The sequence below is a fragment of the Drosophila persimilis genome, unplaced genomic scaffold (genome assembly GCF_003286085.1).
Source record: "Drosophila persimilis strain 14011-0111.01,24,50 unplaced genomic scaffold, DperRS2 tig00000000-arrow-pilon, whole genome shotgun sequence".
NCBI classification, from domain to species: domain Eukaryota; kingdom Metazoa; phylum Arthropoda; class Insecta; order Diptera; family Drosophilidae; genus Drosophila; species Drosophila persimilis.
Genome location: NW_020825288.1, coordinates 796234 through 1056503, shown reverse-complemented (window position 1 = coordinate 1056503; position 260270 = coordinate 796234). Strand labels below are relative to the sequence as shown.

The following is a 260270-nucleotide window of genomic DNA, read 5'->3' as shown; positions in this document are numbered from 1 at the left end:
CCACGGAGGCTATTTATCGTATTATCCTCACCTATAATGTGGAGCCAGCGGATCTCGTCCAGGGGCTAATCGATGGCGTGCAGTACAAGTATAACTCCAGCACGAACTACACTGATGGCCCACCCAGCTCTGGCGGAGCACTCGGAGCGTCTGCTCACCCTCTACAGAAACACGAGACACGTCCCTGTTTCGTGGGAACTGATGCCCTTTCTTCCCGAGGAATTCAATCAGATCTGCCGCTCCTCGCACCAAAATAAACCCTCGCGTCTGCACTGTCGCTACAATACCACAACCACACCCTTCCTGCGCCTGGCCCCGCTACGGATGGAGGAGCTGTCGCTGGATCCTTATATCGTGGTCTACCATAATGTCCTCTCCGACGCGGAAATAGCCGAAGTGGAGAGAGTTACTGAGCCGCTTCTGAAACGCAGTGTCGTGTTTGATGGAAAGGAAAATAAGATGTCCACCAGCAAGAAGCGCACAGCCCTGGGAGCCTGGCTCCCCGACTATAATATGGAGGTCTCGGGCTGGCCAGTGATACAACGTATCTTCAGGCGCATACACGACATGACCGGGTTGATCATTAACGATCATCAGACCATGCAGCTGATAAAATACGGCTACGGGGGCCACTACGATATCCACTTCGACTACTTTAACGCCTCCATTCCGAGCATCCACGCTATGGGCGATCGCATAGCCACTGTCCTATTCTACGTGAGTTGGTTTCACTTTCTTTTTGAGCTCTGAATAACTGAAGGTGTTGCTGAACGATGCGAAGCACGGCGGCTCCACTGTCGATGGCGCCAAAACGGGTGAGTATTTCCCTTCGCATTTATAAAGCTGAAATGTATCCCCTCTTTTGCAGTCCTGTCCTGCTGGATACACGAGCTAGATCAAATGTTTACCCAACCCACTTATCGCCCAGGGAATAGGGCGTTTATTTATTAAGTTATATAATGTGAGAAGATTTACGATACAGGTCTATTTTTGTATCAGGCAATAAAAAAGAATCAAGAGTTGTGTGGTGTTCCTAACTGTACCTAATTAGTCCCTAACTGTACCGCCACACTGAAATAAGTCGAAATAAACGGTCACTTAAAAAGTATGTAGATCGACTTTCGGCCGATCGACAAGCCTCGTGTCGCTCTCATATTTACTTACAGTGATGTTCGTGCCTGGTCTTTTGGGGTCCCTATCTCCTATAGCCTCTGAGATCAAGGCGGACGAACTTACAGTTAAAATGCTTGGCTCTCCGAATACGGCGTTTCACCGTTACAAAACTGGCACTAACACCGCATTCTTCCCTGATTTTGCTGCAGAGCGTCATTAGTTATAATGATAAGTCGCTTGGCTACTGGTGTAGTCGAGTGCTGAGACCCTATCACATTTTTACCATACCTCGTATTCTTCTTCATGACAAATACAACCAAATGTTTCGAAAAAAAAAACAATTTACTTATAAGTACATAAATACGTGCTCTAGAGACCGCATATTTTGTTGTTGCATTATTAATTAATCAATCTATAAAATAAAAATTACTCCATCAAAATCAGTTGGTGGAAATGATATAACTTGGCTCGGCTTTACTTTTGAAAATTGTTGTTGTTATATACTTGGGGGCTAGCCCCTTGCGCCAAACCCCGGCACACTCGCTTCTTTCACCCGCATCGATCTCTTTTATATGATCTCTTCTAAGCCTTAGCCTTACAATTGCCCCATAATCTAAGTGATAAACGATCTATTCCCTGGATGATAGGTGGGCTGGATAAACATTTGATCCCACTCGTGTATCCAGCAGGACAGGACTGCAAAAGGGGAAATAAATTGTAGCTGGAGAAATGAAAACCCACAAGAAATACTCACCCGTTTTGGCGCCATCGATGACGGGGCAAGAACCATGAAGGGTTCGACTGTCCAGATCGTGCGTCTCCCCGTGCATGTTGTACCAGACGAGGACCTTGCCCCGCTCCGAGGGGACCTTCAGTTGTAGTACCGGAAAGACAGTTGAGCCGCCGTGTTTTACATCGTTAAGCTTCGGGTGATAAACAGAGAATCCATCGGTTAGTAAGAGCTTAAAAAGAAGCTTGAAACCGACTCACGTAGAAAAGGACAGTGGCCATGCGGTCACCTAAGGCCTGGGTGATCGGAAGGGAGTCATTAAGGTAGTCGAAATGGGTGTCGTAGTGGCCTCCGTAGCCGTATTTTATCAGCTGCACAACCTGGCCGCGCTTTATAATCAGTCCGGTCATGTCGTGTATGCGTCTGACGATACGTTGTATCACCGGCCAGCCGGAGATATGCATATTTTCGTCGGGGATCCAAGCTCCCAGGGCGGTGCGCACCTTGCTCTTTTTACTGTTGTCCATCTCCCCCACGCCAATGCTTTTCAGAAGCGGCTCTGCAACGCGCTCCACTTTGGCTATTTCCGCGTCGGAGAGGACATTATGGTAGACGACGATATATGGATCCAGCGACAGCTCCTCCATCCGTAGCGGGGCCAATCGCAGGAAGGGTGTGGTTGTGGCATTGTAGCGACAGTGAAGGCGCGAGGGTTTATTTTGGTGCGAGGAGCGGCAGATCTGATTGAATTCCTCGTCCAGAATGGGCTTCATTTCCTCCGAAACTGGGACGTGTCTCGTGCTAGTGTAGAAGTTGAGCAGACGCTTCGAGTGCTCCGCCAGATCAGGGTGGCCCATAAGTGTCGTTCGAGCGTCCGCTTCCTGGTCTGAAAATTAATGAGAAATTGATTTTAAGCTGGGGAAAGTCGGATCATAATCACTCACCCAGCTCCACGAAACAGCGGGCCAGTAGCATGAAGACCTCACTTGAGGTCAATCCCAGCACATGGAGGACCGAATAATGCTCTGGTCTTACCAGATCCAAGGAGTAGGCCAGAAATTGTGCAGCTCTTCCGTACTCCCCCCAATGGAAAAGCAGTTTCCCAAGAGAGAAGCAATCGATGACTGAAATGCTACTGCTGGAGGAGGAACATTGAATGTATGGCTGAAGTAGAGAAATCCTGCTGAACACCTACTTGTAGTGCACACCTTCGATTATCCCGTGGACGAGATCCCCTGGCCCCACATCATAGGTACGAATAATCCGATAAATAGCCTCCGTGGCATCCTCGGTCTCTTCTACTGAAGGAAATTTCGTTGCCTTGTTTTTGAGGAAATTAATCTGATCTGAATGGAAAGCCTGGCGATTATATCCATTATTCTTTCGTAAATGGCCACTTACCCTGCCCCACAGGCTGCCGCATGAACTTCTCTAAATGCCGCCAGTCCTCGTGCATGTGTCGGATGAGTGGGAAACTGTGCAGCGGATTCGATAGGTACTCCTCCTCCCTGCCCTTCGCTCCCTTAAGGGGTATGCGCATCGCCTTCGCAAATCTGTGTCGGCACCCAACCCCACCCAAGCGATTAAAACCGTTTTCAGAGGGTCGGGTCTTGTTATCTCGAGTCTCACCTCCGCAGAACGTCGACTTTTTTCTGCAACTCTTCAGCATATTGCACGAGGTTTGAGATGAGCTGCCTGTCCAGCAGGAGCAGCTCCATTCGGTCTGCCATTGAGGTCACAAACTCCTTGGGTGGATTGTAGCTCGTTTCCCCTTTTGTCTTACTCTGACTCTGACTCTGAACAGCAGCACTCGCGAGCATCAGGAGAGCCTGGAGGAACACTTGCATAGATGCGAGTGGTAGCATTATAGTCTTGTATCTGAGAAACGATTCCTTATCCTGGTATTTTCGCCGCTTTCAATGATATTATAGTGTGACGGGAACACAGATGCTTGCGAGAAAAATACTAGGGTTGCTATTTAAGTTTCTGGCCTAGGTCGCTTTTAGCCCTAATAGGACCCAATGGTCGACGATGATTTTCTATAATATGTAATGTGTATTTTTAAGCAAAGAATACTTAGATCAGCTTAGTTCAACTTTGATTGTGACAAACCGGTAAAAGACTGAATTTCGCGAATGTTATCCAAAAGCAGCTGTTATGCCACAAAATATTGTTCGCGTAGGATCCCAAATAATTTAAAAATCTTGCAAAAAGAGGCTCGTGTCGATTGGTGAAAAAAAATAATATAAAAGTACGACCGTGGTGCTTTAAAAACTGTATATACCATCTATACATGTTACGGATGAGATATATATAAATTTGAGCCCGAAACAAAACAGTTATCGACGGTATGGATGCTTTAAAGCGAGACAAATGTCAAACAGTCAATACAAATTATAAGGCAATTATCTCATATAAGAATTGTTCAAAATTAAATTTGTCACGCTAGGCTACATTGTAAAGAAGAGAACAACAAAATTTAAAAAAAAAAATGCTCAAGAAGAAATATTAAGAATGGTAAAAAAAAACGTACAACTTTTCAAATGACGAATTTTTCTGTGCGTAATTAATAAAGACTAAGAAGGAATGCTATTTAAAAATAATATGAAAAAAATTTATCTTAAGTTAAATTTAAAATTGAGTCTTTGACTTGAAATATCTTCAACCTCTTTGTAACTACGGTGTCAGGTGATCAACTCAACCAAGTAGATCAGGCCTAAAAATTACTAATTTTTGTCTTGTGCAAAGTACAGCTTTATTGATGGGCGTAAAGTGCTGCGATTGATTATTGCTCGGCTCCACACCGCATCGAATGGGGAAGAATGGGAGGACCGCTTCGCTCAGTCTTCCGGGTCCACGTACAGAAACTTTAACAAGACTGCAAAAAGAGAAGATTATCGATCATTGATGAGAGGCCTCAACTGGAGAAGGACTGCCAAAGCTATACCCAATCCACTGCCCACCACATTGGGGCAGACGGTGTGCTCAAAGTCGCCTTCGTGGAATGTGATCAAAACGTCGCCCTGCCGCGGATGCACTGACATTGGATAGTGTGGTATAGTGATAGCTCCGCCAACCTCTACATCATTCAGCTGGAAAGAAATGGGAATCAGTGAGGTAGGCAGAAATTTCCTTAAAACCTACAAAGAAGATAGCAGTTCCCTCGATTTCGTTAAAGTCCAGGTCGGAAAACTGCAATGAAATCATACATAAAGGAAAGAGAGACAAAGAAACCTAAAAGGATCATCCGATTACTTTGGAGGAGTCCTTGAACAGCTGGAACAGACGGAAGGGCTCTTGCTGGGCGTACTCTAGCACATGGAAGTTATCTGCGGGCTTGAAGTAACCCGTCATGTCCTGCACCCGCTGCTCCAGGCGCTTCATCACCGGACTGTATTCATCCGGGACAGAACAGCCTTCTATACCGCCATCCATATGGATCATAGCTTCCAGTGGACACCGCTTGAGGGCGTCTCGGATATGTGCGACCTCTGTCTCGTAGAAGGCATCCCTGTAGATTACAATGTAGGGAGAGGAGAGCACCTCCTCGTAGCGTAGCGGGGCCAGCCACAGGAAGGGCGACAATATCGAATTGTACGCACAAACGGCGAAGTGCGCGTCGAAGCTTTCCTGACACTGGCGCTGCAGGGGACTGGGTGTAGTCACGGGCGCCACGATGGGTTTCATGGGCTCGGGCTCGCGCAGGCTGCGCAGCTCTTGGACACCGGACTCCTGCAGCAGGTGCACGTTGTATTCATCAAGTATTACGGCATTCTGGTAGGCCAGGAACACCTCCTCTCGGTCTGCAAGAGAACCAAAATTTACGCGGAGATCTTTGGATCTGTGACCATCACCCACTGAGTTTGTCGTAGGTCCTGGCCTGCATTCGATACGCCTCAGAGCGAGACGTACCCAGCACGCTGTAGAGATCGCTGTACGGCGACGCGGTGTAGTTCTCGGCTGCTACGGTGAACCATTTGATGGCCTCATGGTAGTTCTCCTTCTTGTATATCTCCAAACCCATGTGGTAGCAGTCCAAAGGGGAAAGATAAAGGTTGCTAAACGAAACCAGGAGGTAAGGAGGGGGTTTACCCAGGAGAAGCTTTCCTTTCTCACCTGTAGAACTCCTTTTGGGCCACCAGGAAGGAAGGTTCGTATGCGTAAAACTCGGCCAGGCTCTGCACTGTTTGGGCCGCCGCCTGGAAGTCCTGCCGCTGGGGCAGCTGCGGCAGGATGCGTTCCAGCTTCGCCACCTGGTCAGGCCCTACTTGCTCCTCCATGTATACTTGCCAGCTGACCCAATCCTGGTGCATGTGCCGTATCAGCCGGAAGGCATTCAGCGGATTCGACAGATACAGCTCCGGATCCTCGTTAGCCTCTTCGATCTCTTCGTTGTACTCCCTCAGAGCGCTATGGAGGACGAAGAGGTATCGATCAGAAGGGAAAGGACCCTCTTTCAGACTCACCCATTGATGAGGCTGATCTTCCCCGTCAGCTCCAGGGCATAGTCTCGCAGATTCTGAATCAGTTCCCGCTCTAGAGTTAGCATTCCCTGGAAGCGTTTCTCGTCAAGAACCGCCTCGAGAAAGGGGCAAGCCAGGCACAAGAGCAACAACGTGTACCGTAGCGCAGCCATAATGAGGAAATGATTTTCAAGAAATGCCACAAGTGGCCTTCAGATTTAGCCATTTGACACGGATGATTATGCCCTGACAAATTTAATTATCTCTGCCACTAAAAATGCATCGTTTATGCGTGCAAAATACAGAGAATACACTTTCATTGCCCCCTCCTCCTGAGGGTCTGCTCCTTGGCAGAGAGGAACTTCGTGGCTATCCACTTGTCGCCATCAATGACGGGGCAGCCAAAGTGTCTAGTGCGTGTATCCCCCACCAACGAGTCCAGCAGATTGTAGAAGACTAAAGCAGTGCCTGCTTGGGGCTTCACGGCCACTTCCAGATTGGGGAACACTGTGTAGCCGCCCTGCGAGACGTTGCTCAGCTGAAGGGAAGAAGGAAAGAAGGGAATAACGAGTCAGCTTATCCTGTATGAAGACCTGCTTCTCAACTTACAAATATCTGGATGGTGAACAGGCGATTGTCGCCTTGCAATTCCTCTTCGATCTGCAAAGCGCAATCACAAAATGAAAATCTATAAGGTTATAAAAGAATAACGTAAGGATAACCTCATCGAAGTAGTCCTTGTGGAGGCCAAGGAAGCCCCCAATCCCGTAGTTGGTAATAAGCCAACTCTCGGATCCGTTTAAACTCAATCCAGTCATGTCCCAAAGTCGCTGGTGGAGGCTCTGCACCAGCGGAAGGGATTCGGGGAGAGCGCAGTGCTTAGCCGAAAGCCCGCTTCTCAGGGGATCATGCGTGAGATTCGTCCTTCCGTAGTCTTTAAGCAGCTCCATCTCCTTACCGGACACCACGTCGTGGTAGAGCACAATGTAGGGATCCAGCAGGACCTCTTCAACCTTAAGTCGGGCATAGAAGGATGGTCTCCAACTGAACCGACAGTGGAGCGTCGACTTCCATGGGTACTCGCCGCGACATCCTCGCTGCACTTCGGTGACTGCTGGCAGAGGATCCTCTTCGTAGTCCAGGCGGGGCCTCACTAGCCAGCGGTTTTCCAGCCTCGAACGCAGGCTCAGCAGACGCATGTCGAAAGGCAGCTTTTCCAAGGCACCGATAATGACAGCCAAGGCATCATCGTTGCGACCTGCGAAAGGTAATCTCTTGAAACGTAGAAATGTAAGAGGAAAATGGTATCCCACTCTGTCGCATCAGAGATCCCGCCTGCAGCTGCCACAACTCAACGCGATGGAAGCCCTGGACGGCATATATATCCTCCTCACTGACATTGTACCGATCCGCGGCCAATCCCAGCCAAACACTCGCCTGCACAAAGCTCTTCAGGTGGAAGTAATGTTTGCCCAGGCTCCAGCAATCCATGGCAGTGAGTTGGACGCTGCAAAAGGGGAAAATCAGTTCGGAATCCTTTCGCGGCAGCAGTATCCCACTTATGCTGCTGTCCATCGAGCAGTCCGATGGCCATATCCCGCTCAGTCTGCCCATACATATCCCGGATCTGCTCCAATCCAAAAGCAGCATTGGCTATGTCCGCCCGGCTAGGGAGCAGCAGTTCCAGAGAGCGGAAGTGCTTAATCTCCTCTGCACCAACAGATTCCTCTACAAAATCCAACCAATTGGGCCAGTCGTGGTGCAGGTGTCTCAGAAGGGAGTACGCGTGCAGGGGATTTCCCACAAAGCGCTCTTGCTTGTCCTCGGCCGCCTCCAGGACAGGGCGCATCTTGGAAAGTGCCCTGACAAGAATATTAATCAATTAATTGTCAATTTTATTCCATAAAAATATTTGTTTACCGTCGAATCGTGATCAATTTTGCCTCCATTTTGTCCGCAAATGCACTCAAATTGCCGTAATAGTAGCGTTCCAACGGTATCAGCTCCCCCAGGGAATCCACAGCCAAACTATAGTCCGCTTCCTCATCGGCAGAACATGCGCAGATATAAAACAATAGCACCAGCAACATGTCCAAAGAGTTTAAAACACTTTATATCAATGATCTCGGTTTCACGATTTCACGCTAAAACAAAATATTTTGCACGCTCCACATTTAAAATTTTCCCCGCTTACCAATTTGCCAGTCGAGTGTTTTTATCGAGTGCACAAAATGTGCTCATTCGCGCAGAACGACTGTCTGGCAACGCCCCGCGCAACACTCAACAGCTGGCAGATTAGAAACTCATTTCGGAGCAATTTATTTTCGAACGTGTCCTCCCCAAAGAGTAATTATCTCTCTAGTTGCTTCAGCTAAGTTCAGTGTGTGTGTATGTACTTCTCTATTTATTTCTCTGTGCTGCACCGTGTGTAGCAGTTGCTGTTCTCACGCGCAGCGAAAGAGTCAGAATAACTGTAAAAATAACTCGAGAGTTTCAATCAATAATTCAGATAAAACAACGAAAACAAGAGCAGAAGGAAAAGAAGACATAGATATAGATATCGAAGAAGTGCAGCCATATTCAGAGGAACTGCGTCATGCTGCTGCAGCGGAACAAGTAAAAGCGGCTTTTGGCTTTCCATTTACATATTTCTGTGTTCCATATATAATTTAATTAGTGTCTCTCCCACTGCGTGTTTCTGATGTTTGTGTGTGTGTGTATCTACCCTCCTCCCTCCCGCTTTGTGTTTTAATCATTTGTGTTCTCCACTCCTCTCCCTCTCCCTCCTGTGACTGTGTCTGTGTCTACCTTCCCAGTGCCCGTCAACATGCTGTTAGCCAGGTTGTGAGAATATATTCCATTTATATGTACAGACGTTTCTGTTGCTTGTTTGTTTAACCAATTTGAAATTGCGTGCTAACCAAAAAACCAGTTCCTGCTCCCATACTGTGCCCTTCACCACCCTCCCCGTGATCTGGTGTTCTCTTTGCTTTGATTTTTTTATTTACCATTTAAAAACATTTATTTTGAATAATTTAAATAACTGCATCCATACACTGCCACATCAAACAGCTGTTCGCATCTTACTCTGGCAGTCTGGCAACGCTGGCCGCTCTCACCTCACTCTATTTTGCGCTCCATTTTGCCTTCTATTCCAATTCGCTTTTATTTATACAAAAGAGGAACCGAGAAAGAAGAGTGCGGTCTGTCTTTTTTTTATTGATTTCATGTTAATTGAATGCGTTAATCAGGTCGGAAGCCCTTACACTCGGTTCGGTCTTTCGGTTGCTGCCTGCCTGCTGATCCACTCACATTCCGCCTTGCTGCTGGCACGCTCGCCACACTCTTATCAGCGGTTTTCGCGCGTGTTTTCCGAGTCGAGTGTGGCTGAGTGAGATTTCTGTCGCCTGCCCCCGATCCTTTCCCAGGTAATGGGTGGTACAGCTGATGCCTGCCGCTGACTGCATTGGTATAATTTGCTATATAAATGTGTGTATAAGATAAGATAAAAGTGGGACAGACATCCAGCTAATTGATATTACACTCGCACTCTGCACTCACGTGCTGTTGTTGAGTAGAAGGTCGCGTCGCACACACTCGACTCACTTGCCACTCATTTCTCACACTGTGTGTGTGTGTGTTCGTGTGTTTGCATAGTGGCTGCTCTTTGTTTATTTGTTCGTAGTCACATCTAACGGCGCTTTAAATATGCAATAGACATCCACCTAGACATGATTCGACTTGATACGAGTGATGAGTGCTATCTCGCAATGCAATGAGTCGAGTCATTCCCCTCCCGACGAATCGCCTCCTGGCAGGGGGCCAAATAGTGCGCAACAGCACAGAGATAAGCGGATAAGCCCAGCAAATGGCATTCCCACTCATTCGCCGACCCACCTGACTTGTTGCTCAATTTTCGGAGACATTAACTGTTTATTTAGAAAAAACGAAGCGGAAAGCGTACAAAAGGAACAATTACAGTTATCCACTTACTCTCTCTCTCTCTCTCTCACTCACTCACTCTCTTTCTATCGCCTGTCGGCTGCATCGAAACTGTTCGATTTGAGCTTCAGGCTGCCCCTCGTCAGCTGATTGAGGTCAATGATGGAGAGGTAGGGCTTGGGGGGTACGTTCACGGGCAGCGGCACCTCAATGGTCACCCTCGCCGATCTCTTGCCCTGGCCAACGGCTCCTCCATGATCACTTCCTGTTTTGAGTGCACCCAAGGAAAAAGAGGAATACTGATCGTGGGCCGCAGGGCAAGTGGCTGTAGCCGCCCTCCGGTAGTTGCGGCAGCCGCTGAAGCTGCTGCTTCCGGGTGCCAGTGGTCGGACGGGGGAGAAGCCTCCTTCATCGGAGGATCCTCCTCCACCTCCTCCGGAATCGTAGCAGATGCTCAGATTGTTGTACGATATGGGGGCGTGACAGCGCGGGGTCTTGGGTCGGGGCTTGACCTCGTAGCGCGTCTTGGAACGTGAGCGGGAGTGCTGGTTGCGCAGGCGGCCCCTTCGTTTGCCCCGCACCTCCGGCACGAGGGGCACGGGCAGGATGTTGATAAAGCGGTAGTACTGGAGCAGGGTGCGGGCGAGATTCCTACCCACGCGGTAGTCTACGAAAGAGGCAAGGGAAGAATATAGATAGAGAACATCTGGCGGAGTGGCTGTACTCACATCCATCCTCGTTGTAGAGGGCCACCGTCTTGCCGTCGCGCAGAAAATGACCCGCCATGGACACCTCCAGGGTGTAGGCGTTTACCGTGTCGCTGAGGCGCTCGCAGCTGAATCTCCTGAGGCTGCCCGCCTTTCGGTCGTCGGCATTGAACATCGTGTGCTCGGCCACATAGTCGGGGGCATTGCTGGCGAAGAGTCGCGGAAAGACCAGGTGTCGCTCGTAGCGGTAGACATCCTCGTACGTGTTCCCGTACACGAAGCAGCCGTGCATGCTGCTGTTGGCATGCAGATCGATCACGAAATCAATCTGATATGTCTGCAAAGGGAGGAGCAGGTGAGTCCATCTCCATCTGAGATCCAATTCCACTTCCACTGCAAACCCGCACTCACATCCGAATTATCCAGCTCCTTCAGCATCCCCCTGATGGCGTGCAGCTCCGGCTGCGTGAACTCCGAGGCCAGATGCCAGTTGCGGTTCATGTCCTGGCCCATCAGATTGCAGCGGTTGTTGCCCAGGAACACGCCATCCGGATTGGCCATCGGCACGATCTTGAACACAAAGTTCTCGCGCAGGACCGCCGCTACCGGATGGTTGCCCACGAGGAACTCGATCAGGCCCTGGCAGACGTGGGAGGCGGGGGCCTCGCTGGAGTGCGTCCGACAGACGATCACGATGACACGAATGAAGCTGCGATCCAAGCGATTGGTGGAGCGCTGCTTATGCGTCACCTGATCGATGGTCAGCAGATCCACATTTCTGTTTTGCTGCGGGAAAAAGACGGTTAGAGACGGGAATCTGGAAACAGGAAACAAGAGAGGACTCCACTGCACTCACCAGCGACTTGATGAGGACGCATCGCGTGAAGCGCTTGTCTGTGCCCTGCCGTGCATCGATCACATTCAAATAGGACTGGAGGCGGGAGTAGCTGTAGGGCCAGGCCAGAGCGAACTGGTAGACGTCCTCCTCCTTCTCGAAGATGAAGGCAAAGCTGAGGACGTAGTGGCCCTGGTGCATGGCCGACCGGTAGAAGAACACCTGCCGCTTGGACATCCGCTGCCACTTGGGCCGACTGGAGCTCTTGACGAGTGGCGTGAGGCCGGAGGCGAACAGATTGCGGCTCTTGCTGAGGTTCACGATGTTGAAGAGCACCCGCTGGTCCTGCTTGACGTTGTCCACCGTGAAGTTGAACCAAAAGCGGAAGCGCGGATTGCACGTGTCCGGCCGCAGGAACAGATCGTACTCGAACTCCCCCACCAGCTCGGCCTTGCCCAGATTCCCCGTCTCGAAGGCCGCATCGAAGCACAAATGGCCCCGCTTCGCCTTGCCGCTCTGCCCCGGCGGACGGATAATCACGCGGGACACATTGCCCAGGCCGCCCTCTCCATCGCTGTCCTCGCTGTCTGTAAATGGAAATTGGGGGAAGGTCAATCAGTGGAAGTGGACTTATAATGTCGTATATGCTCTTATACCCTCCGAGCCACGCTCGTACATGCTCGTGTGCTCAAGCGGATCACAGGCAATGCCCAGCATTATGTCGTTTACTGTTCCGCGTCTTCTGTTTTGTGCGTCTGCCTCTGGGAACGTTCTACTTTCCTCTAAGTCGAAGGGCCTCTGAAGTGTCGGACCTAATCCTCTGGCAGGCAGCCCCAACCTGTCATAACTTTCTTCGCCTGCGGATGGGCCGACTGCACCACCTCCTTTCTAATCCCTCCCAGATGCTATCTTTAAACTTGTGCCTCCCGGCCACAGCCCCTGCTCCTGCTGCTGCCCCGTTATGTGGCACATATGCGTGCCGCCAGTTTCCAGGGCACTCGCTGCCGCAACTGCAACGCCTCAAGAAAAGTCTAAGCGAGACGTCAAATGTGTCTAAAATTGAATAGTCGCCTCGTGGTTGCGTCGCCCCCCTAAAAAGGAGCCTTGAAGTTTCTAAAAATGGCTTCATCGATACCCTAAGGAGGGAAATATGGCATCTATATTCCTATTCCCGCATTCCCTTAGACTATTAGGATTCCTAGAAGCCATACGACTATTCATTTTCCTCTACACGAAAAGTAAACGAAAATCGGAATAAAGCTATGCGATAAGAATTAGTTCCCTGGATACTCGTTGTGGAAGTCCTTATCGCAGGCGCAGACATGTGATTGCTTTATCAATACTTCCATCCTAATGGAGGAATATTTAAAACGCCTCAAAGGTGTTCAGCACTTCCCCCAAAATTAGACTCGACTGAAAGACCCAAAGCACCTTCAACGTTGCCTTTGATTCGAGCTCAAAAAGCTCGATGCGCCTTCCCTGAAGGATATTCACATCTCGCTCTGCCCACAAATATGCCTCGCATCAGACTCGCTTATCGCTGCCACATTTATGGCCATTTCACTCACCTGAATCGCCCATTCCTGCGCCTCTCTCTCCTCAACCCATGCACTTGCTGCGGTCCTGCTGTTGCTGCTGCTTCTGCTCCTGCTGCTGTCTCCAGTTCGCCCTTCCACCTCGAGTGACCTGCGAGTGAGTTTAGAAATAGAAATTCAATTAGCCACCGACACGCCCCACTGTACCACTGGCCTGTACCTGAAGATGGGGTTCCTTGGCTTTCCTTTGGCTTTCACTTTTCTTCGATGCCACTCGAATGTCGCGGCAAGTCGCGTGCGCGTAGATTTCTATCTGAGATGGTGCTAATCCCCGTGTAGCAGACGCTCCTCCGCTCCCTCCTCTCGCTCGACTGCCGACTGCCTGACGGTTCTGACTGAGTGGCGGTTCCGCTGTGGGTCTGACGGCGGCACACGTTGACGTTGCCACGCCACTCACATGTGTACGGGGTGCCCCTTGTTTGATCGATACCGGATTACCCGAATACCGGAAGAGGGAATGCGCACTGGCGTTCGGCTGCGGTTTCTGTTTCGGTTGCGCTAGCCAGGGAGTCGCCACCGAACTGGGCAACAAAGTATCAGTAGCAGCAGCAGCAGCACTAATTGCGATTGCGTTCTATCCGTGGTTCGGTTCTGTGTTCTCTGTTCTCTGTTCTGTTGAGGAATTGGTTCACTGGGGCTAATCGATATACGTGCGGCAGGGCTCCCCAAGTGCGCGCGAGGGTAACGTGGGAACGGTAACGACTGCGGCAACGCGGTGGCGTATGCGTTATATTAATGGTTATGGGATTACGGAATACGGGAGTGAATGAACCCAAACCCAATCCCCAGTAGAATGTCCAAACGCAGGTAGCTATCCCCCCGCACCGCACCGCACCGCACCCATTCCCCGCTTTCTGTTTTTATGTTTTCTGTTACTGTTTCTGTTGCGTTTCCATTTCGTTTTCCCCCCTTGCCCTGTTCTATGTGTCCCCTAATTATCGTGTGCTCTGATTACGTTACAGACTAGGCAGTGTGCGCCCACCGAAGCGTTGCAGGAGCGACATGGACAACACCTCCACGTCGGACATTGTCATCATCAATGGCAACTCGCACCCGGATCTCGCCAACATGGTCGCCGATCGCATGGGTCTGAAGAACGGCGGCTGTTCCGTCTTCCACAAGTCCAATCGAGAGACGATTGTCGAGATCAGTGACTCGGTGCGGGGCAAGGACATCTACATCATCCAGACGGGCACCAAGTAGACACAGTATCTGTAGAATAGCGAGTCGCCCATCTAACAATCTTCTCCTCTTTCCCCCAGGGACGCGAACAACAACATTATGGAGCTGCTAATCATGGCCTACGCGTGCAAGACCTCGTCGGCCCGCTCCATTGTGGGCGTGATCCCGTACTTGCCGTACTCGAAGCAGTGCAAGATGCGCAAGCGTGGCTGCATCGTCTCGAAGCTGCTGGCCAAGATGATGTGCACCTCGGGCCTCACGCACATCATCACGATGGACCTGCACCAGAAGGAGATCCAGGGCTTCTTCGATATACCCGTGGACAACCTGCGGGCCTCGCCCTTCCTTCTGCAGTACATCCAGGAGAGCGTGAGTGCCAGCCATAGAATAGTCCGGAAAATGCACAGAGAACTAAACTAAATGCATCCCTTGGCAGATACCCGAATATCGCAATTCCGTGATTGTGGCCCGCAATCCAGGCGTAGCCAAGAAGGCCAACTCCTATGCGGAGCGGCTGCGTTTGGGCCTGGCCGTCATCCATGGCGAGCAAAAGGAGGCAGAAAGCGACGAGGTCGATGGCCGCTACTCGCCTCCGCCGACCAGGTAAGTCCCCAGTCCGCAGATCTCAATTGTAGGCCTCGCTGCTATCCCGGCCCTAGCAATTGTCTGTTCTTCCATGAGTTGTGTTCTGGTTGTGTTCTGTTGATCTTTTCCCCTAAGCTTTGTTTTAAAACCGAAGCTGGAAGCACTTTGAATCACTCGATTAGCACTCTGCACTAGAATCTGTATTGTTTTATTTGGAAAAGCACTAGAATGTTCGTCATTTATCACCCGCAAAGCTATCAAATCATTATACGACTCGTGTTTATCTCAAAAATATCATAAATGGGAAGTGTGTGCGTTTCGGAATTGTCAACAAAGACAAATGAAAGGAAAACTCCACTATTGCAGTGAGAATTCGCATATCTGATGAGCAATCGAATGCTTTATTCAACATCCAATCCATTGTCTGTAGATGAAGCTCATGCTTTATCTGCAAATATTGGTACCTTTCAAGTGTCTCACTCTTCTGAAACGCACCCTTCCATGGACATATGCCATTCGCTAGACCATTTAGATCTGTTCTGTCTGTCGTTGGCTTCTGTCCTGTAGACCGTACTTCACAGCCGTAGACAGACAGGAGGCACTTTATCCGTAGACTCCTCCGATTTGTAGCCGCTTTGCTCTGCTTTCGCTTCTGTTTCCACCCACTGCCAGAAGCTCGATACGCGAGGCAGCTGGCAGCAGATGAATCCGAAATTCAAAATCCAACATTCGAAAAGACGAAAAACAAACGAAATTTCTCTTTATTTGTGTTCAAGCAGTGCGTATAGCAATTTATTAGGAAATTCAGTTGAAATGTGCTTTCCAGCGGCGCCTAGGTGCGTATTTTTTTATTTATTTGATTATTCATTCGAATTAATTTATGATTTCTAATCGATTGCCACTCAACCCCCCATCCTTTCTCCCCACTCCCCAACCCCCGCCCACACGGTTCTGTTTCTTTTTTGGTTACCAACACACGACACCACACACTGCACCACAATCGACCCTCGGACCCTCGACCAACCACTCTAATCCGTAAAGAAACTCTACTCCACAACACGCACCCATCAGCAGCAGCAGCCGACAGCGCACCACCTCGGTGTCGGTGGGCGTGCCGGAGCATCCGGTGAAGGTCAAGCCGCCACTCACGATCGTGGGCGATGTAAATGGACGCATAGCCATCATGGTTGTGAGTATAATTCCTCACAGAGAATGCCTATAGCGCTCGCCATTAACCACGCCCCTAATCTCTGTCGGTCTCCTCCCAGGATGATCTGATTGATGATGTCCAGTCATTTGTGGCCGCCGCCGAGATGCTGAAGGAGAACGGAGCCTGCAAGATCTACGTGCTGGCCACGCACGGTCTGCTCAGCTCAGATGCGCCCCGTCTGCTAGATGAGTCCTGCATTGATGAGGTATGTTCGAGCCCCGTTTGTCCATTCTGCTCTAAGGATAACTCTTCGTTCAATCTGTTTGCCGTAGATCGTTGTCACCAATACCATTCCACACGAGATACAGAAACTGCAGTGCCACAAGATCAAGACGATCGACATCTCCATACTGATCGCCGAGGCCATACGCCGCATCCACAACAAGGAGTCCATGTCGTATCTCTTCCGCAACGTTACCCTGGAGGACTAAGGATCCCCTGCGAACACTACACACTCATCCCATGTATCCCATATACTCACCCACACTTTTTAGTTCATTCTGTTGAGGTCCCAAAAAATTTTCATCCCCGGATCCTTCGGGGTGCTATGTTCTTCTTTATATTGCTTGTTTTTTCGCTTTAGAAACCATTGCAAGGCGCCCAGCGCTCGCTCGTTTGCTCAAATAAACAAATAATCCAGTCCAATAACACTTGTACACCGGCTATCAAGGCATACTTTCAGGCATTACCTTACGCCCAACAACACCCACTCCACTATACTACACTACAAAGCAAGACTTTCACTCCACTCGTTTCGTGCTTCTCCAGGGCACCCTCACCAGCTCTCTCTTGTAGTCTTAAGCTCTAGCCCACAGTAGTTTGTCGAAATAAAATCTGATTGTACTCAAATCCGACCCGGACTCTCAGTGCAGATTAGCCGCCTCGTCCCACTGCAGCGATCCATAAAGGTGTATCTTTATGGCTAGAATTTATGGATTTCAATTGGCATCCACTTAATTGAACGGCCATTCCGTTCCATAAATGATCATAATTTTGAGTCGTGTGTTGGCGCACACAAAAAACCCTAGGTATATGACAGATGTCGTCTGTGTACGGAAATGTAGACATCTGATAAGATTACAACGGAGGGTGAAGAGTGTCCGACTGCATCTCCGGGCTGTTCCGCGTGACTAACGCTTGTGCAACAGCTACAGTCTGGTCTCCGTCTCTGGGACATAAATCAGAGACCACCTGCCTCCTCAGGGCACATAAATCATGGATCAGAAGAGCCACACAGATTAGTCTGGTATGCGATAAATTTGCATTGCTAAATGCCACAGCTCCAGAGGAATGCAGCTCCGATGACGATCGGTACTTGGGGTCTTTTATCTATATTTGATCTCAGACAATGCCGCATATTTGCCGGGCGCTGGCCTCTAGCTCTACCTCTGCCGCTGCCGCTGCCGCTACCGCTGCCTAGGGGCCAAAAGCGATAAACCTTGCGCTGTTTGCACGCCCAAATCCAAACAGAAACGGAGCAGCACACAGCAGAGATACCTTTTCGCGGCTCGGCTCCATCAATGTGACATCTGCTGCTCCATTATCTAGCGACTTGCGGGGAAAAGCAAACAAAAACATTGTAAAAACGCGCTAGATAATCCCCAGGAAATCTGCCACTAATCTTAGAAGACACTGCTATGCTAATTGTTGGATTTAAATGGGAATCGAAACAATGCACATGCTCGGGTAACCCCTGGAATAGTCCCAGGCCCCCTCCCCACCCACAGGCCGAGTCGCGTGTGCCTGGCGTGGCATGGCATGGCGTGCATTGAACTGACTTCCGTCTGGAGGCACGGGTCTCTCGGGGCATGGGAATGGGTCCAGATCATCGCAGTAGTAGCGGCTCCCTTGCCATTAGCGGGCCATCAATTGTAATGGGTCCGTGTTCTATCATTCCCACCCCGCGACACCAGCATTTTCAGATCCAATTACAATTTCAATTGTCTCGCCCGCTGAAATGTTTGGCATTTGGCATGCCTGATAACCGGGAACTCTCTGTTGTTTCCGTCGTGTGATTTTGTTTGATTTTTGTTTATCACTCGAGAAAATTGATTTGTTAATTTGCGCAGCTCGTTGGCGACCCATTAGCACGCCACTGGATTGGATTGGATTTAGCACCTGACTGCGAAATTAGCCGCCACATTTTAATGGACCATCATCGGCATATGCCAGTAGTTCCCATAGCATTGCCCTTTGGGGGCGGGAGAACGATTTCTGGCCTCTACGCTTCGATGATTTGCATTTTGTCTGGCAGTACGAATGAATCTATTCGAGATGACGACAGCAAAACAAAACTAGTCACACGACCAGATCGCTCAAAATTAGCATTCCGATGACTCGGACTCGGACTCGTTATATGCTTTACATTTAAATCATCATCGCCAGCAGCAGCAGGGGTACCCAAGCCTGGAGGGGTACTATTACTTTAATAGAAGGTGCTTTACCCTCTCGAGCGTTAGATGTCTTCTGTGAAACCCCATACTTCCCTGTCTTCTCTTCGCTGAAATTCCAATGCAAAAACCTTCCTTTCACCTCTTGAGTACCCCTCTGATGATGGTGTGCGTAAAAATATACAAACGACAGATGCTGAAGTGCTTTTTCTTCTTTTTTTTCAGCTGGTTATATCTACATTTCGTTTTGTTTTCTTCTGGCCCGGTCATGTGACCAAAATTAATTCAGTTTCGCTGCCATTTCTGCGGTTATTGCCGCCATAAAAGCAACAAGCGTCTCCGCCGACCCGGGTCGCTTTGGATCGCTTTGGATCGCTTTGGATCGCTTTGGATCGGATACGATCACGTGAGAGAGAATCGCTTTGGCCAGGTCCAAGAGGGTGCTCGCTTACTTGTTTTTCTCGTCTGGCTGGAGGGGAGGTTCTTGGATGATCTGCGGGTCTGTTTTGTTGGACATGCCCCTGGCATTTGGCTTTGGCTGCCATTGAGCCTGGGTCCCTGACATCCATTACAGGGGGACTTCCTCGACTCTGACCTCAGACGTCGCCGAGTGTCGTCTCGCAGATAAATATCGACATGATATTCGAGCATGAACACCCGATTTGGATACCCGACCGACGGGTTTGAGTCACGTGAAGCCTTACTTCGGCGTTCGGGTACTTTACACGCCTCAATGCAGGCCGCTGCACACGAGTGCCAAGACTGCCAACATTGCCAAGAGGGGGTGGAGGTGATAAGCTTGCGTAATGCTTAAGCCTCATACAATTGACCGAATGCTCAATTAACAGTTTGTTTGTTTGTTTGCCATTCATTGTTCGGGGTTCGCCGCTGTTTGCCTTTCGAGATCTGCCTATAGACTCAGATGCAGTTGCAGTTATAATCACATTCCCTGGAACGTGCTTTCCATAAGCAAGTACATATCTGGAGCAAGCAGTGCATACAGATCGACAAGCCTTTCCGCCGTAGGGGGAGGCCATTCCACTCCCATCCCCACTTCCCACTCCCCACTCCACGTGATTGCGCTTATCAAACAGGCAAACACCTTGGGATTCCATGGTGCCCTCCCCCGACTATAACTGCCGAAATCTGGACCCGCTCAAGGGCCTAGAGAGATCACAAATCTCTCCAAAAGTAGGCCGCCTACGCACACTCAAGATTTATGCTGGCCAAGACGACTAAGCCTTCCAGACAGCCTCCCAGCATCTGTTGGCCACGGTTAAATGCCGTCTAACCAAAAAACGAGATAGAAGGGTGAAGAGAAACAGCAGAGACAAACAGAGAATCAGTCAAAACAATTATCCGCACGCCTGCGAAATTAAAAGCGAATTAAATGTGCTCAAAAATTATAATTGTCTGACTCTCGGGTTAGTTATGCACATTTAATTGTTCTATTATGTTCCCCGTTCCTCTACGGGGGGTTTTCGCTGTCCCACTGCGTATGAGTAACGCGAATTGCCCCTCCGAGTGTTACATATCTGATTAAGCCACAAAATCCACACTGAACGGGCGACTGAACTTATAAATATTCGCGGGGAATGGCGTGAAAGTATCGCAGAGAACAGATCGATCAGAGATCAATGCGAATGGATCCCAGGGCGGGGGGTACTCTCACCCACATTCCATAGAAGACCGCCAGAGAAGGGCAGGCAATCGTCGGCTTACGCTTACTCTGAGAAAAAGGTGTCTCTTTTCCATTAGTTTGATCGCTTTCAGCTCTGCGCAATAGATCAGCCGCTGGACGCGTGTTCCCCATTTGGTGGGAGACTTTGTTCCGTATCGAAGATGATTTAATATGCGATTAATAACAAAGAGGGGCACCATTTGGAGACAAGGTCTCCGGGGCAGAGTCTGAGTGGAAAAAAACCCCCAGGAAGGGATTCCAGTTTTTTTACTTTATGTTCTGAATTCTGCAGAAAATTCTTGGTATGCAAATGCGCAAAAGAACCGCAAAAAAAAGACACGACCAGAACTGCAGTCCGGCAATTCCCATTAAAGTCGTAGCAAGATCTATGGATCGCTCTACCGAACCGCGAATCTTACTTAATTGGCAATTGAGTTATTCCACTTACAGCCGATAGATGGATGGACAGTTTGACGGACTAATAATATGTACTGTGGCAGCTCGACCGGTTTGAGGCGATGCCGAAATGGTGGGAGAACTAGTACGGAGTGGCACGGTGTGGAGGAACCCTCCGTCAGCTAAATTCCGGCTTTTATCTCAGCCGTACTCGTACGATTGATTTATGAAGCGCGCACACTTCAAACTGATTTATATGCTCTTACGGCTGATTGATTTCCCGTGCCGACAAGCAGCGACGAAAGCGATAGACGGTAGCCGGTAGCCGATAGCCGATAGCCCACAGGCAGTAAAGATAGCCTCCGCCTGTGGCGCTATGGCCCCGTTCATGGGGTACTTTCAAGAGGATACACAATTCGGTGAACAGAGATGCTTTGAACAAACCATATTGCATCAGATTCACTCCGTAATCATCCAAGTTCGCGCCCTTCTATGGCAGACTCCCACCTTCCCTTAGAACAAGTGATGCAATCGAATGCAATTGCATCAAAGCAAACAATTCGGATCGTATTTGCATTTGCATTTGCATTAAAGCAATGATGTGGAAATCGGCTTGGATGGGGAAGCCTGGGAATCTGCTGGGTCTTGTGCCTCCAATCTCCATCGTGGGGCGTGAAAATCCTATCGATTAGCATGGAATGGAATGCGACGGCTGCTCAGGTTCCCATGTTCGGGGCCAGCACGTGCAGAAAATCGCAGCAAAAGTTGTTGATTTTCCAAGCAGGCAGCAAGGGAAACATGCGAAGGTGGCTAAGGGATACCCTGTAGAAATGGGCAAACCAGCAACATCTCTTAGAAAAATACCAGATCTTAAACCGCACAGGGAATGCCCTGTATATCAGAGTCAGAGACTTCCTTGCAGCACTCCTTCGTTTGTCGACTCGTGTATACCATGTCCACTATGAGGTTAATGGAGGATTAACATAGGTGACACACACCAAACTAGTGGGGTTCCACGGGTTCAGAAGAACTTTCTGGTGGGTTCAGCTCGGCTTGGAAGTTGAATATGGGAACACGATTCCATTACAGTTGGAGTTTCCCTCTGCGAAATCTGCGCCTTTTTCCCACAAAAGTCTCGACTTACAGCCGTGTCCGGGCAGCCCCTGATTCCGTCCACATATGGGGGTTATTGTGGTCTGCGTCATTTACATTTCTTCGGGCAATTACACGATGAAAAGCCCCCCTCCCACGCTCGGCCGACAGGCGGGCGCTCGTCGAGAGCCGGTTTGGGGCGTGTGGTTAACGCTGGGGGGTTCGCTGGAAGATGGTGACAGAGGGAGGGGGGTGCAGTGGCGATAACGAAAGCCAGCGGATAGTCTCGAAAGCGCTGCCGCTGCCAGCGACTCTTTATAATCAGTTCCCAGCAGTCGGCGGACTGTTAGTCTGCTGCCGTTTCTGCCGTTGCCGCTGGCTCTTGCCCGATCTCTGCGACAGTTTTCGATTCATTCCCCCAGTGGACGGGCACGCGAATAGTTCGCTTCGCTCCGGTACATTTCGGTTCTCCTCCAGCCTCCCAGCCTCAAAGCTCCAGAGATCGAAGATCAATCAGTGTTACAGTGAAGTGTTCCCGTGAGAGTGCCATGTGGCCATAGAGGCTACAAGAAGACAGAGAAAAGGAACAGACAAGAAGACACAACAAAATACTACGCACAACATCCATCCAGAATGACGCGCAGCGAGGACAACGGCCACACCAATGGGGCCTTCAACGAGGACTCTGAGGTGTCCCTGGACATCCCCACGAACACCCTCTATCACACGTCGCGCGACTGCATCGTCCAGGAGGAGCAGTCCGGGGAGTCGGAGAGCTGCCTGGAGGCCTCGAGGGGCTGCTGCCGCAGCCTGTGGCACAACATCTTCCGCAAGAAGACGCTGTACAAGCGCTTCCCCATCCTGACGTGGCTGCCGCAGTACAAGAAGGACTACATCTTCGGCGACCTTGTGGCGGGCATCTCGGTGGCGCTGACGGTGATTCCCCAGGCCCTGGCCTACGCGGGCATAGCGGGGCTGGACCTGCAGTACGGTCTGTACGCTTGTTTTCTGGGGTGCTTCATCTACATCTTTATCGGATCGAGCAAGGACGTGCCCATCGGTCCCACGGCCATCTCGGCGCTGCTTTCCTTCCAGATCGCGGGCGGGAGCTGGCAGATCGCCACGCTGCTCACCTTCCTCACGGGCATCATCGAGATCCTGATGGGCGCGTTCCGGCTGGGCTTCCTCATCGACTTCGTTTCGGGACCAGTGGGGGCGGGCTTCACCAGCGCCGTCTCCCTGATCATCTTCAGCTCCCAGATGAAGGACTTTCTCGGGATCCAGACCAGCGGCAACACCTTCCTGCAGGTGTGGATCAGCATCGTGAATGACATCCACAACATCAGCTGGCCGGACTTTATCCTCGGCCTCATTTGCATCACACTGCTGCTCAGCCTGCGCGCCCTCGCCAGCTGCAGCGTCGGCCCCAAGGAGGGCAAGTCCTCCGGCCAGGCGCTCCTCACGGGGATCTTCTGGACGGTGGGCACGGCCCGGAACGCTCTCCTCGTCTGCGGCACTGCAGGTCTGGGGTACTGGCTCTCGGTTAGCGGCCAGGAGGATCTCGTCCGCACGGTGGGATTTGTGCCCAAGGGCATGCCCTCCTTCCAGCCGCCGCCGTTCCACATCGACGCTGTTGTGAACGAAACCACCGGCGAGGTGCTGGTGGATGGCCAGAGCTTCTGGGATATGGTCAGCACTCTGGGCTCGGGCCTCATTGTCGTCCCGCTGATTGCCCTGCTCGAGACGATGGCAGTGGTCCAGGCCTTTGGTGAGTTTGCTAGTGATTCCTTCGATGTACTCTGCTGACTGCCTATGTTTCTCTCAGCCGATGGCAAGCCCACAGATGCCACGCAGGAGCTGATTGCCTCCGGGGTCTGCAACGTGGCCAACTCCTTCGTCCAGGGTCTGCGCAGCAACGGAGGCATTGCGAGGGGCGCCATCCTCAATGCCAGCGGAGTGCGCACCCAGCTCTCGAACCTGTACACCAGCGTGATCGTGATCATCGCCCTGCTCTACCTCACCCCCTGCTTCTACTACATCCCCAAGGCGGCCCTCGCCTCCATCATCATAGCAGCCGTCGTCTTCATGGTGCAGTATCGAGTGATCAAGCCGATGTGGCACAGCAAAAGTGAGTTGCTCTTGCATATTTTGGAAACCTTAAAATGTTTATTCATGTTATCCCCCCCTTCCTCCCATTAGAAACCGATCTCATTCCCGGCCTGGGCGCCTTCTTTGCCTGTTTGGTCCTGCCTCTGCAGCTGGGCATCCTCGTGGGCATCGGCATCAATGTGGTGTTCATCCTCTACCAGGCGGCCCGTCCCAAGCTGCGGATCGAGACGTTGGCGGTGAGTCCTCCCCAGAGTGCCGCGCCCATACAAAAGATCTCTAAAAATCCTTCTCCCTCCGCAGACATCGAGTGGCCTGAAGTACCTGATGCTCACGCCCGACCGCTGCCTGATCTTCCCCTCGATGGAGTTCGTTCGCAAGGTGATCAACAAGCAGGGAGTCAAGTCCACCTTGCCCGTTGTGATCGACTGCACCCACATTTACGGAGCGGACTTCACCGCCGCCAAGGTCATTTCCACGATGGTCATGGACTTTGCCCAGCGCCAGCAGCCGCTGTTCTTCTACAACCTCCAGCCGCGCGTGGCGCAGGTCTTCGAGGGCCTCAACAAGGACCTGGTCGTGATCTACGACCTCACCACGCTGCACTCCAAGCTGGCGGAGAAGGGCTCGGCCTGAGCCGTTTGAAATGCGATCTGCTGACCGCTACAACCTCGTCACACTTAGTCTCTGCTTAGTCGCAGTCTCAGTCTTAGGTTAGTCTTGTGAGCCCCGCCGAGGCCACCGACTGGTCGCCCACGCACATGGCCAAAGTCGCGTCGACAGTAAGATTTCACATGGCTCGCAGCTTAATTAGCATTTAAGTTGGGCCAATCCTCCATTGTCGCCTAGTTTAGGTATACTCGTACGCATATTTATATTTATTTTACATTTGTTCGTTTCGCACCTTGGCCTCTGCCGAAATATTTGCGAATTTTGTTGAGCGAAATCCAAGTCCCACCCCCACGATATTACTGCTGTGCATAGTATTATATTGAAAACCAATAGCCAACGATGAGTATTATGATAAGTACTTAAATAAAGCCAGAAAATGAACAGTAAAAGCCTGAACCTGTACATTTTTAATTGATCTCTGGGATTAAGTGATTAACATTACTTGGGGGCCACGATCAGAATGGGAATCCACATCCAGGATCGTCCATCCTTTCACCGAATAATTATATACATACATAAGTAGGTAACAGGTAGGTAGGTAATCCCTCTAGAAATTTTGGATTCTTTGGACCATGTCACATTTCCATTCTTTGATCAGTTGAGAATCGAAAGCTTTAAATTGTTTCATTGGTAAATCACTCGATTCTTGGATAGCCGTAATTATGTATGGGTATTTCTGAACATTCATTGCCTGATTTTATGGTGTGACTATTTCGGGCATATGATTGACCACTCTATACCCTGTTGAATATCTTATCGACTTCTGGCTAGATTTAAGGCTTCCTCGAGGGTGAGGTGCTGTGATTTGATTCAGGCAGTAAATCTCTACTCACAAATGGATCAATTTTTAACAAATGGTCCCAGCAATGCCTTGCTGCAGATTAGATTGCCTTTGCTAAATTAGTTACCATTGTCAGATGAGACACACCGACTAATTCTCTAGATTTATATTCTAGCAATTAATAACGAATTTGCTAATATTTGTACCCGTTGCTCTTAATTTAAGGTAGAATAAAATCCTGCACGGTAAAAACTTATATTTAAGCCAATGCTTTATATCATCCCCTTGGTTAACCGCATATTATAAATCTTATAAACCCATGTACACTGCCGTTCCCGCAAAAAAATTGCGGGATTGACAGTCCTACGTAGATCTAGCGGAACAATGGCCACATGACCCATTCTCCCGAAGAAACGGGCGACCATTTTCTTCAAAGTGCCTCGTGCTCGAACAACTTTTGTGGGATTTTGCTCATCTTGGAACTCCCACTCGATTGCTGTTTAGTTTCTGGCTCATAAGCATATACCTATCACGATTATATAAACGTCTTTTGAAGCACCACGGTCGAACTTTTTAAGCATTTAAATCTGTAATCGACGCGAGTCTTTTTTGAGCGATTGATAAATTGGGGGGTATCTAATGGGGTATTGAAGTGCAACAAATGTGCAAGGATGCCTCTATCTCACGATATGTAACGAAATGTCACGATTAAATTCTACAAACCAGCAGTAGTATAGTCCTAACATATCACATAGTCACAAGTGCCGAATTATAGATATTGACCATATCTATCAGAGTGCCGAATCATCAGATGGATGGATCAGATGGGATTATTATTATAGCCTGCAGTGGATACGCAACGCCTGCCCCGCGCTAACTCATTCCCTCTCTGTCACACACTCTTCATTGCAGCGTGCTACCTGAATATTTTAACATTTCCTTTTGTAACATAACATGTTAACGAACAGCACCATCTTTTGGCATTTACATGAACTGTATCTACACGTATTCTACATCATGCTAGGGTCCAAATTTACTGCATACTTTTTAGCATAAACTGAATTCTAGTAAGAAGAAGAAAATCGAATTGATTGAGAGGGTGGCTAGGGAGTAAAAGATATAGAGAAGGAGAAAAGAGGAAGGAGGAAGGAAACAAAAACCGAAATGGAAAAAGCTAACAGACCGGCAAATAGAGAGGCATGAGGCAGAAGGCCACGACCTTACAGGGCTTTAAATGATCTGCTCCATCATCGGGTCAAACGACGAGACGACAGCCAAATTCCACCCGACCGAGTGCAATGTTTTCGCCTATTCGAGCTCCTAGGGCACTATACAACGAATCGCAGCTTCTTCGGCGGGATAATCAGCTCCATCACTGATTTGAACCTGAGCAATTCAGATCGCTATATGATCTCAAGGGATTTTCTGAGCATAAAGGTTTGGTGCGGGACTTTCACATGGAAACCAAGCCCTTTGAGACATATCCGATGAGGGTGTGGATTCAATATCCGCTTTGATCCGGAACTACTTGTAACTGCAATTTAGCGAGTCACACAAGACAAAAATGTAATAATATTAATACCGTGCAATCCCTGCCATGATTCATAGACACCTTACACCTCATGTTCGGATATACCGAAACGGCGGCGATCCAAACAATGTGTACGAAATGGAAAAATCATCATTACTTAAAGCGCCTTTAAGACTCCTCCCACATGTTGGCGGAAAAAACCAGTTAGGGGTACTTTTTGGAGAACCCGATCCCCACAAAACCGTATGCAAATATAAAACTTAATATTCATACACACATGTACATATGTACATTCATGCATGAATACATGACTATGAATTCGTGCACATGCCATTGATCAAGAGAAGATTTGCCCAAAATCAAATTCAAGGGCAGCCACATTATGATCCAAATGCTAAAAGTGCAAAGAAAGACAACGTCTACAGAGTAGACTATATTTCAGAATAGAATGGTAAAGACGTAACTATATCCATCAGGTTCTTCGGACTTTCGCGTTTTGTACAAGTTTCGGATCCTCCAAATAAAACAAACAAAGCCACGAGATATGCGATGTGATGGCTCTGACGTTCTTTCGGCATTTGACCGACCGGTTTTAGTGACAACAACTTAGTAGAAAATATGACTTATACGATCCTCAACACATAGCCGCGGCCTAGCTGGCGACAGAGCTTGAAACATCGTATGCAGATCTTAACTTTTATATAGTTAGGGGCTCGCGTCTGATGGTTTAGTATCGCTTGGTATTTTCAGCGCGCACCAACATGGCTTCAGCGAAACTGGTAAGTAACTACATACCACCTGCTCAGGGCAAGGGTCTCCAACCGACGCCCATATCGGGACAGAGATAGAGACTGAGACCGAGACCTTAGGAATGCCAATGATCAGTAATTACAATGGCGTGTGAAGAATGTGTGCAAAACTAAACAGAAGCAATCAGTGAATGAAAATCTTGTTGTGCAGCTGTGCTAATAGCGATTACCGTCGGATCAGAATTAACTGCGAGTGTCTCTCTGATTTTCCAGCTACTTTTCACGGCATTGGTGGCCATCATGGCGGCCAGCTGCTCTGGAGGTCTCCTTGACTATATTTATCCGACGATTGTGACGGAGTTCTACAATCAAGCACCCACCAAAGAGGGCTACCGTTTCAAGTAAGTCACAGAAGACCCCACTTGGAGGCAAGCCAAACATTACGAGTACCTTCGATTTGCAGCTTGGAGGAGCCCAACGGCAGCAAGCGGGAGGAGATCGGTGTCATTATGAATCCCGGCACGGACAAGGAAGAACTGGTCGTGATGGGTTCTTACTCCGTTTACGATGAGAAGACTGACACCGACACAGTCACCATGTACACGGCCGATAAGGACGGCTACAAGGCGCGCTATCAGCTGAAGAACCGCAAATTGAGCCCTGGCGCTCTGAAGTCCGCCGCTGGATAAGAACTCGGTGTTTTACAATAATTTGTAAATAAAAATATAAAACATTTAAAAACTAGTGATCGATCACCTTGAGAACAGGTTATAAATATGACACCTATGTATGGAATCTCGGACATACTCTGCCCCCCCCAATCTGTATCAGTTTCTGGCCAAGATCAAGTTTAGATGTTTCATTATCATCAAGCTCCCCTCTGGATAGACGAGTTTTCTGTTGCGTAATAATCTTGACCTTTCAAATAGTCTTAATGTTGTTGTGAAGACAAATTAGTGCGTTCTAATGGTCCGCACCGAAACTCGTTCCCCATTCTGTGGCCATTGTACACATTTTTGATGGACAGCTTGGTGTTTCTTTCCAATCAGTGCTCGATTGCTGGTGCGTCGTTTTACGTGATTTTGAAACTGCCATTAAAATCAAAGGCTTAACTTTAAGCCGATCGTTAGACAAGTATAAGTTCACGGCCCTCTATCACGGGCCATCATTGCAATAACTTTGTCCGCGGAAACGGAATGAATTAAGAATTTAACGATTTGCCATCATCTTAGGGGTACTCAAAAGTTGTCAAAATGGGATTTGTTGGATGATAAATTGTATTTTTTTCGTTTTCGGGGATTTTTTCTCACGCCTACACGTGGAACCTTGGCCCATTGTTACGGCTGTCGTACAGCTCGAACAAAGAAGTCCAATTCGTTTTGTTTGCCCATGCATTATACACCTAATTTATGATTTACCTAATTAGTCGACTCAAGCATGAGCACACGTACTAAGTGCTTGAAATGGTTACACAGCACTCAGCATTTGTGCTAAGACAAAAGAGCTTTCTGGTGGGAAACCCAATAGGCTTTTGAGTATTCGGGAATGTACCTCACGAGGGTGCGAATGGAAGATACGTTTGCATGGACTCTAGTGTGTGTTTGGGACAGGAGAAGAAGAAGAAAAATCCGATCTAGCGGCATTTTCCGATAGGTATGTACAGCTTTTCATTGTTTACCAAATGCGAACTGGTGCCTGGCTCGTTTTTCCGACGCTTGCCTGTTGCCGTTTCCGCCGTCGTTGCCCAGGTAACTGACCAACCGACCCAAACAGAGAGGGCTTATATGTACATATACTCGTACCTAGTATGTGGGAGCAACCACCACCAGGGCCGGGTATGTTTGGGTTACAATGGAGCGTTTAGTTCCCGGGTAACGTTCGACGGTGCAAGTAGCGCGACTGCAAACGAGCGTCACAGAGTGGAAAGATTTCCTTCGAAATTGTGATTCCACTAAGAACTCAAGAGGGAAATGAAAACAGTCGCGAATGACCGCATAACTGGACAGTAATTCTTGTGAAAATGAAAGTTAAACGCCCGACTGCGATGCTTCTTATTTCGGTTTTGGCCATTCTACAGAGCCACAGATGCAGCGGTCGAACGCCAACGTCGGAGCAGCTCGGACAGCAGCCGCTTATACAATTGAGTCACGGTAAGTTGAGCATCCAGGGAAATTCTAGTGGTTCTGTATTCCAGTACAATAGGTACTCGTATCACTCGGGTACTTGTGGGCCCCAGAGTAGAACTGTTCCCCGTTGGGTTGGCGGGTCGGTGGTGTTGACGGGGAGCAATCGGCTTGACCTTTGGCGCTATGCGTCAGTGCCCAGTGAATTATGTAAAAATGGTTTTCTAAAACGTCATAATTCGTAGAGCCTATGGGCATAAGCCAACCAACCAAAACACCAAGAATATGGGACAAGCAATATGGACTAATGGCAGGCAGAGAATCGTCGGGTCAGGATTGACCCAGGCGACCCAGGTGCTTTGACCTGCGAAATCAGCACAGGTGTACAATATTGTACAATGTGTACATTAAAGTTAATTGCACAGCCAACCCGACACGCAAGAACCTGGTTAAGTTCCTGCTCGAGAGCAGATTTTGGTTTATGGGAACCGATTTGCTTCCGCTAATCGATATATTTATAGTTGTCTACGGAGAGAAGGGGCAACGAAAGAGAGAGAGAGAGCCCGTTCTCGTCATTCAGGCCATCGAAGTCGTTGGCCAATTCAAAGGTATAGGCACAGTAGTTGAACCTCAAGCACAATTTGTCAATAGCAACAGCTTTTAGTGAATCGTTACGTTAGATAAATTGATCAAACAAACTCCAACGGGGATAAACAAACTGGGAAACAGAAAAATCGAACAAAAGAAGCAGGTATTCCAATGATTTATCCCTCTTACTCTTACGTTATGTCTTTATATTAGATGAATCAGACGATGATTATCTGGAAACCAAAGACGAGATCCATTTGGAAGACTTCTTTTGGACCGGCTCAGGCGATGGCCCGCCCGACTATCTGAAGAAGGTCCACACGGGCATCAGCAAGGGCAAGGATGTGATTGTCAAGACAGAGACTGTGGTGGCCACTGTCTATGTGGATGGCAATAATGTGAGTCCCCCAACTGATCCACTTCCGCTCAATTCTATATATGGCCTTTTTCCCTTAGGAAATCGATATTCCCATTTGCCTGGACTGCAGGCCTGACGATGGGGGCGGCACTTGGGAGATGGGCGCTCCTGGCATGCCCCCTTTGAACTACTCGGCAACAGATCGTCGCTACTGGTTACTGACGGTCACGTCGGGCTTCTACACGTCCAAAGATAACCCCATTCTGGAGGAGAAGCTGGCGCGTCTATATCGTCTCGCATTCACCAGGTAAGAACGATCAGAGCCGAAGCAGCCATGGAGCAAAGTGCATAGGTAATTATTTTGAACCTCTAAGGCAACAAACAAGACATCTGGGAATAAACGGGGCCCAGCAAATCGAAGGCGTGCTAGTACCAGCTCCCCGAGAGCGTCGCAAGTCATCTCCCCTGGCAACATCGACAACAAAACCCCAACCCACGACCTTTTCGCCCGCCGACGATGTGGAAATATTGGATATGGGAGTTGACAATGAGCCCTACATTAAGACTGTAAGGGCGCTGGGCGAAAGGAGTGAATGGTCAAGTGATTCGGAAGAGGAGTCGGTCGAGATGGCCTCGGCCACGCCCACAGCGACTACCGAGTCCATAGATTACAGCGCCTACGTTACCCTGATTCCCTGGGAGCTCATACAGCAGAACGGCAAGTCGGAGAAGTTTCAGGAAACGGACATGGAACAACAGCAGAACCCGAACCCACAACAACCCGTACCCCTCTATAGGGACAGGGGCAGGGACGGGCGTGTCAGCGTGGTCATACACAACCTCACGCAAATTAGCGAGGCGGATGTGCAGAACTGGAGCACCAACGCCAATGCGGATGCCATGGAAAACATAAACTTTGTCAACCTCAAGTTGTAATGATTAATGAAAGATATAGTTTACTCGTAGCTATAAATAATATGTATATTCTACAGCAGTGATCGGCCCATTGCTAATCAGACAGAGCTCATCTATACGGTTTTGGTGAACGGGCGGCCTGTGCTGGCGACCACAGCCGCCAAGGACATGGAACTGGTTAGCGAGGCCGAGGCGGTCAGCACTTTCGGGCAGGCCGTATACATGAAATCAGAGCGTAAGCCCTTATTACTTTGAATTGCTCATTATGTTATTATTATCTTGTGTGTGTGTGTGTGTGTGTGTGTTGTGTAGCCTACATCAGGGAGCCCACGGCCACAGCTCTGGCCCCTGTTCCGCGCAGTGGCCAGGCGGGCTTCTTCAATTCGGTCAAGAACAATGTGGCCTTGGTTGTGATCAGTTCCCTGGCCATCCTGCTGCTGATGCTCCTGCTGTTGGCTGTCCTGCTGCTGGGGCGGACACGTGCCCGACAGAGAGAACTGAGTGCAGTCAACAGGTAGGTTCTGCCTCTTTCCTGCTTTCAAAGGACTCTATATTAAGACGCTTTTTTGCAGAAACTTTTCTCGCAACGAATTGCTTTCGGAAGGCCAATCCATGCGGCCTTCTACAACCGAGGCCATTGATGGCGACCGAGACGTCGGAGTGCAGAACTTTTCCTACGAGAGAGAGCCACGCATTAGCTTCCCAGCACCACCGGCGGACAGGACTCAGTCGCGTTCCCGACAGGACTCCATCTCTTCGACGGACAACACCTCCGACTCGTCGGTGTACTGCCCCATCAACCCCCCGAGTGCCGATGTGCAACGCATCCTGGATGAGAAGGCGGCTCGGCTCTTCGACGGCCACAAGAGGCGGCACCAGTATGACCGCGCCGAGGGGCACGAAGATGCTGTCTACACATCCGTGGTCTCGGAGAAGAAGAGCGACAAGTCCAGGCACAAGTCGAGGCGGCGATACCTGAATGAGAACCGCGTTGGCTCACTGGAAACCAGTCCTGTCCAGGGCTCCCTGGCCGGGCACTCTTCGGCGGAAGAGGGCAGCCAACGCTCCCCGGATGCTCTCCGGCGCAGCTACGAGAACTTCCAGCGGAACGAGGCGTACAATCTGCACAACAACTATCACCGCAACAAACTGCTCAAACAGCAATCGGGGGGAGCCAACAAATTAGCTGGAGGCGGTGCTTCCCCTGAAGCCATTAACAACGAGATTATTCGCACCCTGCAGCCCTCCGACAAGTCCTCCGACACTGCCAGCGTGGGATCGTTCCTCTCGATGGCTTCCGTGCGCGCCTTCCCGAAGAGCACTTTGCCGGAACCCCTCAACCGCGTCCTGGATCCCGTTTTCGTCACTTACTACGACAATGTGAATGCAGTTTCCTCGAAGACGGGGGCCCCGCACAGCTCCACGAGGTCCCTGAAGTCACACAAGTCTGTGGGCAGTAAGGACAGCACCATAGCCGCCATAGCCAGCTTTCCCAGCCCCAAGGCCCCGCCGCACTCTGTTCGCAATGTGCGCTCGGCTGCGGCTGCGCACAGCGATAATCCAGATCCAGGTGTGGTCGGTCCCGTGGTCTGGGAGCGACACAAGAAACGCTTGGCTGCCGCCGAAAGTCAGGGTGAGGCGGGAGGAGACAAACACGGTCATACTCGTAATAGCGATGATAAAGACGATGAAGACGATAAAGACGATAACGATAACGATGATGATGAAAGTGACGTTCGATTTGGGGCGAAGTCACAACAGTCCCGCTACTAACGATGCCTGCTCGTACCGTAGTTGTTGCTTTAATTTATTTAGTTAGTTGTAGACACGATTACTTGATGAACAACGTAGATACCTCTTAGCAAGAGCCTTCCCCCCTTTCCAACTCGAGCCACACACACATTCCAACTGAACTTAAATTCTCCAATCAATCTTCCCCAGAGGCTCTGGCCTATGCAGACTATAACGCAAGTCCTTTTCACAATCCCTCGGCTATACGCAACCATTACGAGGGCCTACTCGAGGGCGCCCTGCAAATGTATGCCAGCCAGGACGACATTCCCATGCCCTTGCCCACACACAATTTCACAAACAGTAGACGCGCCACCAGCCGCGAGCATCGAGGGTCATCCGCCGGATTGCCGAGGTACGTACTTGCCTTCCTATGCCGAACGATTGTCTAACCAGTAACCGTCTCGTTGGCTCTTCAAGCTTTTATCCAACAGCCAGCACCAGAGCTGCTGTCGATCGTCCAGCAACGGCCCAGCCGGAGAAGACCGCAAAGCTGGCATCCACGCAACCGCCCTCTCCCACCCACAGTGCGTGGGGCGGGGGCAGCATCTACAGCTCCCACTCCACGCTGAACCGTCCCTTGAGTGCAGGTCACTATCACAGGGCAGAGGACCCGGTGGAGCTGCCCAAGGAGGCAGCCGCCACCAGGGCAGCCTCTGCAGCGCCTCTAATCGAGGCCATACAAAGCGAATTGCGAAGGTTTAAGCAGGAGTACAACTAGAAGGCGAACCATCCATACCATACAATACACATCTTCAATGCATCACAAAGTATCTATAACATAATGAACATTTTAAAACTAACTTGGAATAAACTTTTCTCAAAACTCAAACTCGTTTGTATTCCCAATAATCTGGGGGATTATCTGTTAGAACATGTTTATTTTAAATTTAACTTTTGAAGAAGTAAGCCCGATGTGCAATGAAAATATTAATTTTATAAAAGCTCTGATCAGCTCATTATTTATTACGTGTGTAGTGTGTTGTACCCATTACAATGTTAAATTAGAAGCTGATCTCGTTAGTAGAACTCGTACGTAGAAGTAGTAATAATTATTGTATGATAACATGCCGAATGTGTATCCTCTTCGTCGTGTCGATTCCTATTCGTTGCGCCGGTGTCCTGGAGGACACGGCTTAGTTGAATTCCTGCTGTCCCTTGCTGGCATCGGAAAAGGCCTTTGCGTCAACGCTTCGCTTGCCCAGACGAGGTCCAAACCAGAGCCCCGAGGAGGCACTGGGGCCGGTACGCTTGTCCAGCACCTGTTGCAGGGCCAGGAGGTGGGCAAACTTGCGTAGCTCGGCATCACTGCGTCCCACGCGCGGAAACGCGACTAGACCAGCCCGCTTTTGATAGTCCGCCTCTGAAATGGCACGTCCCCAAACACCCGAAGATATCAGTTATGCCAGCCAGCCCTCATTACTCCCCTGCTCCCCACTGTCCTACCGTTGTAGTCCTCCTGGGAGGCATCACCGTAAAGGCCGTCGAATACCGCTGCATCACTGGCATCGCGCAGACTGTTGGCCAGGCTGGGATCGCTGCGGCCGACGCGGGGGAACGCGTAGAGTCCCATGTTGGCACCACGCCGATTCTTGTCATGGTTCAGTTCTGTGCAAGCAGCCGAATAGAGTGTTTATCATTTTAAATTAATGTTGCAATTAGGAGGGGTCATTATTTTCTCCTCTTCTTAAAGTTTCCAAAGTGTATTATAAAGATATTTCATGCAGAGTCTTGAAGCGAAGCAATCAAATTCAAAAATTAGAGTACATATATGAAAAAGAGTCAAGGAATTGAAAATGGAATATGGATGGGAGCTATTTTGCCTTTTTCTTTTAAAGGTCCTGAAAAATACCAATGGAAATTATTTATACAATATTTACTTAAGCATTCCGTATTGAAAATATGTATATTTTTTTGAAGTTTGGTTGGTTTGGTTAGGATCAAAATCATAGACGCCCACGAGATCTATAAGTCTCCTAGGGACCTTTTATTGGTGGTTTAATGGATGAACTTCTTTAAGGCCGAAGGATTCAATTGTTGTACACACGTTTAAGCACCATTTACGAGTATCTTAGTATCTTACGGGTAGTAGATTTTTCGCACTTACCTGCCGTACTGAATTCTGCCAGCAAAACGAGCAGCAAAATCGCACTAACAATGTTGTACAGACTGAAAATGGCTTTCATTTTGAAAAAATAAGATTGCTAAGACTATTTCTTGTAGTTCTAAAACTGTTGGCTCCAGCAAGTGTTTCCTTTGGCACGTTCAATGATGTTCTGATGGTCCTGGTCGCAGCTCATGGTCTTTTATACAGACACAGAGCATAGCCGGACACGTAGATAAATTACGCCAAGAGCAACAGGGAGCAGGGAGCAGGGGGCTGACAAAATGTTGCTGGACAAAATGTAGTGGGTGTTGGCAACAGGTGGCCATGGCAACATGCCCCATGCAACCCTCCAGCCAGGCAGCACATAAATGTAAATGAATGAATAAACGAAGGACCAGCGGGCAGTCGCAGTCCGAAAAGTGTCTGGGAACATGTTCCTGCATTCGGTGTTGCATTGGAAATTGCTTTATTGCTCGCATCCGATTGGTTTACTAATACATTGGGCTACTAAAATCTAACATTATACGAGTATCAGGAGAAATTGGGTGGTCTCTGGAGTTACCTACAGCCAGCCGGAAATCATGCGGCCCGTGACCGTAGACTTGCCCCGCTCGCCGCCAGCCGCGGCACTGCTCTGACCCACCTTGATGGCCGGCTTCAGGGGTGCTGGTGCTGCCTTCTTGTCCTTATCATCAGCCGTCTTCTTATCCTTATCGTCACCCGGCTTCTTATCCTTATCGTCCCCAGGTTTCTTCGCATCATCGGACTTGGCCTCACCTGGTTTCGCTTCGTCAGTTTTCGTTGGGGCTGGGGGCTTTCCATCAGAGGAGCCTTTCTGCTCCTGACCGCCCGACTTTTTGTCATCGGGCTTGGCTGCTTGCGTGGGTGCACTGGTGGTTTCGTTGGCAGCCTTGGTGGCACCTGGAGCTCCTGAGGCTGCTGTCTTCAAGTTCGAATCGGGTTTGGCATCCGCTGGGGCCGAAGGTGCAGCACTTTTGGCAGCTCCATTGGTTGCAGGGGGCTTTGCACCCTCTGTCTTTGCAGCTTCCTCCTTTTTGGCGGCTGCCTCTGGCTTGGCCGGCTCTCCTGGCTTGGGTGGCGCTGGCTTGGTGTCCGCTGGCTTAGACGGTGGAGCCGGGGCGGTTGGCTTCTGTTGGTCGCCGGGCTTTGAGCCGTTCACAGTGCCTTGGGGCTTGGGTGCTCCTGCTCCCGGGACCGGCTTCTGATCGGAAGCTTTTGTACCAGGTGTTGGGGCTGCTGGCTTGGAGTCTTGTTTCTTATCCTTGTTGTTTTCTTCGTCTGACTTTTTCACATCTGCTGTTGGCTTTTTCAGAGTGCTTTTGGTGCCATTACCATCCGATTTCTCATCAACGTTCTTCACAGATGCTCTCGCCAATGCAGCTGAAGCCAACGAAGCAGCCCCGCCTGCCGCACTTGAGGCGGATTTCTTGGACTAGAGTAAAATCGGGTTTGAATTAGTTTGAAATGTCACCCTTTTCCATAATTTTTACCATAGTACTATCCAGTTTCCTGTCCTCGTCGGTTTTCGGGGTCTCCTCGTCATCGGCCAGCGATACTTCGTCGGCAGCCATCTTCTTTCGCATAAACTTGACGTACGCGACTCTGGTGGCACGCGTGACTTCGCCCAAGTTCGGGTTGAATTCTGTTGATTGTGAGGAAGGGGTTAAACAGTTACTAGTTACTAGGGCTATGGATTTACTAAGAGTCCTTACCAATCAATTGACTCTGGTCCATTGCTAGACCCTCATTGGCCGTCTCAATGATCTTTCTCCTCAGACTGCGTTGACTGTGGCGCTGCATGGAGGAGCGCTTGGAGCCAATGGGATCCGCCGTAAAGGTGTTCTTCCTGGCAATGGCGTTCCAGTCCTTTTCACTACAAAAAGATGGCAATCTCAGCTATGATTTCTACTTCTACTTGCTAAGTATTTACCCCTTTTGCGTCTTCTTTCTGCCTATGACCTTCGCCAACGACGCGAAGATGTCGCGTCCGCTCTCGCTCTCGTTCATTTCCTGTTTCAGATTCTCCACAAAACCAATTTGGAAGTCCTTGAGTATGCGCCGCTCCATTACCTTGCCCTTGGTGGTGCGAGCAACTCCTGCAAATACAGAGAGGGTATCCTTATTAAGGGGATCCCCGTCCCCGCTTTAAACCTTTTAGAGTTCTATTACGCTACCCGCTGTCTTCTTCTCGATGTCGGGCACATCCCAGCTATTATTCGTGAAAATCTCCAGCAGCTCGAAGCGCAGCGAGCTAATATCCTGGCGCACCTCAATGATGTCATCCTCGGTAATGCCGTAATCGTCACGCTTCCTCTGCTCGGCCGTTACGAACCGCCTCACCAGCAGCTTCATCACTTTGTCATGCAGAACCTGTGCCCTCTCCATGGACTTTCGCTGTTCGACAGACAGACAGACAGAGCCAGCGAGGGGGAGAGTAAGAGTGGGAAGCAAGGATTGTATTAGAAAAGCTGCATGAGCTTGATTGAAAATGATTTGGTAAAGGCTTTGCCCTTGATTGCTCCGACAGTGACTACGACTAGATGGTGAGATGGTTAGGTTGTAAGGTGGTTAGGTGAGGTCACCTTTGACATACCATGAAGCTCTTGGTTCTTGATGGGCGCTTTCGTCCCAGGGTTTTGCGCAGCATCTTCATGTTGGGACAGAGGTTGAAGGGCGGCGGTATGGTGCCGCCATCCTCGAAGTAGCTCATCCACAGCTGGGAGCGTGCGAATTTCCACTCCGTGTCGGCCCGCTCCGAAATGATTTGGTACGAGTTGGACATCATGGCAATTAGCATGTTGAGCAGCACGATGATGTTGATTACCGAATACGAGCCAAACATCAGAAGGGCCCAGAACCGGGTGAAGCTCTTAATGCCAGCCAAATCGAACGAGACTAGATCCACCAAGCCGAAGGATGCCCAAAAGAGCGACTGCGAAGTCTCGAATAAGCTGCAGGCAGAGACATACATATATCAAGGGTACATATATCATATAAGGTTGGTAGCTCCCTACGCACTTGGAGAATCGTCGCCAGATGGTGCAGGCCTTTTCCTGATCATCAAAATCGGCCACATCGGGATGCAGGTGGTAGCACTTGTTCTTCTCCAGCTCCGCGTAGTACCACAAGAGCTGGTTCAGGCCGCAGCCGAATGCAAACAACACCAGAGTGTAGATGAAGAAGAACTTTATGATGTCGATGATCATGCGTCCCAGGGAGACTTGCAGCGGTCCCAAATGTGGGTTTATCGAAAAGATGTGCACCAGTTTCAAGTAGGAAAAGACCATGCCTGCCGCGAAGGCGCCCTCCGAGAGCAGCATCGGATCAAATGGATGCCAATGCTCGCGGGGAAAGTACGGGTCGATGCCGCGGAACCAAAGATCTCGCTGTACGTGTGGAAAGAAACGTAATAATAGTAGCTACGTCATGTGGGAGGCAGTGGCCAACAGCTTACATGAACTATAACCCAGGCCGTTGCTCTGCAAAGAATCCACGTGACGTAGAACATGTTCGATATATAGTCGACAATGTTCCAAAGATCCATGATGTACTCAAACAAACCGTCGGAGTACAGAGACTTGAGTTCTTCCAATATGAGAGCCATGATGTAGAGAATGATGGCCAGTTCAATGGGGCCCGGCAGAGAGCCGCGTTCATGCTTGCGCCATTCCTCCAGCATGGTCAGCATCCACGGAAAGGCCAGCAGTTCAAAGGTGATCTGCACCACTCGCAGCGAGGCGGCACCCAGCAGCACTGCGGATAAGAATCGCTAGAGATCAATGCCACATGCAACGCCTGCCATACCCACTCAAGAAGAACATGTAGGAGCAGGAGTGTGTGATAAACTTGACGAAGGGCTTGCGCATGAACTTGGCCCCCTCCGAGTCCGGGGCCAAAATGTACTTCAAGCTGTATATGGGGAAACTGCATCCCAGCTTGATCACATCCAGGAGCTGCTGGGATGCCTGTTTGCGTCGAAAGCCCGGCAGGCCATCGTACCAAATGGCGGCCAACAGTTGCTGGACATTCGGATGGGCCACAAACTGTCGGAACGGAAAGCATTAAAATCCTATATCATAGAGAGAGATAGAGAGAGTGTGTGTGTGAGAGAGAGCAACCCACAGTCTTCTGCTTGTATCGAATGGCTAGCTTCAATCTTTCCAGGGTCTGCCTGTGGCCGGGACACCAAATCTCGTGCGACGGCTCGTGGTTGAAGTTAAGCATCACCTCCAGTTCCATCGATGTGCGTGCGTGGTCCAGGAGAGACGTGACAAAGTTCTGCACCATTTGACGCATTTCCTGTTGAGTAAACACAAACAAGTTGGTCGCATTCGAATGGCAGCGACGACGCTTACGCTTTTCTAGCGTACCGTATATTCGGCACGAAATTCCGACTCCATGGCCTGCAACCGCTTCAGCTCCCAGGACAACTGAAAGGCTGTCAGTACAGGGTCTCGCGAGCTGAGGGCTATCAAGGAACTGGCTGACAGCGCCCGATACGCGTTGATCCTCGACTGCGAATGACGCAAGGAGTCCGAGGTCTGAGAGGTAACGCACTCATCGCAGCCGCACCTGCAGAAGAAAGCACCCTTTATATAGACATCGTCACCCTGTTGCAGGTCGACAGGAGCTCCTCCTAATTTACTAATTTGTCACTTGGCCCGCAACGATAGAGAAACGTGCTAGTTGGGTGGAAATGGGGCTTACTCACTTGACGTCGTGGGGCATGGGCAGCGTGGCACCGCGATCCAGCAGTATTTTAAGAATCTCGTAATTATTGCGGTGCGCAGCCAGAATCAGGGGGGTTATGTCCATGGTGAACGTTGACTTTGAACGGTCCACTGCCTCCCAGCTCTGTGTGGGCAAAGTGTTTACAATTACAATCGTTGGCTAATGGCTAATGGCTAATGGAAAGGTTAAAGGTGGAAGGTGGAAGGGAAAACCTACGTAGGGCTGGCCCTCTTTGTGGTTAGTTTCCTCCCATTGCAGCAGCTCCTCCACGGCCTCCACATACTCCTCGGATATGGCGTGCAGCAGAGCATCCCCCACTTCGATGTTGTGTTCCAGGAGAATCACCATCAGGTCAAAGTTCTCATTCTCGATGGCCGAAATGAGGGCCGAGCGGTTCATGGGATCCGTGCAGTTTATGTTGAACTTATCGGTGCCCTCAAACTCCTCCAGAATTCTTCAAGGATAAAGGCAATTATGCAACCACCACCAACCATCGCTTACGTCTGTGGAATAGCTCTTACTTCTTAACGCCCGGAAGGTCACCACGCTCGCAGGACAGAATAAAATTCTTCTCCACATCACTGAGAATATACTCCTCCGCCATCATCAGGTCATAGTCGAGCCGTGAGCCTGCGGCCTTTTCGGCATCCGATTCGACGCTAGTCATCTTGTTTGATTTTATGACTCTTTTCGACGCGAAATGTTATTCAAATTTGACTAGATTCGACCAGCCGTCACATCTCAATACCATATGTTGGCCCTACACTCGCTAACTGTCCTTGCACCTTATCCTTTTCCTTTTTCGCACAGTATCCGTTTCAGCGCTTAACGATCACGATGTGGTGCCTCCAATTAGCTGCATTGCACTGTTCAGAATTAGCAGCTACTGGTCGGTATATTCCACTAATTACATTAGCACTTTACGGCAAAAAGTCGGTCAATGTGTGGGCAAAACGACAGTCAATGGGCCCGTCAGCGGAGGTACGGTATGGTATGTCTGTTGCCACACCTGATGGGTCTCTGGATGCATAAGAGCGGGACGAAAGAGGGCAGCGTGCAGAGTGCAACCGATTCAAGCAATGCTATCAAATGCCCATGGTAGGCTGCTGCCCTGCACCTGCACGTGATAAGTGACACACAAATTATGTTCGATTTTCGAAACCCCCCAAGTGCGATCTATCAGCTCAGTTGAATGCAATGCTGATTGAACGGTGATGCTTACACTAATATATTCGGAAATGACAACAATAATCTTGTGTTTTTTAAAGTTAATTCAAAAACAAACAAAGTCAAAAATGCATGCAGAAAGGTCAATGAGTCATGATTGAGGCAAACTTCTAACAGCAGCAGTCAAGTCCCTGCAAAAAAGCTCCTTACCTGGAGCTCGTTAGTACTTTTGTTTCTAGTAGGAGTCGCAAAAGCTGCTTAAGCTAAGCTCTCAATGTAAGACAACGAACTTTCCAGGTTTAAGCTTTCAAGCTTTCGGGTTAGCATGTACAAATCACGTAGAAATGCCCTTTGGGTGCGTCTCGACCTGGTATTGAAAACCAATTTGTTAAGTGCATTGCAATTCTGAGCGTTTATAATGTGCAAAATCTAATTTCCCCAATTGAGGTAACTGTTGCGTTGCGCGGACCGGTATTAGCCAATAATCCACATATTTTAGCCAGTGGTGCAGCAGTAAAGTAAATCTCTATTATTTTTTGTTTTTTGCACTGCCCCTGGAACCGCATTGTAATATACATACATACATATACATATGTACAAACATACATACGCTCTCTTTCTCTCTTTCGTTCCTTTCCTATCGTTCTCTCGAACTCTCGCGCTCTCGCGTGCATTTGCACTCACTTCTTGCACGTCTACTGCGAATAGTTCTTCAATCCGACACCGACCGTCTTCAATCTGACTTCAATCGAACTAATCATCCAACCGACTCGTCGTGCTCTCGACGGGTGAACTGATATTTGGGCGCAAGACCCTAGCCCTGGACCGTCTAAGCAACAGGCTAGGATAATCCATCAAAATCCTATCCCAATTTGTACTGAAAGTATTGCTCGCCCTTTGGCTCGAATGTGGGCTACTTCTGTGCGTATTGTGCGCTTGTTTCTATGTCAATGCTGGGAAATAAATTCCCGTTCCAGAACCAAGAAAAGTAATATAAATACTCCAAAGGAGCGAGCGCTCTTTGAAATGTGTGCTTTGAAAGGTGGAGCTGAATGGGGGCCGTGGCTGTACGTGCTTAAGTTGTTAAGCCGAGGGCATTGCACTCCGCTCACATTTCTCTGCAGGACAGGTCCCCAAAGAATTTCCAAATGAAAGACACAGCGACGGATTAGGATTCATTGAGTGCGAATTAATTAGTGTTGATATTTATAACTTCAGCGGAATTCTCTGCGTGAGGTATATAATATTTTTTAAATACTATTACTAATAAGCACGTAACACGTTTGATTAGATTAATTTGTCCGCAAGATAAAGGACGAGTGCAATAATAAATTTTAGGCCATGTCTGATAACCCTTTTATTTGGTTATTATGTATTTGTTTAGTGTATGCAAAGCTCACATATTCGTGTTTTTTACGACCCTTCATGAAACATTGCCCCCCAAAACATCTTCTTCGTCCTTCAGTTGGATAGGAGCACTTGTAACCATATTTTCTGCTCATACGAAAAAACACAAAGCTTTTTCTAGAAGCTTAAATTTTCACTAGCCACAAAGAGAACAAGAAGCCAGTCGAGTCGAAATCAGGGAAAGTCCAGAAGTATGGGGATACCGCCATATAACTGATTCAATGGGAATGAGTACAATAGTAAGCAGAATACTAGATTTTAAATGAATGAAAAGCACGAAATTCCCAAAAGTTCCAAATATGTACTTTCGTAGTCATTTCCTCTCTACGGTACCAGAAAAGATAGTAATTAATTTATGTGCTCTTGGCTGATATGCTCAGTAATTACAATATACTGACTTAGATAATGGGTCCATGAATCGAAGGCATGCTCATATAGTAAATACAATATACTAGTGCTGGTGTAAAATAGATTAGATTCTGATTTGATTTGGACAGGCTAGAGTTTTTGATTTGGTTGTCTTTCAATAAATTTGTCTAGTAGTTACGCTTCTAAGTGTTAATAAGGATGCAATGAAATTCGGCGCACCGAAATTTATATACCCTTCTCACAAAACCTACCCTGTACCTACCCTGTAGAATATAGGTGTTCTAGTACCTTCTATACGGTAGCTTACATTCATTTGTATGGCAGCTGTACGATATTGACTCACTGAAAGATTGTACATATGCTTTATGCCGTTGGAGATGTAAGATATACCCTTGAATATATAACGGCCATCGTATAGAAAACAGAATAGGAATAAGGAATGATTTGATATATTCTTAACTGGTTGATGACATTGGCTTTGATATAAATATTTGATTTCTTTTTGCGGAATGGATGGTGCCTATTCTTCATCATTGGAGAATTTCGTAATCCGCATCAATAGCCGAATCCGTAAAGCCCGGTTTCTGTTTTTCTGGTGATACCAAAACAAGCCACGGATTCGACATACCGCTCCCGATATAAACGCATTGATTGGGCAAAAAGCAAGTGCTGAGTTGAGTACCGACAAAACGGTTCGTAGCAACTATTATGGAACAATGTTTAAGAGCTCACGCCGATTCAAAAACTACTATTCATAATTTTTCAAATGCTTTTATTAAAGAAACCCAAGAATTGGAAAATAATTGGACTTTTAGTAAGAGATGCCGGTGTTGTCGCGGATCCATTCCAAGTAGCCGGTGACGCGGCTGAAGACAGCTGGGTGACCAGCCTGGCAACCAGCACCAGAAACAAAGGAAGTCACTCCCACCAGGCGGTTGCCGTCATGGGTGACCAGGGGGCCGCCAGAGTCTCCTCCGCAAGTGGACTTGCCACCGTTGGTGCTGATACAGATCATGTTGTCGTGGAGAGACCAAGTGCGGCTGCACTCGCCCTGATCGATGATCTGGACATCGACGCACTGCAGCCAGTCGGGGAGTGGGCTGCCGTCATAGGTGCCACCCCATCCAGAGGCAACAGCCCATTGGCCGGCGTAGCTGTTGTAGCGATCGTTGAAGCTGGGCAGCTCAACCTTGTTGACCAGATGCCAGAAATCGACATGGGGAGTGCGGATCAGAGAGATGTCGTTGTGCAGGTTGCCACTGTTGTAGTGGTGGTGCTGGACGAAGTCGTTGCGGTGCACCCAGTGGGTGTACTGGGGCTGGGTGCGGAAGCTGGCTCCGTAGTTGATGGTCACAGACTCGGCGCCGTTCGTGCAGTGAGCAGCGGTCAGGACCCAGGTGTTGCCAATGATGGAGCCACCGCACCACCAGTTGCCGTTGCCGCTGAAGAGCAGACCAACAATGTAGGGAACCTTGCCCTCGTAGGCATCGTAGCCGTTGGTGATTCTGCCCTGAATGTCCTTAACAGGGACAGGGGTCTGCTTCTCCACGGGAGTGGGGACAGCGCTAGCTGCGGCCACAGCCAATGCAAGGAATACGAACAGTTTCATCTCGATCAATCTGTGAAACTCATGCCTTTCCTAAAACTTTGCGCCCTTTTTATACTGGCGAAGCCTCCTTATCTTGCTCGGGCACACTTCCACAAGTGCTACTCTTAATTAAATGTAACATTCACCTGCAATAAATTTTTCGAGCGTTTCTCTCACGAAAGTCTTGCGGCTGATAAGTCGTCTACAAGTGGACTCTTTGAAGAAAAATATGGCTCACAATCGGCCAACGGACGTGGGTGATATTTGTAATAAGTTCTCGATAAAGCCCATCAAAGTAATGCAAAGATTATATTTGGGATTCAGCAGCGTGCCCGAGCCTGTCTGATATATGGAACCCTTCTAATATTAAAAAACCGGCAACTATGAGATTTCCGGTGTGTGTCTGTCTTATAGAAAGGGAGAGGGTTTACTGAATAGCAATATTGAACGAACAACGATAAGAACGAACCATAGAGAACGAGAAACGTTTGAAAATAAATTTGTATATGCAACTTAGGTAAATCTGCCAAATACAATTAAATTAGTATTACTGTCGTACAGTCTGTCATTATTTATGACATTAATTTGGTCCCCAGAGTGGAAAAATTTAAATTTAATTAATTTCACTTTCATTAAATGTATTTCCTACAAATTAAGTTTTTATTTGTATTTGGACCGTGTTAAAAAGACTGTTAAAGACTGAATTCCATTTAATTTCTCTATTATAATTAAAACCCAAATTTTAATTTTAATATGGGTGTCTTTCTTTTTACTATGCCATTTTTCTCTCATTGCGACTGAAAAGAAATAATCCCCATAGAAATTGCAGTTTCTTATGGATTTATTCAGCTTGATTAGGAAGATGAGATCTTTATTGTAAATACAAATATGACTGCCACTAGAACGATCGATAGAGAAACTGTACGACGAGTATCTTAATATATTCAGGAAAAAGTCAACAGGTTGTACATTTTTGCAATTCAATTTATCTTAATTTATGTCGTGGGCTGCCCTGCTTCCTCATCTTCTTTTTTCGCGGTTGTGTTGTGCCCTGATCCAGATTTTTGATTCCAAAACTAAGCGCGACTAAATCGACTCTGAGAGTATCTTTCGTTCTCAGGCCACGCTCTCAGCAAATACGAATTGAAAGAATAACGGATTGCTCTACCGCGCAACTTCGGTCTTTGTCTATTGATCCTGTCTCTTGCTTCTGTACCTGACGCATACATACATACATAATACACCCCTTGGTATATAAAGTGGCAATAAGCGGAGAATCAAAATGGAGTTAAAACAAATCGTGAAATCTGATTTTTAGCACTATGTCGAAAAAGCACGATCAGACATACATATGTATGTATGTATGGATAGTGAAAATAGACAAACCTATAATACCGAAATTTCAAACCTCTTTTCCCCTAATGTGCTATTCCCAAAGAGTGTTATTATTTTTTGCTGCATAATCTTTTATTGAAGGATCCCAAATATAATATGGGAAAGGTATCAGGACATTTAGTAGGAGATGCCGGTGTTGTCGCGGATCCATTCCAAGTAGCCGGTGACGCGGCTGAAGACGGCTGGGTGACCGGACTGGCAACCAGCAGCAGAGCCGAAGGATGTCACTCCCACCAGGCGGTTGCCGTCATGGGTGACCAGGGGGCCGCCAGAGTCTCCTCCGCAAGTGGACTTGCCACCGTTGGTGTTGATGCAGATCATGTTGTCGTGGAGAGACCAAGTGCGGCTGCACTCGCCCTGATCCATGATCTGGACATCGACGCACTGCAGCCAGTCGGGGAGTGGGCTGCCGTCATAGGTGCCACCCCATCCAGAGGCAACAGCCCATTGGCCGGCGTAGCTGTTGTAGCGATCGTTGAAGCTGGGCAGCTCAACCTTGTTGACCAGATGCCAGAAATCGACATGGGGAGTGCGGATCAGAGAGATGTCGTTGTGCAGGTTGCCACTGTTGTAGTGGTGGTGCTGGACGATGTCGTTGCGGTGCACCCAGTGGGTGTACTGGGGCTGGGTGCGGAAGCTGGCTCCGTAGTTGATGGTCACAGACTCGGCGCCGTTCGTGCAGTGAGCAGCGGTCAGGACCCAGGTGTTGCCAATGATGGAGCCACCGCACCACCAGTTGCCGTTGCCGCTGAAGAGCAGACCAACAATGTAGGGAACCTTGCCCTCGTAGGCATCGTAGCCGTTGGTGATTCTACCCTGAATGTCCTTTACAGGTGTAGGGGTCTGCTTCTGCAGGGGAGTGGGGACAGCGCTAGCTGCGGCCACAGCCAATGCCAGGAATACGAACAGTTTCATCTTGAGCAAGCTGTGAAACTCATGCCTTTCCTTAAATTTTGCTACGTTTTTATACTCTCGAAGCCGCCTTATCTGGTTCGTCCACACATCGATAAGTGCTTCTCCTACTGGAAAGTAACATAAAATTCCATAGTAATAAATTTTGCAAACGTTTCATTCATGAAAGTCTTGCGGCTGATAAGGTGTCTTCAAGTGGACCTTTCGTTGAAATTATGGCTAGCACTCCGCCATCGTACGAGGATGATATTTGTAATAAGTTCTCCAGAAAGTTCGTATAATTAACCTAAAGATTACACATTCAGCAGGTTTGAATGATCATATATTCTGATAATAAAAAGCCTTTGTCCATGAGATATCCGGCAGTCTGTTTTATTATACACCTTATAAATAGCTTTCATAGGAAGGTGCAATAAAAGGAACAAGTACAAGTAGAAGACAACATTTTTTTTTTACTGGCTAATATTTCATATGGCTAACGATCGTTCTATTAAAATGTTTGTATGTAAGGATATTAAGTCTATTTACTGTCATTACTAGATCCACTAGTATATCTTATAACTTTGCTCCTTCCGCTGTGTAGATCGAATTATTGCTTGCATGAGCCTTTTAGGATCGTATGCGGGTTTTATAATTTAATGTACCGCCTTATATATTTATACTACTGGTACTTATATCATACATTTCCCGTAACTAGTATAAACTTTGCTAATTTAAGTGCATGCTTAGCTCTTTTAGTAAAGCTTAGTTATAATTATCCTCGAATATTAGTTTAATTCTATCTTTCCTGCTTATACATATGTACATACATATGTAAGGGTAGATAAAACGTTTCGTGCGTCATGCGCACCTCTCGGTCGTGATCCTTTTTATTCGCTATGGGCGTATTCCAGCGTCGAATCTAGACTTACATGTATAGTATATACATATATGTATATATAGAATATATGTATTAGCTGATGTACTCTGTCAGTGTTTTTGCCAAAAACCATATTATAGCCAAATTTCAAAGTATAAATTCGCCGCTTGGCTGCTATCAGTTCGACGACTACAGTGGCTCCCAGCTTAAATGAACCGGAGCACTTTTCCAAGTTAAAACCCCTATAAAAATCCATTGAGCAGTCCTATAAACAACAATTCCTAAACCAACAAAAAAGTTGGATATTCTTCTTCGTTACCCCACAAAAAGGAAAAAACTAAATGCGCACTAGAAAACACCCTCACAGCTTATTTGAACCACGCACTTCCCACTCCATTATCTCGCGATCCTCGAAACCAATAACTGTAATTCTTTTTCCTATGTCTTCTTTCGTATGTAAAAGAATGTGTTTGACAAAATGCAGTGCGATCTCAGTTTTTACATCAAAAGACCGTCGATCAGCGGGAATTGGTGATTCACCATTATAAAGATGGCCATTCTCGACGCAAAACTGCATAGTATATCCCCAACCAAAATTTTTACGGAGGCGGAGGAGCGTTTGATCTTCAGAAAAGTCAAGACAAACTCAAAATGATCGGCTGTTATCGGCTAACATATTTGAGTCCGATGGACATACATATGTATGTCTGGAGAAAACCAAATACGGAGATTGCGTTGAAAAACATAAAAATGGTGGAGGGCATGTAATGGCTTACGCCTGTATGTCAGCTGCTGGAGTCGGAAATTTTGTTTTTATCGATGGAAACATGCACAAGATCATGTATCTTTCAATCCTTAAGTGCCGAAAGACTCGGAATAAACAATGGTTTCCGATTCTAACAAGATAATGATCCGAAACCCAAATCAGGACCTGGCTGATTTGATATTGCCAAATAGGTGTAAACTTGTCATAAATAATAAGGGAGGGCATGCATGGCATTAGTTTTTAGTTTAAAAGGAAATTTGAATTAACAATTTTGGTTCAAATAAGCTCTCACAGCATATCCCGCAGGTTGATATAACAACGGTAACAGCGTTTCCTATTCCATAAAATACATATATGTATATGTACATACATATGTTTGTCAGGTTTCCCAGCCCGATATTAGTCAACAAATTTCTTAAATAATAGCCAGTGGTCCAGAGTCAGGTAAATCCACCAATATTTTTCGCTATTTACACTTCTCACTGTACCGTTAAGCGCGGCAGTGACTATTCTTTCGCCTTTCTCTCCACCTTCTTCGTTCCTGCAGTTCTCTCCCGCTGTATCTAGCTTTCGTTCCCGGCTTAGCTACAGCCCGAGCTTCTCTAGCGCTCCTCTCACTTTTGCTCGCCCTTGGTGAGTGCTGGAGCTGATCTTCGCAGCCATCAGAATCATCGCTCGATCCCCCACATACCAACATACCAACATACACACATACTTCCGCTTTCGACTACCAATAAATCGCCACACATGTACATACGGCCACGTCGCATACATCAGCACACATAGCTGACTCTCCTGCCACGCGCACTCTCTCTCTCACACACAGTGGCAGCAGCAGTTTGCCGTAAGGCGTGAGTCTTCAGGTCTGGCACGTGCCTAAAGAGAGCGCACAGCGTCTATCTCTCTCTCTCTTCTTTACCGCCAGTTCTATCCTAGTGTGACTCGTAGTCAAACTCCTTCCCCCGAACTTTGGACTTTCGTGATTTGAAAGATAGGCAGAAATGCATACAACAACAAAGCATATGAACAACACTGTTTTTGTCTCAACAGTTTTTTTTTTTGTATAATCTTTTATTGAGGGATCCCAAACAAAATATGGGAAAGGTATCAGGACATTTAGTAGGAGATGCCGGTGTTGTCGCGGATCCATTCCAAGTAGCCGGTGACGCGGCTGAAGACGGCTGGGTGACCGGACTGGCAACCAGCAGCAGAGCCGAAGGATGTCACTCCCACCAGGCGGTTGCCGTCATGGGTGACCAGGGGGCCGCCAGAGTCTCCTCCGCAAGTGGACTTGCCACCGTTGGTGTTGATGCAGATCATGTTGTCGTGGAGAGACCAAGTGCGGCTGCACTCGCCCTGATCCATGATCTGGACATCGACGCACTGCAGCCAGTCGGGGAGTGGGCTGCCGTCATAGGTGCCACCCCATCCAGAGGCTACAGCCCATTGGCCGGCGTAGCTGTTGTAGCGATCGTTGAAGCTGGGCAGCTCAACCTTGTTGACCAGATGCCAGAAATCGACATGGGGAGTGCGGATCAGAGAGATGTCGTTGTGCAGGTTGCCACTGTTGTAGTGGTGGTGCTGGACGATGTCGTTGCGGTGCACCCAGTGGGTGTACTGGGGCTGGGTGCGGAAGCTGGCTCCGTAGTTGATGGTCACAGACTCGGCGCCGTTCGTGCAGTGAGCAGCGGTCAGGACCCAGGTGTTGCCAATGATGGAGCCACCGCACCACCAGTTGCCGTTGCCGCTGAAGAGCAGACCAACAATGTAGGGAACCTTGCCCTCGTAGGCATCGTAGCCGTTGGTGATTCTACCCTGAATGTCCTTGACAGGGACAGGGGTCTGCTTCTGCAGGGGAGTGGTAGCAGCGCTAGCTGCGGCCACAGCCAATGCCAGGAATACGAACAGTTTCATCTTGAGCAAGCTGTGAAACTCATGCCTTTCCTTAAACTTTGCTACGTTTTTATACTCTCGAAGCCGCCTTATCTGGTTCGTCAACACATCGATAAGTGCTCCTTTTACTTAATTGTAAGATTCACTGGCAATAAATTAGATTCAAGTTTATTTTTAATGAATGTTGTGTCGGCTGATAAGTTGTCTTCGAGTGGAACACTTGTGGAAATTATGGTTAACACTCGGCTATCGTTTTTTGGTCGTATTTGTAAGTTTGCAAAACGTAATTCATTTAAAGATTGTGCCAATTGAGTGACCAGGGGGACCCCGAAATCAGTCTGGCAGGCAGACTATAAATTTGCGGTATTCACTCCAATAACGATAAAGTAAATAATACTTATAGTATAAACATATGTATGTATATATGTTTATATATATATATATATATATATATATATGTGTATATATATGTATACAATATATATATACATATACTAGTGCGCCAACGCCTTACCGACTCGCCTCGCTCGAGTGCCCGCCAACCCCCGGCTCACTCGCTTCTCTCGTTCCCGTTGATATTAGTGAAATATCGGGACGACAACGACCCAAAACTTTTGTATATAATAGAGCTTCTCTTTGTACAATATTTCCCCCATAATAAAACAAATTCAATCGTTGTATTATACTGCATGAATATCTGTTATTTGAGAAAAGAGAATTTACGCTCTATCTATTTGTTCGTATAACAGTGTGCGACAATGATTTTGTACTTTGCACTAGACACAAATTAGTTGTAGTTAAAATTAGTTTTTTAGTAAATAAACTCCATCTTACATTACGCTAGGCAATGCTTGTTTTCTACATATTAAATTCCAGCTTTGCCATTAAAAATATAAATCCTATGCATGGTCAAGCAGTTCTCTCTCGGTTTTAGAATTTAAAAAATAATATTTTGGGGCTATATGGTATTTGATCTACTATTCCCCCTTAAAAATATAACGAATTGCATGGTACTCGAAGAAAGTGTTTATTCTTATATCGACACGGCGAACATCTTGAACTTTCAATAGAATACTCCCGTCTCCTCCTTGATCCACTCGAGGTATTTGGTGACACGAGTAAAACCAGCTGGAGCACCTGACTGGCAGCCGTAAATTGAAACGAAGGAAGTGACGCCGATCAGCTTTCCACCGTCATGAGTGACCAGAGGGCCGCCGGAGTCGCCCTGGCAGGTGGACTTTCCATCGGGAGTATCCACGCAAATAGTGTTCTCGGAGGCAGTTTCGGTTCCGTAGTAGGCCTGGCACTGCGATAGAGGGATGACCTCCACGTCCACGCAGCGCAGATCTTCCACCACATTGCTGCCGTCGTAAATGGCACCCCAGCCAGAGGCCAAGGCCAAGTAGCTGTCGAATGAGTTGTAGCGCTCATCTAGACTCGGAAGCTCAACCTTGTCCACCAAGTTATAAAAGTCCACATGAGGTGTCCTGATCAGGGATATGTCATGATCAAGGCCGCGGTACTCAGGATATCTTATGAAAGCGGCGCTGCTGACTGTGTGCCGGAAGGCCGCCTGCTCGTAGTTGGTAGCTCCGTAGTAGAGTGAAGCCTCATCAGCACTGTGTGGGGATAGAAAAAACTCTTCAATGGCCCTTCCATATTGAATTTGGGACGGACTTACTCGCTCGTGCAGTGAGCAGCTGTCAGAACCCAAGTGTTGCTGATGATCGAGCCACCACACCACCACCACCTTCCGTTGCTGTTGAAGCTGATTCCCACTATGTAGGGGACCTTTCCCTCAGTTGCCTCATAGCCGTTGGTAATGCGACCCTCAATACTTCGGTGTTCCACCTGCAGGTCCTTGGGGTGCACAGCGTCATGGGCCACGGCCGAGGCCACTAGAGCGAACAGTAAGAGTGCGATCACAGTCATTTCGTTGGACTAGCAGTGCTCTCATGGTGGTCTGAGTTTTATATAGCTTTAATCATTCTTCATTTCATTATCGATGCAAATACCCGAATCAACATCTAATCTACATTCATAAATTAACGAATATATTAAGAGTACTTTGTTAGTGCGCGAAAGATTAGGGCAAAGGAGACATTTGGCATATATATGTATTTTGCATTTAAACCAACACATCCCCCAGACTTAAACACCTTCATGAGGGGCCCATCAAAGTGGCAATGGAACCTGATATGAGACAAGAGGCATTTCTAATCGAATGGCACATAATATCCTTGAAGAAGTAGAGAAGCAGAGAAGAGACAATCAACAGGGGCACGAGTGTAGGCGTAGCAGATTCTCTTTAAGTGTGTAAACTGCTTGCAACACGATATGACTTGTGAGGAAGCCCGTAAGCGAAGGAGAAGATGGGTGGAAACTTAGCACCCCATCTCGCTTATTAAGTGTTTGTCGGTAATGCGCTACTTTTTAAATTTACTCGCTTCTACTTGACCACACAGCACAACGCCGCCCACAACACAGTCCCTACTCAACACGAAAGCAGGCGAAAGCTCTGAGAAGGAAATTCACCAGAGCCCCGAGAGCTAATAAAGCCGATGTCAGGCGAAGTGCCAAGCTCGTACATAACTCGACGTCCAGGCAGGCAGACCGACCTCGGATACAGCAATAGAACGGGAATTTCATAATAAAATTAAAACTGTTGCGGGCACCATTCGCATAACTCATCCGCCCCTTCAAGCAGGATTCCTTTCTGCAGTGGAAACAACAAAGTGCACGCTAAATGATTGCTCTGTGGATGCACTCGTATATAGAGAATCTACATTAAATAAACGGAATACCCAAACAGAGGCGGGGACTAAGTGAAAGTTTAGTTTCAGTTTGCCACTCGACGAGAGCCGTATTTAAGGATTGGCAACTGTTAGCAGAGTGCATGTTTACCCATTTCTTTGTTTTCCTGGTCTCAACCCACAACCCATACCCTCACCTCACACCCACGATTGCTGGGAGGGTTCATTGACTACCACTAAAGGTGGAACGATGCGATGAAGTCATGCTAGCGCTTATGAGAAAGCCCCTCCTGGCGTGAGAATATGGGAATGTGTTGCTTCTGGATTCGTATTTGTGCTCTTACTTAGGCGAGCAAAACGAAATGTGCCAGCCTTAAGTGCCAGCAGAATAAGTAGCATCAAAAAAAGGACCTTTGCAAAATGCATCAAGTACTCAGCTACGAGACGGCTGTGCGGGCAAACAGCTCGCGCGAATACCGTGAATATGTCTCGAAGCGCACCTGTGCCTCTCTGGTGCTGACAATTGCCTTCTTCATGCTGATAACAGGTAAGTCGTCAGGGAACGCTGCCCTGGAGGCAGCACTTTCACTAACGAGTCCTCTTGTCCCTTCGGCAGGGTACTTGCTGGGTAATTTTGTGGCAGAGCGAAAGTACCACATTCTGCAGCTGACAAAGAGCGTAATCAAGGATATAGATGGGGAAAGATCCGTGCAAATGAACAACGCTGATTATGCCAGCCTGCAGGAACTAAAAGCATATCAAAAGACCAAGGAGCACATATTGGCCGCCGCCCAGGTGCTCAACAAACTGCAGCAGCAGGACGAAGGCGACACATACTTGGCCACATCGTTGAACACAGAGATCTTTAACAAGTACATCTCCTGCACGCAGGACATCCCACCAAACACCACCATACCAGCCAGCCAGTTCATCGAGCAGCTGATCGACAACACTGTGGCCAGGCAGCGGCACTGCATGAGGATCATTCAGGTCGTCATCGACAATCATCTGGCCAATAGTCAGCTTTAGGGGAATGATTTAGGAACGGAAAAGGGGTCCAAGAAACGGCTGCAATTAACCACAGGTGTGCTTATGCTAAGGTGTGCTCAATATGTGTGCTCCCATATACTCGGAAATCCATTTTGTTTCATCTTTGTCTCACATATAAATATCTATTGTTTTATAAGACTTTTATATAGGTGTATGCATTTACATTGGTGTATTTAAAGCAAGAAAAGTACTTATATTCATAGGTGTACTTATTTTATAGGTGTTGAAAATAAAATAAAACCGCCTTGTGAAACATCTCAATGTTACTTACATCGAAAAACGGATCAGATATTCGATTCCAATCTTAGTCGGATTCACGATAGGCGTTTACACCTTTGATCGGCAAGGGATGTCCTGCGCTGTTTAGGACCCATTCATCTAGTGAAATCACATCATCATCTGAGAACAACAGAAACAAATACTTGAGAGTCTTCCCCAAGAACCAACTTGGCTGCAAATCGTCCGATTCCGGGGGCATGTCATATACGTTCCTTATTCCGGTGTATCCGAATGGCGTCCGGCAATATTTTTCCATTGCCTGTACGATGTCCCAGCCAAAACTGCGATACCTCTCGTCATTCGTCAGTCGCCAAAGCAGAAAATAGCTCTCAACGACATCTGGATAGAGCATAAAGCGATTCTTCTGATGTGGCGATGATTGATCCTGTGCATTGTATGGGAAGACAATGACCTCCGGCCCCAGTTTGGTGGGTGTTTGCTCGTAGCTTTTGTGGCACGTTTCTGTGATGCCAATGCCAACCTCTGCGTACTTTTCCCAGTGCTTCATCAGCAGCTGTGACACACCATAGGCAAAGTGCCCACCGGAAAAACATGACACATGATCCATTCGATGGCTTGGGCTGCCGTTTATATAGTCCGACACATAGATGTCACCATTGGTAGTTACAGTTACGATATTCTGCAAGATGCCCAGGATGGCATCAGTGTACATCTGCCTGGATTCTGCATCCATTTTTCCAGACTGCACCCACGACTTCAGCAAAGAGTCGTGAAATCTACTTATCGCACTGTCCGCGCTTATCCATTTGCCCGTTCTTACGCTGATCAAGTTTGGGTACAATCCATTCGGTTTTGTCATGTTCCCCAACACCTTGCGGATTCCCTGGACCCGCTCTCTGTAGACTGCGATGCCAGTGATGTCGCTGAGGTACGAAAACTCCATATGCAGTGCTCCGAACTCCGAAATGTCATTGAAGTGGCTTGATTGGGCGTTCTTTGATCTGGGGTTTACTATGGACTTTGGTATCCCAGTGGGTGTTTCGAAAGCGGGCAAAATCTTATCGGCAATTTGCAATGCCTTATTTTTGTACAAGGGGTCTCCGGTCAACGCGTAGAGCGAAAGCATGGAACCCAGCAGGCGGGCAGTTAGTTCAAACACAGAAAGCAGAGCGTTTACATTGTCCATTTCAAATGTTGACTCGATCCAATCACGCCCCTGCTTATACTCGTCCTCAAATCCCATTATGTGCAAGGTATCCAAACCTTCGATAACCGAGGCGCCCAAGTTGTGGTTCACAAACACGCCGCCCAGGCAGCCACGCCGCGATATCGGACAAAGCTCATTCGATCCCCATGCGTATCGATGGTAGTTTCTCCAGGCATGCAGCATCATCTCCCGAATTTTCTGCCGCCTTCCAGACAGATCCAAGTGATGGTCCGTTCCCAGTTCTCCTTTTCCTTTGTCCTCAGGACATGATTCCGCCGACCATCCTCTGTACAAGTGCAATGCCATGGTCAGGACTATGGTGAGAAATCCAATAGCAATGAAGCGACTCCTCAAGGTAGAAGTATTCCTCTTAAGGTGTAGTCTCCGAATATAATTGAAGTAATGCATCTATAAATTTGTCAAGTGCGCGTCTAAGGCCGGTACTCTCTATTCTGGTCATTCTAAGCGATGTGCTGTGCAATGCTGGAAGCTAAACACTTAATTAAATATTATAACAAGCCGTTTCTTAGCAATTATTACTAGTATATAAATATGTACTAATCTAACAGTGCAAGCAGGCCTGCACGTCTGCTGCAAGTGCGTTTAACTGGTAGAGTTGCAATAGTATGACTGAACTCCATTATTTATATACATAAATACATTTTGGGCTTAAGCTTTTTCGCTGGAGAGCTACTGGGTAGATATAATGTTGCGCATTTGCCGAATGGCAGTCACCAGACGTGGCTCACAGCCGCTGCTCAGGGTCAAGTACTGATCTGGTGCGGCTTTGAGCAATGTGAGGATCTGTGACAATTGCAGGTTGATGGACAGTCCAAGTTCCTCCAGGACATTCGAGAGATACTCAATGTCAACACTGAGTTGTTTGGCGGCCGAGGCCGGCAGAGTCTTGATTTGCAGTATCTGTGCCTGATACAAAATGCAGCACTGTTCAACAACCAGCGAGAGCAAGACATCGGCACAGGGTATGGCCTGTGTGTACTTGACGTTGCACACCTCTAAGGCCTGTTTCAGAAGAGCCGAGGGCGCGAGCAGCAACGGCTCTAGATGCTGGGGTAGGGTCAACAAATATTGTCCAATTTGGGTGATGCTTTCTTGGGGAGCAAAACTAAAGGATGGCATGTCGATGCCCGTTGAGGGATGAGTCTCCGCTGCTGGCCGAATGTGCGCCAGGTGCGTCTCGATGGGCTGCAGCAATATGTTGAGAGTTATATCGTGAGTTTCGCTAAATTGTAATTTCAACGCGGCATAGATCTGCGGAAAAATGCCCAGGCTTTCGGTGGCCTCCGCCTTCTTCTGCTGATAGTCAGCAATGGCGTTCAGTAATTGGGTGCGTGCTGCGTGGTCGCAGGTTTGGAATATAGTAATATTCCCCCGACTCGACTGTTTCGTCAGCTTAGCAGCTAATGTGGCCATGCGTGCGTGCAGATCGTGCTCGAATTGATGAAGCTGCACTTGAAAGTCGGCGAGGCATTGCAATTGGGACATCGTGTACTGCAGCAATGACCAATTTTCGCTCTGCGCTGCGTAGCTGCTGGAGCCCAGGCTGAGGCCCAGCTGCCGCTGGATACGCCCGAAGTTCTCCAGCTGACGCTTAAAGATTCCATTCAAAAGGGTTATCAGCTTGCACAGGGCCAAATCGCTGGTAATGGCAGAGCAGCGTTCGCAGGCCTCTTTCAGCCACTCGTATAGCTTGCGGGTGCTCTCCTCCAGATGACGTACTGCATCGCTGGGCGTGGACTGATTCGATAGCAAGCGATCCACCTGGGTCGACAACTGAGTTTCCTCCAATCGCGGATACTGTTGTATAAATTTGTGAAAGTATTCAAACACCGCCTCGCCCAGCTGCCGATGCAACTCATCGGATAGTGTGATGTGCGACTGCTCCAGCAGAGAGTTCAAATGCAGGACGAAACTGTGGTTGACCTGCGAGAATAGTCCCAGCAGCTCCAATCTCTCATTGGAAGTCTTCAGCAGCTGCAAAATGTGGGCATCCCGCGTGGGCTGAAGGGCAGGCAAGAGCTCGGCGATGACTAGGAAAGGCTGGGTCGATTCTTCACTGAACAGATTCGAACACCACTTGACCTGCCGCTGGCAATGTTCGAGGAGCTGATCGTAGTAGAGTGTGAGAAATTGTTGCTGCTGCTGCGGCTGCGTTTCCGTCCCCTGCAGCTCCAGCGTTTGCTTCCATTGCTGCTGCCAGAGATTCTTTTGGACAGCACGATAGTATTGCTGGAGCTGTGGCAAACGTTGAATGCTGGCGAAAATCTGTACATAGTGCTGAGCCTGCTCCAAATTGGATTCCGCAAAGCACTGAACCACGCTGGGCGAGGCCAGGGCTTCCAGGCGGTTCTTGAAGTCCTCGACCTGAGTGAGACGCTCAGCATGGCCTGGCAGCTGTTCCTGAGCGTGCAGGGACTTTTGCAGCGCTATGAGCTTCTCGCAAACACCCTGAAAATTAACATTTTTAATGCAGTTACATCTCAGCTACTTTTGTTGTACGCACCTTCAAATCGTTGCGCTCGAATCCGTCTTCCAGCTCGGCTAATAGGTTGCCCCAACCATCCGACTCCTGCAGGGACTCCTTGGCTGCCTGCAGCTTCGTTTGCAACGTGTTCAGCCGCTCCAAGGTTGCCATGCATTCGCCCGTCTCATTCTGCACGGCGGCCACCTCCTGTCGCATGGCACTCATCTTCTCCTGCAGCTGGCTCACGTCGCTGTGCAAGGTGGTGGATTCCTTGGCAATGCGCGGCATGCTCGATACCACCTGCCGACTGGACTCCTCCACGGCGTAGTTCACCTGCTGAACATACAGCTGCAGCTTGGCCACGTAGCTCTGAATAAAAGACGTCGCGTCGCCGTCTTTGCTTCCATTCTCCTCTATATACTTTTTGTAGTTGGCATTTATCCAGTCTGCGGGACTAAAAGTTGCTTCCGAAAGTGCAGACACGTCCATTTAATATTCAATTTCGAGGCTGATTTTAGTAATTTTTTTATTGTTTTTGTTTTGTTGTTCCAGCCCTTTCAGTATTTTTTTGTTTGAAAGAACGGTAGCACTAACGTATCGATAACTATTTTATTTTCGGTATTTTCCGGTATATTTTAAGTGTCAAAATTACATGGGACTTTTTTGGGATTTTCTCTGGGATTTTTCCTCGTCACAATGTCCTTTTTCCCCTCAACAATGTCCCAACGTTTTCTTACGTCTTATGTTGCTGGCAACATTCGATTTGTATGGGCCAGACTCATGTGCCGTGAAATCGAGCAGCACTGTTCCCCAACATGGCGCGGATTGAGCAACATTTTGCATACCCTGGGAAATGGATATTATAGAGCTGAGAGAATGTTTGTCATCTAAGGCACCAATAAAGGCCAAAACTAGTCAGTTTCTGTTTTAAAGGTATTTCAACGATATTTTGAAGGTTTTGGTCTACATACAGAAACCAAGTATGGGTATCGGGATCGAGATATATTTACAAGACCCTAATCATATGCATTAATATGTCCAAAACAAAACAATCTGAGATAATTTCTATATTAATTACGTTTTAAAACAGCTTGGAAAACCAGTTTCTTCATATATATCAACGAAATAGGGTATAGCTGAGCCCAAGCTCCGGTTGACGTGACATTTCATACTCACTTACGTTGCCACAGTTTTTTTGTTGACCTTTTTCGCTAAAACCTTTTTTTAAGCAAAATCCAAAAAAAGCAAGTATTAAAAATAAGCCAGTTAAGTAGAAAATTGATTCATCAATCGTATAAAAATATGTGGGCATGGCTAAATGTTCTATTTAGCTGGGAATATTCGACGGAATAAAGAATTGAGCAATTGGAATGATACTCGTTTGTTTATGCTACTGTTGTATGAACAAAAGTGCCTTGTGCGTATGCCTATAGTGGATGCTGTAAGTCCTGATGTCACAGGGCACTCCCCAAAAACAGCCGCTGTTCCACGGCTATTCCGTGCTTTCCACCTTCTTCGCATTTACAGTTAAAGTCGAGCCACAGAGTCTGCAGCGATGCCGAAACGACCAGCGGCGACCTTTGGCGCAGTTTTGGCCCACTACTCCGCCCTACCCAAAAGACGAATTTCATAGGAAAACAATTGGAAAAGGAAGAAAAAGAACAGACCGCGGACTGAGGGTAGGGGTGGAACAGCTGTTCGTCTGAAAACGGCATCTGGACACCGCCGTCTTCAGGATTCTGGCGTCTGGTGCGATGGAAATACCGACAAGACGAGATCGCGTGTGCCGTGGGGAATGGGGCCTACGGCTATGCAGCGTATGGACTTCAAGATGCCCAAAATATGCGATCCTGTCACAATCCCTGGAGCGTGGGTGCTATATAGGTGGTTCAATATACGTGCAAAAGCTGGATAGGGAAGGGTTCTATATAAGTGCAGGTGCCATATAGTTGCGGGGTTCCACTTTTTTTGGGGCTATATTGCCATATTGCTGCTTATGCCCAAAATATGCGATCCTGCCACAATTCCTGGAGCGTGGGTTCCATATAGTTAATGTGGTTCAATATACATGCATGTGGTAGATAGGGAAGAGTTCTATATAAGTGCAGGTGCCATATAGTTGCTGCGTGTACCTTTTTTTGGGGCTATACTGCCATATTGGTGCTTGTGCCTAAGATGTGCGGTTCTGCCACATTTCCTGGAGCGTGGGTGCTATATAGTTGCGGTGGTTCAATATACGTGCATGTGCTAGATAGGGAAGGGTTCTATATAAGTGCAGGTGCCATATTGTTGCAGGGTTCAAATTTGTTTTGTGCAGCTGGAGACGGTGCTGGAGAACGTGCGTCGGCCAACTTCAGCGCATTCTCCAGGACAGTGGATAGCAACCCGATGACACCCACATTGGATTCATCCCGCATTCTAAACGACAAAAACCAATCAGGAGTCATGTCATAGCAGACGTATTGTAGTCTACTGTTTTGGTAATGAGTTACATAACGAGATCCTTTGGGGCCTATTCATGGGCCTATTTCTGCTTTTAAAGAAATCCGTCATCTCTGACGGATGCACCGCAAATTTGAAGGGTTGCATGACTGCTGCCCAGGAGTTCCCAGTGCTCTGGGACGTGAATCATATCCGGAGAATTCTGGCGAAATCCAATCGATTCATGGACAGAGTGCTGGGACCTCTGTACAACAGTCATTTCAATACTTCAAATTGGCAGAACTTTGTGTACCCACCGGTACATAAAGATGTGCAGGAGCGGATCGCACAGGAGGTGAAAGAAGTTAAAAAACTGGTTGAGCGTGTCTGTCGCTACCCAGTGACATCATTCACGAAGTTACACCGATTTAATAGCACCAAAGACTATACTATTGTATAGTCTTTGATAGCACTGACCTCGAGCTATGTGGCAGTGTTATTGTTGGTATGGTTGCTGATGTGATGGAAAATCTGCCGACGGAAGGTCGCCAAGACTTCCACAGAAATCCGCAACGATTTATGGCGACAGTCGTGGGAGTCTCCGAGCTGGATACTCCAAAACCGGAGTACTCTCGACCGAGTACACCGAGGGGATACCCTTCAGGATGTGGGCGATGCTTGAGCTATGGGCACCACACGCAAGTAAATGAAACGGAAGCTAGTTCCGTCCACTTTGAAGCCAGCTATTGCTAGCACTTTCCAGCGTGGTGGAGATACAGTCGAGAGCAGTGGGATGTGGTACTCATCGAAGATGAGTACAAATGGCTGACCAGTAAAAACCGAAAGGTTTGATAGTAGGTATATTTTTCCACGTTTGAGCCTTTCGTCGTGCCCTGGTCGCTCGACATGCCAAATGGCTCTTTTAATCTCTAATAGTGGATGGTTCAACAGTTTTACCTCGTTGAAGGAATGCATAATTTGTTTGAAGCTACAGTGAGGTGAGACATAGTGACAACGGATTTAAAAGAATTAAAATGGCAGGATCTGAAAAGAAAATCCGGTAAATTTATGTATGCTGCCCTATATACCAAGCTATATGGGTGGTGAAGGACGCCATCACGTCTTCGTCGAGTGCCATCGTTTCGAGTACGATGGGCGCGAGCCGGAGAAAGAGCTAGCCACCAGCGACAGCGTGGGAGGAAAAGCTTTGCGGCTTTACCGCGCACAGATATTCACCATCAGAGATCACTAGAAAACACAAATGGGACGGACACATATGTGTCCAGAAACAGCCGTTAACGGGACAATGATGTAGTATTGGTGGCGTCCCAAGTTAGATTTTAAACAAATTATTAAATAACACTCACTTCGATAGGCTAACGGCACAATTGAAAAGCAGGTAAGGAGGCAAGTATTCTCGCAGTTTGTGAATAGAGTTGAATTGTTTATCCAAAATCGCAGGAATAGCTGGCGGCCTCTTTTGAAAGCGTGGGTGTGTTTGTGTTTAGCTTACAGCTATCGTGTAAAGTGACCCCACTATCAACTTGTTCCTTCGCTTACCTTTGCGCCACCAAGATGAAAGTAACATGCACAATTTGGGAGTGGATTACAGAGGAAGGAGGAGATACAAAACGAAAGAAAGAAACGTCAAATGAACCCAGCGAACACGAAAGTCCACCAAAGCCACCAAATTTTCCACCAAAGCCACCTAATAGTCCGCCTCCACAAACTCCCTCCATAAGTCCAGAACATCATATCAAAACAATGCCTCCAACACCTAAAACGCCACCAAAAGACGACTCTGGCTCAGACTCCGAAATAGGAGAATGGAGTGGAATTGTAACCCCAAGGCACGACGTAGCCAGCGTGTCGTCAGTGCGGACGGTGGAGCTGATAATAAACGTTTACGGGATTCTCCTTAAAGCCAAGTGTAAATCAGTTTTAAAAAAAGTTAAAAAGGAGCCATTGACGCCTAGAGACAGGAAGATAATAAGAAAAGCTATAACGGCGTTTTATTCGGAACAAAATCTAAAGTTAACCATGTCAAAATCTCGCCAGCTTGTAGACGAAATAACCGAGTTATTTCCGAATGAAATTACTTCCAATTGGAATCAAAACAGTATGAGATAAAAAAGAAGGCTAAGGTTAACAGTCAGATACCGCCATCCAACGCTCCTGCTATAACACTCTGCTGCCATGCAGACAAACTTACTTGCAGCACCTGCGAGGAATTCACCTGCACAAAATGCAGTGCATCCTGCAATAAGTGCAGCCAAGTGATATGCAGCAGTTGCGAGTTTTCCAAAAGAGCATTGTAACATTTCTAACATTCTAACAAATCTAATATGATCGAATCTAATGTCTCTTCCACAGAAATCTGGAACTGCTTTGCAATATGTGCGAAAAGTTCCAAGCTCCAGTATAAGAGTCTAAATTACTTTCGTGTCAGCAACACATTTCAAAAGTTCTGCCAAAAGAAACACCTAATAATTAGGAAAATCATCGATGTCTGCAAAGTACATCCAAACATCAATGACAATGTTTCGACGTTTCAACAGCTCTAATTTCTTTAATCCAATTGAAATGTACTTAAATTTCGCCACACGGCAAATCGGACTTCAATATTACACCATTTATTGTATTATAATTAGGATTAGCGTTAAATCGGCGTATGCAATTATTTGTGTTTAGTAGATATCGACACTTATGCCAAAACTGTGAGGGAGCGTACGCTCCACCCACATTTTTCCGCCCACCAGGTCGCCGTCGTTTTTCCATTGGAGGGACCCGAGATCACGGCAGACGCCACTGGTTTCTTTTAGAAAAGTAACCCAACGACGACGGCGCAAAAAGAGAGAAAGAGGAATACACCAAGAACCGAAAACCAACGGCATCGACACAGCAACGGGGAGGAATACACCAAGAAACGAAACCCAACGACAACAACGCAGCGGCAGCCAAAGAGAGAGAGGAATACACCAAGAGCCGAAACGGTAGCCAACAGCATCAATTCAGCGACAGCCGAAGACGAGAAGCGCCGAAAAGATAAGCCGCCAGCGTCGACGCAGCAACGAAGCGCCGAAACGGTAAGCCAACAGCAGCAACGGCAGAAGAGAAACACGGAAAATCAAAACCATGTAAAGAAAAAAGAAAAAGAGAGACAAAAGTCACCGGCGCAGCGTAGACGCCGATACAGAGCGGGAACGACGATTGCCTAGGTACTCTCGGCGATACCTGTCGGCCCTCTTCCGCTTCGTAGTAGTTCTTAGTCCGACAGGGTCCCGTAAGTGTTGCCCGGCGAAAGCCTAGGCACAGGTGCTGGATAAAGAAGGGTTCTATATAAGTGCAGGTGCCATATAGTTGCGGGGTTCCACTTTTTTTGGGGCTATATTGCCATATTGGTGCTTATGCCCAAAATATGCGATCCTGCCACATTTCCTGGAGCGTGGGTGCTATATAGGTGCTGTGGTTCAGTATACGTGCAAGTGCTGGATAGGGAAAGAAATTAAAATGCTTTTAAAGAAATCCGTCATCTCTGACGGATGCACCGCAAATTTGAAGGGTTGCATGACTGCTGCCCAGGAGTTCCCAGTGCTCTGGGACGTGAATCATATCCGGAGAATTCTGGCGAAATCCAATCGATTCATGGACAGAGTGCTGGGACCTCTGTACAACAGTCATTTCAATACTTCAAATTGGCAGAACTTTGTGTACCCACCGGTACATAAAGATGTGCAGGAGCGGATCGCACAGGAGGTGAAAGAAGTTAAAAAACTGGTTGAGCGTGTCTGTCGCTACCCAGTGACATCATTCACGAAGTTACACCGATTAAATAGCACCAAAGACTATACTATTGTATAGTCTTTGATAGCACTGACCTCGAGCTATGTGGCAGTGTTATTGTTGGTATGGTTGCTGATGTGATGGAAAATCTGCCGACGGAAGGTCGCCAAGACTTCCACAGAAATCCGCAACGATTTATGGCGACAGTCGTGGGAGTCTCCGAGCTGGATACTCCAAAACCGGAGTACTCTCGACCGAGTACACCGAGGGGATACCCTTCAGGATGTGGGCGATGCTTGAGCTATGGGCACCACACGCAAGTAAATGAAACGGAAGCTAGTTCCGTCCACTTTGAAGCCAGCTATTGCTAGCACTTTCCAGCGTGGTGGAGATGCAGTCGAGAGCAGTGGGATGTGGTACTCATCGAAGATGAGTACAAATGGCTGACCAGTAAAAACCGAAAGGTTTGATAGTAGGTATATTTTTCCACGTTTGAGCCTTTCGACGTGCCCTGGTCGCTCGACATGCCGAATGGCTCTTTTAATCTCTAATAGTGGATGGTTCAACAGTTTTACCTCGTTGAAGGAAGACATAGTGAGGTGAGACATAGTGACAACGGATTTAAAAGAATTAAAATGGCAGGATCTGAAAAGAAAATCCGGTAAATTTATGTATGCTGCCCTATATACCAAGCTATATGGGTGGTGAAGGACGCCATCACGTCTTCGTCGAGTGCCATCGTTTCGAGTACGATGGGCGCGAGCCGGAGAAAGAGCTAGCCACCAGCGACAGCGTGGGAGGAAAAGCTTTGCGGCTTTACCGCGCACAGATATTCACCATCAGAGATCACTAGAAAACACAAATGGGACGGACACATATGTGTCCAGAAACAGCCGTCAACGGGACAATGATGTAGTATTGGTGGCGTCCCAAGTTAGATTTTAAACAAATTATTAAATAACACTCACTTCGATAGGCTAACGGCACAATTGAAAAGCAGGTAAGGAGGCAAGTATTCTCGCAGTTTGTGAATAGAGTTGAATTGTTTATCCAAAATCGCAGGAATAGCTGGCGGCCTCTTTTGAAAGCGTGGGTGTGTTTGTGTTTAGCTTACAGCTATCGTGTAAAGTGACCCCACTATCAACTTGTTCCTTCGCTTACCTTTGCGCCACCAAGATGAAAGTAACATGCACAATTTGGGAGTGGATTACAGAGGAAGGAGGAGATACAAAACGAAAGAAAGAAACGTCAAATGAACCCAGCGAACACGAAAGTCCACCAAAGCCACCAAATTTCCCACCAAAGCCACCTAATAGTCCACCAAAGCCACCTAATAGTCCGCCTCCACAAACTCTCTCCCCAAATCCAGATCATCATATCAAAACAATGCCTCCAACACCTAAAACGCCACCAAAAGACGACTCTGGCTCAGACTCCGATATAGGAGAATGGAGTGGAATTGTAACCCCAAGGCACGACGTAGCCAGCGTGTCGTCAGTGCGGACGGTGGAGCTGATAATAAACGTTTACGGGATTCTCCTTAAAGCCAAGTGTAAATCAGTTTAAAATCAGTTAAAAAGGAGCCATTGACGCCTGGAGACAGGAAGTTAATCAGAAAAGCTATTACGGCGTTTTATTCTGAACAAAATGTAAAGTTAACGATCTCAAAATCTCGCCAGCTTGTAGACGAAATAACCGAGTTATTTCCGAATGAAATTACTTCCAATTTTACCAGCGGGAGAAAAAATCGTGTAAATTTCTATAACAACATACAATCAAAACAGTATGAGATAAAAAAGAAGGCTAAGGTTAACAGTCAGATACCGCCATCCAACGCTCCTGCTATAACACTCTGCTGCCATGCAGACAAACTTACTTGCAGCACCTGCGAGGAATTCACCTGCACAAAATGCAGTGCATCCTGCAATAAGTGCAGCCAAGTGATATGCAGCAGTTGCGAGTTTTCCAAAAGAGCTTTGTAACATTCTAACAAATCTAATATGATCGAATCTAATGTCTCTTCCACAGAAATCTGGAACTGCTTTGCAATATGTGCGAAAAGTTCCAAGCTCCAGTATAAGAGTCTAAATTACTTTCGTGTCAGCAACACATTTCAAAAGTTCTGCCAAAAGAAACACCTAATAATTAGGAAAATCATCGATGTCTGCAAAGTACATCCAAACATCGATGACAATGTTTCGACGTTTCAACAGCTCTAATTTCTTTAATCCAATTGAAATGTACTTAAATTTCGCCAAACGGCAAATCGGACTTCAATATTACACCATTTATTGTATTATAATTAGGATTAGCGTTAAATCGGCGTATGCAATTATTTGTGTTTAGTAGATATCGACACTTATGCCTGGTTATGAATTAGTGGACTGTATAATCGTTTATATCTTGAGCTTATTTATTTACATAGGTTCATATATTGAGTATTTAAGATTGGCGGTTATGTTACACATGTACATATGTACATATGTATATGAATAGCGGGGGTTGTCTATGATGCGGCGGTATAAACTATGCGTGCGGGCGGATTCGTCTAGAAATTTCTACTGCATCAACTCGCGAAAAGAAGTCGAGCAAAAGGGAATTGAAAGATCACGCGATAAGACTCGACGCGACGGTCTCAATGCAAAACAACGGAACGCATCGTTGTGTGAGTGTGCAGCTGCGGGTCTGGCCATGCGTGTGAGAACATTACAGCTATGTTCTGGACCCGAGTAAACAACAACACAGCTATGCGCGTAAAAATAGTTACTTAGGCGGTGTACTGCAATCATGAGCGTGTAAATAGGTCAATCGCAATATACATGAACATGGAATTAAAAACTACGAGGCTCATTTCTCACCAATGCCAAAACTGAGGGAGCGTACGCTCCACCCACATTTTTCCGCCCACCAGGTCGCCGTCGTTTTTCCATTGGAGGGACCCGAGATCACGGCAGACGCCACTGGTTTCTTTTAGAAAAGTAACCCAACGACGACGGCGCAAAAAGAGAGAAAGAGGAATACACCAAGAACCGAAAACCAACGGCATCGACACAGCAACGGGGAGGAATACACCAAGAAACGAAACCCAACGACAACAACGCAGCGGCAGCCAAAGAGAGAGAGGAATACACCAAGAGCCGAAACGGTAGCCAACAGCATCAATTCAGCGACAGCCGAAGACGAGAAGCGCCGAAAAGATAAGCCGCCAGCGTCGACGCAGCAACGAAGCGCCGAAACGGTAAGCCAACAGCAGCAACGGCAGAAGAGAAACACGGAAAATCAAAACCATGTAAAGAAAAAAGAAAAAGAGAGACAAAAGTCACCGGCGCAGCGTAGACGCCGATACAGAGCGGGAACGACGATTGCCTAGGTACTCTCGGCGATACCTGTCGGCCCTCTTCCGCTTCGTAGTAGTTCTTAGTCCGACAGGGTCCCGTAAGTGTTGCCCGGCGAAAGCCTTGGCACTCTCGGTGATACTTGCCGGTATTATCGCATAGCAAAGACCTTCGTATTAATTCTAAGTTCGATGGGGTCCTGAAGGCGCTATCCGGCGATAGCCGGAGCGTTCTCGGTGAAATCGACTGCCACGACACGTGCCACGGTTCTCCCCCACTACGATCGCTCCCGCCCACTGGACTGCCTCCCCGTCCCCATCGTCGGTCCGAAATTCGGAGTCCCGGCAAATTATAAATATTGCTGTAATTTCGACCCTGGAGTAGATTGAAATACATATGTACATATGTATGTACCCCAGCCAAGATCGCTTCATTACAGCAGAAAGAGGCATCACCGTCTGCTACATGGTGTGGACAACGAACGTAGAAGGTCGCCGCAACGAGGCGGAGAAAGGCTACAGCCAGCGAAACCAGCAGACAGCAGTTTCTAGACGGACATTTAGGATTTCCACTTAGATCGAGACGGTTTGCCAGACAGGGACCGTATGCGGATGCTGGGCTGGGTTGTCTTTGGTCCGGTAAGTGGGAAATCAAACATGCCTCAACCACGGTCTTGCCTCCTAGCTTTGTCACTGGAGGACACTATTCAGAGGATGGTGGAAGCGTGAACCCACGCCACCAGTTGCAGGCAGCGACGACGAGCGGGCGCAGAAGATACTGCGGTGAGAGTGGGCCAACGTTACCAGACAGGACTACTATGGAAGGATGACCACATTGTGCTTCCACGGAGCTATGATATGGTGTACAAGCGGTTGGTCAACGTCGAGAAGAAAATGAAGCGCAACGGGTCGTTCACGCAGGAATACACCAGGATCATCAAGGATTACGTGTCTAAAGGATACGCTCGACGTCTGGAGCCTAACGAGGTTCCAGTGGAAAGCGACAGGCTATCGTACTTGCCACACTTTGGAGTCGAAAACCCGAACAAGCCGGGTAAGGTTCGGCTGACTTTTGACGCTGCAGCCAGAGTTGGAGGAACATCGCTAAATTCGGCGCTGGCCAAAGGGCCTCAACATTATAAACCCTTGCCAGCTGTGCTCTTTCATTTTAGAAAAGGTGCTGTTGGAGTCTGTGGCGTCATCAAGGAGATGTTCCATCAGGTCCTGATCCAACCCGAAGACAGATGTTCCCAACGGTTTCTGTGGAGAGATGGCGATGACAGAAGAGATCCTGACATCTACGAGATGATCGTAATGACCTTTGGAGCAGCCTGCTCGCCAAGCGCTGCGCATTACGTGAAGACTGTGAATGCTGAACAGTTTCGACATTGGGATCCAAGAGCAGTCAAGGCCATCATCGACTATCATTATGTGGATGACTATGTGGACAGCTTTGCTACCGAGAGCGAAGCCATCAGCGTATCTACCCGAGTGAAGGAGATACATGCGAACGCTGGATTTGAGCTGTGCCAGTTTTCATCCAGCTCACCAATTGTGGAGACGGCATTGGGCCCACCAGGACGAAGCGTGAGCGTCGGATGGAATGATGCTGAACAGAAGATTCTCGGAATGTGTTGGCAGGCAGCCACGGACGATTTCAGGTTCACTGTGAAGTATCATCGAGTTCCAAGCAGCGTATTGAACGGCGATCGAGTCCCTACCAAGAGGGAGTATTTGAGCTTGGTCATGTCCACGTTTGATCCCCTGGATTTCCTGTGTTGCCTTATGATAACAGCGAAGTTGCTGCTACGAGAGATTTGGAGGCAGAAGATCCAGTGGGATGAACCAAGGGATACAAGGCGCAAGGAATGGACGCCGTGGGACAGTTCCGATGTCCTCGCCATTACTTCGGGCGTGGACTCGTGAGGGCTATAGAAATGCACGTCTTCGTGGATGCAAGTCAGTCTGCATTCGCGGCAGTGGCCTACTGGAGGGTCACCTATGAGGATGACGACGAGCTGGTGAGCTTCGTATGTGCTAAAACGTATGTGCGAGCTTGAGAACTACGGCCTCACTGCAGCAGAGTGTGAGGCCGCAGAGAAACTGTTGGTCAGACAGGCACAATGTGAGGCGTTTCCGAACGAGATGCGGTCGACAGAAGTCGGCAAGACGGTCGCCAGTGGAAGCGACATTCGGGGACTGGCGCCATACATAGATGGCCATGGAGTTCTGCGAGCATACGGCAGAGTGGATGCCGCATTGTGTATGCCATACAGTGCGAGTAGGCGTGGATGCTACGATTGCGGAGATCCGAACAAGGTTCTGGATTACGAAGCTGAGATGCGTACTACGGAAGACGATCTCAGCATGCAACGTGTGCAAGTTGCATCGGGCGCGGGCAGCGCCGCCAATAATGGGACCCCTGCCGAAGGATCGCCTGGAGACCAATGCTGGCCATGCAAGCAGTGGCGTATAGCGCGACTAATGAGGGACCCTTTCTGGAAGAGGTGGGTCTTGGAGTACCTGCCTACACTTGTGCGCCGAGAGAAACGGTGCCAGAGGACGGACTTCATCTGCGATCCAGCCTTGCCCCGAAGAGAGTGGCGCAAGGGCATTGTGGAAGCCGTTTACAAAGGAGTCGATGGAGTCATCAGACGCGCTAGAGGTTAAAGTAGGAGGACATACTGCGCCAGCACCAGCCAATGCCAGTGCCAGTACTTGCAGTGGTCAGCAGCAGAGGCAGCAACTTGCGACAGCCTAACTGCTAGAGCGTTAACTGATAAAGGCAACTCTGTAACGTGCAACCACGATGTAGGCGAGATGGTCCTCTCAGCTTGGAGCGGCACGCTGTCAATTTTCCGGCTTCTGGCTCATCGGCCAAGAGTGTGGTGTTCTTATGTATTTTGCTCCTAAGCTGTGGCCTATCCTATTATTATCTTACATTTAATGCGTGTCACCAAAGACTATACAATACCAAGATGTTGCATGAGCGACCAAAAAGCTGTTCTATGGCGGGTCCTAACATTAGAACCCAAAAGGCACGAGGGAGCGCGCGGAGTTTCAATTCCCTTTTCGCCTGTACTTCGTCTCTACCGCGACCACGCTGCCCTACGGTTTCGGCACGCAGACGATTCATATTTTGTTTTTGTATTCTTTCTCTCGAGACACACCGACTCGACGCTGACCGAGGCATTGACGAAGCCGAGTAGCATTTCGGAGGCGAAGGTAGCGGAAAAGAGAATTGAAGTAATAGCCCCGCGCGCCCGTACCATGAAGCGTCAAACGAAAATTAAAAAAAAAAGTTTGGGGCCTTGAGTGGGTTAAATTAGTTTTTTCATCGGTATATTTTTCGGTATATTGTATATGTGAGATGGTATATTTCGGTCTCTTTAATCTTCACAACAAAAACTACGTACAAACAGTTTCATATATATATTTCGAGAGTTAAATTTATTAAGTAGGTGCGTTAAAGATGTCAACGGGCAGCGCCGATCCCTGGCAATTGAAAGATACAAAAACTGATCAGGGAAACACAGAATTCTCAAGCAACTGTGACAGTTTTGAAGATAATTTCATAGCTCACGACCAGAACCAGGAAGGCAACGAAAAAGACTTTGAAAATATTAAGAACAGCAATGATAGGAACCTGCACGACCCATTGCCTGATTCTAGTAACTATTTGGAACTATTAGGTGAGAATATTCCATATGGAATGTGTACTTACACGCTTAATTGCTAAAGACAACTGAATTTTCAGAGCGGAAGTTGGCCAAGGTGCAAAAGGGCAGCAAGTTATTGGAAAATTTGCAGGACAAGCGGCAGGATTGCATGCGATCTCTCCTGTCGGCCAACGGCGTACCAGTCACAATATTTGAACAGCTACTGGAGCTTGATACGCCGATCGACAGTGGTCGGCTGCATCGTCACTTGCTTCCTGTCCAAGCCCTAACAGTGGGCGAAACCGTTCGCATAGTGGAACACGACGCTCTTGAGCAGCGCGAAGAGGAGCACACTGAAGTGGAAGCGGAAGGCGATCACTAGTGGCAGCACAATGGACTCTACTTTCGGCAATATCTTCTTATTTCTCACTGAGTTGGCCTGGAAAAGTCGTCTGACCATACCGATTCTGGTCACCACAGCATTTCTGGTTATGGATATACGTTTGCAGATTGAAATCAACATACAGTCGGGACAATTTGTGAGTAAAAACCACCCGGGTCAAAGAAAGCCTTATATAAACGTAAACTCTCTTTGCAGAATGCAAGCGATTTGGATGATATGGATGATGCTTTCGATGACCAACTGGGAGTGCATGATGAGCACGACATGGGCGAGGACAGTGGCAGCGATAGCTATTCAGACGATCTGGAGTACAACAGCGAGTACTCCAATGAGGATGGCAACAACAGTGAGGCTTCCCACTACAGCCTAGACTCGTACGACCGCTGGGGGTTGGACTGGGACGCAGAAGATGATGTCGATGCCAACTATGCGAACGAGATGCCATTTTAAAGCAAAGCACATAACATAAATTTAAGAAGTAACTGGGCTTAATTAATTAGCTTTATTTTATATATACATATATGTACATATGTGTATATATTGTATGTAAATCCTCAGCAATGGCAATATGTAACCCCTATTTATCTGTATTTGTATGTATTCAACAAGAACAATTGCTATGCATATATTATTTTTTTGTTTATTGTTTACATGTACAATTTGATCAACTCGTCGCTCACTGCCGAGGGCGTCAGTATGCCCAGATCGGTGAAGAGCAGCGTAATGTAGACCGGAGGTGTGTAGTCCACCAGGGGATGGACCTTGGAGACATCGTTGAGATGCTTGCGCGAGTACTGCAAATGATACCAGTCCAGTCAGAAAGGGGATCGGATCGGATCGACTGCTGCCACGGATCCTGCACTTACCTTGTACTCATCGGGCAGATCGCGCTGATTTAATGGATAGAGACGCGTGAACTTGAAGCTCTCAGCGAGTACGTAGAAGGGCTTTTTCATCTCCCGCGCACACAGGCCCATTGTGTAGCTTCCAATTCGGTTAATAATGCCGCCGCTTTCAACCACTGCCTCGGCACCCACCATCACAAAGTCAACCGATTCCATTACATAGCCTGTGGCGGAGTCCAGTATTAAAGTGCAGGCGATGCCAGCCGCATTCAAGTCGCGGATCATCTCCTCCCTGATGATAAAATCTGAGAATTTATGGAATCCGTAGACAGTTAGTTGGTACCCACCCAGAGTTTCCTGTGCCGCCCTGAGTAACGTACACGTGGAAGGACTTTTTGTTTTGCGAGGCTGTAATAAGAGCCTTGAGCACAACTCGGGATCTCGAGTGTGTCAATATGCGGCAGCCGTCGCTAATAAAACGTTGCGCCTGCTGTCCAATCACCTGGAAGGGCATAAATACTACGGATTACACTACGCATCTATATGTGTAGATCAGCGAAATCTACCTGGCGAGAGTTGTCCAATTTGTCCAGAAAGATTTTACCACGATTGAGCATTATTAGGCGGCACTCTTCCATATGCTTATCGTCCAGACTGAGCGTTATGAACCGACAGAAGAGTTCGCCGGCCGACACGATGGCTGCTATAGACAAATCCGTATTCCGCATGGCTGCCACCGCCTCCCTCATGGTCGTGTGCAGAATGTGGATCGTCCCAACTAAAAGGTATATGTGTTACCATAAGAAATGCCTCTCTGACAGCCTTACGCACATTGTTTCTTCTCCAATATCATAAGGAGCGTCCTAATGGCCGCAATGCCGTACGACATATCCTTGTCCTTGTCCAGGAGCTGCAGGAAGTATTTGACCACATCTGCGAGAAGTCGACGATTTATAGTTTGAAGAGCAAGCTAATGCACGATTAATGCTTACCAAAGTCCTTGCCAGATTCAATAATTTGTGGCATTTTGATAAAGTTTGCTAAAACATAAAACTGTTGCTGCACGTCAACAATGAAACAGCTGTTCGCGGCCAAAGCAGTGATGTAAATTAGACCTGGAGAAACATCGATGGTTGCGGACATCGCTGTTTTTATCGATGTTTTTCAAATAACCTATATACTTAATTTATATCCTGACTAGAAACTATCCGTTGTTCCTGCATGAACATTTTAGGGTTTTACGCTATGATTTTAATTCCCTCTACCACATTCTGCCAACCACTAATACCCTTTCTCTTATTAAATAACTCACGTACCTTTCCCCCTTATTTAGTAAATGTATTAGTACTTGTATTTTGAATGCATGCTTAGTTCTTTTAGTAATTTTCCTCGAATATCAGTCTATCAGCTATCTTTCCTGCATGTTCCTGTTTGGTTCTGTTAACGCGCCGCTCGTCTTGCAGCAGCACCAATCGGTCGGTTGGTCGCGAGGAGGGCTAGCAGCCTCTAGTTAGCCTTCTGCTAACATCGATGTTTCTCCACCTCTAATGTAAACGTCCGTTGCCAACACTGCTTGCCGGGGCTAAAACGTAAACAATCTACAAAAAATTACAGGTAATATTTGCTTTATTTTATTTTTGGCTTAGCAACGACTCGACACAAAATTTACAGCATGTGCTTCAAATACCTTTAAACGCGACGGCAGCCCGACGTCTGGAGTGAATCTTCAGCGCGTGAGAATCGACGTGGAAAACTGAAGGACGGGAACAACCATGTTCAAGCTAGAGTCCTACATCACCCCGATTCTGCTAAGCTACGTGGCCAAGTATGTGAAGAATTTCCGTGACGAAGATGCCCAGGTGTCACTGTGGGAGGGTGAGGTGACGTTTCAGAACCTCGACCTGCGCCTGGAGGTGCTGGAGGAGGAGCTCAATCTACCCGTGGAGCTCGTTTCGGGGCACATCCACGAGCTGAGCATCCAGGTGCCATGGACAAAGCTCATGTCGGAGCCGGTGAAAATTATCATAAACACAATTGAGTTTGTGGCCAAGCTGCCGGACAATGAGAGCAGGCAGCGTCGTGCCTCGTACCAAAAGGAGCAGCGCCGGAAGGCGAAAAAAGCCGCAGTGGAGGCTGAACAGCAGGGTGCTGCCCCCGCCAGTAGCTCAGTCGTGGTCAAAAAGATAATCAACAACATCACCTTGCAGTGCCACAACATCATTCTGAAGTACGTCGAAGACGACATTGTCGTGTCCATGAATGTCCAGTGCATGAACTTTAGCCCCGCCGGCGAGAACTGGAAGCCCACAATGGTGGACGTGCACCCTGTGTCGGTTTCCATGCGCAAACTACTGCAGATATCCGATCTTACCATCTGCCTCGATAAGCGGAACACGGCCGGAAGGATTGAGGTGTGCCAGGAGCCGGTCCTCTATCGCTGCACCCTGGAATGTCGCGTCCTGCGCAAGTACAATGCCACCACAGTCAGCACCTCGAGCACGACCAGAATCGGGGTCTTCACCAAAGCGTTGGACATTAACGTGTCCTCGCTGCAATTCCCGATGGTCATGAGGTTGGTCAAAATGCTGCTCGAACTCAAGCCTGCGGAGATGGAGGAGGAAGCTCTCAACCCAGACGATCCAGAGGAAACAGCGGAGGGCAACGAAGTTCCGGTGGGGGGTACACAGCCCGAGGGTCAGAGTTATCTGTGGTGGGCCTGGAACCTTTTGCCCAGCTTCGAGTCGCAGGTCCCCGACCCCGACCCAGAGGAGACCATTGGCCATGCCTTCGATATAGGCATATATGCTGAGGAGCTGAACTTTCAGCTGAAGAATTCGGAGTTCTTCACCGATCAGGCCATGGGAGGGATAAAGCGGATCCGCTATACACCCATCCTGCGCATCAGCTTGGGCGGCATCTACTACGAGAGATCGCAGTTGAAGGAGAACGACTGGACGAACGTCAAGGCGGGGCTCTCGAGCCTTTGCATGGAGCCCTTGGGGGCATACAGGAGCGAGGATCCAGTCGATCGGGTGTTGGTCAATACCCAGGAGGTGAGCCGACCATTCATTTGTGAGACAGAAAGTTGCATTTTCCACGATTTTATTGCAGTCTTTAAAGGGGCGCACATTCATCGACAAGAGCCTGTTCGACGAGCACTTTATGTTCTCGGATCGCACCTGGTGCCGCCACAACTACGAGGACTACGTGGCCAGGAACACAGATGAGTATATGCTCTTCCGCAGCCCCGTGCTGTCGTTCGATATTGTCGAGTACCGGGCCCCAAAGCCGAACAGCCATCCCCTGGCCGAGAGCCAGCTGAAGGACCTGGGACTGCGCGTTCAGTATCGTCTACTATCCGCTGGGATTACTTTCCACTTCTCACAGTCATTTCTCCAGGTTAAGAATGTAATTAGCGATTTATTGCGTCCTTACGATTACTCGGGATATCATTCAGAGTCGGTCAGGGAGGAGCCCCAGCACGAGGAGCACTTTAACACAGACATGACCTTGGCGGACTTGGAGTACCTCATTGGATTCGCTCCCACCTGCAACTACAAGATCGAGCTGCGGAACATGACCATTCAGCTGTATCCGCGCCAGCAGCCAGAAGAGTCCTCGGCAGCCAATCAGCATCAGCTGTCGACCACGGTCAAGCAATCCCTGCTGCCATATCTCCAGCTAAGACTACCCCTAGTCGAGGGCACGCTGTGCAAGCCAGTGAACGCACACCGTCTGGTCCAGTTGATCACCCAGCTGCAGGACAAGCCGCGAGAGCTCCTCAATTCGTGCTACAATTGCTACAGATTCAGTGTGAAGAATATCACGCTGATGATCCTGAATACCACGCCCGAGAACGGCCGCGCCAAGCTGCTGAACATTCCCCGGATGCAGTTGAACGTTAATCGCCTCCTGCTCCCCCATCTCTGGCGACCAAACGATGCTGCGCTGGAAACGGCGGAGATTCAGTCGGAGATCCTGACTATAGAGTTCTCGAAGCGCGAGCTGATCCTCGCCAAGCGCATCATTCCGCTGATAGCGAGCTTCAACGGCACAGAGCTCTGTGCTGTGTCCCATTTTGTGGCGCAATCCACTGCCAGTTCGGATGTGATCAAGCTGCAAACGCTGGCCACAAAACTGCGACTGAATTTCCACAAGTATCACACGCATCTATCGGCAAATGCGTCGCTGCGAAGCCTCAACACAGATGCCTACCACACGAAGATGAACATGCGCAACGTGGTGCTGTCCACCACCAAGAACCTGAACAACAAGTGGCTAGAGGTGCAGCTGCAGCTGCCACTGCCACTGCAGGAGACAGCCTTGCAGCAACAGGAGCAGATGCCCGGGACGGTTATGTGTCTGTGGGTGGAGCATTGTCGCTTTACCATAGATATATATCTCCTGCAGTTTCTCAAGTTCCCAGAGCACACAACGAAAAGGAAATCAACGGAAAATGGTATGCCTTCAGGGAATAAAGCCTGAAGATTGAAGATTTCTGTTTTCTAAACTAAATTTTCGTTTTATTTCAGAGATCGAAATGGATGTGGATGCTGCCGCAAGCCAGTCCGAGCATCATTTTCCTCAATCGGTGTCAAACTATTCCACGATATCTGCCACAGCGTTGCCCCTTCAACCGCGTCGAATCAGCCGCAACAATAGCCGCAAGATCTCCGTCCCTGAGGAGACAGTGCATCTCAGCTCCGAGCGGGATGAGAGGCACACACAGATGGAACCAGTAACCGGTTTATTGATGGACAGCAAGCCGCGGAAGAATGCTCTAGATCTTGGTCAGCTGGCGAAGCGTCTCGGCTCCATGGTAGTGCTCGCAGAGATTGCCCAGATCCGGGTAGACGTGTGCGAGCTCATGGTGCGCAGGAGGCCCGCAGAGTCGGATGTGGAATACACGTCCATACGGCTGCCCCGCATGAAAATCAAGTCCAGCAACTGCGATTTCGTTTCCCGTGGGAATATCAGGAGTGTCATTTTGGTGGATGCCGAAGCAGATCTGGTCAACTGGGTCACGGATCTGAACGACTTGAATGTCTGCTACTGCAGGGGAGACATATCAGAAGAGGTTTTGGCACCAGTCAGGACTACCATCACTCTGGCCATGTCCTATAAGCCAATCGAGGAGAAGCTTCCGGGATCCCTTCATTCGAAGAAGACGGCCGCGGTGGATCAGAAGCAGGACCAGACCTCCGATAAACCTGTAGAACAGCGAGGCTTTGGTACTTACTCAATAAATGTGCACGTGGACATGTCGCCCATTAATGTTTTTGCTCGAAGGGTAAACCATTCTACATAACAATCGAGTAACCATCTAATCGCACGATATTCCAGGTGAAACTTCTACACGAGCATTTTCAAATCGTTTCCGAGATTCACAGATCTCTCAGTCCTGAAGAGGATGGCAATGTCAAATGGAGCTCGGGTCCCCGACTGGAGGTTTATACGGGCAGCTCCCAAACCTATCCCGTGATAAAGGAGTTTCTGGAATTGGATCCCAACTTTGAGCCCCCTCAAGCGAAAAATGGTGATACAAGACACAGACCCGAGCTCATTTCGGCCAACATTTAAGTCTATTTTAGTTCCCAATTTAGATGTCTCGCTGATATTCTTCTGCCAGTGGACCATACCACGGATCAGCTTCGAAATGGAGAGCCCCACCGATCGCAAACAGAACAAGGTTGTCGTGACTTTCGAAGATCTACTACTGAACGTGGACAAGCATTCGGACTTTACGAAGGTCACCACCAAAGTGGAGAACCTGGGACTCAACTACTACGAGGCCAAGCCGCACGGGGAGTGGCTCCAGAAGGATGGCTTCTACGTCAAAATGCTGGGCGACAGCGGCAATTTGCCGCTGATTAGTGTGGTGGTTACCACCGTCAGCCTGCAGGATCTGTACTCGAAGATTGGAGCCAGAAATCCCCGCAATAGGCAGCACACAATCTCTGAGCTGCTGATCGAACTGCAGCCCATTGAAATGGTCCTCGACCTGGATCAAATCACAGACTTTGTGATTCCCCTGTGCGGAGTGATAGAAATAATGAGGGGCAATCATCAGGCACCAGCTATTGAGAGCCGCTTAACCACCGTTCAGGACTTGCCCATGGTGCATCTGAACAGCAAAGGAATCTATATCTACCTGCCATTGGCCACGGGCAGAAAGTGCTGCAGTGTCTTGTTGCTAAGGGTAAGAGTTTTGATCATCTTTTGATCATCAATCGAGCAGGAGCAGGAGCGCCACCTAAACACGACCGTCTCTATTCACGACACTCATACCATCGATCCTTAAGCGATCTAACCACATTCCTTTGTTTCTTGTCGTAGATTGAGACTGTGCAGCTAACGCCTAGCCTGGAGAATCCTTTAGTGCGGCAACTGGTTCGCCAGGACATCTACCAGAAGGCCGCCGAACTGAACATGCTGAGCACCCCCGGAGCCCTGGTCGAGGATCGTCAGTACGAGCTGAGCGTCAGAAATGTATCCCTGTCCACTGGGAACTGGCTGCAGACCCAAAAGTATCACATGGAAAAGAGTCTGGCCAGTGAGCACAACAATCCGGCCTTCGAGTGGAACAACCAGACACGTCCCACTGAGCTGGACCACATGGATATATTCAGGGACTTCGACTTCATCATGGTCTATGCCCCGGCCATTATCTACGATCGGTTTTTCGTCTGCGGCCAGAGTGTGGAGTACAACTGTGTGACGGACTTTGTGGCCACTCTGACCACACACCAAATCAATCTGATATCCTGCATCCTAGTGCGCTTCCAGCGTTTGTACAGTGTCCTCGATCAGATGTATGCCAAAGAGTCGCCTTCGCTGACGGAGCTGTCATCACAGTCAACGCACAGCATCACGTGCACCCCCGTGGACATTTCGGCCAAGAGCAGTCGGCTAAGACACTCTGGCCATTCGGGCCGGTCCAGCGCCAAGCGAAGTCGTTCCAGTTTCGTGGATGCCAGGAGCAGCAGCGAAGTCTTTGTGGGCTCCTGCCAAAGTGATTCCGGAATACACGTGGGAGGGGGTCGTGTAAAGGGAACTCAGAAATCGCAGGAGGAGCTGCAACCGAGTGGCGTACGCTACCCGCAAAGTGTCTCCTTTGTGGCTGGGATATTTGTGCTAAAGATCTACGAAGTCCTGGAGCTGGAGGAACTGGAGCAGCCAGTGATGAAGCCGCTCATTCTGTTGACAGTCTCGCAGCCCAGCTATATGTGCACCCAAAGTCTGAAGGCAACCATCACGCAGGCATCCATTTTCAATCTAAACGTAACTGTGGCCACTCCTGGTACGGACCCTTCGGTGGACCCCTTCAATGAGTCTGTGTTTGACACCCTGCCAGGTACTCTCAGCAGTTCGGGGATTCCCCCACCGCTGCTCACTGTGCGGTCCCAGTGCGATCGCATCCATCAAACCGAAGTGGATGTGGAGGTGCGCAAGCCCATAGTGCTGCGCCTGTGCGAGACGAGCATCCAGCAACTGGTCAACAATGTCATCCGCATTTACAACGTGCTCCTCGAGACTCCCTGCTTCGCGGTGCGCAGCGAGCGGCCTGTGGTCCAGGGCACACAGTTGCGGCAGATGAAGAACCACTGCTACAATGCGGACCGATTGAATCTGTCCTTTGATCAGGTCACCATCACGCTCTGCGACGAGGAACGGTCCTACAAATGCAGCTCCGTTTGGCTGGACTTTAGCACCAGCATCAAGTTCAATCCGCGTCCCCAGAAGGCCGTCATTAGATCGACGATGGGCTCCTTCTACATCCAGGCTGGCGAGAAGATCTTCCTGCATCCCCTGTTGATGCGTTTGTCCGTGGATCTGGTCAGCGAGCCATGGTGTGACGATCTCTTGATCAACGCCACTCTCAAGCTACACTTTCTGCACGTCGATGCGAGTGTTTGGAGTATTCTGCAACTGCAAAAGGCACATGAAGGTCTCGGCCGGATCCTTGAGTATGCCCATCAGGAGTGGCAGGGCTTTCTGGAACATCGTCCGGCAATGGGCACTCCAGCAGAGATTGCACCCGGAGCGCTGATCAAGTGCAATCCATCGATCGACTCGATCGGGCGCTGCAAACGCTCGCTGAAAACTAAAGCAGAATTCTATCAGGACGACCTCAGGGCGGGCGCCTTCCAATTTGTCTACTTGAACTCCGAGTCCGTGCTGCCTATGCCCTACCAGGTGCAGATCATCAAGAAGAACTACGGGATTATCTGCTGGCGCTATCCACAGCCACGCCAGATGACCAGCATCCACATCTATCCGATTCCCATGCCAGTAAGTTGCGCGCTCTGAGATCCACTCTGCTTCCGGCAGTCTAGTCAATTGATTTCTCCTTAAAGGTCTCAAACCCCATACACATCAAGTGCAGCATGGAGTACTTCAGTGAAACGCACGAGACTTTTCTGCACTACTGCGACTTCCAGCTGTCGGAGACGGCCACCAAGCAGCTATCCCCACAAGATCGTCAGATCTGTGCGAACATCTGGAGAGTGGTCATTCTGCAGTCGCTGATTTCTGTCGATGGCACCTGCTTTGAAGGAGATGAGGATGAAGATTTCCATTCTGTGCGTAATGTTTCTAATTGAAACAATGACATTATTATTCTATTATTCTACAGATCGACAGCAGTCGCATTGAGCAGGCCTTTAAGACCGATGCAGACAACGATTTCATATTGCATCCAAAGGTTCTTGTGGGCTGCATGCGCATCGATACCATCTTCAGGGCAGAGACAGTGCCCAGGCTGCAGCTGCTGCTCTGTTGCCAGGACATGGAAGTAAACCTTCTGAATCAGCCGGATGGCAAGGGGGAACTGCCTTCGCTTTTGAAAGAATACTCCCCCAAGCGGTCAATAGACTCCCCACAGACCTTTCTCACAGTGCACGTGGGAGATCTGCAGGTACACTCGGCTGTCTATGCCAGGAATGACTTCAGTCTGGAGACGGACTTCCGCGCGCGCGTGAAGTGCTTGGACTATGGCTTCCTCAACATGCTGGACATCGTGGAGCCTATGAAATTCTCCAGCTACGCGATGTTCACCCACTCTCCGCGCTCGCTGAAAGCGAACTTTCTGCTGGACAAGCTCCGCTTCAACTGCGGTCCCTACATGATCCACACTCTGCTCAGCTCCAAGCATCACTGGCTGGAAGTGCTGCGCCAGAGCGAGATCCGTCACACTTTAATGCCCAAGTGCGTGGTGGTCAACCGCATGCAGGCGGGCCTAAGCTTCGGGCAGACGGGCACGAACGAGCAAATATCCCTGGCACCCCATGAGCTGCAGCTCTACCAGTTCCGCAGCTTTTCGCAAGGGCAAGAGCTCACGTTCTTCATTCGGAATCCAGAGACCAAGCAGATGGAGGCCAGCAGCTCGGTGCCCATAGCCCTGAAATTCGAGGAGGAGCAGAGAGTGCGTCATCTGCGGGTGGGAAAGTGTTGCATCACAATCAAGGTGGGAAAACTGTCCGCCACGCAGATCTATATACTGGTGAAGGGCCAGATTGAGCTGATCAGCATGGTGCCCTTTGAATTGATCACCGAATTCCGCCAAGAGGGAAAACGCTACGACGAGAATACGAGACCACACGAGCACCTGCTTTTGGCCAGGGGAAGGGCATCCTTCTATCATACGGTGGTGCGTAATGGAGACATTAACTTGCGGTAAGAACATGCCAATTTATTCTCGCACTTTTGACTGGATTATCTGGATTACTTCATTCCGCAGTCTTAAGTTAGCGGCTGGTCTCGGCAAAGGACGCACTGGAGATATTCCTTTAAAAACTAACAATAATCTGCCTTGGCTGGTCAAGGTGCCCATGCAAAACCCCGTCCAGCAGTTTGTCAGCGTGTGGGTGCGCATCCTGCGCGAGGATGTGGTTTTGGACTCAGCCGAACCGGACTTTCATCCGCAAAAGATATTGATTTGCATTTGGCCCATCTTCGAGATATGCAACATGCTGATCGACGATCTTCAGGCCACAGAAAGTACGAGTGGGCAGAGCTCCAAGATCACAGCCCATGGCGGAAGGATGTCTCTGCAGACGGCTACCACGCACAGCACAGAGCATCGCGTTGGCTTTCAGTTTCCGTAGGTTATCACACATCCTGTCGCACGGGTATCTCTAAATGCATTTTGTTCCAGGGCTCCCTTGTGCAGCACCTCCCAGGAGGATTATACACTCATGCTCAAGACCATGGACTGGCACAAGTTCTTTTACTTCGATCCCGCTCAGTGGACGATTGAGAACTCGCTGCACAAGCTGGGGAAGACGGTGAAGCCCAAGTGGCCGCTGAGCGACGATGAGGAATCGCGCGTGCTTCGCCGTGTGTCACTGACCAACGCATTCGATGTGGAATACCGCTTAAAGGCCACGCGGGACTTTTCCTGCACTTTGGGATTGGAGGTTTCTGCCTGGGGAACGCTCATCAATGCCACCGGTCTGGACCTGAGCATCTGCCAGACCAGGGACCGCGAGCGCCATCAACTGAACGCCAACTGTCTGGAAATGGTGCCCAAATTGTGCGGTCTGTTCACAATTGATGTGCCTTTTGGCTGCAATTGGATCGCCTCGACGCCCATTTACCTGGAGGAACAGACCAAGACAGTGGAGAACAGCCCCAAGCGGAGCATGATGCTCCGCTGTAATTCCTTTGTGGACATCGTGGTGGTGCGAAACGAGGAGGTGCTGCGAATGATGCTGGAGTATAGGCTGGAGGATGGGCGCCGTGTATTTAAGCTGCGCTCCAAATTCGTAATCACCAATTTCACAGATGTCTCTCTGAATGCCCTGCCCTTGACCATGGATCACAAGGAGACCTCCACAAGGGAGGAAGTGAATGCGTTCAGCATGGCCAACAAGAGTCGCAGTCTCGTATCTGTGGATGGGGCAAAGAATTGGTGAGAGATCCGGTCTATGTACCGAATTACTTATTTATGTTCTCTTCTCTTCCCGCCCAGCAGCGTTGGAGTGACGATGGACGTTTTCTACGATCTTAATGCCCATGCGGCTAATCATACCTGTGATACGGCTTTCGTCTACTTTCTGTGCTTCAGTGTGGCTGGTAGTCGCGACATATCTATACCCATTCCCCTGGCCATACCCTTCACGAGACGCTGCTTCAGCCTGCAGTCTGGACGGGAATCGGTGCCATTCATGATCACTCTCATTGAGAAGGACAATGTCCATTATCTGAATATATTCCGCGATACGGCCCCGGCACTGATCATCAGCAACAGCACGAATGTGAAGTTCATTGTGGCCCAGACGAGTGCCTCCGGCAACAGCAATGTGACTTGCACAAACTCCGAGTTCGTTGGGAGGCATTTTGAATGGAATCAGTTGGTCTCGCCGAACAGTAAATGTTACTACACCCCGCCGCAGATGTACGCCAACTTTCCCGATGTGGAGTTTACCATGTGTAATCTGTCGTTAGCTGTATATAATGGTGGGTTTTACTCTCACTCAAAAGTGCAATACATCTAAAAGAGGTTCCTGCTTTCAGAAAAGTCCTGTGGCAAGAAGAAACTCGGCTGGTCAAAGCCCATAAGGACCGACAAGTCGTGGAAGAAGTTCTTGCATGTGCCGAATCATGGCGAAGTGAAGGTGGTCGTCTGTGATAAGCATCGCGTCATACGCGTCAACATCTACTACATAACCCAGCAGCTGGAGTTTTCTGTGAAGGATCTACGCTCACGGTTGACAAAACCAGAGAATCGTTTGCTGCCCTCAGAGCAGGATTCGGAAAGACAGTTGGACGAGATCGAGACTGTTACTGCTACGGCGTCAGCTACGGCTACTGATGCCAGCGATCCATTGCCGGACATTGTGGGCTGTGCCCATTTTAGCGAGGAATGCGAGTCCCCGCCACAGATCAAGATACGAATATTCGTGAAGCGCTTTGTGTTCAGCCTCCAGACGGACAGTCGGGAGAAGGACTACTTAAAGACGGAGGTGTGTAATGTCTATGCAGACGACTCCATGCTGGCCTACGACGACGACGAAGATCAGCGAGTGCTGCGCTTGCAGTGGCCGAATCTGCAGGTGGATAATCAGTTGTACTCCAGCGGGAAATACGATTTCCCTGTTCTGCTCTGTGCTGAGCAATTGTACGAGCGTCACAATGGCCTGCCGCCGGTATACGACCTGGATGATATGTACAAGCAGCAGGCCCAGAGTGGCCCAGTCTCCCTGCTTACGTTTTACTTGTACCAGGACGAATGGCAGCTGCAGTCTGTGCGGTGTCATGTACAGCCGTTTCGTGTCTACATTGAGGATGCCTATCTGAATCAGTTGCTGGAGACACTGGTGGAATGTGAGCCATCCCATTGTGTGCACACGCCCCGCGAGGAGCAAGACAGGAGCTTGCTGCCCGATGGGCAAATCCTCTTGCCCGACCACGTCGTAGCGCAGTCATTGTATATAGCCGAGCCGTTTCGCCTGAACAGCTTCACCGTGGAGCCCCTCAGCCTGCTCCTTTCTGTCCACACATCCTCCAGACTTTACATAGCCCTGGACCACTCTCCACTCTCCTTCTCCCGCTACGAGCGCCAGCAGATCCTTACAGTTCCCCTACGCTTCGGACAGTCCTTGGGGCTGCACTATCTCAGTGGAGCTATTTTCGGAGCCGGCTGGGTGGTGGGTTCCCTCGAGATTCTGGGAAGCCCCAGCGGGCTAGCTCGCTCCTTCAGCACCGGTCTCCGAGACTTCATCTCGATGCCTGTGCAGGGGCTGTTTCGAGGGCCCTGGGGCTTTATGGTGGGCGTGACACAGGGTTCTGCCTCTCTGCTGCGTAACGTAACGGCGGGCACGGTCAATTCGGTTACTAAGCTGGCCGGTTCAGTGGCACGGAATCTGGACAGGCTCACTCTGGACGCAGAACACATCGAACTGACGGAAGCCCGACGACGAGCCCGACCCCAGGGCTTTGCCGATGGCCTCACGCAAGGCCTGACTGGCCTGGGCATCAGTCTGCTGGGCGCCGTGGGAGGACTTGCACATCACACCCTCGAAGCCCGGAGCTCTGTGGGTGTCATTGCGGGTCTTACCAAGGGCATTGTGGGAGCCTTCACGAAACCCATCAGTGGAGCTGCCGAAATGCTGGCCCTCACTGGGCAAGGCGTTCTCCACACGGTGGGCTTCAACGCCATGCCGCAACAGGTGGAGCCCAGCGTTTCTCGGAACATGGCACTGCACCCCGGCTCGTATCGCATCTGGAGCAATCTTCCAGAAGAGCTGCGCCGCGCTCAGATATTGTTCTTCTGCGAGATCACGCTGCTCGCCAGGGATCAGCTGCGCCCGGCTCTGCTCTTCCTGACCACTTCGGTGCTGGCAATCATGGAGTCGGACAACGATAATCTGACCTTTGCCTCTGCAGTGAGCAAGGTGGCTGTTGCAGAGGATCGCGACGATCCCACAAAGTTTTACTTGAGCCTCAAGCCAGAGCAGATGGAGGACTTTGAAGGGGTAAGTGGAATCAAATCAGCTCAAAACGGTATGGGCATTAACTTTGTCTTAATTCCAGCAAATAAACTACACCAATGAGCGGATCATGAAGTTCTTGAATACCTCTCGACTGCACACGATAGCCAACGACTCGCTGAGCGATATTTTCCAGCTAAATGAACACGAGATGGACTACCACTTGAAACGCCAAACGCAGTGTATATTCTACATCCAACCCAACTACGGCAGGCATCTGATCCACTACTTGAAGGTAGTCGGTCGGATGCAGGCCTCACAGTAGCCAAGTATATTTAGGAGGGAGGAAGTCTCGTGACTAACTCCAGTTATGTTTTAATTGATGTGTACGATATTTTATGCCAAAAACAAAAGACAATTTTTGTTACCTTTTTGAAATAAAAATAGGAAAACCAAGCAGTGTAATAAACAAGCTTTAAGATGGTAGCCCTCCCATTGGCTAAAGCGCCAAAAGTTCGCTCCGCAAAATGCAATTTAATAAATTGTATTTTGGTTAGGAGCCACCCACAAACCTAAAACTTTAAACTATGTGCAGGCATTCCGCCAGTGAACTGCAGCTCGAACTTGGATGCATTTTAATGGCGCGGACAGATAAATCGATCTAGACCAAAACAATGCAAGTAGCAGAAATTTGTAAAAATGTACTTGACGTCCACAAAAGCCGCCGATTGGAACGGTTCGCCTTTTTCCGCTTTCGCTGCCTGGCTGCTGGGCTGCTGGGCTGCTTGGCTGTGGTTGTGGCTTCTTGGCTCAGCAGCGAGTCAGTGCACAAACTGAGGATTCAATTATGGCTGGGGCTGGCGTACCGCAGCCGCAAGCAGCCCCCACACACCGGTTGCTGGTTGCTCGGTGCCTGCACAAGGCGCTTATTGACGCCCCAGGTTGACCTTCTTTATGTGTTTGACATGTCCCGGGAGGAGGCACAGCCACAGCCACAGCTACCGCCGCACCGAGACACTCGCACACACGAACTGAAATGCCTTCCTTCTATTGTTTAATGTTTATAAAAGGTGTGCATTTTACGACTCCCCCGTTTCTTGCCCTAAACTTGGCTCCTATTGTGTCCGGTTCTCAGTCGTAGAGGTATTCATAAGCATGTACAATGTGTGTATAAGAGCACTGTGTTCTGCTCCTAAAAGTGGGCTTTCATATAATTTAGTAGTCCCTTTCAGAACCATTTGCTGTCCAATTAAAATGCATCCTTCAACAGCTATGCCTATGCATTAATGAAATTCAATAGATGCAACCGATTTCCATTCGAATGCGACAGGCAGGCGGACAGGCAGGCCTAATGACCTGCATTTAAAATGCTTTTTGTGCAGTGAAATTGAAATGAGCTTAAACAGCATTACTTCTACAACCATTTGTATACCATACGCATTGGTATTCGTTGAGGGCCACCAACTAATGCATTATGGCAGCTTCGCCTTCTACTTAGTGAAGGATACGTGGGGGTTCTTCGAGGAAGTGCTGCCATAAGAGCTCTGGCTACGGCTCTGGCTACGGCTCTGGCTATGGCTCTGGCTCTGGCTTCCATTTACGAGTGTCCTGAATGTTTGTTCACATGCGGAATAAAATGGAATGGAATGGCATGTAAGTATTTATGCACAAATCTGGCCAAAGCACAATTTCATGTGACTTCCGCTGAATCCAATATTACTAAAACAGGCCTCGGGTGATTTGAAGGCACGTCACTGCGGGATTTGCGACGATTATTGCAAAAAGGACATACACGCAACGGAGAATGGAAAATGGAAACACAACGAATTATTCATAGCTTATAAGATTGAAACAGTGGAAAATTAACAACACATGCTATGAGCCATATACACGGGAGGATTGGCGGGCGTTCAAGTGGTGCGCACACATAAAGCACACATAAATAAAATACAAAAATCAAATGCAATTTCTCCTAAAATGGTTACTTATCAAAAATTGATACGCCAGCAAGCAGCATAGATAGCATAGCTGTTGCTCGAAGGGAGTTCTACGAATAAACATTCGAAGGCACCGCACCCTACGTAGATATGTACATATTCAACATATTTCAAATATGTTTTGACACTGATGCAGAAAGGGGAAGGAAACGGTAAGGGGAGGGAAAGGACCGCCCTTGGCAGTCGGATTATTCATATTTAAATACATATGTACTCGTATTGCACACTCACTGGGGACTTTGTACATTTGTCAGATGGGTTTCCAACTCTAGGCCAGGCCTCCCAACTCTCCCAAAGATTCCACACACCAAAAATACTCGTATATAATATAGATGGAATACTTAAATAAACAAGGAATGAGAATGAGGCTGAGGCTGAGGCTAAGCATAGAGGACTCCTCTCCTCTTAAAGCTGTTGGCAGTTTAAAATGTTTGCACCACAAAACAAAACGGAATCAAACGCTTTTAATATTTCATAAATAGCAAGTCGTTTTATTCGCAAAGAGGTTTACATTCAGACATTTATATTTACATGAACATACTCGCACTCGTACTCGTACTCGTACTCGCACTCGAACACGCACTCGTACTCGCACTCGTAGGTTGATTACTTCATTACATATTTTGTACAGCTTAAGACGGCAGCTTAAAGCGGATTGATGGGATTGGGATTGCGATTAGACTGGATTGGAATTGGAATTGGGACGAGTGAAATGGAAACTCGAGGAACCAGTACAGTATTTACACCTTAAAAACAAACAAAATATGGGGACTCTTACTTTTTCGACTCTTTAGTTTGATGTATCCTTCCTGCTGATGAAATAGTCTTCAGATTTCAAAAGAGCTTTTTTTAAGTAGTGCTGTTAAATGAAAATCCACCGATTTACGTATGATATGTGCAATGGGCGGTCGCAGTGCTGGGGTTATATTGTGGTACTGTCTGTGGTATGTATAAGGAGGATATACAATATTTCTGTTTGGCTTTGACCTGCTAAAAGTATAAATTCGAGACCTAAATAAAGTAAGCTTATAGCCAGGTTTTGTCATCGGCTGCATCATTGCCATTCCCTGACCCTGTCCCTGGCCCAGTCCGGCCTCCCAGGTTGGCGCCTCTATAGTTATTGTTGTAGGGCGATGAGGAGACTATCTGTGTCTGCATCTGCATCTCAACGCTTTCCATCGGCATCGTCGGGTTTGTCGGGTTCGTCGGGGTCAGGCCAACCGGCTGTCAGGAGAGCAGCTGAGTGGTCTGACCTTCCATTGCCAAGGCGGAACTGCTGGTATTAGAGGCACCACTGCTCTGTCCGGTCCAGCGGTGCTGCAGCTCCTGCTGGTATGGCATTCGCTTCCTGTTGCTGTTGCTGTTGGTGTGGCTCAGGCTCAGGTGCTCCGCTGGCGCCGAGTGGCGGTGCAGGACCTCATGCTGCTGGCTGGATCGCAGCGGCGCATTGCGGAGAACTCCTGGGAGCAAATGAGTAAAGAACATAATTAAGTCGTGGGCGCTCATCGAAAACCATGAGAGGGCGCTTCTCTCACCACAATGGGAAATTCGATGCGACTTCGGTGAGCTGGGGCAGGTGTAAAGTATCGACTTCTGTGTATCTATCGACATATGGAACTCATTAGCCCTGCCATTAGGCTCTTGGCCGCCCTCCGAATGCTTACCATTGCGCTTGATGCGATTGTGATCTGGCGAGCCGGAGCAGGAGTACCGCGAAGTCAGGTTATCCCTTCGGTTGAGGGAGTCCGCGCCCACCCGCACAAACAGGCACCAACGAAAGACCATCTTGAACCCGTACCGAAAGCTGCAAAGACAGTGAAAATATACACTACAAGCTGGAACCTGCAGAATACCTACAAAACGGAATGTAAATAAAACTCAATTTTATGCGCAGGGCGTGGCGGGGCTCCTCGATTATCTATTTCCGCTTCCGTTCTAGCGTTCTAGCGTTCGTCGTCGCTCCAGTAGATCGAGCGACAGGTTACTCGCGAGCTCTTTAGATTACAATTTATAGACCCTATGAGTAGCGCGTACCGCCGTATAAATTAACAAACACCTCCACTGTCCTTGTCCTCTGTCATTTGCATAAGGGGCTCCGTCAATGGACTGGCTCTGGCTGCGGTCCTGGCCCTTCCCTGTCCCCTTTTCAGGACATCGAACCACTCCACCCATAGTCAGATATCCGCTGACTGAGCGAAATTAATTGCAATCGTTACGTTTTCCCGGATACGCACACGGATACGGACCCGGACACGGACACTGGCGCGTGAACAGCCAACAGTCAATTTGTACACATCCGCGTTGACATTTTGTGTTATTTTTCGTTGGGATATGAATATCCATCGGTTCGGTGTCGTGGATTAGCAAACTATGTTTATTGGAAGCGTGCATTGGGGTTCATTGACGCCAGCAGGGCTGTACAGAATGTACAGACTGCCAGCACAGCAAGTACTGTACTTAATTTCAAGCAGGGCAAAATCGAGAGCCAACCAATCAACTTATCTGTCGGCGGCTCCCTTGCTGGGATGCCCCCCAAAAGAAACTTAGCTGAGGGCCCCGTCCTGATGCGAATTCAACTGCAAATGACATAATTTGTGGTGCCGCAGCGTACTCACCGCGAATTCATCCAGCAGTAAATAATGGGATTATACATGGAGTTGCTCATGGCCAGCCAGTATATGGCCAAATAAAGTTCCTGGATGAAGGGCGCCTCGGTGATGGCCGGGTAGCAGGACGTGACGATGAAGTAGCTGTGGAAGGGCAGCCAGCAAATGGCGAATATCAGCACGACCACAATCATCATTTTCACCACCTAAGCAGAAAATGAGTAAATATATATGCTGTGCCACTTAAAGAAGCTCCAAATAAATGCAAAATCAACTGATAGAAGCTAAGTTTAATATTAAGTACACAAGGATTCATAATTCATAGCTCTCACCCGCCGTTTGCTGCGGACGTTTTCCGTTTGCCTGGGCGTGCACTCGCCGATGGTCTTGGAGCCCCACAGCTCGATGCCCACGCGAGAGTAGGTGACCGTCATGGACACAATGGGCAGAATGTAGGTGAGTATCATGATGAGTATGTTGTAGCTAAACGAAGGAGCAGAGCAGAAGTCACACAGATAGTGGTTACAATCCTTTAAATTGGTCAGGCAATGCTTTTATGCCGTTTAGTATCTATGGGTCTATGGTACATTGTTGTTATGAGTTGGTTTATTGAGTAAGTAGCAATTTGGAGTGAATCTAAAATTAATGGCCTTGCATGTGGGACAGACAGGACACACAGGACACACAGCACACACAGGACACACCGACAGGATACAGTGAGCGCTTCAACCAAATTGCCGTACAAAATGGCTGTAAAAAGCAACACGTTTCATATGCCCCCCTCCCCCTGTGCTCCATCCTGTTAGCCCGAACTCTGTTCCGCCTCTATGTCGCCTGTTTTTTATGTCAGTTGGTGGGTTGGCTGGTTGCCTCGGGTTTTGGCTGTTTCGTTTGTCAACTCACTGCGAAACTGACATTCGAAATGTCCGCTTTTACGACTTCTATCTCCTATCCGCGGATGCCATCCGGAGATCCAATGTTGCAGTCTCTGATTGCCGTCCATGCACCTTCGTTTCGGGAAGAGCTATGTACCCTGTCCAGTCCAGTACTGTTCTTGACTTGTGTGTTCCCCCGTGGGATTGTGGGATTGTGGGATTGAGGGAAACATGTCACTGAAAAGCCCCTATGCTCGTAAATTTTCCCTCAGTGATGGGGACTCCCCCTTGTTTCCTGTGTCTCTACCTGGATTGATTTCTTGATGGAATACTCACATGTACTCCAGCATGGAATGGTTGGTCTGACCGTCCGGCCATTCCGGGTAGCAGACAGTCCGTGGGCTCTGGCCCTTGACAGGCACCTCCTCGGTCTTGTAGAAGATCATCATGGGGCAGGAGATGAGTGTGGAGGCCAGCCAGATGACCGCTGCAATGGCCAAATTGCATCGCTTGCTCATCCGGGGCTGCAGCGGCCGCATAATGGCCACGTATCTGGAGGAAAAAAACAAAAGCAATGCAGTGGAGCGCCATTTTTAATACAATAAAAGGGGGAACACGTCCCTGAACATCCTCCCCTATCCATTCTGAAACTTTTGGCAGCGAACGAGCGACCCGGAAGCCGTAAGCTGATTACAGACCCCGAAAAAACTCCGTAAAATGCAATTTAGCGGCAGGCCCCAACACAAAATTAAATTAATCCCTTCACTTTTCGGGCTGCAATGTGGAATGTGGAGGCTCCTCATCAGATCAAGGACCATTAAGTGCGGATGCGGACTAGGATACAACAACAATCTACAACAAGTAACGAGTAATAGGCTCTAAATAATTGGTTGCCATACAGCTCTATTAGATCAATACGAATGGGGATGCCTCCAATGGATTTTCCAATAGATTAATTTCTCTGGATTCCGTTTTGTTTGGGATTTGCCTTTTTTGACAGGCAATCGTTTATGCTGGCAGGAAAAATCTCCCTGAACTGAATAGGTTATATGCAAATAGACAGACATACATCGGCTCTCAGACGGAAATCTATCATATTTAGAGCACTTGAAGTCGTGATTGATATGGGTCTGTCTGGGATGAAGCGCGTCCCCTGAAGTATTCATAAGTTGCCGTCCTTTGTCGGCATGTCGGGGGGGTAGGGGCATGGGTATGGGTTTTTGTTTGGGTATCCACTCACCTGTCGATGGAGATGGCCATGAGGGTGAAGACCGAGGCGCAGATGCTCAGCATGGCGATGAACTGCGAGATTTTGCAGTAGAGCTCGCCGAAGGGCCAGTCGCTGTCCAGCATGTAGTAGTAGTTGAAGGTTACGTTCAGACTCGAGACCATCGCGTCCGCAATGGAGAGATTCACTGGCGGAAATGGAAGCACCGAAAAGAGCCAAATCAGAAACTCTGCCTAAGCAAGTTATGGGACAAGGAAAAAAAACAAAAAAGGAACGACAAAGAACATTTCTAATTGCAGGGGGCTGGAGCCAGGAAGGACACACCTTTGGTCGTTATTTATGCGTTGTACATTTGTAATTAGTGGGGCATAAAGTGCACTTTCACCTTTACTGCCAGTTCCCCTTGAGTGGGAGCCAGCCATATTTGTTTGCCTGACAGCTGAATGGCAATCAAGGGTCCATGTCCATCCGTATCCGCATCCGCATCCGCATTCGCATCCGTTGGGTCCATCATTCATTGCTTGATATACTTTTTATTGTGTTCCATTTGCATGCCGTGTAACGATTCACATGCTAATGAATCAGCAGTCACAGCGGCCACAGAACAGCAGAAAGTGATAGGAAAAACGAAGAAAGGGAAAGTGTCTTCGCCTTTGTTTACTTTTCATTATCTCCCCGAAGATAAGGCGACAAAGAACACACGAAGAACAACAGCACAAACAATAAAACAAATGTTCTCTGCTGAACATTAGCCCCGTGTTCCATGTTCCATGTTCCATGTTCCATGTTCCACCCTCCAAGTTCCACCTTCCATGTTCCATTTTCTAGCTATTCTTCTCTCTGCCGCCCACGACACGTCGCGACGTGTCGCATTCGAATTTCGAACAAACGACCTACCCTACTCGATCTCCTCTGGTTGTGGGTACCCGGGAGGGGCCTGTGGCCACGCCACGTAGCCAAATATCGATTCAGCCTCATTTTAATTAATAACAAAAGGAAACTTTTCAGCTATGCCGCCCCGTTCCGTCGATCCGCCGACAGATAAAATTCCATGACTACACTACACCGAAAATACTCTCAGTTCCAAAAACTAATTAATGGCAAATAATTAAGTATTAAAATCTGCTTGCAGCTGCCAGCTGGGCGTTCCTTATAATTTTTCTATAAATATTTACACAACTTTCAAGCATTGTCTTCCTTCAGTCGGAAAGTCAGGCGACTCTGGCGTGGCTCCAAATACTCTTTTCTGCTCGCCAAACTCAAACAAAAGATGCAAATACGCATTGATAATGAACCCAAAGAAGATTATCAGCCCCCCACAGCCACCCACTGCCCCCACAGCCGCCCACAATATGGCCCTCTGGAGGTGCTTCAAATGATTGTGATGTGAATGTACAATTTTCGTGCTCCCGAAATGATTAAAACGTCAGAACTTGTTAGCAATAATAATGATTGGCGCCGATGTGATGTGTAAGTAAGTATTTATAAATGCAAATTCATCATGGAAAGCCCTGCCAAAGCCTTCGAGCTCAACGGGCATTTACGTAGTTTACATAATAATGATAATAATCATTACTGAAAGAGCCGGCATCCGATTACCGATGCTAGGGGTAGACGCCAGAGGCAGGCCCGAGCCGGAGCAGGGGCTGGCCGAGCATCCACTTTGCCTTTTCCATTGTTTGATTTTGATCTTGGACACAGGACTGGGAGGACTGGGGGGACTGGGAGGACACGCAGGCCAAGGGGGGAGGGGCTTAGCCATTGTTTTTGCCATGCTTTTGTGCACTTTTTCCGTCTTCTAGCCCTCTAATGGTTTCGACCCTGCAACTGCACTGCCTCCTACAGCGTACAATATGCAGATATGTACGAGTATGGTATGATATGCTGCGTGCAATCGAATGTACATTTGTGCCTGGGTGTAGTGTGTATTGTGTATTGTGTGCATAGTGTATGTCCATCAGGAAAGTTTACCGACACCCAGGAGGCATCCTTGACTGCATCATAATGCTCTTAATGTCGTTATCACGATTATGCACTCCTGCAGAAAGTTGGCACACACAAACACACACACAAACACACACACACACTTCTCTTCCGAAGAGTCAAAAAGTTTGTGTGTCAGAGCAGGCATTTGAATTATTAAAATTGTCGCTCAACTCAAAATGAACATTCCTGTGGATCCCAAGGGCCACCTGACACTGCAAAATGCACTCCGAGACGTGACTGAACGAGAGATTCAATTATTAAAGGCCATTGCAATCTTAACAGGCAAACTTGATGGCTTGATTGTACTGCCTGGCTCGAGGCAGAGGATATTAAAATTAATGACATCATAGCTGCCCCGCCCCCCACCTCAACATGGCCAAATGTTTGGTAGTTTTCTTAAGTTCCCCTGCAGGCACTTAGCCCTAAATGAAGCGTTGAAAGGTAATGTCCCCCAAGGAGCAGTGCACCTAATTGGACCTAGGGTACAGCTGCAGCTTAAACAGATTAAATTTAACCAAAAAAGATACAAATGCGAATCATGAAAATACAAAAGCAGAGATAATTAACGACACAATCAGTGCTGTTGAATGAAGGGCTGCAGTAATGAAGAGGGAGCGTTAATGATTTGGGTCGATTGCGGTGTTTGGCCAGAGGGAAACACCCGCAGTCGTATGCGTGATATTTGCATTGCGTATACGCAATGTTTGCCCACGTGCCTGGCCACGTAACGTAACATAGCGCAACGTACTCACCTATGAAATAGTTGGTGACTGTTCGCATGCGCTTGGTGGTCATCACAATCCATACAACAATTAGGTTGCCGCCTGTTGCCACAATGACCATGCCGCCAAAGAGTATGCTCCACAGGATCTGACGCCACCAGGGCATCACGAATGCAAACGAGCCGGCTGTCTCCATTGCCGCCGCCGCCTCGTTCCCTTCCCCGTTGGGAGCCTCGGAGGATGGCAGGCCCGTCGGAGTCTGCAAACTGGAGGGAGGGAGGGAGGAGCCATGGAGCCATGGAGCACGGAGAACGGAGGATGGAGGAACAATGGGGAATTAGTGACATCGAGATTAAGTGTGTGTTATGTTTCATGTCGTCCCACCGCTTCGCCCTAAACGACTGCCAAGTGGGCGGTGATGTGATGTGTCTATGTAACCAAGAGAATGAGTGTGCGGGCTGGGGTTTGTGTGTGCTAGGATCGTGGATTCCAGGATGTTGTCGCTATTAAGCATGTGTAATTGTGCGTGCGTTGACAAATCCGTGTTTCTCTGCATCGCCGTCTGCCACATAAAACATTGAGGGTGCTGGAGCTGCAGAGGAAGGAAGGTAGGCAGGGAAGCTGTGCTGGAGCCCATCGGCTGCTGCTGTTGTCGTCATCTTTTTAATATTTCGTGTGCCTGTGCCTCGGCGGCTTGTTTATTTAGGTTCACATCTACGAAAGTGTTTGAATAGACGGCAAGGAAATGGAGCACGGCCCAGGAGCATGGCGCGTGGAGCGTGGACCAGCCGCAGGAGGGAAAGGATTTCTGTGGCGCCAACTCAACTCCGTCCTGCAGCCCCCGATAGCCCTTTAGTCCGCTAGTCCGCTAGTCGGTCTTTATTGGACATACTATATACATCTTTGTACAACGGGAAGACGGAGAGGGAGGGCCCTGGCGATGTCATTTAATATGCACGTATTGTGTTGAAGAAGGCCCATAACTGTCAAGCCAGGCCAGGCCAGGACCACGACCAGGACCAGGCCAGCACCAGCTCCGGTGAGTCATTAGAGTTTGCTTTCGCTCTTCAGAGCAATTAAAAAAGTGCTCACATAAGTAATTCTCACTTTACAGAGCGGGGCAGAGCAGAGCCCTTTCCTCACATGACGAACTGCTGGGGATTTACTACATAAGTTCCCATTTGTTTAAGGGCCCGCTGCAAAGAGGATTATTGATTTGTTTTTATGGGTTTCCAGAAGGGAAGGAGAAAAGCCTACGCAGAGCGAGAAGGGAGACCCATTCATGCAGCCTCCGGCGGCAATTCATGCCATGGCAAACAATGACAAAACGAAATGTTGATGGGCCTGCTTTCGAGGTTTAAATATCGCATTGAAAGAGGGCAAAGGGTATACTATTTGCTTAGAGAAACTGATAATACAATGATACCATGGGAATATCAAAATTTCATAATCAAATCTACTCGATTCCGTGGACAATGAAGCCTCGGAACTTAGTAGGAAAGGATAGGGTATATGAGCTTCGTTTTATTGAAGCGGTCAGCTTTTGTTTAGTTTTTCCCTTCTTTATTTTCCCATGAATCAGAAGCAAACAAACAGGCAGTTCGAAAAAGGCAAAGAATAGGCAGCAGTAGAAACAGCAAATGATACTTGGGGCTGTTATTACAGGATTGAGGACAGAGCCTCAGAGTCTCAAAAAATACGACAAAAAAACACAGAAAAGCCACTCGGAAAATGTATTTTCGATGCGTCAAACGCAGTCATGGCATAATAATTATCTGACTCTGAATGCCACAGCCACAGCCACAGCCCGAGCCGAGTCGAGTCGAGTCTGCAGCGGATTTTACTGCAGTAATTTGGTGGGGGGAGGGGAGGCCATGGTCTATGCATAAGAACTGTCGGCGTTTTTTTTGCAGCCTGGAGACGTTGCTGGGAGACGAGCCGACAAACAGCCCAAGGCTGGATCAAGTATGGAACCTATTCCTCTTCTGTGTATAGTATGTTTTCCTGAATGCTACGAGTCTCTGCTTTCCGCGTGCCTCTCCAGCGTATTTGAAACGGAAATAAAGAGCCTGGCACGGAGACTGCGATTGGGACTGCGATTGGGACTGGAGGGAGCAAGCGGATGTGTCTGAATGAATGATTGAATGGCGCAATGAAGGCATCATTAGAGATGCATACTCGCACTCGAACTCGCACTCGCACTCGTAAAACTCGTACAGAGGCGAAGCGGAGAGGCACGAGCTCCACGAATTTATGGGCTTTGCTTCCCCTCCCTCCGGTGGGGGGAGGGGGGCGCATGTGTGGGAATTAATTGAGTTGTGTGTCATAATTAGGCATTAGCAGGGGGGGTCAAAGGCTCAACTTACGTTTGGCTGAGATTGTAGGCGTTGCTGGGCAGACCAAAGTCCTGGCTGAAGTCGGGGACGGGCGTGACACTGCTCATGGCGTTGTACAGCATGACGGCGGGTGTGCTCCAGTTACTCCAGTTGATCTCAGTGTCCGGAGAGTCCTCCACCCCGGTTCCGGCTCCGCTGTGGCTTTCCATCATTCTCCGGACGTATTGTTCTTTGTACCCTGTATCCTGTGTGTGATGTGTGTGCTTAGCTAATGTTGCGTGTCCTTTTTTCGGTTCTCCTATTTGTTTTCCATTTACCAGCTTCGGAACCTGAAAGGACACAAGACTTAATTTCACTTAATTTCTTAAATGTTTTCTTTTATTTTATTTTATTTTAAAATCTATTTGTTTCGTTTCCTCTGTTGTTTCTTTGTTGCTTGAAAGTAATCTTTTGATACTCATTTGATTCAAAAGTTTTTCGAGGCTCGGCTCCCTCTACGTGCTCGTAGGCTTTCAATATCGATTTCGATTCTTTTCCTTTGTGGACCTGACTTCCAAGCCCCTCACCCCTGCCCTGCCCTGCCCTGGCCTCATCCTCCTCCTTGTCTCATTTGCGGCCTGTCCCATGACCTTCCAGAGAAGTTTCTTGCGGTTTGTTTGCTAGTTCTTTGAATTGTCTGGCTTAGGACCGACTCTCCTCAAAGCGGAAAAAGTACCACAAAATGTTTAGCTGTTGATGAGGCCACTATTAAAAGTACAGGCCATTTTCGGGGCTTAGACATGCTCCAGGTGAGAGTTTTTATTGATTGAATGGGAGGTTGTTCCGACAGATATTCGGTTTCGCGATGAGGATTGTCGCCGCAGTATTGAACAAACAGAGGGGCAATAAATGTAATTCATTCCTGAAGCTAATGCATCCCCAGAGCCAGATTAAATTCCATCTACAAGTATTTTTTTCAAGGTACGTTCACCTTTCACATTTTTAAAAGGATCCTTTCTCTGGAACCCCACAGATCTGGCTCGGTTATTCAATGATTTAATTCAATTTACTCTGCATACTCCACACTCTCCCCAACTTTTTTAATAGAAAAGCACGTTTCTCTAGAACTTATTTTGAAGCCACTTATATTTTTGTTACAAAATACTGTCCAAAAGCTGCAAAAAAAAGTTTCCTTTACAAGTGTATGGTCTGTCCTGAGTACTCGCCTGGTTGTCCTTCAATTATGACAGAGGAATGTCTCTGCCAGGTCAAGACACTCGTAATTGCAAGAGCAGTGCTGTCCGAGGGCCCCTTGAAGTTCAACGAAGCCCTGGGCCCTGAGTTGTACTCATTTTTGAGGCATTTTCATTATGTTTGGAAGAGCACCGCACAGAATCTGCAACTACTTACTGCCAGAGCAAAAGAACAAAGGAAACACGGAAAGAGCCGTCCATCATGCGTCCAGTCAATACTCAAAATCAACACCTACGAGTACGAGCCACAAAGCCTGCAGCTGCAACGCCCAAGAGAGGAATAGAAGAAGAGCAGAAGAGGCATCATCGACAGCTATTAAACAAACACCAAGCCGTGGCGCGGCACGGCGGGCCAGAAATCAATTGCCGGCAATATGTCTACTCTGAAAATGATTACTAAATACACAAAGCATATGCCACAAACAAATTAATAATAATTCTCCCAGGGAGTGAGCAGTGGTAGGGGAAGGGGCTGGGGCCATCCTAGGGGCTGGTGCAACGACGATGCACTCTTAATGAAATGTAAACAATCTTCAAAAGGAATGTCCGCTATAATTGGCAGATCGCTCCGGCAGTCTCCGAGTGGGACATGGGGCGACCACGACCCCCAGTTCCAGTACCATCGCCAGCGCCAGCCCCAGCCCCAGCCCCAAAAGCCTAGCAGGGTAGGGGAAGGGTAAGCCGTACAATGTGCACAAATATTTGCCAAAATAGCGAAATGCCCGGCAGCCTGGCAGCGGACGCTCTGGGCTGGACTGGGCGGGTCCTTTGTGACTGATGGCCGTTCAAATTGCGTTTTCTTTCAATAATCGCAAAAAATTACACTCGCATTTTTTGTGCCTAGAATTTCAGTGAACTTGAAAAATGGCCAAACTGTCACGTTCCATGATACAAAGCGTTGAAAAGTGCTGATACAGTAGGCCACTGGCTGGGCTCTGGGCAGGGCCTGGACTCCACTCTGGCCGGAGTACGTATACGCCACGTTGTGTTGTGCCACGACCGTGGCTGTGGGAGCTGTAAAGTTTAAATGAATTTGTCTGGCTCTTTGTCAGCTTCTCCTCGGACTGTTTTGCTATTTCTTTCTCTTTCTCTGTTTCGAAATCTTTATCTCACAGCTCGCACGCGGTTAAAATAGTTGAGGAGCCGCCGAGTGGCTGCTACAACACATCGGCTTTCACTGGAAATATCCCCAGGAGGGTACTCCTGAATCGCGGACCAGCTTGCCGTGACAGGGGAAATGACGAGGGGCATCAGAGTCTAAAAATATTGATAACGCTCGAAAAGTACGAGATACTTGGCTTTGGCCTACGCGACCTTTTAGTTCTTCGGAAAACGCTGCAGATATTTATTTGAGCCAGGAGCAGGGAAAGCACATTCGGCATTCATTACGACCGAGAATAAAAGCTTCTCCCCCTCCCTCTCTCCCTCTTTATTGTGTGTCTTTGACAAGTCAAGTACAGGGCGGGGTGGGGGGCCCGGCCAAGCCTTGGTCTTGGACTTAGGGTGTGGCAGCAGCAACCATAGCGCGTCTCCATGGACGCGTAAGTATGTGCCGCAACATATGTATGTCAATAAGAGCTGTCCTAGGACCTGCTACCCCTGCCACGGCGACTCGGCGGTCTACTTTCGGCCAGCATACAGCAAACAGTATATAGCGTATAGCGTATATGTAGTACACTTTCACTTCCTGCCAGCCAGGACAAGGCCGAGGCCGAGGCAGTGAATTTCTAAAACAATTTATTATAAAACAAAAACCCGAACAAGGCCCTCCCTCCTTCGACTTGGCCGGGACTAGAGCTACAGCTGGAGAGCTCACAATAAAACGGAACGCCATAAGCAGCATTACCCGGCGCATTGGTTGGTTCTGTGTCTGAGCCTGGCCCCAACCCCCAACCACATGGAAGCGAACTTGAATCGTAATTACCAACGCCTTTCAGCGGGCTTAAACGAGCGTTTTTAATTCCCCCCCACAAGCACCCACTCACGGAACCATATACGGAACAACAATTACGAAATAAAATGAGCATAAAGTACGAGTCTATGGGGCTGCAAATTGGCGAAATTCGCCCCCATCCTCCATCCTCCAGCCTCTAGCCACCAGCCTCCAGCCTGCAGCCCCCAGCCTCCAGCTCATCCAGAGCCAGATTCTACAGCAGCGAACAGTGGGAGCAGAATTCATCAAAATGATTGTTTAATGAGCTCCATGCTCCCCATGCCCCGTGCCTCATACTGCCGGTGCTCCCATGCCTCGCTCCTAGCAAGCAATTCATTTACGAGTTTATTTCTTCTTTCGCACCTTGAAAAACAAAATCCAAAAACAACCAAACCCAAGAACAACAACATTCACACAAATTAAAAAAACACATCTAATATATAAATAAATCGGCATGGGATGGGTGATAAAAGTACCCACACAAAGACACAAACATGGAGATTTCCATGAAGAGCCGTGGGCAAATACTCGTACATTGTGTGCCCCACTGTTGGGGCAGGACAAGATGCTGGCTGCTTCTGTTTCTGTTTCTGCAAATTTAATTGCTGAAGCGTTTTCCGCTGCCAATTGTTTGCGTGTTTGCAGTAGAAATATTTGAAATTGAATCTGAATCTTCGAACGGGGAATGTTAAGTGCCTGAAAAGTATGGCTGGAGCAGCACTCCAAAGGTCACTCGTTTGTGCTTCTTTGTGGCAATTAGGCTTTTCTGCTCATCAGCTGCCGGATGCCGTGAAACGTGGGGCCGACTCGAAGTCCCTGCGTTATCTACGTGGCTTCCTTGTATCGTGCAGTATTTCGCTTTAAGTCCGAGTATCTTTAAGACACAAGCAACGAAAGGAAGAGCAGGAGAGTGAACACGGGCATCCTCTGCATAAATTGACCAGACCAGAGACCAGTTGTGCTCATATCGTAAGCATTATGGGATCCCCCAGCACATAACGAAGCCACAAAAGCCGCACCAGCACGGGAGGAGGAATAGTTCGCAGCACTCATACGACCTGTTGTACCATTGCCAATTGCCATTCTAGGTATTACCATTACCAATTACCAGCACCGGGCATAAACATAAGCTACCAGGTGAGTGGGGCTGGGGGAGTGAGAAGTACACACAAAAACCGAAACGAAGAAACATTTCAAAGCTATTCCAATGTCTTATCTTATCAGAGGTCGGGCAGGAGAGGCACCCGCTCCCCGCCGGTATTACGGTACTTGTGTGCCGTGCATACAAAACCGAAATTGACTCGAACAACACGCCAGACGAGGCAAATCGCCGCTTGCACTTTCACACTTGCTCCACGAAGGGGGGAGGGAACATCAGACTACAGACCACAATAATGTTCGCCCTTCGCCCCGCCCCTCCGCCGACACCCACTTCAGTCAATTTATTGCAATTATGTGTAAATTGAGGAACAAAGCGGAGACAGACGACAAAAGACAGGCAGCGGCACGGGCACTGGAATCGGCACCGGCACCGGCCCCGAGGTCTTTAATGGGAAGACCCCCAGAGAAACTCCCTTTCCCGATCCGCACCCTGACTCTTCCCATTGAAGTGGACAGTGGATAGTGGACAGTGCATGGGCTGCTGAAGTTACAGAAGAGAGAGAGACTCCGCAGTAAAGTGAGGGCCAGCCGCTAAAATATGCACATGATTCACAGAGTTGTTTAGGATGGCCTTCATTTAAATTCATACCGAGCGGAGATGCGATACTCGTAGGGAAGTAAGCTTGATGTCCAGCTGGAGACTCCTTCGTGCACCCCACACCCACCAGGACCGCCCATCCTTGACTTGGTACGGATGCCGCATCGGTTTCAATTTAATTAAATGTTTTGATGCATGACAGCACAGTGAAGAGGACAGGCCAGTGGCAGGACAGGACCAGCACTCACGGCATTCACTTCTTACTTCTTACTTATTCGCATTCGCATTCACATTCGTTTCGTTTCGTCTCGATTCGATTCGTTTAAAGATCCAAGTTCGTTCACGCCTGTCTGAACCTTTAAGGACAGTTTTTGGTTTGGTTTTGGGCCAACTACGAAGCTCCAGGCTCAGTCCAACTAATGGCCTTTGGATGCTCCCCTCCAGCTTATACGCACTAATGCGAATGGAGGGGGAGGACGATTCGCGCTGAAAGGATTTCAGTTTGCTCAGCTGACCATTTGGAGCGGCTCGTGCGACTCCCAGGCTCCGGCCCGAATCCGAGCTGCGGATGCGTCCATTTAGAACCATTTATCCATCAAAGCACTCCACTCACAGAGCCCCTGCCCGCAACCCGAAAGATAATGCTCTGCTGCCGTCTAATAATAGTTGACATTAAATATTTATACGCAGCACAAGTTGGGGCAGAGTCGTCTCTGATCGAGTTATGGGATTCGTGACGCGTAAAAACTATTAAGGGAACCTTTGCCCTTCCTCAGAGTCCAGCTTGATGTGATGTGCACCGACTGGGGCAAGAGATGTGAGTAAATTATTAATTAAAATTATTATCGCTCTGGCGGCATCTCGATGGGGAAAATCGCTTAAATTACTCGCACAATTATGCACCAAAAGAGCACTGATTGGAATCCGAGCAAATTAATTAGCAGCAATCCGGCAGGGGGAACCAAAGGATCGAGGAGATCAGACAGCAGATAGACCCTTAAAGTGGGCCAAAGGCAAACCCAATTGAGCGTATTAATTGCTGGTTATTGGCGCAACTATTTCTCGCTTGAATGGCATCCTGAAACCCGATGATGCTTCAATCGTCGCCTGGAGTGGAACCCCTTGAAACAATCCTGCCAATAGGCCCTCAAAATTTGGTTTAATCGCTTGATTAGGCCAGGAATATAATTAAGTTGAGCACGGGGCTCCAGCAGCCGCCACACAAAGTTGTCAGCAGTTAGTAGTTGGCAGTTTCAGGTAATAGTTAGCATTTAATTAATTATTTGCCAAGCAAAAATGTCGAGAAACTTTTAGCCGCCGCCGCTCTGCCGCTCTGCCGCTCAGCCGCTTGCCGCTGGCTGCCGGTTACTGCCAATTTTTACTGGCTTCTGGCTGTGGGCTGTGGGATGTGGGAAAAACTATAAACATGGTCTGTAGAGTGCTGAGCAAATGTGCTGGCAAAATATTCAATTATGAGTGGTGGGAAAAGCTTACCAGGGGAACAACGACAGCTTCTGGTCTCTGCTTTGACTATGCCAATGAGGCGTATGAGCAATATCTCCCACTGGAAACAATGGAATTGTATTTAAAAATAAATTCCCTCTTTTTCGGGGGATCTGCAGGTCTGCAGATCTGCGATTCGGTGCTTATTGTTTATGTCTATTAGTTTTAAACAAAACACCAATTTGTATATTCACGTTTAACGACTAGTTTATTGTTTTTGCTATTCGATGCCGTTGCCGCTGCTGCTGCTGCTGCCGATGCCGATGCCAATACCGATGCTGCGTGGTTATTTGTGTTTCACAAAATTCAATTTTATTTTAAATCCACTGCCACGAATTCAATTACGATACGGATCAGGCTATGCCGCCGGCATTTTCTCAGCATTTTCGCAACATTTTCATTTCATTTTCGACCTGCCACACTGCCACACAACGCGAAGCAAAACGAGGCGAAGCGGACGTCGTCGTCTTTTCGAACTGTTCGCGCGCGAGTCTGCCGTTGAACTGACTGCCGCACGGAGTGCTCAACGCTGAGGCTGTGTCAGCTAGTATCAGTGAGACAGCCACTGGTGGAAGAGTGAGGGGGGCATGCCACCGCCACCCACCAGAGTCCCCAAGGGCTGGTGCTGATGCTGATGCCGCTTGTTGCATGTCGGAGAAAGAAAAAAGGGTCTGATTAAAAGGGTTTTCCTTTGTCAGAGCTTGCATGTGAAATTCTCCGAATTTTCATGCAAATTTGCATTTGGAATCCGTTAAAACGGTTGCCCAAATCCGAAATGTAACCGCCTAGGCGCCTCGGCCAGTGTTGCCGAGCTGCTTAAGAGCCAGCCAGCCGGTTCAACGCCTGCGCTCTGCCCTCTTTGGGCCTCCGCTTCGTCCACTCTCTCCTTCTTTCTCTTTCTCTCTGTTTTCATACGGCCATTCGTAAACAATCTTCACGGAGACGATTGAGGCACTGGTGCGGCACGTGCAGCCCCCGAAATGGCTATGTTTGTTGCTCTTTGTTTGTTGCCGAACGACTTCACTCTTTCACACCAGACACCAGCTGGCTGGACGGCTGGACGGCTGGATGCTGGCTGGGATGCGGATCCGGATCGGGATCGGAAATATGCGTTAAGTAAGCAACACATCAAAAATAGTTGCTGCCGGATCGGATTTGCCGACTTTGATGGGTTAATGTGCTGCCCGGAATGGCATTCCACGGCGTCTCTCCGAAAAAACAGAATGCATCAATGTCCAATCAATCATTCAGGGTCTCTGTCGGGGTCCGACGTGCACTTGGCCACACCTAGTGGCCGGGCCAGTATCCTTCGGAGGCGACATTCATAATCGTTATGGCCAGCTTACGAGAAGAGAGGGGAGCAAGGGGGATCCTGCAATATCCCGACCAGCTGGGCATCATTAACTATCTGCAAGTCTCGCTCGTTACCAGTGCCATTGCCAGTGCCAGTGCCACACCAGTGCCAGTGCCAGTGCCAGTGCCCTGCTGATGACCCTATTTAATCAACGCTAAGCCCGGCTCCGACTCCGGCTCCGGCTCCGGCACCCACCCTGCGGCCCCCAAATGATAATTTGTTTGTCAACAGACTATAATGCGGGCGAAAATGTATATTTGGCTAAATACAAGCCCTGCCTCGGAGTGGCAGTATGGCACTCCGTTTTTTGATTGATGACCACAACGACTGTCCGGCGCGGCGGCGGCCTGTGGGCTCTGTTTAAAAAAATTTCCATTTTCATTTTCCATACGAAACGTATCTTGTTGCGCGTCCCGCTGTTTTTAAGTGCATGTCATTTGGCTGTTGCCTGTTGGCTGTTGGCAGTTGGCCGTTGGCTGATGCCTGATGCCTGATGGTTCGTTGGGTGGTTGGGTGGCTGTTGGCAGGACCCTGTCATTGTTAAAGTGATGGATAAATTGGGAAAACCGCGCTGCACAGTGGAAATTCACTTAACCGGGGTCATGTAATCAATTCAGGGCGTCCATCCGTCCCATCCCTGCCTCCCCCCGAGGCCAAATTGCTGTTGCGTGTAGTAGAAGCCGGCAGTGGCCCAAACTTATTGGCACCCACCGTGAGGCTCGCCACGATGCCCTTTAAAATATATATTCTAATATATATATGTGTGCATAGTACGGTGCATGCACGGCTCCCATCCTCCAATCCGCATTTCTGCGGTAGGGCCAGCAGTTTATGCATGAGTATTTCGCGGCAATTAGCGAAGCGAAGGGCGGCTTCAAAATTGGATTTGCACTGGCCCTGGCACCGGACCGGCCCTTTGTTTCCGCATATGGTCATATTTTAATTTCCACTCAGCCAACCGCATTTCCCCCAATTAAAGTAGGTGCTCTTTGGCTCCTTTTTTGTGAAATGCTTTGCACACTTTCCGCTGCACGGCTTAGAGGAGTCAAGTCCCCGGGTCAAGTAATAAAATTTCATTGGTCTCAGGTGTCACTCGAGGCTGCGGAGGGGCGCACCACCTGCCTCTAATTTATGGAGAACAAAATGCAAACATAAGTTTCATAAAGCCAAAACTTTATTAAAATATGCGACTCTCAAGGAGAAGGAGACGTTGGGGATGGGAATGGGGATGGGGATGGGAATGGAGCTGACGATGACGATGCCGATGATGGGGACCTGCCTCTCGTTTGCCGAGTTTTTTGTTGCTGCTGCTCCTGGTGCTGCTTCATTAGGGGAAAGTTAAATCTCCATGAAACACAGAGTTCCTTTCTTTGTTTTTTCTTCGGCTACATTAGACAGCTGCCTCGTAAAAGCAAAAGCAAATACAAAAAGCAAAAGAAACAGAAGCAGAAGCAGAAACAGAGAAAAAGAGCAGCAAATCAACTAAGAAATGGAGAATGGGAGGGTGGGAGGATGGGAGGATGGGGGAAGGGGGAAGGGGGAAAACTTTTTGCTCGCATGTGTGCCCGGGGATCCGTTCCGTTGAAATATGAAGGTACCGTCTCGTAGTGGTAGTACATTTTGCAGACTCCCAAATTGAAAGGCATTACTTAGTTGGATCACAGTCCTCGTTCCTGCCCTTGTCCTTGTGCTGAAACAATTCCTGAATCTATGTTAATCATGTGTCCCCGTCCAGTCCATCCTGCAGACTTTTTTGGCCTTTTAAACAGTCCCACTTGTTGCTCTCCCAGATCAGGCCATACCAGACCAGACCCGACCAGACCAGGGACCACTTGAACTTTGAACTCTTAAATCATACAACTGCCAGACGCACACACACACATTTTAAACAGCCGCCATTTATCAGGGGCCCCGCCAGCTAAGAATCTAATCAACCATCTCCCCTCCACACCGTCTGCAAAGCAGACCCATGTGCCAGGCCGCCAAATCAATGGGAATTGGCTTCTTCCACAGAGGTCTGCAACTGTGACTACCACGAATCTCGAACGAGGCACACCTGCCTGCCCTTTGCTTTCTGCAGTGTAGGGCGTGGGGGCAACCCCTAGCCTGATCCTGGGGGGAGGGCCGTTCCTCTCCAGACTGCCGCTCGTTATTTGCATGCATGTTCCACAAATTGAAGTGCAAAGTTTCCGAATGCGAAACAATGTGAGCCCCAAGGAGGAGAGGGACACAGAGGTGGCGAACAGTATGTAAAACATCGCCAGCAAATGGTTTGTTGTTCCAAAAAACTTTGATTCGAATTCAGATTGTGTGCAGAACAAGGCAGAAAGGGCTGCGATGGGATGGGGATTGGGTTGAGTGGTTTGAGTGGGAGCTTGGATTGCGGTGTCTGTAATTTCGTAAAGAGAATCGTGCTTAGAGGTAATCACATCTCCTGCAACTGCCTCCCACTCCTGGGACGAAATCAGAGACTCTGAGTAGTTGGAGCTGTTCCAATCTAATCTGACTGCCTGAAGCAGCAAACTTAATTTGCTTAAAGACTCTTTGCATTTCCACAAAGGCCCCTAATCGAAAGCCACTGCTGCGTAACCAGGCAAAGGACTCCACAGCCCACAGCCAACACGACCCTGAGTGGAGTAGAGTGGAGTAGAGTGGAGTAGAGTGGAGGAACACGGCAGTAGTTTCGGCGACTGCACATAAAAATATTTTGTGCGCCATAAAAATCAGCTTTTCAATAAAAATACAACTTGTAACCACAATGGCGACGGCGACAGCGACAGCGAAAGCGACAGCACTTGGGTTGGGGGAATGGGGGATCCAATTGGCCAGCAATAAAACTTTGTCTTTGTCCGCGGCTTGGCTCTGCCTGTCCCTGCCCCTGCCCCTGCCCCTGTCCTGAGGAATGCCCCACGGGCTCTCGACTCTCCTCCAAGAGGCTAAGGAAAATAAGTAAAATTTGTTTGGCCAAGAAAGAAGCAGGAAGGGAAAAGACTTCCTTCCGTTAGCGACACATTTTCGTAAACCTAGAAAATGTCATTTCAAGTGCGGTGCTTGTCGCCATCAACGTGAAGACAGACAGCTTTATCACAGTTTAATTTTCTGGGATCCTGAGATGAAAATCTTTAATGACAGGAGGAGGTGGAAGGATGGAGGCAGCATCTATGCCGATTTTTGGACTTCTGTTTGCTGTATCCTTTCTTCAAAAAGAAAATCCTCGAGTCGGACACTGGAGGCAACTTTTGGGCAAAGTTCTCGCCGGTGTCACAGAAGCGCTCAGAAAAATTAAGAGTTTATATATTTATTTAGTGGATCCCATAATGAAGCATCCCCAGCCAGGCTATCCCATTCCCTGCTTAGTCCTTGTATCAAATTAAGTCGAGCGTGAATGTGGGCCAACAGGATCCCTCCATCCTGCGAATCCGAAGAAAGGAAAGACAAAAAAATTGATAAAGAGTATGGGGTATGGGTATGGGTTACAATCTTTCTGCCGCTCCTCGACTTAATAAGGAAGCCCGCCAAGCCCAAGCCAAGCAATTTGCCTTCCCAGGAAGGGTGCAGGACCAGGAATTTAAAGGGATAATATTGAACAAATTGCGCTACATCGCACAGCAGCAGCAGCGAGATGAGGAAAAATGTAGGGATGGGGATACGCAATATTTGAGAATATTTTGCCAAGCAAATGCCTTGTTGCTTGTGCCTTGTGCCTCGTCGCCTCGATACAGCATACTCGTAGGAGGCCATCCTAGGAGGCCTTTCAGGAGCCGGTCTAGACCGAGGGCCCTTATCCTGACAATATGGTAATTCACCTTGGAATAATTTAATGTCATTGCAACAGCGACAACGGGGCACTCAAAGTCGCGACAATCAAAAAGTGGCAAAAACCCGGAAAATGTTCGTAGAGTTGAATATTTCATACCCTTTGCATCTGGCTGCTGGCTTATTAGCGAGCAGGGAATACAAGTGCAAGTCGAGAGTCCATTATCCCACATTGTAATCAGCCGAAAGGTAGGCTCTGCCTCCACATAGATGAAGTGCCCGTAATATTATGGAGCGGCATATGACAGGCACCAGGGTTTCCGCGAGAAAACTTCAGGCACTTCGGGTGCCAGCGAAATTTATACATTTTTGTTTGGGGTCTCATGGGTCGCAGAAAAAATGATGTAGAAACAGTGCCTGCTCATTAATGCCATTTGGAAAAGGCCCGAGCCGTGTCAAACCCTTCTCCGACGCTGGAAGAGTCCCTATCTGGACTTCCAGCATCCGTTCAAATGAATGCTGCCCGATTCTGCCAAGATAATCTGCCTCAAATCTGCTTCTGCCTGCCCCACAAAAACGTGCAACTTCTGCTGGCGGCTAATGTAATTTTTCGCGGCCAGTTAGGCAAACACTCAGAGAAGAGAAGGGAAGCGAAGAGAGGCTTGCCGCAGACAGAATTTATGCTTATTAAAAGGACTCCACGACGGCAGACGCTGCCTAGCCACTTCTCCTGTGTCCTGCGTCCTGCGTCCTGTGTCCTGTCTTCAGTCTATCCCCTCCTTTTGGGAATAAACTTATGAACTTTTACGAGCACGGCCGTGACTCAGATCTGACTCTGCATGAAGTGAAATGATGCCTTCCCTCCCACCAGAATTGTATTTGTTTCAACGAGATGTCAAACGAAACGTTTCGTCCTCATCCGGATTTGCACATGTCACGCCATCGACAGCGCCATCGACAGCGCCTTCGACAGGTCGGACTACCTTAACCGAAAGTTATGTAAGTGTCGCCGCATGCCACCCAGCAACAGCATTCAACATTCCGCATTCCAAGCGTCGTGTGTGATGTTGAAAATTGTTTCTCTTCTGTTTCCCACAGAGCTCTGGGTCTCTGGGGCTCTGGGTCTCGGCTCCTGCTGGCTGGATGGGGTCTTGCCTACTTATCGGCGTCTGCTCCTGCAGCCATGTCAAAAGTCACTCACAAGTTAATTTCGTTGGTCCTCGTGGCTCGTGGCGCACCGGGTGTGTCGGGTGTGTCGGGTGCACAGATGTCTCTTTGAGGGCGAGTGTATCCATTGCTTGTTTCGGATGCGGATGCGGATGGCGATACGGGTGGGGATGGCGCCTTTAAAGGGGGGCACTGCCGCTGTGTCGCTTTAACATCGCGCTAATGGGATTCGGGGGGCGGCTAGAATTTTCGGGGGGGGTGGCATAAAGCGGGCATTTATTGAATACTCGTGCTGCATATTCATGAGAGTGCTTGGCGCCCCATTTCGAGCACTTTCCAGTTGATTTGCATATTAATTCGAAGGATCCCACAATAGACAGCGTGGAGTCGGGGCTTGGGGCTTTGGGGTTTCAGGGGGGAGAAAACTTGGCGAAAATTAGTCGTAATTTCATAACGACTGCTCGCCGTGTAATGTACGGCCATAAACTTCCGTTCTGGTCGCCATTGACGACTTCCGTCCTCAGACAACCTTTAGAGCAGCTAATTTATATTGCAATTTAGTCCATTATTAATTCAATTATGCGGTTGTAAGCCCCGCAGAATGCTCGATAATTTATGCTACACTCCCACAACAAATCCTCCTAATTTGCATATCACACAGACACCACTCCACACCGCAGTGCAGTGTGGAACGAACATGCACATTGTGCCTCAATGTGGTGCACACCTTTTGTTATTTCCGCATTTTGTGGCCTGTGTTTGCAGGTCAATAGATTTTAATTGATTTCCAACTCGTCAATGGCAATGCAGCCACAAAGGCAAACAGTTTATCGAGCAAACTTAATGGAGATTAAGTGCCATAGTCCGTGGTCCTAATCAGGCAAACCCCAGAGCCCAACCCCTCCTGTGGCCAATTGCCTGGTGAGTGGTGGCCAAGGACCGCCCTCTGTGCCGTCTGTTTCAGCCTTTGTGCTGCCCACAAATATCCATTGTAATTATAATAAATGTAGAATGTTCGACGAGTACACGACTCCTGCTTTGTATGCCACAAGGATGCGAATTTCAATTTCACACCTCGTTGGACTGGCCTGGCCTGTCCTGGCCTGTCCTGGCCTGGAAAAATGCAAAACTTGCCTAGCACTTGGCAGAAGAAGACATCATCCAATGTGTCAGCCTTGGATGGGTGTGGGTGTGGGTGTCGGTGTGGGCGTGTTTCCGAGGGCTTTCGAGGGTGCACGAATACATCAACTTTTGGCAGCTTGTTGCCTTTTCCCTTGACAAAAGTTTGAGTTGTTTTGCCGCCTTGATTTTTAGATATGGATCAAAAATGCGTATGAAAAATGTTCCCCGGGCATTAAATATGCAAATGCCTGCCGGGTCGAAGGCCTCTCTTTTCTTGCAGGGATTTGGGAGACTTAAAGTCAATACATTATCGGGGCCCGGCCACCGTGACCTTGTCTACCTGCCAAGGTGGAGCGCCTTTCTACAATATAATATTTCAATTATTTGTGTGCGCAAACAGCACCACCGCAAGGGCTGGAGAGGGCAGCAATGGCAATGGATATCCAATGGCAAAGCTAAAATTTAAATTGCACTGAAATCTGAGTAGACCCAGAAACGAATTCCTAATATGTTATGTAAGCCCCCGACGTGTGTGGGGGGGCTTGATGTACCGCTTGATGTATGACATGGGTGTGTGCTAGTTTGACAGCCCCCCACGACCACGGCCCCTGCCGGTGTCCTTGGGAACACTCCTACAATCCCCAATACGCTGGGCAGGGGCTCAACTTTCCACTGTTCGGCTTGTGTGCTTTGTGTTGCTTTGAAATTAAACGATTTAATTGCATTTAAATTGAATAAAATACGCGTGCGAAAAGTTTTACATTTTACGCATTCATAGGCGCGCGCACACAGAGTCCTGGGCCTAGACTGGGCCTGGACCTCAAATCAAATCACTCAACTCAAGCGAATGCCAGCAGCCAAAGGGATAAAAGTGCCCCAGGACTAGAGTATACTATGGCAGGATGGCAGGACGGCAGGACGGCACGATGGATGGCACGATGGATGGATGGCTGAATGGATGGATGGGTGCGCTTCCCATTTTCCACTAATTTCGTCTTTGTTTGCGGTTTGCGTTTGCTTTTGCTTTTTTGTCGAGCAATGTTCGAGCGGCACAAAAAAGTTTTAATTGACTGTTGCGAAGGCACACCACGACTTGTAAATTTCCTGAGTTTTCCTTTGCCCCCTCCGCCAGTCTGCCCCTCACCTTTAATCAGGCATGGGAGGACCCTTTTTCAGGGTCTGTCCGTCTGTCTGTGCGTCTGTCGTTGTTTGTTGTTGTTATTTCAACGGATTTTCGCTTTTTAATTTATTTATTTTGAGGCGATCTCTTCCAGGGCAGGTGTACTCGCTGGAACACGTCAAAAGAGCAGGCACGGAGGGGGGGCAGGGTGGGGGCCAAAAAAAGATAAATGTGATTAAGGCCAACTTGTAGCTAAATTGGCTTAAATATTTGCCAGCCAGCCACATTCCCCTCTTGAGACGGCTTTTGGGCAGAAGAGCCATTTCACTGATTGCCGGAGCCCTAATTTAATGCCGGCTTTAATTCGATTTAAGGCGCCACAAATGGAAGGGCAGATGTGGGTGGCATTTGGCTTTGCAACACGCTGAATGACACCTGAGAATGTGCAGTGGCAGGGGTGCACACAGGAGTGTCTTTGTGTGTTTGTGTGTCTGTGTGTTTGTGGATGCACCTGTCAAGAAGGCACCTGAATTAATCACGCAACCGTGCATCCCAACCCCCCTGCTGCCCCTCCTGCCGTTGCTAGGATTGTTGCTGCCTGCAACTGCTGCCTCCTGCCTGCTGCTGCTATTGACTGCCTGTCTGACCAATTATGGTGCAATTAACACACTTGATTGCTTGAAATCTCTGACTCGTTTAACGTTAACTGCTTCTGCTGCTGCTTCTGCTGCTGCTGCCTGCCGCTTGCGTTTTTCCGCAACAGCCTTATATCCTCTTATCCTTTCCACGGGCACTCGTGTATGTGTGTGTGTGTGTGTGCTTCTCCCTCTCTCCGTCTCTTGGTTTTTCAACAGCTCAAAGGCCTGCCCCGACCACGGGTGCGTATACTTGATGTGGCAAGCAGCGTCCAGGCTCTAGGCCAAAGCCTGCTACTGCCATAACATTGGCTAAAACAACTCGGCCGTAAAGTCACTTGGCCCCAGGGCCAAAGGTGGGTGCGTACAAAAATAGCCCTGGACGAGGAGCTATCTTTGGGATTTGCAGGTGAGAAATCAAGTGGCAGTGGCAGTGGCATTGGGCGGGGAGCTTGTATGTGGAAATGGATACGGACTGGAAATGGAAACGGATAGGAGGACGGCAATTTGAATATGGAATCGAATCGATTTGAATTGAATTTAATTTCTGTTATGAGCAGAATCGTGCGAACAAGAACACCCACAATAAAATCGTTGCCAGAATAAATATTTTACATTATAAATATTTGCATAGCATCTCTTTTGGGGCACAAAACGATCCCCGAGTGCCTGCCTAATGGCGTTCGTTTGAAAGATACACAAATTTCATTCCCGAAATAAATTTAAGCCCGGCGAACGCCACGAAGCGTGCTGTTTGGCATCGCGCAAGATAAACACTCGAATTAAAGCGAATGTCGTACTCGTTTCTGGTTAAATGTAAGCTCATTCGATTGCTTTACGGCTCAGCAAAGACCGAGATAGGAGGCAGACTCAATCAATAGGCCAGAGCTGGCCCATGGCCAACGGGCCATGATTGTGTTTGCTGTCACTTGGCGTCTAATTTGATTGAATGTCCACGAGTATCCTGTCCGCTTTTGGGGGACACCGAGCCAACAAGAAAGTATGGCAGTAAATATGAGTGGCTACAACAGCGACAGCAACCAACGCCACAAGTTGCACACGTTTAAATAATTTATCAAAGTAAAAATCCGTAAAAGGGCCCAGGCGGCTGTCTTATGTACATACTATATGTGTGCCCCGAACTGCCCCGAGCTGCCCCTCTCTGCGTGATGAACGAGCTGGGACCCCGTCGAACAGTCCCTCGACCACACTCCCCAATAAAACGGAACCGCCACAGAGGGACGATAGACGGTAGACGGTCTTCGGTGCTGCTCGCCTTATTATGTTGACATTCTATTCCGTTTCGTCCTGGTCTGTGGAGGAGGCGTTTTGTATAATTGATTAGGTTTGGCTGCGCCAATAAAGCTCTCACTCACTTAACATACGAGTGTCGTACCCCTCTCCCCAGTGGGTCATTCAATGCCCTATCCCTGCACGGGTGTGTCCGTGTGTCGGATCTAAACAATAATTTATGGCCTGTATACAAGGACATTAATCCTTATTGGAATTGAAAAGAACATACCCACACACACACGCACTAGTATGTCTATTGACAGGCCACTTCCGCGTCTGTCTTGCCGATAGTTGTAGACGTTGAATGAATGGAGGACCAATTACACACGGGCCCATTTGATAATCGTCCAAGATTACATACCCATACAGTACGGGCTTAAGCTCGGATTTGAGCAGCAAATTGGCTCCTCTGTCGGTGGCTGATTCATTTATCATAATTTGCATTTGTGCAGATGGTAGCCGAGGGGCCAAGGGCGACGCTGCTGCTGTGGCGACCAGGGGAAACCTGCAGACAATCTTCGCTGAGAAGAGGCTGCCAGCTGAGAAGCAGCCTCCCGGAGCCAGTCAAGTGTTGAGCCTAAGACATAATTTATCAGCTGAACGATTTGATTTATATGGTTAGACATGGCATGGCATCGCATGGCATGCGTCACGTCAGGGCGGAGAGTATCTCATACCCGTGCCCGTACCCGTACCTCTACCCGTACTCGTACTCGTACTCGCACTTGTACTATTTCTGTTTTCATTATTATGTTATGTGCTGTGGCTGTGCCTGTGGCTCTGCCTGCCATTTGTGGAGCACTTGCTGGCTGATGAAAATGGAAAGTATTTTGCAGGCAAAAAGTGCAAAAAGAAAAGAAATTGCGGCCCACAGAGATGTTAATGTTAACATGCATGCCTAAGCATACAAATTATGGCCACATACTAACATAACGCACGCTTAGTGGCTTGTACTTGTGCACAAAGCACGAGTAGTGGTAGCAGAGTACGCGTAGTGGTAGTACCTGTCAGTGGTAGACCTCTCTGCGGTCTCTGGTGGTGTGAACAACCTCAGTAATGATCCGATCATTCATCCATCTCTTTTCATTTCTCTCTCTCTGTGGCTCCTTCTCTGGGCGGGTAATTAGTTGCCAGGCCAAACAATTTACGACAAGGAAAGTAACTTTGTTTGTTGTCCAATCTGTACGGCATTATTGCTGAAGGCTTAACCCCATTAGCTTGAATTGGCGCACTTGCCAATCAGCTCAGGCGATCAAAAGAAACAGAAACAGAAACAGGTAGACAAGGGCCACCGAGAGCAGTCAGCACAACTTTCTGCGAAGAACAGCAAAGCGAAAACTTTTACCCGAACAAAAGTCCCAGACAATGTAAACTCATTCACGAATGCTGCTGTCTCTGAGAGAGCATCTCTCTGCATCTCCGCGACGTGCCAGTCTTTGCCCGTTTTGGCCATGGTTTTTAGTACCTTTTAGCTCCAAACCAGTTTCTCCTCCAGCAGGCAGCAGGCAGCAGCAGCAGCCGATGCAAAGCCCAGCTAGGCTTTTGGCCAGCTTCAGTTGTGTTGCGGCGCTCAAATGGAGAGGACCACCTAGATCAGAGACCAGAGACCAGAGACCAGACACCAGAGAGCGGAAGTACTAGAAATCCCAGCCGCGATCCAAGCCGATTCCGATTCCGACCGCTGACCGGCAGCGGAGAACGCAATAAGCTGCGAAACTGTAACCGCCGCTGCGCATGCGCAGAGACGGAGCTTGTACCGATCTACGGGAACGAGTGCGAGTGCGAGTGCGAGTACGAGTGCTAGTTCGAGTGCGAGTACGAGCTACGAGCTACGAGTACTTGCGGTTGTGCTGTGGCGCTGTGGTGGCAGCTCGGGCTTAATTATTGCCCTCCCTCCCAGCAGCACCTAAAAGTTTAGTTGTTTGTCTGCATTCTCCGTTCTCCATTCTCGTGTGAGTGCCAGAGCCAGAGGCAGAGGCAGTGCCAGTGCCAGTGTGTACCGGAGTGTGTGTCTCTGTGGTGTAACGCTTTTCCATCTCCCTGCTCTGGGAAAACATTCTGGCCCGCGTTAGCGCTTTCTTTTTGTGTATAACAAAATAACAAAAGGGAACTGGCCAAAAACAAATGTAAACAAGGCTTGTGCCGCGGAGAATCCGGAGACTTGTGCAATCCGAGCTACAAACAAAAGATTCAAGCAGCCCCAAAAGTTTCCCAGCAGAAGTGCAATTTTACCAGCAGCAGCAGCCAAACAAAAAGAAAATGTAAGCCAAGAGTCAAAAGTGTAAATCAAAATATGAAGAAACAGGTTACAAGAAGAGGGAAAAAACCCCGAGAGATAGATGTGTGATTAACATATTTCCCATCAAAAACGTTGGATCGTTTATACGTATAACGTGTTTGTGTGTGTGTGTGTGTGTGTGAAACAAGAAGTGGATCCCATTCGATCCCCAGTCCTCTGTCCCCAATGTAGCAACAAGACCTTGAAGCTGTCTTCGATATCGAATCGAATCGCATCGCATCGCATCGTATCGCATAAATCGCATCGCGTATGCAAGACAAGTGAAAAATAAAGGCATTTTTGGGGGGAGATTTTGAAATTCCGCGCAGTTCGTTTTATGGACAATATAAATTTACATACATTAAGATTTACATACAGGCATACGTGTATGCATAGGTACATATGTGTATCTCTGTGATCTCTGGGCAAACACTGGGCGCAGCACAGACCACAGACCAAAATGCCTTTCTCGACTGCCCATGGACCACAGAGTAAATAGCACAAATAACGCCGAACCACCACGAATAATGCAAATCAAATAGAAATACGTAAAAGCTTTTTTAGTGTCAGTGCGCCAGAGACATGCCAACACCAGAGCCCCGCAACAATATCCACTCCACCGTACGATTACGAGCGCGAGCGCGAGTGCGAGTGCGACTTCGAGTGTTAGTCCCATCCCCCCTCATTCTCAAGCAACGGGACTGCCAGAGCTGCGATATCTAGAATAAAGAGAAAGATACACCAAGAAGGAGACAAGAAGAATCCACAGCCCCAGCCACAGAAGAAGACCCAGACCATGGCAAAGACAAAGACGAAGACGAAGACGTGCGCATGCGCTGCCTTCACAAAGTGCTTCTCGAGTAGAAGTAGATGCCATATTGGGGATGCGAGTAATCCAGTAATAGATAGGCCATTGAGTGGCCAATTATTATGCTAACAATTACAGATATCTGCCAGTTTCCAGATACGACAGTCTCAAGGTTCTACACCGAGCCAAAAAATGCCCCAAAAATGTCGCTGCCAGCGGCCGTATCTGACTGGTATTAGCTTTTATGATTATATGTTAGCATTCTTTCGTTCGATTGGACCTTGGCTCCACGTTCGTCATGTTCCCTCTGTTCTCAGTGTTTTCTGTGTGTTCCAAAACCCTCGCAGTATGCAAATCAAATGTTCTAGCTTTCGGATAAAAGAGGAAATGACCAAATACGATCGTCGTGTGAGCGTGGCTGCTGCTGGCCAACAGATCAGATCTCAAGCAGAAACAAGTTTCACTCTCTTCAATTCAATTCCAATTTCAATTCCAATTGCAGCCGAAATGAAAACGTGGAAACAGCTGCCAAACGAGGGGCGGCGGCTCCTCCTCTTGCTGCTTTGTTGTCTCTCCCACTTGACCCACCGCAGCGAGGCCTGGCGGCCATGTCCGGAGCTCAGTCCCGCCCTGCGTCTGCCATGCAGGTGAGTAGCAATAGCCATGCCCGTAGCCGTAGCCGTAGCCATAGCGAAATCAACGACAGCGACAGTCAGTTTCCGTTTGTGGAAACCGCGTATTATTTTAATATCAGTAAATTGCTGCGAGCTGTCGCTGATTCGCGCTGGCTTTGTTTGTTGTTAATCACCACCGACCATCGACCATCGTCCATCGACCATCGACTGGCGACAATTACAGGTGCAATGTAGTGCCGTTTGCAGCGACCGGGCAGCTCGGAGCCGTGGCCATGGACTGCGATCGCGTTGTCTTCCATGGCGATGCCCCACAGCTGCCGTACGGAGCCCCCATTGTGGCATATACGCAACGCTACAGCGGCCAACAGGTTCTGCCAGCCCAGGTAAGGAAGCGCCTTGGGAGTACGTTGCACTCTTACATTACGAGTATCTCTCGTATCTCTCACAGGCATTTGGCCAGCTGAAGTTGACCATCGAGGAGCTGGATCTGTCCAACAACCTGATCAGGCGTATACCCGAAAAGGCCTTTGATGGCCTCAAGGATTCCCTGAACGAGCTGCGGCTGGCCAACAATTTGCTGGGCGACAACCTCAATCCCATTTTCTCCACGGCCGAGTTGCACGTGCTGAAGAACCTGAGGATCTTGGACTTGTCGGGCAACAAGATCAAACTGATCGAGGAGGGTCTCCTGAAGGGCTGTTCGGACCTAAAGGAGTTCTATGTGGATCGCAACAGCCTCACGGCGGTGCCCACAAACTCCCTGAACGGTCCCAGTGGCCTGCGTCACCTGTCCCTGCGTCAGAATTTGATTGGTAATAGACGGATATGTTGCAGATCCTCTCTGGACTCTATACTAACGGTTACTCTTTAGGGGCGCTGCTGCCGGACTCCTTCAACGCCCAACGGCAGCTGGAGATCATTGATCTGCGCCACAACATCCTTCGCAGCATCGACAGTCTGGCCTTCAAGGGCCTGCAGCGGATACGGGAAATCAAGCTGGCAGGCAACCGGATCACCCACCTGAACAGCGACGTCTTTGAAAAGCTGCAGACCCTGCAGAAGCTGGATCTGTCCGAGAACTTTTTCGGCCAGTTTCCCACCGTGGCCCTGGCAGCAGTACCCGGCCTGAAGTTCCTGAATGTCTCCTCAAACATGCTTCAGGTAAGCTAACACGATTCCCGTCCCACCCACACCATCTGACTGGCTTCCACGCACGTAGCAACTGGACTACACCCACATGCAGGTGGTGAGGACCTTGGAGACCTTGGACATGAGCCGCAACAGCATAACCAGCCTTACACCTGGTACCTTCAAGGACATGAACGCTCTCAAGTATCTGGATCTCAGCTTGAATTCCCTGAGAACGGTAGGGCACTCTTCGGAGTTGGAGATGGACACTTGTTGAGCACATATTCCCATTACAGATTGAAGATGATGCCCTGGAGGGGTTGGAGAGCCTCCAGACCCTCATCATCAAGGACAACAACATTCTACTGGTGCCGGGCAGCGCTCTGGGGCGCCTGCCCCAGCTCACGTCTCTCCAGCTGGACTTCAATCGAGTGGCCGCCCTCTCGGCGGAGATCTTGGGGTCTCTTCAGGCGGGCGACATCACCAGCCTGTCGCTTTCGAGGAACGTCATTCGGGAACTGCCCCCCGGCAGCTTCCAGATGTTCAGCAGCCTGCACACCCTGGACCTCGCAGGCAACTCCCTGGCGGTCGTCAATGCGGACACATTTGCTGGACTGGAGGGCACACTGATGGCCCTGAAGCTGTCGCAGAATCGGCTCACGGGCCTCGGAGGGACGCCCTGGGAGCTGCCAGAGCTGCGATCCCTCGACCTGAGTGGAAACAGTCTGACAGAAATACCGATCAGCATTTTTGACGAGCTGGAGAATCTGCAGTCCCTGAACATAAGCGGCAACCACTTGGCCGCCCTCACGGGAGCTCTGTTCAAGCCGCTCGCTCGCCTGCAGGTCATCGATCTGAGTCGCTGCAACATCCGCCAGTTGAGCGGCGACCTGCTGGCTGGACTGCAGGACCTCAAGCACATCCACATCAACGACAATCAGCTGCAGGAGCTGCAGGACGGGACTTTCGTGAACCTGTGGAACATCAGCTCGATTGATCTGTCCAACAACCGCATCGAGTCCATCCGCACGGGGGCCTTCGTGAATGTGATGAAGCTGAAGAGACTGAATCTGCAGGGGAACCAGCTGTCGGCCTTCAAGGGCGAGTACTTCAACACGGGCACCGGCATCGAAGAGCTGGACATATCGAACAACCAGCTGAGCTACCTGTTCCCCTCTTCCTTCCGCATTCATCCCCGGCTGCGGGAGATCCGGGCGGCCCACAACAAGTTCTCGTTCTTCCCCGCGGAGCTGATCTCTTCGCTGCAGTACTTGGAGCAGATTGATCTGTCGCACAACCAGCTGAAGACGATCGAGGAGCTCGACTTTGCCCGTCTGCCGCGTCTACGTGTCCTGCTGGTGGCCCACAACCAGCTGGACATGGTCAGCGAGATGGCCTTCCACAACTCCACGCAGCTGCAGGTCCTGGATCTGGCCTACAACAGCCTGGATCGCATCGGCGAGCGCACCTTCGAGGGCCTGGTGCGTCTGGAGCAGCTCAACCTCGAGGGCAACCGCCTGTCGGAGCTGTCCGACGGCGTCTTTGAGCGCACCAAGCTGCAGATGCTCGAAAACATTAACCTGGCCCACAACCGCTTCGAGTACGCTCCCCTCAATGCTCTGCAGCGGCAGTTCTTCTTTGTATCCTCGGTCGACCTGAGCCACAATCGGATCAAGGAGCTGCCAGGGGACGACAGCATCATGGTGAACATCAAGCGCATCGACCTCTCGTTCAACCCACTCTCAGTCCAGGCCGTGCACAACGTCCTCAACGAGCCGAAGACAGTCCGCGAGCTGAGTCTGGCCGGAACAGGGATCGAGCAGTTGGAGCTGCTGGAGACTCCCTTCCTGCAGTTCCTGAACCTCTCGCACAACAAGCTGCGCCACGTGAAGCCGGATGTGTTCCAGCGAGTCACACTGCTGGAGACATTGGATCTTTCCGGCAACCAGCTGCAGACCCTGGACGAGCTCTCGCAGGCCTGGCCTCAGCTGCAAGTGCTCCAGGAGCTGGACGTGTCCAACAACAGCTTTGAGATAATTTCGCAGGCCAACTTTGGGCAGCTGGAGATGCTGCGATCGCTGCGTCTGAGCCACCTGCCGCAGTGCAGCAGAATCGAGAAGAACGCCTTCAAGCAGCTGCCGAACCTGGTCCATCTGGAGGCGTACGATCTGCCCCTCTTGGGCTACCTCGACCTGCAGGGCATCCTCGAGCTGCTGCCCGGCCTGGAGACGCTGGACATCGAGGTGAAGGACTCGAGCATAGGCAGCGAGCAGATCCAGCCCCTGAAGCATCCGCGCCTGAGCAGCCTCGGCATTCGCGGGGAGCGTCTGAAGTCCATATCCTCGGGCACCCTGGCAGGCCTCAAGAGCAGCGAGCTGATGATCAAACTGGTGAACACCTCTCTCAGTGCCCTGCCGCCGGCGCTGCTCTTCCCCGTGCCGCGCTCCTCGCAGCTCAACCTGAACGTTGAGGGCTCCCAGATTACGGTCCTGGTGCCGCAGTTCCTCAATGCTCTGGAGGATCGCCGTGCCAGTCTGCAGCTGCAGGGTCTGGCCAGCAATCCCATCGTGTGCGACTGCAACGCCCGGGCTCTGCGGCGCTGGCTGCCCAACTCGGGGATGCCCGATGTGACCTGCCAGGCGCCGGCCTTCCTCGCCAACCGAAAGCTCATCGAAGTGGGCGACGATGAACTGACCTGCGACGCCCGCCGCATGACTTCCTCCACATTCCGACCCACCATCACAGTGCCACCTCTGCACAAGTCGTCCAGCCAGCTGGTGACCCGGAGCAGCTCCACGACCGAGGAACCCCTGATCATATGGAGCCTGGAGCCCACCCAGCCGCCCAGCCTGAAGAAGATCAAGACGAAGGCTCCGCTGATGAAGGCCCAGTCGCCGATCATCAGCAACGACGACACGCTTATCATTGGCATCGTCGGTGGCGTGGTGGCTTTCATAGCCATCCTGATCATCATCATATGCATCATTCGGCTGCGCATGAGCAACGCCGAGTACCAGCAGAGCACGGCCATGATCGGCATTCCGTCCGGCATGCACATGGGTGCCCACAACGCGGCCTACAACTACAAGAATGCAGCTGGTGCCGCTCTCTACGCGGTTCCGCCGTACCAGGCCAGCTACGCCACTCTGCCCCACAAAGCGGCCTCCATTCACCAGTCCACACAGAATCTGACTCAGCGCCAGCAGCAGCAGCAGCAGCAACAGCAACAGCAGCAGCAACAGGCGGCTGCTGCAGCCGCCGCCTACTCAACCATGTCCCGCATGTCATACTTCAGTGGAGCGGGTGCGGGAGGGGGAGGGGGAGTCCCTGGGAATGCCGATGGGGCAGAAAGCCTGACGCAGCATCAGCACCAACATCAACACCAGCCCTATATCATATACTCGGATGACAAGGCCTACAGATAAACTTGACTCTTAATTGACTTCTTTCCCCACAGACAGTCCAGTCACACATCCCCATCTCCATCTATATCTACATCTATTTCAGTCTCAGTTAGTCAGTCAGCCGCATCGCAGTGGCTGCCCCAAAAACAGGTTCTACATTCTCAGCCTTCGTTGTACATAGACTTAATGCTACATTCTAACTGTAACCCTAACTGTATCGTATCTATATTTAACCATACTATACTCGTACCATACCATAATTAAGCGCAGGCAAATCGCAGGCAAATGCGAGGCGTAATAAACAAATTGTAGTATAATGAACAGAGTGCAGCTTTTCTTCTCTTCTGAATCGGAGGAACGCGTCTGTTTTGTTCACAAATAAAAGCAGACTTCAGTTTGTTTTTGAGCGTGGTTTATAATACAGTAAATATCTCTTATTCAAGAGATAACTTCTTTTATAAAAATGTACATGTGTATAAATTTGTAAGTATGTATAGGTATATGTATATATATATATATATGTATGCAACTTCAAGATCGCCATTTCACAGTCTTTGTCTTTTTTTCCATTTTCCATCTACTATTCCACGAAATAACAACAATAGCATCAACCATCAGCCATCAGCTAGCAGTTATTCCTTAATCCTTAATACAAAAAGTTAATGATCGACTAATTTTGTGTTTAAATGCACATTATAACTGAGTAGCAACACGATTTGAGAACCAGAAAAAACATTGGATTGGTAAGAGAGCAGTAGGAAACGCTCCTTTAAATCCGAGATAAACAATAACATGCATTCTTCGATTCGGGTCGTTATGCCATTGGGGAGTACGATGTATACAGACGGTAATTACGGCGACGGTAGTAGATCATCAGGCCATAACTGGCGCACAGAAGAACGGTAATGATGAATATGAGTATAGCTGTCGCCGCACCCAAGTTCGCCTCCTCATAGGTCATCATCATGGTTGAACGCTTGCATTCACTCTCCCAGTTCTTTGGAAGAACGTCTTGGTAGAGATTGACTAGAGTTTTCAGTGGGCAAGACAAGCCACAGCCGGGTATGTCCAGGGGCAGAGGCTCCGCAGTGGTGTTCTTATAGAACACAGACACCAACGGAGTGTTGCTATCATCCACGCGCATCTCCAGCATAATGCATGCGGCGTACGGGGGACTGTGCAACTCAAATAGTTTCAGGGAATTCAAAATATTGGCAATCGTTGTGTCATGGGCACTGTAGATCCACACCGAACGATCAGGCGTCAATTGACTGTTGAATTTTTTGTCAAACCGCTCGAAGATATCCTTTAGCAAGGGGCCCGCCTTTAATCTCGCCAGACTGCGCGTGTACGTGCCAATTGAGAAGGCAAAATTTGACACGTAGGTGAGGTCCGCTCTGCCATAGACCTTTTCCGTCCACACGGGCAGTGTCATGTTGTAAAGTTTCTCAATAAACAACGTGTTATTCAAGTACTGAGCCTCTATAAAGGACTTGACGAGGCGTCCGCTATTTTGACTCAAGTAGAAGAAAAGCTCGCGGTATCGTTCGTTCAGAGCGTGGAACTCTGATGAGGCCTCCAGCGTGGCCAACTCATAATCGTAGGCTGGACATGACGCCTTCATGGCCAGTATGGAATCGTCCTTCTCGGGAATGGTGTGCACAGGTATAGGCTGCCAATCTATGCGGGGATTCCATATATCATTGCCTTGAGGCTCGTACAGTCCAGAAAGAGCTGATTGCGCACTCATCAAGGCACGATCTACGTCAGTGGACTGAACAAAGATGTCCTCGTTCGTATATCTGGAGCTCAACAATGATTGGTATCGATTTCGCAGCCATTTGCCCAGCTCGTAGTGCTGTTCCTTTCCCCGCTGAAATACAGAAAACATCAACATTATTTTCATGTTTTTCGGCCTTGAGGCTACACTCACATTGGTTAACTGGCCCCAACCAGTGGGCCAAAACTTTATGTTATTCCAGGGATCCGTCGGATATGGGTCCACTGGCGTTCGGTCTCCGTGTCGAAATATCTACGTTGCATACGTTTGATTTTCAAGCGAATCAAATAGGATAAATATGATAAAACAAAACAGAATTGCAACACCAACAACCCCACGATAAGACTTACCACATGCGCAAACTTTAACTGGCCTGGCAGCGTGGCCAACTGGTCGGGTGGCCGCGTCGCACCTTCGCTGCTACCATATGCTGGGATGTGGACGGCATTTCCTATGCCAAATGAGAGCACACATATCACGCCGATCACAAGCAAGGCCTTGGCACAGCAGACAGGTTGAATTTGATTCCACATTTTCAATGCTAAGCTTGTCAGAAGCGTCCGACTCCAACTGCAGGAAAGTATATACATACATACATATGTGCATATAGAATGGAGGTTACGATTTAAGCCAACAGATGATGGCGGTTTTGGCTGTTGGACACAATCGGGGCGGGGGCTCACCTCAACCGCAGTGCTACCAGCTTTCGGAACTTGTGTTTTGTTTTAAATACTCCTGCAACTAATTGATGTATAGGCAATCGACATTTCGATATTTCTTTGTTTTCTTTTTTCTTTTTAAGACCCAGTGCAACTTTACGGAAGTTGATACCGATAACGATAAGCGTTTACGAAAAAAGAAGAACCTGACAACCCTGCCGTCTGTTCAAATTCAAAACAAGAGTAATTGGTATTTGTGATTGTATGGATTGACTCGTCGTATCTAGTTGCACATAATTTATATGATTATTTAAGTATTGCAGTAAATATTGTAACAATCTTAGCTACAGATAACAAATACATATACTGTTGATGTGGCCTTAAAAGTACTGCATCAGGGTGAATGAAAAAAGGAAACTTAAATTAAATAAGGGTAATTCGGGTGAAGGCGCACGAGACAATGGAAAACAAAATTTGGCTATTACAATATTCATTTGAGTTGCCTATGGGTTGCAAACGGTATTAATTACTTTGTAGCTCTTCAAAATCTTCTATTTCCGCCCATGTTATTTGGTCCAGGTCTGGGACCGTTGAAGCTGTAGATGCGAATACACCATGTAGTACGAAATATTTAATTATGATGGCCATACCAACCGGTTTCGATGCACTGTCCCTCCCCCACGGCCGCCTTCTTGCCTTCCTCCCAGCGGAGGAAACTCTGTTTGATATGCACTGTGATCGTGTCGATCTGCTCCTCCGGGCTTGTTGGAGGCGCCTCCTTGACGCTGTGGTCTATTGTGCTCATTGTTGGCTGCACCACGTCTAGCGTTAAATCCACCGCGGTCATTGTAGTTCCCACGTCTACCTTGCGGATCAGCACTTGGAGTAAAATATAATTAAAAACATAGTTAAGGGGACGCTTTTGACTCCTTGCAGGCCTACCCGTTCACTCCTGAACTATTGCGATTGCCAGTGCTGCTGCCATTGCGAAAGCGATTTTGCTGTACACCGAAGGTCATTTGCTGTTGCTCCACTGGCAAGGCGAAACCACGACGATCTTGCCTTACACTATGCGCTGGACCCACACCTGTGCCCCCCCTCGGATTGTTAAAGCTAGAGCTTCCAGCAAGAAAGTCATTGTTACTAGACGGACTATTTTTGATGTTCCTCCTGGGGCCAAGGGGCCCTTGGGGAGCTCCTCTATTGGCATTGCTAGATCCCGGCCCGTCACTATTATCCCTGTGTTGAAACCGGTTGCTGCCAAAGCGACCACCATCACCGTTTCTACCACCGCTACTAGCCCCTCCATTGCTTCCCACACTGAATTTGTTCCTATATCCTTGAGAGGACTCGTTCGAAGTCTGCTGGGATGGTGGTCCCTTGCTGTATGGTGCATTCCGCTGCTGTCTAAAATTTGTCTCATTCCTTATGGGCCCAAACTGATTGCCATTCGAGTTGAATCCACCTTCATTGCCATATCTACCACCTCCGCTCCCACCACCATCGCGCCTGTTGTTGGATGCAGCTCCTTGACCTGTGCGAAAGATACTTTAAATTTGAAAATAATATACATACATCGGTACGACTGGGATGCTTACCGTCCAAGGATCTGCGTCCCGAGCCACCACCGACACTTGGCGGGACACGACTGCCGGCTCCATTTCTGCTTCTTTCTTTTGGCCTGCCTGCTTCAACCACAATTGAAACTCCTTTGAACAGTGTTCCATTGAGGGCCGCTATGGCTGCATCGGCCATGTCGGAAGTCTCTAAATGTACGAATCCACATCGATTCATAACATCTGCCTCAACGACAGCTCCATAGTTTGAAAAGAGGCGTCTGAGCTCGTCCGGTTTGCAGCCAGACGGCAGGCTGCCAACGAAGACTTTCGCAGTCTGCAGTGTGGATAAAACAACCTTTTTTATAATTTACCGATTCTGACCACATCTTCAGCTCTTACGTACAGACATATGTATGTATTTATTTTCTTTTCTTTTCTCTATGTGTTTTCGCGTTTTTCTTTTATTAATATAGAGATGGGCATCTTGTAAATTCTAGAGAATCCCAGTGTTATCGAACGAGCAAAAACCAACATATCGATGTGGGCGATAGTCGACTATCAGCCCCGCTTTTGTTTATAATTTCAATATTTATGTTTTTAACTTTCCAACTGAAATGTGGACGCCAGGCAATGGGGACAGTTTCGAAAATATGGATTACAGCAAGAACGTAGTGACCATTATGCCGAGCGTGGAAATGCTGGTCTGCTTCTCACATGACATGATGCGCGCCAAAAAGGCTTGTCTACTGTACGCTGAAAAAATTGACTTCAAGGAGATGATGGTGAGCGTAGTGGATTCCATTTCGAACAGGCGTCCCAGATTTTAAAGATTCATATTTTCAGCAACTCCGTTTAGCCGAGAAAACTGATCAGCGTCACATGTATATTACGACTGTGGACAGTACATCCTTTCACGAGCTGAAGCAGGATCAATCCCTGAATGTGACCTTCGCCGGGTTCATGGACAATGTGGTGCGCATGCTTAAAGACTGCCAGTTGGGTAAATTGGAGCTGCACCTGGCCTCTCGGGATCCAAACGGATCCGACTTCCAGCTGCAGTTTGTGGAAATAAGATCGTTTAAGAACCTCATACACCTGTGTTTGCCCTGCCGATCTGCACCCTTAAACACGGTCCTTTACTACATAAATATCATGCTAGATGCCTCCCACAAGAAATGCTTTTTGCTGGAGCAGAGCGTTCAGCAGGCACAGCTAGAATTAAATTCCCAGCAGGCGCACATGGACAGAGTGGGGGCGGAAAACAAAAAACTAAGAGAGGCATTGGCTGAGAATACGCACAGACTGGAGGAGAAACACGCTGCTGAGCTGCTCCAAATGCAGGAGAAAGTGGCCAAGGTGAACGAGCAGCGCAGCAACGAGCTGGAACGCAATCGCAGATCGATCTCCAGCATCCAGACACAGTTGGAGAAGGCAATCGCTGATAGATGCGACACACAGATAGCCCTAGAACAGGCCGACAAGCGCAACAAAGCATTAAGTGATGAGCTATCCAGCTGCAAGTCCCGCTTGTGCAGCCTAAAAGAGCAAAACGATAAGCTCCATGCCGAAACAATCAGTGCCAAGAAGCACGAGCGCAAATTGGAGTACAAAATCGAAGACCTCAAGCAGCACACCGTTGAACTGCAGGAACACATTCAGCAGGGAAATAAGGAAAAGGCCAACATTGCCGCTGAGCTGGAAGCGGAGAAGAAGATTTTGCACACCAAGCGGCAAGCGCTGGAAATAGCATCCGAGGAGATTGCCAAGGCCAATCAGATAATCCTTAAGCAAAACCAGGAGATCCTTGGCCACAAAAAAACCATAGGCTGGCGCACAGAGGTGGCTCTCCAGCAGGAAAAGGCCATTAAGGAAAAGGAAACATTGTTGTCTCTACGAGAGAATGAGATTCGGCAAGCGCGTGCAACAATCAAAGAGCTACGCGAGGAAATCCCACAGCAACTGCAATCCATGCGACAGTTTGCCAACACCCTGGAGAAAAAGTACTCAAAACGTAAGTGATCTTGAAAGTTACACCGTTTGTTCCGTAATCATTCTCCTACTATTTACAGAGATACTCACACTGAAGGAACGTTTATCATCAACGTGTAGCGGAAAGGAGAACCGCCGCTAGGAATCATTAATATGCTTAGCGTTACTTATCGTTAATTTATTCTCATTCTTGATAGGTTTTTAATAAAATTTAGTTGTATTGTTTTGCTCTAGTCGTACTCGTCCTCGACACTAGTGCCGCCGGCCTGAGCTGCAGCCACGTTAACAGCCTGACTGATATCCTCGATCTGGTTCATCTTCAGCCTCTCGCGAATGAGCTCGGCAATGGCTTTCTGTGTGCGGCGCTCCAGGCGATCCAACTTTTTGCTGGCATCGCGCTTAAGGTCCCAGTCCGGCTTCCGTGGGGCCAAGTTGCTTATGTCTATCTCGTCGATTACCATAGGCTGTTGCAATAAATTCAGCTGCGTTTCAACGGCGGACTCGATGTTCCCCGTTGGCTCCTGCAAGAGAACTTCCCCGATGGTGTTTTCATTTTGTGGTTTGTAGCTGCGGAAAACTGGCCTGCAAGTGTAACAAGTTTTCCTTTAAACAATGGTCCCATGTATGGCCATATATACGATAATTACTTGGGCAACTTTTCATTTAGTTCGGACGAATCTGTGCCTTTGTTTTGGACTTGTTCCCGCAGTTTCTGCAATCGCTCCTTCCGCTTTAGCGACTCTTCCGTAAGCCTGCCCACGTTGTTATTGTCCATAGGTGCCAAAGTCTGTATCTTTAAAGAAAAACCAAACGATACAGATTTTCTGTGGATCCCACTTCAGCTTCAAAACTCACTAGTCTGTCGGACAAACTCTATTTCATCTGCAATAAATCTATTTTGTTATTTGTTATCTTCGCATTTGCACATAGCATTATCGCGTTTTTGAACACTGGCACTAATTCCGCGTTTTTTCCGCCATATCGATGTATCGATAAGACTGTACATGTATACATAGCATTGCGTTTACGTTTACCAGAGGAGAGGGGAGCTTGCCTTGCGTATAGTTTTTGTCTGAATTAAACAAATAAGGGATAAAATATTGTTAATTGATCCTGCCGCGCTGCCTTTCGACTCGCTACAGTGCTAAGGCGAACCACACGCCTACGGTTCAACGGAGATACGTGGATGCGAGCAAATAAACAAGCAGCAACGACGGATGCCCACAACAAATTGTGTTTGCAGCTGCCACAACTGTTTTGGAGTAACCAAAATAAATTGCCCAGAGCTAGTGCTGCCAGTGCGCACACCAATTTGAGACGCTAACGCGCTGCTTTTAGGTAACTCTTTGATTCTGCGGCTGTGGCTGTGGCTGTGGCTATTAAAAACCTGCCGCTGTATTTGCATGTACATAGCTAATAAATGTGTGTTTTCTTGTCTCGATCAAAGGGAGCACAGGGAGCCCATTGTTCTGCCTCGGCGACTAGTGACATCGTTTTGCCCGGCAGCAGCTGTGCTAAAAATGGAGTGGACCAGGGAGAAGACATTGCAGCTCATCGTCGAATACCGGTGTCGTCGTGGCCTGTGGGACATGACATGTGACGAATATCGCAAGAAAGATGTCAAGCAGCGTCTCTTGAACGAAGTCGGTCAGGCTCTTGGCGGGAACATACCCACAAACGAGTTGGAGAAGAAGTTCCACACCCTGCGGACTCAATATCACAGAGAAATAAATCGCATGAAACGGAAGGAGCCATACAACTCAAAGTGGTTTGGATTCAAAAATCTCGCCTTTCTCAGTTCCCCCTACGCCTGTCGATCCTCTAAGGGCCGTTTGAGTTTGAAGAGCGATATGCAATCGGACGAGCGCAGCACTCGGTCTAACGCGCTGGAGAAGCTCATTGAGGAGACGACCAAAGATGTCGATGAGGACATCATTGAGGAGTCGGAGCAAGAGGAAATGGAAGTCAAGCCGAAATTGGGCAAAGAGATAAATGTGCGGTATGTCAGCCATGTCATCCAGGAGGAGGAACACGAAGCGCTCGAGGGTCATCATCAGCAGTCGCTAATGGACATGCATGATCCTGTGGAGGCGGTCAGCTTTCAGGCCAATGAAAACGGAGAGCTCCACTATCAGTCGACTCCAACGCAGAGCTCTGCCGCCATATCCAGTAACGCGGTGCACGTCCTTTCCGGTCGCATTATAAAGATACCCAGGCGCGACACCACTGCAGTGCCAGACGCAGAGGGCGGCTACTATGACGAGCATCACCTGCATCCGCCCCCAGCCAAGCGTCTCTACTACGATGCCAGCAACACTTCGCACAACGCCACTATTTCGGACGCAACGCATAATGGTAATCCTGTGGTTAACATCAGACTTCCAAAAGTCAGCACCGCAGGGAGCACGACCAAGGCGGCCAATTCATCCCTCTCCAGCCCCGCCTCACCGTCGCTCGTGAGCTTACCGCCGCGCGATGAGTTCTCCACGTACGGCGAGTATGTGGCAAATGAGTTGCGTGCCATCACCAATCGGGAGAACCTCATCGCCCTCAAACACAAGATCAACACGGTAATTTTCGAAGCAAATATGGCCGAGTTCCAGAAATAAATAAACAGCTGCAAATTAATTAATATTATCTTAGCTAGAGCTAGAACTAGAGCGATAGCTTTTAACTACACTTTTAGACCTACATTTAAAGATTAAAGATTCAAAGATTGTCCCTTCTCTCCCCGTCACCTTACTTCAATTTCCATTTGAATTTGTACATTTAACACTAACACACACACAGAAATATGTAACAGTTTAAATACATAAGCCAAATATACAATTTAGTGGAATATCAATTGTACAGTAGTCCAGTAGGCAGGTTCCTTTTCATATTTTTGTTTTAAGTTTCAGTTAAATTTTGAGTTTGTTTAAGAAATACTATACTGCACACGATGGCCAATTCTATCTGCGATCCGTTTACAAATCTGCCAGTCAAATTCGATATTGATCAACTCATTAAAGAGTTCAAGCCGGAAGTGCAGAAGCAAGACATTTACGAGGCAAAGGGACCCCGGGACTTTCTTCATCTCCCGTGCAAAGATTGGACGATCTTGCCCAGATTCGAGTATCAATTGGAGCATTTGAAGACAAGTCTTTCGTGTCGCCTTAGCCAATACCTGCGCTGTCGGTATACGAAGTTCCTAGACAACGTTCCACAGAATTACGTAACCATCGCCACCTATGGATCAAACGTTAACAGGTAATAAGTCGTAAATTAAAAGTAGTCTACTAGTGTAGCATGGGGGGTCAACTGTACGCTTCAATCTTATACAGAATGCCCAAGCCCAGAAGGAAGACGTTGAATGGTCAATTTTATGGGGTCGACAATAAGCTGGCGCCCATACCCGTCTTGGCAGATCCACGCCAACATCATGCCACAAAAATCAAGAGAAAGTAGGAAGTCTTATAGTCAAATTTGAATAGTACAGGCATAGGTACAAGGTACAGTAAACCTTTTCTTTTCTGTATTTGTGTTATCGGAGCCAGCTGATGGAAAACCTATCGAATTGGCAGGGATGGAGACAACAGCTGAAGCTGGGGACCCGAAAAATCAATAATGCAGAAAAATATCAATTGCGGGCGAAAAATGTTTACAAAATGCATTAGTTGCTGTGGCTTTACGATAATCTATGTTTTTTTCGCCTGCCTTTTAATAGAAAACTGCGGTGAGCATAAACTGCCTTTCCCACGCTGAGTTTCGTGACTGAGTTCTGGTGTATCTGTTGTTTCAGTTGCCTTGCAAAGGACGCTGCGCCACTACGAGCTGTTTCACAAGGACGATGTTTTGCATAGGGTGGTCAAGAGAGGTATTAAACATAGCAAAAATCCATTCAACACCATTAAGGAGGTGGAGTTCACGACACTGGGCAAAAACTTTCGACTGATTTTACATCCCCATCGCGAGGTCCTCCACAGCAAATTTCGCGCCTATGCCGTGGATGCCGATGGCAACGAGACGGTGGTCCATATGGGTAAATATCCATCGATTCCCCCACTCGCACGGACAGGTCGCCACTAACCGAGGCTGCTTCCTTACAGATCACGACAGCTTTTACACGGGTAGGGTATTTGGCGAGCTAGAGTCTTCGGTGCGCGCCCACATCGAGGACGGTACCATGACCATGTCCATCCACTTGCCGGACGAAACGTATCACATTGAGCCCTCGTGGCGCCACTTGCCTGCCTCCAAAAAGGACACTATGGTGGCATACAAATCGTCCGATGTGAAGCTGCATAAAAACGAGCAAGGCGCCACCCCAAAGACTTGTGGATACATCAAGGAGGGTCTGGAGCTGGAGGGCAAAGACAAGGATGACGACGCTCTGGACAATGAGATACATTCGCGCGAGAAGCGCCAGTCGGATCAGTACGAGTACACGCCCACCAAGACCCGCTGCCCGTTGCTGCTAGTGGCCGACTATCGGTTCTTCCAGGAGATGGGTGGAGGCAACACAAAGACAACCATAAACTACTTGGTAAGATGTTGGCATTCATAGTCTCAAAGAGCACCATTAATATCATTATCATTTAATTCCCCTTACAGATCAGTCTTATAGATCGCGTGCACAAAATCTATAACGACACGGTGTGGCAGGACCGCTCCGATCAGGAGGGATTCAAGGGCATGGGCTTCGTGATCAAGAAGATTGTGGTGCACTCGGAGCCAACGCGGCTGCGGGGCGGGGAGGCCCACTACAACATGATTCGGGAGAAGTGGGATGTGCGCAATCTGCTGGAGGTGAGTAGTGTCGGCCGAAGCAAGGCCAAAGTCGAATCGAGTCGAATCGAATCGAATCGAATCGTGTTTAATCAATTGTGTCGTGTAGCTGTGTACTTTTGTACTTGTTTGTGCCTCATTATCTCTCATATAACTCTTGTTCTTGGACTCTCTCTTACTCTAATCCCTCTGTGACTGCTAACCTGTGTCTGTATCGGTGTCTGTATCTGTATCTGCCCCGGGAGTAGGTCTTCTCCCGGGAGTACAGCCACAAAGACTTTTGCTTAGCTCATCTCTTTACCGATCTGAAATTCGAAGGCGGCATTTTAGGTTTGGCTTACGTTGGCTCCCCGCGTCGCAACTCCGTTGGCGGCATTTGCACTCCAGGTTGTTGCTAATCCCAGATACAATCAATACTCGTTTCGTTTCGTTTCGTCATTATCATTTGGCTTACACACTTGCGTTCTATTTGTTTTTCTTTGGTTTCGTTCAAGTTTTTAGCATTTAATCAGCCGAATGTCCAGCAACAGAAACTAATACTGTCCTCCCTCTGTCCGCCCCCAAGAATATTTCAAGAATGGATACACGTTGTATCTAAACTCGGGCCTGAGCAGCTCGCGCAACCACTACGGCCAGCGGGTGATCACACGCGAGGCCGATCTGGTCACGGCCCATGAGTTCGGACACAACTGGGGCTCCGAGCATGACCCAGACATACCGGAGTGCTCGCCCAGCGCCTCGCAGGGCGGCAGCTTTCTCATGTACACCTACTCGGTCAGCGGCTACGACGTGAATAACAAGGTAGGATCGGATCGGGTTTCAAAATAATTGTATGCTCTGGCAGGCTTATGGTATTCTGGATTTCCTTTAGAAATTCTCACCCTGCTCGCTTCGGTCCATACGCAAAGTGTTGCAGGCCAAGTCTGGTCGCTGCTTCTCAGAGCCGGAGGAGTCATTCTGCGGAAATTTGCGCGTGGAGGGCGACGAGCAGTGCGATGCGGGGCTGCTGGGCACCGAGGACAATGACTCGTGCTGCGACAAGAACTGCAAGCTCCGTCGCAACCAGGGCGCCATGTGCAGCGACAAGAACTCGCCCTGCTGCCAGAACTGCCAGTTCATGGCCTCGGGCATGAAGTGCCGGGAGGCGCAGTACGCCACCTGCGAGCAGGAGGCGCGGTGTACGGGCGCCCATGCCGAGTGCCCCAAGTCGCCGGCCATGGCGGATGGCACCATCTGCCAGGAGCGGGGACAGTGCCGCAACGGCAAGTGCGTGCCCTATTGCGAGACGCAGGGCCTGCAGAGCTGTATGTGTGATATCATTGTGGATGCCTGCAAGCGCTGCTGCCGCATGAGCATCAATGAGACATGCTTTCCGGTGGAACCGCCCGATGTGCTGCCCGATGGCACGCCCTGCATAACTGGATTCTGCAATAAGGTGAATCCACTCCACCATGTTTATCCGTCATTTGTACTTGAGTTTGTATTTGTATTTGTATTTGTGCAGGGCGTGTGCGAGAAGACCATACAGGATGTGGTCGAGCGCTTTTGGGACATCATCGAGGAGATCAATGTTGCCAAAACCCTGCGATTTCTCAAGGACAACATTGTCAGTAAGTAGCCTCCTAACCTACTAAGCTAGTGGCTGACGGCTAGTGGCAAATGGCTAATGGCACTCCCTTTGCGCTTTTCAGTGGCCGTTGTGCTGGTCACCTCAGTCTTTTGGATACCCATCAGCTGTGTCATTTCATACTTCGATCGGAAGAAGCTCCGCCACGAAATGAAGCTCATCGAGTGGAGCCAGAAACTGGATCTCATACATCCCAGCGATGAGAGGCGTCGTGTCATACACATACGGTATGGATATAGATCCGCTAGAGCTGAATCGCCCCCAAATTCATGGATTCCTCTCTCTCTCTCTCGTGATTTCGTTTCAGCGTGCCGCGCCAGAAGATCTCTGTGGCGCGAGCCTGTAACTAGCACAAATCCCGGTGGCGGCCATTTTTTTATCTTCCGTGAGCATTCTTCTCAAAACTGCCACAATTCTTTTGTATTAAGCGACATATTTGAACATAACATAAAACAATGAATAAAATTCCATATACTATAGACCAACCACCACACACACGCCCGAGGAGCGTTTCGATTTATTTGAGTCCAATCCTTTTGAAAAATATTTATGCGTTTTCTTTTCTTTTCTGTTTTGTTTTATTTTCTTTTGTATCATTTCTTTAGCTTACTCGATAGTTTATTATTACTTTACTTCTTTGTAATTTTGCTCTTGCCGTTTGTCTGCGGCACAGCGTCCTCGTCGAAGTCCCCATCGCTGTCCTCTTCGTCGTCGGAGTACTCCTCATACATCTGCCCGTCGTCGAACTCGCCAAAGTTCATCTCGGCCTGGAAAAAGTACAACAAATGAGAACCACGAACCGGAAAAGAGAGTATTCACAAGTCAATATTCCATACCTTGCCGCAGACATAGACCGGCCCAGTGCCCTGCACCAGTTTGAAAGTGACTGATCCATTTGGGAACTCCACATTTGGTCTCAGGCTGCGCGTTTCACCGACCTTCAGAACTGCTATCGGAATCTTCACAGTCTTTTTCTCACCATCATCGTTCACGTTTGTCTCCGCCTGCAATTGCGAATCAACTATTATCTTGGCCTTGCTCATCAACAGCCATGCTAAATGCTATACTGTACCTGTACAACATTAAATTCCCCCGTCTTCGCTTCGGATCCAAGGGAGATCTGTTTTATTATCAATTTGTGTGAGTGGACGACGTACTCCTCTGGAATATCGGGTACATCGAACTGTGCGATTGGGTCTTTCTCGCTGAGTGTAACACCTGGAGAATGGAATATAAACCACAAGCAAAAAAATGTAACAAATTTTTCTTTTAGCCGGTCGGCCGGCACTAGGCAGCGCCATTCTGTTTCTGTTTCCACGCTGTTTACATTTGGATACGCCAATGCGCACGAAAATGTAGCTACTTACCATAAAAAGATTCGGACTCCATTTGTAGTTCTTGTATCACACGGTTGTACAGTCAATTATTGAAAGAAATTTTTTGTACTCTTACACGTGCCCGTAATGATGGCGGTGATGATGATATTGAAGCGTTGACTAGGGTTGGCAAACCTTCAGAAACTGACGAGAGCATTTAATCGATATACACGTGAACTTGATGAAAATGGAAATATTTATTTTAAATACATACAGTTCTAACGTGTTTCGCCTCTGTATTAATTATTAATATGTGAAATACTCTTATCAGCCTGTTAAAACCTTTCTCTTCTGTATGACATCTTGCCGATGATTTGCTTCCATCCCTGGTTTTCATGAAAAATCACGTAGAAATCTCATTTTGGGACGTCGTTGACCAATCCGTGATGTAGATCGAAGTCCTGATTGTTTAAATAAACAAATTGTATTATAATAAATTTCAGGAATCTCCAGACTGTACCCAACAATGATTCGGCTAAAGCATGCCGATAAGTGGAGAAACATCGATAGTGACCAACACTACTACCACCCCCGATGTTATCGGTGGTCTTGCACTTCTAGCTACCATTTTGCAAATTTTTTGCTCAACACGTGTTCGACGCTCGATTCTTTTAAATTAATATCAACCAAATAACTGCAATGGCTGAAGAATCATTCTATGGTAAATATAATAGACCTATCCGAGTTCAATTTAATCCTAGTGCAGCTGCAATAGGCGTCTTGAGGTTCGAGTTTTGCATGTGTGAAAGGGCAATGCCAGCTGCAGACGCCGCTTGCCGGTGTTTTTATTCAAGGTTGCCGCTGACTAATTACTGTGTCTGTGCACATATAGTACAGGGCGTACATACAAACCCATAGTAGATACATACATGTGCTCCCCCTTGTTAAACATAAGCGGGTACTAAGAACCAATGATCTAATTTTCAGGTGTTACTTTGACCGCCGAAAGCAATAGCGTGACGTGGGATGTGGACGAGGACTACGCACGAGGCCAGAAGCTGGTGATCAAACAGATTCTGCTCGGCGCGGAAGCCAAGGATAATGAGTTCAACGTGGTGGAGGTGAGTGTGCATAAATTCTGTGTGTATGCGCGCGCCGCATGCGTCTGTCTGCCGACCCGTCTGCCTTTTGGCTCTGCTTCTTCCCCCCTTTTTTTTCCGTGTTTTATGCCGGGGCAAGGACCGGTTTCTCTATTCTCATGGACAAGGGCATGGGTTAGGGTAATTTTTGTCTGTACATCTGCACCGAATGCTTCCCCCCCCATCTCCATCCACCCGACTAATAAGTAACTGTACGCAGATACAAATGCAAATAAAAACACAGACGCAGACACTGATATGGGACTTTAAAGAGGATTATCACACATTTATTGACTTGTGTATTCAATCATCTATCTGGGATATCTTTACCGTTGAATCGGATTCTTTTTCGAGTGATTCCATTAGTTCTGGGAAGCTCTTTGAGAACTTTAGCATCTGACGCGTCGTGCTGTCCATCCTGCAAAGCACCCCTGCTGCCGGTACGCTCCAGTTCCAGCAAATGAGATTGCAGTCGAGCAGCGCAAGGTCTTCCCGCAGCGAAATGAGGTTCTGTAGAGTCGCAGTGGGTTAGTGGAGTGGTGAGGTGACTGGACTGGATGGACGGCATTACTTACCAGCGCTACGGTGGTATCAATCGAACCGATCTCGTCTCCCTTGATGACAACCAACGTGATGGCTCCCTGCCGACCCGTCACGTGGGATAAAATGGCAGTCTTGAGATATTCCGCTGCCGAGTAGTCAACGCTTCCCTTTAGATCGGCCAGGCTTAGCTCCATGCCATTGTACTGCCACAGAGAAGGAAGGAAGTGCAAGCTCGTGGCATATTTAAGTTCCGGTTGATCTAGTCATACCTTTTGGGTCTCCAAATGGAATTGCGGCTTCATGCTCTTGTACAGGAGGAAGAGTGCATTGAAAAGGATGCCCACTACCATGCCATACTCCAGCGTCCAAAACACACAGCACAGGACGGTGACCAGGAAGGGCAGCATATCGCGCTCTACAAAAGATTACAAGTAACATTCAAGGCACTCCTAAGGAGTCCGGTCCTACTCACTCTTGGCTCGCCAGATCTCCGCTATGGTCTCGTATTCCACCATAAAGAGCATGGCTGCTATAATGATGGCCGCCAGCGTAGCCTTGGGGATGTAGGCGAACGTGGAGGTGAGAATGGCGAGGGTCATGAGGACAAGGGCGCCTGTGACGGCGCCACCCAGTGGGGTCTTCACGCCGCTGGCGTTGTTGATGGCTGACCGCGTGAAGGAGCCCGTGATGGGCATCGACAGGAAGAAGCTGCTGAGCACGTTGCTCATGCCCAGAGCAATCATCTCCTGCGAGGCATTCACGATCTTTCCCTTGGCTAAAAGAGCAATCAGTAACGCTTGAAACGACGCCAGTAGCAGTACTCACAGAAAGCCTTTGCCACTGCAACGCTCTCCAGTATGGACAGCAGGGGAATGGACACCAGGGCAGAACCAACGTTCGAGACCATGCCACCGAAGGTAATGGGCTCTCCGGAAGCTGGATCTTGCGTGTGGAATGGCGGCGGCCGGAATGGGGGCAGGCCCGATGTGATGCTGCCGCTCACGAGGAACGGCAGTGACCCGGAGCCGCGGCTCAGCAGGTAGCAGAGAAGGATGCCCACGAACACGGCCACGGCATTGCGTGAGAGCGACAGATACTTCAAGAGACTGCGGTAGCCACAGGGCAAGTCTTTGATTTTCTGCAAGGAAAAATCCCGAATTACACCTTGAGTGGGGTGGGGCGGGGTGGGAATCTCTTTCGGATCTTACCCGCATGAGCAGCAACAAAAGCAATGTGCAGCATCCCAGAATGACATCGTTGCGGCGCGTTTCCTTGATGTGGCCGAAGAAGTGTATCCATGCGTCGAGAAACCCCGTGGAGCTGCTTGATATGCCAAACAGATTGTTGATCTGCCCGCTGGCGATGGTGATGGCGGCGGCCATCGTGAATCCCGTGGTCACCGGCACCGAAATGAAGCGCATGAGCACGCCCAGATTGAGCAGACCCAGCAAAAGGATAATGCAGCCAGACAGGAAGCAGAGAAGGACCGCATTGTCCGGATTGCCGTTCACATAGGGCCGCACCATTAGGGCCATGATCGCCGTGGGTCCCACTGTGATGTCCTTGCAGGTGCCCAGCAATATGTAGACGAAGCCGCCCATGAAAGCCGAGTAGAGGCCGTAGGCGGGGGGCAGATCGGCCACCACCCCATAGGCTATGGCCTGCGGCACAGCCGTGAGGCCCACCGTCAGACCCGCCACAATGTCCATCGGAAGAAAGTTCAGCTGGTACTTCGGCAGCCAATCTGTGACGGGCAGAAAGCGGTGGACGCTCCTCATGCTGCAGCAGCTACGGGCCTTTGTGCCCACGGCCTCGCACACATTCGGCAGGCGCTCCCGATAGAGATCTGGTTCTGGAAGCACATTTGTAGACCAATCAAATAGATACAACATAGGCCTGTGCCTGTCTGCGTCTGTGTGGGGTCCGTCGTGGTCTTGATGTCATGGTGTCTGCGTCATTGCTTGATTGGGGAAAAAGTACAGAGATTCCTAATCGCAGTCACACCCATAATCGCCGGGCCTGATCTTCTGCGGCCTGAAGTGCGCTAATGAATTCCTTCGGCCATTTCGCACCATTCTGTTGTCTTGTGATTTGTGCTGGGGACAGCTTGATGGACAACTTTATCCAAGAGGAAGCGCGCCTGTCTATCAGCGTTCGAAAGCACACACTAGATTATTCTGTCGCCGGGCAAACTAGTCCTCCTGTTTCGCTTTTAATTGGGAATTCCTTTCTATGATATTATGATCCCCTCGCGATGATGGATATGAAAATGTGGGGAAAGGCGTTTATTCTCCTTTGATCTGATAGGCAGGCTAGGCCGAAGCTCTACCTTGAGGGCGGCTGGCACATGTAGCCTGGAGGACAGAATGGTATCCCATTCTAGAGATGGCAGGCTAGGGATCTACTTTCACTGCTAAATGTGTGCTCTCGACGTAGTACGTACCTTCATTATCGCGCATGCTGACAATCTGGACTCGCAAGGGGGAGTGTGGTGGCTTTGAGTTATATTTTACACGTTTCGCTAGATGATTTTAATTAGCAGCCACTTGTTAGTTTCGGTCAGAGGAGGAGGGCCGCCAGATATTTATTTATTGGCACTCAAGTGAGAGTGCAGTTGATAAATTTCTTGTAAGTGGGGTGTAGGGGCCAAACTGAACCGAACCGTTCCGCACAAGCGTGGGCCAGCGAATGGTCAAGCGCAAAAACTATGGCTGAATGCGGGGCCTGGCCCCAGCAGAGCAGCAGAACAGCAGAGACGAGAGACGGTTATCATGGGACGTAGGGTACGGTACGGTTTTGGGGAAGGCGCTCGACGGCGGGTCGACTGACAATGATTAGAGAAGCGATAAAGCCAGCGACCACAGATGTGTGGCTCCATGGTGGCTCCGAAGGGGGGACGGCGCGTATCGTGCCGAGTGCTGTTCGAATAAGAAATTAGAAATGTAGTCTGCAAAGGCAGCAACTGTCTCTGAGCCACTTGAAGCTTGTATCTATCTGTTCCATCAGCATAATCAAACGAATACGACTCCATTCTCTTACGCAGGTCAACACAGTGAAGGACTCTGTGCAAATTCCGATTGCCGTCTTGAAGGCTGGCGAGACGCGCGCCGTCAATCCAGATGTGGAGTTCTACGAGTCCAAGGTCACGTTCAAGCTGATCAAGGGCAGTGGACCCGTGTACATTCACGGCCACAACATCAAGGACGACGTCGAGGTGGTCGACATGGAGGAGGAGGACGAGGAGGACGATGTGGCCGAGGACGAGGAGGACGAGCACCCAAAGAAGCGGGCCAAGATCGAGCAGAACGCCGCAGCCGCTGCCGGCGATAAAAACGCCAAGAACAACAAGAAGAAGTAAACCGGAAAGCAAATCTAAAATCATCGTAAATCGTCAACCATCCATCGATGATGGTTTAAGCTATTCTTCACGTGTAGATTTAACAAGCAACAAAGTGTTTTAGGCCCTATTTTACAATACTATACGATACGATACGATACGATACATACTGAGAATACAATTTAGTTCCTTTTGAACTTTTGAACGAGAACAGCGCCCTCACCTAAACCTAAACAAAAACTTTTAACCACTTATCCTTAACTTTACATTTACATTCAGTTCAAAGACAAAACGTTGTGTGCTCGTCTCGTGTAATCTTAAGCGGAAAGGTCCTTAAACAGCGCCCGGACAGGCACTCCCCAGAAGCATAACTCACTAACCGAACCGAAGACACAGACTTGTACTGTATATACATAAAACGAAACTACAACTAAACTAAACACCTTAAAACCAACACGGAAACCTCCTCCTTCCCCTACTTCATAGATGTGGTATGAAATTAAACTGTCGTCGGTATTTAAATGAAATTTTTCGAGTATTCCTCACATGAATTCGTTTTATTACGCCATCTCAATTTTGGTAGTGCCAGATCTTATCTTATCATCGGGTCGCTGCTATAAAGTGCTATCAAAGTCAGACTGCAAACAATTTCGGGAATGCGTTTACGGATTACGGATTTCTGATTTCGGATTCAGGCCACATTGAAAATGTTTCTACTCTCATCGAAGATTTGGATAGATTAATTCGGCGATGGCATCACCTTGATGCGCTCGAAGCAGTCCTTCTCGAGGGTCTCGCGGTGCTTGGGGTCGGATATCTGGATCAGTTCGTACATGCGCTGGCGCACATTCTTGCCAAACAGCGACGCAATGCCGTGCTCCGTGACGACGTAGTGCACGTGGGCCCGGGAGGTGACGACGCCGGCGCCTGGCTTCAGCGTGGGCACAATTTTGCTCTCTCCATTCTTGGTGGTCGAGGGCATGGCAATGATGGGCACACCCAGGCCGTCCAGACCCTCGGCGGCTCCGCGGATAAAGTCCACCTGTCCGCCGAAGCCGGAGAAGAAGCGCGTGCCAATGGAGTCGGAGCAGACCTGACCAGTCAGGTCCACCTCAATGCAGCTGTTGATGGCCGTCATGCGGGGCTGCTGCTTTACGATGCTGGTGTTGTTCACGTAGTCGATGCCGTACATTTCTAACAGAAGAGGAAGTGGAAATATGTCTTATGTTCGCAGGAATATGTGTGTAGCTTACCGATGAAGGGATTGTCGTTGACAAAGTCGTACAGGGCCTGATCTCCGATGAGGAAGGAACCCACAATCCTTCCCTGATGCATCTTCTTCTTGCTGTTGGTGACGCAGCCCTTCTTGACCAGCTCGACCACTCCGTTGGCAAACATCTCGGAGTGGATGCCCAGGTCCTTGTGGTTGTGCAGGGCGGCCAGAACGGCGTCGGGAATGCTGCCAATACCCATCTGCAGGGTGGCTCCATCCTTGACCAGATTCTCGGCAATCAGTTTGCCAATCTTTTGCTCCACGGCAGAGATCTTTCCAGTGCCGTGCTGCGGCAGGTTGTCGTTCACCTCGACGGCAAAGTCAAAGTGCGATTTGTGGATGATGGCATCACCGAAAGTTCGCGGCATCTTGGGGTTTATTTGAGCTGCACAGAACCAGAATATAATTCACAGCACTCGAGAGGGCTTATCGCTCTGCGAGCCACTTACCAACAATCATCTTTGAGTTGAGCAGAGCCGCGCGGACGCAGTCGACGCTGGTGCCGAGCGAGCAGTAGCCATGGTTGTCTGGCGGCGACACGTGGATTAGGGACACATCGGGCTTGATGATCTTCTTGTAGAACAGCAGAGGAATTTCATGAAGGAAGATGGGCACGTTGTCGCCACGTCCCTCAGCCACAGCTTTGCGAACGTTGGCGCCCATGAACAAGGAGTTGGAGCGGAAAATGTCCTTGTACTCGGGCTTGCAATACTCTCCCGGACCCTCCGTATGCATGTGACAAACGGTGACGTCCTTCAGCTTGTTGCACTTTCCATGCAGAGACATTGCGTTCAGGAGGGCGACAGGTGTGGCGGCAGCCCCCTGGGCAAACACCGTGTCCCCTGGTAAAAGAAGCGAGCAATCATTAACATTTTAGAAAATATTCTCGAAGTTAATTGAAGCTCAGTCGCGTGACTAACTGATTAAGTGAATAACTGATAACAATCGTATCCGCTCCGAGCAGAATCTGCTCTCTAATCTAGCGATCAAAGCTTTCCTTTGTCGTGGCTCTTGAAAGCTCTCAAGATGTTTGTTCGGGTGGGAGGGGGAGTAGAGAGATTGCCGCCTTTGTGTGTTAGTAATAACGGGCCACAGTTCTATAGTGTATGTCGCGTGACCATATTAAATGCTTGTAAATACATGAGAAGCGCTTCCCAGAAAGTGTATAACTATTGAATGATCTATTTCTGCAGCACTCGGTTCTCTATGACATGACCGATGAGACGGGCAATGGCGTCAACACCAATGTGCAGCCCCTCTCTTACGAGCCCCTTTTAACGTCATGACAAATCATCCGATATGTGAAATTCTTATCTGCAGCAGCGGGTCAGCCCCGCCAATTGAAATTATAAGAAAGTTTCCCACATAACCTTGGGACGAGTTTCGGGGAGAACTGGTTCCAGTGTAGGCAATGATTACTATACAAGTGCCAAAATTGTATCTGCCAGAAACGTGCCACACGAAAAAGATTTCCAACCAAATTACGTAGTAGATTTTGCGTGGCCCGTGGCCTGCGTTGGTGAATTTGGCTAAAATTAGAGGCAACGGGACCCAATAGTGACGGCAAGCGAGAGAGCTGCTCGACATATGCATACATACATACGCATACACATATCACACATGCATATGTAGATGATGTTGTTGCTCTTGCTGTGTGGTGGGGTGGTGGTGTGGCGCCCCACACATCAATTTTTATCAATTTGCATGGGCCTGCTGATGAGGGAGGCCTTCGAAGTGCTAAGCATTGATTATTACTCGGTGAATTGTGGGCGGGGAGTGGGGGCTAACGGTCTCAATTGATTGCATGGCAAAAGTCGCCCAATTGCCTAAATTGAAATTAATCAAAGCAATGCTGCGTACGGGGGGTCAGCTGCTTCTGATTATCCTGTTGTTCTGTGACCACAAAGTACGGAATTTATAATTTGCCAAATGACACGAGCACCCACACACACACACACAAGCTAGTTCACCTGCCCACTGATAGTCATTACATAAGAAGCTGTGTTAAATGTTATTAGCTCTTATCAGCACAGCTGCCGACAGCGGCGGCGACGACGATAGCCGGTTGTGTGGATTCCGTTGTGTGTGTGTGTGAGCGACGTTCGTTCTTGCGGCATAAGCTCAGCTTGCTGCTGCTGTTGTAGCTGTTGTTGCTGTTTCAGGCGAGGGTACAAAGTACAACTTTGGCAAACTAAAAATATAATCTACATACGACGCTCCACTGTAGCCACCGTGTATGTACAGATGTACAGTTAATGACCCCCGCCTGCAGTTCGACGGAAATTCTAGATTTGTATGTTGCGGACCACATTTCTAGTAGTATGTAAGGAGGGTAAATAAGTAACTGATAGCTTAAGCACTCAACAATGACGATAATCACGGTCAATTTGATTCTGTCAAAGCTATTGAACACCCTATACGTGCATGTAAGTGCCCTCCCTTGGGCCTTGTGCTCAAAGTAGTCCAACTACTACACACACACCCATGGATTACATTTGCATACGACTGCCACTGCCCTGCTCCGCGTCCCATTTTCATTTCCATTATATTTTCCTAAACAAGCCCACTAGAACGCCAAAACATTACATAACCAAAATCGTTGCCATTCTATATGTACTGAAAACTGAGTTTACGGGTCAGCAGCAAAGGCCAAGGGGCTCTCGTGGGCGCAGCTACAAGGGCAATCCTCTCGGCATGCACTCACCCGACTTGATGCAGGAGACAGCCTCCTCGACCGGAACAATTGGCGGGTCACGGGCGATGGGATGCGACAGCTCACGCACATAGGTGAAGTACGTGTTGTGGGTGGATGCAGCGTTTGGCGATGCTACGGCCAGGAATTTGTTGATCTGGCCAACACGGCGCGCCAGTTGCTTGCTCATGATTGCAGCTATAGAGACACTCTCACGCACTCAAACCGAAAGAACGAACAGGCAAGAGCTTATTAAATCACTTTGTGTTCTGAGATGGCGATGGCAGTCCGTTGAATCGCTGATTGTGCGCTGCCAGTATCAAAACTCTGCGTTGTTGTTGCTCCAGCTGCGCGTTTGCAACTAACGTCGACCGCGAATACCAGGGCCGGAAATTTCCAAGCAAGAAAAGCATGAATTTGTGCAATCGAACGTCCTAGGTCCTCAACCTCCTCGCTGCTCCAGCCACCACGTTCCTTTATTTTGGGGACATTTGTTTAGGATCTACGATTTTTTTGGTTTGTTTGTTTTGGTTTCCAAAATATTACTAAGTTTCAAAGTAGTGTTGTCAAAAAATCCAATAGCGCCATCCAGGGCTGGAAAATACGCCGAACATCGATGGTTTCGCCAGACCATCGATGGTATCGCCCGGCAAATTTAAACTTGTAACTGCAAATATTCAACAAAGTATTTCGTATCTTCAGATGGACGGGCCGATTATCCGGGGAAATATACCATAAACAATACGCACCCGCTATTGGCTGCTGGCTTTAATTAACTTAAAATACAACAGCTCGAAGTGATTTTAAACGAAACGAATGTTTTAAAGCTCAGATGCCTAATGGACATACACAGAACAATAGTTAAAGTGTTTCAACAGCAAAATGTGTTTCTAGTTTGAGCAAAGAATTGTTTGTGTATGTAAAAATAATAAAGAAATATATTGAATTAAATAATGGTTCCAGACGTTTACCAAATTTATATACCAAAGACGTACATACATGCATGTGGCTGGTTGTGGGTTTGCAGTCGGTGGCAACAGCTACAATTGGCGCATATTTGCCACCCACATATCTGCTTGCCACCGCTGTGATCTTCTCCGGCACGTAGGCAGAGGCATTCCACGGCTTCTGTGGATATTGTGGGTTTGCACATGAATGCAAAGAAGTAGAGAAAGGCTCCATCCTGTGCATATGCGCTATACATTTCCTCACTCATGTGCAACCGAGCTGTAGGGTGAAAGTGAATGAGTGCGTGTGTGGATTGGTTCAGCGTTCACTTGGCTTTTATTCGCTAAGATTACTCGTTCAAATGATCAAAAATTCCTAGTACATAAAAGCGCATTCGACTAACAATTAGAAAATAACAGATTACATTAGTTAAATACATTATGTATGTATGTACGTATGTGTATTAAAAAGACCTTATGTAATTTATACAACAAAAGATTTCTATTTACAGGCTTAAAACGTTATATAATAAGTTATCAAAGAGCTAGTTATATTGTTCTAATGCGCTGGGGTTCTAGGCGCATGTGCTATGACTAGTTTATGCGATTTACTGCTTGCTCTCCTGTCTCTACCTCTAAACTCGACCATTTACGAAACGGAGGATTCGGCACATTTTGGGACTACGATAGACGATTCGATTGAGTACTATTCGAGTGAGTTGTATAAGTATTAATATGAGTCGTAAGCGTTGCTTGGGACCTTTTCGCCATTAATGTGGACGGAGCCCAAACAATACAAAGTAATTTTTACCAAACCGAAGAGCAAACAGCACAGAAAGGATTCGAATATGGGGGGTTTCGAGTTGTTTTGGTTGGCATATGGCCGGTGACTAGAGGAGGATTACTTATACTAGGAATTTGTGCCGCGCCCGTGGAGGGTCTTTGGAGGCGCAACTGATGCACAACTTGTCTTGGCTTCGATTACTTGCGGTTAGGTTACTTCACTGATACACAGTGCATAATCTGGTTGAGTGTTACCATATTTAAGGCTACTTCCTAATAGCTCTAACTAGATATTATACTCGTATTCAATGCTGGAGCTTAGTCCTTTGGCCTCCTCCTCTACCGCGTTGGCAGCGTCATGTTCAGACACAGTTCATGGTCTCGCAGGTCGCCCCATCCGCCGTTGCCCTTGCGCAGCTTGGTCTTCTTACTCAGACTGGGCACCGTCAGGGTGAGCGAGCGGGGAAAGAGCTGATGCGAGTTGCGAGCTATCTTCAGAACGTGCTGAACCTTCGAGATGACTTGGTTGGACTCGCAGTTCTTATTCTTGTGATGAACGCCACTGCAAAAGAGAAATTGCTTAGATTAAAAATGGAAGCACAGGGCTCTCTCTTGCTCACCATTCGCCAATGTGAAAGACTCGCGGGCCCTTGATTATCATGGCATGCAGCTTGCGCTGCAGGCACTGCTGGGAGACGTGCTGCAGCGACCAGTCCCAGTTGTAGTCGTCGTAAGTGCAGAAATGACGGGCGCACCTCCTTATGTTCGTCCAGGTGGTGCGGTTAAAGGCGAAGCCCATGTTGTGCTTGCTGCTCACCCACGGCATGACCTCGACCTGTCGACGGGAGAGACGGGAAGAAGGGGGATTCGGGTTAAGTACGCAAATATCGACAATCGTTTAAAACGAACAAATTGAAACAGATTTGAAAGGAGCGGATAGGGGCGGAGGCAGAGGGGGTTGGGCATGCAAATTTCATTCGTTCAAACAGGACTAACTCTTACTACGATTTGTGTGTTGCCAAATGAAGTCAATTTAGTGTTTAGTAAGTCGCAAATTGGGACAAGTTAGGCCCAAGTGGTATCAAACACGCACTGCCTTCGTTTCCGTTGGTGAAGCAGTGATTAGGATTAGGCAGTGATTCGGAACGATGGATAATGTAACGATGGGGATACACGCCATACCAAATACCTTGCGATAGTCATTGATGATGCTCTGGCTATCAATCTTCACGAGCCGCACGCGTGCGTGTATCTGGAGGGCAGAGCAGGTACGGGCAGATACGGTCAGATACGGGCGGGGCAGAGATGTGGCATGCCATCGCGGGACACATAGACAAGTTAATTAACACAACGCAACAGTATAGCAATGCATAGCAGTACACAAAAATTGAACAGGAAGCAAAGAACGGAAAGGTACAAACGGTATAAACGGTACATGCAAAAGTGCCAAAGCGCGGGGATGAAGGAGGATGGGTAGCAATCTACACGGCCAATAAAGTATTCGTGTGTCGCCTCCGGGATGTCTTTGCAGCACCTTGAAGGGTGGGCGGCCTCTCAATGTCCTACAAACGCATCCCAGTGCAAACAGTCAGTGCTCAAATTGTGCTCAAACTAGGGACAGGACGATACGATGGATACGCAGGTGCAGTTTTAACTAGAAGGAACTTGGAGGCCAGCCTGGAGCATGTGCTAGCGGTGGTGTGGTGGCTACCTTCTGATAGACGGAATACAATGACGGCAGGACATGATAGTTCCATGTTTGTGCACCATTTTTGTTGTTGTTGTTATTGTTATTGTTATTGCTATTTGGCTCGTTGTTGGTGTCGGAGGATGTGGCGGCTGAGGAGGCGGTGACAGTGTTGATGTGGTTGCTTCGCATGTTATTTGATTTATTATTCTTATTGTTTTTATTGTGATCTTTCTTGTTGCTATTATTGCTGTTGATGCTGTTGGTGGTGTCGCCCACATAGACTTTGGCGTTGTTGTTTCTGAATGATGTCGTTGATGATTGCGCAGATGATGTGGAAGAAGAGGAGGACGACACGGCTAATTGCATTGAGTTTCTATTGTTGTTGTTATTATTATTATTGTTGTTGTTGTTATTATTATTATTCCTATTGTATCCTAATAGACTGTTTGTCGAGATCAGCGAGGAAGCATAGGATTTCTTGTTAGTCTGCGTGCCAGAATTCGGAATAGAACAGAGATATATAGTATATATATGATATTGAAAATACAATAATAATAATACATGATATATGTTTGTATGTAAGTAAACAAAAGTATAAACACACACAGTCATGTGTGTACGCATGTAGGCGGGGGCACTGTGGGTGTGGGTGTTGGTGGATCGTGAATTTACCCTCTAGAACCCGTGCCGTTTATCGGCCACTAGCTAGTCACTCAACTAGCTACCAGGTAAGCGACTAAAATGCACTATTTCTGCATCTAGCTAATCGAACGATAATCGTTGGGGAACTAGTGCTCCTTGCTAGGACGTGTGCGTGTGATGTGTTCAATTCAAATTCAAATTCAACCAGTGACGGTCTGGTACTAGAGGGTATATTCCATGGAATAGCCAACCCATTCGGCATGGATCGGCCTCATGTTTCCATCCACTCCAAATTGCATTATGATTGTCGATACGTTCGATGTGTGGGCGCGTGTGAGTATGTGCGTGTGTGTCTGGTAGCAACAGAAGCGTTAAGTTGTTCTTGAAACATAAATATACAAGTACTTAAAATAGGGTAAGGCTCGAAGCGCTCTATCTCATTGGCTTTCTCATTCGGCCGCTCGATGCGCCACTCAAAAGATTTCTTAAGGCAAGCTCTAGCGTAAGGAAGGGAAGGGACGCGTTGCCCCTCCAGTTCTCACCTTGCTGTGGTAGGTGTAATAGTTGAATGTCTTCAGATAGGTGCCCAGGGACAGCACGTTGCACTGGGGGCACAAGTCTTTGGTGCGCTTCTGCATCATGGCCAGCAGATAGAGAAAGTCCTCCGCCACATAGTGGTCCTCCTCGAGGAACAGGACCAAACCTAATGCCGGAAAAAGGATCTGAAGTGGGACTGCCCTCAAAGTGATCCTTGCTACAGCATACCTGTGTGAAAGCGGGTCACCTCCAGCTCGTTGAACACTCTGTTCGCCTTCCAGATCCAGTGGTGCTTCGTCTGCGTGAACTTCGCCTCCCGATAATGCCCATAGAGATCCGGATAAAGAGCGTTGTTGCAGTTTCTGATCATGGCCCTATTGGATCGGATAAGTTATTCCACGCCGCTTTGGTTCACAAGGATATACTCACTGATCCTTCTTGATATTCCTGGGGCAGTCGTTGGGATCCACGCCTGGATACTCGTGGGGATGGGTCTGAATGGAGTAGGGATAGAAGATCTGAAGCACCTTGCAGAAGTCTATCTGCTGCACCAGATCGTTGATGTCCTCGTCGTAGTAGTCGTGCGAGAACACCAGCAGCACCTTGGTAATGTCCTGCGCCTGCGCCAGGCTCACAATCAGATGCCGCAAGTAAGTAATCCTCGTGTGCACCTGTAAGAATTCCACCACGTTGATGAGGACATTCTTTAGCTGTGAGTGGGTCCCGCACTCACCTGGACTACAATTATCACAGAGTCGTTTTGCAGAGGACCGAATGTGTCCTCGTTAAGCACCAGCTGCATGTCGTTGTATCTCACGATTTGACGCTTTATTTCCGATATGTTCGGCGGATGGTAGACGTCAAAGCTGATTGTGGTTGCAGTGGCCGCTCCGGAGCTGCTCGTGTTTAGGAGCAGAGCTAAAAAGGGAGTGGATCAGTGGATGGTAATTAGATATACTTTACATTTTCTACTCACGGGCCCCGCCCATCGCTCCGGTTACAGCGGCGGTGCTGTGATTGCGCGAGTGCGGCGTCAAGTACTTGTGCAGTGTGGCGGGTACCATGGCCAGGATGGCATCATCCGAGTCATTGGTGACTGCATCTCCCAGCACAGTGTCCCTGGACTCCACTGTAGAAAGGAAAGGACAACACAGGACATTAGTTTGTCGAATGAAGAGCGTATTGCAGGTCTTACGATAGTTAAAGTTGTGGTACTGCAGCAGGCCAAAGATGCAGAGCGCCAGTAGAAATATACTCCGCATATAGAAGTTGTTGCGCTTCCGTCCCATCGATCCGGTGTTGGGCAGTGGTATCAGAATGCGACCTTTTTATTTTTTGGTATATCAAACTAAGTAATGAATAGCTTGCTTCGATTCGAACGGGGCTCTGTGCGATTACCTCTCATTTTGGACCTGGTATCTCTGCCTTTCTCGCGTTCTCTCACTCTCACTCTCAATCAGTGTCTGTGGCTGGCTCTGGCTCTGGGGCTGAATAGCTCACTAAAGCGAAGAATGCTCACTGGGTGCGCACTTTCATCTCGAGATCGCCATCTGGAAAGAAGGATGTAATAACAATCAATTGCATTACTGCTGGGCTGGGCTGGACTGGGCCACTTTCGATAACCATTTCCTTTGTGGGGCTACACCACTCTCTACACTCTTGAGATTCTGGATTCCAAGTGCCCAATTAATGGGACCCTGGGCCCTAATCCGATCCAAACAATCCACACAATGGCAAACGGAATGGGAATGCTAATCAGAAAAGTAACGACTACCCCACATTCAATTACGGCCAGCCTGGCCTCCGCTTCTCCACGATCTCGGATCCATTTTGATCGTATGTCGTCGTCGTCGTCGTACGTCGCTTGGGCACTCACTTGAGTTTAAATAGCAATGGAGGAGACTCACGTAGCCCCATCACGCCGCCCCATGGAGAGCAGAGCCTGTAAAGTGGGCGGTTTACGGCCTCGAGGCAATTGGCGTAAAAATAGATTTGGCTGGCCCAGCGAACTGTTTCATTTGTGGAACATTCCGCGTACAGAAAGCCCCTGAGAATCATTATTTTTCGCGTATGCCTGGTTCCCCCCGAACCAATTCCTTCAGTGAATTCCCTAGAATCGGGATGGTCTGGTCGGTGGCCAGTTGTGGGCGGTTTGAAGTAGAATAGAAAGGTCTCACACTGGTCGCTTGTGTATTTTGATCTATTTTTACATACAATCGAACGACTAATTACAGCCGTGTATTAAGAATATCAATATATATATATTATTCCACTCTGCGTCAGACAAACGAACGTAAACTATCCCAATTAAATGGTAAATAAAATCAATGACTGTTCCTCCTCTATAATCATATCCCTCCCGTACCCCGGGCCAACATTAACTACCGTTAATTGGGGCGTCCGACAGACGACCCACAACGAGAATTTGACTTTGAATCAAAGTTCAGGCAGCAGTCGAAGGTGAAGGGGAAATGCTGCCTTCTTCAAGTGCATGGGGTGGCGGGGCCCCCTCCCAGTGCTCCACACACAGAAAAAAACACACTGTGGAGGGGGAGGGCCGGGCCGGGGTGACGAACAGGTATTTTCGGTTTAGTTGTTACGAAATTTGATGGCAAAACCAGGCCAAAACCAAAACAAACCCGAAACTCACAGACAAATGCGCCATTTACTTTGCATTTTTGTATACTACACACTCGTATTTGTTGTTGGCTGTTCCTGCTTTTGTTGCTGCGGTGCGGTGCTAATAAATAAATACCTGAACACTCACCTTTGGTTAGATATCCGCGTCCGCGGACGGAGCACGGGACTCCATTTAGCGTCATTGCTGTAGTGTTGTTATGGTCGCGACTCGCGACTTTACTACGGGCAATCCAATCGATTTTTCAGACGCCCCCCAAGTCAAAATGCAGCGTAACGATTTTGCTTGCTCTCGAGTCCGTGTCGCTGGGCTGCCGCAACGACAATTTCAATCACAATTTCTGCTTTAGGCATTTCGGTTGGGCAGAAGGTTCTTTCAGATTCGGGGCACTTCTTTTGTTAAATCATCGCTGATTATCTAGCTCTGATGGCTCTTGTTATCATTGAGATTCGTTTTCTTCATGCACTTACGGTACACATACATACTCGCAGCTGCTACTGCGGCTGCTGCGGCTACACACACGCACAGCACACAGATAGGCATCTTTTCACATTGTTTGCATTTGTATTGTACGCTTTGGCTGATTATTTAAGCGTTTTTTATGTTAATTCGTGTATTTGAGTTTTCACTTTCGTTAGCCAGAAACACGCACCGCACCGAATTTCAGGCCAACATCAATGAGCGGAAATTATACATTTTGTATATATGTATTGATTTTGTATGATTTTTATATTTTAATGGTCGATTCGATGCAGAGAAGCGCGCAGAGCGAGCAGTTCAATTTATTTCAATTCAAGTTCTCTTTGTTAAATTCAACACTTAACGTTGTGACTAAACGTTCACAGTTAGTTAGTTACACTAAACTAAGACTTACACTAAAGCACAGCTGTTTGCGCGTTGTTTCACTATCACGCCACCTAGAGGCATTTTAGTGGAAAGTAGGTTTTTGATGTTAAGCAGCCCTGGCATACTCTGTTTTAATGTTAAATTTAAGGATTTTCTCTTATCTGCAAAAATAAATTCGAATACAAATTCAATTAACTTTAACTCATTACGAAAAATATTCCGGACTTCCTATAATAATCAGTTATTTTAATTAGATATTGCTGCGATCTCTGCTCTAATATTGTTTTTTCAAAATAAAAGTATATTACCGCCAAATTTGTTCCACTTATCGCACAAAAATACCGATATTTTTTTCTATCCACCCTGTCTATCGAAAATGGTCGTATGACACTACACCTAACTACCTCTTACATGCATTGAGAGCGAGAGAAATGTATGCGTAAGTTTGGATTTTTAGTCCAGCATATACATATTTGGATTTTCTTTGATCTCAACCTTTTCCACCTTTCAGACATGAGGAGTAAGCATGTGCACTGTCATACGACCATGGGCAGTATCGCACAATTATTCGAAAACAATCGATATTATCGATAGTGCCATCGATGGTCTTGCAGCCCTAGTTACTACAACTCGACTACATTTTGTTTTGCCATTCAATAAATCTATTATTTATAACAAAATAAAAAGTGCTACACCGCTTGCGAAGTGCTCGCGTCCGAGGCATTTGCATAAATCGAGCAACACAACGAATACGCAACATAACGTCCAAGAAAACCGAACGGCAGCAGCAGGTCCCAGCAACAGCAACATAAAATACACAAAATATAAAGAGGAAGCAGCAGAGCAGCAAGGCACACATTGAAAAGTGTTTTAATGCTCGCGAACAGCTAGTGGAGCGATTTAATGACATTAATGAAGTGTAAAGCAGCCAACCCCACACCGAAAATGCTTTAGACAAGGCGATTTTCTTGGATTTTCTCTCTGGCGAGGGAGAGACCAGACCAGACCAGAGTTGCCAGAGGACGAGGATGACTCCTGCCATATAAAAACGCGTACGATCGTCCGAAAACACGCAAAGAAGGGGGTCTTTGGTTGGCTTGGCGAATAAGTGGCAGGCAGGGCAGAAATGTCCACAAAGATAATCAAAATCGCCACCTAGTGCCAGCAGTGCAGTGCAGGAGGAGAGCGAAGCTGTTTTGAAGGAATTGGAACTGGAGTTGAGTTGGTTCTGGTACTGGACTGGTGCTATCCACCCGAAAAAGCCGGCGACGCCACTGTCACCGTCACCGCCACCGCCGACGTTTGCCTTGTTTAGCTTTTAATTCGGTCTCCGTGCCTCTGCTTCTTGTTATCATTTTGTTGTTTACGTTTGTCTGTTGAACTCTTGTCCTTCCAATTGTGCAATTTGCCAAACATTAATTGTTAGTTAACAACACAATCCCTCGTTGAGCATACAAATCAAAATGAAAGCATCCTTCTCACATTCGCCATCGAAATCGCGTCCAGCCGTCAAAGCAACAATAAAATTACACCCGTCCAAACCCACCTCGTCACCGCCATTAACAATTCACGCTCGGATCGGCACGATTTCTCCAGGACCAGGATATTGTCAGCCAAATTGAACGGAGACACGAATCTATAGGTATGTATTGTGTCCTATAATTAAAGGCAAGACTGATGATCGTTCTCCCTATATCTTTATCCCTAGTTTGCAGTGCGTTCAGTCCTTCAATCGAATTTTTACCACATCGCAGCTCCATAAGGTGGGGACCATCATTTAAATAAGCCTACAGAGGCTCCCTATAGAGTATAGACTCTAATGAGATTCGCCATAGCATGAGACTGACTTTCTTCCGAGCTGTCTCTTCGAATCGTAGCAGTGGATGTCCAATGCAGCGGGACTGCTACCTGCGGCATATAGTTCCACCGAATTCTGTACTTTGCATCGTGCGATGAAGCCAATGCGGCAGGTGGCCCCGTTAAACCCACTGATTACCCCTGTAATCCTTGAGTAGCGGGTACCAGTTTATAGAAGTAGCAATACTGAAATCCTGCCTTCTCAACTCGATCTGGAATAGCAGAGAAGACAAATCTTACAAAAAAGAAGCCTATAATCTCCATAAAGGGTATTATGTCATGGCAACGTACAAACACTCCTTTGGAACGCTTTAGTCGACTTGCCCGTGCATCGACACTAAGATATCCGCCAAGAATGTACCAAAAATCAACTAAAAAAAACCATAAGATTCAGATTTATTGTCATTAGGTAGATAGATCTATGGATGGATCTGTGGATCAATCTATGGAGGAAGCTATAGATAGATCAATGTATGAATCCGTTGATCTGTTGTAGTGGTGCACTAAGCCAATCGAACATTCGATTCGTCCTGATAAATTATATGTTTCTGAGAGAACTACACTTTTCTCCTTAGACCGTGTTAAGCTTTCAGACTACTTGTTCCATATGATTATACTGGTTTGCTTTTATCTCTTTCAGGTACTGCATGTACTGCATCAATCAACTGTAATATAAGGATCCCCACAAATAGAAAACTTACAGAAAATAAGGGTTGAAAACTTCTACAAGTTGGACTACAACACAGCTTCGGCAATCTTAAAGGACTTGCAGCGTCTTGATTTCATATATTCTCAAGCGTTGACCAACTCTCTTTGGTTTTTTGTGTCTGTTTCGGTAAGTGCATTCCTCACTCCTTCCTCATTTTCGTAGTCTAAAGAAGGCTCTAAGGCATATTAAATTCAAGCGCAAATTGGAAGCACTCGTACGAGAAATATTCAATCACAACTTCCCCCAATCGCAAAACTAGCCCCAGCGTGAAATCGAATCGCATTTCGAAGGGTTACTCGCTGTGACAGAGCAGAGTGTAAGCAGAGCAGAAGAGGGAAGAGTATTTACTTGATTGCGCCTCAAATATGCGCCAAATCAAAAATATTCACTTGAAAGTGTTTCTCTTTTGCACATGCGGGGTACTCAAAAAGTACTGGGGTCTATTCAGTTTGTATATTCCTGTATTTCCGTAGAAAATATGAAGGTTATGTTACGTCCAAGTTTAGGAATAATCCACTCTGGGTTGTGGAAAGAGTAGACCAAGACCTTCTGGATGAAGAAAGCACGAATGAGCATTAAACCATTGTGTCCTGGACAATGTTCTATCGAGGTCTGTCTCTCCATGCCTCTATTTGTCCATTTTGGGGCTCCTGGAGGTCCTGGGTTAGGGCTCTGAATACCCTGAAATTACTGAGAATAGACACGGCACTATTCTGTGCCATTCAAAATTTTGAAGATTTTATTTAACATTTTTTCATACTAATCTTATACGAGTATATTCGCTTGAATTTGTTTGGAGCCTAGCTTAAGTTTCTTCTACATAAAGTTTGATAATCATAGAACTAACTCTGCCTATATTTTCTCTGAAATACGCATCGTAAAAACGTAGAAATCCGAGTACCGGGTATCTTAGTGTCGAGGCACGTGGGCGTTGATTCCAACGTACCGACTGCGTTTTCTATTTATTAATTTTTACTCATACTCAGGACTAGGACTAGGATTAGGACTAGGCAAAGGCTTTGTTTTTCCTCTTTTTTTCAACTGTAGAGCAATCACCATTCACGCACAAACGGCTTCCGTCGGTCTGTACGTCTCTATGGTCCGTCAGAGAGTGCGTGTTGCTATCTGATATAGTGATCCTTATGCCCCACACAGTCTTAACTATAACGTAGCTCTCCTTTCTGGATATGTATCCGTGCGGCATCGTTCTGGGCAATCGCACTGGTCTGATAGCTGCCCGCAGTCTCGCGCCGCGGCTTCTCGTGGAACCGAAAGACTGACTGGAACTGACTTCAGCGATATGTGGGCTGGGGGTAACTGCAAGAGGAGAAGGAGAAGAAAAACGGAATAGCAATAACATAACAACAAATAACATAGAATGTTGTTGGGATTGTTTTGGGCTGTTGGACGGGAAGCTCAGGAAGTTTCTTCCTAGTGAGGCAGGGTTTCCCTTTCACAGGAGCAGTGCAATTTATACTACACAACTCCTATCAAAATCAAGACATTAAACCAATCCGCCATTTGAATGATCGGTCGAAAGGCAAGTCTTTGTGGGAAAACATGATCGGCTTTGGAAAATCACCCAACGAAAATTGAACTTTGTTCATGCCTTAAATACGCGGCTTTCAGCTTAAATGGTAGATTGTAATTTGTGTTTCAGCCTAAAGGAGAGTAAAGAGCGGACAAGAACTGATCCGTTGCTCTGGACAGTTTTATGGTGATCCACAATGTAACCTTGTTCTTTTCTTCGTTTGTTTCGATTAGAATATCGGAATATTCCTTTGCTCATCATATGTTGAAATTTAATATATGTGAGTACCCAAAATTAATCAAGCAATCCGTTCAGCAAGAGCTTATGCTAGAAATGCAAGAGTGCGGACTTCCACTAGTCCCCTAGCGATGCGTATCTCACCTGAGAAGGTGTGGGTTTCCCTTCTGAACTGGCAACTGGCAACAAGATTAACTTGGCCATCAACAAGGCAGGGGCAAGGCAGAGGCACTATTGACCTTCGTTAATAGTTCCCCCAGTTGCCGTGTTGCCGTGTTCCCGTGTTTCCGTGTTCTGGGTGCCGACTGGTCTAGACTGCCATCAGACGCCATCGTTGAGCGCAATGGCGGTCGTCGTGCGCCGCCTTAACCTCATTAGAAACAAACGAGGCGGCTGCCTCCCCTGCCAGTCAGCCAGTCAGCTATGCAGCCATACAGCCATACAGCCTGGAGTATTGTTTTCAAACTTATTTGAAAATAATTTCCATTCCACATTTGCTGTTCAGTTCTGCGCTCTCTGTGCGGTGGTAGGAAGTTCACTGACGGGAGGGTAGGGCTTCCAATCTGCCGCTGGAGTGGATCGGGGTGGAGTGGGCTGCTGAATACAGCTACAACCCTTGCCTCACACCCCAGCGGGGCCTGTACTACATGGACTGCCCACGGACTGTGGTTCGAACCTCAGCGCCAAAACCAGCTCTCCTTTGGCTCTGTTTATGTACAATGTACAATGCGGACAAGTCGACTGTGGCCTGTGGATGGGGATGGGGATGAGAGGGTGTGGGTGTGGACCTGCGCATATTGGTTGCACACACAATGACTCCTATTCGCCTAGTGCCGTCTCGCTTCGTCTGCCGCAACCACGGACACTTTGAAAAGAACATCCTTTGTGTGTTTGTTGTACATGAAGCATCATTATGTTGGAGGTCGCACTCGGCACTCGGCACTCCACTCCGCAGGACTCTGCTGCACCAACAGATGGTGGGGTCGTCTCCTCTCCTCGGCTCTCCTCGTCTGCTCATCAATTAGGTTCTCAATATCCGTACATAAATGACGTAAGCGCCGTTCGGGATGTCCGCATGCAACAATTGTGTGTGGGCTGTGGACTGTGGGCTATGGGTGCGGGCTACCCCCAAAGAGCCAGCGTTTATGTACTGCCGCCTTAGCGCGGCCATGGCTGCCAGGAGGAGGGGTGCTGCTGCTGCTGCTGATGCTGCTGTCAACTCAGGGACTCGGAATTGAGGAGGATTCATTCATTCATTCATTCAGTTTGACTTTCCAGCTTAGCGCTGTCGCTGTAGCTGTCGCCTTCCGCTCAACGCATTGTCACACGTCGCAGACTGCTCGTATTCGTGCTTTGTTTCCTTTTGGCCCGTGCCGTGCCTGAGATTTGTCAACAATTAGTGCGGATAACAAGCGGTGCAGCTCCCAAGGTGCAGTCGTCTCCTCTCCTGAAGTGGCAAACCCGTGGCGGACGGAGGACACTGTGTATCCGTATCTTCATCTGCAAGTGAGTGTGTCACAGAGCCCTACCGCAGGCTCTGATCTGAGCTTAGGCTCAGCCAGGACGTCAAGTCACCTGGGCAACCGCTTGGCAGGGAACACTCCACAAAGAAAGAGTAGCCTCCGGCATTCGTCCCAGCGACGGCGCACAGAAGCCCTCATCTTACGCTACACTTACCTGTCAATCATCCGAGCTCGGAGCGGAGCTCATAACTTGCAAAGAATAGAGCGAACAATAATCCTGCGAAACGAACGCAATCTAATAGGGATAGCGAAAAGATTCATCTGCCTTGATCCCCAGAGGCACAGGCAGGGCCAGAGCCAGAGGCCCTTCCTTTGTTGTGCCCTTCCCCTCGAGCACAGCCCGAAAATTGATTAGAGGCTCTGCAATTATTTCATAATTTCCATTCAACTGCACGATTCCAAACGATTCGTCCGACATTAGAGAGCAAAGAAAAGAACTGATGCGCACCGAAACGAAGCGAAGTGCAGGGGAAGGAACTCCTTGCTGAAACATTTTTATATTTCATTTAATTATGTTTACAAGAAATCATATCAGAACCCACTTATGAAGAAGCCAGCCTCCGCCCCCTGCCTCCTGCCTTCTGAGTGTTTTAACTGAAAATCTGGGCAAATCCTTGAGTTATACAGAATTTATACAAAAGTTATACCCTTTGTGGTTTGCATGGAAGAAGATCCAGTCGCAAAGTCTCTCGAGTGTAATAGACATTCTATATTTCTGGATTAAATGTGCTGCGCGTGATGCGGCACCGCACCTCGGTCTATTTTCTGCGTTTCTACTAGGGATCCGCGCGTAGCACGCTTGGCCCTGGTGTCGGTTGGTAGCAGAGCCAGCAGAATCATTTCCTAACATAAAAGGATTAAGAGTTGTGTCCTTTAGTCTGTCCGTTTCTAAGTAAAATTATCCATCAGTTTGAAATCTATCCGCCTGAAACTCTAAATATAATGAAACGACGGCCATGAAAAACAATTCTTTGTGGGGAAAACCAGTTCTGTTTCTGAAAATAGTTGAAGGTAAAGCTGGAAATCGCCTAATTCATTGTGAGATACATGATTTAATGAGCCGAAAAGAGGAAAAGTCATAGACTATATCAAATACTTGGATATAAGAACAGTCGGCACGTACGATACATGAATCGGCTGCGAATTATTGAAGCATTTGCTGGGGCAGTGCTCCCCAGTTTTTATTCCCGCGGACTGGTCACTGAGAGCTGGTCACCATTTGAGAGTCGTTTGCTAGGCCCGATACCTTTTGATGAAAGGAGAGGTCCACGGACCGGAAATTGGGGATTCGGGATCACTGTGTGAGGATGGAATTGTCTTATAGTTTTCCATATATTTTGCCATCCGAAAGAAGTCCTAGAAGTAAGCGCAAGATAAGATGTTTAGACTTTGAAAATCCATTAAAAAAAAACCATGTCCAACCGCTAAATAGTTGCTGCTCGTAAATTCTTAATAAATCGCGGTCCTTCGAGAGTCATAGGCCCGTATCTTGAACATTTACCATTTTCTTTACGGAATCGACACAATCTTTCTGAAGTGTGCCGGCGGGACGGAACGTATGTGTAAGCTGAAACGCATTCTAACGAAACAATACTTTAATCAGAACCTAATTTAAAACATACTCAAAAGTCTGCCAAAGGGAAAGTACCGTCGCAGGAGTATAGCGAAAAGCAATATTGTGCGAAAGAAAACCAATCTTCATCTTGAGGAGATCAAATATTAGAATCAGTTCTGCTAAGGATAGATTCGCCAGAATGGCAATCCCATCCACAGATCGCACAGTCCCTTGGATACCGTAGATTCCGGTCTCTCACCTACGGTTCAGGCGGTAAGCGAACGGCCTTTGTCTTCTTCTCTCTTCAGCAAACGCCTCAACCTAACAACACCCAGTCTACATAGAACTAGACCCCAGAACAAGATATAGTTCGACCTACAAAAGGATTGAGTTCTTGATTAATTGAATAGGTTGCGAGTGGGGCTTAGTCTTTCCAACGATTCCCAGCTATGAATAGAGCCCTCCCTGATCTTCCGTAAAAGTTGAGCAGCGCACAGGAGGTTGGCCTACCCCTTGCTCTGTCGTTGGATACATCCTGTATCTTTAAGCATTTCTACTGATTGCCATACTCGGACTGTCGCCATATCTTCGATGCAGTTGAATTCCTTGATTTGCCTTCCCAGAGAGTACCTGGTGTACATAGTTGTTTGTTAATAATTGCTTGTAATACCTTCAAGTCCTTCAGCAGAGCCACTCTTATAAAAGCTTGCACAAATATTTGATGATAGGCGATGCGATGCGGAGGAGCAGCCTCCTTTGCGCGGCTTCCGAAGGCCTTCCGAACATTCTTCCAGTAGCAATTAAGCCATTGAGGTCGAGCCGTGGATCTTCTTTGATGTTTAGGGCCCACACGGGCGGACGGGAGGCTTTTACCTATGCGACCAGGGAGACGCGATGCACAAAGATGCGCCTGAAGAGGCACCGCGCCGATTCCTTTGGCCACGCCACCAAAGCCCGCCTTTGGAGGAGCGACTCTTGGACCTCAAGTGGCCGAAGCGTGTCCTTCTCCTAGCGGCGCCTACTGCCTGCTCTTCTGTTCTCCCCTGCTCCCCCCCTGCTCCGCCCTCGGCTGTGTCGAGCGTTTTTAATTGTGCCTCTCTTTGTTCTTTTCGCTGTAATGGAGTGCTATGCAAATGGCGTTTTGATGAATTTCCTTGGCTCTTTCCCCTGCTGCTACAGGGGGGGGGCGCCACTGCTTTGAACAACATCCCCTGTTCATCCCCTTTTATCACTTTGCGTGTGTGTGTCTTGGTGTGCTCTCTCTGTGCTTGTATTAGTGAATCCTGGGCTGGCAGGGAAATGCTGCTGCCCCATCCCCCGTCCCCGTGCTTTCTGTAGTTTTGCTTTTGCTCTGTTTTGTTTGTCGTCCTCGTCCTTTGTGCCTTGTTGTTGTCGTTGTCGCAGTCGCTGTTGCTGTCGCTGCCGTTCGCTGGCGTCGACAAGGACTCCCTCGGTAGTTGGAGGCCCCCCAGTCCTCCCCCGCCCTTTCACTGCTGCTGCTGCCGCAAAAAAGGGGGAGGAAAATAAGAAGAAAAGAGAATATTTTTGATTTACCAAAAGCGCGATGCGATGCGATGCTTACTTTCTAGTTTTTGCCTGCTCTCGTGCGCGTCAGACAGAAGCCGCCGCGTCCTCGCCCTCGTCGTCCTCGTGTGTCCTCTGGACCATCCCCACATCCACATCCACATCCACATCTACATCCCCTGTGAGACAGTGTGTGTGCGTATTTCTTGTTCAAATTTTGTACATAATGGATTATTGTCCTTCCCTTTGCGTCCTCTGCCATGTGCCTGCCCCTTCCCCTGCCCCTGCCTCTTCCTGTGCCCCTGCCCCTGTGACTGCTCTGCTGTATTGGTCGATATCGTCAACCAATCAAAAGCGCCCTCAAAATGGCCGCCGTTCAATTCCTTTCGCATATCCTTTGATAAGAACTGAGCCAGCAATAAGTGCCGGTCATTCAGCTTCCGCATCCTTGAGATGGTTCTTATAACCGATTATAACGGGATTATAATGATGAACGAGTGGGGGGGGTGGGTAGTGGAACTCCAATTTGTGCTTGGAAATTGGGCTCTCACGCGTAACTTGTGGAAAGGTCGGGTTTGGGTTAATATTTTGCAGGCTTCCACTTCAATTCTCATTCGCAATTATTTTGCTCCTGCTCGGTGCCACTTCCTAGTGGCGGGGCCACTGCATCCACTGCAGAATATCACACACTAAGAATCCGACAGATACATTTATCTAATGCTCATTTCTCCCACTCTCCCTCTTTCTGTGCAGGCCTTGTCTGATTGCCTTCCAAATTCGCAAACGAGCGCATCTTCCATGGCCCAGATATTTGTAAAATACGGGCGTTTGTGATTTTCATACAGAAAACGTTCGTTAATCGTAGCTTAGGCGTAAGAATAGGTAAATATTTAGCGAGCGTTGAGGCACCAAACGGAAAGGAAAGGAAAGGAACGGACCAGAGAGGACAGGACCTACACACATCATCGCTCTGCGCTCCGCGTTCTTTTGTTGTTCTTTTGGCTGGCGCTTGGCACGACAATCGACGCCAATTCAGAGTGTGGCATGAGTGGCCATCATTTGTCGGGCATCCACCGGAAACATGATGATAATGAGTGTAGTGGACCACGACCACCTGTACCCGGAGAAGAGAGCCGTGTTAAAAAGGTAAGCATCGGGGAGCCCCACTCATGGACCGATTCCCTTCACCTTTCAACAATTTTCCACAGATGACCGAAGGGGTAGCATTGGATACACTGAAGAATTCACCGCCATCCTACCTGAACTGGGCCCGCACGCTCAACCATCTGCTCGAGGACCGCGATGGGGTCGAGCTCTTCAAGAAGTACGTCGAGGAGGAGGCGCCGGCCTACAACGATCACCTCAACTTCTACTTTGCCTGCGAGGGTCTCAAGCAGCAGACCGATCCGGAGAAGGTCAAGCAGATAATCGGAGCCATTTACAGGTGAGAGAAGCACCGGACCGACCACATAGATCGTTTCCCCCTACTGTACGCTCTGCTCTCTGTTTTCTGCTCCCAGGTTCCTGCGCAAGAGTCAGCTGTCCATTTCTGATGACCTGCGCACCCAGATCAAGGCGATCAAGTCGAACCCAGAGCTCCCGCTCAGCCCGCACATCTTCGACCCCATGCAGCATCATGTGGAGACGACCATCCGGGACAACATCTACCCCACTTTCCTCTGCTCGGAAATGTACATCCTGTACATCCAGCAGATGTCCGCCCTTCAGGAACGCTTCAGCAGCAGCGGGGCGACGGGAGGATCAGGCAGCGCCGGCAGCAGTGGCAGCGGCAGTTGCGGCAGCAGCTCCACTGGCGCCAGTGCCTTCCCGTCGGTTGCTGCCAAGCAGCATGTCACGGCAGCCGGAGCAGCCGCTGCTGCGGCGGCGGCGACGGGGGCCGGGGTCTCGCCTGCTGGTGCCTTCATCAACCTGCCAGTGAGTAGCGTGAGCGGGCCGCCAGCTGGCACGTGCAGTGCCAGCGGCAGTGTGTACGGTCCCTCGACCTCGGCCAGCTCGAGCGGGTCCATCAGCGCCACCGACACACTGCCCCGCAGCTCCACGCTGCCCACGCTGCACGAGGACTCGGTGCTGTCCCTGTGCGACGACTTCGAAAAGGTGCAGATGCAGGAGGGGGCCAGTCGGGTGCCCGTCGACTACCCGATGCGACTGACGCGGGACCTACTAATAGCAACACAGAAAAGAAGACTGGAAATCCGACCTCCTGGGTATGTTTGCAAAGCGATCTCTTTGGGGGATCCACTATTCATACAGATGCTGGATATTTTAAGTGGAGAAAACATCAGAGAGGATCTGCCCAGAGGACACCCAAACTTGTGTTTGCCTTTAGTTTTTGATTACTTTTAATGATTTCTTGTGATTAACTCTCATCATTTGTTTATTTTTGTTTCTTTTACTTTTCCTTTTACATATGATATGTTGTACATGAACGCTCACAAAACACACACGCACGCCCACTCGATCCGAACCGATCCCTGCCACACGCATATCCATACGACTGCGACTGCGACTGCGACCACACGATCCACCCGCATTCTCGTCCGATACGTTGACTTGATGATTTACATTGTGCTTTTCGGTTTTTCGTATCATTATTGTTTGTGTGGATTCCGACGACGGTACTCCTTCCTCTCCCCCCCACCCCGAACACACACGAACCTACACGAACATTGAACACGATCGATCACATTATACGGCATGAATATACTGTCCCGATCTGCATGCGAATGTGAATGCGAGTAGAGCCCATGGTTATGTGTACACTGCGAGCACCAATACCTCGTACGTCCCGAACTCGCGGGTTGATTCGGAGAGGGCGAGCGTTAGCTCCGGCGGCCGCACCGACTCCGACACCATGTCGCTGTCCAGCTGTTCCATGTGAGTAGCAGAGCTATAGTCTGTCTGGCTGAGCGAGAGATGAGAGAGGAACCGGAACCAAAACCGAAACCGAAACCACTACCACTGCCATGGATGCTGGAGCCCCAGCTCTGACATGACAGCTCTGTTAAATACTGATCCTCTCGTCTCTCCTCTCTCCTTTTTAGGGATGGTCGGCCATACATACAACGCAGACACAGTTCGACGGAGAGCAAAGCGATTCGCCAGAGTGCCATGGCGAATAAGGAAACAAACACCTTTCAGGTAGCTGATGATTGCTTGGCCCATGCTTTGGCATTTGCGTTTGAAGGGAAGTAACCCAACCCTCCTTCCATACATACTTTTCCAGGTGATACCTCGCACACAACGATTACATTCAAACGAGCACAGACCGTTGAAGGAGGACGAGCTGGTCGCCTTGCTGATACCCAAACTGGAGGAAGTGAAGCGGAAGCGGGACTTGGAGGAACGGGCCCGCCTTGAGGTAGGCAAAAGAAAACCTCCTCAGAGCATCTACTGATCTATTGATGTGTTCCTTATTTCACAGAGAAATCCTGGGGCTGCTTTGTTGAGCAACGAAAGATCTAGCGCCAGTGACCGGGCCTTTGCCGAGGCGATACGGGAAAAGTTCGCACTGGATGAAGACAACGACCAAGATATTCTGGACCAGCATGTGTCGCGTGTGTGGAAGGACCAAACGCCGCATCGCTCACCTGGTACGATGTCCCCTTGCCCGCCAATACCGTCGAGAAGACGCACAGCCACCCACGACTCGGGCATGGTCAGCGATGGGGCGATGAGCTTAAGTACGATCCATCAGATCCCACAGAGAGAGTCAATCTTTATAACCGCCACCCCCCAAAAACAATCAATAGGTGGACACTCCATGAAGCACTCGAAATCCATGCCGGATCACAGTTCCTGCTCGAGGAAGTTGACAAACAAATGGCCTTCCATGAACACAGACAGTGGTATCAGCATGTTCTCAGCCGATACTGTTATGAAGTACAAAGATCCAAGGTAGGCTGGCCTCTGATCTTCCTCTCTCTCGGTCTCTCTATAAAATGGGCAATTCATTTCAGCTCCCGCTCTGGTTCAAGCACGGCCTCAAAACTGGAGGAAGCGAAACGAAGACTGGAAGACGAGCCGCGGCGTTCTCGTCGATATGCCCAACCGCAGCTACAGCTACAGCTACAACAAAGCCACATGATGCAACAGCAGCCCCTAGCTTCCTTCAGCAGTAGCAGCAGCGGCGGCAGCAACAGCACCCTGCCCCATCAGCCAACGTCGGCGCCCCCGCCTCTGCCGGCCAAGCCGCCAGAGACGATCGTCGTGTTTATGTTCTGCGAGGAGCCCGTTCCGTACAGAATAAAAATACCCGGAACTCAGCCAACCCTGCGTCAATTTAAGGACTATCTGCCCAGAAGAGGTCACTTTAGGTATGGTATTCATACTGCCTTGAAATCGATTCGTTTCGATGTTTGCCAATGGTTTTACCCTACCCTACCCTTTGCAGATTCTTTTTTAAGACGCACTGCGAGGACCCGGACAGTCCAGTGATTCAGGAAGAGATTGTTAACGACTCCGACATACTGCCCCTATTCGGAGACAAAGCGATGGGTCTTGTCAAGCCATCCGATTAGTGTTTAAGCATTTAGCGTAGATTTTGTATTAAGGCAAACATCGTGCGGGAGGGAAGAGGAGAAGCGAGGAGAGTGGGTGCTTTGAAGTATACTTACGCATCTTAGAGCTAGTAGCTAGGAGCTAGGAATTTGAGCAATCAAAAGCTATATACATTCAATGGGCTTTTGCAAGCATCACAAACTACGAGTACTCTTCTATGGCGGAGTAATGTATTTTTCTGTATCTCTATTTCCCCAATTTTTGAATCAACCAACAAACGCATCATCCACACCCACAATTAGAGCATAAAGTTTACTCTTCTACCCCCCAGCAGTCCTAGACATCCCGGCCAGTATCGAGTAGCCAGTACGCCAGTAGCAGCAGCAGTGCTTGAGTGGACTCTGAAACGGGGCAGTAGGATATTATTGGGACGAAGGAGGGGACCAGAAAGAGAGAAGCAAAATTTATATACATACATATGTAGGAAGAAGGAGTTTTATGTGTTTGTCCTGAATTCGGATTTGTTTGTTACCTTTATACTAACTACGGACTGCCTGCAATAAATTTTGTTAATATTTTTGTAATGTGCATTTTATGATATGATGATATTAACAAGGTTCTATTCAACTCGACGAAAAATCAAAAGATAATCTGTTTTATTTTTGTATAATCTATAACACAGCATACGATACGCGAACTTACAATTTATGTATTTATAAAATGTATTTGTAATTGAATTGATTGTCAATCTCTCCACCAATATTGTCCATCAAAACAACCATAGGATAGGGCCACATTTCCTTTATTTACAAGAGAAGAGATCCCAGATACCAGATACCAGAAACCAGAGCCCAGCAGATCCTCCAGCAGTGAACCGAAACGAAATGAAACGAAGCGAAGCGAAGGCTGAGGCTGAACAGGAGACACAAACAGGATACAGGATACAGGATCGGATGATTTATTGAAATAAGTTTATGCATACACCACACATACTATACATATTTTTTTAAGAAAACTGAAATAACCGCAGAAATATGCAAATGCAAATGCAAATAACGGATAAATTTATTATATCAAACATATTTTATTTGTGAAATGCATATAGATTTAATAAAAAAATTACATGGATAGAACATAATCGAAACGATTTCATTCGAACTGGACATAAGATGCGCATGGGGAGATGAGCATGTCCCATGTCAGCGTATCAGCATGTCAGGATGTCATGTCCCATCCTGACGCTGATGTTAGCCTCTCACATCCAAATCCAAATGAAACTCGAAGTAAAGAACCAATATGTGAAGCTGAAATCGATCTGATCCCTAAACGGCGGTGCAGTCATTGCGCTCTACGTGGGTCACGTAGTTCTGTTCGTTGATGAAGGTGTGGGTGCATTTGGGGCAGTGGAAACGCCGATGTCTGTTGGTGCCAGGACTCTCGTGCTCCCGCAGATGGGCCTTCATGTTGTACATTTGGGAGAAACGCTTGTTGCACAATGGGCAAGCGAAAGGCTTGTCGCCGGTGTGAGACCGCATATGCCGCTCTAAGTGGGCTTTCGTTCGGGTCTTGAATCCGCACACCTGGCACTCGAGCCGCTTCGTCTCGTTGTCGTGAATCATTTTGTGCTTGTAGAGGGCCACTTTATGGACAAAGCGCTTGGAGCACACCTCGCACTGGTAGGGCGTCTCTCCGGTGTGCCAGGCCATGTGATGTTTCAGCCGGAATTTTCGACTGAAGCGTTCGGGGCACTCGGGGCAGGCAAACTGTTTGACAGGTTCGTGGTTCTGCAGGTGCCCAATGAAGCCGGAATACGATTGCAAGGTCTTCCCGCACTGATCACAGACGTACCCCGGGAAGTGCTCGCGCTTTGTGTGGGCATTGTAGCCGCGCCGGCTGCCAAACTTCTCGGGACAACTCGGACACTGAATATTTACGGTGTAGTCGCCCGAGCTGTCTTGGTCTTGGTCATCTTCGACATCCGAGTCTAAAAACTCGATTGTGTTCTCCAAGTGGTCGTCAAATTCACTCATGGTCTCCTCCTTGAATAGTTCGGCTTCGCCTGCTTCTGCTTCAGCTTCATCCTTGAGGTGCACTTCCCCTTCTTCCAAGGCCTCCTCATCATTTATAATGATCTCGTTATCAATATCTAGCTCTAGGTCGACCGACTGAAGCTCGTCCTCCTCTATGACAGTCGCATCCTTCAAAATGAATGAATGCTCTTCACCCTCATCCTCCGCTGTGATTGAGGTATCCTCGACTGTCTCTGTTTCATTGTCCAAGTATTCCTCTTCCTCAGCTTCGCTCACTTCTATATGGGCATCGAATTTGTCGATGCGCTCCACTTGGATGTCACACGATGGCACCCTTCTCAGGTTCTTTGTGGTAAAGGGACTGTTTATCAGCTCCAAGATCTCTTGACGCAGTTTCCTGGCGATTTGTATTGACTTGTGGTACCGTTTCAACTTCTCACAGCATTTTTTGCATATCGTCGACGCCTCTTCGCTTAGCTCGTAATTTGTGCCCTTTGTGCACTGTAGAACCAGTTCACTGAGAAGAACTGGCGGGCGTCCTACTGTTTCAGTATGTATATTTTTTGAAACACGCACAGAAAACTGGCAAATGCAACAATTCATTTTTGACCAAATTGTTCCTGAGAATATTTACAATTTACTCGGTGTATTAGCACAACAAGGTGAGTCCGATATCGGTCATAAACAACAAATATATTAGTGCACGCTATCGATATAAAAGGTGCATATCGAAGAAGGTGAAAAGTGTCTGATCAATAGAGGTAAACTAAAATGTTTCCTATTAGATGATAATATTAATATTAATATATGGATGGATCGTGGATCGGAACTATTTTTCTCAGTAGCCAGACAATATTTTGCTATTTTTTCACGTTGTTAGATCAGATATACACGCGACTTTTGGATGCACAAGAATTATTATCGGTACTTTTGTGCGATAAGCGGAACATTTTGGGCGGGCAAATACCTTTATTTTGAAACGCCTTTATTATTAAAGCCTACATCCGAGGCTTGGGATTTTAGTTTAATCTGCAACATCTGTAGTGTGTAAGCGGTAAGAGCAATAATATTGAAATATTCGGTTCAACTGAACTGTTTAAAATTAAATTATATCAAATATAAATATACTGTGCCAATGTTTTTATTTTGCACGAACCAAGCTTCAAAAATATCATTTTTATTTCTTCACGGTGATATTGAAATTCTTGTATTTGGACGATGAGAGTAGTATTTCCTTTGTTTTGTGGTGGTTAGCAGCTCCAAAGGTCTATTGGTAAACACGAACGTGAACTCATATTCAATACACGTCAACATTTACTATATAGCACATACCTTACAGCTTCCGTGGATTTTAATTTTCCTAGCACTTTCATCATTGTCCATCTTCCCACCACCAAGACACTTGGTACACAGTCCCAATTTCTCCATGGCTCTTACATTCTTGTAGTAAATATCATCTAAGACAAGACCAAATCATTCTGAAATCTGCAATCTGATTGAGGTAAGACCAGTCTTACCGTGACTATCGGTGTTCCATCCACGGACAACAGTCCTGGCATGCTTCGTTTCACCATGAATGTAAACTGAGAGCAATAAATAACGAAGTTTCCCCTCCTTGATGTCAACTCTTGGAAGTTTTAGTAGATCGGCGGCTGGACTTGTATAAGTTCGTACTAGAATTTGAGAAAAACATTTACAGACCAGACCCTCAAGATTTCACTTCGAGGCTACGCTTACGGATCGGCTTGGCACATTGTCCAATCGAAGAAAAGTAATTTAGTATTTTCATTTTTAATTCTTGTGAAAAAAAACAGGCTACAATTTTGAGAGAATTCCAAATTTTATATGTCGGGGGTATGTGAACAGCTCGCACACTGCTGATCGACTGGCTTTGCATGTTTTGTTTACAAGTCAATGAAGTTCTGGGCCCCGTCTCCTTAGATTATGTTTACTGCATACAGTCGAGCCTAATATCCTTCATCTGAAGTTTCAATCTCGTAGTTCTTGTACTTGGTTAGTAGAACTCGCTTCGACTCCGCGTGATCCGCTTTTCCATAACCCTGCAAAAACAAAACAGAATAGCAACAAATATCCTCATTAAGCAAATATACAGCAGATATATACCGTGGAATGTCCGTAAACTTTCAAGTACTTCTTTTCAGGGTTATGTTCGATGCGTCCTCCGCCAAGGCATTCGGTGTCCAGGCCCGTCCCTTTAATGGTCCCCTGTGTGCGTTCATATATATCAGCTAAGTACAAATTATACATTAGATAAGCTATAAAACAAATGAGAAACAAAGCTTACCATGCCATTCGCAGTCTGCATAGCCTCGAACAACTAGTTTGCTGGGCTCAGTACCGTCTGCAGTCTCCTTCCCGGTGACCCTTATCAAAATATATTTAAATATGCCCTCCTCGTCAATGTCCACGAGAGGGATCTTAGCAAGATCTTGGTCCGACATTTTGTGTAGCAGTCGCAGTCCTTGCAGGAAATTATAATTTTTTCTATACAGTGCGGCAGCAGCTGCTTTCAGCATTGTATTCGATAAGTAATCGGACAGACGTTTATCGCACTAAAGTACCGATAGGTTGAAAAAAAGTTGATACCTGATATATCATATATTTTACATCCCTAAGATAAGTAAATATACACAAAAAATATTTAATTTTTTTAAACTGATTTTCAGCCGGCGGTAAGATAGAAAACTGTGCGAGATGAGCTCAACGCGTCCGCACTGCTTCGTTTGTGGCAAAATGAAGGCTGTGGGAGTATTCCAGCTTATCGAAGGCAAGACACGTTTAGCAAGAAAATGTTTGGAAGACTAATGAGTACGATTTGTTTGCAGGATGCATTGTGCCAGGAACATTTAAGCCCATTAAGGATATACTAAAGTACTTTGAGAAAATTATCAATCAACGCTTGGACCTAACGCCGGCCTCTGTCGCGTGCAGAGACTGTTTGGAGTATCTGTTCAATTACGATCGGCTGGTGAGGAATCTTAGTCAGGTGCAGCGCCAAATCGCGGATGCTTTGCTTGAATGCAGGAAAAAGAAGACGGACTTCAAGCCGTTGGTAAAGAAAGAGATCGCAAAAGCAAGAGTGCAGGTTCCAGCATTCAAATTCGTCCACAGAGACAACACCTCCACGCCAACGAAACAGGAAACTCCGAACACATCATTCTCCCAACAGGGTAACGAAGAATCCATTAAGGATGACCTTGAGTCAATGATCGAGGAAGAACCGGAAGAATTCCTGTTCACCGACAATGAGCAGGAGAGCATGGAGGAATCGTCAGAGTCAGAGATATTCGACACTACGGATGCCCCATGCCACATATGCGGCGATCTCTTTTCGAGCCAAGAAATCCTAGAGAGACACATTAAGACCGAAAATTGCCAGAAAAACGAATACTCCACCTGCAATGTGTGTGGCCTGAAGGTCAAAGACGACGAGGTGCTCGACTTGCACATGAACCTTCACGAGGGCAAGACCGAGCTGGAGTGCCGCTACTGCTCCAAAAAATTCTCCCACAAGCGAAACGTTCTGCGCCACATGGAGGTTCATTGGGACAAGAAAAAATATCAGTGCGAGAAGTGTGGGGAACGTTTTTCCCTTTCGTGGCTCATGTACAACCATCTAATGCGGCACGACGCCGAGGAGAACGCTCTCATTTGCGATGTGTGCCATCAGCAATTCAAGACCAAGCGCACCTACAAGCACCACCTGCGCACCCACCAAACCGATCGGCCGCGCTATCCATGCACAGATTGCGAAAAGTCATTTGTGGACAAGTACACGTTAAAGGTGCACAAGCGTGTCCATTTGAAAGTGGAATCGCCATAATCCGCATCCTTGCCGGCCAGCCAGTCTCTCTCCCAGCTGCCTCCAGAGACAAGCAGTTTGTGTAAGCCGCGGCTAGCCGACTGTTAGTGCTGGGCGAATGGTTCTCTAGTGCTATTTAAGTAGTGTACTGTACACAATGTAGTGTAAAGCATAAAGTAAACACAACTATATAATTGATATATAAGAGTATGAATCAAAGGACGAATATGAACCCCTAGCATCGAGCATGACCGATATATAACAGCGTTTGCAGACATGTATATATTTTTGTATACCCTAATACAAACATTTCGGAGAAAAATTCTTGGATATACTCGTATTTGAATCAGGAACACGGGAAAAACTGGTAGACCAGAAGTAGTAGAGTGAAAGCACCTGGGGGAGGATATTCTGGGTGGGACAATAAACTCCGATCTTCAAACTGAATGGAGTAAAATATGCTAGAGAGCGACCTAAGCTGCGGGCTTGAGCCTGCATTTTCAGAGAAAGGATGCAGGTACGAAAGCAGATTTATGATGTATCTTCAATCATTTTCCACGGCTTGTCTTGGATTGCGTGAACGTCGACCGAGTGCAATAAAATTGACAGATGTTTCTGGATCACGATGGCTACCTAGATCTTCTAAGTCCTGGGAAGGTTCGGTAAATAATCTGGCATTTACCTGACGTTTTATGCATATATAAAACGAATCTTTCCCATTTCAGTTCTTAGTCAAGAGCATCATCTATCCCGGTCCACACATTACGCGATCACACGATGGAATCATTGCTGCGACAATTGAGTATTTGCAACGAGTTGATTGCACAAGGTCCCGCCTGCCCTGTGGGAAATATTGCCTGGCTAAATGAGTTCTGTGCCACATTTCTGGACTTTGCAAGTGAACTCAAAGCACACTTGCCGGAAATAGCCCCCAGATGGGGGGCGCCCGAAGGCGGCAACAACATAGAAGTAGAGACGATCTTCCTGTGCCTCACACAGGTCGTTACTTGCATCACTCAACTGGAGAGGACCATCAACATCGAAAGCAAATTCGGACACGAGACAACGCCAATGACGCGACTGCACTTCCTTGACCGAATCGACTGGTGTGTGCGTCGGATCTATGTCTCCCTGTCGCAGTTAGATCTGCATCTGGAGAGTGGTGCTGCGGATAACTTAGAGGATCACACATTTGTTGAGTTAATGGACCTGGCACTAGATCATCTGGAAGCCTTTATGGAAGGGCTCGGGAATACTACTAGCAATTTCCTGTACATCGAGGAAGAAAATGATACTAATGACGCCTGCCAGCTCGGTAGCATAATCAATCATATTGTCAGACATGCCCTGGCATTTGCTAACGTTGCCTTGGAAGCCGATAAGAAGGCACTGTCAGAACTGTGCGAGACGTTGCTGAGTGAATGCGCTACCTTCCTCGAGGGTTCCGCGGAGCTCAACCCCGGGCATCGCAAGCTAGAAGCCCTGTCCCTAGAGCGTGCCCTCTATGGTTTGGAGACATTTCTGAACGAGGCTCTGTTGCATTCGATCTTTGCTAGTCTTGTCGAGCTAGAAAACACTCCCATCAATAGACTGAGGCATGCCCTACAGGAGCAGGAATTGGAATCTGGATTAACTGAGAAACTGGTTTTAGATTTCGACACGAACATGGACCGCATTCAACAGATAGGAGTGCTGGCCATAGCCTTCTCGCAAGACGTCAAAACCAAGACCATTGTGCGGAGTTGCCTGGCCTCCCTGGAGTCCCTGGACGCATGCATTGTTCCAGCGTTGCAGTCGTCGGCCTTGCACCATGCAGATATACTGGAGCACCACTTCAACGACGAGATGCTGATCTTTCGCAATCTCATACACGACATAATCGACAGTCGCTCCCTGGTCAACAACTACCTGGACATGCTCGCGGAAAGTCTTCACATCCACATAGCGGGGAAGAGTCTTCCCAGCGAGTACCTGCTAATTGTTCAAATGGGCAGTGTCTTGGCCGAGCACTTTCGACTGCCGGTAAACTACTCTGCGCTCAGCGACGATGGGAAGCGCGTGCACAAGGATCTGATATTGATATTGCGCGAGTGCCTTGCTGCAGTCAGCTTGGCCACTCCAGTAGACCCCAAACGTATTGTTAAACGCTTGAAAATATTGTACTCTGTTCTGGCAAAGCTGCGCGATGTCATAGATAAGAACGTCCACGATTCTGTATTTAATTTAAGTTCGAGGAGACAGATCACCAATGCGACCCGAACCCTGCTCCGAAGCTGCAAGTCAAAATCTAAAAGACAGCGTTCATTTGTGAAGCAAAGTAAGGATAGCGTTGTTCCCGATCCACACAATTATACGAGTAGCATTGCGAATTCTATAAATAATGATGGTGATCTTATAAGTTTTGAGCTCACGGAAATTCTCAGAATAAATTGAACTCGAATTATGTATGGTGTAAATATTTCAATTAATTAACCTAGACGCTAGAAGCTAGGCGTATTAAAGGCCTAGTACGAGGCTTAGAACGAGTGCTAAATGTATATATGTATGTACATACATACATACTGACAGACCAAAAACCTGGCTGCTTGGGATCCAGGGCAAAATAGGAAAATCGTTCCTGAAGTCTTGCGCCAAAAAAAACTTCAGACTTGGCCAACTTCAGATTATGCCCAAAAATATTTGATAATAATAATGAATTAATATTTATTTTAAATATTGAAAAAACATTTAATTATTTCATGCTCTATCCTACACTTATGTTTACAGCGCTAGTCACCTTAAGAATTTGTGTAGAAAGTTATTTAATTAAATCTAATAAATAATTTAAATTTTATTTTTTTATTCTATTATTTGTATTTATTTGTTCTATTATTTTTATTTATTTTCTTTTTTGAGTGAATTTGCTAATATAACAGTTGCTTTAGGCTGAATGGCAACTCTGCGCTGCGTCTTTTTTTTTTGAGGGTGAATGGCATAATGCCATTCCACGGTTGCGTTTTTAGTGCGTGGCGTTGGTTCGATAGAATTATACACAATTTCTCTCACCTCAATTGAAAGTTCTGAGACAGTTATCTGCTTAAAACGGCAAAAAATGGATACGTGCTTCTTTTGCGGCGCGGTGGACGTAGAGCAGTCTTCGACGGTCAGCTATAAGAAACTTTTTGCGAAAGTGCCGTCGTCCCAAAAAACAATTTCCGTGGTGCTCACGCATCTGGCGAACTGCATAAACACAAGCATTAAATTAGAAGCAGACTCAAAACTTTGCCCCCGCTGTTTCGCCGAGCTGTCTGAATACGATACCATAATGGTAAATTTAATGACCACACAGAAGCGGCTTACGAACCAGTTAAAGGCAGCATTGAAGTCCGAGTTTGAATGTGCAGATACTTCGGAGGATTTGGTGGTCGAAGAAACAACACTGGAGGATGCCGACGCCGACGTCGATGCTGAGGCCGAAGCATTGTTTGTGGAACTAGTCAAAGAAGAAGACGATTCCGATGCAGACATTAAGCAGGAGTACGAGCATGAGGAGGAGGACGAGGAGGAATTTCTTTGCGAAGAAGATGCGGGGGAGTCGGAGGGCATGCATGACAAATCCGATCTAGATGAAAAGCCACTCAAGAAACGCATCAAGCAGGAGTGCAGCCACTGTGGAAAACTTTACAATTCGTGGTACCAAATGCAGAAGCACATCAATGAAGACCACTCGAATACGCAGAATCATATCTGTCCCATATGCGGCGTCATACGCCGAGATGAGGAATACCTCGAGTTGCACATGAACTTGCATGAAGGAAAGACCGAGAAGCAATGCCGCTATTGCCCAAAGAGTTTCTCCAGGCCCGTCAACACTCTGAGGCACATGCGCATGCACTGGGACAAGAAAAAATATCAGTGTGAGAAGTGCGGACTGCGCTTCTCGCAGGACAACTTGCTCTACAACCATCGGCTCCGCCACGAAGCCGAGGAAAATCCCATAATCTGCAGCATTTGCAATGTGTCCTTCAAATCGCGGAAGACATTCAACCACCACACGCTTATACACAAGGAAAACAGACCCCGTCACTACTGCTCCGTTTGTCCCAAATCGTTCACTGAACGCTACACCCTCAAAATGCACATGAAGACCCACGAAGGCGATGTTGTCTATGGGGTCAGGGAGGACGCTCCGTCAGACGACCAACAAGTGGTGGAGGAGCTTCACGTTGATGTGGACGAATCGGAACAGGCCGTAACTGTCCTCATGTCAGACAATGATGAGAACAATAGATTTTGTTTGATCTGCAACGCCAGCTTTGAAAATAAAAAGGAGCTCGAGCACCACTTACAATTTGATCACGACGTCGTTCTAAAATAGACTTTGACTTGTACTTTAGTAATATTCCCTTTTTTGTGCAACTTAACATAATAAACTCATGTTATTAAAATCAAAAACCAATGATCTCGAAGAGATAACATTCGATTTTCTAGATTCTGTGGAACATATTGATATTGAAGGTATAACAACTTTTGATTTTCACTTTTAACGTTTCAAATTTTGTATTCCGACCACGTTACAATAACTCGACAAAGAGCATTTCAATCTTAAGGTTACTCGTTCTCTTGAGAACGCAGACGTCCGTTGGGATTCGTTAGACGGATCGACAGCTGCTTGGCGCGCTCGACGATTTCCTTGCGCTTCTTTGAGGAGACGGCGTGAGCGATCTCACCGCAGTAGATGCGGTTCTGCATAAGCAGGACCTCCAGCTCTCGCACATTGTGCACCAGGAATTTCTTGAAGCCAGTGGGCAGCATATGACGGGTGCGCTTGTTGGAGCCGTAACCGATGTTGGGCATCAAGTATTGGCCCTTGAAGCGACGACGCACTCTGTTGTCAATACCCTTAGGCTTGCGCCATTTGTGCTACAACATAAAGACCATGATTATGGTTTGTCTTTCACTACACTACACTATATTTTATTTTACTAACCGACAACTTGGCATAACGATCCGACTGGTGACGGATGAAGTGCTTGGTGCGCTTCTTGATGATCTTGGGCCGGTACGCTGGGCGAATCGTCATTTTGGAGCTGGAATTTGATAGTTGAGACCACTCATCAGTATCTTGATTGAATATCGCGATTTTTATTTATTGTGTCTTCCTGTGAGAAAATGTCAACAAAGTTTGGTTGACATTTTCTTGAGGATGCCATGGAAATATAGATTTAATTACTGCGCCAGTGTCTTGCTTCACTGTTACTGCATTTATTTAGCTTAGAAAGAGCCAACATGTTACTCGGATGCTTAGGAAATATTCAGATTTAATAGCAAAAACGAACCGCTAATTGTAAAGAGCACGTCAAAAAGAGAGAAAAGGGATGTGAAGTTGGCCGCACTACATTTTGACAGCTCGACCAGAGTTGTCTTCTGGCTATCGATAGTGGTAAACAATAATTTTACCAATTCTTGTAAGAGGTACATCTTTTAAAATGCCATGTTACAATTAAAATTTCAATTATATTGTTTACAACCCTTAAAACCACTCTACAACTAGTTTATTACATTTAATCTTGTATCGATATATCGATTCTAAAACTATCAAACGATATACAGACAATTCGATAGCACGTTGCATTCCTAGTTGTAATACCGTGGTTCTTTATTATATAATTTAGTAAAAAATCAAAACAAACAAATCACACGCCGAGTGTTAGGTGTGCGGAGTTACCACTGTAAACAATGGTAGCGAGGTGACAATTGCACACATTATCGCACCAGCCACTACAGTAGCAACATGAAAGACGATGATGACTCCGAGGCACAGAATGCATACGCAACAAAAACAACAACAAGAAGAGCACCACCACCCACAGCACTAAAGCTGGGTGTATCATCTAGCCATGCGAGCATCTTCACAGAGCGCTTCTTTGGCGCCTTCCAGTGGGAGGAGTTCGCCTGCGGATGCGGAGCAGCGTTTGTCAACATTTCCGCCACATATCCCATCTACAAAATGATCTTTCGGCAAATGCTTCATGGCGTGCCCATCAAATCTGCATTCGGTCAGCTGCGGCATGAGGGGCTTAGCTTTCTGTACCGAGGAATGCTGCCTCCATTGGCACAGAAAACCATTTCGTTGTCCATAATGTTTGGAGTGTTTGATGGCACGAGGAGATATCTGGTGGAAGACTATCGCCTGAATGACTACGGTGCCAAGGTGATTGCCGGCGTAGTGGCGGGTAGTGCTGAATCCATTCTCCTGCCCTTTGAACGCGTGCAAACGCTGCTGGCGGACTCGAAATTCCATCAACATTTCTCCAATACCTCAAATGCTTTCAGGTGAGATCCGCAGCACTCGCAATATAGAAGCAATATAGCAAATAATGAAACGCGATATTTGAATCCCTATGCAGATATGTAGTGGCCCATCATGGATACAGGGAGCTCTACAGGGGTATAGAACCAGTATTTTGGCGCAACGGACTGTCCAATGCATTCTTCTTTGTGCTCAGAGAAGAGGCCAGCGCTCGGTTACCCAAAAGGGCAAGTACTTTCCTTTTTTTAATTGCACGAAGTACTGACTCTTGCCCATTTAGAAATCGGTGTCCAGCAGAACTGCCCAGGAATTCATAGCAGGAGCCGTCATCGGTGCCAGCATCAGCACAATATTCTACCCCCTCAATGTGATCAAAGTATCGCTGCAAAGTGACATGGGCCATCGGTCGGAGGGCAGTTGGCATGCATGCAAAAGAATTTATCGCGAACGCGACAGCCGCATTGGGAATTTCTACCGCGGCTGCGCCTTCAACACGGCACGTTCCTTCATCAGTTGGGGCATCATGAACACGGCCTACGAGAACCTGAAAAAACTGATGCACGAGCAACCGCAAATACCACAAATGCCGCACACATCTCCGATATCTTCAAGTAAGTGAGGTGAGGCGAAAGGAGGTTGCATTATGTATTGGTTGCATGTACTCCAAAGCTGAATGTACACACACACAAAACTCTGTTAATTCTGCCTTTTAGCTAGCAAATTTTCTTTCGTGTTAAGTCTCTTTTAAGTCGCCTATGCCGAGAGGCTGAGATTTAGGTAATTATTGTACATACACACACATCCTATAAGCCAAAATGTTCTGTGTGGCTTTTGTCAGCATTTAAATTAACCCAACCCTACTACAAGATTACAGTTTAGTTAGGAAACAAAAATTGTATATACTAGTGTATGTATATACTACCAGAATCCAGTTGAATATATAACTAAATTGTGTTGCACATGCATTGTGCATCGTGTTTGCTAGTGACGTTTGTGATTCATTGAAATTACTAAACTACGAAAAACATTTACTCTGTGAATTTAATGTTCTTAAATAAAAGTGTATTTGTAATTATCGAAATCAAGCACTAGCCTATATATATATATATTTCAGCATTACAATGTCATCTTTGAGCAACTAGTGCTACACCTACATCTAATTTCTACCCATAATTCTCACATATCACAAATCACGAAATGTCTCTTGGCCCCCGCAACGCAGCTCCGGGATCTAGCGTTTCCTCAGCGAGCTGCGATATCTCTGGTAGAAGTCCTCCATTGCCCTGTATTGGGGCTCCAGAATGTCGGGTATTTCCTTGTCCAAAGAAGCAAAGTAGACCATCTCCACGGAGCAGCTGCCCCGCAGCTGCTGCTCATAGCGACGCAGTTGCTGAAAGAAGCCCGAGTTCGGCCGAACCTGCGGACGAATGGACTGGACGTGCGTGTAGGCTTCCCGCAGGCTCATGCCCGCATGCTTCATCAGGTAGGCCAGGCAGAGGGAGGCCGAGCGGCTGACCCCCGCCACGCAGTGGATCAAAGAGACGCCCCCATTCAGACGCACCTCCTCAATGAGGTCGGCCACCTCATCGAAATGCTTCGCCAGGTCGACCTCCGAACGGTCCTGAGCATTCACGCGCAGGTACAGAGGATTCATCACGCTGGATAGGGGAGTGTCCGGCAGCTCAGGGGCCACATTGATGACGCAACTCACTCCTAGCTTGTCCATGTAGGCGGGCACCACAGCCGCTGCCCCGCACAGGATCAGGGAGGGGGTTAGGCGCGACAGTCCTGGGTAGGGTGTGCTGTTCTCCGCCCCCGCCTGTGAACTGCAAATGAAACAACAAAACAGAACCATTATTAATGTGGGTAAACAACCTCATAAAAACAACAAAAAAACCAAAAGAACATTTCTCATTCGAACAAAGGAGAAGCGAACAATTTGGTGTTACGCGAAATACAAACATCGCATAAACAAATGGAAGGTATTATCTATATCTATTTGCGTATTGCCGTGCAGGCTTTCAGCCTGAAGCATCCCAGCCTGCGTAATTTTGTGAATGGGAACTTAAACAACACATCCCCCATGCCATCCCAACCCATCCCGGCCCATCCCATCCCAGCACAGCACAGCAGAGCAGAGCACCTACGCAGTACGTCATCGTTTTTTAGCTCTACAAAACAATAATCATTTGCTAAACACACGTATAGGTATTTGTGTATCCACCTATACACTCGTACAACTCGAAAATTGTTTATAATTAGTTCCTTGGAGTGCATATGAAAATAGAATCGAAATATTTGGCGAATGGCTAAACAAAAAGATCAGTCATCGCATCTGCTCGGCCAGGGAGGGGAGTCTCTCGGACTGTCCTCCCCGTTTGTCAGTAATGCAATTACATCTCAATAATTGAAATAAAGCCATACCATGGCACTATCCATCAGATCAGCTCCTCTCCTCTTCCCCCTGGGCTGTCAGCGGAGATCAAATGGAAAGGTGCCCAATTCTCTTTGGCACCACCTTCCTTCCTGCTGCTGCTTCTGTCATCGCCCTCCAAAAAGGCTGCCCACTGAGGAATGTAAATGTGTAAAATCAAAAACTGCACCTATTTTTAGACCCCACCAAAATATGTATACCCTTTCAACGGGTTGGCCATCTCTGGGCATCTCTCTAGCCTCTCTCCTCGCAGAATCGAGTCTGAAACGCTGGTGGCTGCTTGTAAGAGTATGGCCAGGGTCTGTGCGACGGTGCGTGGCGAATTTTTGTTTCGTTTTATTATATGTTTACGGCGACTTCTCGTCGTCATTAAATAATAATCACAAATTCCGCTGGCAAGTGGCCAATATTAATCATCGGTCACTTTCACTAGAGCAAACCACTGGCATCGTCGAAAATGTTTTTTTGATTTCAAAATAAGCGAAATTAAAATATTTCGCACCGACCAATGATTTTGTGCAAAAATAAAAAATCCAAAAACACATCAGCGATTTCATTTCCATTATTTATGTATCTGCTCCAATCGAGTCAAGGAATTTCAGATCTCTTGGGTCTTGGCATTCTTAATCTCATGGGGATAGGGAAAACTAGGCTAATCACATATGCTATCCTAAAGTTAATGTATTAGGCCTTCTCTATAGACCTCGCTATAGTCTGGATGGGTACTCATCATATTTTACCTCTTGGCCAAACTCTTGCTTTGCATGATATTTCGATTGCCAAAAATAATGAGCATTGTGACAGAGACGAGACCTGTAGACCTGTAGACAGACCTTCCCCCAAGATAAATGACTAATTTCAAGCAATTATGGTGTCCTTGAATTCAATTGTCAGAGTCAGGGGCTTTGATTGAGAAGAATGCCAAGAATGCGGCCCCAAAAATATGTATATACTACTCAAGCAAAATCAAAATAAAGTTTGCATTGCATTCTCGAAGAATTCATTCGATATATGGATGATTTCCTCGTTGAATAAATAGGAGAATAGTAGCAAGAAAAGGCAATGTGCAACATGTGGTACATCGGCATTCGGGTATGGAATTTAGTTCAAAGAATGAAATAAGTTTATAAAAATGCATGTGCACCATTCGGTGGGTGCATACACACATACATAAGTTGGCAGAACACTCCAAAGAACATTACTTTTACAGACAAAAATGAAAAAAACTTTTAGATTTGTAATTCAAATTTCAAGCAGTGTCGATACCGTTACGATACGTTTTGCGCCACAGCAAGTGGTGCACTCCCAGAGTCGCAACAAAAAATAGGTTGCGTGACATAAGCGCGACCTTGACTTGTGTTTTCCGTTAAATGTAAGCTTAAAAAATATACACATATGTATATATATCTATAGGTATGTATGACTCACTTTTTGCCATTTTCGCTCTCAATATTCTCTTTATCATATGCGACGACCACCTTCTGAAGTACATTGTTAATTCCTCCTCCGTTGCCGGGAACGTGTGGAGCAATTATTAGCTCCTGCATGTTTATGTTTATATTGCGAACGAAATTTCACGCCACTTAATAAACGAATTTACGCTTCGCAATCAACAAATTCCACAGATTCCAGGCCAGGCCGAATGTTAAAACTATTTGGTGCTCTTCTTTCTGGTTCGGCCTCTGGCCTCTCGTGACTCAGTAAACAAATGGAAGTTCTGAGAGATTCCGACGGGAAATTATTGTTTCGGCTTATTGATGTTGGCTAGATGATGTTTCTCTCGCAGCGCAGACACGACTGAGCTCAGCCAACAACAAATGCTTTTTTTAAATAAAGCAGTCCATAGGTGCGTAAAGGTGATGTGTTTGTGGGTGTGGGTGGAAATGGTAAATTGGCGCCTGCCAACAAACCTTTCACCTGTGGGAACGATGCCAGCGATTAAATGGGTGATTTATCGAATTCCGGTAGGCCAAGCACATGTTAAATTAACTAATTGCCTTGACAAATATTTTAACACTGTTATTTCTATTCACAATACAGTTTGAAAACTTATGTTTTTGAATAAACGACGATAGCTTAATTTGAAATTCGATAGTCAACAAGAATCGACCAAGTTTGGTCATACTAATAACATGCACACACTGGCTTATAGCGTTTTGGCGGATAAAATTTCCGATATCTAAAGCTTAGGCTATAAGATTGAGGCAAAAACAATCAGAGCAGTCTCCGGAGCAGGAAAACAAGGCAAGTATTTAAATCAAGTCAAGTAGAAAATAGGTTCATTAATTGGATAAAATTATGTGGGCATGGCTAAATGTTCTATATTGGCCGAAAAAATGTTGACGCAGATTGAGCAACATTTTGCATACCCTGGAGAAAGGGATGTTATAGAATTGCCAAAAAGTTTGTCATCTCAGGCTCCAATGAATGCAGAAACTAGTCAGCCTCTGTTTTAAAGCTACATATTTCAACGATATTTTGAAGGTTGTGGTCTTCTTACAGAAACCAAGGGTATCGGGATCAGGATATGTATAGAAGAAACTAATCAAATGCATGAATACGTCTCAAACATATCAATTTGAGATAATTTCTTTATAATTTACGTTTTAAAACAGATTCTTCATATTATATTAACCAAATATGGTATACCCATGACCAAACTCCGGTTGACGTGACATTTCATACTCATTTACGTTGCCACTGTTTTTGCTGACCTTTTTTGTTTGAACCTTGCTGTAGGCAAAATACAATACATGCAAGTACTTAAAAGTTGTTGATCTTGTAGAAAATGTATTCATCAATGGCCTATAATGATATGGGCAAAGCTAAAGTTTTTAATTAGTTAGCATTATTCAACGGAATATCAAAATTGATCAATAGGAACGATTTTTCTCTTACGTTTTATTACGTTAAATTGTTTGACCATTTTCGCTAAAACCTCTTTTTACGCAAAATGCAATAAAAGCAAGTGGTTAAAATAAGCCAGTTAAGTAGAAAATTGATTCATTAATCGGATAAAGTTATAGGGACATGGCTAAATATTCTATATTGCTAGTAATATTTCACGGAATATCAAAAACGAAGAATTTGTAAAATAAAACTTTAATTCGTCAGTATATTTACGGTATATATTCGATAAGTCCGTCCGATTAACCCATTGTCAGCCAAGGGAGTATTTTATTATTCGACCAAAAATAATAGAAATTGAATTATTTTAGCCAAGTTCAGGTGAAAGATATCGCGGTTTTTCAGAGAACTTCAGAGAAGAGGTGGAATGGATCTACAAGAAGAATTTACAATCAGCTATATTTGCCGCCATTAACCTCAAGTCGTTAAACTGTTTAAAAAGAGGGGAGTTAAGAGGGTTAACAGAAATCCGCGGTGACAGACGACGCCAATTTTTAGCTTACAAACTAATTTCTAGAAGTTTTTCCTTAACATTTCGGCGAAAATGGGTAAAGAAAAGAGTGGAAAATCGTTCAGCATTAACGATTTGGTGTTTGCCAAGGTTAAGGGCTATCCGGCATGGCCAGCAAAAATCACAAAGTATATCAACAAAAAGTACAATGTTTACTTTTACGGCACGGGGGAGACCGCCAATATAAAAATCGAGGACCTCTTCCCATATGTTGAGAACAAGGAGAAATTCGCCACCGACAAGAATATGAAGCGAGCCAAGTTCAGCGAGGCAATGGACCAGATTGAAAGCGCACTCAAGGGGGAGGACTCGGCCCCGATCGATTTATCAAACCCCGATGATGGCGGTGCCGACGAACAGACCTCGGCCACCGAAACACCCATCCCGTCGAAGAACCCAACACCAATCGAAGTTCCAACTCCGACTCCTGAAGCGGCCGAGACTTCTGCTGCGGATGCTTCAAGCGTCGGAAACAGCAGCACTCAAAAGAAAGCCGCTGGCTCACGTAAGTCGAAGGGGGCTCCGAAACATGTGGACGGAGACTCTGAGGAGGCCGGCACCGATTCGGCTGACGGGCCACCGCCGCAAAAGCGGCGCGTCCCACCGGAAGGCATAGCTGCGACATCGACACCACCACCAGCAGCCAACTCCAGCTTGGCCAAGAAAACAGTGAAGAAGTCAAAGCCAACCGCTGCCGTGACACCCATTCAAAAGCGCTCGCGCCCAGCAAACGTAAGTTTCACGCAAAAGTCATACTCGTGCAAAATTAATTTGGGTTTCCTTCACACAGAATAAAGAGAATGACCTTTTGATGGTATATATGCCGACAGCCAAGTGCTTGGGCATCGACATCAACTACAACAAGCCGGAGAGATTCGAAAGTGCCGCTGCGGAGCAGTCCTGGATTGATAAGTCACGCAATGAGGCCTACGACCTGAAGCTGAAGCTGGAGTCGGGGCAGCTCGATCCCGACAGCCTGCCCGGGCGCATCATCATTGAGCCAACTCGGAATGAGATACCCAAGCAGGAGGCCGCGCGATTCATTGAGGAGATCATCGAGCACGAGGACGCTTTGTTCATGGAGCGGGACTTCATTCAGCTCTCCCAGCAACTGCGCGAGTGCCTGGGACTGCGCCGAGCCAATGTGGGCAAATGTCTGGAGATACTGGACCAGTTTAAGGACGTCGAGTTGACCAAGCTGATGCTGCTGCGCAATCCAGAGTGCGTGGACATAATGCGTCGTTTGCGCAGATATGTCGGCAACCTGGACCTCTGGAAGATGGACTACTCCGACGAGGTCGAGTTCAAGGAGAAGGCCCAGATCATACGTAAGGTGTCCTCGACCATATACGACGGGTTCAAGAGCCTCTTCAACTCGGCGTCGGAGGAAGACAACTTTTGGATGGAGTTCTGCGAGAAGGTCAAAATCTACAAGAGCTATACAAAAAACGTGAATGAGAACCTACGCGTCTCGATGAACGAGCGTGGCTACAACAGTCTCGTTGAGGCCAAGCAAGGCAATATCCCAGCTACCGCTAAAAAAGATTAAAGTAAAGAATACAGTATAATGTTTTAGCGCCAGTTACTACTCCATAATCCAACGATATAATAAGGTAAAACACTCGCACCCGCAATACAATGAATTTTGCGTGTCTGTATTGGACTATAATGAATTTTTTTAGTTACTCCTAAGCGGCTGAAGCTGAAATCCAGCACAATTGAGCTCCAGCTCCAGAACACGATGAACCCAACAAACAACACAAAGCAAAGTTCTATTGTGTAATCGATCAGATTACAAAAAGTAGACTCTTATTTGAAATAACTTCCTTATTTGCCTTCATTTTCGACGACTCTCGACGTGAAATCATCTTCAATTTATTGGATAAATGGATGAGTGAACCATGAACATTCACATCTTTCGATCCGTAAAATTTTATTTACTATGTGTGTAGAAATGTTTGATCAAGAATAAAGCTATAGATGATACATACGTAAATTACTCGAATAAACAATCTTTTTCGTTTATCTGGCCAGACCTCTACCAATCTACTGTTATTGAAGGCGACCCGACACGTGTTTCCTAGCATGCGTACAGTCTGCTGCTGCTTCTGCTGCGAGCGCTTTTCTTCTGCCTTTCGTCTAGAATCAGCGTAGTCGGCATCCGCTGCTTTTCCATCTTGTCTTTTATCTCGTGTGGGTCAGGTCAGAAAACGCTGCCTCTAACCGAAGACTGTTTTTACCTACACGTAAAATAATCATGGAATTTCCGCGTAACTCCGACCTATACGCAGTACAGTGAAGCAACCATTAAGTGATCTTTGATAAAAAAAAATATTTCATTTTTGATTTCATAATTAAGCAATTAAAATAAATTGAGAAATGCCTTATTTAAATTCATTAATCAATTAATCGTTCCTTGAAAGTGGCCACCTGCTTGCAGCACATGTACATAGTATAGTAGATCTTAAGAAGCTAATAGTATAATAATCAGTGCCCCTCCTTGGCATCGCCTATGCCGTCTGGCAGAATCGCAAACATCGCCTCCGACTCGGGCAGACAGGGGGAATCGTAGATCTTGCAGATGCGCGTCTCCCCCTTGCCCTTTCGCAGATAGAGTCGAGTGGTGGAGGCATGCGCCAGAATATGCCCTCCCACCGGCTTCTTGGCGTCAGCAACAAACATGCCACCACCGCCGTCCAGCTGGGCTGTCACCTGGTTGGTGATGACCACAGCCACCCCGAACTCGTCTGCCAAGCGCTGAAGCTGCCGCATGCACAATCCCAAGTGGTTCTGCCGGGCGGCCAGCTCGCCCCGTCCTATGTAGTCCGAGCGGTAGAGGGCCATGACGCTATCGACAATAACAGCGGCATATCTGGAGGTTTAGAAGCAATAAGAAATTAGGATTCTTTGGCCACGATCCCAGATGGATTCTAGATGCGTACATACCTGGTTTCAAACAGCATGCCCGCAGCCATTTGTAACAGTTTGGTTTGCTGATCGCTGTTGTAGGCCCGGGCACAGGAAACGTTGTCCAAAACCTCGGATTCATTCAGTTTGAACCTTTGGGCAATGGCCGAGAGACGTTCCGTGCGGAAGGTGCTCTCTGTGTCTATGTACAGGCATTTGCCCTCGCCTCCCTTCTGGCTGATGGGCAGCTGGCAGGTGACTGCCAGGGTGTGGCAGATTTGAGTCTTGCCACAGCGGAACTCGCCAAAGATCTCAGTAATAGAACCCGTCTCGATGCCGCCGCCAAGCAGCTTGTCCAACTCCTTGGAGCCAGTTGTCAGCATAACGACATCTGCGCGCATCTGATGGAAGGTACGGGCACTGAGAAAGCCAAGGGGCACCATTTTTGAGGCTTCGGAAATGATTTGATCCACCTTGGACCCACCGAGGCCGGGAATGGCCAGTAGGTGCTTGCGCGTCGCGTTGGCCACAGCATCCACCGTGTGAAGGCTTGCCTGCTGCAGTAGCTTTATGTCCTTGGCAGTTATACTGCCGCCCTATCGTTGATTCGTCAATAAATAAATACAGCTTATGATTTGGTGCAGCTAGATCTCCGATCGACAGCAACTTACAATCAATTTCGTGACATTTAGTGGGCCATTCTCCTCTTCCTCCACCGAATTCGTCAATGCATCCATTTTGGCCCCAATGTACAAGTCGACAACTATATATCGAGTCTCTTTTTTTTAAATTCTCAATTTCTGGGTCAAAATTTCGTCAAAGGGAAGCGCGGGCTGTCCAGAGTGCTAGAGGTGGAAGACCATCGATTAATTGTTTTCGATGTTTAACAGTAAAACATCTAGGAAACATGATGTTTAGATATCATTACACTTAAAAGTACCATACGTAGCTTTTTCGTTCAAAAATATGATACAGATTAAATTAAATGTGAAAACAATATTGATGACTGGCACAGAGATCAAGCAATATCGCGTGAATCATGAGTGACTATTATTATTTTGATGTGAAACTGTGAGTGGGACAATAAACGTCAGCTCCTTGTCTATAATATAATAATTTTTCTTGTTTTTAGAAAGCTCCGCAACCCCGAGGCTATTATTTTCACACCCATCTTCTTTCGTAGCTGTGTTCTAAACGCTCTAGAGAGTTTCTTCGGCGATCTGGGAGGAAAGACCAACATGGACATTGTTAAATTTTGTGACAAGCAGCAGCGCATTGTTTTCCGTGTTCCCGAAGAGTTCTTTGAGCGGACCCGAACCGCACTGTCGTTGATAGGCCACTACCAGGAAGTACCTTGCCACTTTCAAGTGATAGGCACCTCTAAGACAGCTCTAGACTTCGACAAGGATATTTCCGCAAAAGCAGCTCGGAGATGTTGAAAGTAAGCCGACGTCCTGTACTCCAGCTCCTGATCAACGATCTGACAGACACTTCCAATTAAAATGAATAGTTTCCACAGTTTCGGCATGTTAAATCGGTTACATTAAACATTCACAATTAGATTTGAATTATTGTAAAATTAATAAATTGTTTTCCGATTTTAAATTCTGCGCGTTTTAGCTGCTATCTATCGCTGGCTTCGCTATCGTCTATCGCTGTCTACCTATCGCTCCTATCCAGCTGTTTGACACAACGTGAAAAGCAAAAAATTACATAAAAAATATACGCCGGCATTTAACAAGTTTTCAACCGAACTTTAATGAATAAGGAGTCCCCCCCAAGCGTGTTCGGGAACATCACAGCGCCAACCAAAGAATGAAAGATTCCCAATACCTGGATGTTAAGCTGTAAGTAGAAACACGTGCATCTTTCGTAAATAATGCAAGTGGCAATGAATTTACAGAAAACTTCGTGACACCGAGTCTATTGTATTGACGCCTGGCTACTTGATTGGCTGCATTCTCAACTCCCTGGAAAGCTTATTTGGAGAAATCGGAGGCAAGACATCGTTGGATATTGTGAAATTCAGTGCAGCGGAACGACGACTTATCTTGCGAGTGCCTCAAGAATTCGTTGAGCGCGCGCGTATTGCTGTTACCTTAATAGGCCACTACCAGGAGGTGCCTTGTCACTTTCAGGTGCTAAACGCATCAAAAAATCAGCTGGACTTTGATAGCAAGAACGACGAAAACGTCGTCAAACTTTAGTGAAATTATTAGCAGGGAGGCATTAAGATGTCATTTTCATTTTGCAAACAGTTCGGCAAGGACAAGGTTATCTTCGTGACCAAGGAAGACCATGCGACTCCAAGCACAATTGAGCTGCCGGCGCCAGAGCCGGCTGAGGGCGTAATCACAAAGGACGGCAACATTAACTGGAGCTGTCCCTGCTTGGGAGGTATGGCCACAGGACCGTGCGGCGTTGACTTTCGCGAGGCATTTAGTTGTTTCCAGTACAGCAAAGCGGAGCCCAAGGGATCAGATTGCTTTGAGGCCTTCACCAAAATGCGCGACTGCTTCCAGCTTTATCCCACCGTCTACAACAAAGCCAATGGCGGCATCGATGATGACGATGATGATCCACTGGCTGATGCTTTACCCGTTGACACTTCGTCTGAAGTTCCAGTCAAGGAGGATCAGCCGGCCGAAAGTGGGGCACCTGCTCCACCCGCTGAAGTTGTGCCGTCGCAGACCAGCTCGGCGGTAGAGAAGGCTCAATAAGACAACATTTATGATTACTATGGAAATTTCTGGAAAAAATAAAACATGCCGAAAGTCCCTAAAAAGATTCTCCCTTAAAAATAAAATATTTTGAAAATATTCTTATACAAATATTTTATTTTCACAAAACCATCGATAGTACTATTTTCGCTCGTCCAAGAAAAATATCGTCTGCAAATATATTATCAAAATATATCGATACATAGATATATTAAAATTACATCCCTAGCTGACATATAAACACGTAAAAATATTAATTTCGTGACGAAAAATGCTGTAAGCGCATTGTAAAATGCATAAAGTGCATATAAATCTCATATGTGAGATGTTAGATCGCGAGTTGAATATCAAGTCCGTGCAGAACTTCAAAGTGCAATAATAATACTCGAAGTGCCATCAAAATAACCTTGTGCTCGTGTCAGCAGTTGTTTTGTTCAGAAATAAGTAATTGACGTGCAAGAAATAATGCAAAACTAAGTAGAAAGTCCACAGGGGGCATTAAATAATAGCAATAACCCAATATCTCAAAAGTTTAAGAGGAAAATACAGTGACTGTGACTGTGAATGTGAATGTGTTAGTGGCACCAATCGGGCACAACACAACACAACACGCACACACATACACGCGCATAGAGAATTTCAGCTAGTTTTCATAAAACATACACATAAAAAAGTAACAACAACACCGAACGCGATAATAAATAAAAAGAAAAGAACAGCAACAAAACAGCAAAAGCAACAGAAGCAACAACGAAGAGTCTCAAAAAGAGACTGGGGAAAACACTCCGATAACAACAAGAAAACTAAGGGAACAACAACACAATCAAGGAACCACCACATTCTCCACATCGACAGATTTTGAATGCTGCTGCATTTTGATCATTGGAGACAAAATGGTTTCGTTAATTGCTACAATCGATGCGGCAGCGGAGGCGCAAAAACAGCGTAACGCCGCCGACCCCGCTGCTGCTTCTTCGAGCATCTCTGCCACTGGCAGCGCGCTAGCCAAGGCTTCTCCAGGATCAGGATCGAACCTGACTGCCAGCGGCAAGCCCAAGGAGAAACGCAGGTGAGTCCCCAAGCGTCCCGCCCAATCACCCACCAATCGGATGTCTTTAAATCAGTTGCTTTTGCTATTGCATAAGCTCTTGCTTTCTTTTTCTCGCCGCCGCCGCTGCTGCTGCTGCTGCTACTGGTGCGGCGTCGTAGCGGTCGCCTTCTATTGCTATCGTCACGTTTTTTCCTCTCGTTTTTCTGCACAAGTACATATTTGAAAACTGGAAGTAGTAGATATGGGAATGGAATGGAGGCTATTATCAATCGGCGATCTATCGATCATTACTGGTCCTGACTGGAAGGTCGTTCATCTGGTAATCAGGTGGATGGGTGGTGGTACGTCCCTACCGATCGTTGCCATCGGATAAGCATCAATTTCCTACGGAGCGGATAGGATAGGAGGATGATTTTCCTATCGCGCGTCCGTCAGTGGCTGCTGACGAACGATCCAAAACAAAACAAAATAAAAGGGGGGAAATAATAGAAAACTAAAACCAATCATCAATCACACACTCGACTAATTTTGCATTTGCGATAATTATACAAGCTTGTGACGCGAAGGCAGGCCGAGTAAAAGAGAACGCAATGACCGAGACCCCTGACCTTGAACGAGCGAAAGACAAAACTGAAATCGCTACCACGATGCATATGCATGGATCGGATCGGATTGGATAGTATCAGTTTGCACGTCATTATATGATACGATATACCAATCCACGACCGCACTTTGGAAGCGGAAATACTCAAGGAGGCAGCACTTGTTGCTCGGCAAGGAGCAGCGGGGTCCTGGCTTTATTTTTAGATCAATGCATTGTTCTGTTTCTCTGCCTCCTGAACCGTGCTTTGGACTATTTTTATCAGAAGAGAAAAAGAAAAACCTGTTGTGTTCGATTATGTCGATCCACGCAGCCCAACCAACCCCTCACTCCACTGAATACCGACCTAGTACATTGTAAAACCAACCTGTTTTTCCCCGCGTGCTTTGTTTTCTTTTTTCGTGTGTGTTTTGTTTTCGAATTCTGTGGCCTGCCTCCTCCACCTGGCCACGCCCCTCTTAAAAGTTTACTTTGTTGATCGCATAAAATGTTAAGTTTATGTTTTATTTAAAACATTTACACTCTACCAAATCGTGGGCTCAGGCCTACGTGACGTGAGGCTACTGGAAACCCAATGCAAAGTCAATGCAAAGCTAAACTCTGAAAAGCTGAAAAGCGGTTGACTGCGGCAGTAGTTTTCCCCATTCATTCCGAACTGGTTATCCATCTATCGCACATACACCTCCAATTGACTTACTATTTGCCCATTGTTTTTAGTGAAAGCTAATGGAAGTCTTTAATGGAATCTAAGGGAACGAGCGTCAATCGATTTCAATTGATCGAAACTATCAACTATCGATGACCGAAACATGCACCAGTGCAGCTCTGATCTCGACCTTAATCGCAAGGGAAGTATGTATAAACATGGGGTCCAATAGAAGGGGGGAGACGAGAATTATTTATATAGAAATAGTATGTTTGAATTCGTTTACACGCTTTTGCCAAGGTATTCAAAATAAACAGCAAAGACAAGGCGCAGAAAACGACGCATAAGACTTAAAAAAAAAACAACTCAACAATAAATAAAATTCCAATACCAACGCACAAAAGTAAAACACACGCACACACCATACAAATGCCACGCACATACATGCATACACACATATCTGTATGTAATATGTACATATACATGTACATGTGCATACGTATATTGTAAAATATTTAAATGATATGCGCTGTTGTTGTTGCTGGGCCGCCGCCGCAGCAGCAGCAGCAGCAGCCTCTGTCTGGCCAGCGACGACCTACTTTTTGCGCAATCGAACTAAAAATGAGACGACACGGGGAGGGAATGGAGGATGGAATCAGCCCACTGGATTGTGGAGTGCGAGTGAGAGAGAGGCGTGCGAGGTATTGTTTGTGTCCCGCATTAGGTCTTGTGGAGTTTTTGTTGTTGGTAATTTCCTCGTCTTCTCGTATTTTTTGTTCGGTTTCTGTTTTTGTTGTTGCTTTTCTCGGCTGCTGCTGCTCTTTTCGATTAAATGGAACCTGGTGCAGCGGCAGAGCCAGCGATGATGCAGCGGCAGAGGAATCGCCTTTTAATCTCCCTGTCCCTCGGGCCATTACGCTTCGTATCAGAAGTTTGCTACGCACACACGAGGGCAAGCGAATGAAAGAAAAGGAAAGGGACACCCATCCATGAACCGATCGCTATGCCTGCTGTTGTAGGGTATCCAAACTTCGGCCCCACATCGCAATTGGCGTAAGATTTGTGGTGTAAATTATGATTCTTTTTTTCGCTGGCAGGGAAAGTTTATTATTACCTACTATATAGTATGTATGTACATATGTATGTATGTGTGAAAATGAACCATAAGTTGTACAAAATACGTTTTTTCTGATCATTCAAAATTCGAGGGTTGCTTAAGCCTGCATTAATCCACAGTATTCATCCAATCGCAGTTACACTCATGCCCCTTCAACGCGTTCGAGAAATCGGTTTGTGTGTGCGTGTACATGCATATTGTGCACACACAACATTATTGCATACACGGAGATCGGGGTGGTGCATGTCCAAACGTGTATGTTCGTGTATGCGTACACCGCGTGTGCTTGCTTTAAAAGTGTGTGTGGCCTGCGCATAGACGGCTTACAGTGGGACAAATAAATTAATAAAAAATTTGTTATATGTACATATATCCTCTGATCCTCTGAGATGAAACTTGAATGATATATAGGTTTCCATTGAATAATAAATATATTAGGAGTAACTCGACTCCAGGGTTATGCTGCTTTCAGCCATGACTGACAGCATTGTAGCATTCAGGCAAACATCCAGGACGGACCATATAATTTCCCTTAGCCGGAGACGTTGGGCTCTTGACCCCGGGCTGTCAGTCCCTACCCCCCTCCCGCCCTTCGGTTATAATTTTAGTTTTCGTTTTAGTTCTAGTTGCGATGCGATGCCGCGTCGCTGCTATCTCGTTGTTTCACTTTCCTACTCGCATCATGTTTGCAAAACTAATTTAAATATTTAACTATATTATGCTCTATAGATAATTATAATCTGTGCTCTCCGCCGAAGCAAGAGATTCGTCAGACGACACGCCCGTCCCGGCCCGTTCCGGCCCGTCCGTGCGTCCGTCAAAATATTTAGTCATTGTCTTGTTGCTGGATGGTGGATGGTGCTACTGCAGGCGGGGTGAGTCATGCCACAGACAGCTCCATCCTGGCAACAGCTTCAACCGAGGCGATCCTTTGGGGCTTTTCCGGCCACGCTGCAAAGTATGCTACGCAGCGCACGGCGCACGGTGCACGCTGCACGAAGGCTCTTAATTATCAAACAGACAAGTGGCGTGGACTGATATTAGTTGTAATTTATGTGCCTCCAATTTGAATTCGCTACCGACCCCCACCCCTGCCCCTCCCCGACCAGGCGGCGTTATCTCCCTGAACGGGAGGGCGGGTGGTGAGCGAGCTTCCAGCTCCACTACGGAATTCTGTTCTGTTTTCCATTCGTTTCGGTTTCTTTTATCTTATCGGAGCCGCGCAGTTGTCCGGATAGCGAACTTCTGCCTGATACGAGCAGAAAATCTGACACTAATGTCAGACTCTCTCCCTCTCTGTCCCGCTCGCGTTAATTGCGATTTCGGGGTCCGTCCGGAACGGGTATAAATATGGTAGCTCGGGAGCCAGGGAACCTTTCGCTCGTTCGCAGTCCGGACTCCCGTACGCCGTGTTTTCAGTCGCTCCGCCTAAAGAAAACGTTAAGTGAAGTAAAAGCCAAATCAAAATAACACTAAATCCACGCGCCATTATCAGTAACGTTATCAGAGCAGTGGAAGCTACGCCCGCGTGTGTGTGTGTGAGTGTGCGTGCGTTAGTGCTTTTTGGGTGCGGAATCATCGATGGGCATAGCCGGATAGAGAGATTCCAGCGAAAGATTCCATGTTCAACTCCTGCAATGCCTGGGAAAACTGCGACTTTTCCTGTCCCGGCGAGAGCACCGTCTCCTCCACCTCCTTCTACGGCGAGGATCCTTTCTTCGACTGCGATCTGAAGCCGCAGGCAGCCGCAGGCCAGCAGCTGCCCCTCGGGAATGGCTCGGTGTACGGCCGCATGCCGATCCATGAGCCCGCCGTGAACTTCAACAACGGCACCTTCTACAATGCAGCAGACCCTTCCATGGTGCAGCAGCAGCGCCCCTTCGTGGGCGCCATGCTGGGTCCCAGTGGGGGGATGCGCTACCATCCCTACCAGCAGGGGCAGCATCAGCAGGATGCCTTCTACCAGCAGCAACAGCGGGGCAGCTTGCTGAACGTCTCCACGCCGTGCCGGGAGAGCCGCCGCCCCTGGAGCTACGCCTACTGCTACGGCTACACCCCCACGGACACCCAGCCCTGCCAGTTCTCGCAGTTTGTGGACATCGAGGATTTTATGTAAGTGGCAGAGAAGCAGCCCCAAGCCCCAACGAAGGGAACCTGTTGGAACGAAACGGAACGGAACAGACCCCTTATCTATGCTTATTTGTTGTTCGTTTTATAATACAATAATATTTTGATACGAATGCCCACACACAGACGCAGACGAAGACGCAGACTGCCAGCAAGATGGAGGCTGAAAATTGAGGCTCCAATGAGTCAAGGTCCGCGCTAGGTTTTCCCCAACAGAGCGGAACGGAACGGAACGGAACAGACGCGGTGTGTGTGTGGGGGGGGAACTTTCCCTCTCATTGCGGTCTATATTTGCTTCCAAGAACGGTGGGGGTGCTTTAAATACCTCAGTTGCTCCCACAATCTTCTGATTGATAAAAGAATTCAACAATCGAAGAGAGCGAGCTCTATAGTCGACTGTTAGATACCGCCTAAGAGGCACTCGAAAAGAGATGCAATCCTAGAAAGGAATACCTGCTATGAATCTACTATATCCTGGGGCACATTCGCGAGTGTTGCACGCCCAAAGATGCTCTCGAAAAGAGCCTCCTATGAGGGACTAGCATACTCTCCAATTTACTATACCCCCGGGGCAGTAAATGGGTTCTGGTGGAATCGTAGAATAAACCTAATTATAGGACCTCGAAGATCAGTGGATTATTGCTCTTCAGAAAGCAGATATCACACCTAAATCATTGTGGCATTCCATGAATATTCCTTATGCCAATAAATATGATCGGATATACCCTTCCACTCTACGGAATGGCGGGTGTTCTTTTGTTGTGGAACTGCTGTTATCTACTTCGATCGCTATATTGTACGGGTATGCTGGGTGTTTCCCAAATGATTTATTGGGGCACGTGGCACTTCGGCAACAAAGGAAGGCCGCCCGTCGTCTCCGTTTACAACAATCTCTCTCCCTCTCTTTTGGGGATTGACGCAGATCTTCCCTGGAGACATTCTGCATTCAGGCGGCGTCCAGTGCGATGCCAGAAATGGAAATGAGATTCGTGTTTACGTTTTGCACACGCCTCGGGCCCGCAAATGTGGTGTTTGCCAGTCCCAGTCTCAATGCTAATGAGATGGCAACTAACCACTGACGTACAGTGCAACACCACGGTTATCGCCGACACCGCACTCGACTATCCACAGATACCCTCAGATGCAGACCCCCGCGATGGATTTATGCTCCGCCCAAACATTTCCCGTCCCCGACCTCTTGCTCCCGCTATTTACTGCCGCATGACCTTGAGACGGCTGCCTCCGATTGTATTTCAAAGTGGCTGCAGCACGGCCCGGCCCGGTATCTCCACGAAGAGCGCGATCCCCGCCCGGTGGGAGGGTTCAAGGCTTGTCCTGGAGCCTAGCATTCCGTTTCGCTTCGTTCTGGTCTGTAACCACGCGGTTGGAGCATGGATCGGACCCCCTTCGGATCCCCTTGGGGCTGCGCTTTGGAGCGGAAATACTTAACAGCAGCAACAGCCACAGCCACAATAATGGCAATGCCATTCCGCCCGCTGGCCGGCACTCTCTGAATATTTAAAAGCAAAATATTTGCTTCTGTTCTAATGAGCATTCAATGGCTCCCCCACTGTCCCCCACTATCCCCCTCTGTCCCCCGTATAAGCAGGCCATTAGCATGCAGTCGAAGCCGTTCGCTCGCTCGCTTTCTATGGGGGGACTCCCACGCGCGGCTATCGTGTTTCTGGCGCACAAACATTATTTATTTATACACGAAATAATCAAAATATACGAATATACTCCACTGATAGGCTTCTGAAATAATACGAGAGTTATCTAAGGCGGCGGCTGCTGCATTTCATTTATTTCAGGCTTCATTCTCCTCGATTTCTGCTTTTTTTTTTTGAGTATTTTTCCCCTCAGCCGATGGAAAATGATTGACAATGAAAAATCCCTACTTATCGGTTGCTTCTCTTATTCTCTGTCCGAAAAGAAACAAGATATTAAAGCTCTGTTCCAAGTTGAACAACGAAGTGTGGAGTACCCTTTCTATGCCTTTTTTCGTCATAGCCTCCTCTCGCTCTCACTGCATGCTTTTCCCATAGGGCTGTCTCGGTTTTTGCAGTTAGTCGGCATAGTCTATCGGCGATTAGTAGGAAGATCTAGTTCGATAAGTGTTATCGATATCTGCATGGTTTCAGGGTTTTCAACTATTAATAAAGATTTACATGGTACGAAATATCGTAATTGGAAAACCTGAAAGTGAATTCCATCCGAGAGTATCCGAGAAACGAATTACATGTCGCGTGCATGACTGTCCCAACTGAAATACCCCCTACTCGTGGAGGTAATGGCAAGACGACACCCCCAAACCCACCATAATGGACAGCCCCTGGCAATGGGCTTTCGGAGATTGAAGTTTCAAGTTTTCCTGTCTTTGTCTTACGGCGGCTGATATGGAATGCCTTTGGCCGCACACTCCTCCTCCGCCGCCGCCTCCGTCTCCGCGTGACTGCTGTGGCTCCCGACTGTTGCCAGGTGGGGGACCGCTCTTTGTCCCTTCCCAGTGGGTGGGGCGATCAGTGCTTCGTTGGCGAATTTGGGCTTTCGATTTGTCTGCCGCACGAGCAACGGGAGAGCTACGTGCGAAAGCCATCGTCGTGTCATGTCTAGGGGTTATATAAGTCTGCCCCTACCCCGCCCTTCTCCGAGCTTCCGACTTGCGAATGAATAACAAATTACTAAATAAATATTACATATGCTTTATTGACGTAGAGGAGACACGGGTTATGTTGGGGCTGGTCGGATTGCTTCCCCCCCACCCCTTTGGCATCACGAGATTTTCTTGGCAAACATTTTGGTATGTCTCTGCCATTCGCAGAATTTCCCAAAATAGTATCTGTCCGTGGGTCTGTGTGTGGGGTCAGTGTCCTCCCCTCTAGAGAGGGATTCAGAGACTTTAATGGGTAAACCCCTAGGGAGATGCTTGTGGCCAGATCGTTGAGCGGCAGAGCAGAGATCTCCCTTCTGGTGAAATATTCCCACTGGTGAAATTTCCACTCGGAGTCTCCGTCTCCGTCTCTGTCTCCGGCCAGCCAGCCGGCCTTATCAGTCGAACGTGTGACTGCTGGCTATTTTGGATTTTCTCGGGAACGCATCTTATCTTAGGCCCCCCTCGGGTGACACTTCCCTAAACCCCCGCGAAAAGAGAAACCACAAATACCTGAGAGTCGTGGTAGGTCAGGGCTCTCTCTCTCCCTCTCTCTCTCGTTCTCTCTTTCTGGAGGGGTCTCTGGCTGCCATGAACTCTGGCCTCCGACGAGAGGCTCGCAGAAAAGCGAATTTTTTGCCGCTCAATTGAAAAATTGCGAACGCCGTTGTGTGTCGCGCGGAATTGAATCAAATCCAATCAAATGCAGCAATTGATTGCAGCACGCATCCCAGCAGCCTCCCTTTGCTCTCCGAAGAGTGGCCTACGTGATCTGTGCGGTCTGTACTCATTTCTCCTCTCTCTCTTGTGCCCCGTTTCAGGAACAACGAGAAGCGCAAGGAGAAGTCCCGCGATGCGGCCCGTTGTCGCCGCTCCAAGGAGACGGAGATCTTTATGGAGCTCTCGCAGGTGCTGCCCCTCAAGAACGACGATGTGAATCAGCTGGACAAGGCCTCCGTGATGCGCATCACAATCGCCTTCCTCAAGATACGCGAGATGCTGCAGTTTGGTGAGTCTTTTTCGTTGTCATTCCCTGAGTGCATGAATCATTCATGAATATTCGTTCGTTTCAGTGCCGTCTTTGCGCGACTGCAAAGAGACACCGTCGGGAATCAAGCAGGACATCGACGAGCCCGAGGTGAAGCCCAAGCTGGAGCTGAGCAGCGAGGAGTGGCTCGATGGCACCGCAGAGGCCAGCCATTTGCTGAAGGAGACCATGGACGGGTTCCTGCTGGTGCTCTCCCACGAGGGCGACATCACCTACGTCTCCGAGAACGTGGTCGAGCACTTGGGCATCACAAAGGTGAGTGGATCCTGGAGGTAGACCCTTACTGCATGTTTTAACCCGTTCCGTTTCCTTCTTGGCAGATCGACACTCTGGGCCAGCCGATCTGGGAGTACTCGCATCAGTGCGACCACGCGGAAATCAAGGAGGCCCTCAGCCTGAAGCGCCACGGCACGGCCGTGAAGGACGAGCAGCAGCTCGAGTCCGGGGTGAGCACCCACCATCGTGACCTGTTCGTGCGCCTGAAGTGCACCTTGACCAGCCGCGGACGCAGCATCAACATCAAGAGTGCCACCTACAAGGTGGGATACCTATCTGTCACGCTGTCTGTGCGATCTCTGAGTAATCTGTAATCTCTGTGACCCTCCCGCAGGTCATTCACATCACGGGACACTTGGTGGTCAATGGCAAGGGTGAGCGTGTGCTCATTGCCATCGGGCGACCCATACCGCACCCCTCGAACATCGAGATACCCCTGGGCACCAGCACCTTCCTCACAAAGCACTCGCTGGACATGCGCTTCACCTACGTGGACGACAAGTGAGATTCCTCCGCCACTGAGCGAACCCCTGAGAACCCCTTTCTAACTTTCGACTTGATCTTTCAGGATGCTGGGCTTGCTGGGGTATGCGCCCAACGATCTGCTGGACACTTCGCTGTTTGTCTGCCAGCACGGAGCCGACTCCGAGCGCCTCATGGCCACCTTCAAGAGCGGTGAGTGGACGCCGGACTCGCGAATTCATTAAAACTAACGGCCAGGCAGAGACCAGACCAACTAATTCCAAACTAATTACTTAAATGTGCAAATTAAAGCGCGTTCCTCGTTAGTTTCCGCCACGAAGCGGTGCACGCGGAGACAGCACCAGGAACAGGAAGCGGAGAGTCCTGCGCATCAAAACAAAGTTGTCACTCGTCCGAGAACATTACCTGTTCCACGTCGAAGCAGCAGCAGCGGCAGCAGCAGTTGCCATAGCTTATTGCATTTAATTAGTTGTAGCACCTCTCCCTCCGTCTCTCTGATTGGAGGGAGTGGAGAGGCGTGGAGTGGCGTGGCGTGGCGTGGCGTGGCGTGGAGGGACAAAGGCCATTAGTCTGTGACTTGGCTCTGGCTCTGGCTCTGCTTTAATTTCACTTTAGTTGCTAATTAGCTTTTGCGAAACTAAATGAATTGGTCAGGCAGCGAGCGCGAGGGAGAAACGAGGGGAAGGAGACAGTGGACTGGAGACAACGGAAATCTCTGTTCGCTTCGGTGACAAAAAACTTTTGAGGCTGTGATTCAATTATGTTTCCATGAATTCCATTCCCCGGCTACTGCTGTCAGGGGAGGGGGGCTGGGGGCAGAGCTACAACTAAATTATGTCTTACTGATTAGGCATGACATTCAGCCAGGGGGCTCCGCACTTGAGCCATCAAGCCACAGCCCTGGCAATCCATTACCACCTATCATGCCCGGCGGAGCCCTCGGCGCGCGTTTGCAATCAATTTTCATAAGCCAAAGTATCTTGAACCGATCAATAGATAAATTTGCGAGTGTTTCTGTGTGTGGAATGAAGTCATTTGTGTGTTGTTTGGACAGGGGTCTCCCCCTTTAAGCCATGATTAAAGCCATGGCTTGGACATGGACCGCAGCACTAAGCACTTTTGCCCAAACCCCCTGCCGCCCCCCGCGCTCATGTTATTGTTTGCTTATTTGTTGCTCTTAATGGCCGCGTCATGTCGTCTACATTGACCAAATAATGTTGCCACTGCCTCTGCCTCTGCCGCTCCGGCTCCGGCTCTGGCTCTGCTGTTGCATGCTTCCATGGTGCACTTAAAATGCCAACGTTGGGCAATAAAAACTCCGCTGCTGCTGGCGCTCCTGCCGCTCCTTTCTGTTGACCATTGTTCGGGGTACATTGTACCCAAAAGTGGCCAAAAGTGCGGGTGCATCTTTGGACCCAAAAAAGAGAAGAAGTCGGAGAAAATTGTCACTGCACTACAATTGGAATTATTATTGGCTGCGATGACTTTGGCTTCTTGGCTGGACACATGCCCCTCCCCTCCGTCCCTCCGCCCCTCGGGCACTGGCGGACACGTTCTGTGCGAAATGACTTTCGGTTTTATGATGCGACGTATCCATTTGACCAGGACACCAGGACACCGGGACACTGTGGGACACTGTAGGAGACGGTGGCTCCTACAGATGCATCTGCTGCTGCTCCTCTCTAGATCTCTCCTCTCTCTCTCTCTCTCTCGCTGCTTGGCGCTCATATCGTTAGCAAAAAACTTGCCAGCAAGTTGTAAAAATGTCTTCGAAAGTCGTAAAAGTATTTCATACATTTTTGTTTTTGCTTTTATTAAGTTGGTCCTTCTTTGCTCCTCCTTTCCCTGGCGGAAGGAAGCAGAAAGCTTGTTCCGTTCTGTGTTCCGCCGTATTATTGTTTATGAGTGCTGTCCGTTTTTATTTCCATTTGATTTTCATAAAGTTTACATGGCTTCGCCTTGGCCACAGTGCTTTCCCCATCGATAAAGATGATGGGCTCTCGCTCCCTCTCTCGTAATTGAGAAACTATGGGCCACTGAGTCAGCCCTTTTGCCAGCAGCCAGCAGCCAGCAGCCACTGTGAGTGCCACATGTGTGCATGTGTCTGTGGGGAGTGGGGCAGCTGCTCTTCTCCGCGTGTGTGTCTGTGGCAAAGCTCACAAAATACCAAACGCCATGTGACAAACAGTTCAATAAAGTACGCAAAATGTGCGGAAAATCGCAAATGTCATGCGGGTGAAAGAAATCTCGAAGCGTTTACCATTTTCCCAGCGCGTGAGAGACGCTGCATGCCCCATCCTTTGCCTTCTGCCTTCTGGTGTGTATTGGAATGGAAATGGAAATGGGAAATTGCGTTCGAGCATTTCCATGCTGCAAATAAAGACGGCAATTTGGCCGCGAGGCGAAAAATTATGAAACGCAAGGAAAAAGATCCAAGAATCGCAGCAGCGGGAGAACTTGCAACAGCAGGAGCAGTGGCAGTGGAGGAGCAGTGGCAGAGTAAACTTAACGTGGCAGATAAATATCCACTGACAGAGAGACAGACTGACGGACAGACAGACGGACGGACGGACGATAAGGGACAGATAAGGGGAAAATGGAGCTGAAGCTGTGGCAGTGGCAGTGGCAGTGGCAGAAAAGTGTTGCAATAAATTTGGAAAAGCAACAAAAAACAATACCGAAAAGTGGCTTTGGCAGATTTTGTGCTGCGTGTGAAAAGTTCTTCGATTCGTTGAGGGGGGGCGGAGTAGAGGGGGGAATTGCATTTTCAGTGACTGCTGCATTCGGGGGCATTGCCGCGGCATTTGCCAGACATTCAACTTTCAACTCTTGCAACAGCAGCAGCGGCAGAAGCAGCACCAGCAGTAGCAGAGGAATAGGAAGCAGAGTTTCTGCTGTTTGTTTGTTTGTATCTCCTACGGTTTCCTGGGGGCACGACAGGAGGGGCCGACCCCCTGCTGACAGGCACGTGCCTGTTGGGGGATCCTTTGCGGGGGATGGCCTACGCGGTGCGTCCATGGAGGAGCAGGATCCCGCGTAAACCCAACAGGAAACTGCATCTGCCTGCCCCCTGATGATCGTCTGCCAAATTCCAGGATTTCAAGTGCAAGCTTTTGGCTTTTCAACTTTATTTCCATTTGCTGCTCGTCCGTTCTTCCCGTCTCCGGTTCCCTCTCTTTTCGGTTGTGTAATCAACATAACAAGCAACTGCCAGTTTACGAGTCTGTTAATGGCTCGTGCACCAGGATGCACATGCAGGATGCACACACACACACACACACACTCGCACACGCCCCTGGGAGACACCCTGCCAGACGAGAGCTTCCTGTGCCACGTCGCGCGGCATGTCTGGCCCAGGCTCGGCCCGAGCCGAACCGAATGCTTCCTGCCAAAAGTGTCGATGATGCTGACGCTTAGTGCTGCCAAGTCGTTGCACTCATCAGAGTAGTGCCCTCCCTACACCCCTATTTTACAGTTCCCCCCCAAACTTCCGCGCAAAACAGTTGCACACAAAAGTTTATTTATCTTGTTTTCGGGGGCCAAACAGGCACACTGGTGCCAGAGAGCATGAAAAAGTGTCTTCTCACGCTTAGGCAGCACTGGCATCTCTTGGAATGGCATCTATGTTTTCATCTCTCAAATTTAATCTAAATGTTTTGTACTGGTTGCTGGCTCTCCTGTTCGAGCATTCTATGCCATTGACCGCACTGTCACCTCCTTTACCGAGCATTCGTACCGATTGGCAGCACTGTCATCTTTTCTTGGCTCGTCTTGGCAGCTTTAGCATCTCTTTGAACAGAATCTACATACATATGTTTTCATCTCTCAAATGTAGAACTGTTACTACTTTCGTTTGAATGTTTCGTTCTAACCCATTGGCCGCACTGTCACCTCTGTCACCGATTGGCAGCACTGTCACCTCTTCTTTGCGCGCCTTGGCATCACTGCCCTCTCTCGAATGCATGTCTACTCTCGTCCCACTGTGCCCACTGGCACTTTTTATGTTAATGCACTTAAATTTCGTTCGCGGCGAGAGTGGGCGTGGACTGGGGCGTGGCGTGGCGTGGCACGGCACGGGTTGTTGCAGTTGCCGTCGATGCCGCCGCATTTTATTACATGCATAATTCCGCCAGGGGATCGACATTGGTCCGCGGTTCGTGGTCCACTCTGCCCAGTACTCGCTTCCAGTGCACGCCCCCTGCCGCCTTCCCCCTTCTACATTGCGTCCCGCTGCTCGTCTCTTATTTATTCCTGTTGCCGTCGTCGTCGTCTGCCGCGTCTGGGCCATGAAAGCGCCAAACTAATGCCGTCGAAACTAATGGTCCAATTCGAGTGGCTCGACGGCGGCGTCCTCGTTTCGGCTGCTGCCAGCCAGCCGTCTGCCCTCTGCCGTCCCTCGCCTGCCCTGAGAGTAGTAATCCTTGAGCTCTCCCTCTCTGGTGCCTCGCGTGGATTGTAAAATTTTCCAGTTAATTTTAGCATCCTCTTCGCCTGCTCCGCCCGAGTCGCTTGCATTTGACAAATTAAAATTGCATGAGCGGAAATGCGGCTTAAAGTTGCGCCGGATGTGGCTGGCAGTGGTGCTTAGGAGCTGCTTCCTGCGGGAGTTTTCCCCAAATAAATTACTTTTCCAGAGCACACACAGGAGTTTCCCTGCTCCTCCCTTTGGTGCTCAACAGGTGGCGGGAGTCGGAAGAGAGTCCATAGAGTTAGAAATTGTAGGCTTAGGTCCGTCCTTCTTCCCCACCCCCAATTGGTGCCCAAAGTTCAAGCCCCTTTCGGTCTTTCTGGATAATGTTAATGAACTGCAAGTGCAACAGTGCCGTGGGGTGCCGTGGCTCTCTCCTCGTACCTGTTGATTTATGGAGTCCACCCTGGAGTCGCCTGCAGGCGCTCGCTTAATTTGCCAGAGTTTATTAAATATGCCGGGGCTACGTGAGCTGCGTGGGGCCTGGAGCTGAGCTCCAGCATCCTCTGGATGGATGTGGATGGGAGGCCATTAGTTGCTGGGGGAACGTCAAGGCGGGGGGAAGTGGAAATTCCTGTTCTGCGGATCCATTCCCCAAAGGATGCATTCGCTGGATGCTGCCGGTTGTGTCCTGGCTTAGCCGAATGGCTCTATTTGCTGCTGGCTCCCCGCCCGAGAATCTTTGGCCATCTTTGAGCTCTGGGCTGTGTGCGCACCTCTACCGTTGCCATCTGCCGTTTACCATCTACCGTCTGCAGATATTTCGTTTCATTTGTGTCCGCTGTGTCCGGGCAGTGACTTATGATGATGAATGCATAAATGCAGCACTTTCCTCCTTGAAGCGCGCATCCTTCAGGCAGTTTTGGGGCAAGGATTTCACGCTTTAAAGCTGCACAGCGGCTGGTCCTTGCTGCTTGCTACTTGCTCCTTGTTCCTGCTACGTGCTCGAGTCAATTGTCACGTCAGGATGGTCCGCACATCCTGCTGCTGCTGCTAACAAATGTGGCAACAATTTGATGCCACTTCCTTCCTGAATGCCTCCCCTCTCTCCAGCAGGGAGGGGAGTCGCCTCTGTCCTGTTTGGCATATCAAATTAGATAACTATTCCATTGAACTGCTGCCGCTGCTGCTGCAACAATGGGTGCCTTGTCCTGCCTCCTTTGGTTGCATCTTCCTGGGGGGAAATGCGTTAATAACATTTAATGTGCGTGCCACTAGCCCGTGCCCCGTGCCCCGTGGCCCTTGCCCTGTGCCCCCTCCTAATGACATTTCCCGAAGTTCATTTCGATTCCTTCAACACTTTTATGGCCCCTCCCCTCTCCTCCCCCGCCCGCTCTAATGTCACTTGGAGTCGCGGATGGGGCTGGCTAATTGACTTTATAGTCGCTTGAATCGTTTACGCCCCTTCTGGCTCTATTTCCCCCCTCTCTCCCCTCTCTCCACTCTCTTTCCTCTCTCCTCTGCAATGTCTTTGGCCTTTATCGGGGGCCTTGCATACTTTTGTGCGCTGCCGCTGGTGGAATGAAAGTTTTGCCGCCTCTGCAAGTTTTTCGCAAGTCTTGCAGAAAATTGTACAAAAGGCGAAGCTTACAGGACGGGGCAGGGACTTGCCGAAGGGGCAGGGGCAGGGGCAGGGGCTGGGGATGTGGCATGCAAATATGCATTTGATTACACGCTCCAAACAAAGGCAAAATGATAAAAGTTTCGCGCCAGCCGCCGCAGAGAATGCAACGACTTTTCGCCTTTTCCCCCTCTGTTCATCCTGTGAGAGGACCTCCTCCGCCTCCGCCTCCGCCTCCGCCTCCTCCCTCTGTCGCGTGCGAAAGCTAAGTAAATTTGTGTGTTTATTTGGCAAACCTCAGAGGAAACTTTGCTTGCAACACCCTGCCACGGAAGCGGGGGCAGGGGCGGACACAGCGAACGACAAAGAACAGAAAATGTCAATCGACCAAGTGGAAAATTTTCATTAAATTAAAAAAGGCGAACAGTTTTCCCTCTACTCTTTCCACACAGATGCAGCCACACCTACACACAGATACACCGAAAAAGAAAAGCTCCCAAGAAGAAGAAAACCCAATGAATGTGCAAAGTTTTATGTTTTTGGCTGCTGGCAGGGCAGGGGGGCAGGGCAGGGCAGGGCAGAGCGGAGATTTGCCTTTTCCTGCGCTTCGTTTTTTAAGTTTTCGTTGAGGTTTTCGCCCCCCTCCGCCCCACTCTACTCTCAAAGGGTGTATCTGTATCTGCATTTGCCTCTGCCTCTGCCTCTCTCTGTCTGTGTGTGTGTGTTGATGAGTGTCGTTCTCAATTTTCTTCTCCTTCTCCTCCATCTTCTTCCTCTGCTTTGCTTCTGTCAGACAAAACGAATAAATGTGCTTAGGCAAGCGAGAAAGAAGGAGAAGAGAAATTGCATGCACAAGTCGTATTGATAACGGGAGAAGTGCCGATGAGCCTGAAACTATGCAACACTTTTTGTTGCTGTGGCAGGAACGTAAGGGACTACAGTACAGTGAAGACTCAGGGTTCGACGTGCAACGACAACGAAACATCACCCGAGAGAACAGCAAGACTCGAATCGTACCCAATGTAATCGCTACACAGCTACGTGTATTTTGTTTTTGCATTCTCGGGCCTGGAGACTCGCCAGCGCCCTCCTCGCCGGGGATTACATCTGGGATCAGCTGGGAACAGTCGGGAGCTGGGTTCTCGGACTCACTCTCACTCGGACTCACTCGGTTGTCTTCTCGCTGTCGCTATGAGCCCGAGCGCGCCACTCAATCCTCACACGACACGAGTGATGCTCCCCAATAGTTGCTGGTGAGACTGGGATCTGATCCTCTGGGCAGTCAACGTCGGGAACTTAGGAGAATAAGCTAGGCTAACTACCACGGATCGGGGTTGATGGGCCTCTTAAAGGAGAGTACCAGAAAAGGCCATTCACTTATTGTATAGTAGCTTTAAGCTTTCCCCGTGTCTCCTATTGTTACAGTGAAAACTCATGAATGAAAGCTGCTGAATAATGTAACCAGGATTGTTTGTAAGCAGCTCTCACTGTCTGCATGGCCAGGCCACTGTATTTTTCTGCCCTTCCATCCCCTGGAAATCCCCCAGCAAATCCCTTCACAATCGAATACAAAATGTGCTCCAGCCTTCGCCCCCACTCTGCCCCACTGAGGCACAAAAACCTTTCCACAATGCCATCCACAATTTGCTTAACAAAAAACCTTTTGACTTGGGTCCTGCGACTTCGTCTCGGGTCCGCACCCTGGGGGCGGCTGACTGCCTCTCAATCAATCAAAAGCCGCTTGTTACTTTTGGCCACACTTTGATCCGTCGGCGCTAAATAAGTCGTGTAAACTGGCAAAATATTTGCCTCCAGTAAGCCGTCCCCCGTCCCCCGTCCCCTGTTCCCTGCTGCGGATTGGGGTCAGAGGGCATGGCCCGTAGGGCTTCTAATGAAGTGTTGACTTCTCCGTCCGACGGGAATGCCCAATCCCTCGTGCTCTCTCTTCATATCAATATCAATTTCGGTTTTTGCTTTCATTTGCTGATTATATCGTGTTTATTTTCTTAGTGATTTGCACTAATACCCACGAGGGGGGAGAGGGTGGACTTTGTTTACCTGCATTTTCTGGCACCTTTTCCTCCCATCTGGCGCTCCCCCTCACGTCGTCCCGTCGTTCGTTGATTTTTGGACATGAAAATGATTTTAAATTTTGTTGCTTCTGGCGGTGGCTGACTGGTCTTTTGGCGCTCTGTCATTGTCAATTACATATTTGGCGGGGAGGACGGCGGTGGGGGCTAAGGTATCCGCCTTGGGCTTTGGGCTGCCCCCAGCTCTACTTTTCCCTCCTTCCGGCTGCTGCTCCTCCTCCTCCTCCTCATGCGGATCATTGCGTGTCAGCCACACACACACACCGCTTTTTCGTTCTTTTTTCCGCGTCATTTTCTGAAATTGGCATTTAGTTTGCGACGAGCGGGATTTACACACACAGACGCACACACATACATTGCGTGGATATATATATAGTTGTAGTAGATGCAGAGCTTCTGTCTCTCTGTCCGTCTGTTCGCCTGTCTGTCTGTCCCTTTCTTGTGCTTTAGTTTAGTTATACAATGGGTGCATTCACCTACACGCGTTGCCTGCGATGATGTCCCGCTGTGAATGCGGCCAGGGCTCAATCTTCGCTCTCCCGCTCTCCCACTCTCCCACGAGTGAGCCTCTGCTGGCGTTGCTGCTGCTGCCGCTGCTGCTGCTGCTCTGCCTGTGGCTGTCGCTCAGCATTTGGTTTGTTCTCGCACTCTCTCTGTCTCTCTCTCCAGTCTGCCGCACTTCCTTTACATGTGTGTGGCTCTCCCGCTCCCACTTTCACTCCCCTGTCCACTCGCAGTGTCTGTGTGAAAAGTGTTGCCAATATCTGTTACTGCATCGCTGCGTTTCTTCTGTCTGTCTTTAGCCCCTCGCTCTCTCTCTTTCTGTAACTGTTTCTGTCTGTGGGTTTGTGTGTGTGTGTCTCACATTTCGTTTATTAAATGACAGCACGATATCTGCAAATGAAATTTTCCTTCAACGCATTTAGCCTCTGCTTCTGTCTCTGTCTCTGCTGCTGCTGCTGCTGCTCCTCTGCTGCTGCAATTGCTGCTTGAATTGACAGTCGGACAGACAGAGACAGACACACACTCACACGTAGACGAACAGATAGATTGACATTTAAGGAACACTCTGCGAGTGGTGTGGCTATGGCCCCTGCGGGGGGCAGAGCATTTAGATGCGTCATAAAATTTTGTGTTCTACCTCGGAGGAAGCTCCTCTTTGCCGCGGTGCTTGCTCTCTTTTAGTTTTTACTTCTTTTTATGTGACTGCCGCAGCACTTTGCCTCAAGTGCCGCCATACACTTTTCGCCTTCTCGACTTCTCGGCTTCCCGCCCCAAAGAAGGATTTCGACCCACGAATGTCCCACAAATAATATTGATTGATAGACGCACAATTCAATTATGAACGAAGGAAGGCCTTTTACGGGTTTCGACCAGAGGCCCATTGAAATTATTAATAAAGCCCCAAAAAGGAAGGAAAAGGAGCAGGAGTAGGGGGAGGGGGAGATGGGGGCTCTGCTGGTGCGTGGCAGTTGGAAAAAACTTGCCCCAAATCTCTGTAGAAATCTTTTGCAAGTCCAATTAGACATTTGGCAAATGGACACAGCAGAAGCGTGAAACGAGAGAGAGAGAGGGAGAGAAAGAGAGAGAGAGAGATAGAAAGTGGACTCCTCTGGTGGCAAACTAATTGTACAACATGAAGCGGCGGAAAAAAAAGCGAGAAAAAGAACGGAAAAATGTTGCAGCCAAAGTTTGTTATTTGTTTCGGTGTTGCTGGGTGTGGCGCGGTGTGGGTGTGTGTGCAACAATTGTTGCAAGTCAGTTGGTGGCGCTAATGAAAAACGACAGGAACGAAAAGCGGCGAAGGGGAGCAGGAATGGCGGAAGACAGAGGAAGGAGCCAGCCAGCAACCGCCATTAAATTTTTGCTTAATAAAGTTGCAGCTGTGGCGCCACAGAGTCAACAAAAAAATGGGGTAGCATCAACACTTAATTGTTTCCACAGAGCCAGGGGCACCGCTCCAAAGGATCCCAGTCCCGATAGGGATCTCTCCTGCTCCTCGCTCCGGAAAATGGAAGATTGAAGAGATCCACGATTGAGGATTGATATCTTTCTGGGCGGGGAAGGTGCCGCAGATGTGCTCCTGCCCTGCCCCACTGGCTCCTGTCTGAATGGATGCCTCCTGATGATGTCTTTCTTAACGCTCAAATTGAGTTAATTAAAAGCAGGGGCAGGGGCAGGAGGCAGGAGGCAGGGGGGCGGCAGAGAGAGATACCTTCTTACACCTTCAGATACCCCCGCTTTGCTTTTGGGAAATGAATGGAATTAATGAGCATAATGGAATGGAATCTGAGAGAACTTAAACACCAAAAGAAGGAGGAGCGTAATGAGCAGAAGGGGCAGGGCATGGGGCAGGGGCAGGGGCAGGGGCAGGGACTGTAGATTTTGGCACAAGTTTTCAATTACCCGACATTTATTTTTGTTAAATTCTAATTAATGCAAAAACCCAGGGAGTGGGAGCTGCACTTTAGTTTTCGCGGGGTCTGGTGCGGGGGCGGGGCTCTTAAATCATTTAAATTTGTGCCGCACGCATAAATAAATATTGACTTGCGGCACGTCGCAGCAGAGGCAGAGGCAGAGGCACAGAGCGACGGCAAATATATATGCAAATTCTTTCCGACTTTTGTTTTCAATTAACTTTTTTCTTCCGCTTTTCCAGTCGCTGCCTGCTTCCGTCTTTGCTTTTCTTTCTTGCGTTTCCTTTTCTGCACGGATTTCCAAGTGGAAATGGATGGTTTTCCATGTGATTTTCCCTGCAAATTGAACAAATTTGTGTAGCATTTTGTGTCGTTGTGGCATGCCCCCGCACCCCTCCCCGCCTGCCCCTTGTGGTTGCGCCACAGTGCGGTGACACACCCGCTGACATTTTGAGTAGTTTTTAATGGGTTCCATCGAAGGACAAACTTGTCGACTTTCACAGGACGCTGCAGGCGGTCCATAAAGGTCCAACCGAAAGTGTCCTTTCCCAAGGCACACATCCACATGCCACACGTGCCAATGTGTGGCTGTACACCCGCAGAGACCCGCAGAGACCCGCAGAGAGCCGCAGAGACGCTCATGAAATATTCTGGCCTTAGCCGCAAAACTTGGCCTACGCCTGGAAGGCAGGCAGGGAGTCCTGCCTGACCTTTGAACCCTTGCCTGCTGACTGCTGCCCGCTGGAACATTCATTAAGCCAGTTATGGGCATTACCAGGGCATTACTGGGAGCCCTGGCAGTAAGTTTGCATTATGCCTGGAGGGGAAACCCTTTCAAGTCGTTGCCACTGGCGGTGGCGCAACAAAGGTAGCGGCGAAATGCAATTTTCCACACGACTGGCGTCCGTCTTTCCTCGGAGCGTCCTCCGCCTTGAGCTGCCCGAAGGAGAGCGATTTGCATACAAATCCCAGCACATATTGACTTGCAGAAAGCGGATTTCAGATTTTAGATTCCAGATTTCGGATCAGTGGGTGGGTGGGGGGATTATGTCGGGGCTTAATTCAATTAGAGCGGATTACGCATACGCCACGTGGCCCCTGCCTCGGCCCTGCCCCTAGGCAAAAGGTCAATGCTTCTTCTACGTGCTACGTGCGTCTCTAAATTCAAGTCTAAGGCGACTGTCAAGTCAACTACCTTTGGGGGGGTGGCAGCACCCCATAGAAGGAGGGGAAGGGGGACTGTTTGGATTGGATTGTTCAAGAGAATCCGCAAACAAATCCTTGATTTATGCGCACATCCTTTGGGCAGGAGCGCCAAAGCCAAACAGCCAAACAGCCAACATTTATTTCCTTATCCACTTGTGCCAATGTGATTTGCCCCTCCCCCCAGCAGCGCGGGGATCCTTAGCCATGCCGGACTCTGGTCAGACAATCAAGGCGGGGAGCACACACGAGCGGAGCGCTACAGTGGCCACTGGCCAGCGCGGACTGGGGCCAGGAGGGCGACCGAAGCGCAGGAGCTGCTTCGAGCACATCCCACCGTGCCCCCCCGGGGTTGATGATGATTTACTGTTACTGTTATGTTGCCTCGAGGATTTACCCGTGTACTCGAGCGTGTCTGACCATTGTGCGTGTGTGTGTGTTTGGGTGTGTGGGAGTGCATCCTGCGAGTCCTCCCCTGCATTCCGGGCTCATCCTTCGCCTGTGATACATAACCTTGAATGCGGTTTTGATGTTTGTCTTTCATTCGGAGTCGAGTCTCTTGCCCCTTCTTCCTGTTTGATTATTTGTACAAATGGCCGCCCGCCTGCATCCTTCCTGGGCATCCTTCCTTTTGTGGCAAGGTCCTGGGAATGCCATTGCCATTGCCATTGCCACTGCCACTGCCACTGCCATGGCCATTGCCATGCGAAAAGCGGATTGCATTCGTGTTCATAAATTGTGGATGCAGCAATGGCGGAGCAGGGACAGGGGCACGGGACAGGGGCGGTGGCAGCAGCAGCAGCAGCCCAGGAATGTTGCTTAAAAATTGCTGATAAATGATCTTTGCTGCCGCGCGTAGATATTTTAATATTTCCCGTCTCAGAGACTGCTGCATGCCGCACAGTGCAGCCAGGAAAAGTCCTTGGCTGAGGGCAAATCAAGTTCACTGCTGGAAGGAAGGTTCCTGAAGCTGCAGCTGCAGCTGCCGTCGGTCTGTGTCTAGGTCCTGCCTTCGCTCTGCTTCTGATTCTGATTCTGTCTGCTGCTCACTTTGCTAATTCCACATAAACACTGCCAAATGGCAATCGTCTGAGCACTGCAGTGGCGCGGGCGGGGGGCCACAGGACACGATACTTTTGTGTGGAATGCCTTTGAGGGACACATCTCTTCCTGAGGGACTCCTGCCATCCTGCCATCCTGCCATCCTGCACACATGTACCATATGTCTGTATGTCTGGCATCAATCTCGGGGAGCTGTCACCACGCGCAGGACTCGGACTCGGACTCCGCGGCCTCTTTAGATGTTGTCTTATTAATGACCCCGCATAATTGTCCCATTCCCTCAAGGATGCCCCTGACTCCTGCCACCGCCTCCTGGCGCAAGAGTTTTCCACTAAGCCACGCCTCGAACGGCGAGAGGAAAAACTAATTTTCTGCTTCTGATTTCGAATTAACTCAAGGAATGAATGAATGAATGAATCGGAGAGTGAGAAGAAAGTTTTGCGTGTACAGTGCGTTTCCCAGCTGTAAGCGAAGCTTGGCTTCAAGTTTGTAGGGCTCTTCCTGGCCCTACACTTATCAGCCGCACTGTATTCGTGTATCCATAACTGTGGTTGGCCTCTAATTCAATTAATTCCTTGAGATTTATACAAAAGTACCATATTTCCCCTCTCTTTGCGGGTCAGGGGGTGTCTCTGCCCGTGTGCACCTGCGACGCTCTGCAATTAGGCTAATCCCCCATTGCAGGACCCGGCAGCCTGGAGGGCATCCATGAATTTCAATTGCTTTTCCAAATTCCTATGAATTTTCATCACTTTTTTCTCTGTTTGGTTTATGTTTGCTGTCGCTGGCTGTGGCGGCCATAAAATGTGATTGAAACGATTTCCAGGCAAGACGCGGCTTTTGTCACACGGCCTGTATCTGTGCCTCTACCTAGGCTTCTCTCTGTGTGTGGGTTTATATTTATTTTATTTCTGTGTTTTTATACCAGGGGTACTCATTACAGGCTGGGTTACTGGGGTGTATTTGATTCGTGGAGAGCCCTTAACAGAAGGAAGTGTTTTCCTATAGGATAAGATTCCTATAGGAGTCTCAGATACATAGTTATTTCTTCAATGAAAATGCCTATAACATCTGTCATTAGATCTGTTTCGAAAGGTAGAATCCATCTGTTTCTGGACACTATCAGGTGTCGACCTGTGTCTCCTCCATAATCAACACCTCGATGGTTCAAGGTGGTTCAATGATTTGTTGTCGCTGCATTTGCCGGAAGAATGGCCAGGAAGATGGGACCAGTTCTCCATTCAAATTGTAGCTGTTAATTTCGTTAATCTCGGACATCTAACGATTGATATTCACGCGATTCCCTCATGCTCACACGCACATTTTCGTTATCTTTTTGGATTTATTCGTCTGTGTGGCAATTTTGAAGCTACGATAAAGTATTACATATCTAAAGGATTACAGATTGCTATTAATGCTAGAACCCTTTGGGCTTTTTCGTGCCTACTCGTTACGATATATTTTTGTAGGGTATTTTAGTGTCGAGGCACGTGTGCCGCGACACCCATACATTTATACTGGGGTTTTTATTTCTGGTGGGTTTTAATTAAAATCGAGTTTATGTGGCGTCCTCGTTGAGCCAAATTACTTGGCAACGTTTCCTCGTTGATGTCTTGCCCCAAGCCCCAAGCCTCATGCTCCATGCCCACCCACACACGCACACGCACACGGACATATTCAAAGGCTCAATCAAATGCCCAAATCCCTCCTTCCCTGTCGTCCCGTTGCTGCCTTCGCAAGTTGCTATTATTTAATTTTTATGCTCGAGCGCTTTTGGCGCCGTAATTTGAGACTTGACAATTTGCCAACCAGCCCCCCAGCAGGGGTGGGGAGAACTTCCTGGGGGGAGTAGATCTAAAATGCCCTCAAAATTGTTGATATTTCAGGTTGGATCTGGTTCAAGAGCCACATTTTAATGAGGGAGCGAGCGGTAGACCGCAGAAGATTCTGTTTGTGGTTTTTGTGGATGCGATTTTCGCTGTGGTTGTAATTTGATTTGTCTGCCAAGAGCGGAACCCCAAAGTAGATCTAGAACTTGCGCTTGACATTTGTTTATAACAATAATAATTCAATTGTTATTCATTCTCTCTCTCTCTTTCTCTCTTTGCAGTGCTGAGCAAGGGACAGGGGGAGACCTGTCGGTACCGCTTCCTGGGAAAATGCGGCGGCTACTGCTGGATCGTCAGCCAGGCCACAATCGTCTACGACAAGCAGAAGCCCCAGAGCGTCGTCTGCGTGAACTACGTCATAAGGTGAGTCGTCGTTCAAGTAATTCAAAAATACTCTGTACTAACCGTAGAATTTTCAATTGGGTATTGAGTCGAGTCCGAATTGAGCCACTAGGGGATTGGATTTTGGATGGGCGAAACAATGCCGGATATTTGCTCATTACATATTGGGGGAGGGGGGCACGTTTTTATCTTTTAATTAAGCCGCAAACGGAAGCCGCTGCTCCACTTTTTCATTATTAATCGACCGAATTTAATTTCCTCCTCCTCGAAATATTTCCAACTGTCGGCAAAGGGGGAGCCTGCTGCGGGCGGGGAGGGGCCTAGGCGTGTGCGTGTGCTGGAAATTTGCACAAAAGCGCGCTCGCTGGAGCGGAGAATCGCTCTCGTCTGCAGGCAGTCTGCGGAATTGATTTGCTTTTCTAATCCGTCAATTATTGTCTCTCTGTCTGTCGCATTGACAGCCGCAGCCGCAGCCGCAGATGTGGCCCACATTTTCCACTCCGTTCCCCACTCCGGGGGGAAGTTTCCATCAATTTCCATATCCATATTTCAAGCACAATTCCGCCTCGTGCACTTTCCTTTTAGCATTTTATTTCAATTTCAATATCGAATATCGAGTTTTTATTTGTTATTTGAATTCTGTTTTTATGGCCGTTGCGTGTGTCCACGTTCGGGTCAACATTGAATAGCAAATTAACAATGGCAACTCTGGCAGCTCTGTCAGAGCGGCAGCGGCTCTCTAATGACCTCAGCAGACACTCGAGAAGCACCTTTATCCGCCCCCTCCCATCCCTCGATTGCTGGATGTCGTGCCAGCAGCAGCGGCAGCACCGGCTCCCTAGAACAACATTCCTCCTTCGTTTTTATTCCTCTTTCAGGTCGACGGGTAAGTACCTCAAATAAATTTGTATTTACTTAATTTAAGCGTGTATAAGCAAATATTTGTGCATTGTTTCATTTGTTTCCTCTTTTCTGCCGCTTCACACTTGGAAGCCCAGAAGGGGAGGGGAACTGGAAGGGGCATATACGGGTATATTGTTCTTTTTTTGGGGGAATGAAAATTCGTTTTTAATTGTACCCCACACTGTCGTTAGAGCCTCGTGCCCCGGTTTTTGGATACATTGTTTATATGGTTTCATTAATTCGAATACATCATCATCACTTTCACTTTGGCAAATGTCTTTTCGGTAACGACACGCCCCCTGATTAGCAAGCAGTTCCCCCACTCCCCTCCTGCACACACATGCCGTCGTATGGATGCAGTCGAGCGGTGCAAATGAATGCTGACAGTTTGCTCTTAATTCAGATACAGCATGTTATTAGCTCTCCCCCTCTCCTTCTCTGGCTGACTATATTATTCTGTTAACTGCGTCAATCAGGCAATGATTCAATGATTCAATTGCCGATGGAACGACGACTCGGAAATCGATTGTGTAATTGTTGACTACGCACTGTTTGCAGGAGCTGAAGCAGAAGCAGAGGAAAAGAGAGAAAAAGAGCGCTGAGAGCGCGAAGCTTTGTGTGCGTTTGCTCTCCTCATTGCTACCGCCCAACAGTACTAGTGAGGAGAGGAGTGCCTGCGCTCTTATCTTGCTTTGATCTCTAGATGTGCGCTGCTTTGATTTAAGGTAATCTCAGGTTGAGAAGCTTTGTTTTTTTCGAGAGAGAGAGCTTGCGCTCGCATTGCATTTTACGGTAAGCTCTGCTCTTCCATGCGCTTGGGTAACTGTTAGTCGACTTGTAGTTTAGCTTTCGTTTTCTGCTCTGATGGCACCGCGAGGACAGCCTACGCTAGCATTCAGTTCGATCTTCTGCTGCCCACTCCTCTGCGTTTGGGTAACAATTAGTCGACTACTAGCTGTAAGCATTTCTCTTCTCTTTTTGCAATTTCGTGCGCATTTGAATGACAACAAATTTATTGGAACAAGCGCATGTTGCTTTTGCAATTGCAACATTTCACAAGCACAGGGCAAGAGAGGGAACGGGATAGCGGGAGTGTTGTGTTTGTCGAGTTGCCAACTAGAAATATTCTCTTTGAAATTTGTTTACTTTTATTTTGGCACTCGCTCTCGCTCTCACTCTCTCACTCTTTTCTGTCCCTACGGTGAAGTGATGTTGGACTTTGTCCGATTTACGGTTCGCTGATAACTGTTCTGCACGGACAGTCGCACCAGTTAAGATAATGGCGTGAATTCATCGAATGGAGAGGGATCGGGAGCGAGAGAGAGAGAGAGAACGGCGGCTGATCGCGTTGATCGTCCCTCAGTTTGGCAGCCGCCTCAAGGTCGCTTTTCTTGTGGGAGCCGTGCAGTCCGATGCGCCGGTCCAATGCGTAATTGTCGATGCATATTTATAGATTCCCGATTTCTTGGCCGTATCTGCGGTGTTGTTCCCACGATTTTGCATAGATAATTCCCCAACCGAACCGGGGTAAATCCAGGGCTATCCAATTAACATTTATTGGCGGATGTTTTCCAGGGAAAATTTGCATTTTTATGGCTCGTCTTGCATAATTTCATCCATGCCTGGGACGCGTTGCTTTTAATTACCAAAACGTACCCCCGCCCCCTGCACTGGATGTCCTTTGTGTGCTGGCGCTGTCCTTGATTTATCGTACTTGACAGGCTCTTTCTTCGGCAGTCCCTTCCACGCGCAACGCAAACTTTTTAGCCCTAATGGAATTTACACGAGTTCTTAACACTTTCCCCAAAAAGATTTCCCCAGCCCCCCCTCGAACCACCGAGCCGACATCGACAGCAGGCTTAGGACGCCATTTTGTGGCTGGGAGACTAAAAATTAAAACAATAAATTAAGCCTAAAACAAGGGAGGGATTCCAAAGGAGAGAGAGAGACAGAGAGAGAGAGGAGGGGGGGGGGGGGGGGGGGAGTCTTCTTTCAGGCAATAAAATGTCCTCCTTTATGATTGCCTGACGGACCTGCCATAAAATGAACTCGAAATCCCGAAATTAAAGCGTTGCCCCATCCTTCCATCCTTCCATTCGTCCATTCCGGATTCCCCTTTCCTGATTCCATTATGCATGCGACCTTTTCCCAAAGAATTCCATTTGCAGACCGCAGCATAAATATTTCATATGCACATGTTCTTTCTAATCGGGATTATTGATGGGGTTTTCACTCCCGATAGAACCATCCGCTGAACCCTTCCTTCGTTCATTGAAGGATCCCCCGTCGCCGCCCTCTCCCCGTCCGTTTGATGTTTGTTTCCGTTGCGTGGACATAATTTTGACTCTCTGATTTCTTCGGAGCGATAGCTTGGTCACCTGGTGGCCACCTAATTGAAAAAGTTGAGGTAGTTCCTCCTCCACTACCCCCCGGCGTCTGACCTTAATTGCCTCGAATCGATTTTCCACCCAATACACACCTGCACACGTCCTGCTTCGATGTCTCTTTAATGTGATGGCCGCCTTGGCACCCGCCCCGCACCAGGACAGGCGTTAAATTGTGTTCCGTGCCGTCTTGGGAGCCGAAGGACACACGGACCATGAGATTTATGGCCACACAATTACCAAAAGGCTGTTAGCAGGAGGTCGGATTGGTTCGGGTTGGGGGAACTATTCTGGAAAGGCCAACAAAATGCCAGTCCTTCCATCATCGATAAGCCTTAGTTATCTGGTCACGTACTCTCCTTCCGGATACTCCTTCCGCATCCGAAAGAATCCTTGCTGCTGGCTTAGACTCGTTATTAAAGCCGCCTTAATAATGCGGCTAAGCGATGAAGTTATTCACTCGATTCCTCCGATAAAGCAAACAACAGGCCGGCCTGGCCTGGCCTGGGCCCCAATTTATTATGCTAATGTCCGAGTGCTTCAAATCCAATTGCCGTTCCCGTTGCCGTTGCCGATGCTCTTTGGAGAGCGGAAATGTTTGCCAACTTCCGGCGGGGCACTCGGCCGCTCTGACGTCACGATAATTAACTGTGAATGGCGCAACACTTTAACCGGAATCCTTCGGGGGATGCGCAGAAGGCCCTTCCGAAGAAAGAACATTTTACACACGTGTAAGCGCGCCATTAAAACTTTTGGGGGGAAAGGAGAGCGAGAGAACCCTCCCTCCATCTCTCTCTCTCTTAGCCTCCTTCCGGCCTTTCATTGTTCAGGAATTTAATTTGCCACGAAAAAGGGAAAAGGGAAAAGGAGCAGGAGCAGACTGCTAGGGATGTTGCTCCTTGAGGCGATTGTGGCAGCCTTTTCGTGGGGGCGAGATTGTCATCGCAGCTGATTCTGTTTTGATGAAGTCGCTTTCGCCCAGCCCCAGCCCCAGCCCCAGCTCCGGCCCCGACTCTGAAACAACATTGCGAATACGCAACGTGTGCCGCGTGTCTTTCTTTGTGTAGCTATTATTTGTATAAATATTTTCATCTCTGCGTTCGCCTGCGACGCTGATGACAAATTCATAGTCACAGCCGAGGAGAGGAGAGCCGAGGGCTGGCTAAATCAACTTGTTTGCATATATATTATTTGTATACCTAGGAGAAGGGACCCTGCTGCTGCCCCTGCTGCTGCCCCTGCTGCTCCTCCTGCACATGTGTGTCGTTAAATGATGTCCTGTGTGCATGAGTGGAAATTGCATTTTGATTGGCTTGCTGCCGCTGCTGATAGGGCAGCATCATCCATGCCACATGACAAAGCTCCCTCCGAGGAGCCCTCTCTGGGGCCCGCTTCGGGTTCCCCTTCGCTCCGTTCCGCTCCGTCTCTGGTTTTTCTGGTTATTGCACATGAAAACCTTTTTATGTTGGACATAAAATTTGCGTGTTGGCTTTTTGGTGGCCAGCAGGACAAGCAGGAACGGAACGTAAACGTTGTAAAATGGATCTGCTTCGTTATCGAATCGGAGATGCATTGGCTCTACTCTACACTCTCCATTCTCCTGCTCCTTCACGAAGCACAGTTCATAATTTGATTGGAAGCCTCTTTAAATGCGCGGCTTTAAAAGTTGATGGAGTGCTCCCTGGCTGTGGGGTTGTGGGGGGTGCTGTGGGGATTACCATATTAACATATATCTGCGGCAAATGCCAAGCCAAAGGCACAGGCAAGGCAAGGCAAGGCAAGGCCCTGTGTGATACGCACAATAAAACCCGATAAATCCGCCCGAAAATCACAAAATGTTGGAAACTTGAAGACTTTTTCACACGCAAACTGCGGGGAAAGTGCTGCCGGAGCCACGCACACACGGAGGAGGAGCAGTGGGAGGAGGCCTTTGAGTTGGCTTTTATATAAGCATTAGAATGGGGGCTCCCCTCCCCCACTCCCTCTGTTTCTCGTCACTTCTTCTTCCCATAGTGGAGCCGCGTGCGATGCATATTTGAATAAACGTCAATGTAATTGACACTTAAAGGAGAAATGCGAATGGGGCACAGAGCACAGGGAAAGAGAGTGAGAGGCAGAGGAGTCCTGCCCCCCCAGGAGGAAGTCGATGAACGCGTGTCTCTTCTGTACTTCCGACCCCCGCCCAAGGGGGGAGGGAGGGAGTGTGTGCGTGAGCGTGTGTTTACCTGTTTATTTCCGCTTCCACCTGCTTCTCGTGCACCGGCCAGCAAATTGCGTAATTTAGCTCTCTGGAAATGTATTTTGTTTTCCCTTCAATAATTTTAAAGTCGGTGGCAGGATGGCATCGGCTGGGGCAGGCCATAACCATAAGCATTATTCATGTGGCCAACAACCAACCACCCCCAACCCCCCTCTAACCACTCAATCCACCGCTTGTGGGGGAGGAGGAGGGGGGAATAGATTTCATTCTTTGCTTTGCTCTCCCTTCGTTCCGGTCCCTTCGCTCCTTTGCCTCAATTACGCTTTCCCCCAAGAACACTCTTTTTCGAGGCATATTTTTAGGCACTTTTTCCTCGTGCGCTCTCTCTCTCTCTCTCTCTCTCCCACTTCGGGGGCTATAAATACACGTGCGTAGAATGCGTAGAATTTAGTCAACAAACGGACGGAGAGGAGCGGGGATAGAGGAGATCCACTGCCTCCCCCTCGCCCCTCTCTTATGATGTGACAATTACGGAAGCACACTTTTTGGGGCTGGCCCTGACATTTCTCGCGGAGAAAAGCCACAATAAAAACCTGAGAAAAAGGCAAATCAATTTCGCCCCCGCACCCCCTCGTTTCCCCCTCCTACTACAAGGCCTATTACAAAATTTATTTGTTTGTTCGCCGAGCTTTTTTTTTATGGCACTTCGATTTAACAGCAACAAAAACGAGGGAGGGAACGGGAAACCATCATATGGTTTGTTGTTCTTGCAAATATTTTGCGTCGCATTTCTGTTTGTCTTTTGCTGCTTTTTTTTCTGTACCACATAACGTTCTCTCTGCCTCGCACGCTCTCACACACTCTGACACTCTCGCTCCCTCTCTCTCTCTCTCTTGCTCTGTGGGGTCCCGTGTCGTGTCGTTGACTGCTGAAAGTGAAAGTTGTGCTCGATTTTCCATGCCATTGCACGAGCCTAAATGTTCTCTCGCTCTCTCTCTCTGTCTCTCAGAGGATTACATAACGAAAAGGAAAGTGAAAACAGCAGCAAAGCGAAGCAGGAACAAAAAAATTTCGAGTTCAAGGTCCCGCCTAGGCCGCATGCTCAAGAGAAATCGAATGACAAATAAACGGGAGAGAGCGAGGCGAGAGCGCTCTCTTCCGCAGAATGAGCCTAAAAGTAGGCCGAAATTGAGTGGAATCCCTGGTCGCGCTCTGCCTGGGACACCGACACCGACACCGACACCGACGCCCCCTCCCCCTCCCCTTCCCGCAAACAAATGCCGCCAGGGGCGTGGGTAACAAGTTCCTGCTTGCACCAGAAACAGCTGAGCGGACGGAGCCGAGTAGGTGGAAGGAGAGCTGACACGTGTACTGTACCGTTAAATGGAGTGAGAGAGCGATTGCAGTTATCTGCCCCGCTCCTGTTCCAGGCTCCGGGCAGAGGCGATAACGGAAAGGTGCGAGTACTCTCTTGAGATTGCGAGGCCTTCCTTTGCTCCTTGCTCTTCCTTTTGTGTTGCGTACTACTTCCTTGCTTTCCCATGGAATCTTTCTTATCGCGCACAAACATTTGGCATTGCATAATTTGAGGCGCAAACAACAGACATACCAGGGGGTGGAGGGAGTGCCGAAAGTTTCCATCGTAATTGCAAATTACGCAAGCGGGGAATGGGGAGGGGAGACGGAAAGGATAGACAGACAGACAGACAGGCGGACGGACGGACATGGACGAAAGACCAAGAAGCAAGTTATCAAAATGGAATGTTTTTTCTTTTTCTGCTGGCATTTCGAGGGCGTCAAACCGTCGGCCCCGCAAAACAGGGAGAGGGAGAGGATAGTAAAGAAGACGAAGAAGAAGAAGGAGAAGGGGAGTAGAGAAACACGCCAACTACGCATAAAACTAAGGAACTCTTTCTCCCCGCTCCGCGCACAGAAGTTGACACAAGCCGCCGTCGGAGACAATAAACAATATAAACAGGAAGGAAAGAGGGAGAGAGCGATAGAGTGAGGGAACGGGGAACGCGGGGAATGAATGAGCAATGGTAATCGAAGGCATTTATTGTCTGTAAACAAGCAAGAAGAGAGCGCGGAGAGAGAGAGAGAGAGAGAGCATCACATGATGGGAGTCGATGAGCTTCCAAGGTAAACGGAACCTTGGCAGGAGCTCTCTTCTCTTTCGGACTGCCGCCTACGTGCGCTGGAGCAATGCCAAGGCCCGCCCGAGATCTTTTACAGAGAGAAGATCATCGGAAGAGCACCAGCAGCACCAGCAGCAGCGACAGAGCGTGAAAATAAAGAAATTCCGCGCTATCAAGCTATTTTTATTAATGATAATTTTCAGGCGACAAACCGCATAAATCTTTGGACTTTTTCTTTCATTAATTCTTTTATTTATTCGCTTCTGCCACTTGCAACATGTGACCTGCCGTACAGCGGGAGGGCGGCGGGGACTGGACTCCCACGCTTTCGCCTTAAATCTAATATTATTTTTTAATAATCTCTCGCCTTCTGCTTGTGTTTGTCACCGAAGCCCCTTCCATTCTATTCCATGCCGTTCCTTTCCGTCCGATTCCGTTCTCAATAGAATTTGTTTGCACGGGGAACAGGGCCGAGTGGAATGGCTACCCTTCAACGGGGTAGGCTAAGCGCGACAGCCCACTCCCTCTCGCCTGCTTTCTACAGGGTATCCACTAGGCGACTACTCTCGCTCTGCTCGCCTCGTCGGCGGTGGCTGATCGCGAGTCACATGAATTTCGTCGCAGTCTCTGGACTGATGCCGAGACGTGGAAACCCATTTTCAGTTTCATCTGGATTTTCTCATGCGGCGAGCGCGCGGAAGGGTGGAAGGAGCGCTGGCAGCGCGGGCAGCGCGTGGCATCAAAAAAGAACAGTATTTTGGTCACATGCAGAACTACGAACTACGAGAGGGCTGCCACGACGAATGGGGCAGAATAGGAATCACGTGGGTTGGTTCCACTCGCAGTGCCGCCCCCGCACGGGCTATGGAGAGAGAGAAGGAAAGCGAGATAGAGTGTGGAGAGAGAGTGGAGGCCGACCCCCGCTCATTGTCTCGACAATACACATGTTCTTGAGTGACTTTTGATGGATGCCACGCCTCGGCCACATCCTGCAGGAGGAGGGTTCTGCCACATTCGATTCCCTTTTTTTATTTGATTTTTCTTCCCGGGTTTTCCCTTTTTTGGGACGACCCTTTTCCCTTTTTTGGATGCTGATGCTGTTTTCATCTTCTTATCAATTTGCGGGAAAGTTTATTTATTTCCCGGCCCCCCTCCGCAATGTGGGGCATAAATCAGGGTCTGGAATGTCCGGGAGGGAGTCCCACGGAAGTTCCTGCCGGCAGCGGCTCGAAACTTTGGTTTTATTGTAGTTTCGATCCGAGGCAGCACTCCCACATTCGGACTCCGAGGGCCATTGGCCATTGCGTGTCGGTTGGCCATTATTCGTGGACTTCTTTCCGTGCCCCAGACATTGTTTGGACAGAGCATAACACAAATTTAATATTAATTCGCGGGTCACTGCCGCCCACAGCCCCCAGCCCCCAGCCCCCAGCCCTGGAACCAGGGAACAGGGGAGGGAGAATGGCCAATCAATGGGCCACGACGTGGCTGACTGCATGGCTAACTAACAGAATGAATAAGCGAACGAATGGACTGAATGACTGAATGGCTTTCCTTTGATGACTCTTTTTTTTTGTCGGGGCCTCCACTGATGGACTCCATTTCCTCCACTCAATTGTGGCACATCTCGGTGTCGGCCATCAATCATGGCCCTGCCGAAAATTGTTTAGAATAAATGTTATTTTAACTTGTGATTGTTATTGTTGCTGTTGCTGCTGCTGTTGCGTGTCAGCTGTCTTGAATGTTGCTTGTTATTTTAATTAAGCGTTTCATTATGTCACTAATTTGTTGGAATTAAACCAAAAAACAAAAAACAGAAAACAACAAAGAATGCAAGGCGAGAACACATGACAAACAATCGGAACACAAAAAGCTTTAAATTTAAATTTGTTTTTATAAGCAATTATTAGATGATATTATCGTCATCATCAGGCGGATAGACGGACGGACGGACACATGGACAGATGGACAGCCGTCTGCGAATGTGTGTGTGGATGTGCGACCCCCACCACACATATCAATCTTCCGTTACGGGAGTGTTGCCGGTTCTGTTTTGGCTTGGCAAATGTTGAATGATAATTGTTAGTTTTTGCCACTTCTGTTGTGTTCACACACTCATCCATTCACTCGGATACAGATACTTACACTCTGTATCTGTATCTCTGTCTGTGTCTGTATCTCTGTTATAACTCATCCGTTGGCATTCAGTGATTGCCCGTTCTCCGCACTTTTTTGTGGCTTGCTTTTGTACCTTTTGTTGGCTTTATTGCTCGGCATTTAGATAAACACTCGGAGCACACACACACACACACAGACAAAGAGAGAAAGATACAGATACATTTGCAGAGGGAGCTGGGCCGCAGGAGGCTCCCGATTCCGGCCTGTCTGTTGGCTGAGGGCACACACAAAAAGTGATATATAATAGCCAGGGTAAACGATAGCCTACCCTCCCCCCGCACGCCCCACTTGGGAAGCCACCCCCACCCCCGCCCCCGCCGAGAGTTGTCAACACTTGAGTGGCATGTTGGTCGAGTCCTTCGTCCTTCTGTTGCTGCTTCTGCTGCTGCTGTCACTGAAAAAAGCCCTGAGATTATCACAAAGGATAAATCAATATTGTACGAACAAAGATTTAGCCTTTGATTCCGCCGGCTACTGGTAGCACACGGGGATTATCCTAATCCCCATAATGCCCTCCCTTTCTGGTCGATTTGCGTTCGTTTTTTGCTTGATAGCTTATCGATAAGTATCGATGTAACGATAATTAGGAGACCAATGCCCCAGCCTGTATGTGGCAGCCCCTTTGCTGTGTTCTGCCCCGCCCCACGAATTCGGGGGCGACAAACACCTGTTCGGCCCAGACACTTTGCGCCACACATATTCCGCCGATTGATCATTTATCGCATCGTTTATCTGTCGTTTGTATCGTCATCACATTCCGTGGGGGGTTCCCCCCTCTAATCGTGGGAGCAGCTTGTGCCTCTAATTCTCCATCTGCTCCCTCTCCCTTCCCACCTTTGAGTGCCTCGTCATTCTCCCTATTGCCGTTGTTGTTCTCTTTCTTTCTTTCTCTCCCTTTTTTGTGTGGCTTTTGCCTGTCGTTGGCAGAAAGAAACAAAAAACTTGATTTGATTTCAGCCGTCTGCCGCTTGCCTGCCTGCTCCCTCTCTCTCTCTCCCTTTCTCTGTCTGTGTTCTTCCTACTCTCCCTCTGCCTCCCGTATGTGTTGCTGCCTTATCATATGTTCCATTGCCTGTGCATTGCCAAATCTCTTCTTTTTTTCTTGTATTTTGCGGATTTTTATTCATTTTCGTGTTTTACTTTTTGCAAAGTGCTCGACGCCGCCTGGCCCCGTGGAAACCAGTTTCACCAGATGCCGGCCGGCACATACACTCACACATGCATGTACCTACATACATATGTGCAAATAAAAGCACACATTCAGGTCTGCCGCCTGCTCGCTCCCACCCCGTCCCACCCCGTCCCACCCCGTCCCACCCCGTCCCATTCTCACTCCATTCCACTCCATTCCTCACGCGATCGTAAAGCTGCTCAACTCTTTGGGTCGCTCTCGCTCTCTCCAACGCGCTCTCTTAATTGCTCTCTCTTTTGCAGCTGGAGTAGTTTATGCTTCTACTGGCACGTAACACCAGACAGAGTTAACCGGGTTTTCTGCGGAATTCCAAATGCGTTCGCACCTGTCTGTCCCCACCTCTGCACTGTTGTTGTGTATTTGTGTATCTGTTAGATGACGCGACGCCGTGAGTGGGTCTGTCTGTGTCTGCGCTGTTGCCCCTTTCGGTTTCACGAATACTATTGAGCATATTTCGCAAATTGTTTGGAGAATTACGTGTCAACGGGGGGGTCTGTAATGGCAGCGGAACTTATGAAATAATTCTCCAGCCTCAAGTAAATGCCTTACATGGCGCACAGTACAGTAGGGGAGGGGCCGGTAGACATTTGCCCCGATTTGTAACTGCGCAAATGATTTTCTCATTCCATCGATTTTCAGTAGTATACAATGTACACTCTCGATATGGCTATGGCTATGGCTATGAATTTGGTTGTGGGCAGATATCTGGGCATCATCTGTCTTGCTGTCAAGCGAGCCAAGCGATTCGATCTACAAGCGATTGTCTGCCAAGAGAGCGAGAGAGAGAGAGAACTCGAACTTTCCACTCAGAGAGAGCAAGTGCAGACTGCACTTAAGAAAGATGGAGAGAGAGAGAGAGAGAGAGAGAGGGAGCGCGCCCAAGTTGTATTTATAGTAATTCGAACTTTAGTTCCCTTTCCGATAAGGAAGAACTTTCCATTCCACCATTCCCCCAGTCAATATCATATTCCTGTGTCACCGTTCTTGAGTCATTCTTAGGCGTGGGTGTGTATGTGTGTGTGTGTGTGTGTGTGTGTGTGGAGTAGTATGCTACCGTTTAGGAACACAAACGATTTGGGGGCTTGTCTGGTGACGATTGAGCATGATGCGGCAGTTTGCGATCTTTGCGAGGGGTGGGGGAGATCCCGCTGATAATTGAAATTGCACATAATACCCGTACTCGTACTGGTACGCCAACCTCTGTCTCGGAAGGCGAGTGCTATATAGTAGACCGGTTTATCTGTACGCCCTGCAATCATCGGCCCGATTTATTTGGGTCATATACTACATATTCTCGGGTCTCCCTTCCCTTTCCCTTGCCCTTTTCGTGGCTCTGGAGCGTGCATTTTAATGTGATTGAAGTCCGACGACAGTTGATTTGTGTCTTGTGGTCCGGAGAGACGGAGAATTGCAGCAGCATTTCAGCGTCAGCGTCAGTCTGCGGTGGCAGGCACTCTCCCGTGGCAGCAGCCACAAATAGCATCCATCGAAAAAGGGGTGAAAAATTCCTTCCAGCGAAGAAGATGTCTTCTGGTTTTCCTTAGCTTCTTTTCGTTTATTTGTTTTGTTTGCTTTTGGCACACTTTGTGTTTATTTTTACTTGATTTTTCCGCGAATGTTTTGCGGGCTCTGGGACACGGGAAATGCCAAGCGATGACAGGAGGCCATAACTGGACTGCGATGATCTTGTCCAGAAATTCGAAATGAATAATATTCGACTCGTCGATATTGTTGTAGAATCATTAAAGAGCCGCTAATGGATCGATTCTGAATGGAAAAGGGAATTTCAGTTTCATTTTTGTTTTTGTTTCTATTTTAAGCATTTCTGGGATTACTTTTATCACAATTTTCGGTAGCATCTCGCCAGATACTGCCCCGATACTGCTCTGCTCCGTTCTTGTCGGTTCGGTGCGGATTTTTGCATATTCTCTCAAGCATTTTGGCCATTAAATGGCACCACCCTGCCTGCCTCCGTTTATTTATTGTTCATTTTCGCTGTGTAGCAAACATTCTTTCCCCCGAATATAATTCGAATTTATTTCTGTCGACACGGGAGCCAGAAACTGCATAAAGATGTGGAATTTATTTCCATTCTATTCTGTTTGTCGTGTTTCACCTTTGTTTGAGATGGTTTGGGGCCTGTATTGTGCCTCTGGAAGATTCTGACATTTTTGAGTGGCGAATGGGTTGGGTGGGGGAATCGCCTCCAGCTCATGACGAAGCATTTAACGAAGAGGCTCGTGAGATTTCATCAGAAAGTTGTGTAAATCGTGTTGCAGTTGAAAGATACACACACACACACACGAACCTATACATATACAGTTTTATTTCGTTTCCAAGGCGAACCGTAAAAGTGCTCTCGTGCCGTCGAGCCTTGTGTCTATTCACTCTCTCACTCGCTCTCTCTTATTTCCCTCGTTCGTCCTGCCAGCCTATTGCGTCCTTGATTGTGTGGCTGTATCTGTGTGCTGTGTGTTTGTGTCCCTTTTTATGCCCATCACGCAATGGCTCTAGTTTTATGACGAAATTAGCGAATGTCGTCCCACTGGCAGGTCTCATACATTTGTGAAATTTGAAATAAAGACCAGACCGCACCCCCTACATCGAAACGGGAAATTGGAAAAGCAATGGAGATGAATATGAATGGATCTCCTTGCTTTCCTTCTCATTTTTTATGGGGAATTCCACTCCGATGGCATACTCTCAGGCGCCTATGTGGTATCTCCTCTGAACGGACGGCAACAGCACGGCAAGCAGTGCACGTCGCTCCATTCCCGTTATCGGGCTATCAGCTGTGGGCCTGCAGGGTTCAACGTTTACCGTTTGCCAGATTAGAGGCCTACGTACCTACTCGCCGCTGCTTTCAATCTCACTCACACTCGCACTCGCACTTGAGTTTTAGTGGCCTCTTCCGGCTGTCGAAGAGAGACAGCACAGAGAGGAAGAGCCAGCTGATGGAGAAAAACCAGAGCGGAACGGTGCGGAGCACACATTTGTTTGGCATAAAAACAATAATAAATAGCAAACGTTGTGTGAGATGGCAAACGTTTCGCACTCGAGCGATGAGTCAAGCGCTGCATAGGCACTCAAAGAGAGTGCGCCGGCGCCGCTCTCCTGCGCTACACTCTCTTTTTGCTGGCGTTCTCCCGCGACGCTTTGGGGCTGGCTGCGGCCTGCGGCCTGCGCTGGCGTTTCACTCAATAGCACAGCCCCCGACAATTTCCTTCGACACTGTTGTTAAACTTCGTCCACCCTGTTATCTATGTTAAGGTATTCCAGCAGCATGTTATACCAAGTGTCGGCTGCGCAGTCAAGAATCGGCGGCAGCACTCTCCAAACATGCCACTCAAGCCCTCGACAGCGACAGCGACAGCGACTGCGGCACGGCACTCTCTCTTAAAAACTTAAATACAAAAAATGTTTCCACTCATTCTTCTCTGGGTCTTCGAAAGCAAAAGCTAAGCAAAGCAGCGCTCCGCAGCGCCAGCACAGCACCCGAGCAAACACTTTTCGTGCACTTCTCTCCAACAACACAAACACTCTCGAGCAGAGCAGAACCTGGACGCTGCCACGGAACTGTGTGTGCGCTGAGTGTGGTGTGTGCTAAAAACTATTAACTAAACTCTGCTGCTGCTCTCTGCTCTATCTCCCCCTCCACTCACTCCGGGGTGCCGTGTCGCCGTGTCGTGCTTAAAAACAATCGTCGATTGACGTTTGTGTTTTTTACTTCGCCAGCTACGGTCAGAATCGGTTGAATCGCAACGGATCGGATCGGAACGGGATCAGATCGAAAACAAATTCGAAGCGCGAGTCCCTCCCCCCTCATACTTATACTCGACTGGTGCAAAAAATATAAAAGTCAATAATAACGCAAGAAGCATTCGAGAATAACTGTAAATATTGAAAATAGTAAACGGAACGGGAGAAATGCAAAGTTAATTAAAGGAAATTTCGAGATAGAGAGTTTCGATCAAAGGTAAAGATCCGCTAGGAAATTTCAACTGGCGAAAAAGTTAATAAATTACATAAAATATCAAGAGCAAAGGCGTTCCAATTTTGTATTTTGTGATGTGAATATCGTGGAATAAAACAAATTCTAAAACCAAGAAACAAAAATTAAACAAATTGCCATAGAGAAAAACAAAAAAAAAATGACAAAAATAAACTTTATTATGCGTGGAATGACACACAAACACACACACACACACAAACACACTCGTGCAGATAATATATAGCTTAAAGTATATAAAATTCCTATTTTAATCAGCCTGCTATTATGTGTGTGTCTGTGTGAGTGTGTGTGTGTGTGGAGGAGATTATCAAAATCAGCAACGATCTGCTATGCTCTGATCTCTGGTCCGTCCATGTCCAGATCCAGATCCGCGTTCAGGTTCATATTGGAAATGTGTATGCAAACGTTTGTTACCCTCGGTCTAAAAGCCGCTTAAGAACGATCTTAATGCGCGTTTTAGAATTTAATCCAACGAAAGTGGGGAGAAAGGAAGAAGAGTCGAAAGTTTTACACAACACTCGATCCTAACCTGCAATTGCGATTGCATTCTGCGTGCATTCGCTGCTGCTGCCGCTGCCGCTGCCTCAGCCGCTGCTCTGCTCTGCCGTTGTCCAAAAATGCTCTCTCCGCCTGGTAGGCCTCACTCTGCCCCTCTCTCAATCACTCTCTCCGCTCCACGGACCAGGCAGCTCTGTGTGTTTTGTTCTTTCTTCTTCGTTTCTTGTTCTTTTACGGGGCAGCAGCCGCATTGCATTTGCAAATTTGCATTACATAAAATTGCTGAGCGAGCGCTGGCATTTGTTTATGCCAGAATATAGAAATTAATTAAAGGTAAAGTGTGCGTTTAATTGCGAGTGCAACGCAACTGTGGAGAGGTCTGTCTGGCCCCCGATTTCCCCCGTGTCCAGTGTTTGTTCCGTGTCAGTGTTTGTTGTGCATCCCCCTCCCCGCTCGCCCGGGGGGCCAACCAATTGATTACACAACTCCCCGAGTAAACATATTCTCCTCAATTTCTGTCGGTTGTACGCTCTTTTGATCTGCTTAATTCAGGGTCCATTGTGCCTGCCAGCCCCCTCCCTCCCCTACTGCTATCCACTATACGCTACTGGCTTTTTTTCGTTCATTCAATTTGCTACACACACAGGGACAGCGACACACACACCAGACTCTTCTGACAGAGCGCAATTACTGCTATTTTACGCTGCGTTGGTCCATGCGTCGGAAGAGGGGAGGGGTGGCGGGAGCAGCGGATCCACTATAGGCGTGTACACGTTATTTCTCTGCAATTGAAATCAGCGGAAGAGGAGAAAAAAGAACACACAGCCTCTCCTCTGCTTATGTCTCTCTGTCTCTGTCTCTGACTGTTTGTTGTCGTCTGCTTGCTTGTTTTGTTCCTCGCTCTCTCTCTGTCTTTATAGGCGCTGATTCTGTATATCTGTCGCTGCTCTGCTCTGTTATGCTCCTCTCTCTGTTCTTTTTTGCCTCTGCCTTCGACGCAATTTGTTACACAATAAGAAATTGTTGCTTTAATTTACATAGCATCCCGCACCCCCTTGCGACTGCACTCCTCTCATTTCAAAGATCTATTTGCATGGCCGATGCATTACTAATGTGCTCTTAAATGTTTTACTGTCATTCCACTCCTCCTCTCTCCCATTTGCTTGTACTTAAACTTCGTTTAGTTGCGCTCTTCGCACACGGTAATTAATTTGTGCATTTGCACACACACACACACAGAGAGTGTGTGAGAGAGAGGGAGAGCTGTGCTGGGCTGTTTCCAAGCCAAAAGCGCGAGCAGGAAGGCGCATACATCAGGCGATCGAACAGCGCTGCTGCTGCCGCTGCTGCTGCCGCTGCTGCTGCCGCTGCTGCTGCTGACGCTGACGCTGACTCCGCACTTCAGCTTTGACGCGGCTCAGGGCGAATCGCGACTGGGGGCCCACAGTTCAAAAGCTCTGGGGATCGATAGTGCGATAGTCCCGTTATCACTTATCAGCCTCTGGTGGGTGCACTTCTCAAACACTTCATTCCCACTCCACTGCCCGCCCCACTCTGCCCCCCACTCCGCTCGAGTGGATGCCTAATTACGATGACGTGATGTAAGCCTTTTCGGAGCAGCCCTGGAACGGAACGGTGTCTGGTTCTAACTGGTTGCAGCAGGCATAAGCCGCAGTCGGCCAACAATTGGCGATCCCGTCCCCCGCCACAACAAAAGAAGATGAAGCAATTATCTAGATGTATCTGCTATTGTGTTCTGCATCTGTGTGTATGTGTATCTGTGTGTTCTGTGTCAGGTGGGTGTGTCTAGATCCATCGATTCTGCCCCCGCCCACCACTCTTTCCGGGTTGCGCAACAACTCCCGGAATGACATTGGGAACCCACTAAAGTGGGCTGGGCTATCTATCTATCTAGATTGAAAAACCCTCACTTCACTTCACTTCAATGTCGTACATGACTTCGCACCTCCGCGAAGAATCCCGCCCCCAGGGTGCCCCTGAATTGTGGCTCTGGTACTCTGGACTTCTGGTATTTCACCAGAGAGACGAGCCCCCAAAAAAAAACGTCGACTCCGACTGCCGTCTGGGGCTGGGGCTTTGTGTCTCAAATCTCAAATTATAAATAATATTCCGTTGTTTTGTTGTTTTGTCGCTGGTTATATTCCGCCTCATCATGTCCAGCACTTGAGGCCGCCGACGCACAAATATAGATCGATCGAGTGTTTTCCGTAATGTTCAGTCGTCAGTCGTTCAGTCGTACAGCCGCTCAGCTGTGAATATCGTGTGATGATGATGTGGTGGTGCTGGCCGGCGCCTTTATCACGATCAGTACCGGCTGTCGGGTCGGGGCATTCCACGATGATTTCACGGGGGCCCCACGGGGGCTTCACGCGTCTAACGTTTGATACTCACCCGCTCCATGCATGCACACCTCACGACCATTAGCCCAGAGGTTGGGGCAGGGGCAGGGGCAGAGCCAGCTGCCTTAGTCGGCCGATCATGAAGGCGAGCGCACTATCTTATCAAAGACAGGCAACAAAAAACATTTGCAAAACAATCAAATTTGGCCGAGAGACGCCGAGAAGAGTGTCCGTGTTGCTGTGCTCTGTCCTCTCTCCCTCTCTCTTTAGAGATTACTGACATTCGGAGGGGCAGGCGCCTTATCAATGTGGGTGGGGTGGAATGGGGGATTGCTAGGGTTCAGCCTTCAGCTCTTGTGCTATTGCCTTGTGAGACATCGGACACACCCACCTTCCGTGCGAGCAGTGCCTTTCCGATCGCTATCTATCACGGCTGCCCGGCGAGTGCTCCCCGAACGCGTCGCTTCTGATTCCGAGTGTCTGGATAAGTGATAAGAGGTGAACGCTGGATGCGTGGAATCCATGCTCTCGATCGATTGGATGGCGGTGTGGGGGTGACCCCGAAACCGGGTGCCTTGGCGGGGCTTATCGGCAGAGGAAAATTTTCCAATGCTCCAGCGGTTGTGAAATTTAGTAATGGGAAGCCAGGCAGACCAGGCCAGACCAGACCCCGCCCGCCGTGTCCATCGTTAACTAGTTAATCAGTTGACTTAAGGAGGTGCAGGGGAGACCTTAGTTAGGCAACACATCCGACCCTCCAGGGTGCGGTGGGGGTGGGGGTGTGGGTGGCTCAATTCGGCTCGTTGGAGGGGGCGGGAGGGAGACCTAGTGTTAATTTCTAAGTCTGCTAATTGCTAATTACTAACCAGAGAACGAGTGCGAGGCAGCTGCCACACAGTAGCAGCTGCTGCCACACGCGACTGTGATTGTGTGATTCTGTGTGTGCTCTGTGTGCTCACTGCACAGATACTTTGTTGGAAGATACATTGTGAAGCACATACATTTCCGAGATACGAAAGTATCTGCCCCGACTGTATCGCGCGCTTTTCTCGGTGCCTGTGGGTGTAACAAACGAGTGCAAACGCGAAAAGAAAACCAAATGAACAAAAAGAACGCAAAAGAACCGACATATCGCATACCCTATAAGTATATAAATCATTTCGAAACGCGCTTCGATTCGTCATTCTTGCAGTAATCTTGAGAACAAACATGAGATTTACTCACTCGCTCAGCAAACGGCGGCAAGTGAGCAAAAGGAACAACAACAACAACACCAACAAGCATCATCTGACATCGATAACAACAACAAAAACAACACAACAGAAACAGCAACAACAACAGCAGCAGAGGAAGAAACATCAAACTGCGAAACAGCTAAGAAAATCGAAGCTCCAATAGAGCTTGAGGAGAAGCCCCAATCGATTCCGATACCGACTTCGATTTTGAGCGAGGAATCGGCGACGGAAATCAACAACAATCCAGAGCCAGATCCAGAGCCAGAGCTGTTGGCAGCAAAGAAAACTCCAATTCCAACCGAAATTTCTGCTGCTGCTGCTGCAACCAACCCACCAACACCAACAACAACAACAACAACAACAACAACAACTGAAACAGCAACCCCACTCACCAACCAACAACAACAACAACTGCAGGCAGAAGAACTCCACATCAAGCGAGAGAACCACTCGCCGGGTCCCCGCACCATCACAGCACAGCTGATCAGCAACAACAACAACAGCAACTGCGGCGGCAGCCTGCGGATCGAGGAGAAGCGCCCCAAGTCGGTGACTGCTTCGGTGTTCCGGCCCAGTCCGGCGCCACCTCTCACCCCACCAGCCATATCCATATCCCCAGCAGCAGGTGGAGGGGCAGGGTTCAAGAAAACAGCAGAGCCCACTCTGCCGCCGACAACAACTGCAACGGCAGCGATTCTCTCGTCGAGCAATCAGCAGCAGCCACAGCAGCAGAACCTGCAAGCGACTCAAGATATGAGTAAGGGATTCCTATCATTCGCTGACGATGGACGAGGCCTAACAAGTGAGTATCCCAGCGACACACCCGTCGCAAGTTAAACCACTCTGCTAATCCACTTTTTAAATGTATTTAGAACGAACTCAATTCGGTTGGGGATCATCCGGCTGATACGCTGATACGCTGATAGCAAGATAAGCGGAAGGGTAGAAAGCATTGCATGAAGTACGAGTACACATCCATCAAATGCATCAGGTGCAGTGCTGCGTTCAAGGCTAAAGAGTCAACGTATCGCCGCTCACCAGCACTCACCAACACTCATTGATGTTCACCAACACTTGCACGCACACACATTCCACAACAACAACAGCTCATTCATATGTATTGCCTGCGCCTCTGCCTCTATCGTTTGGATTGTTGTTTATAGATTCTATGCATAAATGCGGGACGGGGCAACGAGCGGCAGAACTTTTGCAGTGACGCGCGCTATTTGATGTGATTTGACGCATTGTCGTAACCCCCTGAGGCAGCGTCGATTGGTTGATTGGTCAGTCATTCAGTCACTCAGTCACTCAGTCCCTCCGTCGTTCTGGCGATCAGTCCGTCGGTTTGCTGGTTTTTCTGCTTATCTGCCAGTGCCTGACTCTGGCCGCAATTTGCGCAAATAAAACTATTTACTTGTAAAGACAACAACAACAACACAGCACATTCCCATTCCCTCGCTTTCCACCCCGCCACGCCCCCCAAGAACTGCATTTAGTAAACAATGTTCAGTGGTTGCCTCGCCTCGCCTCGCTTCGCCTCGCCTCGCCTGATAAGTGCATAATATAAATGTATATAAAGCCATATAAACGAGTAGTATATAGTGGGTTCCACTCCTCACTCAACCGAATGCCGGTTGCCAGTGCATTTTCCGGCTCTAAGCGGCGGCAGCCCCTCTTATGTCATGCTAGCCGGCACATTACGCATACGTAGCGTATTCGAATAGAATAACAATTCAGATGCAATCGACCAGATATGCATATGCATCAGCTTCCCATAATATGTGATACATTTAAAGATCGCCCATCGACACAAGAGTATACGCTGGGGTCCCTTTTTTGTGTCTATCGATGGAATAAAGTAAGCAGTAGATCCCGCTAAGGTGCAAGCAGTAGATCAGGCTCTGAATAGTATTGGGCAGCTGAGAAGCAGAGGGTAAAGCAAAACAAGCAGTGTAGGAATCTAGGAAGAGGCTGGTAGGCAGTACAAGCAGTACTAAGAGTGCAAATAAAGCAGTTTCTAAGCAGTAACATGAGTCTTCCAATGAATCTCTCGATGTAACCCCCCGATGAATTGAAATAATTTATCTTATAGGATCAATCCGTCAGATCTCACGCTGTGGAAAAATACTCTGCTGCTCCGCCCTGCTCTGTCCGATTGTGTGTGTGGCAGCATCCGAAAGGCCATTGGAAAATTTTAGATATTCTTTTTTAGTGGCGAGAGAATTTGTGTGTGGTTTATTTTTTGTGTTCTTTTCTTTTCTGTTTTCTGTTTTCTGTTTTGTTTTTTATTTTTCTATTTTTTGTATTTTTTTGGGGCTCCCACTTGCACGCTTCTGTCGCCTGGTGACAAGAGCCCGAAATATGAATATTAACTTGAGCCAATTAATATGTTAAGCGATGCGCGGCAGTCGTCGGACGCAGCGGGAGTGAAAGAGTGGAGAAAGAGCCACAGAGAGAGGAACGTTTTGGCGCGTGTGCCAAGGTCCGGCCATGGATCAAGCGGATCTGTCTCGCATGTGTCCCGCTCCCCTTCCAGCACCGCACTCCTGCGTCGTTTGCCACTTGGCCACATAGCTCTCTGCTGCCCAAATTTTGGGTATTTTTTGAAATTGCTTCTCTTCTGAAAGGAGGGGGACCTGCCTCTGCCTCTGCCCCTAATCGCTTTCGCTTTCTGTTGACATTTTGCGCTGCCTGCCGCAGATACTACCGATACAGATACAGATACGGATACCTGTCGCCCCCCCTCCGCCATTGGCTGTATTTATTTTCGTTTCGTGGAACGTAAATAAACAGGGAAACGCCGCACCGCAGCAACTTTGGCTTTATTTTTGTCTCGTCTGCAGCTTCGGATTCGGGAATCAGGAAGGGGGTTCTGGAATGGTTCTAGAACTATGGGCAGGTTGCTTTCCCTCAAACTTGAGATATTCCACTCCTCTAATCAGCGTTTGATTGCGATTGCAGTCCAGAAGATACTCTCGAAGGCAGCAGGGCACTGCAGTCCGGTGCACAGATACTCCTCCTTCTACGGCCCAGAGTCTAGATCCCTTGGCAAACAATCAACAACAGAAGCTTCACTGTAATTGCTTTATGCTGTTATCCGATCCGCAATCTTCAAAAGCAAATATTTGTAACGATAACAGAAGCAGCAACGAAAACAGAAACAGGAACACGTAAAGCTGAACACATTGCTGCCCATAAATATAGACCAATAATATAGCATTTATGGGGCCGACAGCCATTATGCTCCAACGGATCGATGGGGCATGACGTGTAAACGCACTCCTATCGTGATTAGCACGAGTCCAACACGACTGTCCATGCACAGAGGCAGAGGGACAGACTCTTCTCCTTCCCTAATCACATTAACGGGATGGGATGGGATGATAATACCCCGCCTGTACGGCCCGTACGGGCTGTCCGGCCCGGTGCGGCAGTTCAAGTTCATCGCCGCTTCACTCGCTCCATCGCTGATTGTCTGAGAGTCGTCTGTGTGGCTCTGCTGTGTAATCGTTCAATATTTTTTGGGCTCTTACATACGGAAAACAAAACTGAAAAAAAGCATCGCCAAGGCATCGCCCTGTGGCCCCGTTTTGTCTCTGGCTTTGGTCGCTTCTTAAGTGCCAGTGTCCGGCAGTCATTTTCGATGCTGTTTCTGTCTCAGTCTTTGTTTTTTCTGATTCTGATTTGGAGCTACGTCACGTCACGACACGACACGAGATTGGAGGAATGGAGAAGCGGAGGAGCAGGAGCTGCTGGCTCTTCAATTGCAAAGATGATGACATAAATTTATTTAAATTGAGGTTGTTTTTCGCTTGGGTTCTCTCTTTCCATCATCTGAAGATTTCCCTCCCAAGTCACGGGTCCGTCTGTGCTGTATGTATCTGTATCTGTATCTGTATCTGTGCCTGTGTCTCGTGTGTTAATGCGGCAACCTGTTCCCTCCCCAAAAAACTTTCGAATATATGTACACGCGCCACACGATATTCAAGTGCACAGCCCCACCGAATGTGGCTCAAGTGCAGAGATGCCTTTCACATGCTAGCATGCTGCTGGCTCCCATTCGATTCGATTGGGCGATTGAATCACTCACTGGGTGATGGCCACAGTCGCCGTTGCAGTCACGGCTCAGCCTCCAGCCTCCAGCCTTCGGCCTGTTCTCATCTCTCTACGAGTCGTCGTTGTAGGCCCATTTAGCCATTTAGTTAGCCGCTAAATGCGGCCTTGCACATTTCATGAACTGCACTCGATTCTGAGGGATCGGCAGGGGGCAGGGGCAGTCTAAGGAGGGCGTGGGGGTGGGGGGCTTTGCATTATCATACGCCATAATTTCTGTTGTTTTTTCCGCAAAAGCCTCGGCGACAGCGGCGATGCCAGCGTTTGAATAGCACTCGAGTGCCATAATTACAAGTCACAAATACACTGCCGGGTGCCCAGTGCCGGGTACTGCCCCAAGGGCAGGTGCAGGGGGAGACCACCTTTAGGCGTGCATTGTTAATTAATTTGTTTGTGTCGAATGCAGCGACCGCAAGAGCAAGTGCCAGTCGCAGGTTCCAGGTGCCAGTCCCAGGTCCCGTCCCGTCCCAGTCCCAGTCCCAGAATGAGTGTTCCACCACCCCACCCCATCCCTAAAAAGCCCTACAGATAATCGGATCTTTATTGCTACCATATGTATATAGATATATGTACAGTACTCGCCTGGAGAGTTGTGTGTGGGCAGAAAACAGATAGCTGGCTAATCCACTCTGGGAGAGAGCACGATAGGCTTCTGCTTATATGGCTGCTGATGGTGCCGCTGTCAGAGGGATTTATGGCACTCCACAGAAGTAAGCCCCCCTGCAATGCACTCACATTCCTGTCCATAGACTCACGAATACACTCACGAATGCATTTGAAATTCTATTTGGCCTGCGGTCTGCCATTGCAACTTAATAGTCGCCGAGGCGGTTGAGACCAGTTTTATTAGCATATACACCATATAATACTATTGGTTTGTTTGATAGAGGGGACGGGGATCGGGGAGCGGGGATCGGGTCAGATGCTCGTGACGCGAGAGCCGCATCCCAAGCGAATGAATCTGAGTCCCAGGGGTTGGGGGGTCGGGGGGCAGCGCAGGGGTGGCTTTCTGGCAGATGATAAGCGCCGTGCACCTTTGACAATCGCATCGGATTGATGCCCTCACGAGAGTTATTTAATTCAGGAAAAATCACTAAGAATAATAGGATGCAGCCTCCCTCCTCGGAGATTCTCCGATTTGTTTTCTATTTTCTGTTTGCTTTGTCCGCACTTTTTCCGTGTGCGTCAAAGGGGTTTGCTGCTGCTGATAGCGCGCTGCCCCAAAATGCTGATTAATGAGTCCTCCCTCCCTGCTCCCTGCTCCCTGCTCCCTCCCTGTGTGCCAGAGGGGCGGAAGAGTTATGAGAGCCATAAAAATCATGGCTCGATTTCGATTCGATGGGGCAGTGGGCAGTGGGTAGTGGGCAGTGCCAGTGGCAACCATCGACTAGGCGACTAATTCACGGAGGAAACGCGTTCAATTAGATTCAATTGAGACGAGCTGTCAATTAGAGCAGAGCTCTGGCTCTAGCACTGGCTCTGGCACTAGCTCTGGCGATAAATGAATTTTCGGCAATGGCCAAGGGTTCCATTAATTAACAGCCACAAAATGTATGCGTAGATGACAAACCAACGCCGAAACCGAAACCGAATTGAGAGAGTTCTAGCATCGAAGAAGCAGGAGAAAACCAGGAGAAACCGATACTAACCAAATCTCTGTCTCTATCGCTATTTCAGTGCTCAAGGAGGAACCCGACGATCTGTCCCACCATTTGGCCTCGACGGCCTGCATCCAGCTGGACGAGATGACGCCCTTCAGCGACATGCTGGTGGGCCTCATGAGCTCCTGCCTGCTGCCGGACGAAATCAACTCCTTGGACTCGACCACCTGCTCGACGACGGCCAGCGTGGCGCCCCACTACCAGAGGAGCAGCGGCCACAGCCACAGCGGCAGCCAAAGCAGCAGCTACGCCAGCAGTCCCCTCAGCCCGCTCACGCCCACAGAAGTGGTGACCACAGCAGCAGGGGCCTCCAACGGGAGCACTCCCAGCCACCAGAGCAACAGCCAGCATCACGACAACAGCAACAGCAGCAGCAGCAACATCGATCCGCTGTTCAACTACCGCGAGGAGTCGAACGACACGAGCTGCTCCCAGCATCTCCACTCGCCCAGCATCACATCGAAGGTGGGTGTAGACCCTACCCTTTAAGGAGGGTCCAGAGGATTTCCAATGGCAAATGCTAACGCTTTTCTCCTTTCCTTTTTGCAGAGTCCCGAGGACAGCAGCCTGCCATCGCTGTGCAGCCCCAGTTCGCTGACCCAGGAGGATGACTTCTCGTTCGTGGACTTCGGGATGCGCGCCCCCTACATCCCGATGGGCGATGACATGCCCCTGCTCACGGAGACGGACCTCATGTGGTGTCCGCCCGAGGACCTGCACGGATCCATGCCCAAGGAGATCGATGCCATTCAGCAGTTGCAGCTGCTCCAACAGCAGCAGCACCACCACCAGCAGCAGCAGGCATACAGCCAGTACAACCAGCAACAGCAGCAGCAACAGCAACAACAGCAGCAGCAGCAGCATTTCTCCAACTCATTGTGCTCGTCGCCCGCATCGACAGTGTCCTCCCTGTCGCCATCGCCAGTGCAGCAGCATCAGCACCAGCACCAGCAGCAGCACCACCAGCAGCAGCAGCAGGCCGGCGGAGTCTTCACCACCGATTCGAGCGAGCTGGCTGCCCTGCTTTGTGGCACGGGCAACGGAACGCTCTCCATCCTGGGAGGGAGTGGCGGACCTGCCGCAGAGGAGTGCGCCGAGCGTCTCCAGCAGCAGCAGCAGCAGCATCAGCAGCAGGAGGCCACCAGCGACTTTCGCAGCTTCCAGCAATTGCAGCAGGAGTTGCAGTTGCAGGAGGAACAGCAGCAACAGGAGCAGCAGCAGCAGCAGCAGGAGGAGGAGCAACGCCAGCAGCAGCTGCTCAGCCTCAGCAACTCAGAGTGCAAGAAGGAGAAGTACGAGGTGCCGATGGCCCCCAGCCTAAGTCATTCCATGGAGGATGCATTTGAGAATGACTACAGCAAGGATTGTAAGTATCAAGGGAGAGGATGCAGGCGGAAGATCACCATCATCAGTCCATGTTTGGGGATAGATAGATACAATCGATGGGATAGCTTTGGGGAGGGATCCTCCTGGTTTGGAGAGGCCTAATTTGATGGCATTGCCAGGCTAAAAATATCCCACAGAAAACAGAAAAAACTTTATGCTTGCTTTATTTTTTATGACATGCTGCCAACGCACACACACACACGCACACGCACACCCATACCCACACCCGAAACACGCCACACACGCACTTCAACGCCTACATGTAAAAATAGAGGAGGAAAATATTCAGAAATATTGTTGCGTGTCGCGGAAGATGTCACTGCGGCCGGCCAGAGGGGGAGCTGCGGGAGAGCTAATTGATGGGGGCCCAAGTTTTTCCATTCCATTCCACTCCATTCGATACCCTCGTTCTTGGGTTCTCCTTCGAGGCAGCCACGACGTGGCTCTTCTGAAGGGAGCGAAGTGCTTTGTAAACGATTTTGCGTAATTTTCACACATTGCTCTCTTACCTTTGACACATGTCAAAGGCAGTGGGCAGGGAGGAGGGGTCTCCATCCTGGGCTGTGCCCGTGATTGATGCCTGCCTGCCACTGTCGGAGGCAGCCGCATGGCCCTGTCAGATGTATTGACTGCAAGTGCCTCCAAATGTGACAGGCAGGTGGGGCTGTGGCAGCGGCAGCGGCAGATGCCTTTTAGGCCTCTATGATATTTCCACCTTCGGCTAATCTCTGCCTGATTTATGCCACTCGCACACACAGACAAAACTGTATCTATTCTATTCGAGTAGATACGTGGCCACACGGAGAAAGATACGGAGACAAAGGCCGCAGCACAGATACACAGATACACAGATATATGTACACTTGTATCTGCAGATTCAGATTCAGAAGATTCTCTCGATTATTTATGTGCGAAATGCTCTGTTCTGTTCTGGTCTGCCTCTTCTGCTGGCAGGCAAAATATTATTGTTTTAAATTAGCATCAATGTCATGGGCAAAGGAACTAATTTTGTCTCCGATTCTCCGACGACCACCAGGAGGGGGCAGCGGCAACAGGGGCCGGGATTAGGCAGCATGTTTCAACATCCCACAAGAATGTACCACCCAACGCCCCCATCCCCGCTTCCATTTCCCCTGCCATCTCCATTTCCGTTCCTATTGAGAATATAATTTTGCTAACGAATGTCTGACCGACTCTTTTAGCCTCCAATCTGGACTGCTGGGACCTGCTGCAGATCAACATGGCAGAGGCTGCCGTCAGTCCGGCTGCCTCGTCCTCCCCCTGCAAGGCGACGACCATCCAGCTGCTGCAGCACCAACAGCAGCAGCAGCAGAACGTCATCCTGAATGCCGTTCCATTGATAACCATTCAGAACAACAAGAGCATGCTGCAACAGCAACAGCAACAGCAGCAGCAGGAGCAGCTGCAGGAGCTGATGCTGACCACCAAGCAGCAGGCGCCCACCGCCACCATGAAGCTGCTGAACGGAGCGAGCATTGCGCCAGTGACCACGAAGGCCACCATTCGACTGGTGGAGAGCAAGCCGCAGCAGACAACGACGCAGCAGCAGCAGCGCCTTGGAAAGCCAGCCATGCAGCAGATCCTTGTGCCCCAGCAGCAGCAGCAGCACGGAAGCAAGCGTCACCTGAACAGCCAGACGAGCCAGGGGAACCCGGTGGAATCGAAGCGCCTGAAGAGCGGCACCATCTGCCTGGATGTGCAGTCGCCGCAGCTGCTACAGCAGCTGATCGGCAAGGACTCGGCCCAGCAGCAGACGCTGGCTGGCAAGCGGGCGGCCGGCGACCGCTGGCAGCAGACCGCGGAGGGAAAGCAGCAGCAGAAGCTCCAGCAGCAGCAGTCGAACTCGGTGCTGAAGAACCTCCTCGTCAGCGGACGTGACGTAAGTGCCGGCTACTGCATTGTGCCCATGCGGCCCAAGAAGCAGCTGGCCAAGGTCTAGGCTCTAGACTCCAGACTCTAGAGGTTCTAGTGTCGCGAGACCAGAGACCGGAGACCTTCACCCGCCTCTCAATTAGCTAATGGAAGCAATGGCAACGGCAACGCCAAGGCTATGATTAAACCAAGGAGCTGCTAAGTTACTCGTAAACCACACGGACAAGCCCATTTCTACAATTTGTCTTTGTAAATGGATCGATTTTATATAAAACTAAAACAAACCTCTCAAAGAGTGGGGGGCGTTCTATTCGTGTAGTCCTTAGACCTAGGAAGTAGTCGATAGTCGATAGCCGATAGATGATAGCCCTAGATGATACGTATAGCCGTAGATGTGTAAGAGCTGCAGTGGCAGTGGCAGCTGCAGCTGCAGCGTGGACTTTAAAATTATAAATTTGTAGACTATTTAAAATAGTGCGCACGCTGATGCGGCTGCGGATGCGAATGCGAATGCAAATGCAGCTGCAGATGCAGATGCGAAGCGGATGACGAGGATGTATCGCGTGTATCTTTAATCTTTAAGTTTTAGCTTGGCGCGCGATTTGTTGATTTCATTTTAAGTTGAGAGCCGTAAGCCGTAAGCCGAAAGCCGTAAGCCATAGCGCCATAAGCATGTTGTTATACCTTCTCTGTTCTGTTGAGCATAAACACTACTACTCTGTTGTACATAAAATAAAACGTAAAACCGTAGGCATAGGCAAGGCGATTGATAGATCGATCCACCGCGGGTGCATCACAGATCACGGCGGATCGACAGATCGTCAGATCGCAAATCGCAGACTCCGGACGTAGGATGACGCATGACGCATGACGGAGAACGAATTACGGAGGACGGATGACGAATGAGTAAAACAATTGCAATAAAATTGTAAACTATTAAAATTCAAATATGGCAACTTTAAGTTTTTTACTGTGATAGCATTTGCTTTTGTTGTTTGAGTTTCTGATTATCGATTCTTGATTATTGATTCTGGATCGTCATCCCCCCTGTATTGTAGCCTTTGACCTTATGATTTCTGTTGACTTATTCAAATTGTTCGAGGAATCCTGAATTTGTTACATGTATAAGCAGTTGGACTGAGGGAAAAGAGAGGTACGAGAAAAGGAGGATGGAGACAGGTCACAGAAAGACAGAGACAGAGATAGAGATAGGGACAAGACAGGACAGCGTTTGATTCGAACTCATTTTTGGCCTTTTTCGTTGTTTGTTTGTTTCTTTCTTTGTTTGAAAGAATGAGAATACTGTAAACGAAAACTGTGTAAATTGTCAAGATTTGTGAAACGCAAAGAGTAACAAAATTGAACCCTGAAATTCGAGCGCTGAACGTACAAAAAACCAAGAGAGAGAGGAAGAAGGTGGGAAATCCCTAACCAAGAAACTAAGACAAAAGAAAATGATAAGAAAAGAAAACACAACACAACACACTTCACCTTAAGCTAGAAGACAACAATTCTGTGCACTAATTCTCTAGTGAAGAGTCAGACACACACACACTCACATATACACCTATATATACATCCATATATGATATATATATACATACGTTTTAGCAACTATTAGCAATTAAAAGAACAATCCTCGTGCTGGGCAGATCCCTCAACGGCATATACATATATATAGATACGAATACCTCTAGACATACGATATATACATACTATAGTGAAAATAATAGAGCGTATTTAGAACAAACCTCGGGTCGCCACTGAAGCTTTAACTTTCGGCCTCCGGCTCCGAACTCCGGCTCCGGCTACGGCTCGGACTCCGACACGGACACCGCCCGCGCGGAGCAGAAGCCTTTGATTCGTTTGTAATTTAGTTTGTAGACCTTTTGTTTTTGTTTCTATTATTTGTAGTCTTTTAATACACACACACACATAAACGAAGGAGTGATTTTTCAAAAAACCAAAAACCAGAAACCGTTATACGTTTATGTATTACTGTAATTGTTTTGATTTTCCTCCCTTTAAATATTTTCAAAAATCTTTTATTGATTTTCTGCACTGGGCCACGTACTGACCTACATACATCATTCCACTCTGTCGAGTGTAGGGTTCAGAGGTCGGGGTCCCTGTTACACAACAAATTTGTGTTCCCATTGTGTCGCCAGGCCCCCTACCCTCCGTCTCCCTCTCCCTCCCTGGCTTACCAGCTTAATTAACTTTGCCCCTGGCCCTGGCAGGCCATGGCGTGTCTGACGCACATTTTTCCCCTCCAGCTGGATAGAGCACCCTCTAGAGCCGGCACCCGAAAACGAGTCCCGAAATCATAAATATCCAGATGGCAAATAGTGTACAATCGTACGATTGTCCCTCCCCTGCCCTTCCTGCCATCCCTGCCAGAATTTAAAATGTCAGAGCGGAAGGCAGCGGCCTCCTACACTATTGACACTACTTTAGTCGGGCCATTGATTCCTGGGATTGCCTGGGATTCCATGCCCGGCAGCACATTAGCATTCCAGCGCGTGTCGCATTCCCGCTTGATTTTCCCTTCCGTATCCGTATTGATTTTGCACCTCTCTTAGGCCCACTCCCCACGTCCTAGCTCCCACTTCCACTCCCACTCCCACTCTCATCTGTGTCTATCCTCTGGGTGTTTTATTTTCCTTTTTTTGAGCACACAGCTGACACAGCTCTGGCTCTCCGCTCACTCGCACTCTCCATCGCTCTCGCTCTCGCTTTCGCTTTCACTTTGACTTTCACTTTCCGTTTGGGCCGAAGGAGAGAGCAACCGCCAACGCTCTTTGCCTCTGCGTCTGCCTCTGCCTCAGCCTCAGTCGCTCTTTCTGTTTTGCGGCACGTGTCTCTTATGTTTTCGGGCACCCGGGCTGGGCGGCTCCGCTGCTCCGTTGGTTTTATGGGCTACACGAGCTTCCCAGCCCAGTCAGTGGCAGTGGCAGTGGCAGTGGCAGCGGCAGAGGCACACGGCACAGGCTCGCACTTGTGCGTCATGGCTGCGATGGTGCCTACTGGTATGGCCTGCACTAATGAATCGTCCGCTTCCCCTAATTGGCTGCGGCACTTGCAACATGCTGTCGGGGACCGGGAACGGGACCGAGACCGGGACCGGACCCGGGCCAATTTGCATTATCCTGTGACACATGTGTGTGCTTGGACAAATATTTGCTGCCTACTTGGGGGCGCTCTATGCCTTATTTACATTAATTCTCTTCTTTTTTCTTCTTAGTTTTTTTTTCTGTTGTATGTTTTGTTTGCGCGGCTCCAGAGCAGATTGGAGTGGAGTGGAGGCTTTAAGGAGAAGGCTTCTCTGGTCAGAATAGAACAATTCATAGGAGAAATTGCCAGACAGACAGACAGATCGGAACCGAACCGAAACTACCTCGCGGGCACCCACCCGTAGTACTGTAAACCGAAACTACCTCCGGAACGGAACGAAACGAAACGGAACGGAATGGAACAGCCCTCAAAGAACTCTCAACGAAACACAATGAAGCCAAGCGTGTTCTCTCGCAATCAGCTCAGAAATTATAGCAAACTATACTGTTAGCAGGAACCCCCGAGACGAGACGAGACAAGACGAGACGAGATGATACGAGACTAAGATTAGAACATTTAGACAAATTGAAAAGCAATCCTCGAGTCCTGTACGTAGCACCAGGAGCATCAGAAGAAGAAGCAACTAACTAGACAAATACCGTACACATACCATATAGGTACATACATATATACAGACAATTAGCATGTACTACGATATATTCCTCTCGATAATCATTTAGTCAGAGCTAAACCCAGATCCAGGCGGATTTGAGAGTATTTGAATAATTATTATAGCCCGAAAAGACTGTGAGCCGAAAACTCTCAAAAATTATATACAAACCTCGAAACTTAAACATAGATCTAAGCAGGAAGTCCTGGGAGATGTAAATAGGGATAGGGATGTAACACCAGAGAACCGACAGTAAGCTAGAGAACTCTCAAAATTAATCGATGTGGCTTTAACTAAACTAAAAACTAATCTGCCTAATATTAGATATGGGATAGGATATCGAGACGATAGTATTACGATCCCCAGAGCAAGTCAAATTTGAATCGACTAACGATAACAATAACATTAACGACTTCATATGTTTAGACGATCACGACGATCCCCAGTCCCACATTTAGTTGAAATTTTTCGCGTTACGTATGGCACAGAGAAGGAAATGAATTGAAGGCATGGGAAAGGAATAGGAAAGAGAGTGCGAGTGGGAGTGGCAGTGGGAATGGGAATGAGAATGGAGAGCAGAACAGCAATGAAAGCAGTGGATAGATAGCTTTATCGAGACGGAGTGCAAAGAGATCGAACAGAAAGTACATACAATACCACAAATATACCACAAATACCTCAGTACATGTATAAGTACGATCGTGCAGACCGCGGCCCCCGAGCGCGCTCGAGCGGTGCGGCACTCACATACTACCTCGTGTACACATATACATGCATTCGTGCATCCTCCGGTTTAAAGGAGGCCAATGCCAGCGCATCGACAAAGACATTATACATTTAACTAAAATATACATACACATACATACCTCTAATCCCCCTATACACCTATACCCCCCTATACCCCCTATACCCCCTATACCCTATATCTACTCCGACATTTGATAGTTCAATATTGTACACCTCTTAGTGAATGTTGTGCGACCCTTTGATAACGATTACAAATACGATTACGATAACGATTACCAGTACGATTACCAGTGCCCCACACATACATCCCCAATGGGGATGCGAAGGGTGGGGCCGAATCGTTTTTTACTACCTCCAAATCTTGTTGTATGTGTCTCGCATTTATAGCAAAGGATTAGCTAAACTAGAGCCCAAGTATGACTAAAAAAAACCAAAAACTAACCTAATTAAATCTTAAAAGCTAAACCAAACCTAGAGCAAGTAAAGTAAAAGTAAAACCAAAACTAAATTTAAACTAAACTAAATGTTGTGTCATTTTTATAGCCTAAAACAAAACAAAGCCGAAACCTGCATACCTCGGAAAATGCTTCAGAGTCAAGTAAAGTAAAGTAAAGTAAAGTAACGCAAAGTACATTTTAGTGAAATTTTTGTGAGAGAACAAATCAAGTCTACTGCCACGCCCCAAGTCCCCAAATCAGATTTACTGTGCCACAGCTTTATTAGCTGGGCCGTAATTTTTGGCTAGCAAATGAAGACAGACAGACAGACAGGCGAGGAGAGGAGAGGAGCAGCCACTCATACACCGATACACCCATGACATATCCCTTCCCTGAAGCGAGCTCTCGACGATTCAGCCCACTCATCATAACTCAAGTCAATGTCAAAGTCTGGCTGAAGGGCTGCTCTGATGGAGAGCCAGAGCCACGTCGGAGGTGACAAGCACTTTGTGGGCCCGGCCCCCCGCTGCAATTGATTTGGCGGCTGGATGATTTTGATTAATGCCCTTCCTAGCTCCTTTCTAGCATGTATATCCAGCTAACATACATATATGGATGTCCCAGTCAATTTGAAGTTCATTCAGGGCCTCTACCTCTACCTCCACCTCGACCTCTCGTTTGGCTTCCTGATTAATTGTGCAGGCATTATGCAAAATTATAATATGATTGCTCGCGAATGGGCGTATCAACAGGTGCCAGGCACACAGGCACCACTTTAGCTCTATCTTGGAGCCTTGACTCGTCTCGCCAGGGGCGGGGGCGGGGGCGGGGGCTGGGAACACTCATTTGTCAAAGAGCACGAACAAATGAAGAGTCATTTTCATGGGGCATTACTTGTATTTGCCATGCCAACAAATCAGTTGGACCTTTCGCCTCTGCAGGCCAGTTAATTTGCAACAATTATTTGTGCCCCGTCAGCAGTAAGCAGCTTACAGGTCACAGGTCACATGCCACATGCCACATGCCACATGCCCCATGCCGCACAGTGCCAAGCAAGAGACACCGAGAATACCTCCTCACAGACCTCGCAACCTCGCAGAGACCCCTGCCCCTATCCTCCCTCCACCCACAAGAAGTTAGCGCAAATTGAAGCATAGAGCGGAGTAGACAGCGGAACTAGCCTTGAATTAGACTCGAATCGTAAGGCTAAGCGCCGCAGAGTATGCAATATTATACATACATATACACCTATACAATATACATATACATATACAGATATACAAGATGTCAAGCAACTTACACATATACATGCGTATATATATGATATGTAACACGATACGATACTGAATATGGAATATGGAATACGGAATATGATATCTGGATTATAAAGTATTTTAATAAACTTTTAATAAATATTTTAGTAAATCCAATAAAACAATAAAGCAAAAACCACCTCCTCGGAAACCCTTCGAATCCTGCCTCCCAATCCTATTCGGCAGAGGAAAACCCAGGATAGAGGCGGTCAACAGCACAGAGAAAACCCCAATCGAAGGGGGGAAATTGTGTGTTTTTCTTGCACCTACGTTTTGGGGCAGCGGGCGGGGGGTGCTGAAGGAGTAGTCTGTTTACAACTTTTCTTTTGCCGCTTTTCGATTTATGTGCATATATATATATATTTGGCCTGCCCTGCCCTCCAGCATAGCATATTTGTATTGACAGGCAGGACCAGGATCAGGACCAGGACATGCCATGCCAGCCAGGGAATTGATTAATCTCTATTGTGTGTTCTATTTGCCTGACTGGGGACTGGGAGACCCGGGGACTGAGAGACTGACTGGCAATTTATTGAAATCTTTTGATTGGAATAAATGATGCTGTCCGCTAATCAAGTCAGCAAAACTGGTCCTGCCTTGTCCTGGCAGGCTGTACTTGGCTTCGAATTCATTACTGCCTTCCGCCGCCTGGCCTGCCCCGCCAGAGGAGCACTTAAGTATGCCGAGCACACGGATAACTTTCTCTCTTATCTCCGTGTGGGCTCGTCCTGGGACTTGGGTTGGGGTTTCACTTTCAGGCAGAATTTAAATCTTTCGCCTCGTTTGCCTGTAAATAAATGACAACTTTTCGTCACACACGAACGCTGTGACGAAATTAAATTCTACGCAATCCACCAGGAAAGCAGACACACGCAAGCACAGTCCTTTTCAAGGGGAAATATGCCTGACGACAATTGCATTACGTATACGCCACATTGTCTCCCTGCCACTGCCGCTGCCACTGGCGCGTGAGTTATTCAACTTTATTGCTTATTGATTTCGAGAAGGCACTCAGGTGGGTTCCAGTTTTCAATTTCAATTTCTCCTCGTTATGCCATGATTCGGGCAGGACTCAGAAAAATGCAAACATCAATGGGAGCATCTAGGGGGGGGCCTGGGCAATCCTTTCCTGCACGCAACACGCACAAGCAGCCGAATCGAGAGCCCGGGGCGACGAAGCCAATTTCTATTGAACTGCGGCGCGTTCCCAGGAGTCTGCCGGCCACATTACGCAACGAGAGGGGCAAGAGTTTAAACTGCTGCCCAGGCTCAGGTCCACGCCCAGGCCCATTCTGGAACTCAGCCAAGTGAGACTGTACTCCACCCACGCGCAGGAGGCCTTTAAGGACATTTGCTGCCTACTTCTGTGCTGTGTGCTGTACGCTTTCAAATGGGCCCCTTTATTGTGCGGTGACAGCAGATTTTTGTGCAGAAACTTGGCAGAAGTGGAAGCAAAGTTTGCCTTTAATTACTTTTGTTTTTCTATTGGACTTTCGTGCTCTGCCATGGGCGTGGCTACCCCCCAAAAAGCGCGTTCCAGCGTCGATGAAATGCGATGCGAGCCCGTGCCATACAAAACAAAAAAATCCAATTAGATGGCTTTAAACGGCGCTGCACAGCTCAGCAGAACGCAGGGCAAAGTGGAAATCCGCCATAAAGTTGAAGCTCGAAAAGGCGAAAAGGAGAAGGCTCCTCCTGACGGCTTTCGGCTTTCGCCTGCCAATTATTGTAATGCCATCGGGATGGCAGGACCCACCCGGAAGCCTTTGCCGCGGACAATTTGTCTAGGATTCTGTCCGGTTTCCTTCCAATAGTTTCGTTTTGCGTGGCAGCAAATGCCTTTAATAATTTATTAGAGCACATTAGGCCAATGCCCATGAATGCGTGTAAGCCGGCTCGTGCGCGGCACACAATATATATCAAACAATAAACCTATTATTCCCCGGCCGTCGATGCCCTCGGGAAGGCACTGCGCGTGCCATCAGAATTTTTCACCATTTTGTTGCGCATACGCCCCGACGCCCCGCGACAGCTAAAGATGTTTATGGGCGGTCTCGTCTCCTATCGCTGTGTGCGGCAGCTGTTAATGTGTCGTCCTCGATGATATGCCTGGAGGAGCAACGTTGGGGATTCCGCTGAAATGACTTTCACTTGCAGCTGGGGGCGGGGGGCTGCTGACTGCTGGCTTTGTTCTCTTACGCGGCTTGTTTGCCCATCGATCAACTTACAGCACTTTCGCTTTTCGTCCGTAATTGCCGTCGGACTGCAGCAATTAGCGCTCCGCTCGCTGCAATCGGAGACAAACAAAACCCCATTAAAGCATCGCCGAACAGGGGTTCAATAGACTGCACTTGAACCCACTTTGCACCACACGAGCAGTGGAGTGGAGTGGAGTGCGGGCAGGGCAATTTTTGGCAACTTTATCTTCGTCATCGGCCGGTTGTCATTACTGAGAATTGCTGGCGGCAGCTTGGCAGCCATCGAAACTGATATATTCCCCACTTCCTGTCAGTCTGTCTGGTGGGAATAGACAGCGACTCGTACTAGTAGTCGGACTCGGACTCTGACTCGGGATGTGGGAGGAGTTCTTTGTGTCAATCTGAAATCCACAGCATAATAAAGCTCCGCTGCTGGATTCTACTCGAATTTCAGCCAGCAGCAGACCCGTTCCGTTCCGGCTGTGGGCCATCATTAAAATATGATTTATTGCGGCCACCCTTCGACTGGTTCCTTGGGCTGTGGCTTTGTGGGTGGCTGGGGGGCTTTCTCACTTGACTTTTACTGGCGGAGCCTGCGGCTTGCTGTTGCTCGCTCTCGGGAGGCCCCACTGGGAATTTGGCTTGTCTGAGTAAATGTCTTCTGACTTTAAACATTTCCCTGGCCTGGCCTGGCCTGGCCTGGCGTGGACTGGCTGTGGCTTAGCCCACTTTTTACGCTAGATTTTACAATTTTCATTGCCTGACAAGGTATCAGAATTTGCCTCCAGGTCTCGTAGAGTTAATCGCTGCCATTTGCATAGAAATGGAAATGGGAATGGGAGTGGGAATGGTACCATACTCCAGGGAGTCACGAGTGATCCAGGGTGTAATTAAGCTGCGAATTGGTTAATTTCAATTAATTTACGTTCAGATTGCGCTCCTTAAGATTTAATTGTAATTGTTATTGTAATTGAAACTCCTCGCTTATAATTAATGACGATAAGTTAATAATAAGTCAGTACGTAAAGAAAATCGATCCAATTATTCAAAACAAATTGTAGCAGGGAAATAAATTGTCACTTTTTCGCATTTACAGAGCCCTGGGCGTGTGCTTCCAGCTATTGAGTGTCGTTGCCCACCAAAACCCCTTACTAATTGACTTTTTATTTTGTGCTCTTCTCTACCACCCCCTGAAAACAGGTTAACGAGCCCGAAGACGTCTCCGAACCGATGATTATAGACGACAATTGCCTGGATCAGGATCAGACCGGACCGAAATCGCCTCCGCTTGGCGGCTACGGCAAGTACGGATTTCCCCTGCACTGTCACACCTCCACGTCGGCCGTGCTCCGTAACTATCACCACAATCCGCTGATCAGCGGCACCAACTTCCAGCTGTCGCCGGTCTTCAGCGGCTCTGACGCGGGCGGAGGCGATGGCGATGCCGGGTCAGTGGTCTCTTTGGACGACTCCGTGCCGCCGGGCCTGACGGCCTGCGACACAGATGCCTCCAGCGACAGCGGCATCGACGAGAACAGCCTCGTCGACGGATCATCGGTGTCGCCACGCAAACGGGTGCTCATCACGAACAGCGACAGGGCCACTGGACTGGAGGAGTCTGCGCCTCCGCCTCTCGATGTAATCCCACAGCAGCAACTGGTGGGCGAGGAGGAGGCCGAAGGATGCCACAACGGTAGCAGCGCTCCCAGCAGGAAGGCCTCGATATCGTTTTTGGACAACAGCAATCCCCTGCTGCACACCCCGGCCATGATGGACCTCTGCAACGACGACTACATCATGAGCGAGGGTGGCTTCGAGTTCAGCGAGAGTCAATTGGAGCAGGTGCTCGGCTGGTCGGAGATCGTTTAGGATGTTGGAGGCGTCGGAAGTGGAAGGGAGACGCACAGTTTATCATGCACTGCATTTTCGTGTGCCTGCGGAAAGAAAGAGGAAATAAAATCGTTGAAATTACAGTGAAAATCGAAGAGGAAAAGTAAACCAAAAGATGATGTTTTAGCCTTGCGTGAAGGTAGAAATTATAGCCAACTTCCACGACCCTTCACCCCAGATCCTAGACCCTTGACCTCCCCAATCCCTACCACTCTGAAACACCCAAGAAAACAAGAAAACCCACAACCCACCCGTGAACAGACCACTAGCTAACCGAAACACAAACAGGAAGGGTTTAGTTAACCATATTTGAATAGTTTTGTAGCCATGTTAACTGCCTAGAACGAGAGAATATACATGTATGTACTTTAGTCTTAATGTTTTTCTATATGCAACCAGTTTACACAAGTAAATAGAGGAAAGAAGCAAATTTCAAAAAATATAAAACAAACAAGAACATTTCTTGGCAAAAAATGTTCATAGCTTTTGCTGCTCGAAGGCTCGAAGAGGTTTTTGGTGATGGTTGTAGTTGTTTTTATGACTTTCAAGCTCAAAAGCTGTGGCGAAAAAAAAGTTTTTAAATACGTTTTACAAAAGAATAAACAACAAAAAAAACAATACATGTAATTAGCAATGTAAGTCAACAATTTCAATGTTTTCAAATGGGACAAGACAAATTTGTAGCTGTTATATTTAAACTATATTAATTTCTTTGCTCTTAACTCCAGACTATATTCTGTGCATTTGTATCAATTAAATCTTTTTGTCGACTAATTTCAATCATTTTTCAATTTTGTTTTCCCGTTCGTCCCGGTTCTTTATGTAAATTAGTTTTAGTTCTGTTTAAGGCGCAGGATCCACAAAAAAATGTATTTAGTTAAGAGTTTCAAGTCTTTCGATGCTGTCACTATTTTTCAAATTATTCGTTCTGATATTGTATTGGCAAATAAATATAGAATTCATTTCGATGAAAGTTGCATGCAGAAAATCTGTACGCCATTTTATTTCTACTGGGCAAAACGGTAAGAACCGTTGCAGCATCAATAAAGAGCATTATTGTTACGGATTACATTTCCGTCGTTCGCCTCCCGACCGTGATCGATGGTCTGCGTGTGTACCTAGGCGCTTATCGGTTGGCGGATCTTCGGCAGTAGGAGCCAGTGGCAGCCTCCAGCAGCACCAGTTCCCAGCCGTATGCCATCAGTGGAGCGCTCAGCATGCAGTCGTCAGTTTCGCCGAAGGCACGCCCAAGGTGTGGCAGTGAAGAAGCATAAGCGCCTGATAGATGAAATGCTCTTTCGAGATCTGCGCCCGGACATTCACTTTCCGGGAGAGCGATGATTTCTGGCCCACCACGGTGAGGAAATTCAAATTCAAACCGCGGACTTATCGTTAAAACATACCGTCCAACCCTAGAAATATACCAAAATATACCGTCTGCAATCTAGTTATCTGCATATATTTTAAAACTGGTTCAAATACCAAATACATTGAACTAGTTCTTTGATATCTGACAAAAGCTCTTTTACCCAGAATGCGAAATCTACCAGCTCGCAATGTGACCGTGGAAATATACCGTAAGGATACCGAAATATTAATTAAATATACTGAGAACAGAACACAGACTGCTTACGGTATTTTAAAATCTTTTCGGTGTTTTTTTTCAAACAGTTTATATTTGGCGCGCACAATGATGGCCGAACTGCATTCTTCGAAGCGGTTTTTGGCTCTCTTCGTTGTCTTCGACATATTCACCATAGGTTGATGATTGGAACTGCATTTCTCAACCATTGAAAAGGTGAACCCACCAGATTCGGAACGTTGTTCGGCAAAAAGGCCCTGGATGGTATACCATTCAGGTTGAGCTGGAGACCATTCGCTGTTATAATTGGTATAATATTATAATTAATTTTTTTATTGGGTACCATTTTTCACAGGTTAAATATCGCACCGGTGGAATATTAATAGCTAGACAGAACCTAGTTTGTTGTTTTCATTGCTCACTGTACCACACTGTAACGCATATACTATGTACATATGTGGCAGCAACCTATGCAGACGTTCTCTCGCCTCATTCTTTCTTTCTTTAGGGGCTCATTTAGAGGCGGTCCTGGTGCCTCCTTTTGCATTCAGCTCAGGCAGTTTTAAAACGGTGATCTTTGCCGCCAATAAGTATTTTGTAGTATTTAGTGTCTGGTATATTTTGAAGACATCTCTATGTATGTAGATGAATGTGTTGCCACCATGTAGCACAATGGTGGCACAGTGGCGCCACGTATCATTTGGTAAATTTTCGAAAAGTAGCGCGGCATGTTTTAGCTAAGCGTAGCGTTTGCTCAAAACCTCCGCAAGTTTTGCTAAATTTTTAAATATTATACATTTTGTTTCTTTAATCTTTTTGGGACTTCCAGTTTCGTTCCAATTCAAGTCTATGGAAAAACGGTTTTTCTGGATTATCAACCCGCCTATCCAATCTATGATAAGGAATGAATATTGAATAGGCATAAGAGTGTTTATTCGTGTTTATATGTATATAAAATACTTATTAAAATTAACTTAAATGTCGAGCAATACCTAGTTTAATCCTTGTGGTCCGTTAAATTAACTAAAACTGTCGTTCCCAATTATTACCACCATATGTGCGAATATCTCCATATCTCAGGGCGTCGTTCTGTATTGCCAAATCCTCATTGGCAAAGCTTCTATTGGCCATTTACTTTTGAAGTACCTTTAATACCTTCCCCAGAATGTGACGGATGTGAATGCTTACTCCACGGAGCTGAAAGCTTTTAATACTAAAATAATATATAGGTGGGTACATATGTATATAGTTTTTAATTGTTATTACATAATTTAATTTTGCATTACTTTAACTATTTGGATAGTACTTAGATTTGCTGAGAAAAGCTCGTAAGTGTGAAAATATTTGGCTGATAATCATCCGTATGATATCCCGTGGCAGATACTAGAGCTGAAAGGCAAGCCGTTGTGCTCCTGCTGGCCAGCTGCTGAGGTACGCAGAACATACGTGTAAGTTTTCTAAACACGCAAAGGCAATTAAAATTTTTAAGCGACATACGAACCCCCACGAATTGCACGCAGTTACCAAGGAGCCTGGACATCCCACAAAAAAGATTGACCATAGCAGCCGAGTGCGGGAAAACAGGAAAGGCAGCCAGGTCAGGTTTTTTCTCGCCGAAGCCTATGTACTCTTGCGCATTCAAAGGTGTTGAATTCAGTCAATTAATTTCCAATATGCTATATTCATTGACATACTATAGTTTTGATTTTGTTTTTATTCAGATTTTGTCTTTCTGAATCATTTAAAACTAAAGAAAATTAAAAAAAAAAAAAGAAAACAAATATGCATTGTAGCAGCTTATCGAGAAAAGCGCTAGTTAATGAATAGCTTTATCTTTATGCTACAAAACTAAAAGGAGAATCAATGTACCCCCTTTTCTATTGTGTCCAAGTTGTACAACATATCGTATGCTTAATGCATAATAATGAAGGAGCAACAACTGCCGCGGCACGTAGCTTGCAGTCGCTTGATGCTGTGGCTGTGGCTGTGGCTGTGCTGTTGTTATTGTATTTTGTTTGGTGAGGCTGTCACTAGGACATGCCACAATTGTTGGCCTTTAATAGCGTCGCTGTTGCTTGCCGGTGCCACCGGTTGGTCGATTCGTTTTGGCTGCAGCAAGATTTTGGTGGTTTCGCCAAATTAGATTACACAAGCCGCTTTTAATGAAAAAATTAATTAATTAGATTTCCGGTTCATTGAACTATGCGCTCCTCCAATACTTCAAATACTTAATACCTACGGCTTTCTTGTGGAAAATCAATTAAGTAAAATTAGCTGCTGACTTCTTCCACGACTCTCTGGTCATTTGCTTGCAGAGTTCATTTTCCTGAGAGCATAAGCTAGGGAAAAGAAATTGTTTTACCAGAGAGATGAGTCTCCTAGAGTGAGCATGCGATGGTATTCATAATCTGCATTCAGAATCTGATTCAATTAAGCAATGTTAGTGGCATTTGTACAAGCCATGTATAGCTGCGGTCAAAATATACATACACATGTATGCACGGGTGTGGGTAAGAAGCCACATAACGTGTGCACCAGAGATATTCTTTGCTTGTAAACGGTGGATTGAATTTCCACCTTATAAAAGATCCCTTCCCATACCGTCCCATCCCTTCCACTCCATAGTCCATACTCCATACTCCTTTTTTGACCGCAACTGAATGCTGTACATTCGTGTACATATTGTAGATATGTGTGTATGTAATAACGTATGAATGCATCCATTGCCGGCCAGAGCTGATCTTGGAAAACTGATTGTTCGCCATGCCATGGCATGCATCTTTCGGGCTATTCGGTGCGCCTTAGTTTCGATTCGATTCGAGCACTTGTGGCCGTTGCAGTTGTGAAGCAATTAAATTTAAGCGAAGAATGATTAAATAGCACCAGCAACATTTAACAGAACATTGGCAGAAGACCAACATTAGGCACTTTACTTCTGCCCCTATCCCGGATCGCAAGGCATTCGTAAGGGACGATGGCTTATGCAACGTGCCAAAAATTCCCGCAAAAGGGTTAATTTCTTATTAATATCCATTACCACTTTCGGATATATATATAGTGTAAGTAGAGTATATCATACTATATGCATACATATCTTAAAAGTTGGGGATATATGCTGATATACAGCTGATACAGTTATTTGTGAGTAGTCAATAAATAAAATCATTTTGCTTATATTGCATTCTAATCTTGTGGTCAAGCTTGATCGTATAAATATATATGTACCTACTCACTGCATACAGATGTATGTACATACATGCGAGTACGAAAAGAGCATGGATTTCAAAAGCGCTTCCCTTGAATTGTAATTTGAGCATGCGGAAAGTTGCTAAATACATATTGGTGTCAGTCAAGAAATTCTTGATGATCGGAGGTGAATTCATATAAAGACTACCAGGCAACCGAAGCCGGATACCATGCCCATCGAACGTCTTGCAAAAAAGCGACTAATAAGCTGCGAAAAGCGTTGACGATGCCAGAAGACAGAATCGCAAACTTACCCAACTCCAGGAACGGAAAGTTGAGACTCAATTTGTATTTACAACTAAGAATAGTAACAATGTTTAGAAGCTTCAGTTAAGAGTCACTGCTGGGGGCCTCAGAGAAAAGCGGTACAGGCTAATACGAGAATTAACTTAATAATAATTAGCTTTTCTGTGTCCAGTACGGCCCATTGGACAATGGCCAGCACAAACAGTTAAGCCAACAGCACTTTCTCCAATTCTCTGTTTGAGAGAAAGAGAAGAACGAAGTTCTCTTCCAGTCCGCATACTATGCTACGCTTGTTCCAATAAATTACTTTCTTTAAAAAGGCTTCGCTGCAACATTCAACGTTCTGGAGAATTGCAAAATGCATTCCAATCTATCTAAGACACGCACTTCGAAACGTTGAATCTGAGCGTTTTCTGAAAGCTCCGAAAGGCTGTCATATTGTCCTAATGCAATGCAATTGAATATGCAAATGGGACTGTCTAGTGGCAAGTGTCACGGACTGGGGCATACATTGTAGATATGTACATGCATTATATAAATGCACAAAAATGTTGCCTGCCCCTTGAGTGAACTTCATTCATGCATTGCCCGGGAAACCGTGCAACCGTGCAACAGTGCAACAAGAGACCAACCAACGACAGTTTGGTGCACAAAAATTGCAGCAGCATCGCCAAAAATTGT

The 260270-nt window shown here is 48.1% G+C and overlaps 52 protein-coding genes across 68 annotated transcripts in view; 25 read left to right on the top strand and 27 right to left on the bottom strand.

Moving 5' to 3' along the window:
* The window catches only part of LOC113567463 (prolyl 4-hydroxylase subunit alpha-1-like), a 1424-nt gene extending 529 nt beyond the window's left edge, over positions 1-895 (top strand). Inside the window, exons 3-4 of the mRNA XM_026995425.1 lie at positions 128-717; positions 869-895. Of these exons, the coding sequence (XP_026851226.1) occupies positions 128-717; positions 869-895 (617 nt within the window). The remainder of the gene's footprint in view (positions 1-127; positions 718-868) is intronic.
* A 677-nt stretch (positions 896-1572) lies between these two features.
* Positions 1573-4002, bottom strand: LOC6595325 (prolyl 4-hydroxylase subunit alpha-2). 2 transcript variants are annotated; one of them, XM_002020416.2, is made up of 8 exons: positions 3956-4002; positions 3473-3882; positions 3245-3396; positions 3039-3189; positions 2788-2981; positions 2104-2729; positions 1868-2036; positions 1573-1809 (listed from the first exon to the last, which is right to left on the bottom strand). In XM_002020416.2, exons 2-8 carry the CDS (start codon positions 3706-3708, stop codon positions 1727-1729), a joined length of 1611 nt encoding a protein of 536 aa, XP_002020452.1. In that variant the 5' UTR covers positions 3709-3882; positions 3956-4002; the 3' UTR covers positions 1573-1726. The 2 variants fall into 2 exon arrangements, with proteins under 2 accessions (XP_002020452.1, XP_026851237.1); XM_026995436.1 differs by having other exon boundaries at positions 2788-2978.
* Positions 4003-4579: 577 nt separating this feature from the next.
* Positions 4580-6494, bottom strand: LOC6595326 (prolyl 4-hydroxylase subunit alpha-2). The gene is made up of 7 exons (XM_002020417.2): positions 6310-6494; positions 5960-6253; positions 5702-5901; positions 5099-5646; positions 4988-5035; positions 4791-4935; positions 4580-4721 (listed from the first exon to the last, which is right to left on the bottom strand). Exons 1-7 carry the CDS (start codon positions 6477-6479, stop codon positions 4684-4686), a joined length of 1443 nt encoding a protein of 480 aa, XP_002020453.1. The 5' UTR covers positions 6480-6494; the 3' UTR covers positions 4580-4683.
* A 29-nt stretch (positions 6495-6523) lies between these two features.
* LOC6595327 (prolyl 4-hydroxylase subunit alpha-1) lies at positions 6524-8386 on the bottom strand. Its single transcript, XM_002020418.2, has 6 exons — positions 8227-8386; positions 7866-8168; positions 7620-7813; positions 7029-7564; positions 6916-6966; positions 6524-6844 (listed from the first exon to the last, which is right to left on the bottom strand). The coding sequence occupies exons 1-6, from the start codon at positions 8253-8255 to the stop codon at positions 6623-6625; spliced, it is 1335 nt and encodes a 444-aa protein (XP_002020454.2). The 5' UTR covers positions 8256-8386; the 3' UTR covers positions 6524-6622.
* Positions 8387-8737: 351 nt separating this feature from the next.
* Positions 8738-17211, top strand: LOC6595328 (phosphoribosyl pyrophosphate synthase-associated protein 2). Of its 4 annotated transcripts, none has more exons than XM_026988216.1 (7): positions 8738-8922; positions 14348-14584; positions 14648-14936; positions 15004-15170; positions 16194-16341; positions 16421-16567; positions 16635-17211. In XM_026988216.1, the coding sequence occupies exons 1-7, from the start codon at positions 8903-8905 to the stop codon at positions 16791-16793; spliced, it is 1167 nt and encodes a 388-aa protein (XP_026844017.1). In that variant the 5' UTR covers positions 8738-8902; the 3' UTR covers positions 16794-17211. The 4 variants fall into 4 exon arrangements, with proteins under 4 accessions (XP_026844017.1, XP_026844020.1, XP_026844012.1 ...); XM_026988219.1 differs by lacking the exon at positions 8738-8922 and adding an exon at positions 9535-9734; XM_026988211.1 differs by lacking the exon at positions 8738-8922 and adding an exon at positions 14164-14192.
* LOC6595329 (cytosolic carboxypeptidase 6) lies at positions 10030-14088 on the bottom strand. Of its 2 annotated transcripts, XM_002020420.2 has the most exons (6): positions 13546-14088; positions 12447-13476; positions 11812-12377; positions 11367-11741; positions 10977-11292; positions 10030-10915 (listed from the first exon to the last, which is right to left on the bottom strand). In XM_002020420.2, exons 2-6 carry the CDS (start codon positions 12505-12507, stop codon positions 10335-10337), a joined length of 1899 nt encoding a protein of 632 aa, XP_002020456.1. In that variant the 5' UTR covers positions 12508-13476; positions 13546-14088; the 3' UTR covers positions 10030-10334. The 2 variants fall into 2 exon arrangements, with proteins under 2 accessions (XP_002020456.1, XP_026844007.1); XM_026988206.1 differs by having other exon boundaries at positions 13359-14088.
* Positions 17212-22292: 5081 nt separating the features above from the next.
* On the top strand, positions 22293-25095 carry LOC6595330 (sodium-independent sulfate anion transporter). Its single transcript, XM_026994649.1, has 4 exons — positions 22293-23689; positions 23747-24049; positions 24121-24266; positions 24331-25095. Exons 1-4 carry the CDS (start codon positions 22555-22557, stop codon positions 24661-24663), a joined length of 1917 nt encoding a protein of 638 aa, XP_026850450.1. The 5' UTR covers positions 22293-22554; the 3' UTR covers positions 24664-25095.
* A 2647-nt stretch (positions 25096-27742) lies between these two features.
* Positions 27743-28482, top strand: LOC6595001 (endocuticle structural glycoprotein SgAbd-9). The gene is made up of 3 exons (XM_002020422.2): positions 27743-27790; positions 28034-28161; positions 28224-28482. The coding sequence occupies exons 1-3, from the start codon at positions 27773-27775 to the stop codon at positions 28447-28449; spliced, it is 372 nt and encodes a 123-aa protein (XP_002020458.1). The 5' UTR covers positions 27743-27772; the 3' UTR covers positions 28450-28482.
* Positions 28483-29654: 1172 nt separating this feature from the next.
* On the top strand, positions 29655-34349 carry LOC6595002. 2 transcript variants are annotated; one of them, XM_026992047.1, is made up of 9 exons: positions 29655-29910; positions 30685-30869; positions 30928-31136; positions 31204-31761; positions 31825-31979; positions 32057-32258; positions 32317-33377; positions 33686-33890; positions 33956-34349. In XM_026992047.1, exons 1-9 carry the CDS (start codon positions 29781-29783, stop codon positions 34254-34256), a joined length of 3006 nt encoding a protein of 1001 aa, XP_026847848.1. In that variant the 5' UTR covers positions 29655-29780; the 3' UTR covers positions 34257-34349. The 2 variants fall into 2 exon arrangements, with proteins under 2 accessions (XP_026847848.1, XP_026847843.1); XM_026992042.1 differs by having other exon boundaries at positions 31822-31979.
* A 116-nt stretch (positions 34350-34465) lies between these two features.
* On the bottom strand, positions 34466-35774 carry LOC6595003 (cardio acceleratory peptide 2b). The gene is made up of 3 exons (XM_002020424.2): positions 35643-35774; positions 34982-35143; positions 34466-34898 (listed from the first exon to the last, which is right to left on the bottom strand). The coding sequence occupies exons 1-3, from the start codon at positions 35719-35721 to the stop codon at positions 34672-34674; spliced, it is 468 nt and encodes a 155-aa protein (XP_002020460.1). The 5' UTR covers positions 35722-35774; the 3' UTR covers positions 34466-34671.
* Positions 35775-36084: 310 nt separating this feature from the next.
* LOC6595004 (transient receptor potential protein) lies at positions 36085-41246 on the bottom strand. Its single transcript, XM_002020425.2, has 14 exons — positions 40916-41246; positions 40611-40848; positions 40375-40517; positions 40034-40235; positions 39786-39962; positions 39472-39706; positions 39118-39416; positions 38682-39049; positions 38257-38614; positions 37838-38057; positions 37594-37759; positions 37376-37536; positions 37154-37305; positions 36085-37095 (listed from the first exon to the last, which is right to left on the bottom strand). The coding sequence occupies exons 1-14, from the start codon at positions 41059-41061 to the stop codon at positions 36205-36207; spliced, it is 3756 nt and encodes a 1251-aa protein (XP_002020461.1). The 5' UTR covers positions 41062-41246; the 3' UTR covers positions 36085-36204.
* Positions 41247-44092: 2846 nt separating this feature from the next.
* Positions 44093-44952, bottom strand: LOC6595005 (serine protease 1). Its single transcript, XM_002020426.2, has one exon. It carries the CDS (start codon positions 44944-44946, stop codon positions 44149-44151), a length of 798 nt encoding a protein of 265 aa, XP_002020462.1. The 5' UTR covers positions 44947-44952; the 3' UTR covers positions 44093-44148.
* Positions 44953-46370: 1418 nt separating this feature from the next.
* LOC6595006 (serine protease 1) lies at positions 46371-47245 on the bottom strand. Its single transcript, XM_002020427.2, has one exon. It carries the CDS (start codon positions 47233-47235, stop codon positions 46438-46440), a length of 798 nt encoding a protein of 265 aa, XP_002020463.1. The 5' UTR covers positions 47236-47245; the 3' UTR covers positions 46371-46437.
* Positions 47246-49878: 2633 nt separating this feature from the next.
* On the bottom strand, positions 49879-50786 carry LOC6595007 (serine protease 1). Its single transcript, XM_002020428.2, has one exon. The coding sequence runs from the start codon at positions 50769-50771 to the stop codon at positions 49974-49976; it is 798 nt and encodes a 265-aa protein (XP_002020464.1). The 5' UTR covers positions 50772-50786; the 3' UTR covers positions 49879-49973.
* An 897-nt stretch (positions 50787-51683) lies between these two features.
* LOC6595008 (serine protease 3) lies at positions 51684-52683 on the bottom strand. Its single transcript, XM_002020429.2, has 2 exons — positions 52432-52683; positions 51684-52369 (listed from the first exon to the last, which is right to left on the bottom strand). Exons 1-2 carry the CDS (start codon positions 52680-52682, stop codon positions 51814-51816), a joined length of 807 nt encoding a protein of 268 aa, XP_002020465.1. The 5' UTR covers position 52683; the 3' UTR covers positions 51684-51813.
* A 429-nt stretch (positions 52684-53112) lies between these two features.
* Positions 53113-54595, top strand: LOC6595009. The gene is made up of 2 exons (XM_002020430.2): positions 53113-54050; positions 54120-54595. The coding sequence occupies exons 1-2, from the start codon at positions 53924-53926 to the stop codon at positions 54530-54532; spliced, it is 540 nt and encodes a 179-aa protein (XP_002020466.1). The 5' UTR covers positions 53113-53923; the 3' UTR covers positions 54533-54595.
* Positions 54596-54676: 81 nt separating this feature from the next.
* LOC6595010 (mannosyl-oligosaccharide alpha-1,2-mannosidase IA) lies at positions 54677-56559 on the bottom strand. The gene has a single exon (XM_002020431.2). The coding sequence runs from the start codon at positions 56406-56408 to the stop codon at positions 54858-54860; it is 1551 nt and encodes a 516-aa protein (XP_002020467.2). The 5' UTR covers positions 56409-56559; the 3' UTR covers positions 54677-54857.
* A 66-nt stretch (positions 56560-56625) lies between these two features.
* LOC6595011 (conserved oligomeric Golgi complex subunit 7) lies at positions 56626-59003 on the bottom strand. Its single transcript, XM_002020432.2, has 2 exons — positions 58525-59003; positions 56626-58469 (listed from the first exon to the last, which is right to left on the bottom strand). The coding sequence occupies exons 1-2, from the start codon at positions 58972-58974 to the stop codon at positions 56691-56693; spliced, it is 2229 nt and encodes a 742-aa protein (XP_002020468.1). The 5' UTR covers positions 58975-59003; the 3' UTR covers positions 56626-56690.
* A 12461-nt stretch (positions 59004-71464) lies between these two features.
* LOC6595013 lies at positions 71465-72065 on the top strand. The gene is made up of 2 exons (XM_002020434.2): positions 71465-71715; positions 71781-72065. Exons 1-2 carry the CDS (start codon positions 71496-71498, stop codon positions 72062-72064), a joined length of 504 nt encoding a protein of 167 aa, XP_002020470.1. The 5' UTR covers positions 71465-71495; the 3' UTR covers position 72065.
* LOC6594790 lies at positions 72058-72711 on the top strand. Its single transcript, XM_002020435.2, has 2 exons — positions 72058-72221; positions 72281-72711. Exons 1-2 carry the CDS (start codon positions 72075-72077, stop codon positions 72533-72535), a joined length of 402 nt encoding a protein of 133 aa, XP_002020471.1. The 5' UTR covers positions 72058-72074; the 3' UTR covers positions 72536-72711.
* On the bottom strand, positions 72704-73972 carry LOC6594791 (translation initiation factor eIF-2B subunit alpha). The gene is made up of 6 exons (XM_002020436.2): positions 73923-73972; positions 73762-73863; positions 73497-73708; positions 73278-73432; positions 72952-73222; positions 72704-72879 (listed from the first exon to the last, which is right to left on the bottom strand). Exons 1-6 carry the CDS (start codon positions 73954-73956, stop codon positions 72733-72735), a joined length of 921 nt encoding a protein of 306 aa, XP_002020472.1. The 5' UTR covers positions 73957-73972; the 3' UTR covers positions 72704-72732.
* Positions 73973-74601: 629 nt separating this feature from the next.
* On the top strand, positions 74602-86829 carry LOC6594792 (vacuolar protein sorting-associated protein 13B). Of its 3 annotated transcripts, none has more exons than XM_026984440.1 (13): positions 74602-75983; positions 76042-77389; positions 77463-78220; positions 78274-78466; positions 78534-79129; positions 79267-81222; positions 81288-81512; positions 81566-82605; positions 82670-83032; positions 83087-83842; positions 83906-84390; positions 84448-86408; positions 86467-86829. In XM_026984440.1, the coding sequence occupies exons 1-13, from the start codon at positions 74703-74705 to the stop codon at positions 86686-86688; spliced, it is 11184 nt and encodes a 3727-aa protein (XP_026840241.1). In that variant the 5' UTR covers positions 74602-74702; the 3' UTR covers positions 86689-86829. The 3 variants fall into 3 exon arrangements, with proteins under 3 accessions (XP_026840241.1, XP_026840240.1, XP_026840242.1); XM_026984439.1 differs by having other exon boundaries at positions 78522-79129; XM_026984441.1 differs by lacking the exons at positions 77463-78220; positions 78274-78466; positions 78534-79129; ... (6 more) ...; positions 84448-86408; positions 86467-86829 and having other exon boundaries at positions 76042-76329; positions 76388-76506.
* Positions 86830-88830: 2001 nt separating this feature from the next.
* On the bottom strand, positions 88831-104926 carry LOC6594793 (tachykinin-like peptides receptor 99D). The gene is made up of 10 exons (XM_002020438.2): positions 104472-104926; positions 98144-98442; positions 95808-96043; positions 93082-93256; positions 92178-92393; positions 91299-91449; positions 90976-91172; positions 90025-90164; positions 89896-89961; positions 88831-89820 (listed from the first exon to the last, which is right to left on the bottom strand). The coding sequence occupies exons 2-10, from the start codon at positions 98323-98325 to the stop codon at positions 89588-89590; spliced, it is 1596 nt and encodes a 531-aa protein (XP_002020474.1). The 5' UTR covers positions 98326-98442; positions 104472-104926; the 3' UTR covers positions 88831-89587.
* Positions 104927-116842: 11916 nt separating this feature from the next.
* On the top strand, positions 116843-123501 carry LOC6594794 (protein artichoke). 2 transcript variants are annotated; one of them, XM_026992567.1, is made up of 7 exons: positions 116843-117188; positions 118516-118660; positions 118872-119031; positions 119097-119460; positions 119520-119809; positions 119868-120014; positions 120073-123501. In XM_026992567.1, the coding sequence occupies exons 2-7, from the start codon at positions 118521-118523 to the stop codon at positions 123199-123201; spliced, it is 4230 nt and encodes a 1409-aa protein (XP_026848368.1). In that variant the 5' UTR covers positions 116843-117188; positions 118516-118520; the 3' UTR covers positions 123202-123501. The 2 variants fall into 2 exon arrangements, with proteins under 2 accessions (XP_026848368.1, XP_002020475.1); XM_002020439.2 differs by lacking the exon at positions 116843-117188 and adding an exon at positions 117673-117696.
* Positions 123502-123627: 126 nt separating this feature from the next.
* LOC6594795 (prostatic acid phosphatase) lies at positions 123628-125713 on the bottom strand. The gene is made up of 4 exons (XM_002020440.2): positions 125644-125713; positions 125311-125530; positions 125114-125212; positions 123628-125053 (listed from the first exon to the last, which is right to left on the bottom strand). The coding sequence occupies exons 2-4, from the start codon at positions 125491-125493 to the stop codon at positions 123995-123997; spliced, it is 1341 nt and encodes a 446-aa protein (XP_002020476.1). The 5' UTR covers positions 125494-125530; positions 125644-125713; the 3' UTR covers positions 123628-123994.
* A 176-nt stretch (positions 125714-125889) lies between these two features.
* On the bottom strand, positions 125890-127712 carry LOC6594796 (glycine-rich RNA-binding protein 3, mitochondrial). Its single transcript, XM_002020441.2, has 6 exons — positions 127707-127712; positions 127582-127671; positions 127218-127512; positions 126562-127153; positions 126274-126498; positions 125890-126215 (listed from the first exon to the last, which is right to left on the bottom strand). Exons 1-6 carry the CDS (start codon positions 127710-127712, stop codon positions 126161-126163), a joined length of 1263 nt encoding a protein of 420 aa, XP_002020477.2. The 3' UTR covers positions 125890-126160.
* A 67-nt stretch (positions 127713-127779) lies between these two features.
* On the top strand, positions 127780-129392 carry LOC6594797 (spindle assembly abnormal protein 6 homolog). Its single transcript, XM_002020442.2, has 3 exons — positions 127780-127960; positions 128022-129189; positions 129248-129392. The coding sequence occupies exons 1-3, from the start codon at positions 127793-127795 to the stop codon at positions 129307-129309; spliced, it is 1398 nt and encodes a 465-aa protein (XP_002020478.1). The 5' UTR covers positions 127780-127792; the 3' UTR covers positions 129310-129392.
* On the bottom strand, positions 129330-130097 carry LOC6594798 (coiled-coil domain-containing protein 12). The gene is made up of 3 exons (XM_002020443.2): positions 130023-130097; positions 129815-129960; positions 129330-129749 (listed from the first exon to the last, which is right to left on the bottom strand). Exons 2-3 carry the CDS (start codon positions 129940-129942, stop codon positions 129398-129400), a joined length of 480 nt encoding a protein of 159 aa, XP_002020479.1. The 5' UTR covers positions 129943-129960; positions 130023-130097; the 3' UTR covers positions 129330-129397.
* Positions 130098-130219: 122 nt separating this feature from the next.
* LOC6594799 lies at positions 130220-132012 on the top strand. The gene is made up of 2 exons (XM_002020444.2): positions 130220-130505; positions 130615-132012. Exon 2 carries the CDS (start codon positions 130688-130690, stop codon positions 131774-131776), a length of 1089 nt encoding a protein of 362 aa, XP_002020480.1. The 5' UTR covers positions 130220-130505; positions 130615-130687; the 3' UTR covers positions 131777-132012.
* A 42-nt stretch (positions 132013-132054) lies between these two features.
* On the top strand, positions 132055-132798 carry LOC6594800. Its single transcript, XM_002020445.2, has 3 exons — positions 132055-132416; positions 132491-132658; positions 132731-132798. The coding sequence occupies exons 1-2, from the start codon at positions 132109-132111 to the stop codon at positions 132612-132614; spliced, it is 432 nt and encodes a 143-aa protein (XP_002020481.1). The 5' UTR covers positions 132055-132108; the 3' UTR covers positions 132615-132658; positions 132731-132798.
* Positions 132754-136052, top strand: LOC6594801 (ADAM 17-like protease). 2 transcript variants are annotated; one of them, XM_002020446.2, is made up of 10 exons: positions 132754-132882; positions 132949-133188; positions 133256-133692; positions 133761-133955; positions 134183-134321; positions 134500-134735; positions 134806-135369; positions 135439-135544; positions 135626-135788; positions 135869-136052. In XM_002020446.2, exons 1-10 carry the CDS (start codon positions 132774-132776, stop codon positions 135909-135911), a joined length of 2232 nt encoding a protein of 743 aa, XP_002020482.2. In that variant the 5' UTR covers positions 132754-132773; the 3' UTR covers positions 135912-136052. The 2 variants fall into 2 exon arrangements, with proteins under 2 accessions (XP_002020482.2, XP_026845523.1); XM_026989722.1 differs by lacking the exons at positions 134183-134321; positions 134806-135369; positions 135439-135544; positions 135626-135788; positions 135869-136052 and having other exon boundaries at positions 134500-134588.
* Positions 136053-136120: 68 nt separating this feature from the next.
* On the bottom strand, positions 136121-137010 carry LOC6594802 (nucleoplasmin-like protein). Its single transcript, XM_002020447.2, has 4 exons — positions 136929-137010; positions 136634-136779; positions 136398-136565; positions 136121-136328 (listed from the first exon to the last, which is right to left on the bottom strand). The coding sequence occupies exons 1-4, from the start codon at positions 136948-136950 to the stop codon at positions 136191-136193; spliced, it is 474 nt and encodes a 157-aa protein (XP_002020483.1). The 5' UTR covers positions 136951-137010; the 3' UTR covers positions 136121-136190.
* Positions 137011-137518: 508 nt separating this feature from the next.
* Positions 137519-142423, top strand: LOC6594965 (nucleoplasmin-like protein). Its single transcript, XM_002020448.2, has 3 exons — positions 137519-137598; positions 137865-137998; positions 141603-142423. Exons 1-3 carry the CDS (start codon positions 137577-137579, stop codon positions 141915-141917), a joined length of 471 nt encoding a protein of 156 aa, XP_002020484.1. The 5' UTR covers positions 137519-137576; the 3' UTR covers positions 141918-142423.
* LOC6594966 (sodium-independent sulfate anion transporter) lies at positions 138274-141541 on the bottom strand. 2 transcript variants are annotated; one of them, XM_026984479.1, is made up of 7 exons: positions 141003-141540; positions 139768-140411; positions 139385-139697; positions 139032-139334; positions 138829-138974; positions 138592-138762; positions 138274-138526 (listed from the first exon to the last, which is right to left on the bottom strand). In XM_026984479.1, exons 1-7 carry the CDS (start codon positions 141016-141018, stop codon positions 138320-138322), a joined length of 1800 nt encoding a protein of 599 aa, XP_026840280.1. In that variant the 5' UTR covers positions 141019-141540; the 3' UTR covers positions 138274-138319. The 2 variants fall into 2 exon arrangements, with proteins under 2 accessions (XP_026840280.1, XP_026840279.1); XM_026984478.1 differs by having other exon boundaries at positions 139768-141541.
* A 9-nt stretch (positions 142424-142432) lies between the features above and the next one.
* LOC6594967 (4-hydroxybutyrate coenzyme A transferase) lies at positions 142433-146293 on the bottom strand. The gene is made up of 4 exons (XM_002020450.2): positions 145874-146293; positions 143619-144011; positions 143150-143554; positions 142433-143090 (listed from the first exon to the last, which is right to left on the bottom strand). The coding sequence occupies exons 1-4, from the start codon at positions 146049-146051 to the stop codon at positions 142636-142638; spliced, it is 1431 nt and encodes a 476-aa protein (XP_002020486.1). The 5' UTR covers positions 146052-146293; the 3' UTR covers positions 142433-142635.
* An 833-nt stretch (positions 146294-147126) lies between these two features.
* LOC6594968 (alpha-1,6-mannosyl-glycoprotein 2-beta-N-acetylglucosaminyltransferase) lies at positions 147127-153872 on the bottom strand. Of its 2 annotated transcripts, XM_026992656.1 has the most exons (11): positions 153228-153872; positions 151859-152010; positions 151656-151784; positions 151437-151589; positions 151194-151378; positions 150890-151131; positions 150689-150834; positions 150466-150626; positions 149303-149767; positions 148212-148426; positions 147127-148153 (listed from the first exon to the last, which is right to left on the bottom strand). In XM_026992656.1, exons 2-11 carry the CDS (start codon positions 151863-151865, stop codon positions 147931-147933), a joined length of 1926 nt encoding a protein of 641 aa, XP_026848457.1. In that variant the 5' UTR covers positions 151866-152010; positions 153228-153872; the 3' UTR covers positions 147127-147930. The 2 variants fall into 2 exon arrangements, with proteins under 2 accessions (XP_026848457.1, XP_026848461.1); XM_026992660.1 differs by lacking the exon at positions 149303-149767 and having other exon boundaries at positions 153228-153859.
* Positions 153873-154605: 733 nt separating this feature from the next.
* Positions 154606-168090, top strand: LOC6594969 (axin). Of its 3 annotated transcripts, XM_026985348.1 has the most exons (13): positions 154606-155586; positions 155653-155707; positions 156442-156636; positions 163634-164026; positions 164089-164324; positions 164401-165105; positions 165641-165775; positions 165943-166039; positions 166125-166259; positions 166323-166581; positions 166651-166795; positions 166858-167214; positions 167292-168090. In XM_026985348.1, exons 4-13 carry the CDS (start codon positions 163925-163927, stop codon positions 167416-167418), a joined length of 2298 nt encoding a protein of 765 aa, XP_026841149.1. In that variant the 5' UTR covers positions 154606-155586; positions 155653-155707; positions 156442-156636; positions 163634-163924; the 3' UTR covers positions 167419-168090. The 3 variants fall into 3 exon arrangements, with proteins under 3 accessions (XP_026841149.1, XP_002020488.1, XP_026841158.1); XM_002020452.2 differs by lacking the exon at positions 155653-155707; XM_026985357.1 differs by lacking the exons at positions 155653-155707; positions 165641-165775.
* A 386-nt stretch (positions 168091-168476) lies between these two features.
* On the bottom strand, positions 168477-170036 carry LOC6594970 (zinc finger protein 771). The gene has a single exon (XM_002020453.2). It carries the CDS (start codon positions 170029-170031, stop codon positions 168721-168723), a length of 1311 nt encoding a protein of 436 aa, XP_002020489.1. The 5' UTR covers positions 170032-170036; the 3' UTR covers positions 168477-168720.
* A 511-nt stretch (positions 170037-170547) lies between these two features.
* LOC6594971 (sex-regulated protein janus-B) lies at positions 170548-171332 on the bottom strand. Its single transcript, XM_002020454.2, has 4 exons — positions 171166-171332; positions 170946-171101; positions 170761-170885; positions 170548-170695 (listed from the first exon to the last, which is right to left on the bottom strand). Exons 1-4 carry the CDS (start codon positions 171323-171325, stop codon positions 170606-170608), a joined length of 531 nt encoding a protein of 176 aa, XP_002020490.2. The 5' UTR covers positions 171326-171332; the 3' UTR covers positions 170548-170605.
* On the bottom strand, positions 171204-171911 carry LOC6594972 (sex-regulated protein janus-A). The gene is made up of 3 exons (XM_002020455.2): positions 171734-171911; positions 171553-171677; positions 171204-171488 (listed from the first exon to the last, which is right to left on the bottom strand). The coding sequence occupies exons 1-3, from the start codon at positions 171888-171890 to the stop codon at positions 171396-171398; spliced, it is 375 nt and encodes a 124-aa protein (XP_002020491.1). The 5' UTR covers positions 171891-171911; the 3' UTR covers positions 171204-171395.
* A 196-nt stretch (positions 171912-172107) lies between these two features.
* LOC6594973 (serendipity locus protein beta) lies at positions 172108-173581 on the top strand. The gene is made up of 2 exons (XM_002020456.2): positions 172108-172216; positions 172275-173581. Exons 1-2 carry the CDS (start codon positions 172144-172146, stop codon positions 173270-173272), a joined length of 1071 nt encoding a protein of 356 aa, XP_002020492.2. The 5' UTR covers positions 172108-172143; the 3' UTR covers positions 173273-173581.
* Positions 173582-173886: 305 nt separating this feature from the next.
* Positions 173887-175694, top strand: LOC6594974 (serendipity locus protein alpha). Its single transcript, XM_026988520.1, has 2 exons — positions 173887-173913; positions 173977-175694. The coding sequence occupies exon 2, from the start codon at positions 174029-174031 to the stop codon at positions 175682-175684; it is 1656 nt and encodes a 551-aa protein (XP_026844321.1). The 5' UTR covers positions 173887-173913; positions 173977-174028; the 3' UTR covers positions 175685-175694.
* A 601-nt stretch (positions 175695-176295) lies between these two features.
* LOC6594975 (serendipity locus protein delta) lies at positions 176296-177709 on the top strand. The gene has a single exon (XM_002020458.2). It carries the CDS (start codon positions 176343-176345, stop codon positions 177606-177608), a length of 1266 nt encoding a protein of 421 aa, XP_002020494.1. The 5' UTR covers positions 176296-176342; the 3' UTR covers positions 177609-177709.
* Positions 177710-177764: 55 nt separating this feature from the next.
* On the bottom strand, positions 177765-178320 carry LOC6594895 (60S ribosomal protein L32). The gene is made up of 2 exons (XM_002020459.2): positions 178221-178320; positions 177765-178153 (listed from the first exon to the last, which is right to left on the bottom strand). The coding sequence occupies exons 1-2, from the start codon at positions 178311-178313 to the stop codon at positions 177842-177844; spliced, it is 405 nt and encodes a 134-aa protein (XP_002020495.1). The 5' UTR covers positions 178314-178320; the 3' UTR covers positions 177765-177841.
* A 583-nt stretch (positions 178321-178903) lies between these two features.
* Positions 178904-180624, top strand: LOC6594896 (solute carrier family 25 member 51). The gene is made up of 3 exons (XM_002020460.2): positions 178904-179566; positions 179641-179770; positions 179824-180624. The coding sequence occupies exons 1-3, from the start codon at positions 179025-179027 to the stop codon at positions 180160-180162; spliced, it is 1011 nt and encodes a 336-aa protein (XP_002020496.1). The 5' UTR covers positions 178904-179024; the 3' UTR covers positions 180163-180624.
* Positions 180584-183905, bottom strand: LOC6594897 (dual specificity protein phosphatase 18). The gene is made up of 2 exons (XM_002020461.2): positions 183406-183905; positions 180584-181369 (listed from the first exon to the last, which is right to left on the bottom strand). Exons 1-2 carry the CDS (start codon positions 183522-183524, stop codon positions 180775-180777), a joined length of 714 nt encoding a protein of 237 aa, XP_002020497.1. The 5' UTR covers positions 183525-183905; the 3' UTR covers positions 180584-180774.
* Positions 183906-185356: 1451 nt separating this feature from the next.
* On the top strand, positions 185357-187394 carry LOC6594898 (PC4 and SFRS1-interacting protein). Of its 2 annotated transcripts, XR_003409339.1 has the most exons (3): positions 185357-186127; positions 186186-187008; positions 187078-187394. XR_003409339.1 is itself a non-coding variant. In XM_002020462.2 (2 exons), the coding sequence occupies exons 1-2, from the start codon at positions 185429-185431 to the stop codon at positions 186942-186944; spliced, it is 1458 nt and encodes a 485-aa protein (XP_002020498.1). In that variant the 5' UTR covers positions 185357-185428; the 3' UTR covers positions 186945-187394. The 2 variants fall into 2 exon arrangements, 1 of the variants encoding a protein (XP_002020498.1); XM_002020462.2 differs by having other exon boundaries at positions 186186-187394.
* Positions 187232-189117, bottom strand: LOC6594899 (DNA repair protein Rad51 homolog). The gene is made up of 3 exons (XM_002020463.2): positions 188974-189117; positions 188342-188898; positions 187232-188267 (listed from the first exon to the last, which is right to left on the bottom strand). The coding sequence occupies exons 1-3, from the start codon at positions 189037-189039 to the stop codon at positions 187883-187885; spliced, it is 1008 nt and encodes a 335-aa protein (XP_002020499.1). The 5' UTR covers positions 189040-189117; the 3' UTR covers positions 187232-187882.
* A 191-nt stretch (positions 189118-189308) lies between these two features.
* On the top strand, positions 189309-189850 carry LOC6594900. The gene is made up of 2 exons (XM_002020464.2): positions 189309-189373; positions 189435-189850. Exons 1-2 carry the CDS (start codon positions 189342-189344, stop codon positions 189739-189741), a joined length of 339 nt encoding a protein of 112 aa, XP_002020500.1. The 5' UTR covers positions 189309-189341; the 3' UTR covers positions 189742-189850.
* Positions 189851-190004: 154 nt separating this feature from the next.
* LOC6594901 lies at positions 190005-190525 on the top strand. Its single transcript, XM_002020465.2, has 2 exons — positions 190005-190149; positions 190206-190525. The coding sequence occupies exons 1-2, from the start codon at positions 190118-190120 to the stop codon at positions 190507-190509; spliced, it is 336 nt and encodes a 111-aa protein (XP_002020501.1). The 5' UTR covers positions 190005-190117; the 3' UTR covers positions 190510-190525.
* LOC6594902 (mitochondrial intermembrane space import and assembly protein 40-B) lies at positions 190526-191087 on the top strand. The gene has a single exon (XM_002020466.2). The coding sequence runs from the start codon at positions 190537-190539 to the stop codon at positions 191020-191022; it is 486 nt and encodes a 161-aa protein (XP_002020502.1). The 5' UTR covers positions 190526-190536; the 3' UTR covers positions 191023-191087.
* Positions 191088-191362: 275 nt separating this feature from the next.
* On the top strand, positions 191363-255478 carry LOC6594903 (protein similar). 2 transcript variants are annotated; one of them, XM_026987135.1, is made up of 13 exons: positions 195837-196549; positions 200036-200223; positions 200288-200517; positions 200583-200801; positions 200873-201039; positions 201107-201213; positions 215933-216074; positions 235111-235198; positions 235319-235955; positions 240944-241392; positions 241477-242293; positions 243516-244213; positions 253826-255478. In XM_026987135.1, exons 1-13 carry the CDS (start codon positions 196059-196061, stop codon positions 254492-254494), a joined length of 4902 nt encoding a protein of 1633 aa, XP_026842936.1. In that variant the 5' UTR covers positions 195837-196058; the 3' UTR covers positions 254495-255478. The 2 variants fall into 2 exon arrangements, with proteins under 2 accessions (XP_026842933.1, XP_026842936.1); XM_026987132.1 differs by lacking the exons at positions 195837-196549; positions 235111-235198; positions 235319-235955; ... (2 more) ...; positions 243516-244213; positions 253826-255478 and adding an exon at positions 191363-192091 and having other exon boundaries at positions 215933-216078.
* The last annotated feature ends 4792 nt before the right edge of the window (positions 255479-260270 follow it).

Excerpts from the sequence above, each read along its gene's own strand:
- LOC6594898 (XM_002020462.2), top strand. The coding sequence starts at position 185,429 with ATGGGTAAAGAAAAGAGTGGAAAATCGTTCAGCATTAACGATTTGGTG. Across the intron at positions 186,128-186,185 it reads AGCGCTCGCGCCCAGCAAAC|AATAAAGAGAATGACCTTTT; the intron begins GTAAGTTTCACG and ends TCCTTCACACAG.
- LOC6594896 (XM_002020460.2), top strand. The coding sequence starts at position 179,025 with ATGAAAGACGATGATGACTCCGAGGCACAGAATGCATACGCAACAAAA. Across the intron at positions 179,567-179,640 it reads AATACCTCAAATGCTTTCAG|ATATGTAGTGGCCCATCATG; the intron begins GTGAGATCCGCA and ends ATCCCTATGCAG. Across the intron at positions 179,771-179,823 it reads GCGCTCGGTTACCCAAAAGG|AAATCGGTGTCCAGCAGAAC; the intron begins GCAAGTACTTTC and ends TTGCCCATTTAG.
- LOC6594974 (XM_026988520.1), top strand. The coding sequence starts at position 174,029 with ATGGAATCATTGCTGCGACAATTGAGTATTTGCAACGAGTTGATTGCA.
- LOC6594968 (XM_026992656.1), bottom strand. Across the intron at positions 150,627-150,688 it reads GGTGACCCGCTTTCACACAG|GTTTGGTCCTGTTCCTCGAG; the intron begins GTATGCTGTAGC and ends TTCCGGCATTAG. Across the intron at positions 148,427-149,302 it reads TGTATTCCGTCTATCAGAAG|GTCGAGGTCATGCCGTGGGT; the intron begins GTAGCCACCACA and ends TCCCGTCGACAG.
- LOC6595008 (XM_002020429.2), bottom strand. The coding sequence starts at position 52,682 with ATGACTGTGATCGCACTCTTACTGTTCGCTCTAGTGGCCTCGGCCGTG. Across the intron at positions 52,370-52,431 it reads GCTGCTCACTGCACGAGCGA|TGCTGATGAGGCTTCACTCT; the intron begins GTAAGTCCGTCC and ends ATCCCCACACAG.
- LOC6595011 (XM_002020432.2), bottom strand. The coding sequence starts at position 58,974 with ATGGACGTGTCTGCACTTTCGGAAGCAACTTTTAGTCCCGCAGACTGG. Across the intron at positions 58,470-58,524 it reads TCGAGCGCAACGATTTGAAG|GGTGTTTGCGAGAAGCTCAT; the intron begins GTGCGTACAACA and ends GTTAATTTTCAG.
- LOC6594795 (XM_002020440.2), bottom strand. The coding sequence starts at position 125,493 with ATGTGGAATCAAATTCAACCTGTCTGCTGTGCCAAGGCCTTGCTTGTG. Across the intron at positions 125,213-125,310 it reads AGTTAAAGTTTGCGCATGTG|ATATTTCGACACGGAGACCG; the intron begins GTAAGTCTTATC and ends TATGCAACGTAG. Across the intron at positions 125,054-125,113 it reads GTTGGGGCCAGTTAACCAAT|CGGGGAAAGGAACAGCACTA; the intron begins GTGAGTGTAGCC and ends TCTGTATTTCAG.
- LOC6595001 (XM_002020422.2), top strand. Across the intron at positions 28,162-28,223 it reads AAAGAGGGCTACCGTTTCAA|CTTGGAGGAGCCCAACGGCA; the intron begins GTAAGTCACAGA and ends TTCGATTTGCAG.
- LOC6594902 (XM_002020466.2), top strand. The coding sequence starts at position 190,537 with ATGTCATTTTCATTTTGCAAACAGTTCGGCAAGGACAAGGTTATCTTC.
- LOC6595009 (XM_002020430.2), top strand. The coding sequence starts at position 53,924 with ATGCATCAAGTACTCAGCTACGAGACGGCTGTGCGGGCAAACAGCTCG. Across the intron at positions 54,051-54,119 it reads CTTCTTCATGCTGATAACAG|GGTACTTGCTGGGTAATTTT; the intron begins GTAAGTCGTCAG and ends TCCCTTCGGCAG.
- LOC6595330 (XM_026994649.1), top strand. The coding sequence starts at position 22,555 with ATGACGCGCAGCGAGGACAACGGCCACACCAATGGGGCCTTCAACGAG. Across the intron at positions 23,690-23,746 it reads GGCAGTGGTCCAGGCCTTTG|CCGATGGCAAGCCCACAGAT; the intron begins GTGAGTTTGCTA and ends TGTTTCTCTCAG. Across the intron at positions 24,050-24,120 it reads GCCGATGTGGCACAGCAAAA|AAACCGATCTCATTCCCGGC; the intron begins GTGAGTTGCTCT and ends TCCTCCCATTAG.
- LOC6594800 (XM_002020445.2), top strand. The coding sequence starts at position 132,109 with ATGGCCAATTCTATCTGCGATCCGTTTACAAATCTGCCAGTCAAATTC. Across the intron at positions 132,417-132,490 it reads TATGGATCAAACGTTAACAG|AATGCCCAAGCCCAGAAGGA; the intron begins GTAATAAGTCGT and ends AATCTTATACAG.
- LOC6594970 (XM_002020453.2), bottom strand. The coding sequence starts at position 170,031 with ATGAATTGTTGCATTTGCCAGTTTTCTGTGCGTGTTTCAAAAAATATA.
- LOC6594899 (XM_002020463.2), bottom strand. The coding sequence starts at position 189,039 with ATGGATGCATTGACGAATTCGGTGGAGGAAGAGGAGAATGGCCCACTA. Across the intron at positions 188,899-188,973 it reads TAAATGTCACGAAATTGATT|GGCGGCAGTATAACTGCCAA; the intron begins GTAAGTTGCTGT and ends AATCAACGATAG. Across the intron at positions 188,268-188,341 it reads GGCATGCTGTTTGAAACCAG|ATATGCCGCTGTTATTGTCG; the intron begins GTATGTACGCAT and ends CTAAACCTCCAG.
- LOC6595329 (XM_002020420.2), bottom strand. The coding sequence starts at position 12,507 with ATGCTGGGCATTGCCTGTGATCCGCTTGAGCACACGAGCATGTACGAG. Across the intron at positions 12,378-12,446 it reads GTACGAGCGTGGCTCGGAGG|ACAGCGAGGACAGCGATGGA; the intron begins GTATAAGAGCAT and ends TTCCATTTACAG. Across the intron at positions 11,742-11,811 it reads GCGTCCTCATCAAGTCGCTG|CAAAACAGAAATGTGGATCT; the intron begins GTGAGTGCAGTG and ends TTTTTCCCGCAG.
- LOC6595002 (XM_026992042.1), top strand. The coding sequence starts at position 29,781 with ATGAAAGTTAAACGCCCGACTGCGATGCTTCTTATTTCGGTTTTGGCC. Across the intron at positions 31,980-32,056 it reads CGTATACATGAAATCAGAGC|CCTACATCAGGGAGCCCACG; the intron begins GTAAGCCCTTAT and ends TGTGTTGTGTAG. Across the intron at positions 33,891-33,955 it reads TCATCCGCCGGATTGCCGAG|CTTTTATCCAACAGCCAGCA; the intron begins GTACGTACTTGC and ends TGGCTCTTCAAG.
- LOC6594967 (XM_002020450.2), bottom strand. The coding sequence starts at position 146,051 with ATGAGCAAGCAACTGGCGCGCCGTGTTGGCCAGATCAACAAATTCCTG. Across the intron at positions 144,012-145,873 it reads TGTCTCCTGCATCAAGTCGG|GGGACACGGTGTTTGCCCAG; the intron begins GTGAGTGCATGC and ends TTCTTTTACCAG. Across the intron at positions 143,091-143,149 it reads CAACGACAATCCCTTCATCG|AAATGTACGGCATCGACTAC; the intron begins GTAAGCTACACA and ends CTCTTCTGTTAG.
- LOC6595013 (XM_002020434.2), top strand. The coding sequence starts at position 71,496 with ATGTCAACGGGCAGCGCCGATCCCTGGCAATTGAAAGATACAAAAACT. Across the intron at positions 71,716-71,780 it reads TAACTATTTGGAACTATTAG|AGCGGAAGTTGGCCAAGGTG; the intron begins GTGAGAATATTC and ends CTGAATTTTCAG.
- LOC6594790 (XM_002020435.2), top strand. The coding sequence starts at position 72,075 with ATGGACTCTACTTTCGGCAATATCTTCTTATTTCTCACTGAGTTGGCC. Across the intron at positions 72,222-72,280 it reads ACATACAGTCGGGACAATTT|AATGCAAGCGATTTGGATGA; the intron begins GTGAGTAAAAAC and ends CTCTCTTTGCAG.
- LOC6594792 (XM_026984439.1), top strand. The coding sequence starts at position 74,703 with ATGTTCAAGCTAGAGTCCTACATCACCCCGATTCTGCTAAGCTACGTG. Across the intron at positions 77,390-77,462 it reads AAGGAAATCAACGGAAAATG|AGATCGAAATGGATGTGGAT; the intron begins GTATGCCTTCAG and ends GTTTTATTTCAG. Across the intron at positions 79,130-79,266 it reads GCAGTGTCTTGTTGCTAAGG|ATTGAGACTGTGCAGCTAAC; the intron begins GTAAGAGTTTTG and ends TTCTTGTCGTAG.
- LOC6595327 (XM_002020418.2), bottom strand. The coding sequence starts at position 8,255 with ATGGAGGCAAAATTGATCACGATTCGACG. Across the intron at positions 7,814-7,865 it reads CTCGATGGACAGCAGCATAA|CGTCCAACTCACTGCCATGG; the intron begins GTGGGATACTGC and ends CCCCTTTTGCAG. Across the intron at positions 6,967-7,028 it reads ACAAGGACTACTTCGATGAG|ATCGAAGAGGAATTGCAAGG; the intron begins GTTATCCTTACG and ends TGCGCTTTGCAG.
- LOC6594901 (XM_002020465.2), top strand. The coding sequence starts at position 190,118 with ATGAAAGATTCCCAATACCTGGATGTTAAGCT. Across the intron at positions 190,150-190,205 it reads CAATACCTGGATGTTAAGCT|AAAACTTCGTGACACCGAGT; the intron begins GTAAGTAGAAAC and ends ATGAATTTACAG.
- LOC6594900 (XM_002020464.2), top strand. The coding sequence starts at position 189,342 with ATGAGTGACTATTATTATTTTGATGTGAAACT. Across the intron at positions 189,374-189,434 it reads TATTATTTTGATGTGAAACT|AAAGCTCCGCAACCCCGAGG; the intron begins GTGAGTGGGACA and ends TCTTGTTTTTAG.
- LOC6595003 (XM_002020424.2), bottom strand. The coding sequence starts at position 35,721 with ATGAAAGCCATTTTCAGTCTGTACAACATTGTTAGTGCGATTTTGCTG. Across the intron at positions 35,144-35,642 it reads GGCAGAATTCAGTACGGCAG|AACTGAACCATGACAAGAAT; the intron begins GTAAGTGCGAAA and ends CTGCTTGCACAG. Across the intron at positions 34,899-34,981 it reads CTCCCAGGAGGACTACAACG|AGGCGGACTATCAAAAGCGG; the intron begins GTAGGACAGTGG and ends GTGCCATTTCAG.
- LOC6594973 (XM_002020456.2), top strand. The coding sequence starts at position 172,144 with ATGAGCTCAACGCGTCCGCACTGCTTCGTTTGTGGCAAAATGAAGGCT. Across the intron at positions 172,217-172,274 it reads AGTATTCCAGCTTATCGAAG|GATGCATTGTGCCAGGAACA; the intron begins GCAAGACACGTT and ends ATTTGTTTGCAG.
- LOC6595004 (XM_002020425.2), bottom strand. The coding sequence starts at position 41,061 with ATGACTAGCGTCGAATCGGATGCCGAAAAGGCCGCAGGCTCACGGCTC. Across the intron at positions 40,518-40,610 it reads ACAAAGAGGGCCAGCCCTAC|AGCTGGGAGGCAGTGGACCG; the intron begins GTAGGTTTTCCC and ends TTGCCCACACAG. Across the intron at positions 37,760-37,837 it reads CATCGAGAAGAAGACAGCGG|GAGTTGCTCGCACCACCAAG; the intron begins GTAGCGTAATAG and ends CTGTATTTGCAG.
- LOC6594969 (XM_002020452.2), top strand. The coding sequence starts at position 163,925 with ATGAGTGGCCATCATTTGTCGGGCATCCACCGGAAACATGATGATAAT. Across the intron at positions 165,776-165,942 it reads TCGCTGTCCAGCTGTTCCAT|GGATGGTCGGCCATACATAC; the intron begins GTGAGTAGCAGA and ends TCTCCTTTTTAG. Across the intron at positions 166,260-166,322 it reads AGGAACGGGCCCGCCTTGAG|AGAAATCCTGGGGCTGCTTT; the intron begins GTAGGCAAAAGA and ends CTTATTTCACAG.
- LOC6594791 (XM_002020436.2), bottom strand. The coding sequence starts at position 73,956 with ATGCCACAAATTATTGAATCTGGCAAGGACTTTG. Across the intron at positions 73,864-73,922 it reads TGAATCTGGCAAGGACTTTG|ATGTGGTCAAATACTTCCTG; the intron begins GTAAGCATTAAT and ends GACTTCTCGCAG. Across the intron at positions 73,433-73,496 it reads AATTGGACAACTCTCGCCAG|GTGATTGGACAGCAGGCGCA; the intron begins GTAGATTTCGCT and ends ATGCCCTTCCAG.
- LOC6594897 (XM_002020461.2), bottom strand. The coding sequence starts at position 183,524 with ATGCAGGAGCTAATAATTGCTCCACACGTTCCCGGCAACGGAGGAGGA. Across the intron at positions 181,370-183,405 it reads GAGAGCGAAAATGGCAAAAA|TTCACAGGCGGGGGCGGAGA; the intron begins GTGAGTCATACA and ends TTTCATTTGCAG.
- LOC6595325 (XM_002020416.2), bottom strand. The coding sequence starts at position 3,708 with ATGCTACCACTCGCATCTATGCAAGTGTTCCTCCAGGCTCTCCTGATG. Across the intron at positions 3,397-3,472 it reads AAAGTCGACGTTCTGCGGAG|ATTTGCGAAGGCGATGCGCA; the intron begins GTGAGACTCGAG and ends GTGCCGACACAG. Across the intron at positions 2,037-2,103 it reads TGGCCACTGTCCTTTTCTAC|CTTAACGATGTAAAACACGG; the intron begins GTGAGTCGGTTT and ends TATCACCCGAAG.
- LOC6595328 (XM_026988216.1), top strand. The coding sequence starts at position 8,903 with ATGCTGCTGCAGCGGAACAA. Across the intron at positions 16,342-16,420 it reads GACGCATAGCCATCATGGTT|GATGATCTGATTGATGATGT; the intron begins GTGAGTATAATT and ends GTCTCCTCCCAG. Across the intron at positions 16,568-16,634 it reads ATGAGTCCTGCATTGATGAG|ATCGTTGTCACCAATACCAT; the intron begins GTATGTTCGAGC and ends TGTTTGCCGTAG.
- LOC6595007 (XM_002020428.2), bottom strand. The coding sequence starts at position 50,771 with ATGAAACTGTTCGTATTCCTGGCATTGGCTGTGGCCGCAGCTAGCGCT.
- LOC6594793 (XM_002020438.2), bottom strand. The coding sequence starts at position 98,325 with ATGATGGAAAGCCACAGCGGAGCCGGAACCGGGGTGGAGGACTCTCCG. Across the intron at positions 96,044-98,143 it reads GCCTACAATCTCAGCCAAAC|TTTGCAGACTCCGACGGGCC; the intron begins GTAAGTTGAGCC and ends CCCTCCCTCCAG. Across the intron at positions 89,962-90,024 it reads CAATCGCATCAAGCGCAATG|ATACACAGAAGTCGATACTT; the intron begins GTAAGCATTCGG and ends ATATGTCGATAG.
- LOC6594796 (XM_002020441.2), bottom strand. Across the intron at positions 127,513-127,581 it reads ATAAATACATACATATGTCT|ACTGCGAAAGTCTTCGTTGG; the intron begins GTACGTAAGAGC and ends TCCACACTGCAG. Across the intron at positions 126,216-126,273 it reads GGGACAGTGCATCGAAACCG|CTTCAACGGTCCCAGACCTG; the intron begins GTTGGTATGGCC and ends TCGCATCTACAG.
- LOC6594802 (XM_002020447.2), bottom strand. The coding sequence starts at position 136,950 with ATGGAGTCCGAATCTTTTTATG. Across the intron at positions 136,566-136,633 it reads GGGAATTTAATGTTGTACAG|GCGGAGACAAACGTGAACGA; the intron begins GTACAGTATAGC and ends TCGCAATTGCAG. Across the intron at positions 136,329-136,397 it reads CGGTCTATGTCTGCGGCAAG|GCCGAGATGAACTTTGGCGA; the intron begins GTATGGAATATT and ends TACTTTTTCCAG.
- LOC6595010 (XM_002020431.2), bottom strand. The coding sequence starts at position 56,408 with ATGCATTACTTCAATTATATTCGGAGACTACACCTTAAGAGGAATACT.
- LOC6594794 (XM_026992567.1), top strand. The coding sequence starts at position 118,521 with ATGAAAACGTGGAAACAGCTGCCAAACGAGGGGCGGCGGCTCCTCCTC. Across the intron at positions 118,661-118,871 it reads GCCCTGCGTCTGCCATGCAG|GTGCAATGTAGTGCCGTTTG; the intron begins GTGAGTAGCAAT and ends CGACAATTACAG. Across the intron at positions 119,810-119,867 it reads TCTCCTCAAACATGCTTCAG|CAACTGGACTACACCCACAT; the intron begins GTAAGCTAACAC and ends CCACGCACGTAG.
- LOC6594799 (XM_002020444.2), top strand. The coding sequence starts at position 130,688 with ATGGAGTGGACCAGGGAGAAGACATTGCAGCTCATCGTCGAATACCGG.
- LOC6595326 (XM_002020417.2), bottom strand. The coding sequence starts at position 6,479 with ATGGCTGCGCTACGGTACACGTTGTTGCTCTTGTGCCTGGCTTGCCCC. Across the intron at positions 5,902-5,959 it reads GCCCAAAAGGAGTTCTACAG|CAACCTTTATCTTTCCCCTT; the intron begins GTGAGAAAGGAA and ends GGTTTCGTTTAG. Across the intron at positions 4,722-4,790 it reads TGTGGTGGGCAGTGGATTGG|TCTTGTTAAAGTTTCTGTAC; the intron begins GTATAGCTTTGG and ends CTCTTTTTGCAG.
- LOC6595006 (XM_002020427.2), bottom strand. The coding sequence starts at position 47,235 with ATGAAACTGTTCGTATTCCTGGCATTGGCTGTGGCCGCAGCTAGCGCT.
- LOC6594798 (XM_002020443.2), bottom strand. The coding sequence starts at position 129,942 with ATGGACAATAACAACGTGGGCAGGCTTACGGAAGAGTCGCTAAAGCGG. Across the intron at positions 129,750-129,814 it reads CTAAATGAAAAGTTGCCCAA|GCCAGTTTTCCGCAGCTACA; the intron begins GTAATTATCGTA and ends TTACACTTGCAG.
- LOC6594971 (XM_002020454.2), bottom strand. The coding sequence starts at position 171,325 with ATGCAAAGCCAGTCGATCAGCAGTGTGCGAGCTGTTCACATACCCCCG. Across the intron at positions 171,102-171,165 it reads ACAATGTGCCAAGCCGATCC|TACGAACTTATACAAGTCCA; the intron begins GTAAGCGTAGCC and ends CTCAAATTCTAG. Across the intron at positions 170,696-170,760 it reads AAATCCACGGAAGCTGTAAG|ACCTTTGGAGCTGCTAACCA; the intron begins GTATGTGCTATA and ends GTTTACCAATAG.
- LOC6594975 (XM_002020458.2), top strand. The coding sequence starts at position 176,343 with ATGGATACGTGCTTCTTTTGCGGCGCGGTGGACGTAGAGCAGTCTTCG.
- LOC6594972 (XM_002020455.2), bottom strand. The coding sequence starts at position 171,890 with ATGTCGGACCAAGATCTTGCTAAGATCCCTCTCGTGGACATTGACGAG. Across the intron at positions 171,678-171,733 it reads TGCAGACTGCGAATGGCATG|CTGATATATATGAACGCACA; the intron begins GTAAGCTTTGTT and ends ATTTGTACTTAG. Across the intron at positions 171,489-171,552 it reads AAGTTTACGGACATTCCACG|GGTTATGGAAAAGCGGATCA; the intron begins GTATATATCTGC and ends TTGTTTTTGCAG.
- LOC6594895 (XM_002020459.2), bottom strand. The coding sequence starts at position 178,313 with ATGACGATTCGCCCAGCGTACCGGCCCAAGATCATCAAGAAGCGCACC. Across the intron at positions 178,154-178,220 it reads ATCGTTATGCCAAGTTGTCG|CACAAATGGCGCAAGCCTAA; the intron begins GTTAGTAAAATA and ends TTTATGTTGTAG.
- LOC6594965 (XM_002020448.2), top strand. The coding sequence starts at position 137,577 with ATGGCTGAAGAATCATTCTATG. Across the intron at positions 137,599-137,864 it reads GGCTGAAGAATCATTCTATG|GTGTTACTTTGACCGCCGAA; the intron begins GTAAATATAATA and ends TCTAATTTTCAG. Across the intron at positions 137,999-141,602 it reads ATGAGTTCAACGTGGTGGAG|GTCAACACAGTGAAGGACTC; the intron begins GTGAGTGTGCAT and ends TCTCTTACGCAG.
- LOC6594801 (XM_002020446.2), top strand. The coding sequence starts at position 132,774 with ATGCAGAAAAATATCAATTGCGGGCGAAAAATGTTTACAAAATGCATT. Across the intron at positions 134,322-134,499 it reads TGGCGGCATTTGCACTCCAG|AATATTTCAAGAATGGATAC; the intron begins GTTGTTGCTAAT and ends TCCGCCCCCAAG. Across the intron at positions 134,736-134,805 it reads GCTACGACGTGAATAACAAG|AAATTCTCACCCTGCTCGCT; the intron begins GTAGGATCGGAT and ends GATTTCCTTTAG.
- LOC6595005 (XM_002020426.2), bottom strand. The coding sequence starts at position 44,946 with ATGAAACTGTTCGTATTCCTTGCATTGGCTGTGGCCGCAGCTAGCGCT.
- LOC6594903 (XM_026987135.1), top strand. The coding sequence starts at position 196,059 with ATGTTCAACTCCTGCAATGCCTGGGAAAACTGCGACTTTTCCTGTCCC. Across the intron at positions 235,199-235,318 it reads AACAACAACAACACCAACAA|CTTGAGGAGAAGCCCCAATC; the intron begins GCATCATCTGAC and ends GCTCCAATAGAG. Across the intron at positions 244,214-253,825 it reads TCCTCGTCAGCGGACGTGAC|GTTAACGAGCCCGAAGACGT; the intron begins GTAAGTGCCGGC and ends CCCTGAAAACAG.
- LOC6594797 (XM_002020442.2), top strand. The coding sequence starts at position 127,793 with ATGTGGACGCCAGGCAATGGGGACAGTTTCGAAAATATGGATTACAGC. Across the intron at positions 127,961-128,021 it reads TTGACTTCAAGGAGATGATG|CAACTCCGTTTAGCCGAGAA; the intron begins GTGAGCGTAGTG and ends TCATATTTTCAG. Across the intron at positions 129,190-129,247 it reads GGAGAAAAAGTACTCAAAAC|AGATACTCACACTGAAGGAA; the intron begins GTAAGTGATCTT and ends TACTATTTACAG.
- LOC6594966 (XM_026984478.1), bottom strand. The coding sequence starts at position 140,451 with ATGTTGTATCTATTTGATTGGTCTACAAATGTGCTTCCAGAACCAGAT. Across the intron at positions 138,763-138,828 it reads TCCATTTGGAGACCCAAAAG|TACAATGGCATGGAGCTAAG; the intron begins GTATGACTAGAT and ends TCTCTGTGGCAG. Across the intron at positions 138,527-138,591 it reads TTGATACCACCGTAGCGCTG|AACCTCATTTCGCTGCGGGA; the intron begins GTAAGTAATGCC and ends GCGACTCTACAG.